The sequence below is a fragment of the Heloderma suspectum genome, chromosome 10, assembly GCF_057233095.1.
Source record: "Heloderma suspectum isolate Gila_16-S chromosome 10, 16-S_ref, whole genome shotgun sequence".
NCBI classification, from domain to species: Eukaryota; Metazoa; Chordata; class Lepidosauria; order Squamata; family Helodermatidae; genus Heloderma; species Heloderma suspectum.
The window spans coordinates 1,613,510-1,827,790 of record NC_139467.1 but is presented as its reverse complement, the minus strand read 5'-3'; the positions used below and the strand labels follow the sequence as shown (position 1 = coordinate 1,827,790).

The following is a 214,281-nucleotide window of genomic DNA, read 5'->3' as shown; positions in this document are numbered from 1 at the left end:
GCTGCCCACAGCTAAAGCATGAAAATGAGGCGGTCATCACATCTGTGAGGAACAAGAGATTTGTTCCTAAATCCAGCGGGCCTCTTGCTGCTGTCAGCTCTGTTGGTACATATTCACACACGCACCCTTCCTTGCCCTGTGCAGCTTGGCCCACTTGTCTGAGGTACCTGGACCTACTCTGCTGTGTAGGTGCATCTGCTTTGAGCTGGTAGAGCAAAGCCGTTGAAAGCAGCAGCTGTACATGAAGTTGTTGCAGGCGCTGCAGGAGCCCTTGTATTGGGCTAGCCAGAAGCTCTCTGCTTCTGCTCCTTCCTCCCCTCTGTATGAGGGGGGCAATAAACTGCCCTACCACACAGGCCTGTTGCAAGGGGCACGTCCACTGATCACTGAACATTTACATAAAGGATTATATAAACATGATGTATTATTTTAACTGGACTAAGTGTGTGTGGGCCCTACTATCTGCCCATCTCCCCATTTGTCCCTACCCATCACAGTGGTTTTAAAAATTATGTTTATAGAGAGTAGCAACTGAAATGAGGAACAAGAAATACAGGCAGCAATACAACCGCCCACAATCCATGTCACAAAGGGGCATGCTGGGGGGCTTAAGAAAGTACCAGCAGCAAAACCCACTTCTGGCATGTCCCAATGCCATTTTGCTCAAGAATGAGTCCCACTGTGTTTACTTCTATGACTGTGGAACTGCAGCCTTCCTCTTGGTCCACTTGATCCACAGCCGGGCTGACAACTGCCCTGGATTCCAGCCTCTTGAGACCACACACGGTCCAGGGCTTCTCCCTGTGAAGAAGAGGAGGGTGGGCGTCATAAGGCCATGAATAACCTATACAAAACATTTGCTTGGCTTCTGCTGGAGTTAATGGCAGGCATGTGTCAATCAATACAGCTAGGGTTCAATTATTAATGCATTCATCCACTTTGCTAAAAGGGGTGGTCCAAAGGGAGCAACTGTTTTTCGGTGGGCCCTTCTTTGGCAGGCCTCATGCTTGGGGTTTGTCCACTCCTGTTTCAACCATGATAAAAGCTGCACTGGTAGAACCCCAGTTTGGCAGAAATAAGTCCAATCATAGTGATTTGTTGCAAGGTGAGTTGCTGTTTGTTTTCCTTCTCTATCTGGTTGTGGGAAAGGAATCTCACTTGAGATAAGTTAACTATTCTCTCATCACACAGCTAACTCCTGGTGATATCGTGCATAAGGAATTGATCTTTACAGTTCATTTATCTGAGCTGCTGCGTTGGTTTTCTGTTCCTTTTCTTTTTTTAACCTGGCATCCATGTAGGCAGTTCTACATTGTAAACATTTCAAAGATACTGACAAAAAAGACATAATTACAGAAAATTCCAATCTTGCCAATGCATAATATTGATTGCAGTATGAAGTAACCTGATACTGCTTCAAGAGAAAATCAGTCAGTCTGATCTGTCAGGCCACTGAACCATATCCATCAGCTTGTCCATGTTCGCAGTTTCCAATTCAAGAGTCTCTCAAGAACCATAGCTTCCTTGTAGGAAGAGACCCAATGTAATTTTAGCTGCAAAAATAAGGTTCCCTATCAGTGAATTAGACATCTTTCCAAGAAATTTTAAGTGATGTGCATACATCGGAATTAGCTCAAGGTTTTGCTGCCCTGTGAGTTTTCCAGAACCAGAGGCACAGAGTAAAATTGTATTTCAAAACATATATTCATCTTGTGCATTTGGGTGATCTAATGCTTGCACAACCGTTTCTCACCACACACAAACCTCTCCTGCTGCCTTGGGTGAATCAGCAACCCACTAATACCAGAACTTTGCTTGTACTGCTGCAGGGAGTGCTAACAGGAACTGGGCTTCCATTTAATGAGGCAGCCAGAGTGAGTCCTGCAATCCCAGTATCTGGGAGAGTATCCTCAAGCAGTTCCCGTGAACCAGATGCAGTTGCTGGGAAGAGGAATGTTAGGGATACCTTCCACCCTGAATTGCAGCTACACCCACTTCCCAGCCTCACAAAGGCCACTTGGGCTAGCTAAGGTTATCCAGGTGCAAGCCCCAGCCTTCCTGCTGGATTGTCCGGTCCCAATTTGAAGGCAGGTGCATCTAGCCCAGAAGGAGTGCCAGGTCCAGTCCAGCTAGGTTAGCCCAGCGGTCTCTGATTCCATGAATGGAAATGCCCTGTTGGGAACGCAGGGGCATTCTGCAAAGTGGGGAGGTGTGCTCTGGTTTGGGGGGTTCAGCTGTGCAGGTAAAAGTGGTCATTGCTGCTCTGGGGAAAACTGGCTCAGAAGCAAGGGGTCCTAATGCCTTCCCTCTCCTCGCTCCCTAAGCCATTGCAAGGAACAAGATGAGGCCTCCCCTGTTCTGCCCTGTCGCTTCCCACTCCCTCAGCACCGGGGGGGGGGGGGTTGAGGGGCTCTGGGGCACTGGCTTGGTGTGGGACTGGCCGTCAAGCCCTGCCTGCCCCCACTCCAGCCAGTCACTGAACCACGTAGCACAGCTGGCAAGAGCCGACACCACAGATCGATAGGGTAAGAGCACAGAATGCAAGACGATCCAGAAGGCCGCCAGCCCTTGGAGCTCCCCGTTCCCTTCTGAGTGCCAGGCTTAGGCGGAGGGGGTGGGGGCTGGGGCCTGCTCGGGTGGTGCAGCTCAGCTCAGAAACTGAACAGGGCCTCCGCTTGCTTGGGCCTGGGCATGTCTGGGCCTGGCCTGGCGTCAACCTGCTACCTGACAGGAGTGCAGCGACCCTCTTCTGGGGGCAGGAGATGGGGTGGGGAAATCCCCACTGTAGCCTCCTCCCGAGGGTCTGAACGCCACAGGCCGAGCATCTGACCATTTCATTTCTCCCCCCTCCGCCCAGCCTTCTACAACCCACACAGGGCTAGTGTGCTTGGGACCAAGGTGACGCACATTTTGGGACCACAGCTCTAGGCTGTGCCTGCTGAAGATGTCTTCATCTGCATTTGGGGATGTGTTATGCTGCATCCAGGACCAAAGAACCTGGGGGCAGGAGGGGATATAGAAGGAAAGGTAGGAAATATGTGGAGACTGGTGTGGAAAATAACTAAGGCAAGGCCATGTTGTCTTGGCTTCTTCGTGCCTACGTGGCAGATTCCTCAAAAAGCCCAAAACTGTTGTCTCTGTTTCTTCTGTATTGAAGAAGAAACTGCTAGGACAGTAGAGATAAGTTATCTTGTTGGCACAACTTACACCACACCTATGAATCATCGTGCTTGCAAAATAATTGGGTCATAAATCCTGGGAAAGTTGCAGGGCTCTTAGAGAAGAAGCTGGGGTAGTGGTTCTGTAAAAGTTCAGTTGATAATGACCAGACATGCGCGCTAGGCTTGGCTGATGTCACTTATTTAGCCACACTATGATTATAAATGTAACTGGTGACTGTTGAGCTGCACTGCCTCTACGTTTGATAGAGCTGCCTTCGTTGTACATGAATACACTTGAGCTGAATCTTACCCGCGTGTCCAGAGCTTAATTGGAGGGCAGCTGGGCATGGACCTCCAAGTCCAGTTTGGACTTTTACCACACTGGGAAAAGATAGGAAAAAAGCCCAAGAGAATAAGAGTGGAGGAGGGTAAAGGGGCTGTACAGCAAGAAGGCACTGAACCACACCTGTCCCACCTCCCCATGCACACCCTGGCTGCTGTGTCTGGCCCTTTCCTGGCTTCTGAGAACAACGTGGGCATTTCTCAAGGGTTGGGAATTAGCATTTCCAAACAAAGAACGCTGCCTCACATGGCCGAGCCCTCCGCTCACCACGGATGGGTGACCCTTGTTTGTGTGGACGATGTATTCCAGAATGGTCTGACAGCAGAGATGTTATTTATGTGTCTGTCTGGGAGACTGGCTCCAGAGAATGCCCCCCATACCCATACCCCACCCTGTCAGCCACGCTTTCCTCTCCTCTGGGGGAGATGGGACTTGTGGCCCTCTTGATGCTGCTGAACTCCAGCTCCCCTCAGCACCACTACCATGTACAGGGATTATGGGAGTTATGGTCCAACGACATCTGTGGGGCTACCGGTTCCACATCCCTGCGCTAGCCAATGGCAACAGGGGCCTCAAGGTGATGCAAGCAGACCATAAGAGGTGCAAAAAAGCATTTTGAAGAGCATATTGCTAATAACATCAAGGCCAACAATAAATAATTCTTTAAATATATCAGAAGCAGCAAACCAGCTAGGGAGGTAGTTGGACCATTGAATGACAATGGAGTTAAAGGAGTACTGAAGGAGGACGAGGAGATTGCAGAGAAGCTGAATGAATTCTTTTCATCTGTCTTCACTGCAGATGATATTGGACAGATACCTGTGCCTGAACTGATGTTTTCAGGAAGGGAGTCTGAGGAACTGAGGCAAATAGTGGCGACAAAAGATGAAGCTCTCAACCTTATTGATACATTGAAAGCAAATAAATCACCGGGCCCAGATGGTATCCATCCTAGAGTTCTCAAAGAACTCAAATATGAAATTGGTGATTTTCTAACCAAAATATGCAACATGTTGCTAAGATCAGCCTCTATACCAGCGGACTGGAAGATGGCCAACATAACACCAATTTTTAAAAAGGGATCCAGGAAGTTACAGGCCGGTTAGCTTAACGTCTGTTCTGGGTAAATCGGTTGAAGGCATTATTAAAGATAAAATTAGTAAGCATCTAGAAGGACAAGCCCTGCTGAAAAAGGCTTCTGCAAAGGTAAGTCCTGTCTCACTAACCTTTTAGAGTTCTTTGAGAGTGTCAATAAACATGTAGACCGGGTGATCCGGTAGACATTGTTTACTTGGACTTTCAAAGGGCTTTTGACAAAGTCCCTCATCAAAGACTCCTGAGCAAACTTAGCAGTCATGGAATAAGAGAGGTCCTCTTATGGATCAGTTACTGGTTAAAGAACAAAGCAGAGAGTAGGACTAAATGGTAAATTCTCCCAATGGAGGGAAGTAAATAGTGGGGTCTCTCAGTGATCTGTATTAGGACCAATACAGTCCTAATGTCTGTTTCCTGCCTCCCAGCTGAGCAGAGCAGAGCAGAGCAGAGCAAGCTGCTCCAGTGACTACAGAAGCAGGCAAGCTCCCAGAGAGCAAGCGAACAGAGCGAGTGGACAGGGGGAGCAAACAGGAGTTGGCCAGGGGAGTTCGGCAGGGGAGGTCAAGGGGGAGGCCCCTAAGATATGTTTTAATTTTTTATTTTAACTAACTTTTTTCCATTTTTTTGTCTTGTAACACACACTTCCACACCAGTGGGACTCTGCTTTTAACCTCTACTGAGTAGAGGAGCAGGCACAGGCTAGTCTAGAACAATCACAAGGCTAGACACAAAAAGGGAAAAGAGGCAATGGAAGGACAGGACTCTCCACTGGTGGTGACCTGCAAGGTGTGTGCAATGTTTGTTTTCTTGCCTGAGAACAACATGGCCTACACCTGCAACAAGTGCAAGTTGATCACGCTGCTGGAGGAAAAAGTAAGTGGACTGGAGCGGCGACTGTCGACCCTCCAGGGAATAAGAGAACACGAAGAGTTCTTGGACAGAATGGGGGAACTACAGCAGCAAAGGGCAGACCAGAAGCTTGAAGAGCAACAGCAAGATGAGGCAGTGGGAAATGCTGAGGTGAAGAAAAATGGAGTAGAGGATACTCCTTGGAAAAGGGTGACAGTTAGGAGAAGAAGAACTAGCCGCCACTCTGCACCAGTGGAAGCAGTGGAGCTGTGGAACCGATTCCAGGTACTTGCAGATGAGACTGGCAGAGGAAGATTCACAGGGGAACCTGCATGAGAGTGAGCAAGAGGCTAAAGGTCAGTCTAACAGAGGCGATGAAACCCAGGCCTACAAGAAGAAGAAGAGAAGAGTGGTAGTAGTGGGAGACTCCTTGCTGCGTGGGATCGAGGCCCAAGTATGTTGCGAAGACCCATGGACTCGCCAGGTATGTTGTCTCCCGGGAGGACAGATTAGAGACGTGACTGAAAGGTTGCCTGCACTCATAAAGCCCACTGACAGGTATCCCTTTCTTCTCATCCATGTGGGAACAAATGATATCGCCAAACGGAGCTACGAAGAGATCACGTCAGACTTGGAAGCTTTGGGAAGGAAACTCAAGAACTTTGGGGCCCAGATAGTTTTCTCATCCATCCTTCCAGTAGTTAGAAGAGGGATAGAAAGGGAATGAAAAATACTCCGGGTGAATGACTGGCTACGAAGGTGGTGCCGAAGAGAGAGATTTGGATTCTGGGACCACGGGCTATACTTCCTGGAAGATGGGCTGTTGGCAAGGGACAGGTTGCACCTCACAAAGGAGGGGAAGAATGTGTTTGGCCACAGCATGAAGAACTTCTTCAGGAGGGCTTTAAACTGAATCCTACGGGGAAGGGAGATGTAATGTTGGGGGTAACAATGGACATAGGCGCATGCACTGCAATGGAGAGAACAGCTCTGATAACGCCCAATAATAGTCTTCAGACACATGTAGGAAGAAAGCCAGACTATGAAGCACATGGTCTTCGATGCCTGTATACTAATGCCCAGAGTATGGGAAACAAACAGAACGAACTTGAACTCTTAATACAGGAGGGAAATTATGACTTGATAGGTATAACTGAGACTTGGTGGGATGACTCTCATGACTGGAATACAGCAATTGAAGGATATAACTTGTTCAAAAAGTACAGGAGGAACAGAAAGGGAGGTGGGGTTGCACTGTATGTGAAAAATACATATCTCTGCACAGAAATACAGGAGGAGGAGCTTGGTAGCCCCATCGAGAGCATCTGGATCAAAATAAATGGAGCAAAGAATAAAAGGAACCTGGTGGTCGGAGTCTACTACCGGCCACCCACTCAAGGAGAAGACAAGGATGAAACTTTTGAAAAGCAAATAGCCAATGTTTTAAGGAAGCATGATGTAGTAGTAATGGGGGACTTCAATTTCCCCGATATTTGTTGGGAGACACATTCTGCAAAACATGGCCCCTCCAGGAAATTCCTGACTTGTGTGGCGGATCACTTCCTCCTACAGAAAGTAGAGGAAGGAACTAGAGGATCGGCTATCCTTGACTTGATCCTAACCAACAGAGATGACTTAGTGGAGAAAGTAGCAGTTACAGGAACTCTGGGGGAAAGCGACCATGTTGTACTTGAGTTCTTGGTTCTAAGGGAAGCAAAAGCCGAGTGTAGTCAAACGCATACCCTGGATTTTAGGAAAGCTGATTTTCGTAAACTCAGAACAATGATCAGTAAGGTCCCATGGCAAGCGATGCTAGCGAGAAAAGGAGTCCAAGATGGGTGGGAGCTTTTAAAAAAGGAAATTCTCAAGGCACAAAGAAGAAAAGGTGGAAGACAACAGAAGAAGCCAATGTGGCTTCACAAAATGCTTAGGGATGACCTGAAAACAAAAAAGGACACATATAGGAAGTGGAAAGAAGGCCAAGTAACAAAGGAAGAGTACAGGCAGATAGCAGAGAATTGCAGGGATGGCGTCAGGAAGGCTAAAGCTGAGAATGAGCTGAGGTTAGCAAGGGATGAGAAAAACAACAAAAAGGCTTTCTTCAGCTACGTGCATAGTAAAAGGCAGAGGAAAGAAATGGTGGTTCAGCTATTAAATAAGGATGGCAAAACGATAACCGATGACAAAGAAAAGGCAGAGGTGCTCAATTCCTACTTTGGCTCAGTCTTCTCCCAAAAGAGGGTCTATGACCCCAGTGGCAAAGGCAAAGTGCAGGCTGAAGGGGCAGGATTGCAGCTTGAGATCGACAGGCATGGTCAAGGAACACCTCATTACTTTGAATGAGTTCAAATCTCCAGGGCCAGATGAACTGCATCCTAGAGTCATAAAGGAACTGGCAGAAGAACTCTCAGAACCACTGTCTATTCTCTTTGAGAAATCATGGAGGACGGGGGAAGTGCCAGATGACTGGAGGGCTAACGTTGTCCCTATCTTCAAAAAGGGTAAAAAGGAGGAACCTGGGAACTACAGAGCAGTCAGTCTGACATCAATCCCTGGGAAAATGCTGGAGCAGATCATAAAGCAATCCATCTGGAAGCACCTTGACAACAATGCCGTGATTACTCGAAGCCAAGATGGATTTGTCAAAAACAAGTCCTGCCAGACAAATCTGATCTCATTTTTTGATCAAGTAACCTCCCTTGTGGACCGTGGGAATGCTGTAGACATCATATACCTCGACTTCAGCAAAGCTTTCGACAAAGTGCCCCATGATATCCTGATCAGCAAACTAGCTCAAAGTGGGCTAGATGAAACAACGATCCGGTGGATCCACAGTTGGCTACAGAATCGGACTCAAAGAGTGCTTATCAATGGGACCTTCTCAAGCTGGGGAGAGGTAACGAGCGGGGTACCGCAGGGCTCAGTCCTGGGCCCAGTGCTCTTCCACATTTTTATTTATGACTTGGAGGAGGAGGTGCAGGGAATGCTGATCAAATCTGCAGATGACACCAAATTGGGCGGGATAGCTAATACTTTGGAAGACAGAAACCAAATTCAAAGTGATCTGGATAGACTGGAGAGCTGGGCAGAAAACAACAGAATGACATTTCATAGGGATAAATGCCAAGTTCTGCACCTAGGAAAAAGAAACCAAATGCAGTTACAAGATGGGGGATACGTGGCTCAACAACACTACAAGCGAGAAGGATTTTGGAATTGCTGTACATCGCAAGCTGAATATGAGCCAACAATGTGATGTGGCTGCAAAAAAGGCAAATGCTCTTTTGGGCTGCATTCATAGAAGCATCGCTTCCAAATCCCGGGAAGTACTAGTTCCCCTCTACTTAGCACTGGTTAGGCCTCATCTGGAGTACTGTGTCCAGTTCTGGGCACCACACTTTAAGAAGGATGCAGACAAACTGGAGAGGGTTCAGAGGAGGGCAACAAAGATGATCAGGGACTGGAAACAAAGCCCTATGAAGAGGGACTGAAAGAACTGGGCCTGTTTAGCCTTGAGAAGAGAAGACTGAGGGGAGATATGACAGCGCTCTTCAAGTACTTGAAAGGTTGTCACAGAGAAGAAGGCCAGGATCTCTTCTTGATCATCCCGGAGTGCAGGACACGGAATAATGGGCTCAAGTTACAGGAAGCCAGATTCCGGCTGAACATCAGGAAAAACATCCTGACTGTAAGAGAAATACGACAATGGAACCAGTTACCTGGGGAGGTGGTGGGCTCTCCCACACTGGAGGCCTTCCAGACGAGGCTGGACAGCCATTTGTCAGGGATGCTCTGACTTGGATTCCTGCATTGAGCAGGGGGTTGGACTCGATGGCCTTGTAGGCCCCTTCCAACCCTACTACTATTCTATTCTATTCAATGCTTTTCGACCTGTTCATAAATGATCTGGAATTAGGAGTGATCAGTGAAGTGGCCAAGTGTGCAGATGACACCTGATTATTTAGGGTAGTTAAAACAAAAAGGGATTGTGAGGAGCTCCGGAAGGATCTCTCCAAACTGGGAGAATGGGCATATAAATGGCAAATGCGGTTCAACGTAAGCAAATGTAAAGTGATGCACGTTGGGGCAAAAAATCCCAGCTTCAAAGCCTGATGGGATCTGAGCTAGCAGTGACCATCCAAGAAAGAGATCTTGGGGTTGTGGTGGACCACTCAATGAAGACGTCTACCCAGTATGCAGCCACTGTGAGAAAGGCATAATTAGAAAAGGGATTGAGAATAAAACTGCCAATATCATACTGCCCCTATACAAATCTATGGTGTGACCACACTTGGAATACTGTCTACTGTTCTGGTCACCACACCTAAAAAAAGATGCTGTAGAGCCAGAAAAAGTGCAGAAAGGGGCAGCTAAAATGATCAAGGGGCTGGAGCATCTCCCGTATGAGGGAAGGTTACAACAGCTGGGATTGTTTAGTTTGGAAAAAAGGAGATGTACAAAATTACGCACAGTGTGGAGAATGTGGATAGGGAGACTTTTTTCTCCCTCTCTCAAAATACTAGAACCCAGTGGGATCATCCCATGAAGCTGATTGGTGGGAGATCCAGGACAGGGAATTCGCTACCACAGGGTGTAGTGATGGCCACCCATTTGGATGGCTTTAAAAAGGGGTTGGACAAGTTCCTGGAGGAAATGGCTACTAGTCCTGATGGCTCTGTGCCACCTCCAGTACCAGAGGCTGTGAGCCTATGTACACCAGGTGCTGGGGAACATGGGCAGGAGGGTGCTGTTGTGCTCATGCCCTGGTTGTGGGTTCCCAGTCAACAGCTGGTTGGCCACTTTGGTCAGAACATTGGACTAGATGGACCCTTGGTCTGATCCTGCAGGGCTGTTCTTATGTTCTTAAGGCACACCTGGTCCAGGCACACTGAACCTGAGCGCAGTGAATGAAGCAAGTGCTTCTGCTTCGATGGCCTTGTAGGCCCCTTCCATCCCTACTACTCTGTGAGTCTATGCTAGCTTTACATTGTTGTAATCCAAGCACTTTACTCCAAACTGTCTCCCAAAGCTTTTTAGAGGCTTGAACATGCTTTGAAAGGCAGTACGCATTAAGACACCCTAAGCCCTTCAACATGCCACAAACTGCCCTGGCCTCTCCCCTTCCCTCCCACTCATCTGCTGGGATCTGCTTGACGTCTCCCTTGTCTGCCTTGTCCTGTTTTGCAGCTCTGCCCTCCAAGCTCCTTCAGGGCAATGGAGGAGGGCTGAGCGGATCCATCGGAAGCACGTTGCGCACTTGCAATGCCCTGTCTAAATACGATGCTGTTTTTATTAGGTGCCGGGGTGGGTCTCTCCACACAGGCTGGCTTTCTCTCCCTACCATTCTGCTCTCCTCTGAAAACTCTGGTTTTCACAATGCACTGCTGCCTTGACCCTCCCCCCCGAGCCCCTGCACCCATCGGAACTGGGGTTTTGGCCCTCCTGCCCTACCTGTGGCTTGGGGTCGGAGGGAGGGATTGGGCCCCTGCTTGAATCCTGCAGCTCCGGGGGTTTTCCTCAGCTGTGCCTGGTCCCTCCAGGCTTTTCCTTTGAGTGCTCTCCAGCATTAATCCTCTATGGATCCTCCATTCACAAACTAATCCCATCTGGGCAAGCATTGCTCCTGGGATTTAGAATTTAAACATCCAGCTGTTCTGTGGGCTGTGAACTGCTTTGCGGGACTGCCAACTATTTATATTGCAGCTTTCTTGTCCACAGTGCTTTCCAGAGTGGTGTAACAAACCGGGCTGGCCCCTGCCCTGAGGAACTTACAATCTACATTTTGCCAAAACAAGGACATGGGCAAACAGCAACGAACCAGCTTGCCAGCTCTTCTCCATTGCAGCTCTTGGCGAAACAGGAAGCCTGGCTTTCCTTGGTGCATCAGCTCTGTTCTGCCCTCCAACTCTTTTGCACCAGGCATTCCATGGGCTCACCACGGCCACGGAGCCTCCGGAGGAGCCCTCCAGCTCCAGCCGTTCCCCTTTCCTGTTCCTTGCTGTTGCCCCTGAGCTTTCTGTGGCTGCTCCAGTCCTGACATCCCCCCACGCATTTCTTTCTGACATTACGCACAATGCTAAACTAGAAAGCTGGCAGTTACTGCTGGTAGCAGTTGAGTGGGGCAGGCAAAATGGGGCCAAATCCACCACCATTTTTCTGTTCTAGTTTCATCAAGCCAAACACTTTTGGCCTGGAGCTGGACAGGAGAAAACCTTTTCCTTGGGGGTCCTCCTTGAGCTAGAGCTACCTGTTCTACTAGTACAATTTAGGGAACTTGAATCTTGCCGTCATCCACCCTTTCTTTGCAATTTTAGCTTCCCAGGTGCAGCCCCCGCAATCCTCCAGCAGCTGGTTTTAATCGAAGTATTATTTTCTGGAAAAAGGAACCGTGACTCCCAAAAAGAGAGCACATTTTTCCACTGCTAGGATGTGCAAAAATGTAGGAGCCGATAATCACTTTCCTCCTTCTCCTCTTTCCCACCCAGAAGAACTGCCTTGAGGCCATGGGAAGTCCTTCATCTATTTTGCTAGTGCAATGTGTAAACATTATGTACACAAGGGTTATAGCAGGGGGATGCACCCCTCCCAATCGTGACTGGAATCCCAGAATGCTGGAGGTATTATTCTAAGGAAGGAGAGCCAGGCCTTGTTCAATGCTCTCCTAAAAGGCAAACGGATGGAGGGCCTTAGCTCAAGGTCGCATCCATCACAGGGACACCTGAAGCCATTTTGCGCCACAGGTCGCTGGACCGCCTGATCTGAGCATTGTATCCCAGCACTAAGAGATCCCCTTCTCTTTCTCTTGTGCTCCCTCTCTCTCATGTTCCCATCCTACCCTTCCTCCCAGGCAGCATATGCGGTTCTCCACAGCACTTTATCCTCACAACAAACTTGCATGCTTGGCACAGCATCACCTGGGAGCTTCCCGCCAGAGTGGGGATTTGAACCCAGGTCTGCCCAGTCCCAGCTGCACTAACCACTACGCCACACCGTTTCTCACTTGTGGAAATGTGGGTGGCGGACGCCTGGGCCAGGCAGGGGCTGCCCTGCTTTGGCCGATGTTCAGGCGCAGGCGCGACATCCAAGGCGCCGCCATTCGGAGCCTCGCGGGCAGGGCCTGGGCAGGCGGAGGGGTCTCCCTCTGGCCGGGCGCCGCGCGGCTCCCTGCGCCCTCCGGCCAGGCCAGGCCGTGCGCCGGGTGCTGCCCGCCCCGCTCGGGCCTTTCCCGGGGCGGGCGGAGCCGCAGCAGCGGCCTCCCGCCTCCCTCGGGGCGCCCAGCAGGGCGGGAAGGCGGGAAGGCAGCGGGCCAGGGGGCTCCTGGACCAGCCGGGCGGGCGGGCGGCGGCCCCGGACCCGCGGCCGGCCCAGGCGTCCGGGGCGCCAGAAGCGCGGGGCCGCCACCCGCTCCGCGAGCCTTTCGCGCCCAGCCCGCGAAGCGTCCGCGCGGGGCGGCGCGGGGCGCCTCGGATGGGAGGGCGGCAGCGAGCGAGCGCGCGCGCGCAGGGCCCGGCCCGGCCCGGCCCGGCCCGGCGCGGCCGACCCCTCGGAGAGGCGCCGCGGCGCCCTCCTGCGCGGGCGAGCGCGCGGCCAATGGGCGGCGAGGCCGGGCGGAGGCGGGCCGCGGTGAGTCGCCCCGACGGCGGGGCGGGCCTCATTTGCGTATTAACGAGCCGGGGGCGTGGCCAGGCCAGCTGGAATGTTTCCCCGGGAGGAGAAGGCGCGTGCGTGCGGCGGCGGCGGGTCGGGGAGCCCCCGGGCGGCGGCGGCGGCGGCGGCGGCGGCGGAAGGGCAAAGGGGGACCGGGCGCGGATCGGCGCCCTCGCGCCCCGTGGATGCCGAGCCGGGAGGAGGCGCCGCCTGTGCTGGAGCCCCGCCGCGCCCGGGTAAGGACCGGGCGGCGGCCGGGGGTGCGGGTGGGGGGTCCGTCCATCTGCCCCTGGGCGCCGGCCAAGCGCCCCTCGCGGGCCGCATCTCCCCCTCCTCGCGGGCTCCCCAAGGCGGCGCCTCTCCTCGGGGCCTCGCCGCTGCAGACGCCGCCGCCGCCGCCTCTCGCCGCCCTCCATCCCCTCGCGGAGATCCGTCTTCGCCCCCGCCCGCCCCGCGTGTGGCGGCCGCCAGGGCCCCCGCCGCCGCCCCTCCCCCGCGCAGGCCGCCCCGGAGCCCCCCCGCGCTGCTTTTGCTGCCGTGATCGAAGATCAACCCTTTCCGGGTTGCCAGGGGAGGGTCGCGGGTGCGGAGGAGGAGAGGGGGGAGGCACTGCATCCCCCTCCCCGCCCGCCGCCGGCTTCGCTCCCACGGGAGGCGACGGCGCCCGGGAAGGGCCGGGGCTGTGCCTCGCCGGCTGGGCTGGATTTCCAGCCAGCCGGTGGGGGGGCGCACCACGCACCATCACCCCCAGCACGAAGAGGGGGGGCTCTAGAATCTCCCTCCCTTTCCAGGATCTGCTTCACCCAGCACTCGGGGGGGGGGGGGGGGATAATGGTTGCCGCGATGCGTTTCCAAGATCGGCTGAAGGGGATGCGTGGGGTTAGGAGGATGCTGGGTCGGTAATTTTTGGGTGGGGTCTTCAGGAAACTTTTCATCCCCTTCCATGTTGCAGGGAGTGGGACAGTAACTTCTCCAGGAAGCCATGAGAAGGGTTGGGGGGCATTCAGGGGGTTCCTCCCAGAGTTGCTCACCCTGCCCATCCCCCTGATTGAGCCGTTTCGAGATCTGTGTGCTCGCAGGGGCTCTTGGGGGCGGGGGGGGGAGCATCAGAAGCTCAGCCAGGTTGCTGATTAATTAAGGGGGGCTGGAGAGTCAGGCGCGGGGCGGGTTGGCTTCTCCTTGGCAAAAAAAGAGAAAAAGCGGTGAATCTTGCAAGCCAGTTGGGGGTGCACAAATGAATTTGCCCTCCCCAAATGATGGGTGTCATCAGGAAAACCTTAAATAGGATCCTTTAAAGAAAACCCTTCACTTTGAGTGAGCATCCCAGGTAGGCTTAGAGCCACCATCACCCCCAGAGACTCCCACATATTTAGCAGAATAGGTTCCAGGGGTTCCCCAAGACCCACTTAGGGGAGTATTGATGACAAAAACTGAAGGCTGATGGGTTTTGGTTTCACCCCAGCTAGCCTGGCTGGGGGTGTGTGTGTCCCCTTCCTTCCAAGTCTGACTTCCCTGTATTTGCAAGCATGGAATTGATGTTCCATGCTTGATGGGGGTTGGACTCGGTGGCCTTGTAGGCCCCTTCCAACCCTACTATTCTATGATTCTATGATGTGTATGTGTGGGGGGGTCGCCATGCCCTCCACCCTCCTGGTCATGGATGTTGCAGGGATTTTGCAGTCTGAGAACAGGTGGCCACAAAGAGCCCAGGTCTTGCAGTGGGCAAGGCGCTGCTGGTGATATTGCAGCGTTTCTTGGAGAGAGAATCGTCACCCCGCACACATCCTGCCTGGGCGGATGGAGGCCCTTGTCTTCCTTTTGCCAGGACCCTGGAGCCACGGGCCCAGCCTTGTTGGCCACGTGTCTGGCGCTGCCTCAGCTATTTTAAGCCTGCTTGTGATGTATGGATTCCTTCACCACCGCCACCCACTTTCTCCAGGTGGGGGTTGGCAGGATGTTCTATGGACTGTCAACTCCCTTTTAAAAACGGACTTTGAGACCAGAGGGACCCCGGGAGGGCAGGACCACATCTCGGTCTCCGGACCTGCAGGCTCAGGACCTGCTCTTTAATATCAGGCCTTGGAACAGAGGAAAGAAGGGTGGGTGCTTATGGGCATGTGTAAAGTACATTTCCCATATCCATTCGCCCCTGTGCATATGGGATTACAGTGGTGGTGGGGGCTGGCAAATGGAAGCATCTTACTTTCAGATGGGTTTGTTTGAGCCCCAGCAACACCTGTTTTAGAAATCAACAGTGCAAGTGGGGAAAATTGCTGTGGTGCTTGGTCCTGTCCCTCCCTGAATAAACAGCTGCCCCCACCCTGGTGGCAAACACATTTAGAAGGCCAGAACCACTTTGCGGTTCATATCAGGTGCAGGGATCCAAGTGATGGTTTTGTGTGCGGGGTGCAAATTTCTTTGCTGGGGCAAATTTCTTTTTCCCATCTGGTCTCTGTTCATTTCTGCCTCCTCTGGCATGCTGGAAAGTATTTGCTTGGGGAAAGAAGTGGATTCAGACAACTGGGACTGCCACAGGTTCTGGGGCAGGGCCCTGTGAGATGAGGAGTGCTCATCAAGAGTGCTTTTGAGCACATTCAGAGTTCTTCCATTTCTCCACTGCATAGCTAGTGGTTATTGTGGGATTTGTGGCTGCAGCACTTCCACACACACACCCGAATTAACTCCTGAACTTGCCTCTCTTTTGCCCCAACGAGAAAGGGCTTTTTGCTGTGGGAGGAATCCAGTGGTGCAAAAGGGGCCCAGCATGACCAGGACTCCGGGTCTTTCTGCCTGTGCAGTGTTTGCAGCTGGCCCAAAGGCAGTGTGGGGGTCATGGAGTCTGTTGCAGGCTAGATGTTGTTGCCCCCAGGGATCCCACCCCCATCGGCTCTTGAAGCCTGGGGGTGCTGGCTGAGTCCCGGGCTTGTGATGGTCTGGGTGGTGTGGGCGCAGGCACGGATGGAGATGGCGTCTGCTTGGAAGCAATGTATTCAGGTGGTGGGAGCCTCAGCTAAGGTGCCCTCGGCCTCCTTGGAGATCGTGCCCACAGGAAGACCTTTCCCCTAATGCCGGGGTGGGGGGTGGCATTCATAGGAAGCTGCCTCGGTGTCCATCGAGCCCAGTACTGTCTACATGGACTGGCAGCCATGGCTCTCCAGTTTTTGCAGGCAGGATTCTTTCCCGCCCTACCTGGATGCCCTGGAGCATCCCCCAGAGCTGTCCTGCCTCCCTGTTCCGAAGAACCGTTGCTTGCCATTGGTCTTCTCATCTGCCCCTTTGGGGCGGAAAAGAGGCACACACGCTGCAGACGGGGTAGCACCAAGGGCTGGCTGAGAGCGCGACGGCCCTGGGGCGAGGCGGCCTCTGCGGCGGCTGTGGGTGTGGGTGCGGCTTCTGCAGTCCATCCGACTGGCCGCAGCGAGGGGTGGCCTCGCCCTGTGCAGGTCTTTCCCAGCCTGGCTTCAGGAGCTCCCTGGTGGTGCTCAGGGCTGGAGCTGGGACCCCCTGTGCGCAGGAGCCGGTGCTCTGCCCAGGAGCGCGGGCAGTCATTGCCCTGCCAGCAGAAGGGGAGATGCCCTGCTGGCTTGAGTCTCTGTGATGGGGGCACTCGATGGGCTTATAGGCTCCTTCCAACGCTGCTACGATCCAAGCCAGGGAGAGGGAGGCGAGCTTTCCCTAGCTGGACTGGGCTTTGCTATTGTTCTCCTCAGGCATCTGGACCAAGGAGGGCAGCTGAGTTCATGGCTTCCCGGACGCTGGTGGAGCCAACAGGAAGTTGGGGAATAAGCCGCAATGACTATTGCCCATTAACAAGGCCCAATTAGCTCCAGAGAGGCACAGCTGCTGCAGCTGTGGCATCTTTCTGCCCAGGGAGCCGAAGGACTCCTGGGGTCTCCCTGTTATGAAAGGAGAGAGGCAGGGGGTTGGGACTCCTGGGTCCTCTCCTAAGCTCTGTAAAGGGAGTGGACAAATGCCCACCAGGCTGTGCAATCGGGGTGGAAGAAACTGGCTGCTGATACTTGCTGGAGCCCGTTCCGCTTGCATTTCGGAAGAGACACGACTGGGATGGTCCAAGGCATCGGGTTTCAGCTAGGCCAGTGGAGCAGGCGGGCGGATTAGCCACTGGCATCTTTGGGGCGGAGTGCTTTGCCAATGTTGCTTTTTGTCCTGGCCTCAACCCTGCTCCCATCGTGCACGTGGGGGTTTGTGTTGCTGGCAGTTCCAGGGGGGGCTTTATTGGCAGCCCCCCTGTCCAGAGCAGTTAGGGTGTTTGGGTGTGCATGCGAGCAGTGGCCTTGCAGTGCTTCCTGGGTCAGTTGGCAGCCTATTGTGCAGAGGGCTGGGCAGGCGGCCCATTTCCTGGGTGGAAGAGGGGGTGCCGCATGCGCGAGGAGTCTGGGCTTCCCCCGTCCTTGCCTGGAGCCTGCTTTGGAAGAGGCACTCTCTGCTGGGAAGGGGGCATCCTCCTCCGGAATCCTTCCCCCAGGAGTTCTTGCGCCCCAGCTGGATCGGATTGGAGCCAGGAGCCCTGCCCTTGGCTCGGGCTCTGTCAGCTCTGTGGGGCTTGGAGGACGGCGAGGAAGAAACAGGCAACTCTCCAGGACTCTGTGGGTGGCGGCCGCCCTCCTGTTTTCCCTCGGCTCCTTGGCAATTTATTTTGATATCTGAGGGTGGGAGGAGAGGCTGTTTGGGGGCAGGCCGGGAACCATTCAGCATTGCTGAATGTTCCCCGCCCAGAGAACTTGGGCTATTGGGCAGCTTGTTTGTTGATTACTACATTTATGTCCTCCCTTTTCTGGCTTGCGAGGTGCCCAAGGCAGCTTACATGGTCCTCCCCTCCATTTTTACCCTCACAACAGCCCTGTGAGACGGGTTAGGCTGAGAGTCAGTGCCTGCCCCAAAGTCGCCCAGGGAGCTTCATCTCCGAGTGGGAACTAGAACCCAGGCCTCCCAAGTCCCAGTCCAGCACTCCCACCATGACACCACTCCGGCTCTCAGGTGTAATTTACAAGCGTAATATCAATGAAAGGGTGGTGGTGACATAACAGGGGAGGTGAGAGGCTGGCAGGCAGGTGGCGGCTGATGCTGGCTCCGGAGCAGAGCAAGGTGGTGAGGCTGGCGGTCCCTGGATAGCCAGGGCAGCCGAGGCAGGTGGTGAACTTTCTCTGTGCGGGGGGGTGGGGGGCAGACATGGTGCGGGGGAGGCTGGCTGGACCTTGAAGCGAGGCCAGGCGCAGGGGCAGGCAGAGGCCTTTCCAGCTCCTCCGCCAGTGCTTCTACGCGGGGCTGCTGCGGAGAGCAGCTGTGCTCTCGCCCTGAGCAGGGCTGGGTGGCCAGGCGGATGCCAACCTCTCTGCTTCTCCACCAGCCCCCCCAGCCTGGTCCGCTGTGCTGGTCTGGGCGTGCGAGGAGGAGCCCCTGTTTCTGGGAGAGCCTGCCACAGAGGCAGCGGCAGTGGCTGGGACTCTCTCGTGCGCACTCCTTCCTTTCTCCCCGAGGACTGCGTGATGTGGAGAGACGGTGGCGGCAGATAAGAGCTGTTGAGCGAATGGGAAGCTCAGAAGAAGCCAGGCGTGGGGTGCAGGTACCAAGTGTGGGAGGGGAGAGGGCGGTCCTGTTGGACTGGCTTGCGAGCATTGTGGTGGAGTGCTCCCTGTGTCTGGAGCAGTGCGCGCATCACAGAAGGCTCAGCCCCCGTACCTTTTGTGAGGGCCCTTTGGCTGCTGTTTTAGAAGGTTTCGGGGTGGGGGGGTTAAATGGCTACAACTGGAGGTGCAGTTGGTGGCCCCTCCCTCCCTGCCAGTTTGAGTGGGGACAGCTGGCGGGGACAGCTGCTCAAGAGTAAGCGAAGCTATTAAATCTGGAGTCAGGACCACGTCTACAAACCAAACCAGAGTTCAGCACACGGAGGGATTGCTTCTTGATTTCCAGGGGGTTGGATGGTGAGTTGCAACTTTTGGCTGCTACTGCTGTCATCATTCCGTTCTCTAGCCTGTTCCAAAAATGGTTCATTATTGGAATGGGGGTGTTGGCGAGGCCATGAGTCACACGGAACATCTTCAGTGAGATGTGTTGTGTGACGTTCTTCATGACTCCAAGGCTTAGGTTCAGACATACCTGGAGACCCTCTTTTTTAATCCCCTCCCACCCAGTCTTTGCACATCGTGGCAGGAGATTTGGGGTCTTAGTGACTGGCACAACATAGGGGGCCCGTTCAGCTAGTGGGCAGTGGCTGGAGCTCTTTGGACACCCCTTCCTTGGGATGGAGTCCTGTGTGGCGCGCCACTTTGGGTTTAGCTGCTGTCCCCCAAAGGCGTCGTTGTAGTCCAGCCAGCCAGGCTGTGCCAGGTGCTTGGCTGGAGATGCTGCAGCAACAGGCTGGTGTGCGTGGGAGACTAAAACAGCAGATTTGGCCTCCTCAGGGAGTGTCGCCAGATGGGCCCTTTGAAGAGCCCCCTCCCCCAGACACACTGGTCCTCCGCTGGTGCCCCTCCATCCAACAGGCTTCTGCCTCCCTCATCCCAGACACACCCCTGGGAGACTTTGCAGCCCTGGTCCATCCCGGGGCTCACTCAGCCCTGCAGCCTGCTCCAGGGTCCAAGGGCATGAGCCACTGCCTCCAGCAAGAGTGCCACGCTATGCAGGCCTCGAGACGCCCGGTCAGGCGTGTGACTGTTGGCAGGCCCTGGGAGGACGAGGGGCTTCCAGCTCAGAAGGGGCCCCTTTGCGGCAGGCCTGAGCCCCGTCCCCTGCTGCGGATCGCTCCAGGCTACTCTGACCCTGATGGTAATGCCTGCGCCACGCCCCTCCCTCCTGGGTCAGATGGGGTTTCCATTCTCTTGCCCGGTACAAGCTTGTCCTGGCCTTGTGGTCCCTGGGAGAGACTCCAGTTCTACCCTCTCCCTTTTTCGGGTGGTTCCTCTCCCCTCCCCCTATCAGCCCTCTTATCTTGTCTGGGAATGGCTTCCATCTGCTAAAGTGGACTCTGCAAAGCCCCCAGCTGCCTGTGTGTGCCAGGCCACAGGAGATGGCGGGGGGGGGGGGAGCTCGCTCCGGCAGCAGCTGAAGCAACAGTCCCTTCTTGGCCAAATGTTTGCTCAGCCGCGGTACAGCTGGTGTGCTTGAGAAGGGGGTGGGGGGAGGGGGCTGGACACACACAGCTGTTGGAGGCGCCCCCCAGGCCATTGGGGCAGCTGTCTTGCCTGATGTGGGGGGCCTCCACGGTGCCCCTTTGTCCCCACCAGCTCCAGTGCGGCTGTTGCACAGGGAAAGCTTGACTTTGCTCGAAGGCCACCTTTAAGCCAGGCCTCCATCTCCTTAGAAATCTGCTCCAGGGTCTCCATTCTTTTTCTCCTCCTCCCTCACCCCCATATACCTAAGAGGGGTCAGAGTCATTTGGGGCGAATTCAGGGTGGGGCTAAACTTGTCTGGCATCTGGACCCCTTTTGTGTGTCTCCACAGCATGCTGGAGGTTGCAAGTGGGGAGACTGGCTTTGTGGCCATGTGCAAGGCCCATGCACCACACAAAAGGGACCCCTGCGCAGTCGTCTGCACCGGCCATTTTCTATGGGGCAGATTTAACGGCCCTGGCCATCTGTGCGATGAGAGGAGGCTGTGTGGGCCTGTGTGAGAGAGAGGGAGGGAGAAGGTCTCTGGCTGCTTTACCAGCCGCCCTTCAGCCCGTGAAGAGTTCTCTAAACTTTTGTTATGACTGAACAGTAGTGTGGGTATTTATCTTCATTATTATTCTCTTCAGCAGACAGCCTTTGCTCAGTGGAGCTGCTCTCTGGCCCAGCTGAGCAACAGCTGCTTCGGTCCTGGCGCCTTGTGCTGCTGGAGCTCCAGCGTTGTGTTCAGGGCCGTCTGGGGGGATGGGGGGAGGTGTGGACCAGAGGGGAGGGTCACCTTTGGTGTACAAGATGGGCGGGGTGGGAGGAGACCAGCTGGGCCAGCAGCCCAGAATTTGGGGTGCCAGCGAAGCAGCGTGCAATCCAGGAGGGGTGCCAAGGTGGGGTGCTGTGATGTTGAAAGGTGGGCTGTGTTCCTCCGCCACTGGCCCCTAGATTCAAGGAGGCCCAACGCAGAGCCTGTGGACCTCTGCAGTTCTCCGTGTCCCTCCCAGCCTCATGCTTCGGAAGGGGTGCCTGAGTTGCTGGTGGTGTGATGCAGTGGTGGCTGGTGTCCACTGCTGCTGGTTGGGGTGGAGTGCAGATCACCAGAGGTAAAGCAGTCTTTTGAATCCCCAGCAGCCCATACTGCAGAAAGGGGAAACTGAGGCCCATTAATTTTAAAGTCAGGAGTGCAAAGGGGGGCAGGAATCCAAATAACCACTCAAAAACACTTCATTGGACCCACATACTCCTTTTACAGCAACAACTCCAACCGCACAGAATCAAGTGATTTTAAGATCATGAGTGCAAAACAGTCGTTGGGGGCGGGGGGGAGGGCAGAGCCCCGAGGCTGGATCAGACCAAGGGTCCATGTAGTCCAGCATTCTTTTCACACAGTTGCCAGCCAGCTGTGGACCAGGAACCCACAAGCAGGGCATGAGTGCAACAGCACCCTCCTGCCCATGTTCCCCAGCAACTGGTGTACATAGGCTTGCTGCCCATGGTACTGGAGGTAGCACATAGCCATCAGGACTAGTAGCCATTGGTAGCCTTCTCTGGGAATTTGTCCAACGCCCTTTTAAAGCCATCCAAGTTGGTGGCCATCACTACATCCTGAGGTATCGAATTCCATAGTTTAACTATGTGCTGTGTGGCAGCAAGCTCTCCTCCTGCATGTCTGCGTGAAAGTAACTGAGAATCCACATAGTACAAAAATCCAGCTTCTGCATGTATATCCAGGACTAAGAAGGATGGGATTACTTAGGAATAAGCACAGACAGCAAGTTCTGAGAGCACTCAAAATCCACCTCTTTACATGTAGTAGTAGGAGTCATTATCATCAGGTACACAGGCACACAGAATACTCATTTGGAGTCACATTTTTCTGTTCCAGCAACAACCTACTTACCACATTACACTGAGAAGGCGAATAAGACAAGTGTTGTTAAGCTTATGAGTGCAAAATGGTTGGGGTGGAAGAATGCACTTGCTCAAAGCAGAAATTCACTCATCCCCTCCCCACTTTCACACACACATAGCAAACATGCACAGAGATCATTGCTAAGCCTCCCCGCCCCCCCAATCCTGATATTGCTCCAGACAACCAGCATCACGGGCAGTTTTTTTTTTAATGAAAAACAAAAATATTGCTAGCCAAAGCAGCTACAAATTTTAAAGAACAGAAATCTTGCCCAAGCAGTCACAATATAATTTACATTTTACTCAGAAGTAAGCAGGGTAAGCTACTGCAGTCTGTTCAGAAGTAAGTAGGACAAGCCTCAGAAGTAAGCAGGACTGAGTCATGCAGCAGCTTTCATTCCTGGCCCTCCCTCGAGCAAGGACATGCTCTTACTGCTTTTCCCTGCTGGGGAGAGGGGGCAGGGGACCCGCCCAAGAAGCTGGTGCCAGATGGGGAACCCCCTGGGTGAATATGTGCTCATCTCTGGCCTCTTAAAAAAAGGCAACGAAGGGGAGAATCAGAAAGGAGAGTAAGACATTTACAACAACAAAATAAGCAACTTATCTGCTGCCTGTTCTCTCTCTCTCTCTCTCTCTCTCTCTCTCTCTCTCTCTCTCTCTCTCTCACACACACACACACACACACACACACACACACGGAGTTTTTGTAACAACACTCAAACATCTATTAATTTCATTCACATACACATTCACTATCTCATGGACTGGTGGTCAAAAAGGCAAAACACAATGTACTTTACATATTTAGCATGCATGCCGCCACTGCTGTGCTCAGTATTCACAAATGTGTTCCATGCTCTTGAGGAATCGGGGAGAGGAAGTGGCTACTGAGTTCCTGCTCTATTAGAAATACCCAGAAAGAATTAGTATTTTTTTAAACCTGATTGGCTGAAGGGAAAATGTGTAAAGTGACTGTGATTGACTGGGGCACCTACTTTCCTGCCCTTTTCTGGCCCTCTGTTCAGCTGCATCAAGATGCCTTGGAGGGAGGAATTTAAGAGCACATATGCAATGTATACTTTTGGCACTGGCACACGCCCTGCCTGCTGGGTGTCCGTTGCTGTTTCTCGATGCGGGCACCTCCACTAGCACTGCCCTGCTGCAGAGGAGAACAGAGCTTCTTCAGCAAGCTCTCCTCTGTGCATGTGCCATCTGGGGAGTGATTGTAGAGCTCAGAGAAGTCTGTTCAGGTACTCTGGCTGGTGTGACGCACATGGGAAGGCGTGGAGGTTTATTTTGCTCCTAAGTGGGACTTTGATGCAGGCAGGGGACACGGGTGGGGCTCTGCTCTCCCATCCTCTGAGACGGGCCCTGCAGGTGAGGCTGAATTGTACGTTCCTTATGTAGCATCGCCCCTGTGCTTGACAGGTCCTGCCCTGCTGAGCTTGCACTCTAAAGTCTGCAGCGGGGCAGACAACAGAGGAATTGGGGGTGGGGTGGGCAGGAGGAGAAGGCGTGGGAGAATTTGCGGGGATCGCAGGCGCGTGTATTCAGGCTTAGGCTCAGTGGTCTGTGGGGAGTCGGGCCTTTGCACCACAGAGAAGGTGGGTTTTGAGGAGCCCCTGAAGGGTGGGCAGCACGGGAGGAAGGGCAGGGGCCTCTGGGGGAGCAGGAGACCTTGGGCGGCTGAGGGTGCTGGAGCTGGAGGAGTGACTGTCGCCAGTGGGGATGTGTGGGGATAGAAGGGTGGCAGGAAGGGGGGGGGCCGTGGAAGGCTTTGCAGGTCAGGACGAGGCGTTTGTGCAGTGGGGGGGCTCCTCATCAGCTTAGCCGACTGGCTCATCGGATCCAGTATTCCTCCTCCACCTGGTAGTGGCTCCGCGGCCACTGGAGCACGGCTGCCGAGGCCCAGTGATGGGCTGGCGCCTCGTGCCTCTGCCCTGCTCCCGCGCAGTGGCTCCTGCCAGTCCCGCTGAGCATGGCTCGAGCCCTAACGGCCCCCCTGCACCACGCCTATGCGCTGTGCCGCACAGCACCGCCACCACCATGGGGAGCCAGCCGGGGCCCAGGAGCAGTTTGCAAAGGGTCCAGGTTGGGGGTGGGGGGCACAAGATTCCTGCAGCTCCGTTGTGTCTGAGCAGTGGCATTCCCGAGCCAGCTCGACATCTGTAACCCACATTGGCCATTTGTCCTCCTGGCCGTGCGCTGGGCTGGGGACAGCCGCTGGTACCTCGGAGTGCAAGGCCTTCTGTGCAAGGCTGGCCCCTTTCTTTCCCTGGCAGAGCCCCTGTGCACTTAGCAGCATGGCTGCAAGCCATCACCCAACGGCTTGCTGCCCTTCGAACTCCAGCAACATGCTGGGACAGAAGGGCGCAGTCCCTGCCAAGAAGAGGGTGGCGGCCGCGCCTGCATTTCTCCCGCCCTCTGAGATCCAGGAAGCCGCGGGCCGCCTGCACTGTCCGGCGTGTGGCTTCCGGGGGCCTCAGGCTGGTCTGGCCCAGCACAGCTCTTCTTGTGTGGTGTGCTTGACTTGCAACCGCAGGAGGAGGACTTGGGCCTAAAGCAGCCCGCTGTTCAGTGCCAGGACGTAGCCCTTGCAAGAGTGCTTCTGGGTGTGTTTAGAGTGCATTTCTGTCATCAGCCTGTCTCTAAGCATCAGGGGAAGAAGGCTTTCAGGCTGCAGCACTTAGTTCCCAAGCAGACGGTCTGAGCCCGGGTTCCTTCTGGGCCGAAGGGAGTGGGGGATTTTTCTTGTCTTAGAATGAGACACCCCAGTTAAATCAGAGAGGGTGAGATCAATGGAGGGGGGCATGCAAAACCGGCGGAAGTACCCATTCTCCCTCCCTGCTTCCTTGGCTTTGGCATCGCTTTGATCTTGGGGGGCCAAAGCTTCCTGGAAATTTGTGTCCCAATCCATGTTTGCGAAAAAAGGAAAGTTAGAGGGGGAAAGGGTGGGGGGGGGCAAGTCCCCACCTTTCTGCTGCTGTGCCTCATTCTGGCTTGCTCTCCTGTTTCTGCTTGCTATTTGGGCATGGAGGAGATTCACTGCTGGCGGAGAGGCGTGTGTGTGTGGGGGGCAGAATGCTCCCAGCCACCCGCTCCCCAACTGTGAGAGGAGTGCTCCCGGGACAGCTGGGTCCCCTGTGGCTTTTGTGGGCTGCCCGCAGGGGTGGAGGAGGCCTTGACTCATGCCAGCCCTCCAGGCTCTGCTTGTGCCCAGGAGGTGGTGGGATTGGAGCCCAGAGCCCAGCCCCATCACCCTTGCGTTTCAGCAGCCCGGCGCTCCTCCTGCCCGTGCTTTGGGCCAGCGGAGCTCAGCCCCGTCCCTTCCTGCCCTCAGGCGCACAGGGGTCCACAATGAACAAGCTGCGGCAGAGCCTGAGGCGCAAGAAGCCGGCGTACGTCCCTGAGGCCAGCCGGCCCCACCAGTGGCAAGCGGATGAAGAGGCCGTGCGCAAGGGGCGCTGCAGCTTCTCTGTGCGGGTGAGTGGGGCCGGGCGGGCTGGGCTGGGCTGGGCTTGGCACCCCTTTCCCCGCCCCATCAGGTCCAGGCTCCTGCTCCGCTGGGAGGGCCAGGTGCGAGGGAGGGCTAGCCCTGCTCTCAGCTGGGCAAAAGGGGGGTTCCGGTGGGGGAGCTTGTCGGGCTGGGGCACCTGCTGGAATCCCTCTTCTGCACAATGGAGAAAGGGCTGGGGCCGGCCCTCTTGGCTCCTGTTTTTCTATCTGCAAAATGGAATCTGCAGGGGGGCCCCTTGCAGGGGCAACCCAGGCTATCCTGAGTAGTGGATAGGGACCCGAGTTCAGCCACCAGGGCCCCTTAGAGCATAACCGTGGAACCCAGGGGGCGGAATGTAGAGGAGAGTGCCTCCGCACCTGTGCAGAAGGCCCGTTTTATCTCCAGTTCGTAACCACGGGATCTGTCCACATAGAAAGACACGCCTTGGATTAAGACCAAGGCTTTGTCTTCTCAGGCAGCTGTGAGCAGTCACTGAGAGGTGTGATTCCCTTCTGTGGACCCACAGGGAAGGGTGGAACAGGGAGGAAGGATCTCATCCTAAATGACTTTCTCCCCTGTAGTACCTGGGCCATGCTGAAGTCGAGGAGTCCCGGGGCATGCATGTTTGTGAAGAAGCCGTGAAGAAGCTGAAAGCCGTGAGTGGGGGGCTCCAAGGGCAGGGGGCAAATTCGACCAGCGCCTTGTTGTCCTTGGGAGAATGCACAAGGAGGCTGGTGCACAGGGGTTGGCCACCTCTTGGGTGTCCGTGATGCCCTTGCACACCTACTCTGCTGGGTCCTCTCCTCAGGGAGCTGCATGCAAGGAGCAACGCCGTGTGTTCCCTTGGGGGGACTGGGGGCTGCTGGCCAGAAGCTGGGGCAGGGCTGGGTCACTGCAAGGTGGGCTCTGTTCCTGCTGGAAGGCCTTGCCCTTGATCGGTGGGCTGTCTGAGAACGCCCCATAATGCGTTAGATGGCAAAAGAGAACGGTTTAAAAAATAATTCTTGTGAGCTGAAGGCCACTGCAAAATTTCTAACAAATAGTGTTTACGTTCCGTGTCCTGTTCACCAGGTAGAGGCAGGAAGGGTCTCCCAGAGAGGTGCATTACTGGGATCACGCCAAGGGTCACCTTTCCACTGTTACAGAGCTGCCAATAGTAGCGAAGTATTTTTGAAACTGGTTGATCAAATTGGTTTCAACCAATTTAATCAATTGATTACATTTACATAAATGTATAGGGACTAAAATAATCAATTTGAAGGGAAAACCCCATATTTTGCATCTCTGCTGCAGCCGCCACTCTCTCAGAGAAGAGGCCCTCAGTCTCCTGCAGGGGAATGGGGCTGAGCCACGGAGAGTTGCTGCGGCCGCCGCCAGTCAGGCAGTATTGTGCTAGATGGGCCCAGGGCCTGGCTCAGTCTGCAGCAGCTTCCGATGTTCCTAAGCGGTGCATGTCTTGTCTGCCATGACTGTGGTGGGATGAGTGGCAAGAAGGGCCGAATGCCAAGGTCTCTCCCCATTTCCTGCCCAGCAAGTCCTTTTTGTAGGGCCAGCGTGGGGTCTTGCTTTTCACCCCCAATGTTGCTGTCCCTGTTTTGGCCCCCACAGAGCGGCCGCAAATCCGTGAAGTCCATGCTCTGGGTCTCAGCCGACGGACTGCGTGTTGTGGACGACAAGACCAAGGTATGGCATTCCAGGGGGTGGGGAGCTCAGGGCAAGAGCAGCAGGCGGTGGGGGCAGTTCCATCCCCACCATCTCCAGTGAAAGGCTCTTGGTGGAGACCTCCCTGCCCGAGAAAGGACAAATGGTCTGGCCGGACTAGAGGCAGCTTCCTATGAGTGGGAGGAGGGCTGAAAAGCAAGATGTGGAGCTGGACCGGGGGGGGGGGGGGGGATTTTCAATGCTGTGACTCTCCTTCTTCTCTCTCCCACCCTCCAGAGTCAAACAGGCCTTTCCTCGCTTCCAGGGGGGTCCTGGTCAGTGCAGCTGGGAGCCCCAGGGAGCACCCTGCCCCTTGGTTTTAGGGGGAGGCTTTTCTTGTGCCATCACACTGGCTCATGCATAGAATTTTGCAGGCGGCCCAGATGACAGGAGTCTTCCGCTTCTAGCCTCCCCGTGTTTTCCTGCTGCTTCTTCAGCCTTTTTTCTTACCAGAAAAATCTGTTAAGGTGAAAAAGACAGGGGAGCTGCACAAGGCCTCTGGCTCATAAGCGCCATGACCCTCCCTCCACCTGGCAGCCCTCTTCATCTCTCAGGGTGCCTGGGGCCCCAACATGCCAATAGTGACAAGGAATAGTAAGAGTGTGGTAATGCAGAGCAGCCCAGAGCATGTGCAGAGTGCCTTTCCTCTCAGCATGGAGCATGCTGGAAGGCATGGTTCCCAGGCAGGCCAGAGCCTCTCCTTCCTGAAATGGGAAGAAGCCGCTGCCACCGCCTCCTGGGCGTCTTTCTTTCCAGGATCTCATCGTGGACCAGACGATCGAGAAGGTCTCATTCTGCGCCCCAGATCGCAACTTCGACAAGGCCTTTTCCTACATCTGCCGAGACGGCACCACCCGGCGTTGGATCTGCCACTGCTTCCTGGCACTGAAGGATTCGGTGGGTGGCGTCCTTGTGGCGCTGTGCAGGGCCCCCCCCATCCATAATCCCCAGAGCAGACACACATGCTGTACCAACCGTCCTTGGCGTGTGCGTGCGTGTGTGTGTGCATACAAACCACACGTGCTGTTGTGGCTTTTGCCCCATACAGGGTGAAGCCTCAGAATCGCGTACACAGCCCGAATGATCTCTTGGCACCCTTTAACCACCTGCTTGTGCACACAGCTACAATACAGTCCTCAGGGCGCAATCCTATCCGGATAGTCGCCAGCCCCAACTATGCTGTGCAGGGCAGCTGGAGCAGGGAGGGGACCCTCTTCTCTGTGCCCCCCCTCCTGCATTCTGGCTAGATGGGCGATTTTGGCTGTCTAGCTGCGGTTTCGGGGAGGGGGAGGGGAGGGGAGGAGGCCACGCAGCGCATAGCAACATGTATAACACGGTCTCTGTCCCGCCCCTGGGACCGCCCCCTTTCCCTATCTCCGTGCCCCATTTCTGAGCACGTAGAGAACCGTGCCGGCTACAAGGGGGCGTGGAGCATGGTTTCTGGGAACCACATTCAGAGCTCTGGTGCCTAGTGGCCATAGGATTGTTCCCTAAACCAGTTTGACTGTCGTGGCTTCTGCCTTGAGATAGAAGTGGCTGTAGTTTGATTAACTGGTCTATTTTAAAGCCTGTAACGCAAGCCCACGCTTTAGATCAGGGGCAGGAGCACTGGCGGCCTCCACTTGTTTTGGCCTACAGCTCCCATCATCCCCCACTACTGGCGATGCTGGCTAGGGCTGATGGGACCTGTGGGCCAAAACCTCTGGAGGGCCCCAAGCTGCCCACCCCTGCTTCAGATTGTTCTCCTAAACTAAAACACAACATAGGGGTGTGTGAAACTTCCTGAGCACCATTTCATGGTGAGGGCACTGTGCGTGTATTGATTGGGGCATCATGTTGCCCAGGCCACCATCCTAAGGACATGAGCCAAGCTGCTCCAGGCCAAGCAGGGCCCAGCATCCGGTGTCCCACAGCAGCCCGGCAGATGCCTCCGAGGGAAGCATGCCTCCCCCTTTCAGGGGACCCCTCGTGGCAAAGACTTCCCCTTTCGGGAAGGCCTTGAAACCAGATTGGTTAATAGTGCTTTTAGCTGTGATAATATTTTGAATTCTGGTGTGTCTCATATGGGCCCTGTTTTTATTGGTGCTCTCATTATTCACCACTATGTTTTGCTTTGCTACTCAGGGTTTTTAAATTGCATTTTTAATTTTTGATATTGTTACTGTTAATTTTTGTTTTGAATCGCTAGTCGCCTTGTGCTTTCAAGGAGAGTTTTTTTTGGTTTTTTTAAATAAACAAGTAAAGCAGCCCATCCAGACCAGGTCCCCCATCCTCTGTGCCTAGAGTCTCCAACATGGTGCCCACAGATGCCTCTCATGGTGCCCGCCAGGCTCCCTGCTGCTCCTGATTTCTTAAGAGTTTTCAAAATAATAATAATAATAATAATAATAATAATAATAATAATAATAGTTGTTGCTGTTGTTGTTGTTGTTGTTGTTTTACTGGGAGGCTGGCATGCTGCAAATCAAAGTGCTGTCTTGCAGCACCATCTTTATTTGGGTTCAAAAGAGGTGTTTTGTGTTTTGGAGCTCACATCCCCCCTCTGCCTTATACTGAGGTTCTTGGGCAAGTTACTTTCCGTTGAACCTCACCAGTTTTCCTTCTGGCAAACGGTATTCTGTGACCGGCCATGCCCAGCCTGATAGCCATTTTATGAATGGGCAAGTCCCACCCCCCATGGCAGCCATTTTGCTAGAGCACCCACAACACTCTCCTAAAATACCAAATGTGCCCACTGACCAAAAAAGATTGAGGACCCCTGTGCCGTGCTGTTCCCCGTCTGACTTGCCCCCGCTGCTCTGACTGCTTCTCCATGTCTTCTGCTTGCCCCCTTCTCCCCCCACCCCCCACATCCCAGGGTGAGCGCTTGAGCCATGCTGTGGGCTGCGCCTTTGCTGCCTGCCTGGAGCGCAAGCAGAAGCGGGAAAAGGAGTGCGGCGTGACAGCCTCCTTTGATGCCAGCCGCACCAGCTTTGCTCGCGAGGGCTCCTTCCGCCTGCCAGGCCCCCCTGCCTCCACCACACGGCCCTCGGGAGCACGGCCCCCACAGGACAGGAAGAAAGGTAGGAGCCTCCTGCCGCCCCAGCCTCTTGGCTGGGGATGCTGCCTCTGGGAGTGGCAGCCCTGAACCAAGCGCCCCTTTTCTCCAGATGGCTTGGCTAACCTTATGCCTTCGTTTAATGCTTAATGGGAGCAAGCCAGGATTAAGTGGTGGTTTCAGTTCCTGGCTTTTTCTCAAACTGTAGTGGCAGCAAAGAATCCCCAGTTCCATGGGTTTGGAATCACAAGGAACTGTGGTTAGTTTAAAAACAGACAGGGATGCTTCTTGCCACCACTCCTCCTATGTGCTGGGGTAGGGCTGAGTGCCCGAGGCGAAGGCTTGCTGTGGCTTGCTGTGCTTGTAGCAGGCTGACGGGCAATTAGATCAAATGTAAAAATCACTAAGTGATGAACCATGATTTCCTGTTACATCTGAACCAAGGCTATGTCTCCATAGCAGTGGTGGAACGAGTTTGAATCCAGACCTCAAAGTAGTGAGTGTCCCGGTGGTGATGGCATGGGGCCGGGGGTAGCGACAAGGGAGGAAGTTGAGGGGCTGATGGGCGGTTCCAGAATTCCTACCATGAGGGTCCAGGGAGCAGCCCTCCGGGACTCCAAGGCTCTCTCTTTCCCAGCAGCGGCAGCAGTGCCCTCGGCTCCTCCCCCGGTCCTGGTCCCGGCCCAGCCCGGCAGCACCTCTCCGCCCCAAGGGGCCCTGTCGCCGGAGGAGAAGGCTGAGCCGGGGGGCGCCCGTGCCATCCCCCGCCGCCACGCCCCCTTGGAACAGCTGGTGCGGCAGGGCTCCTTCCGAGGGTTCCCCACCCTGAGCCAGAAGAACTCCCCCTTCAAGAGGCAGCTCTCCTTGCGCCTGAATGAGCTGCCCTCCACGCTGCAGCGCACAGGCCACGGGGGCGGCGCAGGTGAGGATGCGGCCAGGGCACCTTGGGAGGGCTGGGGCAAGAGGGGTGGCCTGTGGAGGAGACCCTGCTGCATGCCCGCCCGCCCGGAGGAGGCAGCACGACGGCCGCTTCGCGGAGGCAGCGCTGCAGGGCGTCCATGGCGGCCAGGCCAGGCAGAGCGTGGGCTGCGAAAACGCTGGGCGGGGGGCCCTTCTGCGGAGGAGCACGGCGCCACCAGTGGCCTCGCCAGACCCAGGGAGCTCCGGGGACCTTCCCTTTCCCGCCCCTGGGGACAAAGCCTGCAGGGGTGGGCAGGACAGCCGGCAGGGCGCCAGCCTCGCAGCCACTTGGGAGCGGCGGGCGGGCCTCTGCCGAGGAGGACGCACCAGCGCCAGGACCAGCACAGCAGCTCCCTGGGGGGGCATATAGAGGCCTGCGGGGGGCTTGGGCCTGCGGAAGCTCCTCTGGCAGTGGGAGGTGAACCCAGCAGCACCCTGACCCTCAGCCTTCCCTTGCTGCAGTCATAGAACTCGACTCGACTCCCAACGGGGACTCCGACGGCATCACAGCCCTCTGCAGCCAGATCGATGCGTCGCTCGCCCAGCCGGCTGGGGAGCCCCCCGACGGCACGGCTCTCGGCGGCGCCCTTGGGCACATGGCGGCCGCGATGCCCACAGAAGGGGGCAGCACAGGTACGCCCGGCCCTTCCTGGACCCTGCGCTCCCGGAGGCCCTGTCCCGTTCGTGGGGTCAACGCGTGTTCCTCTTGCTCCCCCAGGCTCCTCCACGCGGACGGACCCCTCTGCAGGAGCCCCCGTGCCCCCCCCCCTCCAGCCGGGGCATAAGCGGACGCCGTCGGAGGCCGAGCGCTGGCTGGAGGAGGTCGCCCAGGCTGCCAAGGCCCAGCAGCAGGTGGCGATTGCCGTGGCGATGCCCACCCCCCTGCCTGCCTTTCCTCTGAGCTATGACGCAGCCCCCCCGCCCGTGGCCATGTTTGCCCCCCCCCACATGCAGCCTGCTTTCGTGTCGCTGGGGGCGGCCTACCCCCCCGCAGGGCCCTACGCCACCCTGCCCAGTGCGCCAGTGGCGGGCATCACTCCCTCCCAGATGGTGGCCAACGCCTTCTGCTCCGCCACGCAGGCACCTGCCAGCTCCCTGGGCACCAGGGCCTTCCCTCAGGGCCTGATGGGCCCAAGCCGGCCCAAAGCCAATGGGGCCACCTGGCCCCCCGAGCAGAGCCAGCCAGCCCCCCCCGACCCCCGTCAGGAGCCCCCCGACCCCTTCGAAGCCCAGTGGGCCGCCCTCGAGTCCAAGGCTCCTTCGGCCACGCCAAGCCCCTTCTCTGGTGACCAGCAGAAAACCTTTGAAATAGAACTGTGACCCCACTTTCAGTGGCTGGACAGCTTAGACACCCCCTCCCCCCACGTGAGAGTCTGCTCTGTGGCTCATCAGCACCAACATGCCCCACGCCCCCCCTTTGGACAGCTCCCTGGATCCCCCAAAGAATGGCCTGACAACACTCTCCCCAGAACTAACGGGGCTACAACACTCTCCCCAGAACTAACGGGGCTCCTGGCTTTGAACCGGCATAGCCACGTGTGCGAAGCAGCTGTTGTGGGGCTGGGCAGTGCCCTGCCTGTGGGTCCCAGTGTGGGCAGTCTGGGCTGTGTAGAAGCTGCAGGGTGGGGAGAGAGAGGAGAGGGGCCACCTGGGAACTGTCCCGGTGAGGAGTTCTACCGGCTGCAGGTGGGGGGCTGCTCTTCGGAAGGCTGCAGAAGCGGCTCTGGTGGAACCTCCCTCCCTTGGCTGTCCTGGGCCCAGGCAGAATGCAGAGGTGAACCTCTCTCCCCCCTCCCCCCCATTAGTATGCTGGGATGGGGGGATAGGGCAGAACAAGCAAATGGAGGCTCTCTTGCCACAGCTTCCACGAGCATTGCATGGGGCAGCTGTGGGGGCTGATGGTTCCAGCTGGCCTGGGACCACCTCGTTCTGACTTCCACGCCCCAGCCGTGTTTCCCTTCCTCTGTTTCAGGAGCCAACGCCTCTCCTCTCATGTTTTGCCTTCCCACGTCTCCTTCTGCAGAGCCCCCCCCCCCCCCAATAAGCAGGGCAGTGATTCTCTGGAGTACTCAGTCCTACAGCAGGGAGCTCCCCAGGTCTAGCAACATGAGTTTTCTCTCTTGGGACTCCCAAAACAAGAACTGGGCCTAGGAAAGTGTCCTCTCGAGGAAGCAGCATCCCCTTCGCAGGGTGAGGGCTGGTCCTGATTTCACCCTTCTGGAGTGGGGCAAGATGCCATGTGGCTGGAGGAAGGTAGAATTGGCCACTCTAGGCGGCCCTGCCCCTCCTCCACCTATGAGCCTGTCTGTGAAGCAACATGTAGTTTGGGCCTTAATTTGATTATGGGGCCGGTAACCCTCCAGAATGGGCAAATAAAAAAATGCTAAACCCATGCATTTTTCTCTGAAGCATCTGCACAATACATTCCTGTTGTAAAAACCAGTTTAAACTTTTATTTGCACACAGACCACCAACTATGAACCTAACAGCCCCACTATAGGTGCTGTAGGGGGTGTCCAGGTGGGATTCAAGCCTCCTTATTTTTGCTCCTTGGTTCTTCCAGTGGCTCCACAGGGGGACCTTAGTCCTTGCTCCCCTCCTGCCTAATGGGTTTGGGGAGAGTGCTGGGGGGCAGGAGGATATACCTGCTGCAATGGTGATTGCTGAAGCACTTGAAGCAAATACTTTGAATCTATTGTCGTTGGGGGGGATGTTCTGGTTGTTGCTGGATCTTGGTGCTCAAATTATGGGGAACTAAGGGGCAGCTGGGGCATTATGGGGGGCGGGCAGCCTCCCATCTCGCAAGGGCCCTCTTGTAGCAGCTGTTAACGAGTCTACAGGGTAGGCCGTGACTTGGCTAAACTCAGAGGGGAACAGGGAGTTGTGGATTTCTGCAAGGTCCCCCAATCTCCCTCCCCCAGGAGAGGGGAAATGAATTTGGAAAGTGAATGCATTTACATGTGTGTGTTTTTTAAAGCATGCCTCAAAGTCATATTTCAGAAATGAAGTTGAAAACTTTAAAATGAGATTGCACCAAATTTCAGACTTGTGAGCTCCGGGGAATGGCTGAGCTTCAGGGACAGTGTGGGGGCGGGGGAGGAAGGAGTAACTGTGCACTGCAGCCTTGGCTTGGTGGCTCTGCAGTTGCCTGCTGGGGCGCAGTGGAGCCGGGCACCCTCTGCTCAACAGAGCTGTTAGACTGCAGGCTCAGTTCACAGAAGGCAGCCAGACGGTCACGCCATGGCCAAGAGGGAAAATGTGTTTTGAGTGGGTGGGTAGAAGCCCCGAGTGCATTTCTTCAAATGGGCTGGACATCTCCCAACTGAGCTGCCACTGCTTTTCTCCCTCCGCTGCCCCCTCCTAGGCCAAGTGAGCATCTGGGTAATGCAGAGAAAGAAGGAAAGGTGGGGGGAGGCACAGTTCTCCTCCCCCACCTAAACTTCCTGGACATAAAAAAGAAAAAGGGACAGTGGGGAGGTATTTTCTATCTTATTTCCAAATGTTTTGTATTAAAGAATCCCACATATTTGTATTATATAATAAATAACAAATAAAGCCAGTAATATAATAACCCAATTTGGGGTGATGTGTGCATCTACTTGCAGCTGTGTGCACCTAGTAGCAAACTTTCCTCACTGCCTTAATCCTGCTGCTTAAACTTGTTTCCAAAATGAGGAACTTCTGTGTATGGCTGTAGTTTTCACTTTAAACAAGCTACAGAATTTGGGTTTTTCCCCCAAGAGGGCAAGATTGGTCCCCTGCCCGCACTGTGTGCTGTTTCCATTTTCCCCTGCTCTATGGCGTAGGTAAGGAATCATAAACATTCCTCAAATGGTTCTTGGTTTGGCTTGTTTTTAAAGCCACGATGGAAGTGCCAGAAGCCTCATCCAATTTGTAATTCAAGGCACAATTGCAGGAGGCCCTTCTCTGGCGTAAGTTTCCTTGAACCCAACAGAATCCGCCGCACCAGATCAAGGGGGCTTACGACGCAGGCGAAGTTCCCGGCGTGACTGTGCCTCTCCTAACCATTGGCTCAAAAAGAAAAAATCCCCACCCTCCGCCCGCCCGAGGCTCCAGTTCCAGCTACACCCTTCTGCTGCTGCTGCGTACTTCTCAAGGCCGCCCCGCCCGTTCAGCAGATGTGCGGGGCCGGGCGCCCAACTGGCACAGTGCCGGGCGCCCGTGTGCTGAAGCTTTGGGGTGGCTGGTTGGCCCGAAGGCCCCCCACAGGGCAGCGCCGCAGGGCATTTCTCTAGCTGGCTTCGCGTGCTTTGCCACCAAGGATGCTGCGGGGCAGGCCGGGGAGGGGGCGAGCCCAGCCCTCACTTTGAGCCCCGGCGCCGGAGCTTTCCTGGGGCGCGTGAGGCTCCCCCTGGAAGGCAGCGCGGCCGGCAGGCTGACGCTCCAGCAGGCTTCAGCGGAGGCCAAAGCGAGAAGCCCCCGATGCCGAGCGGGGCACCCAGGCGCCCTCTGCCGTGCCAGCGATCAGCGCGGTGCTTCCCGCGAGGGGCGGCCGCTGGCGCGCTGGAGGCGCGGGGAGCGGAGGCAAGGCTGCGGGGCCAGGCCGGTCCGGAAGCCGGGCTCAGGGGCCACGTGGGGCCGTGTGAGGCGGCCTGCCCGGAAGTCCGCCGCGCGTGCGGTCTCCCCCGGCCGCGGCTCTGGCGCGAGGGGCGAGGCTTGCAGCGGGGCCGGGCCCGGCGCCTCTCCCGGGCAGGGCGGCCGCGCTCTCGCCGCCGGGGGAAAATGCCCGCGCGGCGCCCTCCGGCAGCGAGCGGGAGGGCGCGCGCCGGCGCAACTGCCCCCGCGCCGCGCGGCCTCTCTGCTCGGCGCGCCCTCCGCGGCTGGGGCGTGCCTGGGCTCGAGGCCCGGCGCCGCGGGAGGCGGGCCCTCCTCCGCGCCCGGCTGGCGTGGCCGGACGGCGCGGGCCCGGCGCGGCAGAAGGCCGCGGGCCGCGCGCGCGAGAGCACCGGGGCGAGAGCTCCCCGGAGCCCGCCGGGCTTCCGGCAGTGGCCGGGCACATGCCTCGGGAAAGCCCGCAGGCCGGAAGGGTCCCTGGGGAAAGGCCTCCTCGGCAGCAGCGGACGGCCCTGCGCGGCGGCCGTGGCGAGTGGCCAGCGGCTCCTCTGTGCCCACAGCCCTTCTCTCTGGACTGGAGAAGACGGCCCGGAGAGGCCCGGGGCTGGGCAGGGGCGTCGCAGGCCAGCCCTCCTGGGCGGCTCGGGCTGGCGGAGGCCTCGTGGTCCCCGCGGGGCGCCTTCCGCGGGCCTGCAAAGGAGGCCTGGCCCGCGGCAGGGCCGCCTTCTGGCCTGCTACGCGCGCGGGGGGGCCGAGAGATCCCGAAGGCGGCGGGGGGAGGCGGACTACATCTCCCGGCAGCCAGAGGGTGGAGGGGGCGCCGGAGGACGGAGGGGGCCCACAAACGGCGAGGGGCGCGGGGGAGCAGCGGCGGGACGGGGCTTGGCGGGCCGTGCTGCTTTGCTCCGGGCGAGGCGAGGCGAGGCGAGGCGAGGCGCCGCGAGCCCTGCCCCCCGCCGGCTCGCCGCGCGGCCCTAAAGGCGCGCGCGTCGGCTTGGTTTGGCCCGGCGAGCAGCAGCCGCCCCCGCGGGATTCTCCTGCTGACGGAGCGCCTTTCGTCCCGACTGCTCGCGGGGGCGCAGGAGATGCAGGGCCGCCTCCTCGCTCCGGGAAGAGCCTCGACGGCACTTCCGAGGCCTTGCGAGGAGGAGACGGAGCCCTGTCCGAAGCCACCCGGCCAACTCGGGTCGGGACGCCCGGCTGGACCGGAGGGGACTGCCTCCCTGCTCGGAAGGGCGCTTGGGATCGCAGCCAGGACTGGCCGGGTTCACTCGGGCTGGTTGCTGGTGGAGAACCATACACCACCGCGATAGCCGTGTCTACTCAGAAGTAGCTTACTTCCAGAGCAGGGGGCTGGATTGCAACCCGAGCGAGCGCGGCTGTAGCCACCGGAGCCCTCCCGGGCGCGCGAACCGGGCCAGTGAGGCCTCTCCGTCCTGGAAATCACGCCCCAGCCGAGGCGCTCGCCTCCGTGGCCCGGCAGCCAGGCCGGAATCGGAGCCTCTTCCGCCAGAGTAGACCCACTGAAATAAATGGGATTAGAGTCAGCCATGGCCTCACCCGGGGCGGGGGGCGTTTTCCATCAGTTGTGAAGCACACCGCGAACGTTCCGCTGCGCGCACTCCCCTGCCGCCATGCCGCGCTTTTTGCATTTCTGCCATGTTACAAAGTTTGCCAACCCCGATTTCTTTTTTTTAAAGTACCTGAGCATGTGCAGTTTTGCATTTTAAGCGCCCTTAAATCAGGACCATCACGACTAGAAGAATAAAATGGAGTTTGCTTCTGCTGCCCTGATGCTGAGCACATTGACTTGGTGCCTTATTTTTCGGTAGAAAATATTTTTAAAGTAAAAAAATCTGGGGACAAGCAGTGTCAACCCCCCCTCCCCCGTAGGCCCCCTGCCATGCCTAAACCAACCCAGGTGCCTCCATCAGCTGCTCCGCCCTGGGTAGGCATTTCGGGGGGCCCTGGGCTTTGACCCCGAGGTCTGGCCCCAGCTGCACCCTCCCATGGCTGAAATCACATTGACTTCAATGGTCCTACTGCGCTAAGCGTGGTTAAGACTGCATCCAACACTGGGGCGGAGCAGCAAAGGAAGAGTGCGTGAGTCGCCGCCACCCCCCCCCCCCCGCGTCCCAAAATGTGAGGAAGTCCCGGTCGGAAACGCGCCGGTCGGGCCTAATGATCAGGCACATGTAACGAACAGTGCAATCCCATGCGCATCTGCTTCTAGGTAAGTAGCGCACAGGATGACAGTCTTAAGGCGCATTCCTATGCCTGTGCAGGCAGAAGTAAGTCCTACAATGCGCTGGCCGGGGCATGCTGGGAGTTGTAGGACTTAGTTCTGGCTACACGTTCATAGCATTGCACCCTTGATCAATCAGCCGCCTTCCACATCTGAAAGGCGAATGTACTGCTAGCCTACCTTATAGGGCTGTTGTAAGGATGGACAAATTGCGCGATATCGAGGCGCAGAATTATTCCTACAATCGGCGCCCGCGTTGCAAGTTAACAGGCCGGCTTATCCAGCGGGTCTGGGGGCTACGGCACTCGGCCTTCTCCCCACCCGCTCGTGGAGACGCGTCGCTGAGCGCTCTGCCCTGGCCTCTAGCCCGACCTCTGGGCAGAGAGCAGGGGGCGCGGGTGACCACCCACCCAGGGCTGGCTCCCGACCGAGGCCGGCCCGCTCCCTTAGAAGCGCCGCCGGCTGCTCGCGGGCTGTGGGACGGGCCAAGTGCCCCAGCCTCGGCCCAGGGCTGGCTTCGGTCAGCAGCGCCTTCGCTCAGCCTCCCCCGGGCTCTCGGGGGGGGGGGGCGAGGCCGCGTTGCCCGGCTTCGCCCCAGGCCAGGTTGAGTCTCTGAGGGTGTGCAGAGGGCCTCGCGAGCAAAGCCAGGCCCCGCCTCGCAGGGCTTGGGGACTCCTGGCAGCGGGTGTCGTTTGACCCCAGCAATCTCCCTCTTTGGAAGGGGAGCCGGCCATGACGGGCACGCTTCCATGAGGGAGGGGAGAGGAGAGCTTGCTGCTGGGCAGCCCCGGAGCCGTGTGGGGCTATGGCGAGGGGCCCGGAGTCCGAGGGAGGGCTCCGTCGGCCCCAGAACAAGGGAAGGAAGGATGCCAATAGTGACTCTGAGCATGTGCAGAGTGCTGCTGTGCCCTAAACCTGCCCTGTGGGATTCCGAGTCGTCTGGGTGGGTTTGAGCCCAGGTCGTCTAGCCCCCCGAGGAGGCTTCGAGGTGTTTAAAATCAGGGAGAGGCCCACCTGTCCGGGGCGCTGTAGGAGTGGCTTTCCGGCGACGACGGCGGATTGGACTAGATGACCTTGGAGGAGCCCTCCAGCCCTGTGATTCTGTGAAGATAGATCCCTTCAAAAGAAGCCCCTTGCCCCGTCACCTGAGGCGGGGGGCTGCTGCCCGACTGTGGTTGTGGGGCCTTGGCGCGGCCACCGAAACGGGTTGGAAGGAAATAGCTTCGGGGGTCCCTGAGCGCTTTGGGGATGGAGCAGCCCCAATGGCACCAAATTAAGGAAGGTACCCCTCGCCACAATAAGGGAATACCTGTGGGGCCTCATGGGACTGGAGGCTCTCCCAGGCTCAACCCTGGAACGGAAGAGGTGCAGGGGTTCGGGGACCCGTCCCGTTTGGAAGCCATGCCCTTTCCCTTAACCCCACTGGGTTTTGTGTCGAACGGGGGCGGGGGGGAGGCACTCTGCATTTGTCCGGGAACCCCCTCGCCATTACCACGGCTTCCTTCCCATTATGCGCGATTGGCACTCAAAAGAGATTTTGGGGCCAAGCCTGGCGATCTAATTAAGCCCCCGAAGAAGGCTGGCAGCCAAGAATCTTGAGTTACCCCCTCCCAGAAGAGTTTAAGCTGCTAATCCGAAATCTTTGCGCCCTCCCGCCGCCGCGCCCCCCAAATAATTCTGGACAAGGCCCTTCTGACCCCCCCTTTCTGGAGAAGGGGGACTGTTTCTCCAGCCCCCCCACCCCCGAATGCAATTGCACAAAAGTGGGTGTTGCACTTTGCAAAGACGGGTTTTTAGAGCCATGCAATTTAGATTGGGATTAAGTGCCCCCTCCCATTTTCTCAATATCCCGTACCCAGCCTCCCTCCCTTGGAAGTAGGTGGGCCTCACAGCTGTCAAACGCAAAGCCCTCTGGGAGTTGTAGTCCCCTTGTGGCAGCTGCCTGGCATCCACCCCAGCTTTTAAGGAGCTTGCAAAGGAAGGAGGGGGAAATAATAATGCAAAAAAAAAAAAAAAAAAAAGTGGGGGGAAAGGCTTCTGTAAAGCCCAGAAACTACATTCCCCATGGTGCACCGGGGCTCAAAGGAGCTGGACTGTGATTGGCCCCCCCACCCTGCAGGCTGCTGGAGAATGAATAAAATTGTACAGTATATTCTGATGTGAGAGGTAAAAAAAAAAAAAAAAAGGGAAAGAAAGAAAAGAAAGAAAAGAAAGAAAAGGGGGGAAAATTCTCTGCTTCTCCAACCAGCCCAGGCAGGCTGGCTGAGGGATTTTCATACCGTATCAAAATGGCCACAGCTGTGCACAAGCCTATCAAATGGTGAGTGAGTGCCCCACATCTGGGGGGTGGCATGATCCCCGCCCCCACAGGCATGGGGGCAATGATGGAAACGGAGGGGAGAGGCTGGGGGATTTATGGGTTCTCTTCTCCCTCCCCTCCCCCCAGCATGGATGGTTTTGCATGGCCAGAGACGGGTTCAGTCAGTCTGGCATCTGGTTCTGGGGAGGGGGAGAAGGGGTGGGTTGCAAGGGGGCTGAGGATGGGAGAGGCTGGCTCTGGTTTTATTACAGCAAGCACAGGTTGGGGGGTGCTGCTGCTAGGGGCCCATGGCTGGTAGACATTGGGGGCACTAATGTGTCTGGTGTGTGTACAAAGTGCCTGGCGCTGATAGATGGATGTGTGCCTTCGGGGGAGACCACAGCCGTCCACAGCCCCACGTGTATGCGTGTGCATGTGCTTTCATGTTAAGCGTGCAGGGCACTGACTCGTCCTGTGTCTAGGTGTGCTCTGTGTGTGTTTGCATGCATAGGCATGTGCGCAGGGTGTTGCACAATGCACAGGTGTGTACATGCATGAGCGCAAAGGAAGCAGTTGTGTGGCTTCTTACCTCCCCCAGCCACCAAGCATACATTTTCTGCCTGGGTTTTGTACAACGAACCCGGATGACCCAGGGAAACAGAGGCCACTTTTCAGGGCCATGAGATGGAATCACCGGGGTGGGACTCATTGTTCTTTCCTTGTTTCACTCTTGTAGGGACACCTGAGCATTGGGGGCTCCAAGTCAGGGAAACCTACACTGCTGGGTTGTTGTTGTTTTCAACTTTTAACCTTTTAAAATTCTGGTTTCTAAAAAATGAGTGGTGTGGGGGCTCCAGGACACGTCCTCCTGGTTGGAAGGCCTAGCCACTCATCTCATGTGTTTGTGGGCTGATGGGATTGCTCAGAAGCAAGAGGAAGACCCTTTGCATATGGGCAGAGGCACTCTTTCTTTACTATTTCCACACTGTGCCTGACACCTGGCTTCAAAAGCAGGCAGAACCCTGGCACAAATTAAGCCTTGGGCACTAGCCGATATGCTTGGCCAGGCAGAGACCAAGGGCTGGCCGGGTGGGAGGGGTGTCTTTCTGGCTTAGTTTTGTGGTTGACCCCCTGCCCCCCAGGGTCATCCTTTATTCTGCCCGTCTTGGCCTTGTGGCAGGCTGTTCTGCGGGCTGGAATGGTCTCTCACCCTGTCTGTCCTGCCTTGCGGCCTCCCTCCACCTCCAACGCCAGGCAAGAGGTTCTTGTTGTCAGACACTGGAAAGAGCTGTTCCTCCTGACTGCAAACTGGTTTCTCCCTTGAACCAAAAGAGCTTTGGCTCCCTTTGCCTATAGCCTCCAGCCATCTCTATGCTGGTAATTCTTGTTTTGGAGAGAGTCTGCCTTGGTATTCAACATCTCACTGCAGAGGCGTAGAGGCCAGAGCCTTGTGGTTCTTCGGTGATGCGCTACCAGCTTCTTGCTGGTTTGTGGTTGTGGTTCTTCCCAGCAGCTGCTTTGAGCATAGTTCCAGGACTGAAGAATCTCTAGGGTTCACTGTCTTGGCAAATTGGCTGTAGGTCATTGAGCTGCAAAGGGGACCTGAATGATCTGGAGCATCTAACTCCCTACATCCAACTCATGGGCCTCACTCTATTTTTGGGAACTGAGAGAGAACCTATCCCTCCCACTCACCCCTACCGACCCAGTTGAAGAACTTTTCAAGTGCAGCCAGCAATCCTAAAATATTTAGTGGGAAGTAAGTTCCACCGAAGTTGATATGACTTACTTCAAAGTAAATGCCTTTGGGTCTGGCATTTGGGTTTCTGTGCCTTCACGAGCAATGTCACAGGCCTTTAAGAAGAGCCAGAGAAAAATCTACAAGAGCTGAGCAGTTGGATCCACCCAGAGCTTCTTGCAAGAGCTCACATCCAGTCTGAGTTAAGCAGCACAAGCTTTGCAAGAGCTCAGCTGCAGGTCACTTCAGCGTACACATTACAAGGACAGCAAATATTCAAATCCCAGCTCAAACAAGTAAATGTAGGGGAAAAAGAATGTCTGTGTCTGGGGCATTCAACAAGGCTTAGAAATCTGGCTTTCTTCTCACAGCTTGAGCGAGGAGTTCTACCGCGAAGCCATTGAGCACTGCCGCGGCTATAACGCCAGGCTGTGTGCGGAGCGCAGCATGCGCCTGCCCTTCCTGGACTCGCAGACGGGGGTCGCCCAGAGCAACTGCTACATCTGGATGGAGAAGACGCACCGGGGCCCAGGTGGGGCTGCTGCTGCTGCTCTATGAGGCAGGCCCCTGTGCTAGGTGCTGTACGTAGAGCTGACCCTTCTCCAGAGGCCTTGCCATCTGAGTGCGTGCCCAGAGGAGGGTGTGGAGGAGGGGGATGGAAGAAGGGCTTGTGTGGCAGGCGGGAGGGAGAAGAGGAGGCAAAAGGCCGTCGGGGCAGGGAGGCTGAGGGCAGTGGCTTCTAGGCGCTTCAGGCAAATGGGCTGGGGCAGGGGCAGCCTCTGACCAAAGCTGTGGCCACCAGCTCTTCAGGGCCCAGTAGGTTTGCGATGTGTTGAGATTAAAATGAAACTAAACATCCAGCTTTGCCTCAGTGGCGGCATGTGGACAAACAGGGAGCCCACCGGGATTTAAGGGATGAACTACTGGCAAGGAGCAGTGGCCATTGCACTGGGGGTGAGGGTGGGGGGGCCCGTCCAATCCCAGGCCCCTCCTGCCCCCAAGTGTGAGGAAGGGCACTTGCAGCTGGCCTGCCCCTCTTTCAGGGCTGGCTCCGGGTCAGATCTACACCTACCCAGCTCGCTGTTGGCGTAAGAAGCGGCGGCTGAACATCCTGGAGGATCCACGGCTGCAGCCTTGTGAGTTCAAGATTGGTAAGAAGGGGTGGGGGGTCATGTGCCAGGGCAAGTGGGGCAGAGGAAGAAGGAGCAGGCTGGAACCCCGCCAGGAGGGTAGGAGACAGCTCTGCAACCCCAAAGATCCAGGGCATGTCCACGCTACCATTTCAGCCAGATTCAAACTTGTCTTCACTGTTATGGCTCCTACACGTGAGGCTGTGGGACTTGTACTTCTAAGGCTGGGGCAAGGGAGCCTTGACAGAAGGAAGTTTCTGCAGCATCCTCCCAAGGCTACAATTCACTACAATGGTTCTTCTGGAGAAGCCAGGACAGTTAAGATAAGCAACATAAGCTGTGCAGGAGTTCAGCTGTCAATTAGGTTCCAAATTCCAAGCAGAGCAAACCAGAATGTTACTTCAGCGTAGCTAAAATATGTAAATGTAGGACTTTAAGAAAGAAAAATATCTTGGTTTTTTTTGCTTTTTAACTAAAATTTAGAAATGTGGGCTTCTCCTTTTGCCAAATATACAATTGGATCCATAGCTCTGTGGTGGAGCATGCATAAGGTCCCAGGCAACTTCTCTGGCATCTCCAGGTAGGGCTGGGGAAGAATCCTGCCTGAAATCTGCAGAGCCCTGGCTACCAGTCAGTGTTCTTTCCTGGTGGGCCAGATCCCCTGCTGCCGGGGTGCAGAGCCTATCTCAGACCAGGCCCAAATGTCACAGTGAATACAACAGGGACAGGGCCAAAAACACCCACCCTGTCAGCCAATTTTGGCTTCAAGCTCTGCCTGCCAGTCGGTCAGCCTCAGGAGAAGCATTTCCACTGCTGAGAAGTGGGGAGAAACTGCATAGAAGCCAGGAAACCACCAAAAGATGGGGGGGGCAGGGAAGGAGGCGGGGCTATCTGGGGACCCCTCAAGGGCCAGCGTGCTGATGCCCAGCCTGCCCCCGCCCCCTGGGCTCCCCTGCGATGGGCTGCAATAGCACTGCCACTGTCACCATGCAGAACAGATGGGGACAAAGCAGGCCCTGGAACGCACGTGGGGGTGCAAGGTAGGCTGGCTGTGTTCCGCGGCAGCTCCTCGCCTGCCCTGCAGCCTTGGCCACGACTCCTGCGGGGCCACTGGGCCGCCATCCCTGCTGAACCAGCCTGGAAGCAGGTGTCTCCTCCGTGCATTATTAGGGTTAACTATAGATAGCACCAAACATGGCTGGACCCGTGTCCAAATGTTTCAGAGACAACAACCAACCACTGCCAGGCGGGGTGGATCACAGCCCTGAGGGGCCCGGGAAGGGAGCGATGGGGGGCCGGCTCCCTGGCCGAGGAGACAGAGGCCGGCCGGCCTCCCTCAACCTGGTGTATTGGACTCCCAACTCCCATGCTCCTCCCACCAGCTATGCCGTCCCAACACATCTGGGGGGCACAGTGGTGTGTCCCAGAGCCCTCCCCTGACCCCACAAAGGGCTAAGGAGGAAAATCCAAAGGAAGACGGATGTTCCAGGTGCAAGCGGAGTGGGAGGTGTCTGTCTTGTTGCAGGGGGTGCGGTGAGAGATTCCGGCAGTGAATAGAATGCCCAGGGCTTGGGGGGGGGGGCGGTGATTAGATACAGACTGGGAGGAGGATGAGGGCTTTCCTTTGCCTGATGTGGCCTCTCTCCTCTTCCCCCCTCCCTGGCAGATTGTGAGCCCCCCCTAAAGAAGGAGGGGGGGCTGCCCGAGGGGCCGGTGCTTGAGGCCTTGCTGTGTGCTGAAGCCGGAGACAAGAAGCCAGAGCTGAAGGAGGAAGAGCTGATCTTGGACTGTCCGGTGAGAGAAGCAGGAGCCCCCCACAACTCACCCTAAAGCATTTTCACACAAAGCCCCCCAAACCCTGACAACTCTCCCATACAATCCCCTTTCCCTTTCCGCTGCAAAGCTGTGAGCCAGACAGGGAACCGAGAAGGCCACCCTTGCGGGGTCGCGCCAGGGGAGGACCTGGGTGGGGGCTGGCGGCTGATTCGGCTTGCTGCTGCGTCCTCTAAAGCTGCCCCAGAGGCTCTGGTTCAACCCGCAGGCACACACGTGCTCCCCAAAGGAGCCTTAGGGGAGCTGTTCTTTGACTCAGTTCTTCCTCTGTGAAGTGGGGATAATGGTCCTGGCTTGGGGCCTACCTTCTAGGGTGGTGGTTGTGATTACTGAGAGGATGGGTCTCTTCCTTGGCTGGTCCTGGGCGGTGCCTGCCCCTCTTACCTCTGTTGGTCTGTGTGTGTGTTTCAGAAGGCGCCTATTGGGGAATTTCTGCATGACATGGACACGGATGATCTGGAAGAGGATGCGCCACGCCGGAAGAACAGAGCCAAAAGCAAGGTGTGCCCAGCAAGTCGGGGGCAGCAGGGGTGGTGGGCTCCATCCTGGGGGGGGGAGGCGAAGGTGATGAAGGTCTCAAGGTCAGCGTCATTGGCTGAATTGCTGCTTTTCCAAACTATGTTCAAACCAACTCACTAGAACAGTAAACTTAACAAAAACATAGTAACAAATGTATCAAACTCATTTTGTAATGTAATATTTAAATCCACATGAGCAAGCTAACAAAAACATGACCATTATAATTTCCGTGAACATATGAAAAATATTCCTTTCATAAATCCCCTCCCCCATTTAGTTAGCAAACATTTTGCAAACATTTTCATGACTGCTGCAAGCCCCTGCATGGAGCTCCGCCTCCCCCATCAAAAGCAAGGATTTCCTGTGATGGCCCAATGTCTCTCCAAACTGCCCTGTCCCGCCCGCCCCGTCCCGGGCCAGAAGCAGCCTCCGGTCGACCTCCAGGTCTCCAGCGGCAGGGATAAAGCAGCAGCAGCAGCAGCAGATGGCCCAGCAGTGCTTGGGGCACCGCAGGATCTGGCAGCTGTGGGAAACCGAGTGCTGGAGTAGATGCACCCACCTTGATCCCACCCAGCAAGGCAGCTTCCATGTGCGCAGAGTCAACTGGGAGGAGCGGCCTCCTTGCTCCCCCCGAGCATCTGGAGTGGGGGGATAGCTGGAGGAGGGTTCCCCTGCCCCCTTGGTTGATCCCCAGTCAGGATCTCCCACCCCCCATGAGCACGTGTGGGCGGGGAAGAGAAGGGCAGTGATGGGGCATCGTCATGTCCTGTCCAGACCAAACTCTGCTCCGCCAAAATGTAGCCACCGCCGAGCTGCGGTTTGATCAGGTGGTAGAAGGATTAGCCGGCACAATGCACCGTTACCAGGGTACGCCCGATTGTACAACAATCTTCGAGGAGGCTCCTTCCGTGTACCCCAATGATGGGGAAATAAGGGCTGATTCAGATGGGCCAAGGCAGACCTAAAAGTTATGCAGATCACCTCATCTTTGCATAAATTTGCCTGCTGCTCCCCCTCTCCTGGAGAGTGCGTGTTAGATGGCATCAAATGGCAGAGGCCAAGAAGGGGGCGGTTTCTTGATTTGTGAAGGAAAAGGAGGCATTTTTCCATTTTAAGGAGAGGATCGGCACCCAACCTACCACCAGCTTTAAATCTGCAGGCCTTAATTGGAGGCAGGGCTTGGTCCCCGGAAATCTTTCCAGTGACAGGTCTATTCCTGGATCATGTGAAGTAATAAAGGCAAGCTCCTCTGTCCACATGCAGAGTGCTGTCACTGAGGAGGCTCCCCCATGTCTTCCTGGATTAAGGAAAAGGGCAACTCTGGCCAGAGGCTGTGACTTGCAGGCACACGTGTGCTTGGGGAGCTGCTCTGCAGTTCTCTGGCAACTGAGGCAGGCACCTGAGCTCCTCCGCACACAGCCCAGGAGGAGGGGTCTGCACAGCAATTCCCTGTTATATCCGAAAGGCAGGTGCAGACTGCCAGCCACCCCTCTCCTGAGCCTCCTGGCCTGGCAGTCCGCCCCCACCAGCCACACTCTCTTCTGCCTGCCCCTATTCCCCTGCCAGTCCAAGGCTGAAAGCAAAGGCACTTGAAATAGGTCAGCTCCTTTAGGGTTGGCATCAATTCAAACCACATTCCTGAATCTGCATTATAAACTGAAAACACAGAGAGAAGACTTTAGATTTCCACATGTTTAGTCTGAATTTGCCTTTTGTGTCTCTTCTTATTCAGCTCGGTTTGAGTTTTAGCTTAACTGTCTTGCATTTCAGCTCTTGCAAATCTTAGGTGGTTTATCTTTGTTAATATGAAGAGGAGCTCTTGCAAGCTCAGGTCTAATTTTGTAGCTCAGCTCTTGCTGAGTTTACCTGATTGATTTGGATAATTGCTGGTGATATTATTAGGAAATCTTCACTCAAAAAACAACTGCCCTTTGCAGGAGAAGTAAATCAAGCAGAAGCCAGTAATTTGGACAGAAAATGTACACAGGCAAAGAGGGCTGAGGAAGACAGGGTGGCCGGCCCAAGTCACCAGAGGTGGGGCTGGTGGAGAACGGCCTATAAGGTGTTCCGGCCTGGTGGTGGTGTCTAGTGTGGGGCTGGACGCAGACACCCGGTGTGGGCATAGGGGAGTGACAGCCCCCCCCCCACTACCCCAACACCTGTTGCTACTGGCCGAGGGCTCCCAAAAGCATCTGCATCCTTGGCTGGAGCCCGCGGTGGGTCCTCTCCGTCATCCGACTGTGACGGCTCTGGCCCAAAGCTGCAGCCAAAAAAGCAAATTCCACTCTAGGCATGACTAATGCAATGCAGGGGAAGGTGACCCAAACACCAGAATATATGTACGCATGCGCATGCATGCTTCTGGCAAGTTCGCGTCCCCTGCTCCAAAATAGAATTGTTTTGTTGTTGTTGAGAGCTGAGAAATGAGGTCTGTGTCATGGGCTGTGCGTGGAGCCGTGGGCGCGTGGCGGGGAGGCGGAGAGGCAAAGGCCCGCTCCCAGCGCTGAGCCCACAGCGCCCTCGAGGTCCGTGAGGCCTACAGAGTGGCTCTAACTGAAACGCGGGGCGCAGCGCGCCCAGGCCGGAGCATCTCACTGCCTTTCTCCCTCCGCCCAGGCCTGTGGCATTGGAGGACTGCGGAAGAGGCAGGACGCGGCCTTGCTGGAGGATCGGGACAAGCCCTACGTCTGCGACAGTGAGTGCGCCCGGGCGGCCTCTGCTGGGCCGGGCTGGCCGGCGGCGGCGTCTTTGGCCCCGCGGCCGGGCATCCCCCCGGGCGGGAGCCCACCGGGGAGGAGAGGGCGCCCCGGGGCGCGGGAGAGCCTCTGCTGCGGGGCTCCTCTGCAGCGGGCCGGCGGCTGCGGAGCTGCGCCGTCGCGGCCTCTCTAATCGGGCTGCTGTGTCCGACGCCGCGCGCGATCCCTCCTGCCCGCGCTCGCCGCCGCGAGGGCCAGCGGCTGCCCCGGAGGCCCTGGCAGGGGCGCTCCCGCGGCGGAGGCCTCTGGCCCCGGCTCCCGAGAAATGGGGGGGAGGACGCGGCGGCTGTCCCGCTGGGAGCCGGCGGCCCGGGGTGGCCTCGAGGCGGGGCGGCAGGGGAGCCTTCCATGGGCGGCACAGGCCTGTGGGACCCCCCCCCCCGCGTAGCCGTTTGGGCGAGCGGCCCCTCTCCCGGGGCCCGAGGGCTCCCCTGCGGGAGCGGCCCGCGCCCCTCCGCCCGGCGGCTCCGCCCCGTGGCCGCGCGGGAGCCCGGCCTGGCGGAGCCCCCGCGGCCGACCACCGCGCCCCGCGGGAGGACCGCCGGCCGCTCGGCGCGCATCTGGGCCTCTCCCTCTCCTTCCAGTTTGCGGGAAGCGCTACAAGAACCGCCCGGGGCTGAGCTACCACTACACGCACACGCACCTGGCGGAGGAGGAGGGCGAGGAGGGGCCCGAGCGCCACACCCTGCCCTTCCATCGCAAGAACAACCACAAACGTGAGTGCCCCGCGCGCCCGCTTCCTGCGGGGGGCCCGGCGGCGGCGCACAGGCCGGCGGAGACGGGGCCCCTGGCGGGTCTGGCTGCGCGCCGCTGGCCCCGGGCGGCCGCGGCTCTCCTCGGCGAGCTCGGCCGCGGGGCCGCACGTGCGGGGCCGCCGCGGGCGCGTGCTTCACGGAGCCTGTCGAAACGGGTGGGGCCCGGCTCAAGCCGTCGGCTTCGCGGGCCTCTCGCGGCACGGCGAGCCGGGGCGGACCCCCGCAGTCCCGCCTCGGGCGCTCGTCGCGGGTGTTGCTCGCCGCTGCACGCGCGGGAGACGGCTTTGCCGCTCTGGGACGCGCGCGGTGATGCCGCCCAGCCTCACGGGGGTCGTGAGGAGGGCAGAGGGAGCGCGCGCGAGCCACTCCGGACGCGGAAGCACCGTGCGAGCGCCGAGGCTGTGGGACGAGCCAGACGCCGGCTGAGCACGAGGAGAGACCTCGGCTGCCAGAGCGAGACGACAATGGGGCCGCTTCCGTGGGGAGGCGGTGGGCGCCCCGGCCCGAGGGCGGCACGCGAGGCGAGGCGAGGCGAGGCGGGCGGCCGCCGCCGCAGGGACGCTCCGGCCCGGAGGCGGGCGCTGGGCGGGGGCCGCGCCCACGCCCCCAGGCCCCGCCCAGCCGCGCCCCTGCCGCTGTGGGCAGGGGCGCGCTCGGGGGCCCGGCTCCGCCGCGGGGAGGGCCCGCCCGGGGAGAGGACGGGGCGCGCCGGGGGCCCGAGGGCGCCCGCTGCCGGGCAGCGCGGAGCCGGACGGCGCTCCGAGCGGTTCTCCGGCGCCCCGCGCTGGCGCGAGCGTCGCGCTCCCGCAGGGCCCGCCGGCGCCTCGCGGCTGTTCTGTGGCCGGGGGACGCGCCCCGCTCCGCTGGGCTCCTGCGTGGCAGAAGCTGGCGGCCCTTTCCAGGGCCCGGGGCCGGGACGCGCGGCCGTGGCTTCCGCCCGCGGCCGGCCGGAGGCTCGCTCCTCCCCTCGCGGGGGCTCGTTTTGACGCCCCCCCTGCTGGCGAGGTGGCCGCGGCGACTGGGCGGGCGGGCGGGGCGGTCTTTCCTGCCCGGGCGGGGCCTGCAAGGAAGAGGCGACTGGGAGCCGCGGCGGCGGGCGGCGCCTTTCTCCCACGCGCTCCCTGCGGGACCCGCTTGACTTGCGGGGAGGCAAGCCGGGCCGGGCCGGCCGCCCGGCTGGTGCCTGTGCTCCGGGCGGCGGCTGGGCTGCGCTGGGCTGCCCGCCGCCGCAGCAGCGGCCCCGCGGTGTGTCTGTGCGCGTGTGCACACGGGCGTCGCGCTCTCCAAGAATTCGCGTGTGTGTGGTGTGCAGGCGCGGAAAGCCTCTTCGTCCGGAAAGGCGACACGCGTGCGCGCATGCGGAGATACTCCGAGCACGTTTCTGGCTGTCCAAGGCCTTGCGTGTGTGGGGGAGAGAAAATCTCTGTCCCGTGAGCCTTGGCCCACATCTGTACTTGTGTGGAGGTGAAGGCCGAGATCTGAGCAGTGGCCCCGATGCATGTGGATGTAGATTGGGGGGGGGGGGTTTCGGGAGGGGGGGATTTTATGCCTGGGCAACAATCCGCAAATCTGCTGAATAAAATTGCTGTGTGTGCTGGAGAGCATTGTCAGCATTGTGGGGGTGGGGGGAGGGTGTCTGCACATAGCTGAATGGATGTGATCCCCTTTTTTTGAGGAGGGCAACCTGGGGGAAAAAGTAGCAAGAAAAAGACTCAGTATGAGGGGGTGGCCTGGATTATCCTGCCCCACATCACCACGGATAAGCTTCCAAGGCCTGCAGGAATGGGGGGGGGAGTCCCCTGCTGCCCCCCTCCCCAACTAACACATCCCATCCCTTTTCTAGTCAGTTACCATGGAGACCAGTGCATGCTGATGCAGTAGGATCTGCACAAAGGAGAGAGATGGGGGGAAGGGCCTGCACAGAGCCAGTTCCTGGAGGGAGAGGGGCAGGACGCCCGGGTCCCTCCCCAATGGAAGGTGGTGGAAGGGCATTTGCCCCCTCCTGACCCAGAGAGGGGGCCTGTTCCTCTCTCACTTTCCACAGAGGAGCTGCCTTCCCCCGGTCTGGTGGCCTCTGCCCTAGGAAGAATGTTGCCTGTCTCTGTATGCCAGTGACTCCACCCCCCTGCCCCCCAATTATGGTGTTAAATGACCACCTCTTTGCCTTCCATTCCCATAAATCCTTACATTCTTTCACTGAGTTAGTTGTCTCTATGTATTCCTTTCTTTGCTTGTTTATTGGTTTATTCAAGTACACAGATATTTATAACACAACCCCTTTCATAGAAACATTACTGGCTTCCCATACAAGTGATCTAGATATATTCCATTTTCCCCCTATGCTTATTTCCGTTTATTTATTCATTCATTTATTTTTGCATTTCTGGCTTTCTTCAGAGTTTTACAAAGAGCTGAATTGGGTCCCAGAGAACCAGCGCAGGCACACAGGTAAATCCCACGGCAGCCCTGCGAGGTTTGAGGTACAGGAAGAGGCGGCTGTTCCAGCATGCACCTGGGCAGGCAGCTCATCCATCCCCTTCTAGCGATGAGGCTGCCCAGGTCCAGCCTGTCATGGCCCCCTCTTCCTTGCTTCGGTTCCCCCCTTCCTGTCCTGCAAGGGACTTCTCCAGGGTTGTGCTGCGGTGTTAGGGTGGGTGGAGCGGAAGATGGCCCTGGGCGCCCTTAGAGAGGTCTCAGTACAGACACAAACCTGTCCACCTTCTGCTTCCAGGAAGGTTAATTCTCTGAGGAAGACAATGCAAGTGAAGCTCTGTTGTTCTGCACAATGTGATTCTGCTTGTTGTGCCATTCTCATGTTTTTCAAACCATTTGGAACGCTTTGACAAAAGATGGAGGGGTATGGAAGGGAACGAAGGGAAGACTGGAGCGGCCTTTGAGAACAGTCTCTCCTCAGCCTTGAGGGCTAGAAACACAGAGCCCTTTCACCAACGGTAGCTTCCATGTAGGAAGTTGCACAGGCTGTGCACATGCCTGCACAGTCATGTGTGATGAAAGCATGTGTACATGTGAGACAAAACTCCTGGTGGCAGTGTGCTGCTGCAGCAGGACCATGATGGGGGCTGCTTGCTGTGTCCTGACGAGGGAGCAAGAGTGATGTGTGGCATTTGTTATGTGCAAAGCGTTGCGGCTGCTGCGAACCCCTGCATGTGAACAAGGCGTTGGCAGAACTCCTCATGCAGTGGGAGAAACACGTCCATGGGACTCTGGGAGCAAGAGAATGTGCAGGCAGATGGAAGAAGGCTGGGTGTGGGATCCCCCCTGCGGGGAGGTGTGTGCTGGGTGCACAGGGGTCTGCGCAGCCCACCCTTGATTTTGGCCTCTCCTTGCTGTTTTACAGCTAAGAAAGCTCCGGACGGCACAGTCATACCAAACGGTTATTGTGATTTCTGTCTAGGCGGCTCCAAGAAGACCGGCTGCCCTGAGGATCTCATTTCCTGTGCAGACTGTGGACGCTCAGGTGAGTGGGGGCAGGGGTGTGCACAAAGGAGGGCCTGAGCCCCATGGAGCAAGCGCTGAGAACCACTCCCCGCTGAATGGCAGAAGTAGGGGCAGCCAGGCATTGTGGGTGGGGCACCAGGGTAATTCCAGGCATGGCCACTGTGGAGGTGCACCTGGCACACTGGGAAAGTGGCACAGTGCTGTGGCAGCCTGGCGTGCAGCAGGGAAGAGGTGTGCAGGGTGTTGCTGCCACTGTGGGGGCCGTGGCTCAGTGGCAGAGCCCCTGTGTCGCATGCAGGTCCCAGGTTCAATCCCTGGCCTTTCCAGGTGAGGCTGGGAAAAGCCCTGCCTGGGCCCCGGGGGAGCCGCTGCTGCCAGCCCATGTCGACAGTACTGGGCTAGATGGACCAAGGGTTGGACTCCCTTTGTGAGGCGGCTTCCTATGTTCCTACGTCTTTTGGAGCAAATCCCAGTGCTTGCTGTAATCAGGTACCCTCCATTGGGCTCAAAAGTAGCTACTGTAGTTAGCAGAGAGCTAAGACGTGGGGCTGGGGAGGACTTAAACTCTGAGCCAAGACCTGCCCAAGTGGCACATTTTTCTGAGCGGCACGGCTCACCCGTGGATCAGGTGCATAGCAGCCAGGAGCAGAGCGCCCCCTGAGGACGCGCCAGCATGCCTTTGCAGTGCTTCTAGATCCAGCTTTGTGCCAGGTGCCTTGGTCAGTGCACCAGCTGCGCACGACCTGGTTACTGTTCTCTTGTGCTCTGGTGATAACTGCACTGGGCTACTGCAAGGGGTTGTGCCTAGTTCTGCCCTTGAAAAGCGTCTGGAACCTTTGAGGGGTGCAGCAGGTGCTGGCAAGCAGATTAACTGGGTTTTGCTGCAGTGAGCCTCTCTCTCGCAGGCAGACCTCATAGAACCATAGAATAGTAGGGTTGGAAGGGGCCTAGAAGATCGAGTCCAACCCCCTGCTCAGTGCACCTCCACCCTGGCTCTCAGTTGATGCCAGGAGCAAAAGGCCTAAAGGGCCTGGGCAGCAGCCTCCCCCCAGCTGAGTGTGCTGGCCTAGCTGAAGCCCTTGTCCGCCACCCTCATCTGCACAGAACAGCCAGGAGGCTACTGGGGGCCTTTTCTGTGGGGGTGTCCCCTGGCTCTGGAATTCTCTCCCCAGGAAGAGATGTCTGGCACCAACATCACCATCCTTTAGAAGCCAGGCTAAGTTTTGTTCACCTGAGCTTCTGATCTGAACCAGCTGTGCTGTGGTTTGGAGCTGCAGCTATTCTTTTAATCGTTTCAGCTAGAGTCGCTCGCCACCTTGGCGGCTGTTTGCCCTGGAAAACAAGCCTTCCAAATAAACAAATGATTGAAGTAAGCCCCGCTGCCCATGAGGCAAATGGGATCTGGAAGGCGGGCTCCCAGAAGAGGCAGGGTGGAGGGAGGCCCAGCCCTCTTGGAGAGGGGCTCATGGCTAGTCTGCTCCTTGTTTCTTTCCAGGGCACCCCTCGTGCCTGCAGTTCACCGTGAACATGACGGCTGCCGTGCGGACGTACCGGTGGCAATGCATCGAGTGCAAGAGCTGCAGCCTCTGCGGCACCTCGGAGAATGACGTATGTGCACTGGCCTGGATCTGGTCCCTGGTGTGTCATAGTGTGCATGGGTGGGGAGGCAGGAACAACCCCTCCCCCTTGGACAACCTCCCCCTTCTGTACATGCTCTGCAAGAGCCATGCTCAACTCCCCTCCTCTGGCTCTCCACTCTCTTGCCCCCCAAGTATCCAGGAATGCAGCAACCTGGCCATGCCCCCTTTCTCCCCACATTTTGGCCATTTGGCAAGGCTTACCTTGTGTGGCAGCTGTCCTTGCCCGGGCTCAGCCCTGGAACATGTGAGGAAGCAAAAGGAGCCTGTGCCTTTTCCTCACATCTAGTAACAAAACTCATCTCCCTACATGGGAGGGGGGAAAGGCATGCCTTGTTCTGGCGGGCGTGGGCCGCAGGACCTTCCCTTTGTCCAATGGCCTCAGCTCTGGGGTAGAGCCCCTACTTTGCACATAGGTGGTCCCTAGCAGCATCTCCAGGTAGGGCTGGGAAAGCTGCCCCCCTCTCAAAGCCAGATTAGCTGGCACCAGTCAGTGCAGACAATGCTGAGCTTGACGGTGCAGGACTTGGACTTGGGATTGAGGCAGCATCCTCTGCATCGCTGGAGCAGGGATGTGTGGCGTGGTGGAGGCGCTGCTCGGCCCCCGTGCCGTTGCCTGGCCCCCGCCCACCCTCCGAATGACCACTCCGCCTTCTCTCCCTCCCTCAGGACCAGCTACTGTTCTGTGATGACTGTGACCGGGGCTACCATATGTACTGCCTGAGCCCGCCCATGGCGGAGCCCCCTGAAGGTGAGGAGGGCCCTGGCGTGGGGGGGGGGCTGTGCCTCCCTTCCGGGAGGAAGGCCAGGCTCTGATGCGGCTCCCCGCTTTCCCCCCAGGAAGCTGGAGCTGCCACCTGTGCCTGCGGCAGTTGAAGGAGAAGGCGTCGGCCTACATCACCCTGACCTAGGCGGGGCCTGCGGCCCTCCCACCCTCCAGCCCTTCGGCGTGGCTGGCCCCGGACCTCAGCTGTGGCGGGGGGGCGGTCGCACGGGCTGTGTACTTCCGCCCCGGCCTTGGAATGCACCTGTCTCGCCTGCCCCAGCAGGTCGGCTGGAACCCCTTCCCCACGCCCACTGAGGGGGGGCAAGGCCTTCTGCCCTAAACATTTGGTGGGACCCCTTCCCCCAGGTGTAGCAGTGGGGCCCAACCCTGCCTTTGCCCACTGCTGCCTGCCTGCCATCCGAGGAGGCCAATCTCAACTCAAAGCCATAAAGCCGGGGGGCGGGGGAGCTGCCTCTCTGCTGGGTGGGGAGGGAGGTTCTTTCCCTCCCCCCTAGACTGATGCATGTGAAGCTCATTGTGTTCTCCTCCGCCCTGCTTTCCTTAGAGCAGCTGACCACCCAGCTCCTACGAGGACATCCCATAGGCATCCTTGTTCCTATAATGTGCTTTTGCACAGTTCTGAAGCCTGCTTTCCTCCAGCCTGGGGCAGAGAAGAATGTACAAGGAAAGTTGGGGGGGGGGGGGGCTAAGCCTCAAAGGACTTTTAACTGGGTTGGGACGGGAGTGCCAGGTGTCTGGCAGGATTGGGGTTCCGGTGGGAGGATAATAAGGATGGACCGCTGGAGGAGACCCATCTCAGACCCAGCATGCCTGGTCCTAGCGGGGGGTGTGCGCGTGGGGATTGTGGGGGGGAGCATTTGGCACTGCAGAGGGGGATGAGGTTGGGGACCTCTTGGCTGTTATACAAAGCAGGATTTGTTTCAGTGTTACTGGATTTTAAAATGTGGGAGGGAAGAAGGAAAACTTGAAAAAGAAAAAAATAGAAGTGGGAAAGGGTGGAGAATGATCTCCCCACCCCAGAAAAATTGTGTCGGGGATTGGGAGAAGGCATCCCTGGGGACTGCTGAAGGTAGCAGGGGAGCTCCCCGTCAGCCCCGCCTTGTGTACGTGGTGTTGTTCTGTTGCCTGCATCTTTAACGTGCTTGGATTGTTCTGTGCATTAAATGTGGTCTGAATACAGCCACTGCTCCTGTGGTGGTGCTTCTTTAACTGCTGCCCCCTCTCCCGTTTGTGGTGTGCATGGTGGTGTGGGGAGAGAAAACCGTAATGCCAGGTGCGTCTAGACTGATGGGGGAAGAAATTAAACAGTAGCCCCCTCCCACACCTGCACACAATCTTTGCACCTGTGGAAGCAACTATTTCTAGTGCTGAGTGGTTGCCATGACAACAGAATGGAAAAGAAAAGAGGGGTGTTGGGTACCATGCTGAAGCAGCCACAGCCAATTTCCTCTGCCTTTGCACACACGCCACACACAGAACGCCTGCAGCCGAGCGAGAAAGCGGGGCGGGCCTGGTCCCCCGCCCCCCGAGCCCACGGGCATCTCTCGCCCCACGCAAGCAAGCAACAGCAACACAGGTTCTTCTATGAAACGTTTATTTCATTTCCCCACCCCCACCCCATCCAGAGGCATGCGAAAAATTATTCTTGAGGATTCCAGAGAATTACACTGGATGATTTATTTTACAAAAGCTGGTCTTTCCTGTCAGCAATTTTAAGACAAAAAAATTAAATAAGACAGATTTGATCTGCAAAGATTCTCATAAAATTAAAAACAATTCACACAACACAACTGACAAAAATGGAGACCCGTCTGCCCGTGCCCCCCCCCCGCCCAAGCGGGATCCAGCAACAACTGGATGGTGCGCCTACATCACAGAAAGGGCACTAAAAGAGACCTTTTTTTTAAAAAGCGGGGGGAGGGGGGAGGAGACATTCCGTACAAATTTTATTGAGATTCTGGTACAAAATTAAGAAATGGTTTTGGGAAGGGCGCTGCCTGTTCCACACATCGTGGTGGCAGCAAAGGTTTGTGCAGAGGGCCGGGCGGCCGGCAGGCGACAGCTCCATCCCAGTTGCCCTTGCTGCCACATTGCCTTGCAGCCCACCTGCAAGAAGACGGAGGAGTTTCCCTCAGCAAGGAAAAGGCCACCGTTCTGTGAGTGACTGCTGCTGGACTGAGGGCAGCTCCTCAAGGGAGGCTGGAGCATCTTGGGAAGAAGGCGCTTCCGGCCACCCGGGGGGGGGGGATGGGGGGGGCAGCTCCAGGCCCTGTATGCAGAGGTAAGCGGGGGGGGGGGGGTCACAGTGCAGCTGCCTGCAAGTCTCTGGGATGCTTCATGTTGGCAATAGAGAGATTTCTCAGCCTTCATTACGCCCCCAAGTCATTTCTGTGCAGCAGTTCAAGGGGCACATTGGGGCAGGGGAGGGAGATGGCCTTAGCCAGGACCTGCATCTGGGGCCATGTCCTGGGTGCATGTTGCATAGTTCAGACACCAAGAGAAGCCACAAGTTCTGTGCTTTGCCACCACAATGTCCCAGACGGGAGGAAGAAGTGGTGGCCGCCAACAGCCCACAGCACCACCTCCTTGCAGAGGAGCCCTGCAGCAGCCTGGGCCAGCCGAGATGGGGACACGGCTGGAGGCGACTGGGATGTGCAGCTGGGGAGCTCACCGCCAGCATGCCGAGAGTGCGGGGCAGGTGGAGCAGCCACAGACCTGGCTGTGGGGCCGCAGGGCTCCTTTGCCCCCCAGCAGCTGCTCCGGCCCCAGAACCAATGAGAGCTCAAGCCTTCCTCCCCTGCTCCAACTCATGCGCCCCAGTCCAAATCTGCTGCAGCTGGGAATAAAATCCAGTGTGCTTGGACTTGGAGGCATGCACAGAAATCTCATAGAAAAAAAATTACAAACAGTACCATTTATACAAATATAGTGTTTTATAAAGAACATATACATTTAAACTTTTGTTTTAACTTCCTGAGCCACTCCCAACCTTGCATTCTCTAGAAAATAATTTAGTCACGAGAAAGTGCTCCTTCAGACGCTTGCTGCTCCTTGTGCAGAAGGCCAAGGCGCCCCCCCCCCCCGCAGCCACGCATGTGGGCAGAGGCTGCAGCCAGAGCCATCCCATGCCGGGTCAGATGCCGGCAGCTGGCAGCTCCCCGTGCTGCTGGAGCCGTGCTTCACGGGCTGCGCTGGCAAGGCGGGCGTGGCTCTGGGCACGCCTGGCCTCCGGCAGGAACGGACAGAGGCTGCCCCCCCAGGCTGGCACAGCTGCGGGGGCCTGGTCCGCAGAAGGGAGCCTGGGCAAGGGTGGGCAGCGCTCAGGGCCGTGCTCCGGGGGGGCAGGGGGCTTCTTCGGGGGGGCAGGTGGTGCACTGGGCGATGGGAGGGTCCGAGCCTGGCCACTACGCCGGCCGTGTCTGCAGAGCCGCCCTCGCGGGGCTCACAGCTCCTTTTTCTCGGCAGCACTGGAGAAGATCTCGGCAAACTTGCGCAGCTGCTCGTTGGCTGTCTGCGACTCCTCCTGCAGCCGCTGGTTATTCTGCCGCAGGCTGGCCAGTTCTGCCTGCAGCACCACCTTGTCCTGCTTCTCCTGTAGAGAGCAAACAGGGACGGGCAGAGCTGGAGCAGACCGCGGAAGCACACCTCCCCTCCGCTTCCCAGAGCAGAAGCGGGCAGGAGCCTGGCCTCATCCCCAGGAGGGGGACGCGCCCCGGAGGCCCGGCCTCCCCCGCCGGGGAGCACCACGAGGCGGCCCTGGGCAGCCTCCAGCAAAGAAGGCGTGCCTGCAGGGGCCACTGCTCCTGGCTCGCCACTGCTCTGCTGGGAGAAGGCGCACCCGCCAGCCTTCTCTCCTCCCGCCCCCCAGCATGTGGCTCAGCCCACTCCGCCTGGCCAGGGGCTTCCAGTGCCAGCCACAGCCTCTTACTTTCTGCAGGTCACTGTGGAGCTGTCTGAGCAGGGCCTCCAGCTGGCAGACTTTGCCGGTCAAGTCCACGTGCGGCTCCTCGCTGCAGAGAGAGGGCAGAGAGGAGAGTGGGTGCTGCTGTCCCCAGGGAAGCACGGCTGCCCCCCCAGAAGGGAGCAAGATGGGGAGCGGCGAGGGCACCCCCAGCACCGGGCTGGCAAGCCCGGTGCCCAGGGCGGTGGTGTATGGCTTGTTCGGCAGAGGGCCACTGGCCACGAGGGGGTTCCAGGGAGCTCTGAAACCTTTTGCGGGGGTGGGAAACCAGCAGCAGCTTCTTGGCTGCTGGAAACGAGGGTAGAGTTGCTCCATGTGCAAGAGTGAAGGGAGATGTGGTGAGGGGGAGTGGAGGAGGAGCTGAGAGGGCATCTGAGGCACAGAAAGAAGAACGAAGCTCTAGAGCCGGGGTGGGCAACGTCAGCCAGTCGGGGGCTACTTTCGTCCCTCTGGGCCCCCGCACAGGCTGCGCTCCTGCTGCCACCACTAAGCGACCGGCAAAGACATCAGACATTTGCCACTGATTTTCAGGGCAAGCTGCTACAGAAGGTGAAAATGCCCCCAGTTCACTTGAAAAGCTGCTACATTTGGAGGGCTTTAGCCCCCTGCAGCGTTTTGCTGCTGGAATTTGGCGGCAAGGCACCACTGCTGTTGTTTACCGCCACCAATTTTGGGGTCTCAGCAACAGCAGGCCTGTGAATCACATGTTGCTCTAGCAAGAAGGCACGGAGCAGGAGGGTCTGCATGTTTCGTCTCCCCACATCCCCGAGACTCCAGTTTCTGTCACTTCCAAGCAACCGTCACTACAGGAAACCAGCCAGTGCTCTGACTCCAAACCATCCAAAAGGCCAGTCTGCAACAGGAGGGGCGCCTTCTTGCCAGACGTCCAGCAGTGCATGCAGGAGTGCCCCCCCAGCCCCTTTGCACACCCAGTTCCTGCGCTTCAGTTGACGTGTCCTTCCGTCCCTGCCACAGACGTCCCCTTCTCCCCTAGCAAGAGTGCCTGATCCAATCTTGCTCACCTCGTCTGCACCCTCCTGTCCTTTGTGCCACAACATCCTCCCTGCAGCCTCCTGCATGCAGACAAGTCTGCTCCATCACACATCATGCGCCGCCTCACGGCGCAGCAGCGCATGCCGCCACTGCCTTCCTGCTCCCAGACCCCACTTCCCCAGTGTAGCTTATTTAACAAACGCACACGCTGCCTTTCCTGTACCCTAAACTGCAACAATAAAAAGCCACATAAAATGACAGCTCCCCGCCCCAAACAGCCTCAGCTCAGGGTGGGGGGAATCCCCAGACACCCCCTCACCTCATGGTGGGCGTCGTGCGCGGTGTTGGCTGCCGCTCCAGGCTCAGGTGCCCGAGGACAGGGCTGTGGGCGGATGGCACGTCGGGGCTCAGCACGGCATCGTTGAGGGAGAAGAGGGAGACGGCTCTCTGCACTGGAGAGAAGGCAAGGCCAGAGGCCTGGGTGTGCCAGGCAGTCTCAGCCCAGCCCAGAGAGCCCCCGAGCCAGAGGCAACCAGTCCGGCACAAAGTCCCAGCCCCAGCCTCTCTCTCTCTGCCATCCCAACCAGCACAGCTGCCAGAACTGCTGGGGCCGTGAGTCACTGTTGCCTCCCTCCTCCCAGGTGGCCCGAGCCAGCTGAGTGGTGATTCATGGTCCCGGCGTGGTGGGGGGCAGGGCTGCCTTTGCTCCTGGGAGTGCAGCCATCAAGGCTGGGAAAGGGCTGGAAGGGGTATTCTGCCTGAGATGTGGGGGCTCCGCAAGGAGAAATCAGCGTACGACCTGAGCCAGATGCTCAGGGGCGGGAAGCGGCAGGGGGAATCCGAAAGGAGGATGGGGATCCGTTACTGGAACCACCAATGGCACCACAAGAGGAAGCTGCCAATCAGGGAAGCCACCATGCCTTTGCCTCCTCCTCTCCCCAAAGCTCAGGCCAGGTGAGAGCGCTCAAAGGGGGTCGACGAAAGGCAGAGGTGCCGCGTGCATGGCAACCATCCAGCCGGAGTCGCCACAGGAGCCTTTCAAGCGAAGGCGGAGACAGGGCGCGCTGGGCCACAGAGCAGTGCGACGGCTCCGAATGCAGCTGGGCGCACACTCCAAGTCCTGCAAGGCTCCGAGATAACTGGCAGGCTGGGCCTGCCCTGGCCCCCCGGCTCTGGCAGCCACGGAGGCTTCCCGCAGCGTCCATGGGTGGCTTGGGCTTTGCGCTTGGCCAGCTTGGGGGCATTTAAGGCCCTGGAGAAGGAAGAGCCTCTGCTGCCTTCCACATCATTGCTCGGGGCAGACTGATCTCAGACCACTAGTCCTGATGGCTCTGTGCCACCTCCAGTACCAGAGCCAGTATGCTCATGTACTCCAGTGGCTGGGGAGCATGGGCGGGAGGGTGCTGTTGCGCTTGTGTCCTGCTTGCGGGTTTCCCGTGGGCAGCTGGTTGTCCACACCGTGTGAATAGAATGCTGGACTGGATGGGCCCTGGTCTGACCCAGCACGCGCTTCTGGCGTTCTTAAGCTGCCACACAGAATGCCCAGGCAAGCTCACAGGAACGGTTCCTCCTCTGCCAGCACCTTCCCTTTCCTCAAGAACAGCTTCTCTTCCAAATTTCCTGACCCACCTCAGCCTCCCCCCATTGCTCCTGCTCAGCTCTTCCTACCCCATCCCAATTATCAATTGTCTGCCCTGCCTTTCCTTGAATCAAAAACTCAGGTGGCTTAGAAATACCAGATGCACACACACCACTTAAAATGAACAATGGAAAAATTTGCAAGAGCCAAAACCATTAACGTTGCAAAGAAGGCAAACACTGCCTGGAAGGCCTCTCTGAAGAACAGAGCTGCAACCTGCCTCCAGAAACCTCAAGCGGCGAATGTTGGTGGGCTTCGGGGGGCGGGGGGCACTGCTGGAGGACTCCTCAGCACCTGAGGGTCTTCTTCAGAGAGTGGCGAAAACCCAGAGCACAGGGTGGGGGATATGCCCTGAGATATGCTTGGGCCCCAAGCTCCTGGTCAGCCCCTCCTCCCGCTCAGCCCCTGCCTTGCACAATGTGAGGCCTCTGGGGCCACCAGGCCACGACCAAGGATGGCGGGGAAGAGCTGCCACCACAGCTCTGGGCCTTCAGGTCTCTGGGAATTACATCCAGCTGGAGAAGGACAAAACCCTCCCCTGCCCTGTGCCTAAGCAGCACCATCCTGCCGTTCATTTGGCTGGAGTTTATGGCCATGAAGGCTGCAACCTTTCAGGCCTTGGAATGAAAGGGCAACCCCTGCCTGCCTTTTGTGGGGCGGGGCGGGGCAGGGCAGGGGAACCAATCCAAATGGCAACCCCTGGCTGTGAAAACGCAAAGGAGACAGAGGCTGCTTTACAGCCTTGGCGTTCCAGGGGGAGGATGGAAGGCAGGAGGGGAGAGCCCTGAAAAGAGGGCACAAGGAGAGAAAGGACAGATGCGCTCCATGGCCAGCTCAGCGGGTGGGTGACTGCCTTGCCACACACAAAGGGTCTGCTGGGGCGGGGGGGCCATACTGCTCAGAGGCTCCCAACCCTGACCACAGGAAGCTGCCTCTGCCGGTGGCCTCCCACAATGCTCTGCTGCCTCCTACCTTCTGGGACTTCCAGGAGCCAGGCGGCCAAGCAGAGCCAAGGCCCAGGGGGCTGCGCGTACCGGGGTCCTGTCCCGCTCCTCCTCCTCCTCCAGCGGAGCGACAGGGCCTCCTGTACCCAGGGAGCTCTGGCGCCAGAAGGCGGGGCTGGTGTGACGCAGCCGGCAGGCCTGAGCAAAGGCCTGAGATACCTGCCAGGGGGTGGCTCATCCACATCAAGGGAGATCTCTGCCAGGAGACTGCCTTGCCCGGACACGCACTCACCCACCTCTCCCCCTCCCTGGCCTGTCCCAGAGCATCAAGGAGCGGTGTGCTGCACTAGGAGCTCCAGCTTCTGACAAGGCTGCCTGGGGGAGGCAGCTCCCAGCTGAGGACAGGCAAGACGGGTCGGGGCTGGGAAACCAGGTCACGGCTGCTGCCGCTGCCGCCACCTCAGGGAGGAAGCAGCATTCAGCCCATTTGCTTGCTGGGCTGGGAGAAAACCCCACAATGGTCCCTGCTTGAGAGGAAATGTCTCAGACACGCAAGTCCCGTTCCTGCCCGAGAGGGAGATGGGAGGAGAACTGGCCACTCGGGATGTCGTCTGTAGCCACTGCAACTCGGCACATGAGATCTGACAGGCTGAATGAGCAGGGCTGGGCGGCACCAGGGTGCTCTCCCTGGGGCCAGGCGGAAGGGCAGGGGGGCGGTCTGGTGTGGGGAGAATGGAAGAAAGGGGGGTCCTTAGCACAAGGCTCTGTACCCCACCACACCCTACCACAAAAGGGGAGGCAGCTTTTTTCAAAAAGACATCTACAATTCTAGTGCAAGGGGGAAAGGCGGAACTGCTGGCCAGAATGAAGGGGGCCAATCAGACACACAGGTTCAGATCCTGCTTTGCCGTCAGTCTGGTTCTACGAGCACAGAGAGGCGCCCAGCTCACCCCTGCCCAAGCTTCACAGCCATCAAGGAGACTTGACTCATTGGAAGGAAGGTGCAAGACCCTCCCAGTCGCCAGCCCCGCCCTCCCTGCTTGCACCACTGGACCACTTTGCAGGAGGTGCCAGTCGCCAGCCTTGGAAGCAGGCCGGGGAGGGCATGGGCGGCAGCACCAGGCCCAGAGCTCCGGGTGCCTGCCTCTCCTCCCTCAAGACGTCTGGAGCTTGGTTCCCAACATGTCCCTCCCATCTTTCAAGACGGGGACCCAGCTCTGAGCGCTGCTGTGTCGGAAGAAAAACACAGAGGAGCCAATGTTAAGCTGGAAGGAAGGGCACAAAACCGCCACAACACTTAAGAAAAGGCCCCCCAAAATGAACTGGTGTTCTTTCCCAAGAGCAGGAGGTGCTGGGGCACAGAGAATGTCCTGCTGACAAGACAGGCAAACACCCCTCTGTCCCCCCTGCCACCACAGCCTTGATGGAAACAGCCTGTGGGAGCGGAGGAGGGCGGAAGCCCTCCCAGAGGTAACATGCTCCATAGCGTCATGTTGCAACTCCCTTGCAGAGCCAGCTGAACAGCTTCTCCGACTATGGAGGCAGGGAACACCCCACAGCGGGGGGGAGGGTGGGGCGGAGCACCAGCCAGGCCTTGTGGGAAGGAGTGTGCTGGACGCCGCCTTCCCTACCTTCGTAGGCCTTTGCTGCGCTGACCAAGCTGGACCACTCCAGGCCGGTGGCTGTGTCGGGCAGTGGCATCAGGCCCGGGTCGATGCGCTGCAGGGCCTTGTCCCGCACGTCGCGCAAGGAGAGCTCAGAGGCAGAGATGGTGGCTGCAGAGAAAGCACATGGCCCGCAAGCCCTGTGAGGAAGCGGGGGCCGGAGGATGGCCTTTCCTCAAACACCCTTCGCCTTGAATGCCATCACGGCCTGGGCCTTTCAGAGGCCAGCCACAAGCTCCCAGGGGCGTCTGGATGGAACTGGGCTTTAGCTCCCCACTCTCGGTAGTCACCAGCTTGATCCTAAGGCTGTGGCTGGTAGCCAACTGATTTGGCCTCTTGCCATGTGACCCGGCTCTCGGGAGCAAGGCTCCCTTCTGCCAGCCATGGGAGCAGGCCAGGGCCTTCCTGGCAGGTGGTGCAGCAAGGGCCTGGCCATCCCAGCAGCAGAGAGGCTGGCCAGTCCTGCCTGCGACCCCAGCCCGGGTGCTGACGGAGGCCTCCCAGGGCAGGAGGAAGGAAGCTGCATCTACTCCACCCCCACCCCGCAGCTCTCCTTCCCAGCGCCTGGAGGCCCCAGAGCACCAACCCCCTCCAGAGGCCAGCAACCTGCCTGCCCCTCTGACTGTTCCCAACTCGGAAAACGGTGCACCCGCTCCCCCCAGCAGAAGCCGACACTCACCCTTCTTCTCTGAGAGACTCCCGTTGCCAGGGGGCTGGTGCTGCTTCCGCACAGGGAGGGTGCTGGAGGGGTAGGTGCTGGTGAAGAGGTCATCACTGGGCAGGCGCTGCTCAAAGCAATGGGTGGTGGCGTAGGTGGGGTCCCGCCGGCCGCTGCACAGGCTCTCGTCTGAGAGCGTCCGCTGGAGCGTCTTCTGTGGGGACTGCGGACAGAAAGATGGAAGAGTATCAGACCAGCCCACGGGCTTCCTTCCCTTAGATGCTCCTGGGAAGCTCGCAAGCCAGGGATGATGGAGAAACCACCTGGCGATACACAAAGGCCTGCTGCTGCCAAGCAGGGAGGTTCCCCTTCCAGCTATGCTGGTCCTTGGGCTGCCTTCAACATTTGGCTGCTTTAACATGACTCTCTGCAGGGTCAGAAAGTGGCTGGATGGGTGCGTTTTCTTCCTTCAAGCCTAAGGGCCCAGATGCTTTGGAGGCCTGACGCTGCACTTGACATGGGATTCTGCGCAAGGCAGGACTGCACTGAACAAACCACACCACAGAGCTCTAGTTAGGAAAGCAAGGGGGAAGCCACTGCTGAGGCCTTGCCCAGAATCAGGTTAGCACCTGGACAAGAGAAAGGGAAGTGATAGTTGGCCCAGCAAGCAGGGAAGGGCCTTGAGACGATGGGGCTCTACTGCAGGGGCCCTGAAAATCCCAGGCCCTAGCGCTATAGGCGTAGGAAAGCTCATGACCCACCCCAAAACTTACATCAACACTCCCCCCGCCCCCCGCCAACACTCACCAATTCCCTCTCCTGCTCTGCTGTGCTGCTGTCCATGATAATCAGCTTCTTCAGGTCATCCTCAATGGTGGATTTGTAGGCTTTGCGTGGGGAGCGGAGGTCACGCAGGGATGCCCGCAGCCGGGGCTGCCCAAAGACGTTCTTGGTGCTCACGTCAACTTGCCTGGCCAGGAAGCGAGGAAGAGCTCATCATCCTCAGGCTTCACCTTCCTGGCTTCAATGCCCTTCCCAAGCGCCTGCGGGACAGCCAGGGTGAGAGGGTGGGCTCTCCCCAGCTGCCGCCTCAGAGGAAGCCAGCTCATGCCTCAGGCGCCACAGGCCCACATGGCCACTCTTCCCCCACTCTACCAAGCGGGGAATGGAGACGCAGCCAGTTGCTCAAGGAGTGGGACTGGACCCAGGCTGGCACCGCCACACTGGGTAGAGAAAGAACAGCCAGCCCTTGGACTTGGCCAGACCACACTCACCCGACAGCGGCATTCAACAATATAACAGCGGCATCTGTTTTGTCTGGCTTTTGGCTTGAGCCGAGTTTCTCTCTCCCTTTTTTATGGATTGCATTTTTAGGGAACTCCCATCTTTAAGACGAGGCTGGACAGCCCTCTGTCAGGGATGCTCTGACTTGGATTCCTGCATGGAGCAGGGGGCTGGACTCGATGGCCTTGTAGGCCCCTTTCAACCCTACTATTCTATGATTCTATGATCTTTTTAAAATTTGGTTTGGATTTTATACTATATACGTGTTGACCTTGATCTTATTGCAAGCTGCTATGGGGGCCCTGTTCAGGGCCAAAAAGCAGGGAATATGGACCTTGATAAAGAAAGGCATGCCAGATGTAGAGAATTACTGCGTCCCTAAAAGATGCACATGGCCTGTATCAAATATGGCTGCTTCAGAGGGACCTTCTACACCTTGGGCCTATCAAAGAGCCCCTCTAGGATTTCTGGGTCCTGCCTTGCCAGGCATGCAGGAGTAGCCAGGCCAAGCGTTCATCTGCCAGAAGTGAGTGCCCTGGAGGGGAAGCCACACTCCTGCCCTGGAAGGTCTCCCCCAACCCACCCGACCAGCCAGCACACACACCTCACCCCAATCTCAGGCAGAAGGGCTGGCTGTGATTAGGCAGTTGGGGAGGCCTGGTGAGAAGCACTCTCAGCATCAGCTCCACGCCACACTCTCTGAGTCTCGACAGATGTGAGCCTCAAAATCAAGCTCAGCCAGAACTGTTTCAAAATCCTCTCGCCCCAGGGAGGGAAGGCGGCAATGCACGCACACATGCACCCAGCGGGAGGCGGCTGTCTGGCTACAAGAGCCCAGGGCAATGGCAGAAACCAGAGCCGAGGGGATGGCAGGGGTTCAGAGCACCCTCCTCACTGCGGCCAGCCACACACCCACTCACTTCTTGGGGTCCATGAGGGTGGCAGGCCTGGCGGGGACGTCCTCACTCCTTTTCCACCCGGCCGGCAGGCGTTTGCTCCTGCTGCTCTGCTTGGAGAGGAAGGACTTGGGCACAGAAGCCGAGAGCTGGAAGGAGCCGGACTGAGGCATATGCGAGGCCCGGGTGGTGTCTGCCATGGGTGCTTTGTAGACGTAGGCAGGATATGTCGCCCCGGAGCTGCTGTGGCTAAAAAAGGAGGGAAGAGAGAATCGAGCGGAATACACGTTAGCCTCCTTGGACAACAGGGGCAGTCCAGACTGCAGTCTCGAAAGGCGCCTAAGAAATATATCCAATACACGAACGCCACAACATTCAGGGCCAGAGGGGAGGGAGCTGCCAACAGACCCTTTCCCCTTTATGGCTGGACTGCGCTCCCTGGCACGGCAGAGCCCTCTCCCCTGGCCAAAAGGGGTCTTGCTCAACTGACCACTGCCTAGGAGATGGGGGGCTTGAAGGAAATGGCTGCCAGGAGGCAGGCGGGATGGCTGCTCTGGGTGCCTGCTTGTCCCTCTGTTGATTAAGTGGACTGCAACCTTCCCGTGTGTGAGGGAAAAGGGGGAATATGCAGTCAGCTTTCAAATGTTTAAAGGCATCCTGGAGAGAGAGGGAGAAGGGGGAGGGAGCTTCCACCAAGGACAGTCTGGTAGGAACGAAGATGAGACGACAATGGGGTGTGAAAACTTTGTCACAGCTGCAGGGGAGGCTGCAAAGTGCCCACCCTAGGAGACAAGCCGGGCATCTTGGAGGGGTGCTTCAGGGACAGCCTCTGGAGCAGAAAAGGGCTCCACCAAGTCCCGTTCAGCCCCGCTGATCTGCTTGTTGCCCTTTCCTGCAAGGAGCCCAAGGCGGCATACAACTGCCAGGGCCTACTGGGGACTGGGCCCACCCTGGTCTGACAGCAGCTTTCTGACCGCAGTCACGGGGCCCAGTGAAGGTGCCGAGCAGACCTAGAGGCGACAGCCATGCTTCTGGCCCCTCGAGCCCTCTGTCTGCATTCCAGAGGTATTTCCAGAACAGCCCCTGGCAGGGCTCAGACAGCTCCACCCACCTGGGCTGCTTGACGTGGTTGCTATTGCTGCCGCCGACCCCTCTGGCAGACATGCTGCCCCCCGCCCCGAAGGCTGTGGGGCGGTAACTCCTGCTCTGCACACTGGAGCCAGCAGCGGGTGAGGCTTCTCTCCTTGGGCCACTGCCCTCGTGCCGGGTGGTGCCAAAAGGGGGCGAGGGCTTGGGCATAATGTCCCTCCACATGGACTTGGAGCTGGCAGCATCGATGCCACTGTCGCTGGAGCCCCCCTTGGCCAGGGGATCTGGGTCAGCTTCGGCAGGGTCCGGTGTGTCGAACCAGCGCTCATCGCTGTGGCTGCTGGACGCGTTGCTTGACAGAGTGTTGCTGCTGGAATACTGCCCCTCGCCCTGGGGGGGGGGGAGGAGAAGAGGGAGTCAGCCAGCAGGGCGGAGGGCTACAGGCTGGGCCTCAGCAAGCCCCGTGGCCATTGGCAAGCTCAAACTCACCTTGGAGTGCCGGTTGGGGGAATCCTTGCCTGCCAGCTCATGCCTGCTTGGCCGCTTGATCCCGGGTGCCGCAGAGATTCTGGACTGCACCGGCACATGCCAAAGAGGCTCTGCAAAGATGGAGGCAGGTGGGAGGTCACTTTGGAGCGGACTCCTCTGCGAGAGGTCCCTTTTGTCAACACAGGCCCAGACTGCCTGCTGCTCAGAGGTCGGTGCCCAAAAGCAGCTCTGCCAACCTCAGACAAGAGCGCAACAAAGATGCTCACGGGTGACCCTGGACTGTCAGCAGGGGATCTCCCAAGCCAACTAACATTATGCGAAGCTATGTAAGAAGATGCTCAAGCAGCACAGAAGTGGAAAAATCCAGCCATACCTTCCTTGATCTACTAGGTGCTGAGCCCCAGGACCTCCCTTGAAGGAGCTGCAGGAAGCCCCAACGGTCTGAGAGGAAAGTGGGATCCAAAACCTGGACAGGCTGCTGCTCATCCCCTGACCATGGAACCAACACAGTCACTCCTCTCAGCAGCAAACAGGAAAACAGAAATGTGTTTCTTACCGTGAACTGCTGTTCTCAGAGCCTCACAGAGGGTACTCCTTAAGCTCAGGATGGCGCCTCCCTCTGGAGCATGTAGGCAGAGCCAAACGTTGCTTCTTCATGGGCAGCAGCTGCCCATCCCTCCCAGACCAAACTGGCAGAGCAAACAATCCTTCACCTCCGCAGTGCAAATGGACAAAAAACCCTCTATGCCCGGAATGGGCATGAAAACAAGCATCAATAGCAAACGAGCTGGAAACCCACCAGGTCTAACTTCTCACAGGAAACAACCGGGACAGGAAGGAATGAACCCAGGAATCCCTGTCTACTTTCCCCAGATGTGTGGTGGCAGGAGAAGCCATAACAGCCCTCTCCTGTTGAAATAAATTACACTGGTCTCTAGAATGGGTGGTCTTTAGGAATACCCTCCGTGAGGCTCCGAGAACAGAAATCCATGGTAAGAAAAACATTGTTTTCTCCAGAGCCTCATGAAGGGTATTCCTTAAGCTCAGGACTTCGCAAAGCAGTGCACCATTCCCAAGGTGGGACAATAAAGATCAGTGCCCTACACCACCAAAACCTTCTGCAGGACCTTATGCCCAAAGGCTACATCTGCAGAGGAAGCAGCATCAATTTTATCATGCTTGGTAAATGTGTGTATAGGTGCCCATGTGGACGCTTTGCAGATGTCAATGATGAGGAAGTCCCCCTTGAACGCTGCGGAAGCCGCCACCCCCCTTAAGGAGTGGGCCATGATCCCTCCAGTGTGAGGCCTTGGAGACCTTCTGTCCCAAACCCCTAGGCTGGAAGGAGACAAAGAGAGACTCTGATCTCCTAATGGCAGCTGTTCTGTCCAAGTAAAAACATAATTTTTATTTACATTTATAAAGCCTTACTTCCAGTCTATTCCAGTTCTTTCTCTGTGAGTGAATGGGCTTGGGACAGAAAGATGGGACAGAAATCTCTTGAGTCCTATGAAACAAAGAATTAACCTTTGGGAAGAAACAAGGGTCAGTTCTCAGCACCACTTGATTCACATGGAAAAGGCGTAACTGTGGATCAGCAGACAAGGCCCCCAATTCAGAAACCCTGCAGCCCGAAGTAACTGCAGCTAAAAACACCACCTTGAGAGTGAGAGAAGTGTCAAAGAACAAGTCACCATGGGTTCAAGGGCTTCCCCATGAGTGCTGTCAGTACCCAGTTGAGTTTCCATGGGGGAAAACAGTGCACTATGGGTGGGTTAATCAGATGTCACCCTTCATGTCACCCGAGGGTTGAGCTGCCACTCTGACTTCTGTATGGATGTGCGACTGAGCCTATCTGCTGTCAGATTGGTTACCCCAGCTAGAAGTTCTGCTCATATGGACTTTAGATGTGTTTCTGCCCAGGACAGCATCTTCCCTCACCAAATGATTCAGCCACAAGGACTGAGTCCTGCCTTGTTTGTTCACATGCGCCTTGGCTGCGGTATGGTCCGTCCTGACTGATACATGAGCCCCTATGAACTCCCAATGCACTAGGTAGGCAGCTTTTAGTTCTACTAACTGATGCTCTTTGACTGTCCCCTTGCACCCAGGTCCCCTGTGCAGCCTTGTGATCCAGATGGGGCCCCCATACAAAGAGGTTGGGGTCCATCATGATGGTCTTCCTCACTGGATGGCCATGGGCTGGTTTGAGTCTCATTGGTTCCAGCCACCAGTGAAGTTCCCTCTTGAGTTCATTTGGAATCTTCACACTGATGTGTATTTCAGTGGCTTTTTGATACTGAAGAGTCTGAAGGGGCTGCGTGTGCAGACGAGTCCAGGGAACTAGTTCATGGCATGACAGTAATATGCCCAGAAGCTGTGCCAGTAGCATAACATCTGCCATCCTTGACTCCAGCACTAGGAAGACAAGCCGCCAGACCTTGTAACATCTTTCCTCCGTGAGGGTGATGTTGAGAGCGGCTGTATTCAGGATCACCCCCAGGTGGATCAACTGTTGGGAAGGAGTGAAGTGGCTCTTCTTCAGGTAGACCATGACGTCGTGTTCCTGTAGACGTTTTAGGGTTGTCTGGATGTCCTACAAACTCTCATTTTCTGAGGTCGACCTGGTAAGAATGTTGTCCAAGTATGGATGCAGACCCAGACCCTGTGAATGCAGATGTGCCACTAGAGTCATGAGCATCTTTGGAAATACTCTGGGCACTACAGTCAGGCCAAACGAGAGAGCCTGATACTGGCAGTGCTTGCTGACATAGCAAAACTGCAGGAATTTCCAGTGGACATGCCTGATCGGAACGGGAAGAAACGCTTCCAGTAGGTTGATGGAAGCTAGGGACTCTGCTTCTGAGATCGCCTCCACAATGGAGATGAGGGTTTCCACCTTGAAATGTTTCTTCGCCATTTGCTTGTTTAGCCATTTTAGATCCAAAATGGCCCTGGTGTCCCCATTTTTTCTTGGGCACCAAGAAAAAAATGGAGTAAACCCCCACAATGGCTGTCCTTATCTAGAATAGGTTCTATGGCCCTGATCAATAGGAGATGATCTACAGCCCTTGGGAAATTCTGATGTTTTGAAGGGTCCCAAGATCGGGGGACTACTACAAACATGTCCCTGGGTGGGAAAGTCAACTCCAGGGCATAGCCCTTGGCAAGTGTCTCTGTCACCCAGAGGTCTGCGGTGGTACAGTTCCATGTCTGAATGAAGTGAAGCAGGCATCCCTGATCAGTCAGGGCTCCTTGGAATCGTGCAGACAGGTGTTTCTTTGGGTCTTTGCCGGATGAGTTGGCTGAAGATCCAAAGATATTCCTCTTAGTGGACTTTCCACTGGAGCAGCTCCATCTGGGTTCGGACGCCCCCCCCCCCCACGACTGAGCAGGCTCTGGGGGAGAACTTGTCCAAAAAGGAAAAGGACTGTTTGTTCCATCTTTACTTTAAAGTTCCTTCTTTACTGTAGGAAGAGCTTTGTTTTTGTCCTTGGTTTCAACCAACACCCTCTCAAAGGGTCTGCCACACAGGCTGGCCCCTTCAAAAATGGAATTAGCCAGATGGGACTGAGGCCCTGGATCCACATCCCAGGTATGCAACTAGATGTTTCTACTGGTGAGGGTGCTGGTAGCCATTGCCCTAGCATTAAGTTGTAGTGTATCGAGGGCTGAGTCCACCAATAGCGACACTGTATGGAAAATTTTCCTAAAGCTATTTTTTGGGGGGTTTGGAGCAGAATCACCATCTGCTAGGTCTTCTGCCCACCTGAAGATGGCTCTTGTAAAGAATGAGTTGGTGGTGGAAGCTCTGAAGGCCGCAGCTGATGCTTCAAAGTTCTTGAGTAAAGCTGCATCTGCTTGATGGCCTTGTAGGCCCCTTCCAACCCTACTATACTATTCTATGATTCACTCTTATTGCACTGATCCCTAGGGCCAGTCTTCCCATCTGCTAGGATAACTGCCGAGGAAGAGAGGGCAGCCATGGGGGCATCAACTACTGGAACTTTTAGGAGTTTCATTGTCATGCTTGGCAGGCTTTGCCTTGGCTGGATTAGTCCACTGATTTCCAAACTTTATGGAAAGAGCTGGGAAAGGGAAGAGTCTGGGTGGCCCGTTCCTGGGGAAAAGCAGCCTTGCCCCCATCTTGGGCCTGATCACTGGGTGTCTCGTCAGGTTTGGGGGCCTCTCCCGTTAACTGAAGCGCATGAAAAGCCTTCACTAGTAAAATGGGGGAGGGGTCAGGATGAAAGAGTCTGCCTTAGCAAGCCTGGGGCACCGCCTCCTCTGCGCATTCCCTCATTTCCTTTTCACTGGCTTCAGAGGGAGAATCAATCCCCATGGAGGATTTCTTTGGCTCTGGACCTGGGGACCTGACTGCATGCTGCCTCTTTTTTCCTTTACCCTTGTTTCCCCCCGCAAATGGAAGAACTGGGTGAAGGACTTGCGGAGTGCCTACAAGGGAAAGCCGCAGAAGGAGAACTGCTTCTGCTTCAACAGCCCTTGTTGAGCTTGTGCTTAGGCCAGGCCCCAGATTTGCCTTCCTTTTTGCGCTTCTTGCCCTTTTTCTTTTTGTGGGTACAGCGGAAGAGGAATGGGAATGCCTCCATGAATTATGTTGTTGTCGTCCCCCACACTGATTTGGCAAGGCCTGGCTAATTTGCTGTGTTATAAGGCCCTGGACTCAGGAGATGAACTGTGGTAGGGCACCTTTTTCAAAAACGTCAGGGGTACGGGGCAGGAACAGGTCACCTCCCTGCTTGGCACCAAGTTGCCGGAGTCTTTGATAGGCCCCCATCACACCCGCTCTGCCTTTGGAGATCTTTGTGCTGCTAAGGGACTGTTCTCCCGTTCCTGCCATTTTAGGTAGTGGTGGGGAGAGATCTGCACTCCCTCCACCTGCCTTGTATGGAGAAAGAGGACAGAGGAGCTTTGAGGCATGGCGGCTAGTGGCTGCTGGAAAAGGTGCTGCCTGCAGGCCTCAGCGAGGCCTCCACCGCTTCTCGCTAGGAGGCGCAGCCTGATCTCCTGGCCGCTGCCTGGCCCTCCCGGTCTCTGCTGGTGAGCCGGAGGGAGAGTCGGAAGGTGCACCGCACGGGCCAAGGGAAGTCCCCATCCTACCATGGAAGAAGCCCCTCCACCAATCCGTGGCGAGCATCCACATCATGGTCCCTACTAAGACGTGTCAGGTGGGGGAAGGAAGAAACATTAAAAGAAAAAAAAGCTCTGGAGAAAAGCACTTAGAGCTGGGCTTTCAAGAGCTCCATCTTGGCTCAGTGGTTTTGCTCAGCAGCCAGTGTGGTCTGGAAGGGCAGGGCAGCTCCTCCCGCTGGAGAAGCACCTTTGGGCTTGGCCTACATGCTCCAGAGGGAGGCGCCACGGCGAGGTGAAGGAATGCCCTTCATGAGGCTCTGGAGAACTGGGAATCCATCCTCCAGAAGGGCAGCTGTGAGCATCACCGCCCTCCAGGGGATGGGAGAGAGACTGTCAGCATTCCCGCACTTTGCCACTTCAGCCACAACAAGGACACGGACCAGCAAAAGGACTCTTTGCCCACCCCCGTCATCTCAGGCCAAAGGGACAGTCACAAACAACTGCAACAATGCTGCAAGATTGCTTGGTCAGGGCAGCATCAGCCCTGCTCTGCCTGACTCTGCTGTGGGCCCCCGGCTTGATTCCCCATTCTTTCCCATCCTCCGGGCATTTTGCTAGGACCGAGTCTGTTCCCCATGTGGTTTTCACGGGGAATTCTGAGGGGCACACGCAGGCCAACCCTGGGGCAGGAACCTTGAAGGGGCACGCAGAAGGCCCACCCACCAAGACCCACCTGTTTAAAGGTTGCTGACTCTGCACTGCCTAAGGCACACTGGGCAATGCTGGATGCCAGCGCAGAGGGAGGCGCGCCCTCTGCCTTGATCCGGGGGGGGGGGGGGGGCTGGCTTGCCAGCGGGGCGAAAGAAGCCTGCTACACTCTTTGGAGGATGGCCCCAGGCACTGCCAAGAGACCTGCCCGCCCTTCTCCTCGAGCCAGGTCTCCCTGCCTCATGCCCACACTCAGAAGCCAGGCTGAGCCAGCTGCCCTCAAAGGCTGAACTGCTTTGCCTGGGGAGGAACCAAGCCTCTGTGCTGAGGCAAGGTGGGGGAGTGTCTCTCGCCCTCCCCCCCGCTCCAATTCTTAGATGAACTAGCCCAAGCCTGAAACGATCCAGGGAGACTCTCCTGAGGCTGGGCCCTGGCCACTTTAGAGAACCGTCACTGGCAAGTACAAAAGACAGCACGGGTGGCCTGACCCAGTTCATGCACACGGCAACCTAACAACCAGCCAACACCCTGCCTGCCCCCCGCCCCCGGTTCTGCTTCTCACTTACCAGGCTTGGGCCTCTCCATGGCGCTCTCCTGACTGGCCAGCCCTCCGGAGGAGGAGGAGGAGTCCCCGTTGGAGGTCATCTCGTGGGTGCAGAGCGGGTCGAACGGCACCAAGGGCCGCTGGGGGGCTGCATATCTGTGAACTGAGCTGAGAAGAACAGGAGTGCGGCAGCTCAAGATGGCAAATTGAAACAGTGGGAAACACACCAGCCAGCCTCCGTTCATTAGCAGGTTTTAAAAATACCAAAATTGAGGGGGGAGGTGAGCACAAAGAGGAGACGGAACAAACCCAGCTCCTCCTGAAGCCTGGCTTCCGTGGCCCAGGCAACGGATGCACATCCTGGGGAGGGGCGGGGAGAGAGATGCGAAAGGGACCAAGGCAGGCTCAGCTCAGCAGCTTCTTGCGTGCTTTCACCAGCAAGGGCAGCTCCTGCCGCCGCCACTGCTCCCTCCTGCCCACAGAGCAAGGCTCAGCAGCCACACCGGATGCGCAAAGCCCACAGGCAGCTCCGGAGTCCCCAGGGCCTCATGGCTTTCCAAGGGGCGGTTGGTCCGCTTCCAGGCCAAGGCAGGCACAGAGCCCGCCTCAGCCAGTCAGGTTGCCATGGGAAAGCCCTGCCGCAGAGGCACCAAAGGAGCTCCCTGCTCCACGTCAGGTGGGACACGAAAGGCTCCCCTCCCCTTGCTAGGGCGCCCTCTCCAGGGACCCTGCAGGGAACATCCCAGAGTGTTCCTTGCACCGTCACAGGCACTTCAGAAGCAACATGACAAGGAGAAGCTCAGGGGCAATGGAAGCACCGCCGGCGACTTGGGGGTCTAAGCAGTATCAGGCACGGAAGGCACAACGCCCCCTGACAGCCAGAGCCATCCAGGTCTGATGGGGTGGCAGGCTTGGGCTCTCCCCTGCAGGACGGGACCTGGATCCTCTTCAGGGAGCTTTTTGGGGGCCATGCAGACAGCAAGAGCAGCACCTAGCACAAGCAGAAGCCCTGAAGCTTCCCCGCTTGCTGTGTTGGGCTCCGTCCACCAGGTCTGCAGCCTGGTCTATCTGCCTCAAACGTCCCCTGCCCCATGGGTGGGGTGAGAGAACCAGGCCAGGAGGACGGAGAGAAGCACACTCCAGCCACCACTGGCCACTTCCATCTCTGCTCTGCAGTGCTGACCAGTCACCCCCCCCTCCAATGTCCGCTGGCAAAGGCCACGTGGTGCATCCTCTGCGCAGCACCTGATGCTGAACATCTGGCACAGTCACTGCAAGCAGGTCCCTGGCATCCTCCATTCTACGCCACTTGCGCAGCACCACCACAAAGGCCCGAAGAAGCCAGAGGGCAGAGCCCCAACGCCTCCCCGCCCAAGACACTGCGGCGCGCCACCTCTCCCTCCCCATGTCCGCCCAGATGGCAGCAGTGAGAAAAATCCAGGTTCTGCGCCAACAGAAGGTGGCTTCAGAAGCCGAGATAAGGCCAAGGGAACAGATGGGGGTTTTCAAGGCATCTCCTACTCCTGCCGGCCACTGGGGGGACAATGTTCCCAGCCTACAGGTCCTCACTTAGCTTGTGAGATTCCACTCAGTGCATTGGCAAAACTGAGCCCTGAAGCAATTTCATTTCATTCAAATTGAAAGCTGGAGTTTCCAGAAGTGGAACTGGAGAAGATGCCAAACTCTGTGCAGTGGAAACCAAAGTAAACCCATTCCAGATCCCTCACAAAGACCCCACATTCCCTGAAACATGCGGATCTGCCCCCCCCCCCCCCGAGCTTGTCTGGTTTCCCACCTGTGAACTGGACCGCCCAAGGGTGGCAGGAGGCAAAGAGGGCGTGCGGCCCCTGCATACGGGCCCTCCTCCAGCCTACCTTTCCAGAGATGGCTTGTACCGGGGGACATAGGCTGCTCCTGAAGAGCCAGGCACAGAGAAACTGCCAGAGGGCTGACGGTATGACTGGATCCTCTCCGCTCCGGTTTGGGAGGACGACACAGTGTGTGGGGTCTCTGGGAAGCTCACTGGCCTAGCTCGTAGGAGAGAGGGGGAGATGGGGGGGGACAATGCACAGGAAAGAAGGAGGAACCTGGGTGCTCTCTTCTGCTGCTGCCACTGCCTACAGTGCCTTCAGAGCCAGAGCCCCAGCCCTCCTGAACCCGAAGCCCGCTGTGCAAATCTCCTGCCTGCAGCATCAGTAGCGGAGAGATAATGGAGCAATCAGCCCGGGAGCGGGGAGCGGTGTCAGCGGAGGCACTGCGCAGGCTGCCTCCAAGGGACCCAGGCAGGCAGAGGCGCCCAGATCCTTCCACGAGGCAGCTGAGCATCCTGGTTCTGATGCCGCGGGAGGCTCTTCCTGGAGCTGCCAGGAGCGCAGGAGCCAAAAGAGTCCCAAGGGTGGCCCCAGGAGAGGGGGCAGGGGAGCAGAAGGCAACGAGGCAGCGCGTCCGGGACTCCCCCCCGGCCCCCGGCACTGCGACGATGCCTCCTCACCTCTTGCTATGCAGCGGCTGCGACTCACGGTAAGGAGCTGGGGCGCTCAGCTTCGGGGTCCGGGTGAGGGACTGGGACTGGCCTGGCTGTTCTGCCCACTTGCAGGACTGAGGGGAGCTGTGGGTGGCAGACCCACTCCACTGCCAGGCGGAGTTGCTGCGGGACGGAGGCCGGTAGCCCACTGGCACGTTCTCCGGCTCCACCCTGGGCTCCACGGCGCTCATCTTGAAGGACTCAGCCCAGCCCCTGGGAGGGGAGGGGAGGGGAGGGGAGGGGAGGGGAGAAGAGAGGCAGCACGTGAAGGCGCGTCTACGGGACAGAGCCACCACCTGCCCACTGCTCCCAGCAGCCTGGCAGGGGCTGCTACGGCAGCTGGCTTTGAGAACAAGGGGAGATGCATACGCAGCAGTGCTCAGGGAGGGCTTCCTAAACAGGGCCCACCGTTGTTCTTCACCCCTGCCCCCCTGCCCGTCTCTCCAGCCTTCCAGGCCTTGCCCCAACTTCTAACCAGCTCTTCCCAAAGTTCTGCAAGCAAAAAAGCACAGGGCATCAACCAGCCCAGGTAGCCCCTGGCCCAGCACAGAGTGCCTCTCTCTCTGCATGCACTCTTGTGCAGTCCCAGGAACCCCCTTGAGGGACACGTGCCTGTGGGCTGCCCTCCCTGAGGCACGTGGCAAAAGCTGCTTCTCCCGGCTCTCTCAGGAGACTGAAGCTCACAGCTGTGCCAGCCCAAGCGCCTTGCCCTGCCTGGGTGCACAGTGCCGTTGCCGCCAGCCCTGCGCAAGCCCAGGTCTTCTGGGCGAGCAGGGCCCTTGCCCTCCAGGAGGGGGCCAGGCCTGAGGGGCAGCTGCCAAGCAGAGGCGGGCTCCCCCCATCCCTAGCCACAAGGCCTCCAAGGAGCGTGGCCAGTCCTCCAGGGACTGGCTGCCAGCGCTCCCTGGGGGCTAGAGCATCCGCACCCACATGCAGCTGTGGCACCGCTCTGATGCTCACGTAGCTGTGGTCTCACCACACACGTCAGTTCTGCAGCTACTGGGGGCTAGCTCGGTACAAGCCTTCCCAGGAAGCAGGCAATGCCTGGCGCTGGAGAGCCAGCCTTAAGCGCCCAACATGACCTCCCTGCTCGCCCACACCACCCCACTTCCACTGGTCGAGGCTCGCAGTACCTGCCTCTGCTGGGGACCCCTGCTGCCCATCGCCTGGGCTCCTCACACAGAAATGGCAACTCGCAGCTCAAGCATTTGCTCAGGCACTGTGCTGGAATGCACCCGGGGCATGATCCGTCCGCTAACCATCTGGTGCGGAGGGAGGACCTGCAGGCAAGCCAACCAGTGCCTCAACTTGCTCTCCAGAGCACACCTGGCAAATCCAACAGGAAGCTGAGGAAGCCAAGGGCACAGCTGGGCTTAGGAAGCGGCGCCACTTAACCCTCCAGGGACCGGAGCAGAGGCATTCTCCTCCCCCCAGTGTTTCAACAGCACCTGTCTTCTCTAGAGGAGAGGAGTAGCCATGGCACAGAGATGGGGAAGAAAGGGACCAAGTAGGATAGAAGATGTCCCACAAAGGGGGAGAACTCAGAAGTTTGCAAAAAGCAAACAAGGAACATGGGTTATTTGCTATCACCATTGAGACAACAGCATCACATCAGCAGACTGCACCTTGTATGTTCACAGTGCCCTAGGCACCTTAAAAATTCTTGCTATGCCCCTGGCATTAAAGATGGGGGCCGAGACGAAGACCTGCCCACAGCTAGCTTTGGCAGCAGTGGGATTCAAACCCAGGCCCCCCAATGCCTGCATCCAAAATTCTTGCCTCCCAGCTGTGCTAGTTCTCACCTGATGCTTTCATTTGCTCAGGATTAAACCTAGAAGGCACACTAGTTTTAAAAAGAAAAACAACTCCATCCCTCAACACACACTGACACACAACACACACAGAGTACACCGCTGGTTTTTAGAACTCACTGTCACCAGAAAGAGTGGGTTCAGTAAAAAGACAGGAGTGGGGACGTCCAATCTTCTGGCAAAGAATATCCTCAAGTATTAGATCTGGGGCTGGGCTGGCCACCCTGACACTGCCCACTGGCACTTGAGCATCTGCTGGCCTAGCTCCACAGACTTGTCTCTTCTGCATCACTGACAGGGAAGCCAGAAGTGGCGTGGAGTCCTGCCCTGACACCAGAGAATGCTCTTCCTTCTTACTCTCCCCCCACACCCCCGGGCTGTTCAGACACAGACCAGCTGCAAGCTGGCATTGCCAGTGCAGGGTGTGGCCAGGGTGTTTCTCCGGGGGCTGTCATTCCTGAGCAATGCGGTACACACTGAGAAGGGGGCCAGGTGTCAGGGCGCGCCTGTCCTTACTGCCATCTAGGCATCGACATCCCCTGCTCAGATTCAGAAGGGCCACCCCCCTGCCACCTGCTTGACATGGGGACCTCCCATCATCATCACGGTGGGCCAAAGCAGCGGCCTCCTGCTTGCCTCCACCCTGAAAGCCAGCTGCCGCCACCCCTCGGCAGCCTGCTGCCAATCAGGAGAGCAGTGCTATGGCGAGGCAGAGTCAGTGCTGGCACACTTGGAGGCCCCAGCAGGCAGAGCAACAATCAGACACGAGGCCCCAGCCTCCCAATGCAAGCTGTGTCGGAAGCCCTCCTGGAAGAACAGAATCGCTGGAAACCATTACCGCTCCACAGGGAAGCACTCCCTGCTTCTCCTTCCCCAGGGACGGCTGCCAGACAGTGCAGGAAGTCCAGCCAGGCGAGGGGCTCTGCAGCCAGCCTGGAAACCTCCTTGCACTCGCCCCATATTGTCCCACGCAGGTGGGGGGCCACACACAGCCCCTTCTGCCCACACTCACCGCCACTCTGGGGAATAAGGGAGCCCCCCGCCCCCACAGGCTTCCAACCGGCTTTCTAACACCGAGGACTTCTGGGCCGATGCGCAGGGCTGGCTGCACTTGTTCCACACAAGCGTGGAACTGCTGCCCGATGCTACTCAGGCGCTGAATTCTACGCCAGTGCAACAGCAGCAGCTGTCCCTGCCTGCAACTGGCAGAAGAAAAATCAGGCCAGGTCCACTTGACTTGCACACCTGAATCCTCCCGGGGTGGGACTGCTGCTTGGCACCGTGAAGCCAGGTGGTTTACACGGGCGGACTGCAGCACGCGAGGTCTCACTGCTAGCAGCCGGCTTGCCCGTCAACGTGGGGAACGTGGACGAAGCGAAGCAGGCTCACCTGCGCGGAACGCCATCCTCATGAGGCGGAACGATGACCACCTTCACTGTCACAGACGTGCGCAGCCAGTCGATCATCTGGTCGTGGCTGAGCGTGACCACAGCCACCTTGCAGATCTCCACCAGCCGGCTGCCCTGCCGGAGCCCTGCCTGCCAGGCAAAGCCGTAGTCTTCCACCTCTGCCACCGTCCCATCGAACTTCACATGGAAGCCCAGCTGGCCCAGTCCGTTCCTCCGGAGAGTCATCTCAACCGTCTCACAGCCAGAGGTCATGACCTAGGAAGAGAATGGGTGACACTGAGGGAGAAGGGACCACTTCTAACCCATTTCCAGTACACCCAAGCAAGCATGGGGACAGAGATCCCACAGCACTCGTGTCACCAGCACTCGGGCTGCTCACCTTCAGCCGCTGCACGACCTCCTTGATGTCGTCTGGGTTGTTCTCCAGGGCCCGGACAAAGATGTGGTCCCCCCGCCCATAGAAAATCTTGATGCTGGAGGTGTCTGGAGTCCAGCCAATCACATCCGCACAAAAGCAGTTAAACACCACTTCCTTGGCCCCCAGATCCAAGAGGACAACAAATTCGTTAGAGATGCCCAGGATACACTCAATTTCCACCCCCTGGGAGTAATCCTGTGCCAGGACGCGCCATGCTACGGCCCCGGTGCTGTACTGCTCAGCCCCGACCCGAGCTTTCATTTTCTCCTTCTTCTTGGAAGTCAGTGAGATCAGGTTGAACTTCCCCGAGGAGTCAATGGGAGTGCTGGTGACACAGTTCTCTGCCAGGTCCTTCAGGTACTCCTGCCGCGTGCGCGTGGCCATGGTGTGGAACTTGTCTGACTTGTGGGCTGCATTCTCAGCATTGATCACCTTGGCTAGCAGGAAATCTCGGAAGACATCGGATTTGCGGAAAGCAGCTCTACTTGGGATTGCCGGCCCAAAGGGTGGGACATCTTTGGAGCGGGTCACCGCCACACTTGTGACATGGAAAAGAAGAGACAGGATTGTGGTTTGGACTATGCAGGCAACAGAGACAACCTCCACACTCACCCTCTTTCCAATTAAGCAAGGGTACAGAAGCATTCTGGGGAAATCCCACACAATGATGCAAGTCTCTTTCCCAGGACATGCCTCACAGTCCTAAGCTGATCACTAAGAGCTTTTTATTCAGGGCTGGGTTGTAGCTGATACGGTCACTTGAACTTTACTGGCTCATCAACATAATTCTAAGCTGTAATCCTTGGGACGGGGGAGGGGAGGGGTCAAAAGGAGGGAAGCCCCTAAAGCCCGGCCTCTGGGACACAGTAAAATGCCTGAAGAGGAGGCAGGGTCTGGCTGGTGTAGAGGCCAAAGGAGACATAGGAAGCTGCCTCGGTTGCGCTCAGGTGACGGGTCCACCTAGCCCAGCGCCGTCTCCTCTGACTGGCAGCCACTTTCTGGGCAGGCCTGCACCTCTCCTGCCTCCTGATCCTCGAGCGGAGACGCTGAAGTGGGGACCTTCTGCAGGCAGAACCGGGCTGTGATCACTGAGCTGTATTCCTGTCCCATGACATCCCAGGTGGGGAGGGGATATACCTGTAGCAGACGTTCTCTGTGCAGGGACTCTGGGCCCGGACAATGATGAACACATGCTGGAAGTGGGAGCGGATGTTCTGGGGGGTGAAGGGCAGCGCCCCTGGCTCCTGGAAGATGATGGTGACGATATCGTTCCCAATGTGCCTCTTCCTGAGCAGCTAGCAGTGGAAGGGAGACAGGTCAGTGCCCAGAGCAGGGGAGAATCTTGATTCCAAAACAGACAGATCCGGGAGAACAGCAGGGCCAGAAACCTCTTACTGGGACGGGACATGAAACAGGGCCTGGAGAGGCAGGGCCAGGCAGGATGTGGGGGCGGGGGCCTTTAGGTCCGAAGCTCACTGACTGGCCAATTATTTTTTTTATTTTCTAAAGCGCCAGTAGCATGCCTGGCTCTAAACTCTTTGAGACAGCTGTGTTTCTCACTAGCTGATTCAGAGCAAGTGGTGCTGAACATGAAATGAAGGAGGGGTGAGGCTGAGAAAGCTCCACTGGAACCTCAGGCCCTGTCTGGGAAGCCATGGCTCAGTCCCAGATCATGTTGTGTGCATCTGAAAAGAGAGAGTGGGGACCTACCCGGCCGGCCGAAACAGAGCCTGCTGCTGTGCAGAGCCTGTTACCTGTTGCCTGTTGTTGGGGGTGTACGGGAGCATCGTCGACACGTGGAACATGATCTCGTAGCCCTGGCATGCCGTGTAGAGGGAGTGGGTGCCGGTGGAGTCAGCTGCAAGGCAAGGGAGCAGGACACAGCTCAGCTCTGCCAGGTGGGAGGGGGAGGCATGGGTGGCTCCCACCAGCCCCCTTGGCCACCTCCCGCCACAGGCTCCTAGCAACGGGGAGACTGGAGGCTGCAGGGCCCAGTCAGCATTCTGGCCTCCCCTCCCTCCCTCCCTCCAGCCACACAAAGACAGCAGCAAGGACCTACTTTTGGTGTCGAGCTGGGCAGCATACTTGCCGAAGCCCCGCAGGGACACCTTCTCCCCCAGCAGCTCCAGGAACTCCTCAAAGGCAGGCCCTGCCTCCTCGTTGTTGTACATCTCCTCCTCTGAGCTCTGGTTCGCCTTGCAATACAGGATGCCCACCTTGAGCTTCGAGCAGAGCTGTGGGGCAGGAGAAGGGAGAGCCCCACGTGAGGAAAGCTGAGCACAGGCATGTTGGCCAGCAGAGCCAACCAGGGGCTGAATGGAGGCCTCTCAGGGGAAGGCACGGGACCTCCGGACATCCAGCGGACAAGAGGAATTGCCCAGCGGGGTCTGGCCAAGGCCAGTCCAGCAGCCACTTCCTCACAGGGGCCAGCCAGATGCCTCCAGAAAGGACCCGATCTGGGTGGATAACCCCAGTGGCACACCTGCGGCCACTGGGGTCATTCAGAGGTAGAGTGCTTCTGATCTTGGGGGTTCCATCAGGATTACTGAGAGACCTCGCCCCACCCTTCCTCCACTAACTCATCTAAGCTCTTTTAAAGCCATCTAAGTTTGTGACCATTATTTTGCTGACTTTTGTATACTGTTTTAAGCAGTGTTGTTTTAAGCTGTGTTTTATCTTTAAAAATTGTTTTTAGTTCAAACTTGTTTTTAGTCATATGCTGTTTGTATATATTATCCATATGTTTTTATATAAATGTTTTTTAAACTTTGTATATTGTATTATAATGTTTTAACTTTTATAAACCACCCAGAGACCTCTGGCTATGGGGCGGTATAGAAATATAATAAATAAACAAACAAACAATCATTCTGTGAATTACATGCTGTGTCTTTTCTTTCATCTCTCCCAACCTATTTGATTGGATGACCCCACGTCCAACTTTTAGGAGGGAAGGAACTCCTCTACATTTTCTCCACACCATTCCTAAAAAAAAAGATGACCACCAACCCTGGTCATCTTTTTTTCCTAAACCAACAGACCCCAAAGGTTTTAGCTTCTCTCCATACTGAAGTTGCTCCATCCCTTGAACACTGGCAGCCTGATCTGAGCAACTGACTGAGAGCCATCAGAGGGAAGGCCAGAACGAGGACAAGGAACACGTTCCGTAGGCTTACGTCTCACAGGGAAGCAATCTGGGGGGAAAGGGAAGTGTGCGCAGGCGAATGTGGGGACCCCCATTTTCTCACTCTCCCTAACCCAGGCAGTGTGGGAAAAGGAAAGGGAGCGCAGTGGGTCAGTGCCAGCTGTTCCAACCATTGATAAGGGAACAACGATGGAAGATGGGCCAGGGCCCTGGAGCCCACCCCCGCCCGCCCAACCACTCCACACCCAGCTTACTCACCCCTTGCTCATCCAGCTTCCGTAGCTGCTCAGTCACTCTGGGCACGTTCAGGGCCAGGCGAAGGCAGTGAATGTTCAGCTCAGGGACCACATATTCCAGCGCATCCTTGGGAGGGAGCCCCCGGACGGTGCCATGTTTAGTGGTTGTGGGCGTGGCATCCTCCAAGATGGACCCACGGAGAGTTGTCAGCTTCAGGACACAAGGAGAAAGAAAGAGGGATAGGACTTTCCTCTGGATAGGAGGAGAAGCATTCACAGCTCCTGTTTGATGCTCCCTGTCTGGACCCGCCACGTGGCCTGAAGTAACTACCACGGAGCACTTTGTGGCCGCTTCCTACTTCCACCCCAGCACAGCAGTCTCAGCTCTGCCTTTGGAAAAGCCCAAAGATGAGCCTGGTCCGACATAAGCACGAGAGACAGAACTGTGCCCGCACGAGAGGATCGCAAGAGGGAGAGCACAAGGTGCCTGTGTGCGCACATGAGGGAGTTGCGTGGGTATGAGAGTGGTGTGTGTACACGCGTGGCCCCAGCCACCTCAGCAGACACCCAATGTAGCCCTCAGGGCTGGAAAGGTTCCACCCTTGCTCCTACTGCCAGTGAGAGCAGGCCAGACTGGGCTAGACGGACCCACGCTCTGACCCAACAGGGGGCAACTCCAGTGTTCGAGACCATATGTGAAGCACTTGGCGTATACAAGGCTTCATCAAAGGGATTTAAAAAGTTTTCATCTGCAGTAATTGGTGCTAGGAAAAAATTCTTGAAGGAGATTGTGGTATGTTGCCAGAGAGATTCTGAATTTTAAGTTTGAGTGATTTTATATCATTTTACACAGCTTTGTGATTTTACTATTTAGCTAGAGATCCAGAATGTTTAGGTTTATTCTGTATGATTTGGGTGCATTAATTGCATGTAAATATATCCTTTGATAAACGCTGGTTTTGTGAGGGGGGGGTTTCTAATTTTCAAATAAGGACCCCAAATAGGTCACTTCTTGCAGGAAAAGCTTTGCACTGACTCTGTCCCTACAGTCAGAGATATAGAGCCACCCCTGGGAAAGAGCAAGCAACCCCCCAATGTCCCGGGGCTGGCCTGGCCTCCTCCGTGACGTCAGGGGCGCTCTCTTCCCTGGCCAAGAAGCCACAGCCGGCCGGCCGCGTCTCTCCAGCCGGAGGAGCGGGCACAGCATGCACGCCACAAACGCACTCCCTGCGCCGCACTGCCCTCTGCTGGGTTTGGGAAGCGCTGACTGCTTCCTAGCCGCCCAACTCAGCCCTGGGAGCAGGTCCTCCTCTTCACAGCACAGCCGCTCCCAGGGAAAAGGGGCTCCCCTTCATTGTTTTCCTGTGTTGGCAGGGAAGGTTTTGCCCACAACACTTGGCATGGACAAGGCTCAGAGTGGGAGTTCTGGATTAGAACCCCCAGGAACAACTTAGAACCCCGCTGCTTGTGAGCAAGAGACGCAGTGCCAGGTCCACATGCTAGGCAGATGTGCAGAACTGCGCTTCTGACTGCAAGGGCCAAGAACACATCTCAGAGGGATATTCTTGGGTCGGGGGGGTGAGGGGGGGAGCACAGGGGCTGCTTGTCACTCAGCAGTAACTGGCTGGGGACTGAACCCGGACCTTCTACATGCAAAGCTTCTGTGCCACCAAACTTGGTTTTTGAAAGGTAACAGCCCACACTGGTCACATTCAAAATCTTGCATCTTTAGCCCCTTCAGAGCTGGGTGTGTCCCTCAACATACCTCACTGGTGCGGAAGATAATCCTGTACTGGTACTGAGGCCCATGCTCCCGGTGATCTTCCAGCTTCTCACGCCTGATGCTTACAGCCACAGGGCCCAACTTTTCATCCACCCCAAAGTAGTTGGAATGCTCTGGAAAGGGGATGGGAGAAAGGAAAAGAGGGGCCACCTTGGCTATCCACACAGGACAACGCCAGGCACTTCACGCGCCGAGGAACAATGTGTCCCCTTCCAAAGCCAAGGCCCTCTACCTCTCAAGAAGGGCCCCTTCTTGAGAGGAAGGAGACTTCACGCAGGCCTGGGGTGTATCCTGTGCAAAGCTCTGAGGCTTCCCACGCACCCCGACAACCTCCTGAGACACCCCCCCGGCCCATGCTGAGGAGCGGCTACCTTTGCCACAGAAATGGTCCTGGTAGTAGCAGGCCCCTGAGTCCACGTGCTCAATGCTGTAGTGCTGCAACCTGCTGGCACCGTGCTGCAGCTCCCGAGGCATCTCCAGCACGGAGACACTGGCGTTGGCACAGTGCAGGCCTGGGGCGGCCTCAGTGCAGCTGCCCTCGCCACGGCCAGCCGCCCAGGGGGGGCCAGCGGAGGCCCGAGAGAAGGCGACGCTGCGCTCCTGCTCGCCCCCAATCTCGTTGCGGAAGTGGGGGCAGCTGAGCAACAGGCCGTTGCTGTGGCTGTCCCCAGGATCGTGCTCCAGGTCCTCTTTGCAGTTCAGGTCCTCTGTGCTGATGAAGGAGGGGGCGGGTTCCCGAGAGGCCGCGGAGGCCGCGGAGGCCCCCGTGGTGGTGTTCCTCCGCTGCGCCAGGGACACCCGCCGGGCCACTGCCTCGTTGAGGTCGAAGAGCATGCTCTGGACGTCGTAGTGGGCAAAGCTCTTCTGGCACAGCCAGCTCCGGGCCCCTTCCTCGGCCTCTGCTGGGGCCCTGCCCGCGTCATGGTCGCCCCTGCCGCTCCGCAGCTTCCTGAAGATGGACTCCCCAGCCCCCATCTCCGCTTTGGGACCCTTCTTGCGGGGCTTCTCCTTGTGCTGAAGGGGGAAGTCATCCCCCAGGAGGGGCACCTCATGCTCGTCCTGGGCAGCGGCCTGGGCGCCCCTGGAGGCTCTGAACGAGTCTGGCCTGCGCTGCTCGGCCATCAGCTTCCCGCTGCGGAACTCGTTCAGCATGTCACAGAAGCTCTGCTCAGAGATGCCCTGCACATCAACGGAGGAAGTGCTGCCATACTCGCGGAAAAGGGGCAGACCGCCAGACAGCTTGGCCCCCCGGGGCTCGAAAGCCTCTTCCAAGTCACACTCGCTGAGGGTGATCTCACTGCTGCTCCTGTTCCGTAGCAGCAGGAATCCCTTGCCTGGGGAGCGCAGCCATCCATCCTGGAACTCGGTGTCTTTAGACCTCCGCCGGGCCAGGCGCTGGAAGCCTTTGCAGCCACCCGGAAGCTGCCCATTCTGGAAGCCCTGCGGCACAGAGACTGGGGTCTCCAGGTCTCCGGAAGTGCTGGGGGCAGCGGGATCCTTCAGCCCTTCTCTCTTGGGGGGCCAGTCGGCAATCCTGGCCCGCACACCCATTTTCGGCACGGCCGGGGTCGTGGTGGTTGGCCGTGAGGAAGCAGTGCCATCAGCATGTGCGGCACAGCCATTCTGGACCCAGAAGCCCGGAGAGTAATAATCACCACCTTTCAAGCCCAGCCCCCCCACGTCACCGCTCTCATTAACCGGTCGATACGATGACATAGTCTAATGGCAGTGCTGACTCTGACTCCCTGTGGGAAGGCGCTGCTCATCTCCATCGGGACACGCAGGCCTCAGCCAGTGCTGGGAGTGGTGGAGCCGTGGGATGCCTGCCCGCCAGAGCCCATCTGCTGGCGCCCTGCCAAGGGGTGCCATGTGGCCATTGCAGTGGTCAGTAATCCTCAAGCACCAGCGTTTGGAGAAGGCTGCTGGGCTTCAGAGCTTGTCCTGCCCACCAGGCTACTCAGGCAGTAATAATTGTGGCAGCATATTCTGGGCCATCCTGAAGCAGGGAAGGAAAGAGAGAGTGCATTAGCCAGGCAGTCTGTACACATCTGCTGCAGCTACAGAGTCACTTTGTGGCAAACTTAAGCTCAAGTCTGGCAAGGAACTGAAGACAACTGAAGACAACCACGTGGCTCTTCTAGGCTCCGTAACACCCAGGCTCTGCTCAGGCAGATGCTGGGCTTGGGAAGCAGCTAGGTACAGAAGCTGGACAGCCATCTGTCAGGGATGCTCTGACTTGGATTCCTGCACTGAGGGGGGGTTGGACTCGATGGTCTTGTGGGCCCCTTCCAACCCGACTATTCTATGATTCTATGAAGCCACAAATCCAGAAGGACGTTCACAGTTTTTCTACACACCACTGTTCGTCAGAGGAACTCTTCGTCACTGGATAACAGCTGTGAAACACAGCTAACTGCTGGGGAGTGAGGCTAGGACAGTGCCAAGTCAGAAGCAATTTTAAAACTGGCTTTGAAGGAAGCCCTGCATCAGAACTTCCACTACATCCACCCTCCTTCAGATTCACAGGCATCAGGGCCTGGAGGCTGTGGGAAAGCCCTGATCAGCAGTCCCAAGCCCTGATAAGTGGGGCCCCCATTCCAGCCACTCTCCCTGGACTACAAGCACACAAAACATAGACTGGGGCAGCAGGTGCGAAGGAGGATGGCTCTCCCACCGCGCTCCCACAGCAGCCAAGGGCTGAGGCGCAGGGCCGTCCGTCCTGATGCTGCAGAGGTGGCTGCAGAGGGATTCGAGAGGGAGGGCCACAAATGCTCTGCTGGGCTGGGGCGCTGGGAGAGTCTCACGGAGGAGTGCACAACTTTGGGGCCCTAATCCAGGGCCACCCTCCATCCCCCAGAATGTCAGAGCAGCCCTGCTAGATCAGAACAAAGACCTCCCAAGCCTGGCATCCAACTCCCCTCCATGGCCAAGCAGATGCCTCTGGGAAGCTGCCAAGCAAGGCCGGAAGGCGCCGACCGCCTCCCGCTGCTGTCGCCAGCCTTGCCTATCCCCTGTCCTGCCCTCATCCCCATGTCATGTCAATCACGTGGCTTGTCTAGGTGGGAAATGACAGCATGTCAATCCCTCACTCCTGTCCTGCCTGCAACCCCCTCTAGGGAGGCACTTGATCACTGAACAGCCCCGATGGACCGCTTCTTTTCAGCTGCCTGGGGGCCACATTCAAGCCAAGAGCCTCACCAAGAATGCAAATGGGAGCAAAGCCACTAATCCAGAGCGGCCTTCAAACCGCTCCCTGCTACAGCCACAGCATGAAGCCGGCCCTGGGGAGGCAGTGGCACTCGCCCTCCATCCTGGGCGTTCATGGGCTCTCCTGTTCAGCAGTGGAGAGCAGAAAGACTCCCCACCATCTCCAGCTTGCCTTCAGATACCTCAAGACACCTGCAGGTGCAGTGGCCGAGGCAGAATTAAAACAGCACAGTGGGCTGCTGTTGGGCCAAGGCAGCTGCACAGAACACACCCAAGTCTGCGGCGGATTATCCTCCAGGCAGTGCCCCTCATGCAGCTGGCACAAGAGACACAAGCACCTGACTGCATGCGGAGTCCCTAGTATGAGTGCCTGCGGCATCAGAGAGCTTCGGCTATTGGGCGGTATAGAAATGAAATAAATAAATAAATAAAATAAATAAATCATACATTTCTGGCACTTCAGTGGAGCTTAGAAGAGGTACATTTATATTAAGTTTTATTGTTATATAATATTATATATATATATATGCGCGCGCATATAAAATAATTATAAATATATTAATAATAATTATTATTATTATTACTAATAATACTAGGTTTTTGGGAATTAATTCTAGACCTCTTTTTTGATATAAGGTTGATGATATGATATAGAAATGTAAGGTTGTATACTAAATTGTAAGATTGTTAAGGTTACAGATATAGTCTTTAAAACAGAATGACACTGGAGACGGGGGTGTTGGAGCTTAAATTCAATTCGTTAGGGGGGAGGGAGAGGGGGAGCGAGGGGGAAGGAATTTTCTTCTTTTTTCTTCGCTTCCTTTCCTCCTCCCTTTCCCCTTTATTTTTTTCTCTTTCTTTTTTCTTCTCTTTTTGTTATTGTGGTGTCCTCATTAGAATATTGTATTGCTGGGAAATTGAAGCATTGATGAGGTTGTTGGTAATTTTGGTATTATTTCATTCATATAAAATAAACAAAAATATATTAAAAAAGAAGAGGTACATCTACATTCACTGAGGCCTTTCACAGGAAGAAAGAACGTGGAGAACTCTAGAGCAAGCCCACAGAACTGCCCTGCCATCCCCAAAGGTCTGCTTTTGGGACAGGGACATTTGAAGCAGCAAACAAGCCCCCTGTGCACACCTTTGCACCTCTCAGCAAAATGTGTCATGTGTTGCTACCCTATAGCTGGCCTGAGAAGGAAGCTGCTGCCTTAGCTCTGCAGCCAGACATGGGCTTTGAACGTCTTCCTGCTGCCACCCTCTTTGAGAAAGGAGCAGCAGCTAGAGACAGCAGGTGAGACGATGCCCATCTTACAAGCCGCGAGACCAACCTCTCCTGTGGATGCAGATGTCACCAAGACACTGTTCTAGGCTATGCACAGTTGTAGAGGCAGCACAACTGAGCCACCACTCAACCTAAGCAATCTAGACCCCATCATGCCACAGGCAAATGGTGGGGCGGCCACAGAAACACCGTATGGTGCATGGAGCTACAGTTGGCTCCCGCAAGCCAGTCAAGGCCAGGGGAAGGAAAGGCAGCATGCCGGCCCACGCAAGCAGGGGAGGAGCCCTAGCTCGGGGGTGGAGGACTTGCTTTGCATGCAGGAGCCCCCCACAAGGCTCATTAGAAGCCAAGCTGCCCGTGTGGTCCATCCAGCTCAGCACTGTCTACACTGGCTCAGTTTGCACGATGCACCGCAGTCCACCGTGGGTTGTTTAACCCACAATGAGCCGCGGCGCGTGTGGGCAGCATTTTGAATACCCGGCCCCTGTGTCATGAAGACCGGGCCACCAAGAGTCAAACAGCCCTCGTGTAACTCTCGGTTGTAGGGTTAACCCTCACATAACCCTACAACAAACTGAGAGTTATGCGAGGGCTGTTTGACTCAAGCAGGGACTGCATATTCAAAATGTCATCCCTGGTGCCCGGCACACACTGCAGCTCCTTGTGGGTTAAACAACCCCCACTGAGCCCACTGCCTTGTGCAAACCAGGGCAATGACTGACAGCGGCTCTCCAGCGTTTCAGACAGAGAAGGGTCTTTCCCAGCCCTGCCCTACCGCACCCGCTTTAGAGACTGGAGACCGTGGGTGTGTGTTGCCCACTAATTCCCCACCTCGGAAAGGCAGCAGGTAGCGGAAGAGGCTCCATTCCAGAGGATGGCAGCATTTAATAACCCACTGGCTTATTCTAAAAGAGACACATATCTGCGCTTTCACATTCAACGCTCACCTGCCCTCTGTGGAACAATGAAGGGAGGTGCTGCAGGAGAGAAAAGAGCACAAAGCCATCCTCTGGAGCCTGCCAAGTCACAAGGCAGTGAACGGGAGCCCCAAGATGCCCGGATGCGCCACGCAAGTCCCTTTACCTCCAATTCCACTGCAGCCCTGACACAAAGGAATGATGAGCCTGTCCCGGAGAGGTTAGAGACCAAGGCGGCAAGAAGATCCTGTGCAGGGGCCCCTCCACCCAAGTTCCCTCCTGTCTTAGAGTGCCTCTCCCTGGACCAGTCTGGTCTGGAGAAGGCCCATGCTCACACGGGGTGGGGAGGAGACACGGCTTCTCCCTCGCCTCGCTCCCAGACAACGCAGGAGCCACACATGCCAGCCCTGCAGGAAGCGAGGCCTGCCTGTTCAGCAGGGCTGGCAGCGAGGCGGGTCCGCTTTCCCACAAGGCGCCTTTGTTCAGTGCTCCTGCGTGCCGGACCTTGGGAACAGGGTGCCTTTGAGAAGTAGGGGAGCTCAAGTCCCATTCCCCCTCACCCGTTGCACTCCAGCTCCAAAGGAGGCCCAGTGGCCAGGGCCCTGTGCGGCACAGACCGCCTCAAAGACCTGACGCAGCAGCACCTGCAGAGCAGAACCTTTGGTGCTGTTTGGCACCACTAAAGCAGCTGCATTTGCCCTCTCCTCGCACCCATTTCACGTATGTGGATGGAAAGTAAACTTGCCCAAAACCACACATTCTATCCGTGGCAAAGGTGATTATTTAGAATCAGAGTAGGAAGGGACCTTGGAGGTCATCCAGTCCAGTGCCTGTTCAGTCGGGGGCTGCAATGACAACATACTCAGCAGATGGCCGTCCAGCCTCTGCTTGAACATTTCGAGCAAAGGGGAGCCCACCACCGACCAAGGCCGTCTGCTCCACTTCCGAACAGCCCTCACTCTTAGGAGGTTTCTCCCAATGCTTCCTGCAATTTCCGCCCCTCCGTCCGGTCCTGCCCACAGGCCTGCTCCGTCTTGCGTGTGACAGCCCCCTTCAGATATCCGAAGACCACCACCAGGACCCCCTGAAGCATCTCTCCTGCAGGCTAAACATGCCCACCTGCCTCTCCAACACACGCTTGCCTCTCTGCTGCAGGGTCTCGAGGCATGGAGTTGCAGCCCCTCTGCCTCTCTTGGCCAAGCACGGGCAAGAAGGCTGGAGCACCTCAAACTTCAGCGGGAGGAGGACTCACTCACCGAGAGGGACGGGCCCTGGGGAAGATCGAGGCAACCCAGGGAGAGGCGAGGCGGGTTCCCCAGCCAAGGGACAAGGGGCAGGCAGTGGGGCAGGCCGGTGAGCAGGAGCCCCATCGCCAGCCAGGCCACCAGCAGTGCTCCCAGGCGAAGCTTTTATCGCCCAGCCTTGTTCATGGCACTTTACGGGGGTCTGGACAACATCCGCTCGTAACTCTTCTGTGGCTTCCCGTGGCTTCTTCAGCCCTTTTTTCTTACTGCAGAAAATCCATTAAGGAGAAAAAGACGGAATAGCTGCCTGAGCCCTTCTGGTTGGTAGTGCTAGGGGCACCCAGGAAAAATCTCCAGTTAACAAGCCAGCTTCCTTCTGCACAGCTGGAGAGCTCCAAAGAGGTGGGAATGAGCAGGCAGCAGGAGACTTTTTTCTCCTTCCCTCAAACTACTAGAACCCAGCGGGGCCATCCTATGAAGCTGACTGGTGGAAGATTCAGGACAGATCAAAGGAAGGGCTTCTTCACACAGCACAGAGTCAAGGTATGGAATTTGCTACCACAGGATGTAGCGATGGCCATCCATTTGGATGGCGTTAAAAGGGGGTTGGACAAGTTCCTGGAGGAAAAGGCCACCAATGGCTACTAGTCCTGATGGCTATGTGCTACCTCCAGCACCAGAGGCAGTGAGCCTATGCACACCAGTTGCTGGGGAACATGGGCAAGAGGGTGCTGTTGTGCTCATGCCCTGCTTGTGGGTTCCCATCCAACAACTGGTTGGCCACTGTGTGAACAGAATGCTGGACTAGATGGACCCTTGGCCTAAGCCAGCATGGCTCTTCTTATGTTCTTATGAATGTGGCAGGCCATGAAAGGCTGCAGACAGGAGCACAGAGGGGCAGGAATTGCTCTGAGGTAGGAACCGAAGCTTCCAGTTCTGCAGAGGCCAGCTCTCACTCTACGGTGACACCATCTGCATGTTTCTAGAAAAACTGACACATTTCCAAGCTACATATTTGTCAGGGGTGCAGCCCTGAGTTCACAACCCTGGCCTGCCTGAAGTCGAAATCCCACAAGCCACTTAGGAACAGAATGCAGTTTATGCGTGAAGGCAGGAGCCCTCTCCAGTTCAATTCAAGGGAGCCCTTTCAGAAGGAGAGGAAGAAGGGAAGCCTGCAGACCACACCACTGACTGAGGAAGAATTCCCCAGACTTTCCCCACCACAGTGCCCACAGCTATGGAACGAACAGCACAGAGAAGGGCACCTCGGGCCTGGCTTGCCGCAGACAGAGGTGTGCACGGAAGAGTAGAGAGGCGCTCAGCAGCTGCCAGCTCCAAGGTCTGTGGAAAGGCGCTGGGACACCACGGAAAAGCCTTCTCTGGCTCCACTGCCCGGAATCCTGCCTGGCCAGCTGAGCATCCAGCTCATTTCCTAGACAGCATTGCTCCCCATCTGTCTTCCAGAAACACAGCTGCACCAGTGCAAATGCACGCAAGGAGAGCAAATGCACGCAAGGAGGCTTTCCATGCTGCCACACAAGCTAGAGCACCTCTGCAGTTGCCCAAACACAGATTTCATTGGGGGGGTGGGGGGGATTTGCATCACTGTGTAACAGAAATATGTTCTCTTTTTATTACTTTTCACATTCTGTAATTAGGTTTATCCTAGAAACACGAAGCACCCACAGAGCTGGCTCCAAGAGAAGGAACAGAAAACCCTAACACTGCACAGCCCAGCAGCTGCAGCTGCCCCAAACACAACAGCCCCAGCCAGGACTGCGACAAGATAAGGAAACAGGAGCCTTTGTGAAACCGGCAAGCCAGAGGTGCAGCCAGTCGCTCTCAGGTTTCCACAGTTCTAATCACATTTGAGGTCAAGAGCAGCAACCACACTTGGCAGCCAGCTGGATCCCAGCATGTCCCAGACTGCCCTTCTGGGGCTCCTCAAGCAAGAGGAGGCAATCCAAAGTTCTGCTTAGCAGCAGCTCGTGCCACTCTTTGAAAAATAATGAGCAACAAATGTCACACTGGGCCCAGTGGCTTCTCTGAAAGCTTTTAAATTTCCGTTTCCTTTTTAATGTAAAAGGAGTTTGGGGGATTTGCTCTGGTATGACCAGAGGAGACAATCAAGTAAACAAAGATAGGGCCAAAAGAAAAAGGTAATCCAAGCCAAACAAGTTTTGGAAATATGACCATTAAAGAAGCAAGGGATAAACAGCTTTTGTCAACGGTCTCCCTCCTGGCCAGAATGGTAGCCTCAGCTCAGCTTCTAAACATTAGACCTTCAGCACAAGGCTGGTCCTGAATATCTGAGGTTGGTTCTCTGAAATCCAGCCATGGAGTTCAGCCATGGAGTTCAAATAATCCTTTGGCATTATTTGTGTTACACTGACCCGGTTCGCACATCAAAGCAGCAGATCATGGGTTAAACAGAGTCTGCCGCCTGCGAGTCCCAGCAGTCCGAGAGCACAAGGAACATGGGCTGCCTGAAAGCCATTTTAGATTTCTGTGAACAACCTCCAATCAGCTCAATCAGAGGTTCTGAGCATGACATGTGAACCCAAACCAATGGGCTGTTTAGGGACTAAACAACCCCGTGGTTAACCTATGGTTTGTTGTTGGGTTAACCTCTGGGTTGTGTAGTCCCTAAACTATCCATTGCTCCAGGTTTGGGTTACAGAAAATGGAAACAGCTCATGCACAGAGCACATCCCCGCAAGTCGTGAGTAAATTAACTGTGACATGTGAACAGCCCTACTGCAAATGAATGCAATATACACCTTTTGGGGCAAACCCTTGGGGGTTACTCAAATCCATAAAAACAGAAGCTCAGCTAGAATACATACTGGAGGTAAGAAAAGGTAGTACAAAGTCAAAGAGGTCATCAGCGTGACTAGCAAGCAGTGTTAAGGAAGCCATTCGAAAAAAAGAAGGCTTCTGTAAGAAAGTAGAAGTCTTGCCCAAACAAGGAGAACAAAAAGGAACACAAACTTGCACAAAAGAAATGCAAGCCGATAATAAGGGCTCCCAAAAAGGATTTTGAGGAGCTTATCACTAATAACACTAACCCAAACAATTAAAATGCTTTAAATACATCAGAAGCAGGAAACCACCTAGAGAGGCAGTTGGACCATTAGCTAAGAAGGGAGTTAAAGGAGTCCTAAAGGAGGATAAGGAGATTGCAGATAAACTGAACGAGTTCTTTATATCTGTCTTCACTGCAGAAGATGTAGGGCAGATACCTGCGTCGGAATGGATAGCTTCAGGAAAGGAGTCTGAGGAACTGAGGCAAATAGTGACAAGAAATGAAGTTCTAGACCTTACCGACAGATTGAAAAACAAACAAATTACCAGGGCCCAATGGTATCCATCCAAGAGCTCTTAAAGAACTCAAATGTGAAATTGCTGATCTTCTGATAAAAGTACGCAACACGTCCCTAAGACTGGCCTCCACACTGATCTCTGTCTGGAAAGTGACCAATGTAAAACCATTTTTTAAAAAGGGGACAAAGAAATTATGCACTGGTGAGCTTAACTGAAGATGTCATGATGGCCACCGACTTGGACGGCCTTACAAGGGAATTAGACAAATTAATGGAGGATAAGGCTATCAATAGCTACTCGTGCTGATGGCGATATATTACATCTGGTATTGGTGGCTATATGTTATCTCCAGTACTGAAGGCAGCATGCTTATCTATACCATTGCTGGGGAACATGAGTGCAAGGGTGCTATTGTATTCATGTCCTGCTTATGAGTTTCCAGTTGGGGCCACTGTGTGAACAGAATGCTGGACTTGTATAAGCCTTTGGTCTAATCCAACATGATACTTCTATTGTTCTTATATTCTTAAATGCCCAGCCCTAATGGACACATTTCCCACGTGCCAACAGGGGTTCTGCTGGCTAGGCACTGCTGGCAAAGTTGGGAGGGGGCAGTGTGCTTGAGAATGGCGTGTGCCGTGAGTCAGCACAAAATGCTGGACCCCCTCCACCTGACCTACTTTGAAGGGTAGCTCTGAGCAGAGGTTTTGTTCCCAAGTTACTAATGAGGGCACCACTACCACCATCACTGTGCTGTTTCCATTTGCTACAGGTAATCATGGTGCCACCAGAAACAGAAAAGTTTCCAGAACACAGGCAACTGATGTGATGCCAAAAGCTCCCAACACAGCCCCATCAGGAAGCCTGCACAGCAATGGTCACTGTGTGACCACAGCAATGGTCACACAGCAATGACAACCCTCATGCAGCAGCATTCTGAGCAGCTGATCCATTTGCTGCTGCCCTAAGGAAATCACGGTGTCTGATTTCATTTGGGAATTACAGACTGTTGTTCACTCGTTAAGTCGTGTCCAACTCTTCGTGACCCCATGGACCATAGCACGCCCAAAATGCACCGCAATGGAGGGAACAGCTCTAATAGCGCCCAATAATAGTCTTCAGAAACATGTAGGAAGAAAGCCAGACTATGAAGCACATGGTCTTTGATGTCTATATATCACTAATGCCTAGAGTATGGGAAACAAACAGAATGAACTTGAACTTTTAATACAAGAGGGAAATTATGGCTTGATAGGTATAACTGAGACTTGGTGGGATGACTCTCATGACTAGAATACAGCAACTGAAGGATATAACTTGTTCAAAAAGAACAGGAGGAACAGAAAGGGAGGTGGGGTTGCACTGTATGTGAAAAAGACATATCTCTGCACAGAAATACAGGAGGAGGAGCTTGGTAGCCCCATCGAGAGCATCTGGATCAAAATAAATGGAGCAAAGAATAAAAGGAACCTGGTGGTAGAAGTCTACTACCGGCCACCCAATCAAGGAGAAGATGAGGATGAAACTTTTGAAAAGCAAATAGCCAATGTTTTAAGGAAGCATGATGTAGTAGTAATGGGGGACTTCAATTTCCCCGATATTTGTTGGGAGACACATTCTGCAAAACATGGCCCCTCCGGGAAATTCCTGACTTGTGTGGCAGATTACTTCCTCCTACAGAAAGTAGAGGAAGGAACTAGAGGATCGGCTATCCTTGACTTGATCCTAACCAACAGAGATGACTTAGTGGAGAAAGTAGCAGTTACAGGAACTCTGGGGGAAAGCGACCATGTTGTACTTGAGTTCTTGGTTCTAAGGGAAGCAAAAGCCGAGTGTAGTCAGACGCGTACCCTGGATTTTAGGAGAGCTGATTTTTATAAACTCTGAACAATGATCAGTAAGGTCCCATGGCAAGCGACGCTAACGAGAAAAGGAGTCCAAGATGGGTGGGAGCCTTTAAAAAAGGAAATTCTCAAGGCACAATCACAAACAATTCCAACAAGAAGAAAAGGTGGAAGACAACAGAAGAAGCCAATGTGGCTTCACAAAAAGCTTAGGGATGACCTGAAAACAAAAAAGGACACATATAGGAAGTGGAAGGAATGCCAAGTAACAAAGGAAGAGTACAGGCAGATAGCACAGAATTGCAGGGATGGCGTCAGGAAGGCTAAAGCTGAGAACGAGCTGAGGTTAGCGGGGGATGCTAAAAACAACAAAAAGGCTTTCTTCAGCTCCGTGCATAGTAAAAGACAGAGGAAAGAAATGGTTGTTCAGCAATTAAATAAGGATGGCAAAATGATAACAGATGACAAAGAAAAGGCAGAGGTGCTCAATTCCTACTTTGGCTCAGTCTTCTCCCAAACGAGGGTCTATGACCCCCCTGGCAAAGGCGAAGTGCAGGCTGAAGGGGCAGGATTGCAGCTTGAGATCGATAGGCACACGGTCAAGGAACACCTAATGACTTTGAATGAGTACAAATCTCCAGGGCCAGATGAACTGCATCCTAGAGTCATAAAGGAACTGGCAGAAGAACTCTCAGAACCGCTGTCTGTTCTCTTTGAGAAATCATGGAGGACGGGGGAAGTGCCAGATGACTGGAGGAGGGCTAATGTTGTCCCTATCTTCAAAAAGGGTAAAAAGGAGGAGCCTGGGAACTACAGACCAGTCAGTCTGACATCAATCCCAGGGAAAATTCTGGAGCAGATGATAAAGCAATCCATCTGGAAGCACCTTGAAAACTTTGAATGAGTTCAAATCTCCAGTGCCAGATGAAACAACCATCCAGTGCATCCACAGTTGGCTACAGAATCGGACTCAAAGGGTGCTTATCAATGGGATCTTCTCAAACTGGGGAGAGGTAACGAGTGGGGTACTGCAGGGCTCAGTCCTGGGCCCAGTGCTCTTCCACATTTTTATGAATGACTTGGAGGAGGAGGTGCAGGGAATGCTGATCAAATTTGCAGATGACACAAAATTAGGCGGGATAGCTAAGACTTTGGAAGACAGAAACAAAACTCAAAGTGATCTGGATAGACTGGAGCACTGGGCAGAAAACAACAGAACGTCATTTCATAGAGGTAAATGCCAAGTTCTGCACCTAGGAAAAAGAAACCAAATGCAGAGTTACAAGATGGGGGATACATGGCTCAACAACACTACAAGCGAGAAGGATCTTGGAATTGTTGTCAATCACAAGCTGAATATGAGCCAACAACGTGATGTGGCTGCAAAAAAGGCCTATGCTCTTTTGGGCTGCATTCATAGAAGCATAGTTCCAAATCCCGGGAAGTAGTAGTTCCCCTCTACTCAGCACTGGTTAGGCCTCATCTGGAGTAGCCCAGCACTTTTCATCAGTCCGACACCGAGGCTGGAGATTCTTCAGCTCGCCTTTGCCAGCGTGAAACAAGCAGCCACAGCTGCTTTGTGAGACAGGCCCAGACTAGATTCAGAGGGCAGCTCTACTCAAACACGGGCAGGCCACCTCCTCCTTTCCCCAGCCCCACCATCTCTCAAATAGGTCATGGGATGGTTCCTTGTCCTCTCAGGTCCCTGTGGCTTGCGATGGTCGCCAATAGCCCAGTCTCGGGCCAAACATTCCTCACGTTAGTACAGTGGGCCACACCCTACACGATTCCTCTTGGCCATGAGTGGTAGGCTGGCAGACCTATGTAAGAACATCGGAAGAGCCCTGCTGGGTGTCAGGGTAGACACTGAGCCCATAGAATCCCCAAGTAGTTCTGATTCGGAGGAAGAGCAGTCGCTCCTGGGAGAGGAGCGCGCCCCTTTTTCCCAGGGCCCGCAGCTGACAGAGATTCCTCCCACCAACATTCCTAGATTAGAACGCAGTCCAGGGAGTGACCCAGCACCGATAGCAGACTGGTTGGATGTGCGGCGCAGACGCAGAGAGCGGCGCCAAATGGAGAGCGCGGAAAGGAGGCGTAGCGCCCGGTTGGCACTCAAAGAACGGTTGCGCCCAGAGGATCCAAGGGAAAAGGGGAGGGATTCTCCCTAGTCCTTATATTCAGGGGTCTGCCAGTATTTGCCTTTCAAACGGGGACCAAATGTTCCAACTTAGGGCATAGGTACTGTGCTGCTCAGATCTAGTTGCTACCTGTAGAGTTGTAAGTTGTAAAAGAAGAATAAAGCTTTGAAAAGAATCCCTTTGTCTGCGTCTGGACTTGGCTACTGGATTAGACTGAGAGAGCCCTCCAAGGAGCCCTTGACACTGGGTCAGACCACGGGCTCATCTAGTCCAGCACTCTGTTCACATGGTGGCCAGCCATCGACCAGGAACCCACAAGCAGGTCACGAGTGCAACAGCACCCTCCCACCCATGTTCCCCAGCAACTGGTGTACACAGGCATACTGCCTGAGGTACTGGAGGTGGCACATAGCTCTCAAGCCTAGTAGCCATTGGTAGACTTCTCTCCAGGACCTTATGAATGAGGGGCAGAACAAAGGAGATGGGAAGAGGAGAGAAAGATCATGGGCTGCAGATTTTTTACTGGCCTTGGTAGCTAAGCAAAAGTTGGTGGTTACCAGTGGCCTTCCCTTACGTGGCCTCGCACTGCTGACACCAACCTCAGCACAATGCCAATGCCAAGCCAGGCACTGAGAGCATCTCAGAAATACACTGAAGCACCTAAGCACCCCCCATTCTCCACCAAGGCCCAGAGAGGGGGATCACGTCCACAGCTGCGCTTTATGTCCAAGGTTCTTGGGATGACTTGGAGGCAGAGTATTACAGACAGGCTCCCGCCCCTGCCCCTATGCAATCTTGAGATGGAGAGAGGGACTGACCCTGTAGTAGTGGCTGGGCATCCAAGACCTCTGAGCACATCCAGCACAAAGCAAACTGCGTCTGTCACCCCTCCAGCAACACACTCAAGGGGAAGGGTGGGGCTGTTCCTTGTCACGATGGGCTTCTACGGTGCTTGGACGGCCTCAGAAGTTCAGTGCAAGTCTGGGGGTTACCCCACTCATTTCCAGCTGCAAGGTCTGGCACAGGACACTCACCATGGGGAGTGGAACTGTGGGCCCCTGATGAAGATATTCAGTGGATTTGAGCAGCTCACCTATTGAGGGACAAGTGTGCATGGGGCTCTGCTCGTGTCTGGATTTAGTAGGTATGCCAGGAGGTTCCTTCAGCAATATCTGCCCTATCTTCCAATTTCTGTGTCCCTCCCAATGTAAGGTCAGTCTATTGTCAAATGTGAGCCCTACGTTTCTCTAGCCAAAATAAGTTGCTGACATCTGCATAATGACTGCATGCAGACAGACTCCTTTGGCGTCTTGCATGAAAGATTGCCAAGCAATTTCTGTCTTTTAGTGCTATTGCTCCCATTTTTCAGATGGCAAAATAGGGGAAGCAGAGCAGTTCACCCAAAGGAATCCAATAAATCCAGGACAAGAGGGATTTGAAAGGTCCCAAGGGTATGGCTTTCACTTCGACCCTTAGGAACAAGAAACAAAACTGTTTGAGATTTCCAAAGGGGTAGCTGTATTAGCCTGCTGTAGGACTAAAAAAAGCATCTCTTGTGACACTTTAAAGGACAACCGACTTATTGTGTCAGAAGCTTCTGTAGACTAGATAGAGCCCACCTTGCCAGGCACATCCCCAGTTGGCACAAACAGGCACAGACAGACTACTTCAGTGCACAGTTCCTCTGTATACAAGGCAATAGCAGTGGCCATTCACAACAGCCGGAACTGTTGTCACTGTTGATAACTAAGCTTGCTGGCATTGCTATGCTAATTTAACTCCAGTAGCGGGGCATAAGACAGAAGAAAACTAAAAAAATGGGTTCCTATTGAGTTCTAAACAAGTACTACAATCAAATCTGTCGATAAATCCTAGGATTAAAAAACAAAAACACAACACTTTAAGGTAACAGTTTAGGTGTTTTAAAATGTGCTCAAGTAGAGACGCTGTAAGTTCTGGCATCAGGACTTGGCATCCACGTAGCCAGACTCTGCCTGGGTCTTTCAGCCCAGTCTCCTTCCTCTGCAGGCTGGGGGCAGCAGAGGACACTGTGGGGGCACTGGGTACCTAGCAGCACAGTGACCTCCTACTTTCCCCATAAGCTTTCATTTGGCTTAGGAGGAACAGCACGAGTTAACAGTGATAGGGCGAATATAGCGGGGTGGGGGAGAAGGCTGGTAGATGGAGCGGGCAGAGAGGGACGAAAGGCAGGGGGCAGGCAGGCATCAGGCCACGGTCTGTATAATGAGGTGACCCACACGTCAGCCAGAGGAAGTAGGTCCTGGATTCATGACTGGACAGGCATAGCAGTAGCCTTTGCAACAGGCTGGCGCATTTTTAAATGATTCAATTGTATCTTCAGAATTTACAAGCACGGCAAGTCTGATATTCTGATCAGCTTGAGCCGTTAAGAGAGGCTGCTTGTGTGTAAGTGCCGCTCTTCAAGCGGACATGTGTGCAGTCACACAAATGGGCTTGGCGCCAGCACAGAACCCCATCTGGGGAACGTGCACAGCTAGGCTGGAGTTTCGACAGGAGCCCCACTCATCCTTTGATCACACACTCGAGGGGCAGGGCATGGCTTCTGCCTTCCCACTCCGTTCAAACTTCCAACCAACACAGTGGCTACAAAAACAGAAGCAAAGCAGAACAGTGCCTGTACCAGGTCAGGAGGGAAGGCTGTGTGACTTGCACAGATGACCACTCAAATAATTACACGTAAGCAACCAATCTTAATTTTATTATTATTGCATTTATATCCTGCCTTTTTTCCTCTTGCAAGGAACCCAAGGCGGCTTACATTATCCTCCTCTTCTCCATTGTATCCTCACAACAACCCTGTGAGGTAGGTTGGGCTGAGAGTCTGTGACTGGCCCAAAGTCACCCAGTGAGCTTCCATGGCCAAGTGGGGACTGGAACCCGGATCTCCCAGCTCCCAGTCCGTCACTCTCACCACTACACTACACTGGCTCTCTTAATTCTTTGTGGTCTCTCTGCAGTCCCACATACGAGCAGAATAGCAAGATTACTTACCGGAGATGGGGCAGGAGCTACGAAGCTAAAGAGCTGAGCACAGGCCTCCCAAAAGAGGCACTAGTCCTGGCCCAGACATCAAGCCAATAGTGGTGGACAAAAGTTGAGGGCTGGGACCAAGTAGCCGCTTCACAGGTCCACCCCCACTCCCTTGAGGAAGGCTGGAGAGCCCTGGTGGCACACGCCTATGCTGATTCTGGGACCGGGAACTTTGTCAGCTGGTAGAAGAGGTGGACAGATAAGAACATAAGAGCCATGCTGGACCAGATCAAAGGCCTATCTCAGCGGCAGGCAACCTCTGGCCCGTGAAGGGGCCCATCCGGCTCGCAAAGGCTTGGCCACCTTCTGCTCACTCCCTTCCCCAAGCCCTGCCTCACTGCCAGGGCCTGGAGAGGCGAATCCTCTCCAATCACTGATGGAAAGCACAAGGGGATTCGCTTACGGAGAGTGCCGCTCCCTCCCAACTGGGAGCAGGAGCAGTGCACAAAGTCCTTCGCCAGCCTTGCAAACTTCCCGACGGGGGCAGGTGCGGGGCAGCAAAGTTACCTCGACTGGGGCGCCGGGGGGAGGCTCGGCCAGCTTTGCTCTGTGCAGGCCCGGGGCCCAGCTAAACTGCCAGGAGAAGCTCCTCCCGGTGCTTCAGCCAGGGATCCAGTGGCGCCACGGATGTGCCACACCTCAACCTCATCAGGCCCATGAAGGTCATCAGGTCACCCCCCAAACCACTTCCCCACCCTTGGCCCATCTCATCCAGCATTCTGTTCACACAACCAGATAACTGTGGGTACTCCAAACAGGACATAGGGGCAAACAGCCCCCTCCCACCCATGTTCCCCAGCAACTGGCATGCAGAGACATGCTACCTTTGATATGGGAGGTAACATACAGTCATCATGGCTAGTAGCCACTGACAGCCTTATCCATGAATTTCTTTAATCCAGTTTTAAAGCCATCCAAGTTCGTGACTGTCACGACATCTTGCAAATTCCATAGCTGAACTATGTGCTGTGTGAAGAAGGACTTCCTTTTATCTGTCCTGAAACGCCCACCATTCTCCTTCAAGGGATGACCCCACTAGGTTCTACGATTATGGGAAAGGGGGAAAAATGTCTCCCTATCTACTTTCCACACCATGCATAATTTTGTATACCTTTGTCATGTCTCCACTTACATATCCTTTTTTCTAACCTAAGCAGTCTCAAATGTTGTAACTTCTCACAGAGGAGTTTCTTCTGCTTCTTAGTCATTTTGGTTGCCCTTTTCTGTACCTTTTCCAACACTACAATATCCTTTTTAGGTGCAGTGACCAGGACTGAATATTGTATTCCAAGTGTGGTTGCACCACAGAATTGTATAAGGGCAGTATGATATTAGTAGTTTTATTTTATTTTATTTTATTTTTCTAATTATTCCCAATGTGGAAATTGACTTTTTCACAGCAGCTGCATACTGGGTCAAAATTTTCATTGAGCTATCTACCACAATCCCAATATCTATTGGCCAGTCACTGCCAGTTTGGATCCCATCAGTGTATACGTGAAATTGGGATTTTTTGTCTCAATGTACTCTTGCTTCACACTTGCTTACATGTAACTGCATTGGTCATTTTAATGCTCATTTCCCCAGTTTGGAGAGATCCTTCTGGAGATCTTTGCTACTCCTTTTTGTTTTAACCACCCAAAATAATTCGGTGCCATCAGCAAATCTGGCCACCTCAATGGTCCCTCTGCTCATCTTATATCTCATACTATATAGATTATCTGTGCTAAATTTCATGCAGTTGGGACTAATCGTCTTGTTTTTATAATGGACAGAATGATCAAAATGATTAGTTGAACTCTGCCTTAACTATGCAGGTGCTCCTGGGTAAGTCTAGTTCAGCGAAGTTAACGCCAGTATGAAATTGCTGTATTTATGAACTTTTAGTTTGTCTTGTATACATTTAAAGCTTTGCATGCCAGTGTCACAGAGTGTACCTCTTGCATTTTATAGCCTTTTGGACTCTATTTACATTTTTCTCTATACCTATGTGTGTGTGTGCACATGCGTGCGCACGCTCACACACATGAGTATAATGAGTGAATGCAAAAGAGCAAATGAGCACAAGCGAACATGCAGGGGATGGGAAGAGAGATGTACAATCTGCCACCAACACTTCATGCATACAGTGAAATGAGCTCGAGTCCACAATAAATGCCCTAATAAATCTATCCATCTTTTAAGGTGCCTCAAAACTCTTGGTGGTTTTGATTTTGAAAATGTACATGCATAGCAGCCCTGGGCCCAACTTCATTTGCAGACTAGTTCCTGGGAGACCAGCCAGCTTCGACAGACTGTTTTAGCAGCAAAATTCAGTCACTGTCAGTTCTCATCTCTGGCATGTGTTGAGGAGCACATCAGAGCTTTCACAAGAGTGAATGACACAGCAGCAGAAAGGCAGTGTTAGCAGTGCAAATGCTTGCAACCTCCCCCACTCCACCTCCATGTATTACTGCTGCAAAAGGCAACCTTCACTTATTTCTGTGAACTTCAATGGTCAAGTAAAGGCACAGCCAAGATGTGTAAGAGCAAGGGGCTTAGGGCTTCAGGGGCCACAGCCCCATCCGTTTCAACCGTGAGGCAAGATGCTCGAGAACATGCACATGCACAGCACACAGCAGAGCAAACAAGTACCCTGAAAGCTGTAAAAGGAAGACCACAAGGAACAGACCTGTCTGAATTGCACTCCATGGAGAAAAGTACACAATGACAACGTGAAACCATAACTCATAGATCCAGAGGCGAAAGAGGAGGCCTTAAGCAAACAGAAAGGGTTGCAAAGTCTCTCATGGAATACTTCTTCAGCTGCTTTTGGAACAGCTCCCAACAAGGCACATGTGTGGATCGTGTACTAGAACTAATCCCCTGGTTGGTTTTTCAGGGAGAACAAAAGGGCATGTATAGGGATTTTCCAAGGGGCGGAGGGAAGCATTGATTTTAAGTGATTCTTCATAAAATGACATGTGCAAGGGAAAGAGAGAGCAGGTGCCACGCTCCTCCCGCACTGCACTGCACTCTCTCACAGAAGAAGGGCATGCCACAGTTAGATGGCCAAGAACCAATGCAGCAGAAGGAATGCATGGAACAACTCAGTTTTGCTATGCTACTTTCAAGAGCTTTCTCCAAAAGCAATTCAACAGACTGAATTAATCAGGAAGAGAAGTGAATGTCTCCACATGGAAGAGAAGGAACAACCAGTAGGTCAGTTCTCAAAAGGGCAAGGAGAAGGGAGGGTGGGGGGACGAGGCTCAGGACCCGCTCTACAAACTGCAAATGTAACTGAATCATTAAGGGACTGCTAGCAGGGGCAGCCTCTGGGGCCTCTTGAGCACTGGCCTCTCCACAAGTCAGGCGTTCACAGGCCCTGACTGCCACAATAGCCAACGGTCTCCTAAGCCAATAGCTTAGTTAGCCATTTTGTTTAAGGAGCCCAAAGGCAGCTGCCCCTTGCAAACAGCCATACTATGGCAGGAGCGGTAAGCTTTCGCTTCCCAGGCTTTGCTGATATAGCAGGGATGGGGAAGAGACAGTACTTATAAACTCTTCATCTTCTGTAGGGAATACTTCCTAATTTTCTTTGGGATCCAGTGAAACAGGCCTGGTTTGCTAATGGCCACGTGTCCCCAGAAAGAAAATGACCCAAACCCTGCAACCACAGCACCTTTGCCACATCATCCAGCACCAGCGGGATGAACTCAAGTAGAACTGGAAGCCTGCCTCCCCGCTCAAAAGTCATGCGATGTGGTCCGTGAGCGCACAGGCAACGCTTCCTGCTTGCTCCCCCCTCAAAATGGATGCTTGGCTAGGCCTTGGCTTGGGAACCTCTCTGGGTCTGTCTGCAGCGGGTTGTCATACTCAAGTGCAGAAAAGCATTTCACTGGAGTGGAGAAAAATTGCTACTGGACTGGACTGGGGGAAAATGGCTGCTGGACTCCCCTAGTTCAAAGGTCAAAAAGGGCTGCAGTCACCCCAGGTGCTGCCATGCAGCAACTCAGCCCCCCACACTTCCTGTAGCGCACACATTATTTTTCATTCTGAGTTTCCTGCTTGGGAATGGTGCAGCAATCCACACAGAGGCCGGCAGAAAACCGCATAGGTGAGCCAGAGTCCACCCGCTCCTCATGAAAGGCACAGCTCTGAACAACTTGTTGCTCCCAGAGCACCTCATTGGCCTACTAAGCCTCTCCAGCCAGCCAGCCGAACCCTTGCCCCTCCCCCCTCTATTCTTCCCACTGTCAGGATCCTGGGACCTGGCTGCTCCTGTTAGCCACTGGGCGCTAACACAGCACTTCAGCCACTGTATGTCAACCAGTATTTTGGCCACCTATGGGTATCGCAGCCCGCTCCCCAGGTGCTTAAAGAAAGGGTCCATGCTCACATTCTGGCTGAGGATGCATGGCCGCTCCAGCTGCCACTGGGAGCAGGTGGACTACAAGGAAGGCAAAGGCTCTGAGGGCTGCCCTGCCTACTGTTCATCTTGCTTGCCCTTCTGGGCCAGAACCACCCATGTGCCAAGCATGCCTGAAGCTCAATCTGTCTATTGGCTGGATCTGGAGGGATTCGTGATGCAACTGGCCGGACCCAAACCATCCATCCAAAATTCCAGGCACACTAAACTGGCTGACCAAAAATGGGCGTTGCTTCTAAGTCAGGCACAGAACTATAGACTTATTTTTAAAAAGTCAGGCTGACTATTCCATTGCCTGGAGTCAGGCTTTCTTGGTTCCTTTTGATAATATATTTCCCTTCACTACCCCAGGGTGGGAGTGACAGCTGCCCTTAGAAAACAATGGGAAACCTGCCATTTTAGCTGTAGTGATGATTGGGTGGCAGCATCTCTCGCCCTTGATCTGTCTCTGCGGCTACAGTTCAGGTCATGTCCTGTGAAAGGTGTGACCTTATTGACCTTAGTTTCTAAATATTTTCTAAAATTACCCTGCTGATGAACATGCGAAGGGAAAGGCTGTCGCTCCGAGGCAGAGCAGCTGCTTTGCATGCAGAAGGTCCTGGGTCCAGGCTGGTGGGTTTTCTGGAGAATTTTGAATGGGAAGCTTTTCCAGAAAATTTTGCATAGGGTAATTTGCATGGGAAACCTTTCCGTTTGTATCGGAAAATTTTCCAATGCAAATTAAGTTCATTTGCATGGGAACATTTTCAGTTTGCATCAAAATATGTTCTGATGCCCTAGATTAGGGTGGGCTACTTGTGCCCCTCCAGACATTTTGGCCTACAGCTCCCATCATCCATCACCACTGCCTACGCTGGCTAGGGACGATGGGAGCCATAGGCCAAACATCTGGAGGGCCACAAGTTGCCCATCCCTGTCATAGAGATCAAATTTTGCATGTTTATTTGACTTCTGTTTAGTAAACAACCAAGTGTTGTTGTTTTTTTTAAAAAAGCACACCAGATAAATCTTTTGTCCCAATAAAAAGGTAAAGGTGTCCCCAAACAGTCGTGTCCGACTCTAGGGTGCGGTGCTCATCCCCGTTTCTAAGCCGATACACTGCAAGTATTTGACCTGAAATATTTGAGTAAAAAAATTAAAGCACACTTAATGTGATCTTAATGTTCTATTATATAGAAATCTTTATTGCAATACTTGTAAAAATTTAAAGGCTATAGCATGTACTTCCCTTACATTGTTTAAATTTAGGGGGTTGGGGGAAGAAAGGTACTAAAAATTGTTGACACACTAATTAATTTTAGCAATGCAAAGGAACTGGGCTCAGTCCTGGGCCCAGTGCTCTTCCACATTTTTATGAATCACTTGGAGGAGGAGGTGCAGGGAATGCTGATCAAATATGCAGATGACACAAAATTGGGCGGGATAGCTAATGCTTTGGAAGACAGAAACAAAATTCAAAGTGATCTGGATAGACTGGAGTGCTGGGCAGAAAACAGAATGACATTTCATAGAGATAAATGCCAAGTTCTGCACCTAGGAAAAAGAAACCAAATGCAGAGTTACAAGATGGGGGATACATGGCTCAACAACACTACAAGCGAGAAGGATCTTGGAATTGCTGTCGATCACAAGCTGAATATGAGCCAACAACGTGATGTGGCTGCAAAAAAGGCCAATGCTCTTTGGGGCTGCATTCATAGAAGCATAGCTTCCAAATCCCGGGAAATGCTAGTTCCCCTCTACTCAGCACTGCTTAGGCCTCATCTGGAGTACTGTGTCCCGTTCTGGGCACCACACTTGAAGAAGGATGCAGACAAACTGGAGAGGATTCAGAGGAGGGCAACAAAGATGATCAGGGGACTGGAAACAAAGCCCTATGAAGAGAGACTCAAAGAACTGGGCATGTTTAGCCTTGAGAAGAGAAGACTGAGGGGAGATAGGATAGCACTCTTCAAGTACTTGAAAGGTTGTCACAGAGAGGAAGGCCAGGATCTCTTCTCGATCATCCCAGAGTGCAGGACACGGAATAATGGGCTCAAGTGACAGGAAGCCAGATTCCAGCTGAACATCAGGAAAAACTTCCTGACTGTTAGAGCAATACGACAATGGCACGCATGACCTAGGGAGGCGTTCAAGATGAGGCTGGACAGGCATCTGTCAGGGATGCTCTGACTTGGATTCCTGCACTGAGCAGGGGGTTGGCCTCAATGGCCTTGTAGGCCCCTTCCAACCCCACTATTGTATGATTCTATGAACATGCATGATATGCTGACAACCATTCATCTATTTCGAGGGAGTTCAACTCTATTTCACTAAGGTTGTTGGGGCACCTTCAGTCTCACTATCATTATTTATTAGTTCCATTTCACGCTGAGACATGCATGTTTTACAATGACATATATGTGTTCTCTCACATACATACTGAGGATAATCACCTGAGAATCATTAATTACACCTTTGAGACTGCCAAGCTTGCCTCACGTTGTATTTGCAATTGGCATCCATTCATTGTTACTAATGAACTTACGAAATAGAAATATTTCCACCCCACATCACTGGGGTCAGTCCCTAGGATCTCCAGGTAGGGCTCCGCCCCAGTCTGCAACCCTGCTGAGCCACTGCCAGCCAGTAGACAATACTGGGCTAGATGTCTGACCCGGTATAAGGTGGCTTCCTATGTCCCAAGTCAACTCCATTGTTACTGTCCCCATACCGCAGATTGGGGCAGAACTGTGTACAAGGGAGTACAGCCTAATGCTCTTATCCAATCTCTCAGTGATGCGGTGATGGTTTTAAAATAAGAGGAAATTCAGTGAGTGGAGCTGTGAAGTTAATCACAGCAGTGCTGGGGAGGGTGCGGCTAACCCCTTTCGATTAAATCGCACTCACTCCTGTTTTCCCATCCCCCTCCTTTCTCCCTGTGGCTGGAAGCAACTGTGATCTCAAAAACATCCTGCAGGGAAATGGTTAATTGCCCACTCCCATAGGGCAGCTTTTAGAATCCGCTCCCCAGTCTCTTCCTTTTCCTGTAAACCCCCCAACAACCACTGAGTTTGAATCTTAGTGGCTGAAATGCTGCAGTAGAGGTTACCCCCCCGCCCCGGTCCCCCAATATACACACAGTCATGTTGTCTATGGCTGGCTGGGATTTCTAGCTCCACATCCCCAACACCAGACAAACAGCAGGCTGCAGCAAACATCAGTCTAATTCAATTGCCTCACCAGAGCCCCTCCCAGCCCAAACCCAGGGTCCAACCCAAAGCAGAAAGGCCGTGCTCTACCGCCTTGCATGAAGACATGTCGGATATCTGGCCCTCATAAAGCACCAAATGAACATTCCAAGCCAATTCGGAAGCTGGACTCTGTGTGGGTCTGTTCGGCTGGGGGGCGGGGGGACTTAGCTTTTAGTGAATCCTTGTGAAAGACAGAGAAATTCTGTCTGCTTTGTAAAATCCAGACATGCTTGACAGGTGCCATCTCTGTGGGCCTGGTGGGGGCACCTCCAGGCACACCAAGGGCGCTTCAGTCAGAACTCAGAACAGGACTTGCAAATCCAGGCTTGTCTTAGCCCCTAAATAAGAGCAGCAGCTATGAAAAATAGACAGGCCATCCAATACCACCACCCCAACCAAGAAAGGCCTTTGTAACCATGGAAACATGGCCAGCCGGTGGCAGCTTTCAGAGTGGCCTAGTGAGGCGGTTCGAAGTCCCGGCCTTGGAGGGAAACGTCAAGGTTTGATTAATCTTGCAATCTGCCTCCACCAAGCAGTGATTTATTGCCAGGCTCTGGCAGTAGCCTGCAGGGCCCAAAATAGGGCTCTGCAGATGCAAGAGGAGCTCTGGGTGGTAAGTTGCCAGGAACGCAGTCACACCCCATGCCACGCTAACGCCACTTCTGAAGCGATCAAACCCTCAAGAGCTGCCTGCCTGCCCAGGTTGTTCAACTCCAATAATCCACATTATAAATACTGCACTGTGGCAAGTCCTGACAATGCAACAACTCAACAGCCACAGCCGGGTTTTAACCTCAACCTGAGGCCACAAGTCTTACGTGCAAGGCAAGGAATTGAAAGCCAAGCAGTGGGAGCAGAGGGAGCCTTCCTTGGCTAACTGACGACAACATATCCGTCTACCAACATAAAAGCTGGGCCAAATCAGACCCAAGGGGTCCTCTCTAGTCCAGCATTCTGCTCCCACAGTGGCCAACCAAATGTCCCAATGGGAAACCCACAAGCAAGACAGGAGTGCAGCAGCACCAAGTAACTGGAATGGCGAAGCACACTGCCTCTGATTCTAGGTAATCTATATAGCCATCAGGACTAGCAGACATCAATAGCCTCCTCCTCCAGGAATTTGTCTAATCCCCCTTTAAAGTAATCCAAGCTGGTGGTCATCACTACATCTTGTGGAAGTGAATTCCATAGTTTTAACTATGTGCTGCATGAAAAAGGATTCTCCTGAATCTCTTACCATTCGGCTTCACTGGACAACCCCACTGGGTTCTAGTGTTATGAGAGATGGGGGCTGTTTGCATACCATGACAGCCCACCATGGGTTATTTAACCCACGGTAAGGATGTGGCATGTGCTGGTCTTAGGATTATGCAAGGGTTGTTTAACCCTCACATAACCATGCTCCCTGGGTTTGCACGATATAACAACGCCCAAGCACGGGTTGTTGTAAATAATCCACAATGAGCTGCAGTGTCCACGGGCTCCACTCCGAACATACAATCCCTGCTTGGGGATTGTTGTGTCATGCGACCCTGGCAAGCGTGGGTTATGTGGGGGTTAAATAACCCATGATGAGCTGTGGCATGTCATTCAAACCCAAGAAAAACATCTCCCTAGCCACTTTCTCTATTATTTTGTACACCTCTATCATGTCTTGCTTTACTCACCTTTTCTCTAAGCGAAATAGTCCCAGATATTGCACCCTTCCCTCACAGGGGAGTTGCTCCATCCACATGATCATTTTGGCTGCCCCTTCCTGTACCTTCTCCAGTTCTACGATATTCTTTTTGAGGTGTGGTGACCAGAATTGTGCACAGGATTCCAAGCATGGTTTGAAAGTGCTTTAGACTGCAGAAAGCAAATATAATCATTTTTATATGATTATATAATCAACCACCCTGTAAAGGCAGGCCAATATTAAGAGCTCCACATTGCTCATGGGGGTGGGGGCAAAGGCCAAGAGATCATACTTTTGATTAGCCAAAATAGACGCCGTGCACAACTAGAGGGGGACTCTTTGACCCAGACCCTTTTGCTATGCCTCAAACCATAATTTGTCTCATGGCCACTAGCCCTGCTGCCTGAGTCTCGCTTTCTAAAAGCCAGGACACACAAGAAGAACCTTTCTGCACTGCAGAGGGAAAACAGCAGCATGGTGCCAAGATGGCTGCACAAAGGCTCTCATTGTCTCCACCATCACCTTAAAGCCCAGAGGACTGGCAACAAGGCTTCATCCCAGTTTCGTCATGTGGAGACAAAGGGCATAGCCAAATGGCACCAAAGGCACAAATTTTGCATGTTCCAGGCTCAAGCCAGGCTCTCTGCCCTCTGTCTCAGTCCTCTGATCCATCTCTGAATGGGTTTGGGATGCTGGCCTTCCTGCCGTGCCCTGCCATGCTCAGGAGCAGCACCTTCCATGGCTGTATGAGGACAGAAGAGGATCCTCTGAGGACCCACCAGTCTGTTCTTCACAGGGGAAGGCTGCCCTGGGGAGGCCAGATGGTGGGTAGAATCTGGCATGCAGGCAGGAGCCACAGGTGCTCCATAGGATGCTGGGCAGGGGGAGAGGCGTGGGGCTCCAGAGCCTGGCATGTGCAGTATTCACTCACGGCAGCTGAGCCCCAGGGCTGCCTTGGCCAAGCCAGACCCCTTACTGCTAGATACTAGACTTAGAGCCGACACCCCCTGCAGTTTAGGCAGAGAGCAAACAGTGCAGCCCACATGCACACAGCCCAAGTCCCCTCTTCTTCTGACAGTCAATCTCCAAGCCAGACTCTTCCAGCAAAATGCAATTTGTGGCAAAGCTATAAGCTGAAGAATCTCTCCTCGGTGGTCCTGAGGCACATCTGTGTGAATTGTCTACGACAGGCAAAATAATATTCCAGCCCACCTGCAGGCCCCTCACAGAAGCCCACCAGCTACCCTCCCATGACGAGGATGGTGTGAGCACACAGAGGCCCTGCGCAGCTGCTTAAGGTAACAGACCAACAGCTATCTCATGAAAGCTTCGGGGTTGTTAAAAGGGTCAAGCCCCCTTCTGTGGGCCTGGAGTGTCAGGCTGCAGCACCCCATCATCTGCAGCCCCACAAGACTGCCCCTTACTGGCCATGTTTTACTCTTGGAGGCGAGAAGTGATACTTTTTGCAGCAGAGAGAGGGTCAACTTTGAATCACCTGGAATGCACCCCCAAATGCACAAATGGGGAACACTGCTAGCCTCAAGAGAAACACGACCCGGCCCTGTGTACTCTGGACCTTCCGCTGTGTGTGGGCACCATTGGATCCAAGCTGCAAGTGAATTCTATGGTCCTTAGAAATGGGGTGGGGGGAGAACAGCACTATCGCCACCACCAAGTGGCTTCTCAGCTCTTCACCTGGGAAACAGGAGAAGGAAGAGCGCCTTGCCTGTGTGCTGTTCTCCTGGCCTTGTCCTAGCCATGGCAGATGGGACCTTCCTTGGGAAGCAGCCTGCTAGAATTAGGCGCCTCGTGGCTTAAGCACGGAGAGATGACGACACAGAGGAGATGCATCTGGTTGTTTTTTAAAGCAGAGCGCTGAAAAATACACCCTGGCCAAGGGTGCTTCCCTGAAGGTTTTCAAGGAACAGAGGGATTATCACTTTTCTATCCCAGCTTTCCACCTAAAATGGTGCTCAAGGGCAGCCTTGGGAGGCAGACATGGGCTCAGGATTCCTTGGGTCCCTTAAGTTGGGGGGAGTCAGTGCCAAAACACTGTATGTGTAGAAACAGAAGCCAGCAATAACCCCAAAGCCTGTATTCTGAAGCTTTTATAAATTCTGAGTCTCTCCAGGGTTTTCCAAGGGCTGACTTAGGTGTGCCTGTGTTGGAGTGTGCACAGTAGGTCCTCACTTTGGAGCAGCCACATTCATGAAACTCTCACACAGAACAGTGGTGAAAACAGGCTGCTGCACAGGGCGCACACTGAACACGGCTGTGTTCAAATGGGGAAGATCTGAGCCCAATTCATCGGCTGTTTCAGCCTTCAGAAGGAGAGCTAGTGGTCCCCTAGGTAACAGCTCCTGAGTTGTTGAGCTTGGCTACCACAGACAGAACAGCTTGTTTGCTCTGTGGCTCAGAGAGCAAGTGACAACAGCAGGCTGGGGAAGGACACAACCCTACCCCAAGGCATCACCCACCACAGAATACTTGTTACCCTGCGAAGGGCAGGATCATGCCACCACTGATCAGCGACTGTTTACAACAGCCAGGGTGTTTGCCTTCCTTGCATTTAGCAGTAAAGTCTTTCAGTTATGTTCTTCTTACACTGCTCCTGCACCGAGGATCAGACGGCTATTTCTCTTTACTTTGCCCCATGCAGCTATGCCTATTCCCCTGCACTGTGTGAGGGCATGTGGAGGATTGCTGTCTACTTCTCTCTCCAGGAGGGCAGATGCAGCTATGCTCTCCTCCAAAAACAGTGCTTGCTGTCTTTCAATCAGCCCATGGGAAACAGCAGGAAACAAACTTATACTGGATCTTCAGGCAGCAATTTAATACCACACTACAGCTGGTGAAGCATGAAGTATACTGTGGCAAGGTCTCATCCAGCAGAGAACTGTCAGCATGAATGCACTCTAGGTTCAAAAGCAAGTCCCACGTGCTGGCAAGGAGAACATTCACCCAGCTGGAAATGACGTGAGTGCACATCTGTCTCTTGCAGACAAAAATTGAACCCCAAAGAGAATGTATTGCCAAAGAGAATGGAAGCAGAAATGTACAGATTTGCGATATGCAACTGTGACTGACAATGGTACAAAAGGCTGCCAAAGAATTCTGCATGGTAATTGGGGAAAAAGAAAAGCAATGGGGTGGGATCAGGAGGTAAGAGATGAACCAGTTCCACAAATCCAAGAGCTGTGTTGCAATTTGCACTGGAAAGAGACCAAAATGCCATTCATCTCCCCAAGCCTTAGAGTCACAAAGCTGAGACCCCGGCTTAACAATGAGCCTGATCTAAGGCATGGGGACTTGAGGGCACCTGACCCTGACTTCAGTTTTGCTGGACAAAAAGGATGTTTAAACCAGAATAATCACACCATGCAAGTATCATTCAACCAGTCAATCAAAAAGAATGCAGCAGATGGCCTGGCCAATAATTTAGCATAAATTAAGACAGGACAGTGACATAGGTGAGGGCCCCTGTATATGCTGAACAGAAGGGCAGTTTGTCTACATGTCAGCAGAGGTGATGGCAGTCCTCTGTCTCGCTCAGCAGAAGAGCAAGAGGAGGAAGGCTGGACCGCACCTGCTGGAGAAACAACCCGGCAGACAACCTTGGACAGCACCCCCCTCGTAGTTCGCTTTTGCAGAGGCCTGTTTGTCTCCAAGAAAGGATCATTGGGTTGTTGGACTCTCTGAGACACAGGCTAGCAACAGCCCCCAGGCTGAAGGATGCAAGCTGTTTTAGAGAAACATCCCCTGTGCAAGCCTAATTGAAATGAACAGAAGCTCCTCAAAAGCATGGGTAAGTACAGCCAGACAGAAGGTAGAATCATTTTACTTAAAGCTCAGACTGGCAAACAGCTAAGGCAGACTCATCAACATTTGAATAATCCGGTTTTAGAATGCTTCCAACATCACAACATTCTCATAGCAAAATGAACTCTTTGAGGCCAAGTTCTTCCCAGGGCTTGGAGGAGGAAACAGCAATTTGATTCATTCACTTGTACCTTAAAATCTATGTGAAATTTATTCCATGCACGTTCCCCCTAGATATTCAGCACTTCAGAAATATTCCAACATGATAAAAATACCACTTTTTCTAGACTCCTATGCCGGAAAACCAACCTATTAGGCCCAGAGGAAGAGGTTTCCATAAAATCCAGACGCATTGAACTACCACACAGAAATTAATGGGAGCACTGCAACATGGGGGCCTCCATAGACGCTGCTGGCAATATGCTCACCAAACTAAACCTGTGCCAGGTTGAGCTCAGAACAAGGATAGGAGACCCTCCAAGATGCTGCAAGGTACAGGAAACCCTGCTGTTCCCTGTGGTGGGCCATGGATGACTCACCTCTCCAAGCCAAGGTTCACCACAACATGCCCAGGATCTTCCACGCTCAGACACATGTCAAATGTGGATCGTGAAGGAGGCAACAGCACACACAACCACCAGATTTTGCTTAATGCATTTTAAATTATGGAGAAAATGAATTGGGAAAAGGTTTTCTCCCTCTCTTACAATGGCAGAATCTATTTATCATCCAATGAAGCTGAATGGTGGGAGAGTCAGGACAGACAAAAGGAAGGCCTTCTTCACACCGCAGAGCTAAACTATGGAAATTGCTACCACAAGATGTCATGGTGGCCACTAACCTAAATCACAGAATCACAGAACAGTAGGGTTGGAAGGGGCCTACAAGGCCATCGAGTCCAACCCCCTGCTCAGTGCAGGAATCCAAGTCAAAGCATCCATGACAGATGGCTGTCCAGCCTTGTCTTGAACGCCTTGAAAAGGAGAGCCCACCACCTCCCTAGGTCATTGGTTCCATTGTCGTAACAGTCAGGACGTTTTTCCTGGAGTTCAGCCGGAATCTGGCTTCCTGTCACTTGAGCCCATTATTCTGTGTCCTGCACTCTGGGATGATCAAGAAGAGATCCTGGCCTTCCTCTCTGGGACAGCCTTTCAAGTACTTGAAGAGCGCTATCATATCTCCCCTCAGTCTTCTCTTCTCAAGGCTAAACATGCCCAGTTCTTTCAGTCTCACTTCATAGGGCTTTATTTCCAGTCTCCTGATCATCTTTGTTGCCCTCCTCTGAACCCTCTCATGAACCTGGGTGGCTTTAAAAGGGGGTTAGACAAATTAATGGAGGATAAGGCTACCAGTGCCCACTAGTCATGATGTCTATATATGACCTCCAGTATCCAAGGCAGTACCTCTCTCTACACCAGTTGCTGAACTAACACGAGCAGGAGAATGCTACTGCACTCAGGTGCTGCTTGTGGGCTCCCATTGGGGCACCTGGTTGGCCATTGTGGGAACAGAAAGCTGGGCTAGAGAGGCCTTTGGTCTGATCCAGTATAGCTCTTTTATATTCTAGACGCAAACCTGCACCTTCATTTTGGTCTCTCAGAGAGCTCACTTTTACAGCACATTTATGCATGTGTGCACATACACATGCAGAGGCCATGCCTTCTTAGAACCCTATACTCCAAACACCCAACCTGTGGATTTATCTTTTAACAAGAAACTCTTTCAAAGAGCAGAAGAGTGGCATAACCTAAGTCATGACAACATGCTTTCAATATACTCAGCCTTCACAAAGGGGAGAAATTCCTAGGAAAGTGACTACTCCCAAGCGTACTCTACCACCATTTTTATATTAAGAACAGAACAACATTACATATGCATGCACTCACTCACTCCCTGTCAAGGGAAACACAAGAACAAGCCCCACATCCCTGAAGAGGGTCTGCAGACCAGATTTCCCCCTCAATACAAGGATGAGCCTGACGTCTGTACTCTTGACCAAGCCAGTAAGCCGAAGACTATTTCCTCTGAGTTACATTCTTCTCTCTGGGCTCCTTCTGAACACATCTTCCCTTCACAGCTCTTACAATGGGAAGGAAGCTCACAGTATGTCATCCCAATTACTCATGTCTTACTGCTGTGACATTTCCTCCAGGAAATGAGAAATGGTTGGAATGCAGTAGAAGTGGAATCATGGAGACTGTGCAGATGGTCAGGGTGATGTTCAGCTGGAATCTGGCTTCCTGTAAGGTCAGGGTGAGGTTTGCGCCTATGCTGGGCCGCTACGTCGGCTTCTGGGAACAAAGTGCCTTCCGGAGTTCCTTGGAGGTCAGGCGTTGCTCCTTCTTGGCCTTCTCCACCAGGACGCTGAGCACCAGCACTGGCTAAGAGAACAGCAGCCACAGCTTTTACTGGAAATAACTCAACGGCCAAGTGAGCAATGCAATGACTCAAGGGCAGATCAGGAGGAATGGGACGAAATGTCAGGAGAGTCCATTTGCAATGGCATGCTGAGCCAACAATTACGTCATATTGGCTAAACCTCAGAGGAAGCGATCTGTGGCTGCCATGCCAGAGGACCTGGTCTGCTCTGTGACCTCTGGTAAAGCTGTCCTTAAGCCATAGCTGCAAAAATGTTTCCCATTCTGAGGTGTCAGAATGAAATGCGTGTGTTAGTGGAAGGAAAAGTGTGATAGTTCCTAAGCCGCTCCTCCAAGTGCTCCTTGCATGTTATGACAAATGGCCACCCAACAATCCCACAAGCAAAGGCTCTGTGCGTTCTTCCCAGTAGGCAAGCTCCAGCTTCCTCCCAGCAGGTCAACTCCCAAAGCCAGAGTTGTACCAATATTGTGCCTGAAGGACAATGGGGCAGCCACACTTTGTTCTTTCCATGCAAAGCCTTCTTACAAAGCCCAGATCTCCCACACCAAGCCTAACTTGCTAAAACACAGACGGTGAAGTGAGGGGCAGTCTTCTTAGCAACCAAATGCAATCCAAGGCTGAAAAAAATTCCAAGAAGCCAGAACACAACACCCTGGGGCTGGGCAGCAGTGGGAGGAGAGAGAGAGCAACATAATCAGAAGACTGCACAGGGAAGGATAGAAAACATTTGCTTTTTTGCCAGTGGGGGAAGAGAGCTTCCCTCATAGGGGGAATTAATGGATTAACTGCCTAGCCAAGGAATGGGTTGCAATAAGTGGAAGATTAAAGAAGAGAAGAGAAGAGAAGAGAAGAGAAGAGAAGAGAAGAGAAGAGAAGAGACAGCACCGAGGGGCCAGGGAGCACAGCCGAGGCACAACAGATGCAAAAGCCAGCAAAACCAGGAAGATGGTGGCACACAAAACCAGCCCCTGAACCCATTCACCCAGGGAAGGGGAGCAAAGACTTCCAAAGCAAGTACATGGGTTGACCCAACAGAAATTGACAATGCTAGGCATTTCTTTTGATGCCCGGTGCCTCAATTCCAAATTGACTTTCCCTACACCAAGATCTGCAACACAGAAGACTCAGATGTTCCCTTAAGGAACCATGACCATTGCCATCTGACAGCAGGAAAGTCTTACGCATGGATGTTATAGCACAGCTAGCACACGAGCCTTCTATCTGCTTAACTGCTCATCATTTTCTTGACCTACCTGACAGCTGCACACAGCTTATAAGCCACAGACTTTCCGCCCCTGTATCTCCACTTCAACCTTCCATTCCTTTCCTTTGACACACCTCTCTTGCTCCCAGGTCCTGAACTTCCTGCCTACCCACCCTCAAACAGACTTGCTGTGCCTTCTGCTCTGCTTCCTTGGCACTACTTTCCCTCTGTTTGATCCACAGTTTCTGTCTGTCTGGGCTCATAGTCTGCCTTTGGCCCTTTGGTTAGTATATCCAAGAGGCAGAGCCTGGTGCCAAGCCCTTTAGGGCAGCGGTCCCCAACCTTTTTTACACCAGGGACTGGTCTCGTGGAAAACAATTTTTCCACAGATCGGGGGGGGGGGGGAGGTTCGTGGGCAGACTTCCAGCCACTGGGACACAAATGGCGTCCCGTCCCTGTTCTTTGCAGTAATATGCTACGTAAAGATTTACATAGTCTATTACTTGAAGAACAGGGATGCAAATGGCATCCACGTAGCAGATGCGATTTGCGTCCCAGTGGCCGGAAGTCCGCCAGCGGCTGAAGCCAGCCGGCAGCTCTGCAGACTTGCCACGGAGCAGAGCCGGCCAGGGCTGGCGAGGATTCTGGAGGGGGATGGATGGATCGCATCCCCCCGCCTGCGGGCCCCCACAGACCCAAGGTAAGGGGGTTCCACACACCCCTACTGTGGCCCGGTTCCTAACAGGCCACGGACTGGTACTGGTCCGTGGCCAGGGGGTTGGGGACCCCTGCTTTAGGGCTTTAAAGGTCATGACCAGCCTTTGGAATTAATCCTGGAAATAGACCAGCAGCCAGGAAAGTTAATATAGAACTGGAATTACATCCTCCCCCCAAACAGCTCCTGTCAAAACTTTAGCCGCTGCGTGTTGTACCAGCTGAAATTCCAGAGCATTTTCCCCCACAGACAGCCCTACACAGAGCATAGTGCAACGACATCGAAGCGTGGATTACTAAAGTAGGTGTGAGATGGCCACGTTTGGCCTCTGCAAAACCCGCCAAGTTGGGCAGGGCACTCCTGGCCACAGTGGCCACATGCGAATCCAGGTGCAGCACTGACCTGGGAGCCCCCAAGCCGCGAACCTGATCAGGGCTGAACCCCTCCTGCGAGTGCCCTTCTGTCTGGTCTGGGTTATGTTTCAATAGGCCCCCTATCTCTCCGGGAGACCAAGGTTGCTGAGTGCATGTACTGGAGGTTGGGCCCGAAGGGCAGTCTGGGGATTCTGCTCGTGTACCGTCCACCCCGCTGCACGACTGACTCCCTGGCCGAGGTGCTTGAGGTGGTCTATGATGTGCGTGTACAGTCCCCTAACTTACTGGTGTTGGGGGACTTCAACGTACATTCGGAGGCCATCCTCACAGGAGCACCTCAGGACTTCATGGAGACCATGGCCTCCTGGGAGCTGCACCATATTCTAACTGGGCCCACCCATGTAGCCAGTCATGCACTAGACCTTGTGTTTGTTTCTGGAGAAGCGGGGAGTGATCTGGAAGTCGGGGGTATATCCACCACCCCCTTGTCATGGTCAGATCACTATCTGGTGATGTTGGACTTCTCGGTTCCACAATCCCTCCGCAGGGGTGGAGGACCCATTAAAATGGTCCGCCCCAGGCGTCTTATGGATCCAAATGGATTCCTGAACGCGCTTGGGGATTCTCTGGGGCATGCCAACGGCCACTCGGTCGAGACCCTGGTGGGTGGCTGGAATGCTGCAATCACCAGGGCATTAGATCGGGTGGCTCCGAATCGCCCTCTCCCCCTGAACAGGGCTCGGACTGCACCATGGTTCAATCCGCACTTACGAGCTCTGAAACAGGAGGTGAGACGGCTAGAGTGCCGGTGGCGGAAGTCTCGCTCCAAAGACGATCAGACACGGGCTAGAGCTGTATCTTCAGCCTATCACGTGGCGGTGAAGGCAGCAAAAAAGGAATATTATGCTGCCTCCATCGCGTCTGCAGAGTGCTGCCCCAGGAGGCTGTTCCAAGTGGTCCGGAGCCTGGTTGGTCCTGTGGCTCCAGAACCACTGGAGCATTCTAAGGCCTCCTGTGAGGCTTTGGCAAGGCACTTTGCAGATAAAATTGATCAGATTAGGTGTGTTACTCTGCACACTGTGGATACAGTTAGTGAGCAAAAGGCGGCCTGTGGCAAACCGGTTTTGTGGGATCGGTTCCAGCTTCTTCCTCCTGATGAAGTGGACAAGGAGCTTTCATCTGTAAGGCCGACCACCTGCTTACTTGATCCTTGCCCATCTTGGCTCATTATGAGCTGCAGAGAGAGACTGGGTGAAGGGATCAGGGCGGTGGTGAACGCCTCCCTTGAGGAGGGAGTGATGCCATCAGCCCTCAAGGAGGCAGTGATAAGACCGCTCTTAAAGAAGCCCTCCTTGGATCCTCAAGTTCTAAACAACTTTCGCCCAGTCTCAAATCTGCCATTTTTGGGCAAGGTGATTGAGCGGGTGGTGGCGGTGCAGTTGAAGGCACACTTGGAAGAAACTGATTATCTAGACCCATTTCAGTAGGGCTTCAGACCTGGGCATGGGACAGAAACGGCCTTGGTCGCCTTGGTGGATGATATGAGGAGGGCTCTGGATAGGGGTGAATGCTCCTTCCTTGTTCTCCTCGACCTCTCAGCGGCTTTTGATACCGTTGACCACGGTATCCTCCTGGACCGCCTGGAGGGGTTGGGCATTGGAGACACCGTATTGCGGTGGTTCCAGTCCTTCCTCTCCGGCAGGTACCAGAGGGTAGCACTGGGAGAGGAGGTTTCGGACCCGTGGCCACTTACTTGTGGGATGCCACAGGGTTCCATCCTCTCCCCGATGCTATTTAACATCTATGTGAAGCCACTGGGGACTATCATCAGGAGGTTTGGGGTGCAGTGTCATCAATATGCGGATGACACGCAGCTCTACCTCTCATTCAAATCTTCACCAAGGTTGGCCGTAGAATCCCTGTCCAAATGTCTGGAGACGGTGAGTGGCTGGATGGGGAGGAATAAGCTGAAGCTCAACCCTGACAAGACCGAGGTACTTTTGGTGGGAGACAAGAGGAGGCTGGGGGATGTTGACCTGGTGTTGAATGGGGTAGGCTACCCTTGAAAGACCAGGTCCGCAGCCTGGGGGTCATTTTGGACTCCCAGCTGTCCATGGAGGCTCAGGTGTCAGCTGTGAGCCGGACAGCGCTGTATCAACTCCATCTGATACGGCGGCTGCGCCCCTTCCTTCCCGACCATCTGCTCCCATCGGTAGTACATGCCCTGGTCTCCTCTCGTTTAGACTACTGTAATGCGCTCTACGTGGGGTTACCCTTGAAGACAGTTCGGAAGGTGCAGCTGGTACAGAACGCGGCGGCTCGCCTGATTAAAGGCAGCCGCCGGCGAGATCACATCACTCCAGTGCTGAAGGAGTTGCACTGGTTACCAGTTGTTTTCTGGGCCAAATTCAAGGTGTTGGTTTTGACCTTTAAAACCCTATATGGTTCCGGCCCAGCCTATCTTAAGGAGCGCCTCCAGCAACACCAGACAGGCCGCTTAACAAGATCAGCCTCAGATGGCCTTCTCTCTGTCCCATCAGCCAGGACAGCTAGACTGGTGGGGACGAGGGAGAGGGCCCCCACTCTGTGGAACTCCCTCCCTAGGGAACTCTGTCATGCCCCCTCTTTAATGAGCTTCCGTCATGCATTAAAAACGTGGTTGTTCAGGCAGGCATTTGGGGTGGGTTAGGGTATTTAAAAAAAAAAATTTATGGTAAATTTTATTGTTTTAAATTGTTTTATGGGGGTTGTACATCGCCCAGAGTGGCTGGGTGACCAGTCAGATGGGCGATTAATAAATTTAATAAATAAATAAATAAAAATAAATAGGCTATCCTGTATCTAACCCATTGGTGGCATCAAGCACCATTCAGACCTCACAGCCTCACTGGCGAGGATAAGCGCGTGTTCACCCACATGGCAGCTGAGGAGGCCTCTGCTGCCTGGAGATCACACTGCTTGGGTCCCCAAGGTGCCCAGGAAGGCGCTTCATCTCTGGTGTTCTCGCCCGGCTCACCCTGTGTGCGAGAGGCAGCTGCTGTGCCCAGGGAAGGTCCAGCTCTGCACTTCCCACGGCAGAAGCCAGAAGCTGAGCTACAGTTGGGAAGAGACAGACAAAAGCTGGCTGCTAACCAGTGATGTGCTGGGCCTCTGAATACTGGGAACTGGGCTGCCAGTCAAATCCATGAGGGCAGCTGAAGCAACAGCAAAAGGAGCAGCCCACAGTGAAGCAGCAGCAGCAGCGACCAGAGGAGCCAAAAGAGAAGCCAGAGGTTCCATGAAAGCAGGCCTGGCACCCAGCAAGTTCCAAAGCACAGGGGCTGGGAAGCAGCCTGACTTGTACCCTGGTTCACCTACCACATTGGCTCAAAATGCTGAGGTGGAGTCCTACTGGCTTTTTTCTTGCACTCCTTCTCACTCACTCCCCTTTCCAGTCCCTGGAACCCACAACCCACTGGTTGACGGGGAGCCACCACAGGCTGCATTAAGAACAGTCCAAGAGTCCCCATTATCCTCACATTCCTACACTGGCTCCCTCTCTCAGTGAGTTTAATCTTTTCTGCCTAACTTTTAAAGGACTCCCAGCCTAGCAGCCCCGTCCTTATTCCAAAGCCCCAAAGCACTCACTGACCTGGAGGGTGGTTCCTTCAGGTGACCGTTTCACCTCCAGGAGGCTGCCAGCCTTTTCCAGGGAAGAGCGCCAGTTTCCAAGCAGCAGAGCAGTGCCACCCAGGCCCAGAGGTAGCACTGGAGCTGCCAAGTAAAGCGACAGCCTGCTTTGGTGTCTTAGCCTTGGTCAGAGGAGAGGCAGCAGCAAGGCAGGTGCTGGAGGCGATGCTTTCTCCCACCTCAGCACAATGACTCAAGGGAAGAGGAGGCTCCGAGGAACGGCTCAAACAGAGGAGATGTGGCCCAGAAGAGCTCTGCCAGGACACAGTCACCAGGGGGTGTGCCATATCCTCAGCCCCAGCAGTGGGGAGTGCAGGGGGACTGCCGGCCCGCGTGCTCTTGTGACTGCCTTGCAGTGTGGCCTTTGGTTTGGGAAGCTGATCAGGCAAGAGCTGCTGCACTTCGCGCCAACAGACCCCAAAGCTACACTCAAAAGCTGCAAAGCTGCCAAGAGGATTTATAGGCCTCAGGGTAAACTGGTTAGCAACATCTTTGGCAGGTGCGCCAGCTCTGACCCAGCCTCTTCGCAGGAAACTAAAGTGGGACCGAACCACCAAAGCCAGCCTCCACTCCTGTCCCCATCCCCCGCACTACTGTGACATAGATGCTTTGTCAACCCAGACCGGGCCACGCTAGTTCTTGCCTTATTGCAGCAAACAGCACATCCCAAAATCGCACACTGATGTGCAAAGTTGTACTTTCAGCAACGCTATGTTATAAACAAAGAGTAAAATCAATGCAAGCTACTAAAGACAAAGTCCAGACTGTTGCTCTTTGCCCTTTCCTCATGCTTCAGTGATGCTTCTCCTGCTTCTGTAAGAGCAGCACTCCTGGCAGATTAGACCAAAGTGCATCCAGCTAGTCCAGCTTCCCGTTTCCCACCAGTAAAACAGTTCTATCCTTATCCACTCACAGAGCTCACAAAACAAAGTATGTTTAAGGAAAATTGTGTACAAAAATATACAACAAATATGTATCAAATTTTAATATAAAAACTAATATTTCACACCAAGCTTATAACAGATTAGCGGTCCAACAGTATTTCACACAGGATTGTTACAATACTGATTCCCAAATCAAAAAGGCCATACAAACAGACAATGCCCATGTCCCAAATGTGTTTCGACATACTGGTCCCTCATCCATCGGAAAAATATATAAACAAGTATTAATTACAGCCCTTTTTAAAACAATATTTTCATGACGTTAAATCTGCAGGCTTCCCAGAGACAGTCAACTGGCTCCAGTGGGAAACAGGATACTGAACTAGATGGGCCCACCTTGGTCTGACTCTGCAGGGCTCTTCTGGAAGGAGAGCGCTACTTAAGTGTGAGGAAAGGCAGGTAATTATGTTGTTGGTATTCTTTATTTCATTTATAAAGATAAAAAGTACAATAAAAATGATTTTTAAAAAAAGTCTGAGGAAAGGTGCAGAAACTCTGAGAAGGGTGGTGTCGCAAAGAGGAACAGTCTGAAAACAGACTTAAGTTAAACGGCAGCTTCCAAACCAGAAGGCAGCTGTGAGTTCCTGAGTCCTGATCTCACCACTGCGGGTTACCTAGGGAGATACACATGTGCTCCCGGCTTCCTTTGCATGCAACTTTCCCTCCGCTGCAGTGCCACTCCAAGGGCCAGACTGGTGTGCATCTCTGGCCTTTCACTCTAAGTGTTCAAAGCCAGAAGTGACTGCTCTGCCCAGCACGCCTAAATCAAGCCTGGTCCTTTGGCCTCCACACTCTGGCTCAGAGACATGGGTAGTTCTTCTGCCTCTGACTTTGGTTTCAAGAGCTCCCTGCAGAGTCCCCACTCCCCACCCGCCAGGCCTCTCAGAATGGGCAAGAGAACCTCTCAAGCCTCTCACTCCGAAGTCAAGATCAGTCTAGCTTCTTCAGCCACCCTCAAATCTGACAACATGGCTCCCCATGTTGAGGGGGCACACAGGAGAATTTAAGTTGGCTCAGGACTGCCAGCTCAAGCATTCTTCTCAAGGCAGCCATTTCAGAAATAAAACACACCCCTCAGCGAGCTCTCAACCAGGCCCTGTTGAAGAATTTGCTTCTGCAATGTCCGCTGCCTGCCTGGTGGGTGAAAGCTTACTAAGTTTTTCAAGCCCAGCCAGGGCAAACAGGTTACCAGAGGGGGGAAAACCTCTGTTACCGCTTCAAACATACTCCCCTCTTGCTGCCGTTGGCTTCCTGGTTTCTCAAAGATCCCTCTCCTAGTCAGTTTTGGTTTGCCCTGTGTTAACAGGGAGATCTGGACTGAAAGGAGGACGACGTTTATTTAATTGTGCCTGAGAAAACAGGCATTGTTCAGGGGTATGTCTCAATGCATTTCACCTTTGGCAGACCAGATGAAGGACTTGATATGTGCAGCATGCAGTCCCTCTTTCTATGTGGCTTAGATGCCATGCAGTGGCTTGTCCCCCTTGAAGGTCGGCATGCCAGCAGCACCTGAGAAAGGGAGGATACTGACAGTATTAGGCGTGGTCCCCTGCCCAAATGCACACACATGCACACAGTGTGGAAAAGGCCGATAGCCTGAAAGGCTGGGCCTTGCTGCATTTAGGGCAACACTACTAAGTGCCCCTTATTCCAGGGGGCCCAAGCGCAAGATCCTGTCAAGGATCTGGGAAGCAAGATGGTGCCAATCTGCCCAGATGCTTTTTCAAGGGGGGCAGGGTGGAGTGGGAAGCCTACCCTACTGGAAGCCACTTTCCCCTCTCTGGTGCTTGTCAGCTCCTTCAGGGGTCTGTGGAAGGTGGCATTTTCTGCGAAGTATAACTTTCACCATTTCATAAGTACCCCTTCCCCTCATCTCTCCTTTCCTACATGACACCATGTACGTCTCGTGCACATCCATTGATTGAGTTTCTCTCTTTTCTCTTGCTGCATCACGTAAATTGTCCTCTCATATTTGATTATGATCTTTTGTCAATGCAATATTCTTTTACTGTGTTTTATTGTTTGTACCACACTTTGGGATTGTTTAATAATGAAAAGCAGGTAAGACATTTCTTAAATAAACAAATAATCTTGCTACCTTGCCCCAAACCACTACAGACCTATAAGAGCATAAGAGCAGCCGTGCTGGATCAGACCAAAGGCTGCTAGTCACAGAAGTAAGGACAAGTGGCCAAAATCGTGTCCATAATACACATGCAGACACCACCACCACCACTGCTCCAATCTCAAAGGGATGTAGGAGCCTCTGCTCTTCCACTGGTAGCTTGAAGCTAGAAGTAGTTCATAATTATGAGCTAGAACTAGTTCATAAGGGAGGCAATTTAACAAATTTATGACTGGGGAAGACACAATGAGGGGAGCAGCTAATGAAGAGCAGTGGGAAAACACACACACTGCTGCCAGAAACATCCCCATTGCAAATTGGAGCAGGCATCAAAGATTTATGGGGCATTAATTTTGTATAACTTGGGAATGAGCTGCTATTCACTTACATGCTATGCACGAACAGGAAAGCTTCAAGATTTCAGAAGGCACAAGCCAAAAAGCTAAGCTGATGCATAACATTGGAGAGAGGTGGGGGAGAGCACAGATCTGTAGGGAATTTGCTGGACATCTAGAGCCTATAGCCACCTAACAGCCAAAGTTGCAAAAGGCAGCTGAGAAAGGAAGGCTTCATTCCGAAAGACAATTCTGCTGCAGACTGAAGGCCTTCACTCATTCCATCATCGCTTGCGTCCTGGTGAGCAGCATGTTTGCTTTTAAAGAGGCATACACAACAAAGGGATGTAGGGGCTGCTAGGAGGAAAATACACAACGTTTCATGGAGGATACCGCTACAAGTCTCAATGTCTAAATATTACCCCCAGGATCAGAGGCAGCCTGCCTCTCCATATCAGCTGCTGGGGAACGTGGGCGGGAGGGTGCTCTTGTACTCATGTCCTGCTTGCAGGCTTCCCACAGGCAGCTGGTTGGCCACTGTGTGAAAGAATGCTGGACTACAGGTAATGGGCAGGTACACTGGGCCAAGAGCCCACCAGCCCTGCCCCATCCTGACACTGCCATTCCAAGCTGATAAGGGAGGGGGCCGGGCTAAGACCCCAAACCAGCCTTCCCCAACCTGGCGCTCGATGACAGCTCTCAGCATGCTGGCTGGGCAATGCTGGAGTTGCTGTCCAACATATCTGGAGGACACTGGGTTGGGGAAGCCTGGCTGAAACAAAGCCCAGCATCCAACAACAGGCAAGCCACCAACACACCAAGGGAGACAGGCACGGAGTGGGAGGGCAGAGCATCTCTGCTCCAAAAGGCTGGCCCTGAAGGCCCTGACTATGTCCCAAGTCAGTGAGGAACTTTAAAGCTTTTAACAAGACAGTAATTCAGCACAAGCCCAATGCAATTATTAACCCCACTTGGTAGAAAGCGACCCTGCTTGGAGGCACCGCAGAAACCACCACTTGTGGGGCTCTGGGTGGCCTGAACACAAACTCCTTTTGCATAAAAGCCGTTCATTAAACCTGAGTTCTTTATCTGCTTGTTCACTCAAGAAACTGTCAGCTACGCTTCTCCCTCCTTTGAGCGTGCAACTGCAAGTCAACCTTGTTCTTCTCTACCCCCCACCCCTCTTACTACTTCTGCATTCTGTCTGGTAAACATGGTGGGGGCCTTTCCAGACCCAATTGGTCCAGGGTGCTGTTTGCTCAAGACAGAGCCCAGTTTTCCTCCACAAGCAAGATCTAAGAGGCAATTCACACATTACATTTTTTAGCCATGCAAATGTAGGGCCAATTCACACATTACAGAAAAAGGATAGGCAAGAAGATCAAATCAAGAGAAAGACAAACTCATGGGCAACATGCATACGCAAGAGAGCAGAACCAAGACATCCAAAGACAAAAGAGGAGCTCTCCAGATAATCAAGACTTGCCACGTAAAGCCTAACCAAGTGCTTCTGATCTGTTGTGGAAACCTACATACTCATGGAACCAAAGGCTCAGAGGAGGGTGAGACAAGAAATATCCCCCTACCAGGCTTCCATTAACATCAGATCCAAACTTTGGGACGGTCAAAGCAAAAAGAAACATCATAATGAGAAAAAAGACACAAGACAGTGTTAGTATCTGCTAGTTCAACTTCAACTGCATGGATTTCAAGCAAATGTGTACTCAAGTCAGTGTTGTACAAAGAAAAGGGTGGGGGAGGAGACAGGCCCTGCTTGAGGTCTCAGTCATGTCACATGGTAACCTAATCTTGCCAGAACAAGCTAAACCTATCAAGAGTAAACTGAGATTACTCCAGACCAGAACAGAAATCCATTTAAAAATTGGTTCAAGTCCACAGGCAGTCTTCCAACCGTCATACCCTCCCCTCCCTATAAGGGAGACATTCTGCAAATATAGGGGCCCCTTGTGTCTGCCACGGCATCCCCAGGAAATGCGTTCTGTAAGCTCATTTTCATATCTGGCATGAAAACAAATCGCACTCCCATGACACAGAAAAGTTCATTATTGAAATATTTTGAGACCGTGCTATGTAACATTTAAAGGGAGAACACCCAGACCAAGAAGTTAAAATTAGACTTAGTGACTTTGGAGTTATATTGTGTATGGCTGTTTCTGAGACAGCTGTCCCTCCACCCTCCTTCCATTTGGGGGATTTTCTCTGCCCAGCACAGCCACCATTTCTGGGGAAACTGCTGGGGTTTCTTATTTTTAGCAAATACTTATATTTCAGGGCCTAAGGAACTCTGCCGCTATAACTCAGCGATCCACAACTTGGCCAGTGTCAAAGCCTGGAGCACAAAGTATGACAGACCTTAGTCACAACACAAAAGGGAAGAGCCACGGGAAGAGCAAGTGATAAACTGGAAAAGATAACATCTTTTCCCCACCATCTTGCAAAGCTAGACATCCTTGCCCTGGACTAATAGGTAAACCTGCTTCATCTTGGCAAACAGAAGCTACTGCAGCCTCAAGGGCTACATACATCCTCCAACAAGAGAGGATGCAGTGGAAGGGTATTTTTATACAAACTTATAGGAGGATCTGAGAGGCCATCCACATAATATACTTGAAAGGTATACCCTAAAACAATAGTTTACATGTCATATCTGCACGTGACCAGTTGAGCCCACATTTCCAGCCAGGGGCACACAGCAAGGAGCATGGATTGACTGTAGCACCCCTCTGCGTGTGGCAGTAAGTAAACTGTGTGCCACCACACCATCTGCAGAACAGTCTTTAGAAACAGCCTAAGGGGAAAAGGTAACAATAAAATCCTCAAACAGTTCACAACATTCGCAGAGCTCTGTTTAGAGAGGGCTCTTCCTGCTGCTGCTGCTCTCTGTGCAGTCAGATTGGAACCATTTGATCCAATTTAATATTTGTATGCCACCTGTCCACCAACAAAGCTGAGCTCAAAGCAGCTCACAACAACAAAGCAATTGAAGATAACATCTAAATGACATTTCTGTCTATATAATACAATCAAGTTTTAAAAAATCACAGTAACATATCAGTAAAGCAAAAAACAAACAACTCAAACCATTAATGCAGCTTAGCACAAACTCATAGTCATTCAAAATAGTTTCTTAGAAATGGCTGCTGAGAACCAGTCCAATGCCAGCTGACATAATCCCATCTCTGCCTCCTCATCCCATGTATGGAACTTTGAGAGGATGGGAGCAGCCAGCACTCCTCACTTGCCAGAGCTTTCTAGAACATCTTACCTGTAGTATGCTGTATGTGGGATTGCACAGAACCCACCCAGAAGACGTTTGTGCCTGGGGAAAGCAGTGGCCCGCTGGCTTGCTTGTCGTTGGATACAAGACTGGAGCCCCAAGCACAACAAGCCACACTGCTTTCCCTTGGTGGACGCCACCATGCTGCCAAAGCATTCAGATCTCTGTCCTGCCTGGCAGAATGTCAAGATCTCACTTTGCCAGCAAGTATCTTTGAACACAACCTCTTCCTCTTAAAGGCAGAGAGAGTGAGGCTCTCTTGCCACAAGGTGGGGCAAGGAGAGAGCCATCAGCATTGCCCAAGCCCAAATCAACCCAAGAGGAAAGTGTGGAAAACGAAGTTTCATGAAGACCAGAGTGGCTCCAACATGAACCTGGTCACCTTCAATGCAGGTGAACACTTGCCCTGACAGTGGGGCTGAGGTGAGGATTGATAAAGCATGGACCAAGGATGGGATTTTAACCTCAATCTGTCTACAGACCCTACTCCCTTCTCAGCTCCAACCTCTCGGTCAGACAATCAGCCTCAACTGCCAAAAGAAGAACCGATGGCAGAGACAATGGCTGCAAGCATTCTGCAGATGTAAAGGGCTGCAGGAATGGTGAGCAGCGGCAGCAGCCACACTCCAAAAGACATGGAGATTGCAGGAGACCCATTCTGCTTCACCAGTGACTCTGCACAGGCTGTGAAAATCACTCAAACATTTTTGATCCTTTGTCCTCTCACGGAATGATGCATAGCACATAGCCCCATAGAATCCTAGAATAGTAGGATTGGAAGGGGCCTGCAAGGCCATCGAGTCCAACCCCCTGCTCAATGCAGGAATCCAAGTCAGAGCATCCCTGACAGGTGGCTGTCCAGCCTCAACTTGAATGCCTCCAGTGTGGGACAGCCCACCGCCTCCCTAGGGAATCGGTTCCATTGTCGTATTGCTCTAACCGGCAGGAAGTTTTTCCTGATGTTCAGCCGGAATCTGGCTTCCTGTAACTTGAGCCCATTATTCCATGTCCTGTGCTGTGATAATTGAGAAGAGACCCTGTGACAACTTTTCAAGTACTTGAAGAGTGCAAGGTGTCTAGAGCTGCTGAATGGCCCCAAAGAGGCTCCTGGTAGCTGATCACAATGCTCCTACCCAACAGGCAAAACGGCAGACCAAGACTGTACTTGAGGAAGAGGAAAGCAGAAGGCACACATGTGAAAATATAACCCTGATTTGAAGGGGGGACAAAGAAAACTAATAAGCCATGCAGAGCTGCCATGCAAATGGAAACATTCCCCCCCCCCTTCAACTGTAAGCATTTGCTAGCAGCATAGCTGTTACTCCGACTATGATGCACAAGTGAGCATGGAAAGCTGGGCATCAGCCCACTCCTCCAGCAGGAGCCAAAGGTCTTGCCAGCACTTTGCCCTGCCAAATGAGCAAACAGTCACATGGCATGCTTGACAAATAAGACCCACATGCCTGCTCTTCCGCCTTCCCGATAAGGACCCATTCAAAGCATGGCAACAAATGAACCACCAGATAATTGAAGAACACCCACTTGATTCCCCACCTGCTGGCTGTTCCATATTCGAACACACCCCTCAGTAATGGAAAGCTCAGTATCCGGACTAGGGCAGCACATGGAAAAATCATACGTAAAACACGGCCAGAGAGTAGGGATGTACAAGAAATTCGTTTCAGTTTGGCTTTGATCAGGATTTACCCAGTTCACACTTTCCGGACTGAATACAGGCTCAGATGTAATCTGCGGTCAAAGTCTGTACATTTCTGAGCTTGCAAAGTGATTCATGGACCCAAAAAAATGCATTAGACAGCATGCGTACATTTGAAAAATGCGCACAAATAGACTTTAATCAATGGGAAAATAAATGCATATATTTCAAGATGTGCACAACTAATGCATACATTTGGAAAAATACACATGAAAATATGCGCAGATTTTCTTGTGAAAAGAAAAAAACAAAGCTCACAATCTTATACAGACTCAAGTTGGAAGGAGCTTTGAGATGGAATTCGGAGAACGTCAGCAAGCTCGAGTTTTGCTGGTTCACATGTTCACACCAGAGAGAAGGGTTTCCAGCAGTCATCCAGGCACTTCCCACTGCAGGAGCCAAACCAGAGGGACCATCACCTTCTGTGCATAACTTTGTTTCAGCTTCAGAGACTCCTTCTGACAAAAGCTCCAAGCTCATAGAATCATAGCGCTGGACGGACCCCAAAGGTCATCTAGTCCAACCTTCTGCCAATGCAGGAAATCCATTACTACAGCACTCCAATGGGTGGCCATCCACCCTCTGCTTAAAAACCTCTAACGAGGGAGAGTTCACCACCTTTCAAGAGTCCATTGTCAAAGAGCTCATACCATCAGGAAGTTCTTCCACTCCTTCTTCCTTCTGTCTGCTGTCTTCCTCTATGCCAATTCCCTTTGTCCTGATATCCTCAATATTCACTTGCCCCTTTAGCTCCTGCTGCTGTGTAGTTTCCCAACCCTCAACCCTCTGCTAGGCTTCTGTGATGTCACAGCAGCCCAGCCAATGGTTGAGTAGATGGGCTCACAAGCAGGGGGAATGCATTTACCTTGTGTTTTTTATTGTAATGTGATACTAAATTTTATGATTATTTATACTGTATTTTATGCTTTAAATAAGCCACCTTATGAGGGCTTTGTTCTAAAAGTCAGCCTAAAAATATTTAAATAAAAATAAATTTTGAGTTTCTATAACATGCTTTTTGTGAAATCTATTTAGCATGTTCCATGCTGTATTCAGTGTCTCATCTGTCTCTTGACTGCAATATGCAGTGTTCTAAAAATGGGATCTACACTAAACTAACTAACCTACAAATCTTTGAAAAACCCACATCAGCTCAGAGAAGGTATAGGGAAAGGTAGCTATTAAACAAAAGTGAGGTAATGTTGAGTATTGAAATGGGAGCCTTGTTGCCTGCTTGAGGGTTTCCTCCGAGTATGCAGCAAACATTTTAACACATCTCCACTCAGCGCAGCCCTCTAGTCCCATCTAAAAAGGTAAAGGTAAAGGTGTCCCCAACCAGTCGTATCCAACTCTAGGGTGTGGTGCTCATCTCCATTTCTAAGCTGAAGAGCCAGCGCTGTCCAAAGACGCTTCCGTGGTCATGGGGCTGGCATGACTGAACACCAAGGTGCACGGAACGCTGTTACCTTTCCCACCGAAGTGGTACCTATTTATCTACTTGCAATTTCTTGCTTTCGAACTACTAGGTTGGCAGAACTAGTCCCATCTACCCCAGTAAAATAAGTTGTCAAGATGGCTATGCCAGATGTTTCTGCCCTGCTATTAGGGAAGTATTCATAACAGTATGTTAAAAAAAAAGTACTTCACCCCTGCCCTGGCAAGAATGATGAATGGGTTCACTATTCCACCTACCAAGTGCACAGTGAGATCAAGGTTTTTTTCACGTTTCAGGCCTTAGCTTTCTTTCCTCCTTCCTCCCCACCCCCTTTCTCTTATTGCCTTTCTCTAACAATCGTCTTACAGCAGAGGCGGAGAGCTGGAAGGCACTTTAACTTAAGCTGCTGCTGATGCCACCAATGAAGAACACGGATCTTGCCTCACCTTACCTCACAGGATGACAGCCTACCTACAGGCAGTGTCACCTGCATGCCCAGCTGAAGGAAGAGTGCAAGAAATCACATCCAAGCCCATTTTTTCCCCAAACGTAAAGGATGCTGACTTTTTTTTTAATGTAACACCATGAGCAACTTGCCAGGTTTTCTCCATATCACAGGAGAACAAAATTAACAATCTATGCCATGCGCAATTACTCCCCACAGCAGGAACCTCAGGAGAAGGCAGCAAGCGTAACACTCCAATGCCCTGCACAGAACCCAGGGTACAATTCCTAGGATGATTCTGGGGGCGGGCGGCTGGAGGCCCAGAATTACTACCAAAGGCCCCTGGGATGCTTGGAGAATCAAAGTGGGAAGGAGCCCAACGGCTCATCTAGCTCAGCCCCACAAAAAAACTTTACATTCATCATGGGCGTGGCTTGAACATAAGGCCCCTGAAGCTGGGTCAGACCCAAGGGGGCCTCTCTAGCCCAGCATTTCATTCCCACACTGGCCAACCAGATGTCCCAATGTGAAACCCACAAGCAGGAGGTTAGACTGAGCAATAGCACCCTCCTATTTGTGTTCCCCAGCAACTGGTGCTGAGCAGCAATCCTGCCTCTCATACCAGCCATCACATCATGTTTTAAGTGCGCCCTTATGAATGGGGCCACCTTCCACACATTCTCTCAGAACAGGAGAGGCCATGTCTCCTCCAGCCCACATGTTCTCACCTCCAGCAGCCTTTCACACAAAAAAGGAAGAAAGGCTTACACATAAGCAAGAGAGATTCTGACTTGGGGTGGAGTGATGGAAAGGAAGATCTGGCAACTGGAGACCAAATTTGGCCTCCAGCTGGCATAATCCAGGGGGTGGCATCTCACACATTTTCGGGAGATAACTCATTAAAAAATATGAGGTCCTCAGAGCTGGCTAAAGAAACCTAGTGACCTGCCATCTTCTGGATCTTGGCGAGAACGCAAGTCCATCATAGACTGATTTGCTTCCCCCATCGTGCACCATTCCAACCTGAAAGACACCTTCAAAAGCTGGCAAACTCACATCCGTTCAATAACCATTTCAGCTCCAGAATGAAGAGACAGCTGCGGCATAACAAAAGACTTTGTGTATCTTGCTCAACGTGAGGAAGCGCCGCTTTGAGACAGAAGAAATGGCTGTGCTCGTGAATGCAGCCACTTTGCTTGCAGCCAAGAGGTCTCGACGCAGCACCCCGCTGCGAACTTCAGGCAGATAACACACTTGGCCTTAGCCACTGCCTCGTAAGCAAATAAATGTTTATCCCAGTACCCTAAAATCCTGGACGCTAGACAGGGTGGGAAACCTGCAGCCCAGAAGACGCCTAGGGAATCGCCAAGCGGGCACCTCTAAACTTTCATCCAATAGCAAGCCCCACAGACCAGCTCTCATGCTGGCAGAGAAAAGCACATGTTCTTTGGACAGGCAGCCATTTGGAGCCCTGGCCTTCTCAGAGTCCACTGCATGGATCTCTGGGTCCTACTGTTGAGAAAATGGCAGTCATGGCTAAGGATGCTGGAGAAATTTGAGATGGACTAAAATGAGCTCGGATTACTAAGAATCTGACTGGCAGAATACGCTGCAGAGCGACCACCTCAGGCTGCGTGGAGTCCACAGACTTCCGGAAGGTTTTGTTTTTTTACTCTCCCGATATTTATGCATATTTATTTGTAGGAAAATACACAAGTTTCTGCTGAGGAAAAGTAGAATGGGATGGGGGACAACACACTAAATGTTACATACCAAGATAAATTATGTGAATTGTTACGAAACCGCTTACATAATTATTTGCCTATTTTTCCACATGATAAAAAAAATCTGCATCCACCTGTGAGTGGACGACAGAACAAAAGGCACCTGACAATCCATGAAACACAGATGGAGCAGATTCCACACAGTTCACCCATTCCTAGTCATGGCTCAACTCTGGCAGGATTCAGAGCCACACCATTGTAATACAGGTCGGCCATGCACCAGCGAGCTGCTTGACAGGGCAATTTGCCCATCACGGATGCTGCAGAGGAACTGGACATTCAGGTCTTTGAGGGCTTGGGACCTAACTATCTCTTGCAGGCAGACTCATTTGGAAAAACTCGGGATGGTAACATTCCTCAACATGACCTTTGTAAATGAACAAGAAACTTAAACACAATTTCTCCAAGCTGTGCAGTAGCACTCAGGAGGACATCTACTTTTATGAACAGGAGTGTGATATTTAGCACTGAAGTAGCAATCGAGGTACTTCACAGGTATCATCTCACTAATTCTCCCAACAGCCCTGTAAGGTGGGCCACTAATTTGCCTTAAGAGGTGGGGGCTGCAGCTGAGAAATAGAAGCATCTTTAGGGAGGCAGAAGCTTGACTAAGGTGTTCATGGCTTCAGGAAGGATTGAACTGGGGACATCCTGTCACACAGTCTTAGTCATCTGTCTACACCACCCAAGCTTGCCTTCTGCTCTTCCAGGAACACACATAAGGCTTTTAGTGGTAGGTTTCTACACAGAGAGAGGCCTAAGCCATGCACTTTTGATACCCTGCTGGCAGGAATTACCTACAGAGCATGGTTTGCCTCCTACAGCAAGCCCCAAGGAGATTAAAGGGGCTGCCAGCAGAACCAGGAAGATGCCCCAGTTTCCAGACTTTCTTAACCCTTCAACTGTTAGCTGTGCTGCTACTCACGGCTACTTCAAACACTACCAGTTTCCTACACAAGTAGAACTATGGTCTGGAGGCTTTGAAAAATTATTGCTATCAAGGACTGCACACCTAAAGGGATGGTTCTCAAGACAATATATTGCAAAGTAAGACTTATTTTGATTTCTGCCTTTCAAGAAGCCATTAGTACACTGCCCATGGCCTGGGCCACTTTTCCACCTCTCTTTACACTTCCTCTGGAAGCACTGCTCTGTTCAGCGGCTCTCTTATACAATTTTAGCAATTAAAGAGCTTTCCTGGCATAACCACATACAATCTTATCCTTGTGCAGCATTCTTTTTTAGCAACAGGAAAAATGTTTCCCGTTGCCAGAAGCAAACATAAAAACAATTTTGCTTACAGGAGAAGAAGCAGGTGAGAAACCCAAGCAAAGAGCCAAGGAGGCAGCAGCCTCAATTAACATGGTTATTAAGTAAGTAGTTTACAAAGCTGGCCTTCATTAGGGATAGTGAACGACAAATAATCCTCACTGATGAGCAACGATTCTGCCATTCACTTTCCTATTATGCTGGGCGAAAGTGCAGAACAGATGGCAAACGCCTGAACCACAATGCGGAGCCAGAGGAGCAGCCCACAGAGCACCCGCTCAGGAGGGGCAGCAACACTCAGAGGAGATTCGCTGATATCGTTTGCTCTCAATCTCAATCTGGAACTGGAAACCAGAACACAAAATATTTATGTGATGGAAAACAGATAACTGAGTATCACCTGCTCTTCTCACCAAGACGCAGGCTTTCCCCCACCCCACTCCAAGCATGGAGGACAGGGAGACAGGGAACACATGAAAAGTTGCTTGTTTTACAAAAGGGAAGATTTATTCTTGCTGACATCTGGAAGAATGACAGGCAAAATCTGCCTTTTCAATTTCCTTTGATAATCTGTGGAAAGAAGCTCTGGCATTAGATGAGTTCTGGAGGTCCAGGAAGCTGGAAGCTTAAGTCAAAAGACCAAATTTCCACCAAGACTGGTTTCCAGGGCATCATTTCAGGGTTGGGAAGAGAGTTCCATTGGCTAAAAATCACAGGGCTCCCAGGAGAGGTTTGCCATTTCGCATTCCGGGCTGGTCATGGGAGAAGGAATCAGCAGCAGCTCTTACTATTACATAACCTTGTTCCTCCACTCTGCCACTTAATTAAGATCTGCTCGTCTTCAGCACCAGAGTTATTGCCTATTAGGCTGTTAGGAACCCAACTTCACAGGCTGCCTGCTAATAGGGACATCTGTGGGTGCAGATCTCTTAGTAGCATACCAACTGAGGACGAGAGTGCTGCAGCTCAGCTCCTCCTGCATCCAATAATTATATATATTAAAGAAATCCACTGAAAGAAACTGAGTTTGCAAAGGCCGAACCCAACCTCTTCTTACGGGAAGGAAGTTCTCAATGGCACTACAGAGAAACAGCATTGCCCCAGGCGCTGCAGAGCTTGTGAAGGATGCTGCTGCTGCTCCCCCGGTCTTCCAATGAAAAATATTTAAATATTCAAATATACCAGAAGCAGGAATTCAGCAAGGGAGGTGGCTGGATGACAAGGGAGTTAAAGGAGCGCTAAGGAAAATAAGGAGATTCTCTGCAGTGAAGACAGATAAATAAATTCTTTGTGTCTGTCTTCGCTGCAGAAATTTAGGGCAGATGCCTGTGCCTGAACTGATGTTTCCAGGAACCAAGTCTGAGGAACTGAGGCAAACAGTAGCGACAAAAGACAAACCAAAAAACAAGAAACTACTAGGTCCAGATGGTATCCATCCAGGAGTTCTTAAAGCACTTAAATGTGAAATTGCTGATCTTTAGACAAAAATATCTAACATGTCCCTAAGATAAGCCCCTGAACCAGAGTACTGGAGAGTGGTCAGTGTAATGCCAATTTTTAAAAAGGGACCCAGGAAATTACAGGCTGGTTGGCTTAATGTCCATTTTGAATAAATTGATGGAAAGCATTATTTAAAATAAAAATTGCCAAGCACATAAGACTAAAGGCTAAAGAATCAACACGGCTTCTCCAAAACTAAGCCCTATCTCACTAACCTTTTAAGGTTCTTTGCAAGTTTTGTTGCTCCTGTTCTCATAATACTATAACCCAGGGTCATCCAGTGAAGCTGAATAGTGGGAAATGCTGGACAGATAAAAGAAAATACTTTTTCACAGAGTGCACAGTTTAATTGTGGAAACCATTACCAAAAGATGTAGTGATGGCCACCAATCAGGACAGCTTCAAAAGTGGATTAGATAAATTCATGGAGGTTAATGACTACTAGTCATGATGGCTATATATTCCCTCCAGTATCAAAGGCAATGCATCTCTTAATCCCAACAGTTACTGGGAAACATGAATGAGGGGGTGCCATTGCACTCATGTCCTGCTGTGGGCTTCCCAGGTATTCCAGGTACTTGCGGATGAGACTGGAGTTCAGCCTGCAGAGGAAGAATCACAGGGGAACCTGCATGAGAGTGAGCAAGAGGCTGAAGGTCAGTCAAACAGAGGCGATGAAACCCAGGCCTACAAGAAGAGAAGAGTGGTAGTATGTGGGAGATGCCTTGCTGCGTGGGATCGAGACCCAAGTATGTCGCGAAGACCCGTGAACTCGCCAGGTATGTTGTTTCTCAGGAGGACGGATTAGAGATGTCACTGAAAGGTTGCCTGCACTCATAAAGTCCACTGACAGGGATCCCTTTCTTCTCATCCATGTGGGAACAAATGATACCACCAAGCGGAGCTACGAAGAGATCACGTCAGACTTTGAGGCTTTGGGAAGGAAACTCCAGAACTTTGGGGCCCAGATAGTTTTCTCATCCATCCTTCCAGTAGTTAGAAGAGGGATAGAAAGGGAACGAAAAATACTCCGGGTGAATGACTGGCTATGAAGGTGGTGCTGACGAGAGAGATTTGGATTCTGGGACTATGGGCTATACTTCCTGGAAGATGGGCTGTTGGCTAGGGACGGGTTGCACCTCACAAAGGATGGGAAGAATGTGTTTGGCCACAGCATGAAGAACTTCATCAGGAGGGCTTTAAACTGAATCTACGGGGAAGGGAGATGGACGTAGGCTCATGCACCGCAATGGAGAGAACAGCTCTAATAGCGCCCAATAATAGTCTTCAGAAACATGTAGGAAGAAAGCCAGACTATGAAACACATGGTCTTGGATGTCTATATACTAATGCCCAGACTATGGGAAACAAACAGAACGAACTTGAACTCTTAATACAGGAGGGAAATTATGACCTGATAGGTATAACTGAGACTTGGTGGGATGACTCTCATGACTGGAATACAGCAATTGAAGGATATAACTTGTTCAAAAAAAACAGGAGGAACAGAAAGGGAGGTGGGGTTGCACTGTATGTGAAAAAGACATATCTCTGCACAGAAATACAGGTGGAGGAGCTTGGTAGCCCCATCGAGAGCATCTGGATCAAAATAAATGGAGCAAAGAATAAAAGGAACCTGGTGGTCGGAGTCTACTACCGGCCACCCAATCAAGGAGAAGACAAGGATGAAACTTTTGAAACGCAAATAGCCAATGTTTTAAGGAAGCATGATGTAGTAGTAATGGGGGACTTCAATTCCCCGATATTTGTTGGGAGACACATTCTGCAAAACATGGCCCCTCCGGGAAATTCCTGACTTCTGTGGCAGATAACTTCCTCCTCCTACAGAAAGTAGAGGAAGGAACTAGAGGATCGGCTATCCTTGACTTGATCCTAACCAACAGAGATGACTTAGTGGATAAAGTAGCAGTTACAGGAACTCTGGGGGAAAGCGACCATGTTGTACTTGAGTTCTTGGTTCTAAGGGAAGCAAAAGCCGAGTGTAGTCAAACGTGTACCCTGGATTTTAGGAAAGCTGATTTTCATAAACTCAGAACAATGATCAGTAAGGTCCCATGGCAAGCGACGCTAATGAGAAAAGGAGTCCCAGATGGGTGGGAGCTTTTAAAAAAGGAAATTCTCAAGGCACAATTACAAACAATTCCAACAAGAAGAAAAGGTGGAAGACAACAGAAGAAGCCAATGTGGCTTCACAAAAAGCGTAGGGATGACCTGAAAACAAAAAAGGACACATATACGAAGTGGAAAGAAGGCCAAGTAACAAAGGAGGAGTACAGGCAGATAGCACAGAATTGCAGGGATGGCGTCAGGAAGGCTAAAGCTGAGAATGAGCTGAGGTTAGCAAGGGATGAGAAAAACAACAAAAAGGCTTTCTTCAGCTCCGTGCATAGTAAAAGGCAGAGGAAAGAAATGGTGGTTCAGCTATTAAATAAGGATGGCAAAATGATAACAGATGACAAAGAAAAGGCAGAGGTGCTCAATTCCTACTTTGGCTCAGTCTTCTCCCAAAAGAGGGTCTATGACGCCCCTGGAAAAGGCGAAGTACAGGCTGAAGGGGCAGGATTGCAGCTTGAGATCGATAGGCATATGGTCAAGGAACACCTAATGACTTTGAATGAGTTCAAATCTCCAGGGCCAGATGAACTGCATCCTAGAGTAATAAAGGAAATGGCAGAAGAACTCTCAGAACCACTGTCTATTCTCTTTGAGAAATCATGGAGGACGGGGGAAGTGCCAGATGACTGGAGGAGGGCTAACGTTGTCCCTATCTTCAAAAAGAGTAAAAAGGAGGAACTTGGGAACTACAGACCAGTCAGTCTGACATCAATCCCTGGGAAAATGCTGGAGCAGATGATAAAGGAATCCAGCTGGAAGCACCTTGACAACAATGCCGTGATTACTCGAAGCCAACATGGATTTGTCAAGAACAAGTCCTGCCAGACAAATTTGATCTCACAAGTCACCTCCCTTGTAGACCGTGGGAATGCTGTAGACATCATATACCTCGACTTCAGCAAAGCTTTCGACAAAGTGCCCCATGATATCCTGTTGAGCAAACTAGCTCAAAGTGGGCTAGATGAAACAACAATCCGGTGGATCCACAGTTGGCTACAGAATCGGACTCAAAGAGTGCTTATCGATGGGACCTTCTCCAACTGGGGAGAGGTAACGAGTGGGGTACCGCAGGGCTCAGTCCTGGGCCCAGTGCTCTTCAACATTTTTATGAATGACTTGGAGGAGGAGGTGCAGGGAATGCTGATCAAATTTGCAGATGACACCAAATTGGGCAGGATAGCTAAGACTTTGGAAGACAGAAACAAAATTCAAAGTGATCTGGATAGACTGGAGCGCTGGGCAGAAAACAACAGAATGACATTTAATAGGGATAAATGCCAAGTTCTGCACCTAGGAAAAAGAAACCAAATGCACAGTTACAAGATGGGGGATACATGGCTCAACCACACTACAAGCGAGAAGGATCTTGGAATTGTTGTCGATCACAAGCTGAATATGAGCCAACAATGTGATGTGGCTGCAAAAAAGGCAAATGCTCTTTTGGGCTGCATTAATAGAAGCATCGCTTCCAAATCCCGGGAAGTAGTAGTTCCCCTCTATTCAGCACTGCTGAGTAGACTCATCTGGAGTACTGTGTCCAATTCTGGGCACCACACTTGAAGAAGGATGCAGACAAACTGGAGAGGGTTCAGAGGAGGGCAGCAAAAAAGATGATCAGGGGACTAGAAACAAAGCCCTATGAAGAGAGACTGAAAGAAATGGGCATGTTTAGCCTTGAGAAGAGAAGACTGAGGGGAGATATGATAGCACTCTTCAAGTACATGAAAGGTGGTCCCAGAGAGGAAGGCCAGGATCTCTTCTTGATCATCCCAGAGTGCAGGACACGGAATAATGGGCTCAAGTTACAGGAAGCCAGATTCCGGCTGAACATCAGGAAAAACCTCCTGACTGTAAGCGCAATACGACAATGGAACCAATGACCTGGGGAGGTGGTGGGCTCTCCCACACTGGAGGCCTTCAAGACGAGGCTGGACAGCCATTTGTCAGGGATGCTCTGACTTGGATTCCTGCATTGAGCAGGGGGTTGGACTCGATGGCCTTGTAGGCCCCTTACCCTGGTTTTCCACACCCCAACCCCAGTGCACGTTGCTTGCAGCAGAGACTGATGGCAAACGAATCCTTCCCACATTGCACTGAGAACTCCATGAGGGGTTCTTGTGCTGTTCGAGCTTTGTAGCTTCAGAAGCCTGGTGAACTCACAGGTCAGCACATCCTTGTGCAACTGGCACTGCACAGAGACTGCAAAAACAGTTGCTATGGACACAACGCAACCAACTGCAAAGGGCTGCTCTTTAAAGCCATGTCAATGCTTCTGCAAAAGCTACCAGTGGCCTGAATGCACCAAACCCTCTACTGTGTGAGCAGCTAAGTGGAAAGAGAGAGTTTTGCTAGCTAGGGAGGAGATGACACAAGACCTGCATCGTTTGTGGATGGCTCACAAGTCACTGGGCCAGCGCATCCCTGAAATGTGAGAAAACTGGACAATGAGGACAGAGGAACTACAAGGCATCTGTTGTGGGGAGAGAAGGCAACCGGCAAAGCAGGAAAACCCTTCTAAAACATTCAACAGGACACTGGATTTTCCAATCATGCTTCTTCTGTTCAAACCCCCACATTCACACAAAAAACTAACCACGCATCCTGCGAGCTCAATCACAGCATGCCTGCAAAGATTTCCACCAAGAACAGAAGGTGGAATTCACAAGAGCCAAGAGTCCAAGTTCAAAGCAGCTTGTGAAGCACTTGCAAGTGAAGGCAAGAGTGCCGCAGCGGGGCACCCTGAAGCTCGTATCGCGACAGCCCACAAGCCCTGACACATTCCCCCCCAGAGCAACCATAATGACTTTGACAACACAGAGCCCTGTGAGACCCTAAAATAGGGGTGAGGAGCCTTCTCTCTGCTGGGGAAGGCATTGTCTCAGGGGCACATGCTGGCAGGCAGGGAGAGAACCACAAGCCAGCAGGGCCACCCCCCTGTCTGTTTTTCGGCTACCACCTTTCTCTTTGCCCCTCAGTGAGGTGCTGGGGAAGAGGCAGATCGCTCTTGCCAGAGATCTGGGCTGATCACTTACAGAGGGCTTCTGAAGCACGGATGCACGTGGCCCTAGTGCTGCAGGTTCCCCCACCTGCCTTAAAGGCCAACAAATCTACTGTGGTTAGTCTTAACTAATCTGGGAGAGCAATCCTATGCCCCCTAGACAGCATCTGGATGGCCACAGGATTCTTCCATTTCCTGGCTACGAGGTCAGAGATAGGGCTCCAACCTGGGAACCAGGAAACCACACTCCCCACCCCCTCCCCTGCCCCCTTGTAGCCAGCATGGAGAGAACTATGTCAGTTAGCTCTCCGCACTCAAAAACAGTGCGCGGAGACAGGGAAAAGGGGGCGTTTCCGGGGGTGCGGCGGGGATGCAGTACATAGGGGCTGTGGTACATAGAGATATGAAGGCCTGGAAAAAAACAGGAAAAATCTGGAAAAAAAATGTTTTTTCCCCAGGACCATTTTGGTTTTTTTCTGAAAAATTGGAAAAATGAACAGCTTTGGACTATGCAATATTTTCTTTTAGAATTTAAGATAAAGTATTTATATAGTTACCCAGGATTTACTCCCCCCCAAAAAAAATTATTTCTAAAAACTATGTAATAAGAATACTTTTATAGAAGGACTAGAGATGTAAAATGTCTGGAAATAACAAGGCCATGAGGAATTTTTTTTTTAATCCTCTCTATAAGATTCCAGCAGTTAGTTCTTTCATTCCTTATTAAACTTATTGATCTAAAGTATATTTTACTGACAGACATTTATGCTCAATTTCCCAACATGCGAGTAGAGTTACCATTGTCCACTGTTGGCAGTTTGGGTTTTGTTCTATAGAGTCCTGTGTTTCTGATGCGGTAGCAATCATTTAATGTAGTTATAATCTATTCAGAGGGGCCGCGGTGGCTTAGTGGTTAAGACGCTGAACTGCAGACTGGAAGGTCGGCAGGTCAGCAGTTCAAAACCCGAGTGCTGCGTGACGGAGTGAGCTCCCGTCTTCAGTCCCAGCTCCTGCCAACCTAGCAGTTCGAAAGCAAGAAATTGCAAGTAGATAAACAGGTACCGCCTCGGCGGGAAAGGTAACAGCGTTCCGTGCACCTCGGTGTTCAGTCATGCCGGCCACATGACCACGGAAGCGTCTTCGGACAGCGCTGGCTCTTCGGCTTAGAAACGGGGATGAGCACCGCACCCTAGAGTCAGACACGACTGGTTGGGGACACCTTTACCTTTTAATCTATTCAGACAATAATTACAAATTTACTGAGTTAACTTTTAAAAGTTTTAAAATATGATAATTTTATGAGCAAACTAAGTCATACATAAAATAACCTTAGGAACATAAAGGCTGCTTTATGTTCCTAAAGCAGCCCTCCCCAATCTGGTGCCCTCCAGATGTTTTCGACTACAGAAATTCCTGACCACTGGAGAAGCTGCCTGAGGCTGATGGGAGCTGAAGTCCAAAGTATCTGGAGGACACCAGGTTGGGGAAGGCTGTCCTAAAGCAACAAAGAGACTTTAGATCTGTCAAGAGCGCTAAAAAAGGATTGCTTATTTTTCAATTTTTCCAACATTTCCCATTTTTCAAGGAAAAAACGTTTTTTCTCATGGCCTCAAAATTTCCAGACATTTTACATCTCTAGCGGTACGCCATTTCCTATGGCTGCCCCAGCCTCTCTCCCTCCCCCTCCAAGGCACTGCTGCTAGAAATGCAGGGCAGCCGGACTGTGGAGCCTCCACACTCCTCTTGCCCTGCACTGGATACTTGGCAGCCTCTGAACTCGGAGGCTTCTGTCTATCTGGATAAGATTCTGCCCTTAATTAGTTAAAATCTAATCTAGCATGCTTAGATCTTTGTTGTAAACTGCCTTGATCGCTTTTCAGCAGATAAGGCAGCATATAAATGCTAATACATAATAAACTTGTGGCTTTAAGGTGGCAAAACAGATGAGAATAACTAGTCCTGCTCTCTGCTGTCCCAAGAAGTGACAGCAAAACTTAACAGCAGACCTTACCAGGCCAAGCAAGACCTCCAGAGTTTCTTTATCCAGATTTCCTTTTTCAAGGGCGGGGGGGTTGATTCCTCTTCTGTCCGCTTAAAATTTAAGCCTTAAATGCACATACTAGTGGCACAAGATCTCTATTATCCCTGGGTGAGATGGGAAAAAAACACAAATGGAAAAGGTCACAAACAGTGGGAGAAATGTTTCAGTAAATCCTGAACTTCACCCAGTTAAAGATGCTGCCGCCAAGGCTACTGCCAGAGCTCTCTGCTAAAAGGCCTAGCAGCTTCATCTCTGCCTGAGTAACAGATGTGACAGCTAAGCAAAGCCAGCAAGGCAGGGGGCTGACTCACTGCCATGCTTGCTAGGCAGGAATAGAACCCCGAAGTCCTGGCTCCCTCCTGCTCCCTCTTATAACCTGCCACATGCTCTTCCCACCCCCAAACTGGGTGACGCCACAATGTGCAAGAGCTGGTAAACTCCACCTCTGGCAAACCTCTATCAGCGCTCGTGCGAGTTGGCAGCATGCAAAGCCAGTGCCTAAATAAGCACCTACTGTGCAGAGGGAAGATGGCCCACCTTACTGCCAGTGGCGAGTCCTTGCTCCGCCAGATTCACAGAGCAGTCTTGAGCGAGAAACCAACTCTTCTGGGTAGGACCACCCAGAACAGTTTGCTGGGTAAGCTGCCCAGATGGCATAGTAACAGAGCCTGAACAGGACAGATGAAGTTGCCAACTGAAGACACAGGCACATAAGAGGACAAACCTGACACGCTGCTGAGGAGGATGCCGGCTGCTCCACACCACAAACCAAGGGCATTGTGAGGGCAATCGAGGGACTGCATGGCCCGCACCTCCCATTCTTACAAAGCTGGTTAGTGCGAGATTCCCAGTCTCCTACCTAGACTGCAAAGTACAAATTGCTTCAGATGCCAACCACAAGGCCCAGCTTCTTCCTCTGCTTAACGAAAACAGAAGGCCTGCAGCACCTTGCCAGGAGCTGCATCCCATCAGCCTGTTTCCCGACTCCCAGTCACTAGGAGCATTACCTGTTCAGCAGCTAGGCACAGCTAGCGCAGCTGATGCATAGATTATGAGATGAGCTGGAAAACCTCTCACAACACAACGCCACAGAAAGGGAAAGAGTGGCCTCTGGCAACTTCCGTAAGGAATAACAGCAAAATTACTGGCACCACTATCAACACAATTCGCAGATGATGTGCCACTAGCAATCTAGCCAGAGCTTTGGCTATGGGGCAGTGTAGAAATGTAATAAATAATAATAATACTGAAGTGTCACTTTAAGAAATTCAAAGAGAAATAAGCAGCTATGGTGACGTTTCAGACTCTGAAGTTAACTATGAAAAATCAGAAATCCTGGGTATAAATATGGACGGCCAACAAATCACAAAATCGTCTTAACAAGATATTTCAACTTACATGAGTAACAAGGGCATGGAAATATTTAGGCACAGAAAACTATACATATCTGGTTAAAAGTAATTATTTCTTCACTATGAAGCAAACTGAACATGAAATATCCTCATGGGAACCTTTCCACCTTAGTTTGAGAGGACTGCTGATGTCAAAATAACATTTCTGTCATTAAGGGCACACTCCTATGGGGATATGCAGACGCCTCCGAACTCAGGAGGCGACCGTCTATCCAATGCAGGGCAGGAGAAGCACAGAGGGGATCGTTCCCTCCACGCTTCAGCTGCCCTGCATTTGCGGCTAGACAACCAATTCTGGCTGTCTAGCCGCAGGAGGCGGAGCGGGGGAGGCGGCTCCTGGACAACACATAGGATGCATCGTACCAGCATTTTTGCCTTCCCCGCCCCAGAACACCCCCCAGAATGCCCTGTTTTCGCCACTCCACACTCCTCTTCCGAGCGCGGGGCTGTTCTGAGCTTCCTGCAAGGTAGCACGGGAGGGAGGGAAGGTCAGATTCTCCGGGAACTGACCTCCGAGTGTGGGCTCCAAGGTTGGTTCCCAGAAACCAACATATCCTATGGCCATCTAGCTGCTGACTAGCAGCCATAGGATTGCTCCCTAAAGTAACGTAACTTCCTGTTCCAGATCATTTCCATTTGCATCCTGGACAATATCTTTAAAAAGCAGCAAAAACTAATTAATTATTTTATATAGAAGAACAAAAGACCCAGATGTAATTAAAAAAATGATTAACAAAAATAAAGGAAAGGGGGACTCGATGTTTCAGTTTTAAAATTCTATTACGAAGCATTTCAATTACATGAGTTAATAAAGTTATACCACCAGGGAGATTTTCACTGAAATATACAGAAGTGTGGGGTTTTCCTATTAATCATGCCAATTCCGTCGGCATTAAAACATCTACATGAGATCAAAATCCTTTCACCAGTACAACTTTTGCAGTATAAATATATTAGCGCGTGCAGCATCCACTTCAATGCCCTTTATGTTTCATCCAGCTTTTTAAAGATAATCACACTGATGTGGCCTATAAATTTTGGAAGGAAAATGGACTTGGAATATTATTTAAAATGAACAGTGTGTATCTATAGCTGGTATGGAGAAATGGACAGATTTCAGTCTTCATTCGTTCCAGTATATGCAAATACCTTACCCTGTATATAGTCCTCATGTGTTGTCAGAGGTAACATGCCCACTGATGAGTTTTGAATGTATTTCAAGTTCCACGTTAAAGGGCATGGTATCCAAGCTATACAAATTGTTGCTCGAACTATTTTGTGGGTCATCTGAAGCATTACAAGGAGGTCTGGGAGTGGATTTTGGGATAACAATAGACAATTCCCTTTGGGACAAGTGTTGTTTCTAGCTCAATGAAGACAATTAAGTGAAAGGGGAAGGGAATGGACTTCCAAGGTATTTTTTTGGTGGCACAACCCTCATCAAGACTCAGAAGATCTTCAAAGAAGCTTCAAATAAACGTTGGATGGGGTGTCACCGGACTGCTGACATGTTCTCTGGTAGGCATTTTGGGACAAAGTCTTCCAAGACATTAACAATATGCCATACAAAATACCACCAAGACTTGCTGTTCTGAGTATCTTTCCAAAGGATTTACCATCTACTCTGCATAAAGTCTTTATTTGACACTCTTTAGCAGCAGTAAGAGCAACAACATCAAGGCTTGCTTTCGGAGGCTTTGGTATCATTTATTAATGGACAAGCTTACCCACCATATGAAATTTGTTAAAGATCATGCAAAACCGGAAACGTTTTATGCAACATGGTACCCATTTTGGTGGTATACATCCAGACGGAAGCCCCTCCAAATGGTTGTAACAGTTTGCTAACCTACCAAGAGAAAATAATTTCAGCTGGAAGGTTCTGCAATTCTGTACTCTATGCATCCTAAGTGAACTAGATTGTGTTTAACTGTTTCAGGTTATGTTTAGCCCATGTCCATTAAACTGAAAAAAATAAGAATATAGTTAAAGAAGAGGGTGGGGTAGTGTCTTTCAACCAGGCAAGGGAAAGTGTGATCCCCCTGCACAAAACACAAATATTTTGGGAAGAGTTCATTTCTAACCCTCACTGCTGTCAGCAATTTTTGCTTAACAAGTGTACAGTTTGATTACAGGTGGCCAAGGGGCAGCTTCCACAGGTCAAAGGCAGGACTTCAGCATTATGTTCAGATTTCAGAGCTCAAGAAAACCCCTTGCAACGCTTAGCAGCTGCAGCAAACTCCCCTGTTGTCCTGCACTGCCTGCCCATTTCACTTTCAGGTGCCTCCAGCCAGAATGTTTGGGAGGCAAACACTGCAGGGAGTGGCTGTTTGTTTAAGGGCAACTGCCCATGGAGAGTCATTCGTGCACCTTTAAATCAAACAGAACTCTCCCATTTGGACTCCAGCTTTGTTTTCCTTAAAGGCAGTCTTGTGTTGATGAGGAAAGATTTTGACAACATACGAAGCTCCCCTACAAGCCATTCCCGCATTTGATGGAATCACCTGGAAAGGGATAATACACCTCACACTGAATGTAATAGTATGCCTTGGAAACAGCAATGCATCTTAATTCTTCACATGTGCCGATTTTGAACACAGGAGTGCCATCTGAGCCGAGCTAGACAACTACTTATAATTCTCTGGCACATGGGCAACTAAGATTTTTCCAGCCCTAACTCCAGGGAAATTCTGTTCTATTAAAGCATAAGCATGGGAAACAGCAGCAAGTTTCTGGGGACAGGTCTGTGTAGAACTGGATCGTGCTGGCAGTGAGTCCAAAGCACCCTTGGGTAGCAGATTTTGTACTGGTTCCTATTCATGCCAGCACTCTTGCTCCCTGCTTGCAGCACAGGAAAGTCTAGATTAGGAGGGATGCAGAGTGAACAACTCCTTCATGGATCACTGCCTTGTTGTGGCGAAGGGGCTTGCGTAACTCAGTGAAGCCATAAGCTATGCCATGCAGGGCCACCCAAGATGGACAGGTCATGGTGGAGAGTTCTGACAAAATGTGGTCCACTGGAGAAAGAAATGGCAACCCACTCCAGTATTCTAGCCAAGAAAACCCCATGGAACGTATCACAAGGCTAAAAGATATGACGCCAGAACATGAGCCCCTCAGGTCGGAAGGTGTCCAATATACTACTGGGGAAGAGCAGAGGGAATTTCCAAGTAGCGCCAGGAAGAGTGAAGCAGCCGGGCCAAAGCCGAAAGGACACTCAGCTGTGGATGTGTCTGGTGGTGAAAAGAAAATCCGATGCTGTAAAGACCAATATTGCTTAGGAACCTGGAATGTAAGATCAATGAATCAAGGTAAGCTGGAGGTGGTCAAACATGAGATGGCAAGATTGAACATCGACATCTTGGGAATCAGCGAACTCAAATGGACAAGCATGGGCGAATTTAATTCAGGTGACCATCATATCTACTACTGTGGGCAAGAATCCCTTAGAAGCAATGGAGTAGCACTCATAGTCAACAAAAGGGTGGGAAAAGCCGTGCTGGGGTACAATCTCAAAAACAACAGAATGATCTCAGTACGAATCCAAGGCAAACCATTCAGCATCACAGTAATTCAAGTCTATGCCCCAACCACTGATGCCAAAGAAGCTGAGGTTGATCAGTTCTATGAAGACCTACAACACCTTCTAGAACTAACACCAAAAAAAGATGGCCTCTTCATCATAGCGGATTGGAATGCTAAAGTAGGAAGTCAAGAAATCACCGGGATAACAGGCAAGCGTGGCCTTGGTGTACAAAATGAAGCAGGACAAAGGCTAATAGAGTTTTGCCAAGAGAACACACTGATCATAGCAAACACTCTTTTCCAACAGCACAAGAGGCGACTCTACACATGGACATCACCAGATGGTCAATATCAAAATCAGATTGATTATGTCCTTTGCAGCCAAAGATGGAGAAGCTCCATACAGTCAGTCAAAACAAGACCTGGAGCTGACTGTGGCTCAGATCATGAGCTGCTTCTTGCAAAATTTTGGCTTAAATGGAAGAACGTAGGGAAAACCACTAAACCATTCAGGTATGACCTAAATCATATCCCTTATGAATATACAGAGGAGGTGACGAATAGATTTCAGGGATTAGACCTGATAGACAGAGTGCCTGGGGAATTATGGATGGAGGTCCGTAACATTGTTCAGGAAGCAGCAACTAAATGCATCCCAATGAAAAAGAAATGCAAGAAAGCAAAGCGGCTGTCTGATGAGGCTTTACAAGTAGCTGAGGAAAGAAGGGAGGCGAAAAGCGAGGGAGAAAGGGGAAGATATATCCAACTGAATGCAGAGTTCCAGAGAACAGCAAGGAGAGACAAGAAGGCCTTCTTAAATGAACAATGCAAAGAAATCGAGGAAAACAATAGAATGGGAAAGACTAGAGATCTTTTCAAGAAAATCGGAGATCTCAAGGGAACGTTTTGCACAAAGACGGGCATGATAAAGGACAAAGAAGGCAGGGACCTAACAGAAGCAGATGAGATTAAGAAGAGGTGGAAAGAATACACAGAAGAACTATACAGGAAATATCTTAATGTCCTTGATAGCCATGAGAGTGTGGTCACTGAACTTGAGCCGGACATCCTAGACAGTGAAGTCAAGTGGGCCTTAGGAAGCATTACTAGCAACAAAGCTAGCGGAGATGACAGTATTCCAGCTGAGCTATTTAAAATCCTAAAAGATGAAGCTGTTAAAAGTGCTGCACTCAATATGCCAACACATCTGGAACACTCAGCAGTGGCCACAAGACTGGAAAAGGTCAGTTTACATTCCAGTTCCAAAGAAGGGCAACGCCAAAGAGTGTTCAAACTACCGCACAATTGCGCTCATTTCACATGCCAGCAAGGTGATGCTCAAAATCCTACAAGCTAGGCTTCAGCAGTATGCGAACTGAGAACTACCGGAAGTACAAGCGGGGTTTTGAAGAGGCAGAGGAACTAGAGATCAAGTCGCCAACATTCGCTGGATCATGAAGAAAGCAAGAGAATTCCAAACCTGTACGAGGGTCAAGAAGCAACAGTAAGAACCCGACATGGAACAACTGATTGGTTCAAAATTGGGAAAGGAGTACGACAAGGCTGTATATTGTTGTCCTGCTTATTTAATTTATATGCAGAGTACATCATGAGAAACGCCAGGTTGGATGAATCACAGGTCAGAATTAAGCTTACTGGGAGAATTATCAAGAACCTCAGATACGCAGACGATACCACCCTAATGGCAGAAACCGAAGAGGATCTAAAGAGCCTCTTGTTGAGGGTGAAAGTGGAGAGTGCAAAAGCTGGTTTGAAACTCAACATTCAAAAAACTAAGATCATGGCATCTGGCCCCATCACTTCCTGGCATATAGAAGGGGAAGAAATGGAAGCAGTGACAGATTTTACTTTCTTGGGCTCCAAGATCACCGCAGATGGTGACTGTAGCCATGAAATTAAAAGACGCTTGCTCCTTGGGAGGAAAGCTATGGCAAACCTAGACAGCATAGTAAGAAGCAGAGACATCACCTTGCCAACAAAGGTTCGTATAATCAAAGCTATGGTTTGCCCAGTAGTAATGTATGGCTGTGAGAGCTGGACTATAAGGAAGGCTGAGCGCCAAAGAATTGATGCTTTCGAACTGTGGTGCTGGAGAAGACTCTTACGAGTCCCCTGGACTGCAAGGAGGTCAAATCAGTCCGTCCGAAAGGAAATCAACTCTGACTGCTCATTGGAGGGACAGATACTGAAGCTGAAGCTCAAATATTTTGGCCACCTAATGCGAAGAGAAAACTCCCTGGAAAAGACCCTGATGCTGGGAAAGATTGAAGGCAAAAGGAGAAGAGGATGGCAGAGGATGAGATGGCTAGATAGCATCACCGATGCAATGAATATGGACTTGAGCATACTCTGAGAGAGAGTGCAGGACAGGAAGGCCTGGCGTGCTGTGGTCCATGGGGTCACGAAGAGTCGGACACGACTGAACAACAAGAGTGAACAATCTTGCTGGGGTCTAGGGCCTTTTAGCTTCTTTATCCCTAATGATTCTGTAAGTTACCCTCACAAGACCAGCAGCAGCAGCAGACAGCACCTCTTCCTAACTGCTACTTTAAGTTACAGCCCTGGATGACAGACAAGTCCCAAGCATCGCAGCTCTTTGCTGCACTAGCCCACGGTCCTTGTCAAATGCTTTATTTCTGGTGCGATGGTTTAAACCAGAGGCGGGCAACCTGGTGCCCTCCAGATGTTTTGGCCCACATCTCTCATAATCCCTGACCCTTGGCCATGCTGGTTGGGGCTTATGGGAGTTGCGGTACAAAACATCTGGAGGGCACCAGGTTGTCTAACCAGATTTAAACCCTCAAAGAGGTGCCTGAATGCTTAAAGCTGGAACCCAGAGGAATGAAGACACACTTTCCTGCATGCAGGAAAATACCCAAATGAGGGATATCTCTAAAGAATATGCAGTTTGTGAGCCCCCTGATATAAAATTCCATCTTTTGGGGCAGAGGTGGTGATCTGGAAATAAAACTTTCTAGCCCCTCATTCTGTGTTGTTGTCCCTCAGGCTGGCGGGTGTCTTCTGGCTTTAAAACCCACTAATAAGTAAGCGTTCAATCAAAGAAGGAAGGAGATGCATCTCATGTTAACTAGCTGGATTAACTAGCTAGACCACCATCTTTCTCCTCAGTCTATCCAGCTCTCAGGCACAAGGGGCCCACGCTTGGGCTCACCCATTTCCCTAATTACACAGGTGCTGGATGACAACATGGCTTAAGAGGCAGGAACATTAGCATAAGGGGCCATGGCATGGCATCACAGAGGTCCAGGACCTGCAAAAGAAGAAAAGCCTACATAATTCTTGGTATACCCATCTTATCCGCTGGAAAAGAGAGAAGCCTATTAATTCTATAATCGCCACTCTTCAAGAGAAAATGCACCACTGGAGCAAGCTGCTCTAGGGTACCTGGCTGACCCACCTGTACACACACAGACTCGCACAGCAAGTGCTGATACGTTAATACGCCAACAAGTGCCACAACTAGGCCTAATCCCCTGAAAAGCTATTCCTGTGAGACCAGGCCATAATTACAAATTTAATGTCTCTTTGGTCTCTCTACAGAGTTTCATTTAAAGCCCACCTAGTTTCCCACATCACTTTTGCTGACCTGCATCTTAAGACACTTTTCAGTAAGTTGCTCAAAGATTTGTGAAAACACGACTTGTCAAATCAGCCAGTACATGCCAACTCCCCAAATGCACCTGCTCAGTACGCAATACTGGAAAACTGCTCCCATCTCAAGAGTTAATGGCAGATACTGGCTGATTCGGCAAGCCTGCCTTTTCACACATCTTCAAGCTGCTTTCTGGCAAGCATCTCAAGGTGTGGGAGGTAAAGACGGTTGATTTGAGCTGGTGTTACTTACAGTCTCTGACTGTTTCCTGACAGGACCCAAGTCAAGAGAATTGGTCCTAAATAATTCAAAGGTTATACTGACAGGGATCTGAAGAGCCATGTTTATAAAAACCAACATCTGAAGCCACCCCTGCCTCACCCCCAAACATTTGTGGAACTTACATTTCACAGTGGCTGCATTCACGTTGGAACAATACACCAGAATTCCAGAGAATTCTGCCTTACCAAGAACAGGCTTTGGGCCAGCGCAAAGGCCTGCTTGCTCTTACTTTGGTCCTCCCTAGCCCGACTGCTAGACAGCCTAGAAGAATAGTTTGTTTAGCCCTGTGTTGTCCAAACCGGAGTTCCTAGCTTGTTGCTCCAAAACAGGCCAGCAATTGTAAACCAAGAACAAACCCCCGTTTTGCAATTCTAGCTTGTAAAGGGAGCAGCAAGCCAGGATTGCCTGTTCCAACAATACACTAAACAAACTGTTCCATGCCTGATTGTGCTAGTGGGGAGGAGCAAAGTGGGCGCAAGTGGGCTGCATGCACCATCGGCACATTCAGGATAAGCCAGAATTCTGGCTTGTTATTCCATGCCAACATCGCCAGTAGAAACCATCATTACTGATGAAACACACTGGCTTGGCTTCTGGCCTGAAGACCTCTGTCCCCTTGTGTAACTCAAAAGCCTGAATCCAGGCTTTTGAAAGTTAGGCAGTCCAATAAAAGAGCTCACTGTGCTACCAGTAGCGGCTCCCAGGCACCAGTTTACAGGCCTTTATCAGTTCCCTATTATTTGCCTCTGTTCTAAGGTAAACAATTCCAATCTTCTCAAGCACTCCGGGGATTTTCTGCAGCCCCTTCACTGCCAGCTCTAAGAGCCACTTTCCTCCCCAGCAAGCACCTGCTGTGTTCCAACATGTCCATAAAAACAAAAGGGGGTTATTAAGTCAGTGTCTGGCAGCCCCCTGTCCCTAATGCTGTAAATCCCCCTTGCTATCGCCTGCTTCCCCCCCCTCCCCTCATTCAGGGTGCAGCTGTTACTTCCAGAGTATAATGGAGCCAATACCTCCAGGCAAAGTGAGCAAGTTTAACATCTCCCCATTTAATGTCATTTTGTCTCTTCTGCTTCCATTCTGCTGATTCAGCTTCTCTGACAAGACTGGCCCCTTGATTCCTGTCACACTTGGGGATGGCTCCCACTAGGAAAGCGTAGAGATGTTTTAAAGGGGGGAAACAGGCAGGCGGATTGCCTAGGCAATCCAACTAACCCCAGTTCACGCTGCTAATGCCATATGGAGATCACAGTTGTGTTCTGGCAGGTCTGCACAAGAGAGGTTATGAAGAGGGCTCACTGCATTCCTCACTAAGTCCACTCTATAGCGCGATCGGCTCTATCCTTTTGATACAGCTCGGCCAAAGTCACTGTGGAATAAGAGTTCGTGCCAAGTCTGAGGCTGTAATTAGAACTGCTGTCACTCCTGCGAGCCTGCTTCCTGGAAGGAAGGTGTGCACCTTGGCCAGGCATATGCTAGGCAGAGATCTGGCAAGCTCAACCCGCAGCGTGCCTCCGGCACACACAGCGATTCTCGGAGTTGGTGCGCAGCCCTTGCTCAGGAGGAAAATAAAAGCCTGCTCAAAACGAGAGCAGGGAGCAGCCTGATCCCCCTCCTCCAAGAAGCCGGGGCGGGCGTCTCAAGGCAACCGCCTCCTACAGCCACGAAGACGCTGCTGGAGAGGGCACAAGGCCCTAAGAGGAAATGAGGCACCCGCCCCCCGCAACACCAGGCCCGGCCCGAACAGGCGACTGTCTGCAAAATCAGGCCGGACAGCCCTGCCGGGGCCCCCGCCGGGAGAAGCGGCGCGTCACTCCACCAACTCCAACACCCCCGCCCCGATTCACCCAGCCACGCGCGCGCCCCTCGAGGCTGCCTGCAGGACCCACCTCGGGGCCTCTGGGCCGGGATGGCGGGGCGGGCAGCGCGCCGGGCCGCGAGGGGGGCGCAGCGCCGGAGGGGCTGCTCCGCTCGTTCCTGCGGGGCGGGGCGGGGCGGGGCGGGGGCCGCTACAGGAAGCCGCCTCGGCGGCTCGCCGCTCCGCCCGCCGCCGTCCCCAACCGAGCGGGCGGCCGCGGGCGGGCCCGGCGAGGCCTTCCGGAGGGCCCGGCGCCCGCCTCCGCCGCGCTCGCCTCGCCCCTCGGCGGCGCTGGGCGTCCGGCGGGCCGCCGCGCCCCGCTGGCGCCCCGGCCGCCCCAGCGGAAGGGCAGAGCGCGCCCGCGCGGGGGCTGCCGGGGCTCGCAGTCCTCCCTGCCCGCCGGTCCCGACGCTTCACCCAGGCGCCCCCCGCGAGGGGACTACGGCCCCCAGAATCCTCGGCGCGCCGCGGCCCATGCGTGCGGCGAGGGGGAATCCGGAAGCGGCGGGGGCCGGGCCGGGCCGGCCGTGAGGCGGGCGGCGGGGCGCGGGAGGCCCGGCGGCCGCCCGGGGGAAGCGGGGAGGCGCGGGCAGCCAGCACTCACCTGGCGCGTGGCGGCCGGCGGGGCGCGAGGACACCGGGAGCGGCCGCGGGAGCGGGGCGGGCTCCGGCTGGCTGGCGCGCGCGCTCGCTCGCTCGCTCGCTGGCGCGCTCGAGGGCGGGCGGCGAGCGCGGGCCACGCCCCCTCCCTCGCCCCGCTCCTCGCGGGCCACGCCCCCTCCCTCGCCCCGCGAGGCTTGAAGGGCCGCGCGCCCCGCCCGTGCCGTGCCTGGCGCTGCGTGGGCGGGGCGGGCGCGGCACGGCCGCTCGCCGCCCTTCTCCTTCTCGGTGCTCTGCGGCTTGTCAAGGCGCTAAAAAACACTGCCCCGAGCATGTGCAGAGTGCTCGCAGCAGATGGCAGCTTCTAGGTTTGTTCTATTTATGAATTGCTCATATTAAATATCTAAGCAATAAACAATTTATTGTTAATTTTCATAATTTATTAAAAAAAATACTCCCTGCCCCAACACTTTTTTTGCCATAAGCTGCCTGTGGGTGTTTTCTCCTGGCCTAAAATCTCAAGATCAGCCAAAATGTTATGTGACAAACATCCTTAATTTCTTTTAAAACAATTTTTTGAATAAAGTTCATTTCTTTAAAAACAACAGCAAGAACAAGCAAGCTCTCCTCTAACCTACCTTGTTGCCAAGAGTACAATGATCAGTAAGGTCCCATGGCAAGCGATGCTAGCGAGAAAAGGAGTCCCCTTCCAACCCTACTATTCTATGATTCTAAGATGGGTGGGAGCTTTTAAAAAAGAAAATTCTCAAGGCACAATCACAAACAATTCCAACAGAAGAAGCCAATGTGGCTTCACAAAAAGCTTAGGGATGACCTGAAAACAAAAAAGGACACATATAAGAAATGGAAAGAAGGCCAAGCAACAAAGGAAGAGTACAGGCAGGTAGCACAGAATTGCAGGGATGGCGTCAGGAAGGCTAAAGCTGAGAACGAGCTGAGGTTAGCGGGGGATGCTAAAAACAACAAAAAGGCTTTCTTCAGCTCCGTGCATAGTAAAAGGCAGAGGAAAGAAATGGTGGTTCAGCTATTAAATAAGGATGGCAAAACGATAACAGATGACCAAGAAAAAGCAGAGGTGCTGAATTCCTACTTTGGCTCAGTCTTCTCCCAAAAGAGGGTCTATGACCCCCCTGGCAAAGGCAAAGTGCAGGCTGAAGGGGCAGGATTGCAGCTTGAGATCGACAGGCATATGGTCAAGGAACACCTAATTACTTTAAATGAGTTCAAATCTCCAGGGCCAGATGAACTGCATCCTAGAGTCATAAAGGAACTGGCAGAAGAACTCTCAGAACCGCTGTCTCTTCTCTTTGAGAAATCATGGAGGACGGGGGAAGTGCCAGATGACTGGAGGAGGGCTCATGTTGTCCCTATCTTCAAAAACGGTGAAAAGGAGGAACCTGGGAGCTACAGAGGAGTCAGTCCGACATCAATCCCTGGGAAAATGCTGGAGCAGATGATAAAGCAATCCATCTGGAAGCACCTTGAAAGCAATGCAGAGATTGCTCAAAGCCAACATGGATTTGTCAAGAACAAATCCTGCCAGATGAATCTGATCTCATTTTTTGATCAAGTCACCTCCCTTATGGACCATGGGAATGTTGTGGACATCATATACCTCGACTTCAGCAAAGCTTTCGACAAAGTGCCCCATGATCTCCTGATGAGCAAACTAGCTCAAAGTGGGCTAGATGAAACAACGATCCGGTGGATCCACAGTTGGCTACAGAATCGGACTCAAAGAGTGCTTATCAATGGGACCTTCTCAAGCTGGGGAGAGGTAACGAGTGGGGTACTGCAGGGCTCAGTCCCGGGCCCAGTGCTCTTCAATATTTTTATGAATGACTTGGAGGAGGAGGTGCAGGAAATGCTGATCAAATTTGCAGATGACACAAAATTGGGCAGGATAGCTAATACCCTGGAAGACAGAAACAAAATTCAAAGTGATCTTGATAGACTGGAGTGCTGGGCAGAAAACAACAGAATGACATTTCATAGGGATAAATGCCAAGTTCTGCACCTAGGAAAAAGAAACCAAATGCACAGTTACAAGGTGGGGGATACGTGGCTCAACAACACTACAAGCGAGAAGGATCTTGGAATTGTTGTCGATCACAAGCTGAATATGAGCCAACAATGTGATGTGGCTGCAAAAAAGGCAAATGCTCTTTTGGGCTGCATTAATAGAAGCATAGCTTCCAAATCCCAGGAAGTACTAGTTCCCCTCTACTCAGCACTGCTTAGGCCTCATCTGGAGTACTGTGTCCAGTTCTGGGCACCATATTTTAAGAAAGATGCAGACAAGCTGGAGACGGTTCAGAGGAGGTCAACAAAGATGATCAGGGACTGGAAACAAAGCCCTTTGAGTAGAGCCTGAAGGAATTGGGCATGTTTAGCCTTGAGAAGAGAAGACTGAGGGGAGATATGATAGCGCTCTTCAAGTTACTTGAAAGGTTGTCACAGAGAGGAAGGCAAGGATCTCTTCTCGATCATCCCAGAGTGCAGGACACGGAATCATGGGCTCAAGTGACAGGAAGCCAGATTCCAGCTGAACATCAGGAGAAACTTCACCAATGGAACCAATTCCCTAGGGAGGTGATGAGGCTGGACAGCCATCTGTCAGGGATGCTTTGACTTGGATTCTTGCATTGGGCAGGAGGTTGGACTCGATGGCCTTGTAGGCCCCTTCCAACCCTACTATTCTATGATTCTATGAACTGGCGTCTGTCTACAAAAGGGAGATAGGAAAATGCATATTCCCAAACCCACAAACACCTTCACCTTCTTTCTCCCTTCCAATCATCTCCTCAAATCCTAGTTACATCAGAACATAAGAAGAGCCCTGCTGGATCAGACCAAGGGTCCATCTAGCCCAGCATTCTGTTCACACAGTGGCCAACCAGTTGTCGACTAGGAACCCACAAGCAAGACACAAGTGCAACAGCACCCTCCCACCCATGTTCCCCAGCATCTGGGGTTCATAGGCTCACTGCCTCTGGTACTGGAGGTAGCACATAGCCATCAGGACTAGTAACCTTTTCCTCCAGGAACTTGTCCAGTCTCCTTTTAAAGCCATCCAAACTGGTGGCCATCACCACATCCTGTGGTAGAGAATTCCATAGTTTAATTATGGGCTGTGTGAAGAAGCCCTTCCTTTTATCTGTCCTGAATCTCCCATCAATCAGCTTCATTGGATGACCGTGGGTTCTCCTATTTTGAGAGAGGGAGAAAAATGTCCCCCTACCCACATTCTCCACACCATGCATAATTTTGTGCACCTCTATCATGTCTCCCCTGACCCTCCTTTTTTCCAAGCTAAACAATCCCAGCTGTTGTAACCTTCCCTCACAGGGGAGTTGCTCCAGCCCCTTGATAATTTTAGTTGCCCTTTTCATTCCCTTAGCATTTTGGCGTTTGCACTGCCAAGAGTGTGGGACCAGCAAACCTACAGCCAGCTTCAACAGCCCTCTTCCTGTACTTCCCTGCTGTAGAAACTGGAGGCCAGCTGGCCCAGTAAGTCTTCCCAGGCAGTTAATCATAGAATCATAGAATAGTAGGGTTGGAAGGGGCCTACAAGGCCATCGAGTCCAACCCCCTGCTCAATGCAGGAATCCAAGTCAGAGCATCCCTGACAGGTGGCTGTCCAGCCTCGTCTTGAATGCCTCCAGTGTGGGAGAGCCCACCGCCTCCCTAGGTCATGGGTGCCATTGTCGTATTGCTCTAACAGTCAGGATGTTTTTCCTGATGTTCAGCCGGAATCTGGCTTCCTGTCACTTGAGCCCATGATTCCATGTCCTGCACTCTGCGATGAACGAGAAGAGATCCTGGCCTTCCTCTCTGTGACAAGCTTTCAAGTACTTGAACAGCACTATCATATCTCCCCTCAGTCTTCCCTTCTCAAGGCTAAACATGCCCAGTTCTTTGAGTCTCTCTTCATAGGGCTTTGTTTCCAGTCCCCTGTCCAAGAACTCTTCGTGTTCTCTTATTCCCTGGAGGGTTGACAGTTGCCGCTCCAGTCCTCTTACTTTTTCCTCCAGCAGCATGATCAACTTGCACTTGTTGCAGGTGTAGGCCATGTTGTTCTCAGGCAAGAAAACAAACATTGCACAAACCGTGCAGGTCACCACCACTGGAGAGTCCTGTCCTTCCATTGTCTCTTTCCCCTTTTTGTGTCTAGCTTTGTGATTGTTCTAGACTAGCCTGTGCCTGCTCCTCTACTCCCTAGAGGTTAAAAGCAGAGTCCCACTGGTGTGGAAGTGTGTGTTACAAGACAAATAAATGAAAAAAAGATGTTTGTTAAAAAAGAAAAAATGTTAGGGGCCTCCCCCTTGACCTCCCCTGCCGAACTCCTGTTTGCTCCCTCCGTTCGCTCGCTCCGGTCGCTCACTCGCTTCTATAGTCCCTGGACCAGCTGGAGCAGCTTGCTCTGCTCTGCTCTGCTCAGCTGGGAGGCAGGAAACAGACTCAAGATGTTGTGATGATGCGCTATTAATCATGGTGCTTTGCATCTCTGGGGCTGTGTGCTAAAACCTTTCCATCTCCAGCTGGAGCATCCTTGAAGCCTCACCTCAGGCCTTCAGGATCCGTGAACAATGTGTTTGTGCACGCTGCACTTGTGGCTTTCACTCTACACCTTTTATCAATGTCTTCCCCAATGCAGACGGCTGGAGGAATTTCCTACCTTGACCATCCCCGCTGCTAGTCTGATTCTGGCTTCCAACCCCAGGGGGGAAATCGAGTTCTGCAGGTTCCACATGTAGCTCCCTTCTTTCTGTCTTCGGGTTGCAAAGTGGGGCTGATTTGTGGGCCACACAGCAGAAAGACAAGAACATTGACTGAACATGCATGGCCCGGAGGGGGTGGGCGTGAGGAGGGAGAGGGGTGAGGAGGGAGAGAAATGGATGACTGTTCTCTGAGGAATTCTACTTGACAAAAACCTCTAAAAAGGCTGAAAGCCAACAAAGTTTTACTAAGCACTGCGGGTGAAATAACCAATATAGCCTTACCTTCCTTGGTTTTCTGATGGGCTTGCCTGCCAGCTGATCTTTGGAATAGGGCCCTGTTTGCAACCTGAGAGAAGCCCCAGCATGTTGTTGTTGTTTTTAATCCTGCAACTTGTAATATTTTGTTTTGTATGCCCAAGCAAGCCAGCCCATGGGGACTTTACTTTGCATGTTTGTTCTCTGCTTGCCCCTCGTGAGACTGCCTTCTTTTCTGCCCTGTCTTCAATATACTTGTTCAACTGCTGCAAGGAACACCACGGAAGCAATTTGAGAAAGCATGACAACCCCCTTCCCTTGCCTAGGCAGCAAGGGGATAAATTGTAGAACTTCCACTCTGTTTAAAGCTAGGGTGAGGAACCTGCAGCCCTTGGCTTCAACTTATGTGGGATGGCGGGGGGGGGGGGGGCAGCAGGCTCTATAGCCCTGAGAACCCTGCCCACTTCTGGCTCTGCCTCTGCCTGCCATCAGCTGCAGCCTCCACTTGGATCTTCCTGTGGATCAACAGCCAGTTCCAGGAGCCTTGCTTAAAAGGATCTCGTTTCGGCTCCTCTCGCTTATCAGCGGATGCTTGCACAGCATGTTTAATGGCAGCCCTGGAAAAAATGGCAGGCAGGCACGCTTCATCTATAGAGGCAATTTCCTGTATGTACTGCAGGTCAACCATTAAGGAGGCTCAACAGCTCCCCTCTTGTAATCTCCCTTCTGTGCTCCACTCTACAAGCTCAGCAGATGACTGGGTCATCCAAAGGACTCTTCCCAGGGTCCTCTTGTGAACTGATTTCCACAGAGAGAACTCGTAAGTAGAGAACCCTTTGATACTGAGGTTGGCTACCATTTCCCAGTTCCTTATTTGTGCAGAACTTTAAAAAAAGAGCTCAACCAGTCAAGTGAATAAAGGTCTCATGTTTCAATGACCCTGCACCCCAAACGAAGCCTAGGCTGCCCCCATGCCATATACCCCTGTGACTGGGAAAGGGTCCCCTTCAAGATAAAGCACAATTTCCTCTGTTCAAAGCAGTCATTTTTATGCAACAGACATCAGTCCATGACGACCCCAGCTGGACATCCTACAGGAAGCTTTGGGCTGCCCCCAATCATACACCCCCACGTCCAGCAGAGGGTCTTCTACAAGACAGCATTGAGTTGTGCCCACCACAATTTTATTGTAACTGGTTTTAAAATGGTTTAAATTTAATTTGCTTCTGATATTGAATTGTACTGTTTGTGTATTTTAAGCCACCTTGGAAAGACCATGGTCTTAAAAGACAGCTAAACATAAAGAAAAGAAAATATGTAACACTTAGGGCAGAACCCAGGGCTAGGTTCCGTGTCTGGGGGGCATTTTCCTTCAGGTATTCTCTGTTCTGGCCCATGCTGCCCCCCGCCCCCCACTGCCACCAGGAAAAGCTGAACCTCAGTTTGGATGTCTGTGCCCTGCATATGCACACACCCAAGATACAGCCAAACAAAAGTATTTATTCAAATGAACAAATAGCAGCAGCAACAAAAACAGTAGTACAACCAAAACCTCTGAGTTACCCTCAAGGTCAAAACGCCCCGCTTCCTCCAAGGTCAAGGTGTGCCAATGAAAACCTCTCTCCTCAAACTTCCAGTTAATCCAAGGATGTAGCCTGTTACCTGGTGTCCCCCACTTGCTCTGCCAAGGTGCAAAACATCAAAGGCCTTGCGATCTACCTGTCCAGCAGGTGGTGGCAGCTGGGCGCCAGGAGTTGCTTTGGGTGTCTGCAGCTGCAGCTAGAAGCACAATAGCTCAGGATGCCCCCAATGCCCACCCAGGCAGACCGACAGCCAGCAGGAATGGCAAGGTCAGTTCCTAGCAGCTAAGCAGCCTCCCAGCACCTGGCACACTCCGCTGCACTGGACGGCAGCTCCTGTAATTCCTGGCCAACATAGCCAATAGCCATGGGAGTTGCAGGTCAGCGCATCAGGAGGACACCAGGTAGGGAAGACAGTGCTCAGGGGTCATGTCTGCCTGAGGAAGTTGGCAGGGTCCCAGTGCAGCCGACAGATCTCCCAGCAGGTTGCAGGCTTCGGAGAGTTTGGAGGAGAGGGAGCCAATTTCTCAGCAACATCAATGCCAGCACAGTTTCTCTGCTCCCCCTCTTCAAGCTGACCATGTCCCTTCCTCCTGGGCATTTCAAAAGATCAATGAATCAAGATGAGCCCCTCAGGTCGGAAGGTGTCCGATATACTACTGGGGAAGAGTAGAGGGAATTTCCAAGTAGCGCCAGAAAGAGTGAAGCGGCTGGGCCAAAGCCGAAAGGACACCCAGCTGTGGATGTGTCTGGTGGTGAAAGGAAAGTCCGATGCTGTAAAGAACAATATTGTTTAGGAACCTGGAATGTAAGATCAATGAATCAAGGTAAGCTGGAAGTGGTCAAACATGAGATGGCAAGACTGAACATCGACATCTTGGGAATCAGCGAACTCAAATGGACAAGCATGGGCGAATTTAATTCAGGTGACCATCATATCTACTACTGTGGGCAAGAATCCCGTAGAAGCAATGGAGTAGCACTCATAGTCAACAAAAGGGTGGGAAAAGCAGTACATTGACTACGCTAAAGCCTTTGATTGTGTGGATCACAACAAACTCTGGCAAATTCTTAAAGTGATGGGAGTACCAGACCACCTTACCTGTCTCCTGAGAAACCTGTACGAGGGTCAAGAAGCAACAGTAAGAACCAGACATGGAACAACCAAGTGGTTCAAAATTGGGAAAGGAGTACGACAAGGCTGCATATTGTCACCCTGCTTATTTAACTTATATGCAGAGTACATAATGAGAAATGCCGGGTTGGATGAATCAGAGGTTGGAATTAAGATTGCTGGGAGAATTATCAAGAACCTCTGATATGCAGACGATACCACCCTAATGGCAGAAAGCGAAGAGGATCTCAAGAGCCTCTTGTTGAGGGTGAAAGAGGAGAGTGCAAAAGCTGGTTTGAAACTCAACATTCAAAAAACGAAGATCATGGCATCTGGCCCCATCACTTCCTGGCATATAGAAGGGGAAGAAATGGAAGCAGTGACAGATTTTACTTTCTTGGGCTCGAAGATCACCGCAGACGGTGACTGTAGCCATGAAATTAAAAGACGCTTGCTCCTTGGGAGGAAAGCTATGGCCAACCTAGACAGCATAGTAAGAAGCAGAGACATCACCTTGCCGACAAAGGTCCGTCTAATCAAAGCTATGGTTTTCCCAGTAGCAACGTATGGCTGTGAGAGGTGGACTATAAGGAAGGCTGAGCGCCGAAGAATTGATGCTTTCGAACTGTGGTACTGGAGAAGACTCTTACGAATCCCCTGGACTGCAAGGAGGTCAAATCAGTCCATCCTAAAGGAAATCAACCCTGACTGCTCATTGGAAGGACACATACTGAAGCTGAAGCTCCAATATTTTGGCCACCTAATGCGAAAACTCCCTGGAAAAGACCCTGATGCTGGGAAAGACTGAAGGCAAAAGGAGAAGGGGACGGCAGAGGATGAGATGGCTAGATAGCATCACGGATGCAATGAATATGAACTTGAGCACGCTCCGGGAGAGAGCGCAGGACAGGAAGGCCTGGTGTGCTATGGTCCATGGGGTCACGAACAGTCGGACACGACTGAACGACTGAACAACAACAACAACAACAACAACACATTCACAAGCAACCTGCTGGTGGCAGAAGCAGAACTCAACTTGCTGCATTTAGAACAGCAACAGCCTCTCTCCCCCTCTCCAGAAGCCTTCATCTCCCACAGGAATATTTGCTTATTTATTTAACCCATTTCTAGCTGCCTTGCAAGGCAAGAGTCTCCCCAAGGCAGCTTACAGGGTACAAACAAGACAGCAAACATATCAGCAAAATTCTATTAAATGTAAACAATTTTAAATCAAACTAATTACTCTAAAATACAATTTGAAAATATTCACCGGCAGCGAATACCATACAATGTTACTCTTAAAAGCCAGGGAGAGCAGCCGAGTTTGTAGAACCCTCTTAAAAACCGCTGCAGATGGGGCCAGCCATGTATATCTTGGGAAGGAATTCCGTGGGGCCACAACAGAGAAGGCCCTCTCTCTAGGGTGGGGAGGGGGAACGTGTGGCCCACAGAGATTCCCCGTCTGGCCCGTGGGGGCTTTGGCTCCCTCCAGATGATGTCAGGGGTGTGACCCTGCCCCGATATTATCTGGCTGCAGAAGGGCCAGATGGGGGACTCATTCACCCCCCCACACACACACCCAATAGGCACGCCACCCCTGCTCTGGTGCCTGATCCTACCGCTCTCTGTGGCGGCCAACAACCGGGGCCTCAAGACGGTCTTAAAACAGACGGAGGATTCCGTGAGTAACAGACCTTTCCCCATCTCTCCCCTCTCCCACCCCAGCAGGACGAGCTACATGGGATTTGACTCGAGAGTAACCCAGTCTACAGCAACCCAGGACACAGCTGCCCATGCACACCATGAAACCCAGCTTTGCTCCCCAGCCTGAGGCCGGGTTCTGGAGATTCCTCCTCCAGGGACCCTATTCCACACCCTCCAATATTGGACAGAGGAAAATAGGGCTATGTGGAGGATGGTCCATTGGGAAGGTCTCCCCTGCGAGTTCTGGGCCTTTAGGCAGCTGACTAGTGCTGGGCATTTCCTTCTGGGATGTGTCCTTTATGGTGCACCAACGCAGGACTCCAAGTATGATGAAGAGCACACTAATTAATTCCATGGGCTCTGGTGGTATGCCAGGCCAATTAATGTATTTTAAATATTAACTTCAAAACACACATTTTCCTATGATGCAGACTTCACCATCTATCTTTATTTTATCTCTTTGCATTTGGATACTATAAAGGACGTACATTTACGTTTTAATCTCCAGCTCACTTCCAAAACATGACAAAATTGGGGATTTCTGCTTGCTTTTACGGGGGAGAAAACCCCAGAGATGGCGCTTATTTCCGAGCAGGCGCACGGCCCGGCCTCTGCTTGCCGGAGCGGGCAAGGCAGGTCGCCTGCCGCCCCCCGCGTTCGCTTGTTGCCACGCGGCTGCCGAGGTCGAGGGATGGGGGGCGCTGCGGGGCGCTTCCTGCTTCCCCGCCTCCGCGGGCGGAGGAAGAGGGTCCGTTCCTTCGGGGTTGCCCAGGCAGCACCGGGGCGCGGAGCCTGGCCTGGCCTGGGGCCCTTGGCAGGCGCTGGCCCAGGGAAGGGTGCAGGAGCAGCCCCGCCACGCCGGCTGAGGGCCGCGGCCCGCTCGGGATCCGCCGCAACAGGGCCGCGGAGGCTGGGTTCCGCGGCATCGGCCCCTTCCTGCCCTGACCAGCGCCTCGGCGGGCTGCGCGCTCGCGCCCAGCCCGGGACTCGGGGTCAGGATCCGCCGGGACTCGGCCCTGGCAAGAGCTGCCCCGGGGCGCGGCCGTCGGAAGCGCCTTGTGCCGAGCCAGGCCGTGGGTCCCCCGGCTCGGCACTGTCGGCACGGAGTGGCGGCAGCTCTCCAGGGCGCCGGGCGAAGGGCTTGCCCGGCCCTGCCCTGCCCTGCCCGGAGTTGCTGGGGGCTCCCGGCCCGGGGAGCCCGCAGCCCCTTGCCGGGACCCTCCCCAGCACTCGGCTCGCCCTGCCCCCTCCCCAGGGGCCAGGAGGGCCGGCCTGGGCTGGCGCGCGGGTCCGGCCCGAGGCCGCCACCCCGGCCTGCCCAGCCGCTCCAGGAGGCGGCCTCCTCGCCGGACAGCAGCCCGGCTCGGCCGGCGCTCCGCCCCGTTCCCGCGCGCCTCCCTCGCTGCGCCCGCCGCCGAGGCCCTGGCCGCCCCCGCCCGAGGCGGCACGGCGCCTGCGTCCTCGCCTCCGGGCCCGCCACGGCCTGGCGCCGCCCCCGCGCGCGGCGCTGCTGCCCCGACAGCGCCGCCGGCCACGACGTCGCTCGCCCAGCGCCGCCGCCGCCGCCCGGAGGTCTCCTGCGCCCTCGGGCAGCCGCGCCCGCTCGCTGCCCGGGCCGCGCAGCAGACTCCGCAAACGCCCTCGCGATGCCGCCCCGCCTCCTTCCTCCGGGCTCCCCAGCGCGCCGTTTCCGAGCGCCTCTGGCCCCCGCGAACGACCCGCGCCGCGCCGCGCCGGCTGTGGCTGGGCGCGGGCAGCGGCGCTGCGATGATCGCCTGCCCCTCCGCGGTTTGCCCCCGGCCCCGTCTCCTCCTTTCCGGGTGCCCCCCTCCCCGCCTTCCAGACGCCCGCCGCGCGGGCAGGAGCCTCTCCTCTTGCGCTCGGCGGCAGCCGGTGGCGCTGCCGCGTTGCTGCGGCTGTCGTGCAGGCAAAGCAGCGCCACGAGGGAAACGGCGGGCGGGCGGCGGCCACCGACTGGGTGCCAAAGCCGGAAGACTCGGCATCATCCCCGGAGGCTGCAGTTTGGCCACGTGAGAAGGGCCCTTTTGGATGAGATCAAAGGTCGGGCTAGTGCCTGTGACCCCCGCAGTGGCCAGCCAGGGGCCCACGGGAAGACCGCAAGCAGGACGCGAGCGCAACGGCACCTTCTGTGGGTGTCTCCCAGCGACCGCCTCGGATGCCCTGGCAGGCTGCCCCTGACGCTGTGGGAAGTATGGAGCCATCATGACCACCGAGACGCCCCTGAGCCCCTCTCTCACCAGTTTTTCTGCCTGTCCACATCGTGCATAGCGTATGCGCCTCGATTATGTCCCCCTTCACTCGCCTTTTTTAACAGCTGAGAGGCTCCTAAGCGTTGTGACCTTTCCTCATAGGGGAGTTGATCCAGCCCCCGCGATCATTTTTGGTTGCGCCTTTTCCAGCTCCACATACCCACGTTGAGATGTGGCGACCAGCACTTTATGCAGTACTCCACCGTATCCCCACCACAGATGTGTGAGAGGGCCACACAATTCAGTCCAGGATGGCTCCAGAGAGTGACGTTTGCACCACAAGCAAGCAGGGCCTGCAGGCCAGGGGTTTGCTTCTGGGGCAGGCCAGGATTATGCTGGATTTGACTGCTGCAGAGGCACAGAGAGCAGCAGCTTAATGAGGCGAATAGGGATTGATATTTAAGCTACAAACATGGGTTGCATAAAAAGGCATTAATAATGTAAACCACTTACATCATTAATGCCTGATGACCCTATAGATCCCCTTCATGGATCACTGCCTTGTTGTGGCGAAGGGGCTTGCGTAACTCAGTGAAGCCATAAGCTAGGGCCACCCAAGACGGACAGGTCATGGCGGAGAGTTCTGACAAAATGTGGTCCACTGGAGAAGGAAATGGCAACCCACTCCAGTATTCTTGCCAAGAAAACCCCATGGAACGTATCACGAGGCTAAAAGAGATGACGCCGGAAGATGAGCCCCTCAGGTCGGAAGGTGTCCGATATACTACTGGGGAAGAGTAGAGGGAATTTCCAAGTAGCGCCAGGAAGAGTGAAGCGGCTGGGCCAAAGCCGAAAGGACACTCAGCTGTGGATGTGTCTGGTGGTGAAAGGAAAGTCCGATGCTGTAAAGAACAATATTGTTTAGGAACCTGGAATGTAAGATCAATGAATCAAGGTAAGCTGGAGGTGGTCAAACATGAGATGGCAAGACTGAACATCGACATCTTGGGAATCAGCGAACTCAAATGGACAGGCATGGGCGAATTTAATTCAGGTGACCATCATATCTACTACTGTGGGCAAGAATCCCGTAGGAGAAATGGAGTAGCACTCATAGTCAACAAAAGGGTGGGAAAAGCAGTACTGGGGTACAATCTCAAAAACGATAGAATGATCTCAGTATGAATCCAAGGCAAACCATTCAACATCACAGTAATTCAAGTCTATGCCCCAACCACTGATGCCGAAGAAGCTGAGGTTGATCGGTTCTGTGAAGACCTACAACACCTTCTAGAACTAACACCAAAAAAAGATGTCCTCTTCATCAAAGGGGATTGGAAAGCTAAAGTAGGAAGTCCAGAAATCACCGGGATAACAGGCAAGCGTGTCCTTGGTGTACAAAATGAAGCAGGACAAAGGCTAATCGAGTTTTGCCAAGAGAACACGCTGATCATAGCAAACACTCTTTTCCAACAGCACAAGAGACGACTCTACACATGGACATCACCAGATGGTCAATATCGAAATCAGATTGATTATGTCCTCTGCAGCCAAAGATGGAGAAGCTCTATACAGTCAGTCAAAACAAGACCTGGAGCTGACTGTGGCTCAGATCATGAGCTTCTTATTGCAAAATTTCGGCTTAAATTGAAGAACGTAGGGAAAACCACTAAACCATTCAGGTATGACCTCAATCATATCCCTTATGAATATACAGTGGAGGTGAGGAATAGATTTCAGGGATTAGACCTGATAGACAGAGTGCCTGAGGAATTATGGATGGAGGTCCGTAACATTGTTCAGGAGGCAGCAACTAAATGCATCCCAAAGAAAAAGAAATGCAAGAAAGCAAAGTGGCTGTCTGATGAGGCTTTACAAGTAGCTGAGGAAAGAAGGGAAGTGAAAAGCGAGGGAGAAAGGGGAAGATATATCCAACTGAATGCAGAGTTCCAGAGCATAGCAAGGAGAGACAAGAAGGCCTTCTTAAATGAACAATGCAAAGAAATCGAAGAAAACAATAGAATGGGAAAGACTAGAGATCTCTTCAAGAACATCGGAGATCTCAAGGGAACATTTTGTGCAAAGACGGGCGTGATAAAGGACAAAGAAGGCAGGGACCTAGCAGAAGCAGATGAGATTAAGAAGAGGTGGAAAGAATACACAGAAGAACTGTACAGGAAAGATCTGAATGTCCCTGATAGCCATGATAGTGCGGTCACGGAACTTGAGCCGGACATCCTAGAGAGTGAAGTCAAGTGGGCCTTAGGAAGCATTAGTAACAACAAAGCTAGCGGAGATGACAGTATTCCAGCTGAGCTATTTAAAATCCTAAAAGATGATGCTGTTAAAGTGCTGCACTCAATATGCCAACAAATTTGGAACACTCAACAGTGGCCACAAGATTGGAAAAGGTCAGTTTACATTCCAATTCCAAAGAAGGGCAATGCTAAAGATTGTTCAAACTACCGTACAATTGCACTCCTTTCACATGCCAGCAAGGTGATGCTCAAAATCCTACAATCTAGGCTTCAGCAGCATGTGAACCGAGAACTACCAGAAGTACAAGCTGGGTTTCGAAGAGACAGAGGAACTAGAGATCAAATCGCCAACATTCGCTGGATCATGGAGAAAGCAAGAGAATTCCAGAAAAGCGTCTATTTCTGCTTCATTGACTACACTAAATCCTTTGATTGTGTGGATCACAAAAAACTCTGGCAAATTCTTAAAGAGATGGGAGTACCAGACCACCTTACCTGTCTTCTGAGAAACCTGTACGAGGGTCAAGAAGCAACAGTAAGAACCCGACATGGAACAACCGATTGGTTCAAAATTGGGAAAGGAGTACGAGAAGGCTGTATATTGTCACCCTGCTTATTTAACTTATATGCAGAGTACATCATGAGAAACGCCAGGTTGGATGAATCACAGGTCAGAATTAAGCTTACTGGGAGAATTATCAAGAACCTCAGATACGCAGACGATACCACCCTAATGGCAGAAAGCGAAGAGGATCTAAAGAGCCTCTTGTTGAGGGTGAAAGTGGAGAGTGCAAAAGCTGGTTTGAAACTCAACATTCAAAAAACTAAAATCATGGCAACTGGGCCCATCACTTCCTGGCATATAGAAGGGGAAGAAATGGAAGCTGTGACAGATTTTATTTTCTTGGGCTCCAAGATCGCCGCAGACGGTGACTGTAGCCATGACATTAAAAGACGCTTGCTCCTTGGGAGGAAAGCTATGGCAAACCTAGACAGCATAGTAAGAAGCAGAGACATCACCTTGCCGACAAAGGTTCGTATAATCAAAGCTATGGTTTTCCCAGTAGCAACGTATGGCTGTGAGAGGTGGACTATAAGGAAGGCTTATAAGGGGACGGCAGAGGATGAGATGGCTGGATAGCATCACCGATGCAATGAATATGAACTTGAGCACGCTCCGGGAGAGAGCACAGGACAGGAAGGCCTGGCGTGCTATGGTCCATGGGGTCACGAAGAGTCGGACACAACTGAACGACTGAACAACAACAACCCTATAGATGCCCTGCCCTATTTATGGGGAGGGATGCCCATTATGGGGAGGGATGCCCATTATGGTCATGTCGTGCAATTAATAATTAGATGCAGATGCACTGGTGGGGAGGAATAGCCCCTGCTTTGTTTGTGGCAAGGGACCAATTCCTACACCAACTTTTGAGGGAGTAAAAGCATCCTCAGGTAAAATTTTTTACAACTTTGCCTATTGTTGTGGAGTAGTCTAAAACAGCCAGGAAACACATGGCCTGGGCCCAAGGAAGTTTTATGAGGGAGCTGCAGGGCTCCTACTGAAATTGTTCTGATAACTTTGTCAATGCAATTCTTCCATGCTTAAACTGTTTGGTTTTTTAAACTTTTTTGGTGGCTGTTTCCCTGTAAGTTTATCCTATTATTTTCTACATGAAACACTGTGTATCAATAAACCAACTGATTCGTTTCAGTTAATATCTTGAGTCTGTGATCCTTGACACTGGTTATGCTTTACCCCCTGGCCCACTGGGTTTCAAAGCTGCTAATTCGAACTCAGATTACACTGCCTTGCATAAGTATTCACACACACACCCTTTGGCTTTCCACATTTTGTTGTGTTACAACCTGGAATTAAAATGGATATAATTAACTTAATTAGGATTTCTTGTCACTGAGCTGCGCAAAATAGCCCATAATGTTGATATGGGGGGAAATCTACATATTTTACAAAATGATTTAGAAATACAAAACTGAAAAGTCTGAATTGTGTAAGTATTCGATCTTATTTTGCTGTGACACCCCTGAATAACATCTGGTGCAACCAATTGCCTTCAGAAGTCACATATGTTGGAGAGCATATCTAAACAGCAACATGAAGACTAAGGCGCTATCAAAACAAGTCCAGGATAAAATTCTGGAGAAGCACCAAGCAGGGTTGGGTTATAAAAAAATAATCCAAACTATGAACATCTGCTGGAGCACCATTAAATCCATGATTACAAAATGGGAAGACTATGGCACAACCATGACTCTGCCTAGAGAAGGCCATCCACCAATACTCAGTGACCGGGTAAGGAGGGTGTTAGTTGGAGTAGCCACCAAGAGGCCAATGGTAACTCTGAAGGAGCTGGAGAGATCCGCAGCTGAGATGGGAGAAACCATCCGTGGGACAACTATCACCTGGATGCTCCACAAAGCTGGGCTTTATGGAAGAGTGGCAAGAAGAGAGCCATTGCTGGAAAAAAAAACCCATATCAAATCCCATTTGGATTTGCCAAAAGGCATGTGAGAGACACAGCAAACGTGGGGAAAGTTTCTCTGGTCTGATGAGACCGAAACTGAATTGTTTGGCCTTACTGCAAAACGCTCTGTGTGGCGCAAAGCCAACAGTGCTCATCGCCCTGAGAACACCATCCCCACAGTGAAGCATGGTGGTGGCAGCATCATGTTGCGGGGATGCCGTTCGTCGGCAGGGACTGGGAAACTGGTCAGGATTGAGGGCAATGTGGATGGAGCCAAATACAGGGAAATTCTAGAGGAAAACCTGTTTCAGTCTGCAAGGGACCTGGGACTGGGGCAGAGGTTCACCCTCCAGCGGGACAATGACCCTAAACACACAGCCAAAGTTACACTGGTTTAAAAAAAAGAACCTGAATGTCTTAGAACAGCCCAGTGAAAGCCCAGACCTCAATCCGATGGAGAATCTGTGGCAAGACTTGCAAACTGCTGTTCACCAACTGTCCCCATCCAACCTGACAGAGCTCGAGCAATTTTGCCAAGAAGAATGGGCAAAAATGGCAGGATCCAGATGTGCAAAACTGGTAGAGACTTACCCCAAAAGACTCAGCTGTAAGTGCTGCTACCAAGTATTGACTTGGGGGGGGGGTGTTGAATACTTACGCAACTAACAAGTACCAGTTTGTTTTTCATTAACTTTTGTGCCACAATAAAAACATTTTGCACCTTCAGAGTGTTAAGTATGTTATGTAAATCAAATGGTAAAAGGGCCAATTAAATCCATTTTAATTCCAGGTTGTAACACAGCCAATGTGGAAAAATCAAGAGAGGGTGAATACTTCTGCAAGGCACTGTATGCAGGTCACTGTTTTTCTTCCAATCAACAATAAGAAAATCCAGGACCTGATTCAAACCCTATCATATGCTGCCAAATGCCTGAGAGTACAGGAGGGTCTTAACCTGGCACTGGAAAGATCTTAACCTGGCGGTCCTTGTTGAGGAGATCTTTCCATAATTGGGGGGCCACCACCAAGAAGAGCCTCTCCTTTCTTGTCACCTTCTGAGCCTCCTTCAGAGGAGGCACCTGGAGGCGGGCCTTAGATTTTGAGTTAGTAAATGGCAGGTTCATAACAGACTAAGGTTGCTAAACTGGTTCTCCTGGCTGAAGCCAACCCCATCAGAATATGTTGCGGTACTGCAGGGTTACCACACACCAGAATTTAGACGACATGGAAACCATAAGATGGAAAAATGTGATAAAAGCAGTAGGAAGAAATCCAAAATATAAGGGCAGAAATAGAGTGAGGAGAATGGTTTGGAGAGTGCATCATGTGCCAGGCAAGTGAGCCAGGCATTACAATGACAGGGGTGAAGGGAGAAGCTCATGTAGATTGGATCCTGAGGTACATAAAATCACCCCTAATCCCAAGCCAGCAATGATTATAATTGTTAAAGGCCTGCCACTTAACTGCATAACCCAAGCAACCACCTAACACTTGCCTGGGAGCTTTATTGAACTCCTATTTTAAATGGCTGTTGTTTTTATTGTATTGTTTGTGATGTGGAATTTTTATTGCATTTCTACCAGTTGTATGCTTCTTTGTAAAGACATTTTGCTTAAGAACATAAGAAGAGCCATGCTGGATCAGACCAAGGGTCCATCTAGTCCAGCATTCTGTTCACACAGTGGCCAACCAGCTGTCAACTGGGAACCCACAAGCAGGACACAAGTGCAACAGCACCCCGCCCCCCAGCAACTGGTGTCCCTAGGCATACTGTCTATGTTACTGGAGGTAGCACATAGCCATAAGGACTAGTAGCCATTGAATGTGGAGTATAAGTACCCAAATCTTCTACAATAATAAACGAGAGTGTCTGACTTTCAGCATCATAGCACCAAGATCAGAAAATCTTGGGTCTGTCTTCATGGGTGATTTGCTGAGGATTGGGACCATTTGGAGGTCCTTTGTGGCACATGACATCATGGCCAGTCTGCAGCCACCCCAGAGTTTACCTGTGGGGAAGCCACATTTTTGCAGAGTCCATTGTTTTTCTTTAATTTGGCTTTCCTGCAGTTCAGCTGCTGTTTGCCCATCCCTCCACTTTAAATTCGGTATGATGGGGCATTCCTAGGGGTGTGTCTTTCATCTGGCCATGCCCTCAGTAAACTAGGCAACTAAAGTAACTAGCCTGCTTTTCCCACTCATTAAAGCACTAGAGTGCTCTTCTGTGCCTTCAGAATCATGCTGTATTTCCTTTTTGCCAATGGGAAAAACTAGCCTCTGTTCCCCATTGAGAGCCATCATTCTGATGTTTGTGTTACTTTGTTTCTCTGATGTTAGTGTTACTTCGCTTCTATGATGTTCGTGTTACTTCGCTTCTCTGATGTCACATTCGCTTCTCTGATGCTTGCAGTAAAAACAGGTTGGAAGCTATAACACTGTGACGGTTTGCTGGAATGGGGTGAAATTAGGTTAGAGGGGTGCTCTCATGGGGAGCCTTCAGATGGTGTACTGGATAATCTGGGATTTTGGCTCCTCTATGGAAAAGCGCCGAGCTTTATCATAGTACATAAGAACATAAGAAAAGCCATGCTGGATCAGACCAAGGGTCCATCTAGTCCAGCTTTCTGTTCACACAGTGGCCAACCAGCTGTCAACTGGGAACCCATAAGCAGGGCATGAGTGCAACAGCACTCTCTCACCCATGTTCCCCAGCAACTGGTGTACATAGGCTCATTGTCTCTGGTACTGTAGGTAGCACATACCCATCAGGACTAGTAGCCATTGATAGCCTTTTCCAGGAATTTGTCCATCCCCCTTTTGTTGTTGTTCAATCGTTTAGTCGTGTCCGACTCTTCGTGACCCCATGGACCATAGAACGCCAGGCCTTCCTGTCCTGCGCTCTCTCCCGGAGCGTGCTCAAGTTCATATTCATTGCATCCGTGATGCTATCTAGCCATCTCATCCTCTGCCGTCCCCTTCTCCTTTTGCCCTCAGTGTTTCCCAGCATCAGGGTCTTTTCCAGAGAGTTTTCTCTTCACATTAGGTGGCCAAAATATTTGAGCTTCAGCTTCATTATCTGTCCTTCCAATGAGCACTCAGGGTTGATTTCCTTTAGGATGGACTGATTTGACCTCCTTGCAGTCCAGGGGACTCGTAAGAGTCTTCTCCAGCACCACAGTTCGAAAGCATCAATTCTTCGGCGCTCAGCCTTCCTTATAGTCCAGCTCTCACAGCCATACATTACTACTGGGAATACCAAGATGCAGCGAATGTTGGCGATTTGATCTCTAGTTCCTCTGCCTCTTCTAAACCCAGCTTGTACTTCCGGTAGTTCTCGGTTCGCATACTGCTGAAGCCTAGCTTGTAGGATTTTGAGCATCACCTTGCTGGCATGTGAAATGAGCGCAATTGTGCGGTAGTTTGAACACTCTTTGGCGTTGCCCTTCTTTGGAATTGGAATGTAAACTGACCTTTTCCAGTCTTGTGGCCACTGTTGAGTGTTCCAGATTTGTTGGCATATTGAATGCAGCACTTTAACAGCATCATCTTTTAGGATTTTAAATAGCTCGGCTGGAATACTGTCCTCTCCGCTAGCTTTGTTGTTACTAATGCTTCCTAAGGCCCACTTGACTTCACTCTCTAGGATGTCCGGCTCAAGTTCAGTGACCGCACTATCATGGCTATCAGGGACATTCAGATCTTTCCTGTATAGTTCTTCTGTGTATTCTTGCCACCTCTTCTTAATCTCATCTGCTTCTGTTAGGTCCCTGCCTTCTTTGTCCTTTATCATGCCCGTCTTTGCACAAAACGTTCCCTTGAGATCTCCAATTTTCTTGAAGAGATCTCTAGTCTTTCCCATTCTGTTGTTTTCCTCGATTTCTTTGCATTGTTCATTTAAGAAGGCCTTCTTGTCTCTCCTTGCTATTCTCTGGAACTCTGCATTCAGTTGGGTATATCTTCCCCTTTCTCCCTTGCTTTTCGCTTCCCTTCTTTCGTGAGCTACTTGTAAAGCCTCATCAGACAGCCACTTGGCTTTCTTGCATTTCTTTTTCTTTGGGATGGATTTCGTTGCTGCCACCTGAACAATGTTACGGACCTCCGTCCATAGTTCCTCAGGCACTCTGTCTATCCAATTTGGTGGCCATCACTGCATCCTGGAGTAGCTAATTCCATAGTTTAATTATGCGCTATCTGAAGAAGTCTTTCCTTTTATCTGCCCTGAATCTCCCACCAATCAGCTTCATAGGGTGACCCCACGGGGTTCTAGTATTTTGAGAGGGAGAAAAATGTCTCCCTATCCACATTCTCCACACCATGCATAATTTTGTATATCTCTGTCATGTCTCCCCTGACCCTCCTTTTTTCCAAGCTAAACAATCCCAGTGTTGTAACCTTCCCTCACAGGGGATATGCTCCAGCCACTTGATAATTTTAGTCACCCTTTTCTGCACTATTTCCAGCTCTACAATACCATTTTTTAAGTGTGGTGACCAGGACTGTACACAGTATTCCAAGTGTGGCTGCACCATCGATTTGTATATGGACAGTATGATATTGGCAGTTTTATTCTCAGTTCCTTTTCTAATTATGCCTAACATGGAGTTTGCCTTTTTTACAGCAGCTGCACACTGGGTTGAAATCTTCATCGAGTTGTCCACCACAACCCCAAGATCTCTTTCTTGGTCAGTCACCATTAGCTCAGATCTCATCAGGCTATACTGGAAGTTGGGATTTTTTTGTTCCAACATGCATCACTTTACACTTGCCTACATTGAACTGCATTTGTCATTTAGATGCCCATTCTCCCAGTTTGGAGAGATCTTTTTGGAGCTCTTCACAATCTCTTTTTGTTTTAACTACCCTAAATAATCAGGTGTCATCTACAAACTTGGCTACTTCACTGCTCATTCCTAATTCCAGATCATTTATGAACCGGTTGAAAAGTATTGGTCCTAATACAGATCACTGTGGGACCCCACTAATTACTTCCCTCCATTGGGAGAATTTACCATTTATTCCTCCTCCCTGCTTTCTGTTCTTTAACCAGTTAGTGATCCATAAGAGGACCACTCCTCTTATTCCACGACTGCTAAGTTTGCTCAGAGGTCTTTGGTGAGGGGCTTTGTCAAAAGCCTTTTGGAAGTCCAAGTAAACCATGTCTACTGGATCACCCCTGCCTACCTGTTTACTGACACTGTCAAAGAACTCTAAAAGGTTAGTGAGACAAGACTCCAGGTTCTTCTGAGAGCTCCAACTGAATTGGGGGTGTGTGGCCTGAGTACTCCCAGCAGCTGAGTGGGCAGGAAGCTTCAGTCTGTTTCCCGCCTCCCAGCTGAGCTGAGCAGAGCTGAGCAAGCTGGTCCAGGGACTACAGAAGCGAGCAAGCTCCCAGAGAGAGAGCAAGCGGACAGGGGGAGCAAACAGGAGTTGGCCAGGGGAGGTCAAGGGGGAGGCCCCTAACTTATTTTTTTAATTTTTTAATTTTATTTTTTAACTAACTTTTTTTCATTTATTTGTCTTGTAACACACACTTTCACACCAGTGGGACTCTGCTTTTAACCTCTAGGGAGTAGAGGAGCAGGCACAGGCTAGTCTAGAACAATCACAAAGCTAGACACAAAAAGGGAAAAGAGGCAATGGAAGGACAGGACTCTCCAGTGGTGGTGACCTGCAAGGTGTGTGCAATGTTTGTGTTCTTGCCTGAGAACAACGTGGCCTACACCTGCAACAAGTGCAAGTTGATCACGCTGCTGGAAGAAAAAGTAAGCGGACTGGAGCGGCAACTGTCGACCCTCCGGGGAATAAGAGAACTCAAAGAGTTCTTGGACAGAATGGGGGAACTACAGCAGCAAAGGGAAGACCAGAAGCTTGAAGAGCAACAGCAAGATGAGGCAGTGGGAAATGCTGAGGTGAGGAAAAATGGAATAGAGGATACTCCTTGGAAAAGGGTGACAGGAGAAGAAGAACTAGCCGCCACTCTGCACCAGTGGAAGCAGTGGAGCTGTGGAACCGATTCCAGGTACTTGCGGATGAGACTGGAGGACAGTTTGCAGAGGAAGAATCACAGGGGAACCTACATGAGAGTGAGCAAGAGGCTGAAGGTCAGTCAAACAGAGGCGATGAAACCCAGGCTTACAACAAGAAGAAGAGAGGAGTGGTAGTAGTGGGAGACTCCTTCCTGCGTGGGATTGAGACCCAAGTATGTCGCGAAGAGCCGTGGACTCGCCAGGTATGTTGTCTCCCGGGAGGACAGATTAGAGACGTGACTGAAAGGTTGCCTGCACTCATAAAGCCCACTGACAGGTATCCTTTTCTTCTCATCCATGTGGGAACAAATGATACCACCAAGCAGAGCTACGAAGAAATCACGTCAGACTTTGAAGCTTTGGGAAGGAAACTCCAGAACTTTGGGGCCCAGATAGTTTTCTCATCCATCCTTCCAGTAGTTAGAAGAGGGATAGAAAGGGAACGAAAAATACTTTGGGTGAATGACTGGCTACGAAGGTGGTGCCGACGAGAGAGATTTGGATTCTGGGACCACAGGCTATACTTCCTGGAAGATGGGCTGATGGCAAGGGATGGGTTGCACCTCACAAAGGATGAGAAGAATGTGTTTGGCCACAGCGTGACGAACTTCATCAGGAGGGCTTTAAACTGAATCCTACGGGGAAGGCAGATGTAATGTTGGGGGTAACAATGGACATAGGCGCACGCACTGCAATGGAGAGAGCAGCTCTGATAGCACCCAATAATAGTCTTCAGACACATGTAGGAAGAAAGCCAGACTATGAAGCACATGGTCTTCGATGTCTATATACTAACGCCCAGACTATGGGAAACAAACAGAACCAACTTGAACTCTTAATACAGGAGGGAAATTATGACTTGATAGGTATAACTGAGACTTGGTGGGATGACTCTCATGACTGGAATACCGTAATTGAAGGATATAACTTGTTCAAAAAGAACAGGAGGAATAGAAGGGGGCGTGGGGTTGCACTGTATGTGAAAAAGACATATCTCTACACAGAAATACAGGAGGATGAGCTTGGTAGCCCCATCGAGAGCATCTGGATCAAAATAAATGGAGCAAAGAATAAAAGGAACCTGGTGGTTGGAGTCTACTACCGACCACCCAATCAAGGAGAAGACGAGGATGAAACTTTTGAAAAGCAAATAGCCAATGTTTCAAGGAAGCATGATGTAGTAATAATGGGGGACTTCAATTTCCCCGATATTTGTTGGGAGACAAATTCTGCAAAACATGGCCCCTCCAGGAACTTCCTGACTTGTGTGGCGGATAACTTCCTCCTACAGAAAGTAGAGGAAGGAACTAGAGGATCGGCTATCCTTGACTTGATCCTAACCAACAGAGATGACTTAGTGGATACAGTAGCAGTTACAGGAACTCTGGGGGAAAGCAACCACATTGTACTTGAGTTCTTGGTTCTAAGGGAAGCAAAAGCCGAGTGTAGTCAAACGCGTACCCTGGATTTTAGGAAAGTTGATTTTAATAAACTCAGAACAATGATCAATAAGGTCCCATGGCAAGTGACGCTAATGAGAAAAGGAGTCCCAGATGGGTGGGAGCTTTTAAAAAAGGAAATTCTCAAGGCACAATTACAAACAATTCCAACAAGAAGAAAAGGTGGAAGACAACAGAAGAAGCCAATGTGGCTTCACAAAAAGCTTAGAGATGACCTGAAAACAAAAAATGAGACATATAGGAAGTGGAAGGAAGGCCAAGTAATAAAGGAAGAGTACAGGCAGGTAGCACAGAACTGCAGGGATAGTGTCAGGAAGGCTAAGGCTGAGAACAAGCTGAGGTTAGCGAGGGATGCTAAAAACAACAAAAAGGCTTTCTTCAGCTACGTGCATAGTAAAAGGCAGAGGAAAGAAATGGTTGTTCAGCTATTAAATAAGGATGGCAAAACGATAACAGATGACCAAGAAAAGGCAGAGGTGCTGAATTCCTACTTTGGCTCAGTCTTCTCCCAAAAGAGGGTCTATGACCCCCCTGGCAAAGGCAAAGTGCAGGCTGAAGGGGCAGGATTGCAGCTTGAGATCGATAGGCATATGGTCAAGGAACACCTCATTACTTTGAGTTCAAATCTCCAGGGCCAGATGAACTGCATCGTAGAGTAATAAAGGAACTGGGAGAAGAACTCTCAGAACCACTGTCTACTCTCTTTGAGAAATCATGGAGGACGGGGGAAGTGCCAGATGACTGGAGGAGGGCTAATGTTGTCCCCATCTTCAAAAAGGGTAAAAAGGAGGAACCTGGGAACTACAGACCAGTCAGTCTGACATCAATCCCTGGGAAAATGCTGGAGCAGATGATAAAGCAATCCATCTGGAAGCACCTTGAAAACAATGCAGTGATTACTCAAAGCCAGCATGGATTTGTCAAAAACAAGACCTGCCAGATGAATCTGATGTCATTTTTTGATCAAGTAACCTCCCTTGTGGACTGTGGGAATGCTGTAGACATCATACACCTCGACTTCAGCAAAGCTTTCGACAAAGTGCCCCATGATCTCCTGATGAGCAAACTAGCTCAAAGTGGGCTAGATGAAACAACAATCCGGTGGATCCACAGTTGGCTACAGACATTTTTCTTAATGACTTGGAGGAGGAGGTGCAGGGAATGCTGATCAGATTTGCAGATGACACAAAATTGGGAGGGATGCCCAAGACTTTGGAAGACAGAAACAAAATTCAAAGTGATCTGGATAGACTGGAGCGCTGGGCAGAAAACAACAGAATGACATTTCATAGGGATAAATGCCAAGTTCTGCACCTAGGAAAAAGAAACCAAATGCACAGTTACAAGATGGGGGATACGTGGCTCAACAACACTACAAGCGAGAAGGATCTTGGAATTGTTATCGATCACAAGCTGAATATGAGCCAACAACGTGATGTGGCTGCAAAAAAGGCCAATGCTCTTTGGGGCTGCATTAATAGAAGTATAGCTTCCAAATCCCGGGAAGTACTAGTTCCCCTCTACTCAGCACTGCTTAGGCCTCATCTGGAGTAATGTGTCCAGTTCTGGGCACCACACTTTAAGAAGGATGCAGACAAACTGGAGAGGGTTCAGAGGAGGGCAACAAAGATGATCAGGGGCCTGGAAACAAAGCCCTATGAAGAGGGACTGAAAGAACTGGGCATGTTTAGCCTTGAGAAGAGAAGACTGAGGGGAGATATGACAGCGCTCTTCAAGTACTTGAAAGGTTGTCACAGAGAGGAAGGACAGGATCTCTTCTCGATCATCCCAGAGTGCAGGACACGGAATCATGGGCTCAAGTGACAGGAAGCCAGATTCCAGCTGAACATCAGGAAAAACGTCCTGAGTGTTAGAGCAATACGACAATGGAACCAATGACCTAGGGAGGTGGTGGGCTCTGCACTGGATGCGTTCAAGATGAGGCTGGACAGCCATCTGTCAGGGATGCTCTGACTTGGATTCCTGCATGGAGCAGGGGGTTGGACTCGATGGCCTTGTAGGCTCCTTCCAACCGTACTCTTCTATGATTCTATGATTCTACCTTTGCAGAAGCCATGTTGATTCTTTTTCAGCGGGGCTTGTCCTTCTATATGCTTACTAATTTTATCTTTAATATTGCCTTCAACCGATTTACCCAGAACAGACATTAAGCTAACTGGCCTGTAACTTCCTGGATCCCTTTCTGAAAATTGGTGTTATATTGGCCATTTTCCAGTCCGCTGGTATAGAGGCTGATCTTAGGGACATGTTGCATAGTTTGATTAGAGGATCAGCAATTTCATATTTGAGTTCTTTGAGAACTCTAGGATGGATACCATTTTGCTTTCAATAGGTCTGCTTGCATCACCTTCATGCAAGCTTGTGCTCCCTTTTGTTTTCCTCCCTCGGGCAAGACTTCCACTTTCTGAAGGAAGCTCTCTTTTCTCTAATAGCTCCCTTAATGCTGCTTGTTAACCATGCCGGCGATCTCTTGGACTCGGTGCTACCTTTCCTAACCTGTGGTATACATTTTAGCTGGGCTTCTATTATTGTGGTTTTGAGTAATCTCCAAGCATTCTGAAGGGATTTAATCCTCTTGACTCCCCCTTTCAACTTTCTCTTCACCAGCTCCCTCATTCTAGAGAAGTTTCCTCTTTTGAAGTCAGAAGTGACTGTGCTGGATTTCCTGGGCAATTTTCCACTTAATATATATTAAATCTGATAGCACTGTGATCACTGTTTCCAAGTGGTTCAGCAGCATTTACATTTAGCATGTTCCTATAACTAAATTCATTTTGGAGCCTGGTATTGTCACCCACGGTGCTTCTGTGGAAAAGCCTACCCCTTTTAGGTGTTCTGGTCCACTCGACACTATGCCCTCTTTGCCATACAGGGCAACACCTCCCCCAATACACCCTTCCCTGTCCTTCCTATAGAGTTTATATCCAGAGATGACTCTCTGCTCCACCAGGATTTTGTAATGCCCACGACATCTAGGTTTTCCATTAAAATCAAGCACTCCAATTCTCCTATTTCGGCTCAGAGGCTTCTTGCATTTGCATAAAAACACCTATGCATGGTATCCCTGCCCAGATGCCTCTGGCGTGTGCATCTTTTGCTATGGGACATTGGCCCCTTTGATTGGCTAGTATGCTCCACCATGTACTCCTGGCCTATTTCTTCCCCTTCTGCAGTTGGGCAATCTAAAACATTTTAATCTTCATCCCTTTGGGATGATTTAACCCAAACCAGAATCTTCCCAGTTCCTGTCAGCTTTCCCCCAGGGTTTAGTTTAAAAGCTGCTCTGCCACCCTTTTTATGTTTAGTCCAGCAGTCTGGTTCCATTTTAGTTCAAGTGGAGCCCATCCCTCTTGTACAGGCCTGGTTGATCCCAAAATGTTCCCCAGTGCCTAACAAATCTGAACCCCTCCTCCTTGCACCACTGTCTCATCCACGCATTGAGACTCCTCAGCTTTGCCAGTCTAGCTGGCCCTAGTAGTAATCTACCAAGTACTAGTAGTAATCTACCGAGGTATTGGGATCACAGGAGCAGAGAAGCCTGTCAGTGTGAGCAGGCAGAAGTGGCCAGAGAGAAGGAGAAAGGAGGGTTGGAAGCTATCACTCTGAAATTTGATGGAATGCAGTAAAATTGGGGTGGTGGGGTGCTCTCATCGGGAGCCTTCAGATGCTGCATGGATAATCTGGGATTATGGCGTCTTCATGGAAAAGTGCGTAGAATGGGGAAAGCGGCGGGGGCACTATAACTTCCTAACTCTTTGCTTGAATGGGGCTTATTTGCACTGGTGGGGTGCTCTCATTGGCACCAAGTATCTAGCCTGACTTTTGTCATTCATAAAAGCACTACAGTGTCAGGGTGGAAACTGAGCCCACAGAGCTGGTGGAAATGCCTCGGCAGCAACGGAGCATGCACATTGTTGCTGCCAAGGCGTTTCCACCAGCTGTACCCCCACAAACCCGGGGCCCCAGGGGAGGAGCACGAGGGGGGGGCCTCATGGGAGCGGGAATGATGTCAGGGTGGAAACTGAGCCCATAGAACCCCAGAGCGGTTCTGATTCTGAGGAGGAACAGCAATCCATGGGAGAGGAGCTAGCTCATCTCTCACAGGCACAGCAGCTGGCAGAGATTCCTCCTGCCAGCATTCCTGGGATAGATAGTGACCCTGGCAGTGAGAGAGCGCTGGAGGGGGGCTTGCTGGACGCTTGGCGCAGACTCAGGGAGCGGCGACAGGTGGAGGGCGCCGAAAGGAGGCACTCCGCTCATTTGGCGCTCAAACAACGGTTGCGTCCCGAGGACCCAAGGGAAAGAGGGGGGGATCTCTCCATAGCCCATAAGTTCAGAGTCTTCCCATGGTTCTCCTTCAAACAGGGACCAACTGCCTTACCTGGAGCTTAGGCTACTCTGCTATCTACCCCAGTGCAGTTCCTTGCTTAGTCACTAGTGATTAGTATCTGTAAGAGTCATAAAGGAATAAAGCCTTGGAAAGAATCCTCGTCTTCTGTGTCCTGAGTTGGCTATTGGAGGGGACTGCAAGAGGCAGCTAGGGCGCTCCTGACATACAGCAGTGTTTCTAGCCCTCAGAACTGTGAATTAGTTACTCTCCATTCGTAATAATGTAGTAGCAGGGGCGGGACAGGGGTAGGAAACAAGCCTCTCTCATTGGGTGAGCAGCCCCTTCTAGGTTGATGACGTTTAATTCTACTCCACCCACTTGACCCAGTCATATTTTGATTCCAAGTGCTGTGTGACCTGTGAAAAGGGTTTTTTAGGTAGGGTATACTCCGCTTTTCTGGCTTCGTGTGCCCCTGATGGACCAAAGTCAGTGTCCTGAAAATGTGGAGAATACCCTAATGCTCTTCTCCTTCCATTGTCATATAGATGGCCCTCAAGACACCTGAAACTTGGCCAGCATACTAGAATCATAGAATCATAGAATAGTAGGGTTGGAAGGGGCCTACAAGGCCATCGAGTCCAACCCCCTGCTCAATGCAGGAATCCAAGTCAGAGCATCCCTGACAAATGGCTGTCCAGCCTCGTCTTAAAGGCCTCCAGTGTGGGAGAGCCCACCACCTCCCCAGGTAATTGGTTCCATTGCCGTATTGCTCTGACACTCAGGAAGTTTTTCCTGATGTTCAGCCGGAATCTGGCTTCCTGTAACTTGAGCCCATTATTCCGTGTCCTGCACTCTGGGATGATCAAGAAGAGATCCTGGCCTTCTTCTCTGTGACAACCTTTCAAGTACTTGAAGAGTGCTATCATATCTCCCCTCAGTCTTCTCTTCTCAAGGCTAAACATGCCCAGTTCTTTCAGTCTCTCTTCATAGGGCTTTGTTTCCAGTCCCCTGATCATCTTTGTTGCCCTCCTTTGAACCCTCTCCAGCTTGTCTGCATCCTTCTTAAAGTGTGGTGCCCAGAACTGGACACAGTACTCCAGATGAGGCCTAACCAGTGCTGAGTAGAGGGGAACTAGTACTTCCCGGGATTTGGAAGCGATGCTTCTATTAATGCAGCCCAAAATAGCATTTGCCTTTTTTGCAGCCACATCACATTGTTGGCTCATATTCAGCTTGTGATCGACGACAATTCCAAGATCCTTCTCGCTCGTAGTGTGGTTGAGCCACGTATCCCCCATCTTGTAACTGTGCATTTGGTTTCTTTTTCCTAGGTGCAGAACTTGGCATTTGTCCCTATTAAATGCCATTCTGTTGTTTTCTGCCCAGCACTCCAGTCTATCCAGATCACTTTGAATTTTGTTTCTGTCTTCCAAAGTATTAGCTATCCCTCCCAATTTTGTGTCATCTGCAAATTTGATCAGCATTCCCTGCACCTCCTCCTCCAAGTCATTAATAAAAATGTGGAAGAGCACTGGGCCCAGGACTGAGCCCTGCGGTACCCCGCTCGTTACCTCTCCCCAGCTTGAGAAGGTCCCATTGATAAGCACTCTTTGAGTCCGATTCTGTAGCCAACTGTGGATCCACATGATCGTTGTTTCATCTAGCCCACTTCGAGCAAGTTTGCTCATCAGGATATCATGGGGCACTTTGTCGAAAGCTTTGCTGAAGTCGAGGTATATGATGTCTACAGCATTCCCACGGTCTACAAGGGAGGTGACTTGATCAAAAAATGAGATCAGATTTGTCTGGCAGGACTTGTTTTTGACAAATCCAGGACTTGTTTTTGACAAATACTAAGGAGATCCTAGGGCTGTGCTCCTTTGCCTTATTCTGTTTTTAAAACTCATTAATTAATTTAAATATGACCATGTATTTGAGGCCTGCACTACCAGCTTCGGTCTAGGTGGTAGACCTCCCCAACTGGCGCTCAGCTTTGCAGCGGGTAGAGTTTGTGGGGGAGGGGAGCGTTCCAGGGGACAGTTCTGTGGCTGCCCCTCCCCCTGCTGAGGGGAAGCTGCCCCTCGGGGGAAGGAAGTGGACAGACCCGTCCCTCAGGGGGCTATGGGGTGCACCATGGCAGGGGCCATCCTAGGGGTGCCAGTGGCCATTACTTCACTGAGATGGGGTGGGCATAATGTGTCAAACCCTGACTGCTACATAAATTTGCTTCAAGGCCTCACTGGGTCAAACTAAAGGCTGTTTCAGCCAGTGCAAAGCTGGGTCCGTTCTCTAGCAATACATACAATCACCACACAACACTTGTCTGGGGGCCTTTGGGGAGATAAAGGGCCCTCCTTGTGAAACAACGAGGCCCTCCTCATTTTCAGTTCCTCATTCACATCAGCGCGGCTTGTGCAAAAGTACCTCCCACGGGCCAAATCTACTTTTCTCCCGCTGCTGCCCTTCAAGATGTCCCAGAGCCACTGCATCTCCTTGCCCCATGATACGGCCACCTCTGGGACTCTTCTCCTGTTTGGTGAGCCCACTGAGGAGCTGACACACACGTGGCACCATGACCATGTGTGTGTCAGCTCCTCAGTGGCATCATCAGTCAGTCATTCCAGATTCTTTCCACTCACCTGATTTCCAAATTGTTTCTGCACCTGGAAGTCTGAGAATGGCTGCTTTGAATATTGTTAATTGTTCTCAGCTTGCCCTGGTGCTTAGATGGCATTCCCACCCCTACCCCAACTCGGCCGTTACAAATTCAACTGAAAAAATCCTTTTAAAAATGTCAGGCGAAACTGCATATTTGGATTATGTCCCCTTTTTTTGCACTCATGGAAGTGTGATCCTCTGCATGTTTACTCAGAAGTAAACATGCAGAGCCAGTGTAGTATAGTGGTGAGAGTGACGGACTGGGAGCCGGGAGATCCGGGTTCTAGTCCCCACTTGGCCATGGAAGCTCACTGGGTGACTTTGGGCCAGTCACAGACTCTCAGCCCAACCTACCTCACAGGGTTGTTGTTGTGAGGATACAACGGTGAGGAGGAGGATAATGTAAGCCGCCTTGAGTTCCTTGCGAGAGGGAGAAAGGCGGGGTATAAATGCAATAAATAAATAAATAAGTAAGTAATCCCCACTCTGTTCAATGGGGCCTACTCTCTAGTAATGTAGCAGCCATATCGGGGGTCAGACTAAGTAGCCTCATGCAGTCTCATGTTTCATGTTCTTGCTGAGCTCTTGCTCTCTGAAATATATGTTTGTAAGCTGACGAGACACAGGAATTTCTTATCTTGTCAGCAAAGGCTAAGGTCATAGAATTGTATATCATGTTCTCTGCTGTTCTCTACTGTTCTCTGCTTATCATGGCTACCCTATAACCCATTTCTTGTATTATAAACAATGGTGCTAGGAGAAGAAATGTTGAGGACTGCAACCCCACACGGGAGGGAGAGGAAGAGCCATTTCCTATGTGTCACAATATCTGTAAAAACAATGTGCTGATGTAAATCGGGGCTTTTGGCTCTTTGGAAGTGATTCCAGCCTTAAGCCCGCGCATTAAATAAAGAAAAACTCTTTTTCCTTCCCTCTGTGGTCTCTCTGACTCTGAGTTCTGCAACATAAATGGTGCCGTGACTCGGATTGTGGCAGGCGCTGAGACAGAGAGGTGGCAGTTGCCTGCTCTTAATCGCCGCACCGGGAGGGAGGGCTCGGCACACGCCTCCCTTTCTTGGCGACACCGACCTTTTTGTCGGGTGAACGGGAGAAAGCCTGCGCCGGGACCGCCCAAACGGCAGCGAGCGGCAAGAGAACCTTGGGAAGCGGAGGAAGGAACTTGAGCCCTGCCTGTATCGCAGCTGCAATTGAGTTGAAACCCACATTGGAAGCCTTCAGGAGAAAGGCAAGTATATAGTGTAAAAAGAGGGCCCTGCCTTCGGGAGAAAGGCCACGGGGCAGAAAAAAAGAGGGCCCCGCCTTATGAAGAAGGTCAGTGTTAGTATACGTATACAAAAGGTAACCCACCCGATTGGGGGTGGAGGGGGGACTTGATCACTCCCCCGAGCAGTCACTAATACTCAGCAAGGCGCTGAGGAAACTGCTTCGCTCTAGTGGGAAAGTGGGAAAGTGGGTGGCAGGGACATATGAATGAAATGGTGAAATTGATGATTGTGTGAGTGGCTACTGCGGTTTCTGTTGCATACCGTCGACTGTCCGGGTGCCCAGGCCAGTAGCAAAGTGCGTGGTGTGAAATTCCTTTCGTGCCGGTCAGTGAGACCCCTTACTCGCTGACCAATCCCCTTCCCTCTTTGTGTCCGTCGTCATCTTAGGAGGGAGGCTATGGGAGGTGGGGGAAGCAAGACTTGCACCCCCTTGAGATGTATGTAAAAAAAGAAGGAAAAAGATTTTTTTAAAAAGATTCAGAATAGAGAGAGGAAACAGCAAAAAGCTCAAGGTCGAGCTGAGAGAGAAAAAAGAACAAGATCTGAGGCTGTTAATTAGAGAAATGTTGCAGGACAGCCTGGCTTTTAACGAAGCGTGGGAGGGTGAGGCCGAAGAAGTAGCTGTTAGCCTAGCGCGCCGAGACGGGGGGCAGGAAAATTGCCCACAACGTTCTGAGTTGTGCAACATCATCACCTCGCCCAATTGAGATGAAATCCCTAAGAAATGGAAACTGAAAATGAAGACCCAGAAGATGAAGGCGCAAAATGGAGAATAAAAGTGAAGAATCAGCCCCCAGGGCACAGGCTAGACCCCTCTTCGAGTGGAAAGTGTGCCATAAGACTGTCCCAAGGCAGAATGAAGCGGAAAGACCATGATGAAGATCTCTGTCAAGGTAGCCGTGTTTAGCTTTGAACTGTCCTAGAATTTCATAGAGCCTGTAGACCATCAGATATATGATTTCTAAAGAGCGTAACCATTAAGCTTTTGCCGTGGGATTCCCTGCAATGAAGAAATCTCACTGATTTGAGTGTCCAGTGTTACACTGCCTAAGTGTGTGTGCTGAAGAGACCGAGAAACCAGACAGCGTGTTCCTGGCCAAGCCAAAATCACGCTACTACCATGCTCCTGGAAGCTGCAATAAACTGTGTAAGCTGGGAGACCCAACCTGATTGAGAAGAAAAGAAGATATTGGAGCAACTGTCTTAAAAAACAATGAGATCTGTGTAACTGGCTGGCTGACGCTGTCAGTGATGTTACAACTTTAAATTAAGACTGTTTTCCTGTTTTGAGACCCCAGCGAAGAAAGCTGACCCGAGTTATTTGTTACCCGTGCCAAAGCAAAGATTTGGCTGCCCTGTACCTCATCGTGTCCTGTTTTGAGCTTGGGATTTACAAATACAAACAAACTGAAAAGCTTGCCTTTGAAGTCTTGCAAATCACCCCACTGCCTCCCCGAAGAAGATTAATGGCTGCCTGAAAAATGCAAGTATAAGGCGATGCCCATCACCCCCCAGCGTCCTGAGTTTCGGCACTTTGCTTTCGTGTACCAAGTTGAAGGGGAAGAGAAGAAAAGAGGTGTGTGTGTGTGTGTGTGTGTGTGTGATATTGTAAATCCCTGGCTAGCTTGTCTAGTGATAGATAGCCCCGAGAGCTTCCCCCCCCCCCCAATTGCTGGATCTGCTCCATCATGCCTTACCATGCAAGAAGTGTTTTCCATTCATTGTGTTAAATTGCAAAAAAAGTTTGTTGTGTATATTTTATGATTTCTTAGATATCATAAAATATATGTGATATTTGCAGATTAGTGTTAGTTGCAACTCCAAATGATACTGAGTGTGGTTCCCAATGGATGACAAGAGAAAAGACAAAGACAAGTAGAGAAAGACAGAGACAAGTAGAAAAGACAGAGAAATAGAGAAAGTGGCAGACAGACAGAGAAGGGGGGGGGAAAGAAGAAAGAGAAGGCAAGAGGCAAAGAGAAAGAACATTTGTAGAGAAGAAGCGTGGCCATAGTTGACCCCAGGGTGAATTAGAAGCAGCTGATTGTGCCTGGAGCTTGTTACCTAGGGGTAAAGTAGCCACAATAATGTAATAGTTCTTTAAGATGAAACAAATGTAACTAGAAGGAGAAGAAGAACCTATCCCAAATGTATGTCATTGGGACTAGTGTAGGGCAGAAAGGTTTAAGTAAGTGAGTTTAACTTGGAAAAAAAAAAAAGACAAATGAAGAGACAAGGCTGGTGCATAGAGAGGAAAGTTTTATGTAGAAAGTTTGAAACATGATATGCAATACAGGCAGATCAGCAAGAATAAGAAAGCAAAAGAAAGAGAGAAAGATTTCTCTTCCCATACTAATGAGTGAAAGTGTTATCAAGCACTTTGCCTGGGAAGAGAAGTTTGTTTACAGGAAGCTGTGCCTGAGAACCAAACACTTCTAGCCTATGCTGAAAATGCTTGCTAGTGTTGTGCTGCCTCATGGGTAACATGTATGGTATAAAACCCATTTAGCCCAATGGCTCGTGGTTCAGAGAAGCTGTCTGATCCAACCATTAGGTACGCCTGTGTGCTGTAAGTTACCCAATAAAGTCTCCTTGTAAGTAACCCCCGCCCCCGCTGGAATCCCAAAACACAAGTGGGGCTAGAGCGCCTCACCCAGTATCAAACCCTGCTGTTAGAAGCCATGAAGGCAGGTATGAAGAAGTCAGTTAATATAACCAAGGTGTCTAAAGTGCTGCAAGGTGCCACCGAGGCCCCAGAGCGTACTTGGAGCGTCTTTTAAATGCCTATCGCCAGTATCCCCCCTCGACCCAGAGGCCCAAGAAGACGTGGACGAAAAAATAGAAGAAGACCCAGCAGAAGCAGAGGTTTCTTGAGAAAGAACCAGTGTGCCCATTCTGGACAAGATGGACATTGGTGGCATGAATGCCCAAATAAAATAAATCAAATACACAAAGGAGAAAACCAAAGGGGCCAGAACGGGCGAGGGAGGAGACAGCTTGGTTGGCAACCAAACTAGCAAAAGCAGGGGTCTATAAAAATGTATAAAGAAGCCCCCTTCATTAAAGTGGCTAAAGCCAAAAGTCTTAAATACGACAAACCGGGGCCCCTTAATCTCGGCCCTGAGAAGCCCCTAGTCACTGCCACTGTGAGAGGCCGTGACATTGACTTCATAATTGACACTGGAGCAGCATCAAGAGCAAGCAAACGTTAGCCTTAAACAAGAAGTCCAAACACTGAACAAAGTTCTTCAAGCCCAGTGTCGCTTTGTCTTAGAAAATAAGCCCCCAATTCCCATCACAGAAGTTCATCCTTTCCAACCAAGAGATGAAGTATGGGTTAAAGAGTGGAAAAATGACCCTTTGACTCCCAGATGGAGAGGTCCGAAAACTGTTATACTTTCCACCCCCACAGATGTGAAAGTAGCTGGAGTTAAACCCTGGATACATTGGACACGAGTCAAGAGAGCGAGGGGGGGGAGTGGACTGTGAACAGAAATCCTGAAAATCCTTTAAAAATTATTCTGAAAAAGCAGTAAGAAGACTCAGGCTAGACCTTACTGTGGGCACACCGGGAGACTGTCCACCCTGCGTACGGTCAGACCTGCAACTGGGGAAAATTGAAGAAGGGGACTAGACCCTACTGCAGCTAGCCAGATGAATAACTGCCCAGCGTACGGTCAGATCCCAAAGAAGATCAAATATGCATGTTGTAGTGTTAGTGGAGTTGTATCATAGTTCCTTAATAAGGTGTGAAAAAGGGGGGTCTGCCCCTGGAGGGGGAAGTCTGTCCCAGCAATTCGCTGATAATTACTGGCTTCACTTAGCTAACATCACTGGAGTAAAGCATTTTTGTTTACCAAGGGATATACCTGCAAACAGGCTTATTAGCTCTTGCCTAATACCTGTCTGTAAGCATCCTGAAAGAATTCAAAATGAGACTATGTTAAGCAATTTTAATATAAACTTGACTTATTTCCAAAATTCTAACTGGGGCATAGTTACGAAAATCTTACCCCCTACAGAGTTCACTCTACGTACTCCCATCGTAGCTAGAACAAATGCCACCTCACGAGCATTGTCATTATTAAATAAAGAGTTGCGTGATCTAAGAGGTGCTGTTCTAAAAAATCGAGCTGGTATAGATTACCTCTTCCTTCTTCATCATCTGGGTTGTGAGACACACCAAAAGCTTTGCTGTTTTAATTTAACTGATAATAGTAATGATGTAGATGAGCAGATCAACAAGCTGCACCATATAGTGGCTGACATCAAAATAGGACAACATGATTGGCTCGATTGGTTGACCTCTTGGCTTCCAGATCTCAGCTGGCTCAAAGCATCATTTGTTCTGATCTTACCAGTGGCATTAGTAAGGGTACTGTTATACTTCTGCACTCCCTGGTTTATGCGTTGCTTAAACAATCTGTTTACTGCCTCAGCCACAAAAAACAGCTGCCCGCTACACTCTAATAGCCCAACAGGAAGTTAAGTGATATGTATGTTATAAAAAGTTTTGTATTGTGCTTTGCAGACTATTATGAGCATTCGCTTATCAGAAATGCTATAATTGTAATAAAATTATGCATTTAAGGGGGGAATGTAGCAGCCATATCGGGGGTCAGACTAAGTAGCCTCATGCAGTCTCATGCTTCATGTTCTTGCTGAGCTCTTGCTCTCTGAAATATATGTTTGTAAGCTGACGAGACACAGGAATTTCTTATCTTGTCAGCAAAGGCTAAGGTCATAGAATTGTATATCTTGTTCTCTGCTGTTCTCTACTGTTCTCTGCTTATCATGGCTACACTATAACCCATTTCTTGTATTATAAACAATGGTGCTAGGAGAAGAAATGTTGAGGACCGCAACCCCACACAGGAGGGAGAGGAAGAGCCGTTTCCTATGTGTCACAATATCTATAAAAACAATGTGCTGATGTAAATCGGGGCTTTTGGCTCTTTGGAAGTGATTCCAGCCTTAAGCCCGCGTGTTAAATAAAGAAAAACTCTTTTTCCTTCACTCCGTGGTCTCTCTGAGTTCTGCAACAGTAACAGTGCTTAGAATTGCAGATTTACTTATTTTTTAACTAAAGCTTATTTTTTTACTAAATACTCAGTACAGAGAAAAAGCCAAAAAAAAATAAAGACAAATAAACAAGAAAACTCTAAAATAAGAAAAAAATATTACAACAAGAAAGGACTGCCAGGAACAGTGTCGTATTTAACATTTCAGAATACCCCTAAAGCATTTCCATTCTTCCTCAGACTTCTTAATTGTACATTTCCGTCTTTGGGCACAAATGATCCAAGTCATTTATTTACAATCCCAGAGTTTAATATTTGTTGTTGTTCAGCCGTTAAGTCATGTCCGACTCTTCATGATCCCAAGAGCCATAGCATGCCAGGCCTTCCTGTCCTCCGCTCTCTCCCGGAGTGTGCTCAAGTTCATATTCATTGCATCGGTGATGCTATCTAGCCATCTCATCCTCTGCCGTCCCCTTCTCCTGTTGCCTTCAGTCTTTCCCAGCATCAGGGTCTTTTCCAGTGAGTTTTCTCTTCGCGTTAGGTGGCCAAAATATTTGAGCTTCAGCTTCACTATCTGTCCTTCCAATGAGCAGTCAGGGTTGATTCATAGACTTGAATTACTGTGATGCTGAATGGTTTGCCTTGGATTCATACTGAGATCATTCTATCATTTTTGAGATTTTACCCCAGTACTGCTTTTCCCACCCTTTTGTTGACTATGAGTGCTACTCCATTTCTTCTAAGGGATTCTTGCCCACAGTAGTAGATATGATGGTCACCTGAATTAAATTCGCCCATGCTTGTCCATTTGAGTTCGCTGATTCCCAAGATGTCGATGTTCAATCTTGCCATCTCATGTTTGACCACCTCCAGCTTACCTTGATTCATTGATCTGACATTCCAGTTTCCTAAACAATATTGTTCTTTACAGCATCGGACTTTCCTTTCACCACCAGACACATCCACAGCTGAGTGTCCTTTCGGCTTTGGCCCAGCCGCTTCACTCTTTCTGGCGCTACTTGGAAATTCCCTCTGCTCTTCCCCAATAGTATATTGGACACCTTCCGACCTGAGGGGCTCATGTTCCGGCGTCATATCTTCTAGCCTTGTGATACGTTCCATGGGGTTTTCTTGGCAAGAATACTGGAGTGGGTTACCATTTCCTTCTCCAGTGGACCACATTTTGTCAGAACTCTCCGCCATGACCTGTCCGTCTTGGGTGGCCCTGCACGGCATAGCTTATGGCTTCACTGAGTTACGCAAGCCCCGTCGCCACAACAAGGCAGTGATCCATGAAGGGGGAGTTTAATATATGATTCCATTAAATGAGGGGCTCCCTTTAATTTCCCAATATTCTGCATGAGGCGATCACACAGCCTCACACAGCCATATATCAAAGAAGAATTTCCTTCTTTTTAGGTATCATCCCTTTCAGCTCAGTCGGTAGATTTGTACTCTTGATCATTACTACTTAGAACGCAGGACAATCTTATCTCAACAGATTCCTGCCTTTTGCCTATAGATTAGAATGCTGTGATGTCATACTGCTGTCTTTCCCTTGGGATTCCAAGGATCCAAACAGGTAATCCCATCTTCCTTCGTGCCCGATCAGCACCCTCACCCAACTAGCTCCTGTCAAGAATGGGGGCCTGACTGGGCTACGCGCTATCACAGCCTCTTTGTGGCACTCTGCCCCACCTGCCCTGACTCCTTGACCTACTTGCTCAGGGGTTACAAAACACTGTTCCGTGAATGGGGGTGGGGGGGTGGGGGAGGGATCCAGCCAGTGGAGGCTGGTGGCTCTGATGTCAGTGGGGTGGTGGGTTTCAGTCAGAACCAATCAGAACTCTAAAGGAGCTATCCAAAGTGAGAAGCACCTCAGAGAGTGCCTTTAGAGTTCTGATTGGTTCTGACTGAAACCTGGGGTGGAGTCATTGCCCCACTGCCATCGGGGCCACCAGCCTCCCCTGCATCAGGCGTGCTCTTCCCCTTTGGGGAGGGCCCCCTCCGACCCAGAGCAGGGGCCCCTCAGAGCTGAAGGGCTCCCGTCCCCTGGAGAGCCACCAAAATGCGGCTCGGGCAGCATTTTCAGGATACCCTGTAAGGGGCCGTTGCTCAGTCATGGAGCACATGCTTGGCATGCAGGAAGACCTGGGCAAAATCCCAGGCCTAGAAAAAAAAGAAAGATCTCAGGGAGCAGCAGGGCTGGCAAAGATCTCTTTCTGGCTGAGGGACAGGAGAGCTGCTGCCAGCTGGAGAAGGCAGAGCGGGGCTGGATGGACCACTGCTCTGACCTGGCAGAGGCGTCTATCCGAGGCTTTCTTCCGGGGAAATTTGTGGCCAGGATTAAGCTGCTACGGGAGTCTGTTAATTTGACTGAGCCCTTCATATTTAATGTATTCACAATGCATTCTAATAATTTGTATTGCTGTGCCAGCCAGCAACCCGACTCCTGGAGCGAGTAGGGATTGGCATAGCAACACAGCAGGGCCTGGTCCTGCCCCATCCTGGACTGATAAGGGCTGGAGCGCAAAGGGCTGCTTCCCCACACTGGCAGCCAGGGCATCAGTCCCTCCTTGTCCTGATCCAGGCTACACAGGCGGCCATCATGTGCTGATTTTCCTCCTGCCCCCAGGCCTGCTTTCTGCAGCAGCGGAGCCTAGACTTCTCCCCCAGCATCGCCATGCTGAGAGGCCCAGGCCGCATCGTACCTCAGTGGAGGGAGCTCAAGTTCCAACTTCTAGAGAAGCTGGAGCAACAAAAGGTAATGGGAGCTGAGCGTTATCAGATGAGAACTGGGATTTTCTCTCTGGAATAGGGCAAGGGTGTGGCGGGGGGGATGAGAGAGAGAGAGCGAGAGAGAGAGATTGGGGGGGAGTGGGCTGCGTGCTTCCAGACAGAGGGCTTCTAGCAATATCTGTCAAGAGGCACCGTGCAAGTATTCCATCTTTTCCCCTTTAATGGATCTTTTCTGATAAGAAAATAGATGGAAGAAGTGGTGTGGAAACATGGGAGGGGAACAAATTGAAGATGGGCCCCCTGTGACATTGCCGTGAAAGAAGCAGGGCACATGCACAATAAAGGCCTTGTTGGAAGCAGAGGGAGCAAGAGAGACAGCTTCCCAGATGGGGCCACAAAGTAACACAGCCGCTTCCTTGCCGCTGGCCTTCAGCCACCTTTAAGTGAGGAGGAGCCTTGCCTGTCCCGTCCCAACCCCCGGCAGCCCCTGACTGAATGCCGAGTGGCCTGCCCTGCCTGCCAACTCGCCCTCTTCTCCCTCCCACGACAGGGCTTGCCAGAGGTGAACGAAGGAGCCCGCATCCTGCTGAGCGACCGGCCCAGCATCATATTCCGGGAGAGCTGCTTCCCCAACTGCATGCCGCTCATCTGCTTCTATACAACTGACCTGGGAAACTACTTCGCATCGTTCACCTGGAGGAGATCCAAGGGGAGCAAGGTGAGAGGCAGCCAGCTGGCCCATGGGATGTCAGGGTGGAAACTGAGCCAATAGAACCCCAGAGCAGTTCTGATTCTGAGGAGGAACAGCAATCCCTGGGAGAAGAGCGTGCTCATCTCTCACAGGCACAGCCCCTGGCAGAGATTCCTCCTGCCAGCATTCCTGGGATAGATAGTGACCCTGGCAGTGAGAGAGTGCTGGAGGGGGGCTTGCTGGACGCTCGGCGCAGACGCAGGTAGTGGCGACAGTTGGAGGGCGTGGAAAGGAGGCGCAGCGCTCGTTTGGCGCACAAGCAACGGTCGCATCCCAAGGACCCAAGGGAAAGAGGGAGGAACACTCCCTAGCCCATAAGTTCAGGGTCTTCCCATAATTCTCCTTCAAACGGGGACCAACTGCCTAACCTGAAGCATAGGCTACTCTGCTGTTCCTTGCTTAGTCGCTGATGATTAGCATCTGAGTCATTAGGTTGTAAAAGGATTAAAGCCCTGAAAATAATCCTTTTGTCTGTGTCTTGAGTTAGCTATTGGAGTAGACTGAAAGAGGCTGCCAGGGCGCTCCTGACATGGGAGATGCCACTGAGAGCCGCAGCTCCCTGCTGCCTCCAGCCCTTGAACATGGGCCTTGCTCAATCCACCTCCTCCTAAGAGCATGAGGAGAAGAGTGGGGCTGCTGGACCAGACGAAAGGCCTGTCTCACCCAGCATCTCTTTTCCTACCATACCCAACATGGAGGCAGCACATAGCCATCATGACTTCCGCGGCACCTGCCCTCCCCCACCCTGCAGAAGAAAATCTGCTGTCTTAGGAAGTGGCCTTTCCTCGCCCCCAGATGCCCATGCTAGGTCCCACTCCGCTTCCACAGCTGGGGCAAAGGCCCAGGACCCTGGGCGGGTTCCGCCTCCCTTGCTCCAAGCAGCAGCTCCCACTCCCCTCCAAAGAACCCAGGAGTCCTGAGTCCCAGACCTCCCTCTACAAAAGATATTGTCTGACAGTGCAGTTCTCGAAGGGGGGCTGTTTCCCCTGTTCTCAGCGCAGGCCCCCAGGGGCAACAGCAGCACCAATGGCCGGAGCACCAGAGAGAGAGGCTTGAACACTGGGCATCCACCCCCTGCCCCCTCGAGCATCTATCTCGCCTCTCTCACCACCAGAGCTTTGTGCTGAGCTGCATAATCTGTGGTAAGCTGCTTTGGGGTCCTTGGGATTAAAAGACAGGGGTCTCAATTTTTAAATAAATGAATCAAACCAAAACCAAGGGAACACCCTAAACTCCGGGAGCATGGGGTAGAAGCCATTCCTTCTGACTCCCAGCTTGGCAAAACTTTGGGTCCCCATCTTTGAGTGGCCCCAGGAGTTCATTTTTCCTTGCAGGTGCGTGTCTGGATATACAGTGCAGAGGATGAGACCTCAGTGACCGAGAAAGTGTACGCCATAGAAGAAGACCCGATGGTCCTCACTGTCGTCCATGTCCCCTGCCAGCAACTGTTTGTGGCCTACTGTGATGACATCCATTTTCGTTTTTTTGGTGACCACACTCAGGACTTCAAACTGCTCTCGGACATGAGCTCACCCTATTCGATCACCAGCATGTGCTACAACCCCACAACAGGTGAACTGGTGACAGGTGCCATTGGCATGGTGGTCTTCTGGTCCTTTGCTGCAGGGGGGCACATGGGGGTCACACAAGAGGTGTGCATTGCAAGTGGCGAGTTTGTGCACTCTCTCACTGTGGAGCACGAGCGGGGAGCACTGGTGGCCTTGTGCGAGAACATCATCCGGGTGTATGACGATCAAACCAAGGTCCTGACCCGCACTTTCCAGGTGAGCCAAGGTGTGTCCCTCACTTGCTGCTCTGCCAATTGGTCCCAGAGCTTTCTCTACACTGGGGACCTGGCTGGGGATGTCAAGGTGTGGAACTTTGATACTGGGAGCCAGATCACCCAGTTCAAGGCCCACCTGAGTGCCATCAGCAGCATAATCAGCCGGACCTCGGTGCACACCCTCATGACCGCCTCACTGGACGGGTTGCTGAAGGAGTGGAACCTGACGACCTGTGAGCAACTCCGGCGGGTGGACATTGGAGAGGAACTCTTCCAGATGCAGTTCATCAATGAACAGACCTTCTTCCTTCGTACTCAGTACACCTTCTCCATCCGTACTGTCAACAACTTCTACCAGCTCTTCAACAGGACCAAATCTATGCTCAAAAAGCTGGTGCGGGTGCAGTGTGGGCCAGACAAGGCCCGCATCTTGGCAACCACTGAAGACGGAGTCATCCGATTCCTATCTCCTGTTACAGGAGAAATGCTGTTTGTCACCTGGCCCTTCCAGCTATTAGAAAAGGCATTGGACTATGTTTATGACCCAGACCGGGAGGAGCTGTTGGTGACAATGGGCACAACCGACATCTATGTGCTGGACACCTCCAAGAACCCCTGCCCAGCCAAGTACATCTTGCGTGCCGCAGACAGCATAGATGATAAGGTACTGTGCCTGGCCTACAGCCGCCTGGACCTGGATGGCCGCACTTCCAGCTTCATCTTCAGTGGCTTCAAGAGCGGGAAGGTGCGCACTGTCACCCAGCACCTGTATCGGATGGGTGGCCGCAAGCTGCATGATGGCCATGTGGTGGCACTCAGCAGCATTTCAGCCTCGGGGAACCTGTCATACCATTCGCGGGAGTCTTCCTACCTGTGCTCCTATGGCCTTGATGAATATATCATCCTCTCCAATGTGATCTTAAAGAAGAACAGCCTTCTGGAGGTGGTACCTTTGGTTGTCATCCCCAGCACCAATTGCCGGATCAACAATCTCCTGCTTATCCCTGGCTACATCTGTGTCTTGACAGAGCAGAACCGGGTCCGGCTGTGGCGCCAGGGAGCCCTGGTCCCTGGGAAGAAGAACCCCTTCTGGAAGGAGACGGATGCCATGCATTCCACCAGCATCACCTCCTTTGACTACTGCCACACTCTCAGCATGCTGGTGACTGGCGGCTCTGATGGCTCTGTGCGCATCTGGGACATCCTGGGGCAGATGCTGGTAGAGTTTGACACTAGCCTCAAATTCAGCCGAGTCTGCTTTGCCAACCAGCGTGGAGACCTGGTCGTGGGCTGCAACATGAACATCTACTTTGTATCGTGTGTGGCGTACCTGCCCAGCAAGCACCTCAGCATGCTGGCAACCCGGCATGTCAGAGATGACGTGGTTGAGCACCCGCTGCCCTTTCTGTCCCACTTCCTCCTTTCCTTCGACATAGTTTTCGTGCCCAAGTAAGTTGCACCATGAGGAGCAGAGGGCAGGGTGAATGCTGGGGGGGAGCCACGACTGGGGAAGAGTGAGCCTTGTCTCACATTCCACGTCAAGTGATTCGCTCCACCTCTTGCTTACCAACTGCCATTAGCCTGTGCAGATGCCATCAGGTGGAAGTAAGCGGGGACCAAGGCAGTCCGCAGGGCGCCAGCCCTCAGTGCCTCTGCGCTCAGTGCTGTGTGGACAGTCTCCAGGTTCATAGACAGCCATGGAGCCTCTTGTGCTTTGGCCCGCCTGCCCTTCAGCAGCCAGGCCCCACAGCTCCTGCCTGCACGGTAACTGAGGAGGCCACCGCTTGTTGGGGGCAAACTGGCTGCCCAAATCCAACTTTGGGGGCTCGCAGGACTTGGAAACAGGGCCTGTTGCGGGAAGGGGAGGGGGCAGCAGAGATAACAAAAGGCCTGTGATGATCTGTTGGACATCAGTAACTGATTCAGGATCCGTGCAGGGCTTGGAAACTCACTGGTGTCCTGAGACGGGTTCCACACAACCCCCTGGCATGTCTCTGAATGCTGCTCTGCAGCAGGGTTTGTCCTTCTCTAAGGAAGTGGAGGAGGAGGGAGACTGGTGGCTGGGCTGTACCTGAGGGGACAGCACAGGTTTTCATGGGCCTGAATGCGACATAGGGTGCAAGTAGAAAAAGTAGCAGGCTGGACTGTGGCTGGCCTAGAGGCAGGAGCACCAGGTTGAGGAGACTAGATGGGAGGCAGCAGGAAAGCTGACCCTCTGACAGCAACACCGACAGCTGCTCTGGAGTTCAGCACATTCTTTCCATCAAGAATCCCCGCCTCCACTTTTCTTCATCAGCACTGAATTCTCCATCTCCCGCTCCTTGTCGCTGTACTGTGGGAAGGGGGGCAATTGTTCCATTGCAACACCCACACATACCCGCAAACTTGTTTCTGCCCCAAGTCCCCCATAAGCTTAATGTAGCTCTGGGATTAGAGAGGGGCTGCAAAGAAATTTGCAGGAAGACAGAAGTTTGCCTGGCTGTTTGAGGCTGATTGGGAAAGTGACGTGACTGCATTAAAGAAACCAGGGAATTGAGGGGCCACAATACGTGTTCCTGGGGAACTGGAGCGTGTGTTTGTGCATGTGCAGGTGTGTAACACTTGATATTTGGGATTTGGGGTATGACTAGAAAAGGAAGGCCATTTCTACACACAGGCACACACACACACACACACACACACACACACACACTGGCCCCAATCCTTTTTCTTCTAAGGTACCGCCAGGTGGGCAAGCTGTCAAAGAAGTATGAACGGCTGGAGCCCATCTCCAACAGCAAGGAGGTGGTGATAGAGAAGAATGTAGCCAAAGTGGTGGAGTTCATTGGGAAGGACGTGAGCAGTCTTCCTGGCCCAGATTTCTATGGGGATGCACCAGCCATAAAAGACATGCACCCGGAGTTTGCTGTGGAGTACCAGCTCATCCATCAGCCCAGGCCCAAGCCATCTTTTGAGAAGAAGCCCGCTGCACCTCCACTACCGCCACCACCACCTTACCGCGGCCTCCCACCGTTGGTCCCCGTGCTACGCAGGATACCTTTCCAAGCTGGGCGCTCATGGCCCATTGCACCTGATGGCTATATCCCCAATTCGGTTGTCCGAGCCCAGCTGTTTCCAAAAGGGACCCCTGCGGCCCTCCAGTGCTCATTGCTGCAGAGCAGGGATCCCTTGCCAACGCGGAAGATGGTCAAGATCCAGTTGCCAGAGTGGGATACATCTGAGGTTGCTGAGAAAGCCCGGAAGAAAAAGGTGCAGAGGATGAGGCGTGGGACATCCTCTGTTGAAGGGCAACGCCGCCGGGACCTGCTATCTGAGCTGGTGACCAAGCCCTGGATGCGGCACAAGCCCAGTGACACAACCCTGCCCTGCGTCATGAAGGCCATCCTGAACCTCATGGATGACGTGCCCTATTCAACCTACTTGCTGTGCACTTCTGCCCTTGTCCAGCTTGCGGAGTCTTACCCACTGCCAACCCCTGTCCAGGAAGAGGCCTTTGACCGTCTCATCGTGGACACTAACCATAAGGAGGTCAGCATAGGTGCCATTGGGTGGGGTCAAGGGGCACAGAAGAACGCATTAATTCTTACATCAGTCATTCACTAGCTGGGAGGGCGCTGGGCTCCCTGGAATTCCTGCCCCTTCCCTTGCCATGTCCTCATCATGCAAAATGGCAGCCATCAGGGGTGGGGGAGGAGCTGCAGTGGGATCTTGAATGGGGACATGGCTGGGGTCAGAAGAAAGCGTGGGACTGAGGGAGGAGGAGAGATTTAACGATGGGGTGAAGCTGAGTGGAGAAGATGAGAAACTGGGTCTGTTGGTTTGCCAACTGAATTCACATCATCCAAAAGAGGACATGGGGGGTTCCCCTCGGAATTCTCCTCAGTAAATGCTGGTTTCAATAATATGTATAGGCAGTCCAACGGGACCTAGTAGGTGACATACCCCTGCAAGGGACACTGGGGAGGCTTAACTCCAAAGCATTTGTGTGGAGGCATGTGTCTTCCGCTCTTGCGCAATACGTCTGTCTCTGCTCCAGTTACAGGTATTACCGAGCCTCAGCCAGGATCAGGCTCCAGGCAGGGTGCTAGGGGGGCTGGGCCTGATCCAGCAGACCCGTGGTGGAAGCCGGCGGCTGAGGAGGCCGAGCCTGATGGAGCGGGCGGCTCAGGGGTGGCACCTGGAGCTGGCTGGTTTCCCCACCTTTTCTACCTCAGCACCGTTGGCAGCAGTGTGGTGGTGGCCCCTGCTTCCATTTTCCCCTCAGCCTCTCACAGAAGCCAGAGCCAGCAGCTCCTGCTCCCCCTTGTGAGACACAGGTCTGGAGCGTGGCCAGAGCCCAGGGCCTAGCTTCTGAGGTGCAAACAAAATGGAGGAGGGGGGCCACTCAGCTCCCTGTCTCCCCCCTCTCCTGAGCAGGCAGGCCCCCCTTGTGAGAGCCACGGTTTGTCATCGCTACTGCCAGTTACCTGGTCACGGTTTTACTGGTCAGACTAGGACGCCCCTGGTTGATTGGCAACCAGGGTTCCTTCAGTATTTAACATTTCTGTCCTGCTCTTCCCCAGGAGCTCAGGGTTCAAGCTGTCATCCCATACCCCCTGCCCCCTCAGGACAGCCCTGTGAGGCTGGCCAAGTTGAGAGAGCGACCAGCCCAGTGTCGCCCAGTGAGCTTGTGCCTGGGCAAGGAGTTCGACTCAAGTCCCTCTGTGTCAGGCTTCAGCGAGGTGGACAGCGGAGCTGCTGTGCTGCCATTTCCAAGGCAAATCTTCCGGGCTGAGGATGGTCTCCCATCCCCTCAGCGCCCCCTGTTGCTGGCCTAGCACTTTTCTTCTGCACAGGGCCTGGTGTTCTTCCCTTTATTTGTCCTTGAGGCTGCTCTGTGAGGGAGACTGCCAGTATTCACTCCTGACAGAGTGGGGAACTGAGGCTGGCGTGCCTTATGGCAGAGGCTGGGCTTGAACCCAGGTCCCGGTCTGACTCTCTAGCCATCAGGCCCACATGTCCAAGAATTTGGGTCCTGATTCTTGTTCCATAGGTGAGGATGAGGCTGGCAGCTTGGGAGGCCTTGGGGAAGATGGACCTGCTGACTGAGCAGGAGGTGGTCCCGCTGGCCCGAGCCCTCCTGGACGACAACAAGAAAGTGCGTGACCTGGCCCGGTCTCTGCTCGACTCTGTTGCCGGCATCACTGATAAGTTTGTCCTGAAGAAGGAAATGCAGCGCTTGGCAGAAGGCAGCCTAGAAGACCTGTGAGTGCCTCCCTTGTGCTGGGAGTGGGGCAGAGGAAGCATTCCCCGCCGCAGGAGCCTTTCAGGGGACCAGCCTCACTGCCTCTGGCTAGGATGAGCCTCCTCGAAAGGCCCCTCTCCCAGCAACGTCTTGTGTCTGGTAGGCCAAGTTGCCAAACTGGGACACGGGGCTTTCCCAGCCCCACTCACTGTGGGATCCAAGCCCAGCAAGGGGCGTAAAGGTGGGCCACTGTCTTCACACACACACACACACACACCAAGCTTGCACAGGGTGGAAGAGTCACACTCGATGTGTCTCGTGCACTCTGGGCTGCTATGTTCCGGTCAGCACTGTCTGCCTGTGTCCAGCTGGCCAAGAGCTGCAGGCCCAGTGGCAGCTGAACACAGACGCAGCCCTCATCAGCAGAGGGACGGAGGGTGGACAGGGATGTTCTGAAAAGGAATACATGCTTTTCCTCTGGAGCGGGGCGGGGGGATCTGCCCAGAGCTGCAGGCCAGCATCCAGCCCACACATGCCCCTCCGCAGCCCCCTCCATCCCGCCACCCGCTCAGCGGCGTCTGTTCGTTCCTCAGGTCTGAGCAGAGCCACGATCGCGAGGCTGCCTTCCCGCGCAGGGTGCGAGCCGCTGGTATCATAGCCGAGTCACAGGAAGAGGCCATCTACGCCCTGACGGAGGGGGCAGAGAGGCTGATGAACCGGGTGGAGAACCAGCTGACCGCCAACCTGTTCCTTATGTCCGAGTGCGCCCTGACAGAGGCCCGGCACCCCAGCCGCCCGCCCCTTTCCCGGCGCAGGGGCATAGCTGAGGGAACGCCCGAAGAGTTTGCCAAGCCAGATGACCACTTGGCGGCACAGGCCCGGTGGCTGGGGCTCTTCGCCAGGCCTGACAAGAAGCCTCCTCAGACCTCAAGTGAGCATCAGCCCGCACCTGCCACAGGGGGCACCCCAAAAGGGGCCACGCTGCCCAGGGCACGCAGCCAGAGCGAGGCGCTGGGTCCGCTTCCTCACGGTCTGCAGCAGGGATGTTCCCCTCCACACAAGTGGACCCTTGCTCCTGAGCAGACCATTCCAGCCCTGGGAGAAAGGGTCTTCTGGCAGCCAGGCAGACACTCCAGCGACGACGGAGCCACCCGCCTAATCCCCTGCTGCCGGGGCTCTGGAGAGCCACAGACCAGGGAGAGCAGGAGCCAAGGCAGGGCTCGGGGTGGGGCCAAGAGGGTTCTTCGGAACCTCAGGCAGCCCTGCAATAGGACGCCTCAGCTTGCTCTGGGGAGGGGGCAATCCTCCTCCTCCTCCTCCTCCTCCCAGGAGGTCTGCCCTGGGCTTGGGCTGGCCAGCACCCTGATCCACTGCCAGGCAGGTCTCCACCCCCTCAAGCTTTGGTCAGCTTGGGGCCTCAGGCCAACCTGACTACTTGGATTAGCAGCCTGTGGTCAGTTTCCTTGCTACAGAGACGGGGGGTGGGGGGGAGCCTGTCTCCCTTTTCCCTTGCTCAGGGGTAAGCCTGAAAGGGAACCATGAGGAGAGGGAGAAAAAAAGCAAAGGAGAAGTCCTTTCTGAAACTGATCTTCCACCAGAAAAATGAGGGCTGAGTCACATGGCTCAAATCTAGATCCCTCAAAAATCCACCCAGCTGTTTTGCTGTCATCCCTTGTGCTTGTGTGGATGAGCCTGCCAGGAACAGCAATCTCCCAGGGATGGAGTGACCACCATCCTAACAACTCTCAGAGAGCAGGTTATTAGGTCCACGGTCCTAGTTTCTTAACTGCACAGAAATTTGAAACAGAGTGAAATCCTTACCCTTCATAAGGACCTAACGTTTATATGCCCTTGCACCCCAAAATAAGCTTTGGGCTACCCCATGTCATGGGGGTTCCCACCCTTTTTGGACCTGTGGGCACATTTGGGAATTTGAGAAACTGCTGCGGGCACCACCACAAAATGCCTAATCAGTGGATCATCACCTGTCACATCTATGGATCTTAGGCTGCGTCTTATACAACAACAAATTTCATTTCATGTCTGTTGGACACCACAACATCTCTTTAATAAGGTTTTTGTCTAATTTGGCTAATTGCTGGTGGTGCAATACAGCTAATGCTTCTTTTAAACATATGTTTTGGCATTCTCCAATAGTTGGTTCTTTTGGGGAGGAGGTTATTGCACAGGTAAATTTTGTACTGGAACAGCCTTTAATATTCACTGATATACTCCCTCCTTTAAATTCTCTTCTTCTTCTTGGAAATTAACAAATGCTCAGTGTAAATGGATTCTCTGCCTCCTTTTCTACATCTTTTGCATATTATTGGCATGGGGTTGCCATGCCTGACAATGTCCTACGCCCAAATAAAACATAGAGCCAAATTTGATTCAATGCCATCTGGCAGAGGACATTCTCCTGGAGGTATGGGCATTTCATTTGGGGTGTCCCAAAATTCATTGTGGGGTTCAGATCCTTTTTTGTAATTGTCATCAGGAATCATCAAACATAAATTTGCGTTCAACAAAAACTACAGTTTTGATTGAAGAGAACTGTTTATCTTGAAGGGGGCCATCTTCCAATTATGTATATTATATGGGGTAGTTCAAAGGTTATTTTGGGATGTAGGAGCATTTTTAAACATTTCATAAAATTCAGTTTCATCCATTCTTATTATCCTAATAGAAGAGCAGGTGGAATGTAATTGCCTCTCCTGCTCTGCCAGCATTGCACAGTACAAGACCAAACACCCTCCAGTGCTTTACCGCAGAAATATTCTATTACTGCACAGAAATATTTTACTCCTTATTGGTGACTAATGAAAAAGCCTCAAGAATGAGTAAAAATATACTTCAAACTTTTCCAGCACTCCAATAGGATCAAAAGAAAACATGTGGGTGTGGCATATACGTTTTGAACTTCTTAAAATGTCACAAACCTGGAATATAGGATCCAAAGTAGTTCCTTAGTGCAGACCTTCAAAACAGAAGAAGCTACTGCCAAACAGTCACTGATGCATTTACTTTTATCAGTTACCCACTTTTGAAAGCAAGTTACCCCTCTGTCCAAAACGTAAGGTACCATGTGGAGGTTATTTCTCCCCAAATACTGCAATATTTGGAAATGTAGTGTTTTAGTTTTATTTGCCAAGAACAGAAGCTAACGGACTACTGGAAGCAAAGTCTTCTTTAGACCTCTCTCCTGGAACACAGGGCGCTTTTCCAGAGTAGCAGCCAGTCTCTAGCTCCACTTACTGTGTTTAGACAAGCGGGGAAGACCATTCGGTTCCGGAGGGCTTTTTTGGAACACCGCTCTCATGGAGGGTTTTGTTTTCTGCTACTGCTGCACTGCAAATCCTGCTGTTTGGGACAGGGGCAGCAGTACTATCTAGCTGGGGTTTTTAAAAATTGGTTTCAGGGTTTTTGTGTTCATTTTGTTTTTCATTTTAATTAATTTATTTAAAACATTTCTGTCCTAGCTTTGTGTTAACCACACACAAGGCAGGTGTAGCTTCACACTCTGCGTGTGTATTATATTGTTCTTAATGTTGCCATCCGCTTTGAATACCTCGGTAGAAAGGTGGGGAATGAATGAGGGATGCCTGGCCTGCGTTGCAGGCAAAGCCTGTGCTCTGCCTCCAGCCCGCCCCCTCACGCTAATCTCGCCTCTTCTCTTGCCCCCAGCCACTTCCTTGGAAGGGGCCAGGCAGCTCGCCGGAGCTGACAAGCTCCCTCGGATCCAGCAAGCCCGTGGCAGGGACATCCCTGTGGCGCTGCCGAGCAGCACGGCTTTGCCCGGGAGCAGCACCAGCATCAGTGCCAGCAGCGCCAGCGGCGCCAGCGGCGCCAGCGGCGCCAGCTCCAGCAGCAGCAGCACCACCAGTAGCGGCTCCACGTGGCGGGAGGTGCGGCGCGCCAAGAAAGAGCTCAAGGCAAAGGAGAAGCAGCGTCGCGGGCCCAAAGTCCTCCCCACCACATCCCAGGAGATCCAGAAGCCAGCCAAGGTGCGCAAGCAGGCCCACCCCATCCTCCTGCAGCGCCGCGACACCCGCACGCAACTCTACGTGGAGATGCTGAAGCACCAGAAGGTCCGGAAGGAGGAGCCAGCTGCCCCGCTCCCGGCGGAAGCCAAGCGGGAGAGCAGCCTGGTGCAGGCCAAGCCCAGCCAGCCCGTGACGCCCAAGCCGCCGCCCCTGGCCAGCAGAGGCAGCGCCATCGACCCTAGGCAGGAGTACAGTACTGACAAGTCCAAGTGGCGCAACGACCTCTACAAGCTGCTGATCCTTCGCATTGCGCCCTCAGTCGAGGGCCGCACTGCAGCTGAGGACTTCCTGGCCTCGGCCCGCTTTGCCCTGGCCGGACAGGCCATGTCCTGGGAGGCCTTCACAACCGTCAGCCAGTCCTTCCTCACTTCTCAGGAGAAAATCACCACTGATCCAGAGGGGTGGAAGAGGTATATGGAGGATTTATTCAAGACCTCTTTTAAGGAGCCACGGCTACAGCCTTCTGCAGAAAGTATGGAGACCGTGGTGGCTGTGAAGAAGGGGAGAGGCATGCTCAGCAGTTCAGAGAGTGAGGTTGAGAGCAGTGACGTGAGTCAGGAGGATGTTTTTAGGGAGAAAAGAGAGGTGTCTGATGAGGAAATGTCAGTGGAGAAGAAGGGGCTCAAGACTAAAGAAGAAGTAGGCAAGAGGAAAAGAGTGGCTCCCAAAAAAGAAAAAGTGGGAAAGATGGTTGAAAGGGAAGAAAAGATGGCTGAAAAAGAAGGAAAATGGGAAGAGCAGGAGGTGCCCAAAGGAAAGGAACATGAATTCTTGGCCAAGGGGAAAGAACAAGAGGCAGCCAGGTGGAAAGAATGGGAGGCAGCCAGGGAAAAAGAACAGGAGGAGGCCAGGGAAAAAGAACGAGAGGCGGCCAGGGGAAAAGAACGAGAGGCGGCCAGGCGAAGGGAGGGGGAAGTGGCTGACAAGAAAGAAAAAGTGGCCAGGAGGAAAGCAGGGAAGTTGGCTGATAAGACTGGAGAGGCACTTGAGGCGAAAGAGGAGCTGGCCAGGGGGAGACGGGTGAAGGACAGGGCACTGATCACCGAGTCAGAGAGGATGCTGGCCAAGGTGACAGAGAGCACCTTGGCTGAAGTGAGGGCCGAGGCCAAAGAGAGAATGATGGCTGAACTAAAGGAGAGAGCTCTGGCTGAAGCACAAAAGATGGCCCTGGAAGAAGTGAAGGAGACAGCAGTGGCCGTAGCCAGAGAGAGGGCCCTGGGAGAAGCGAGGGAGCGGGTCTTGCTCTTAGCACGGAAGAAGGCTCTGGCGGAAGCGTGGGAAAAGGTGCTGGCCGAAGCACGGGAGAAGGCCCTGGAGGAAGTGATGGGGAGGGCGCTGGCTGAGGCACAAGAGATCGCCCTGGCCGAGGGGCAAGAGGGGGAGGCCCGCAAGGAAAGGATAAGGGAGCTGGCGGAGGCCAGAGCCATGGAACTGGCGGAGGCCAGAGCTACGGAACTGGCCAAGGCCATGTCCATACGTGTGGATGAGGCAAGAGTTCTGCAGCTGGCTGAGGCAGAAGCACTGGAGGTGGATGAGGCGAGGGTTTTGGAACTAGCAGAGGCAATAGCAAATGAGATGGCTGAGGCGAGAGCGGTGGAGCTGGCTGAGGAGAGAATGATGGAGCTGTCTGAGGCAAGGTTGATGGAGCTGCTTGAGGCAAAAGCACAGGAGCTGGCTGAGGCAAAACTGAGAGAACTGGCTGAGGCAAAACAGGGAGAGCTGGCTATCGAGGAAGGAGAGAGGGCTGACAGAAGAAAGGGACTCCTCTCTGAGGAAGAAGAGGCGGACATGTGGGAGGACCTAGGAGAGGAGGGCATTTGGCTCCCCTCCGAGGAGGAAAGAGAAGCATTAATTGCCCTGTGGGAGAAGCAACCTACTCCTGGGGCAGAGCTTGAGCTTTCGGAACGCGCCCAGTTGCTCTTGGAAGTCCTGACTGAGCCAGAGAAGCTGGAGCCCAGTGATTCCAGAATGTTCCAGCGCCTCTTCCAAGTGGTGTCGCTTCTCCAGATTACTTCAGCAACTGACGCTGAGGCCCTGGCTGAGGGTTTGCTGAAGAAAGCTGAGGAAATCCTACAGGAAGGTGAGGGGGTTCAGGAGCTCTTGCCTGAAGGGGATGCGTCTGTTCTGGCAGAGCTCAAGGATGTGCTGCAAGCCCACCAGCCATTGGCCACTGATCCCAGGGAGTTTGCAGCCAGAATGAGGGGCCTTCTGAAGACTGCCCTGACTGTCTTGCGGGCCTGGAACTTGAAGGAGAAACTGGAGAGAGATGTCTTGAAGCAGGGCTGGCGAGAACAGGCCGAGAGGGAGTGGGTGGAGGATGAAGGCAAAATAATGGGGAAAAAGGCCTGGCTGAGCAAGAAGCTCAAGGAGAACATTAGAAAGTGGCAGGTCGAAGCAGAAAGGGCCCAGCAGGAAAGACTAATGCTGCAGCACAAGCAGAGGCGCCTCCGGTTCAGAACACGGCCCATCGTGCTAGACGAGGCTGAGAAGCAGAGAGGCAGAGAGCGGCTGAAAGAGAAACAGAAGGCGGAGGCAGAGGCGGCAGAGGAGGAGGAGGGGAAGCAGAAGAGGGCAGATTCGCGTGCCCAGCGAAAGGCAACCAAGCTGACGTGGTCCTTGGGCCAGCAGCGCGTGAGGGCCTGGAAGGCCATTTTGCACATGGAGGAGGACCTGGGCCTGACCCCTGAGGAACAGTCCCAGATGCCTAGGCTCAAGCGCTATCGGCTTCCGAAAGGCTTTCTGTACAAGACCACCAAGCCGACCACACTCATGCGTCGGAAAAAGCTCAGAAGGGGCGGCCGACAGCATGTTTTCCGTCTCGATGATGATAAAGGCGTTGACTGGGAGAGGTTTACGAAGCTCTACCAGTCACTCTTGTCTCTGAAGGAGGTGGAAGGGGGTGTTGATTCAGCAGCTTGGCACCAACAGTCCTCCAAGTTGCTAGACCTCTATGGCGTGAGCAACCCGCTCATCCGGGCCATGACACAGCAGCTGTTGATGGGTGGCCTCCACCAGCACAGATATGTCACAGGCAACAACCTGAAGATGAGAAAGGCCCAGCCTGATTTGGGCCAGCGGATCCTTTACGAGCTGGTCCATCACTCAGTCCAGATTCGCCCCAAGCCCCCCACCTTGCATGGTGTCATCCCACTCAGCTACCAGAACAACGTGCACCCCTTCAGGAGGCGGGGAATGACCCACTTTGGCTCCTTGTCCTTCAAGTGGAAGACCTTCTTCTCCAAGGGAAAGATGTCTAAGCTGCGCCTGTATGTGCACTCGTCCCCCATTTGAAACAGCTTTTTATTTCTATAAGCCAGAGATAAATATATGCCGGGGTTTGTGTGAGTGTGTGTATATATATATGTCCATATGCATGTGTGTGCATGTGTGTTTACACACACACACACACACACACACACATATGCATATATATTATTATTTTATACTGAATCTTTTTTGGGTTGCATCAACATTTTGGCTTCTATGAGTCACATGGACAGATATTTGTGAGATGTTTCCAGGGCAATGAATGCTCCTTGGTAAACCCTGTGGAATAAAGGTGATGTTGATGCCACCTGCAACTGCTGTTGAGTTTTGACTATCTTGGGGCATTTTTGCTTGTTTGTTAGTTTAAATGTTTATAACCCGCCATTCTGGACCAAGTCCATCCAAGGTGGTGAACAAAATACAAGTGTAAAAATAAAAATACAATAATATAACATAATATATTATAACATTATAGTAAAACTTCAAAATACAAAAAAACAACAGTACCTTTAAATATAATTTAGCCATGTTTAGCGCCACAGCAAGAAAACATCAAGCAAACAGCAGCATGACCAATGAAACACATCAGTTATAAGCCTTACGAAAGAGCTGGGTCCTCCAAGCCCTTTTGAATTCTGCAGCTGAGGGCCAACCACACACCCCTTGGAAAGATGTTCCATACGTAGTGGCTACTACCGAGAAGAACCCACTGCCAGCTAATCCAGGTGATCTTGAAGGCAGGACAGCGAGCAGGGCCTTTGCTGCTGATGTTAAAAAGGGCACATAGGGCAAGCATGGGTGGGGGAACTGGTGCCCCCTCCCCAGCTCACAGAGCCCTTCCACATGGCCTGCAGACTGCTCCCCCCATGCTCCACCAGCCCTGCCCCATCAGCCTCTCTCTTCAAGGCAAGTTCCATGGCCAGCATAAGCAGTGGCTGGGTTGGGCATTTGCTGAGGCCCAGAGAGTGTTCAGGCCCCTGGCAAAGATGCCACTGAAGGGGAATAAAACAAATTCATGGGCAGGAGGAAGCTGGGGTCTGTCAGCAGCCTTTGGTGATGAGCAATCTGCCCGCTCAGAGGCTGGGTGGCCCTGAACAGCAGTTGTGGGGAGCAACCCCTGGGGACAGCTGGC

At 52.7% G+C, this 214,281-nt stretch overlaps 5 protein-coding genes across 10 annotated transcripts; 3 read left to right on the top strand and 2 right to left on the bottom strand.

Annotated features, from left to right (window-relative positions):
- The first annotated feature begins 13,229 nt into the window (after positions 1 to 13,229).
- NUMBL (NUMB like endocytic adaptor protein) lies at positions 13,230 to 34,892 on the top strand. Its single transcript, XM_084814295.1, has 9 exons — positions 13,230 to 13,331; positions 25,465 to 25,607; positions 26,202 to 26,276; positions 27,229 to 27,303; positions 28,078 to 28,218; positions 30,179 to 30,383; positions 30,996 to 31,280; positions 31,781 to 31,951; positions 32,037 to 34,892. The coding sequence occupies exons 2-9, from the start codon at positions 25,482 to 25,484 to the stop codon at positions 32,636 to 32,638; spliced, it is 1,680 nt and encodes a 559-aa protein (XP_084670421.1). The 5' UTR covers positions 13,230 to 13,331; positions 25,465 to 25,481; the 3' UTR covers positions 32,639 to 34,892.
- A 3,139-nt stretch (positions 34,893 to 38,031) lies between these two features.
- DPF1 (double PHD fingers 1) lies at positions 38,032 to 56,233 on the top strand. 2 transcript variants are annotated; one of them, XM_084814499.1, is made up of 12 exons: positions 38,032 to 38,126; positions 42,547 to 42,707; positions 43,219 to 43,311; positions 44,972 to 45,099; positions 45,550 to 45,639; positions 48,274 to 48,352; positions 48,998 to 49,129; positions 51,566 to 51,616; positions 52,584 to 52,646; positions 54,123 to 54,235; positions 54,934 to 55,015; positions 55,105 to 56,233. In XM_084814499.1, exons 2-12 carry the CDS (start codon positions 42,623 to 42,625, stop codon positions 55,173 to 55,175), a joined length of 987 nt encoding a protein of 328 aa, XP_084670625.1. In that variant the 5' UTR covers positions 38,032 to 38,126; positions 42,547 to 42,622; the 3' UTR covers positions 55,176 to 56,233. The 2 variants fall into 2 exon arrangements, with proteins under 2 accessions (XP_084670625.1, XP_084670624.1); XM_084814498.1 differs by having other exon boundaries at positions 38,044 to 38,126; positions 43,219 to 43,326; positions 52,527 to 52,646; positions 55,105 to 56,232.
- Positions 56,234 to 56,633: 400 nt separating this feature from the next.
- SIPA1L3 (signal induced proliferation associated 1 like 3) lies at positions 56,634 to 158,364 on the bottom strand. 5 transcript variants are annotated; one of them, XM_084814494.1, is made up of 21 exons: positions 158,196 to 158,364; positions 86,712 to 88,336; positions 86,323 to 86,453; positions 84,580 to 84,768; positions 83,236 to 83,410; positions 82,931 to 83,034; positions 82,314 to 82,471; positions 81,138 to 81,714; positions 80,739 to 81,013; positions 77,506 to 77,751; positions 76,889 to 77,041; positions 75,037 to 75,182; positions 68,669 to 68,778; positions 68,202 to 68,569; positions 67,115 to 67,339; positions 65,718 to 65,880; positions 64,932 to 65,133; positions 64,220 to 64,363; positions 60,325 to 60,457; positions 58,980 to 59,061; positions 56,634 to 58,643 (listed from the first exon to the last, which is right to left on the bottom strand). In XM_084814494.1, the coding sequence occupies exons 2-21, from the start codon at positions 88,054 to 88,056 to the stop codon at positions 58,494 to 58,496; spliced, it is 5,076 nt and encodes a 1,691-aa protein (XP_084670620.1). In that variant the 5' UTR covers positions 88,057 to 88,336; positions 158,196 to 158,364; the 3' UTR covers positions 56,634 to 58,493. The 5 variants fall into 5 exon arrangements, with proteins under 5 accessions (XP_084670620.1, XP_084670619.1, XP_084670621.1 ...); XM_084814493.1 differs by lacking the exons at positions 56,634 to 58,643; positions 158,196 to 158,364 and having other exon boundaries at positions 58,668 to 59,061; positions 86,712 to 88,144; XM_084814495.1 differs by lacking the exons at positions 56,634 to 58,643; positions 76,889 to 77,041; positions 158,196 to 158,364 and having other exon boundaries at positions 58,668 to 59,061; positions 86,712 to 88,144.
- LOC146337408 (uncharacterized) lies at positions 125,368 to 162,899 on the bottom strand. Its single transcript, XM_084814439.1, has 5 exons — positions 162,891 to 162,899; positions 158,292 to 158,502; positions 157,623 to 158,190; positions 127,193 to 127,306; positions 125,368 to 125,562 (listed from the first exon to the last, which is right to left on the bottom strand). Exons 1-5 carry the CDS (start codon positions 162,897 to 162,899, stop codon positions 125,466 to 125,468), a joined length of 999 nt encoding a protein of 332 aa, XP_084670565.1. The 3' UTR covers positions 125,368 to 125,465.
- Positions 162,900 to 174,323: 11,424 nt separating this feature from the next.
- WDR87 (WD repeat domain 87) lies at positions 174,324 to 213,455 on the top strand. Its single transcript, XM_084814438.1, has 9 exons — positions 174,324 to 174,410; positions 197,978 to 198,106; positions 198,632 to 198,799; positions 200,167 to 202,064; positions 203,333 to 204,143; positions 205,648 to 205,859; positions 206,433 to 206,770; positions 209,539 to 210,525; positions 210,607 to 213,455. Exons 1-9 carry the CDS (start codon positions 174,324 to 174,326, stop codon positions 213,171 to 213,173), a joined length of 7,197 nt encoding a protein of 2,398 aa, XP_084670564.1. The 3' UTR covers positions 213,174 to 213,455.
- The last annotated feature ends 826 nt before the right edge of the window (positions 213,456 to 214,281 follow it).

What these genes read in the sequence shown, in the direction of transcription:
- NUMBL (XM_084814295.1), top strand. Translation starts at nt 25,482, where the DNA reads ATGAACAAGCTGCGGCAGAGCCTGAGGCGCAAGAAGCCGGCGTACGTC. An exon ending in TCCTGGCACTGAAGGATTCG is followed by an intron (nt 28,219 to 30,178) that starts GTGGGTGGCGTC and finishes CCCACATCCCAG; the next exon opens with GGTGAGCGCTTGAGCCATGC. An exon ending in CACAGAAGGGGGCAGCACAG is followed by an intron (nt 31,952 to 32,036) that starts GTACGCCCGGCC and finishes TTGCTCCCCCAG; the next exon opens with GCTCCTCCACGCGGACGGAC.
- DPF1 (XM_084814498.1), top strand. Translation starts at nt 42,623, where the DNA reads ATGCGCCTGCCCTTCCTGGACTCGCAGACGGGGGTCGCCCAGAGCAAC. An exon ending in AGAACAGAGCCAAAAGCAAG is followed by an intron (nt 45,640 to 48,273) that starts GTGTGCCCAGCA and finishes CCCTCCGCCCAG; the next exon opens with GCCTGTGGCATTGGAGGACT. An exon ending in CAAGCCCTACGTCTGCGACA is followed by an intron (nt 48,353 to 48,997) that starts GTGAGTGCGCCC and finishes CTCTCCTTCCAG; the next exon opens with TTTGCGGGAAGCGCTACAAG.
- SIPA1L3 (XM_084814493.1), bottom strand. Translation starts at nt 88,056, where the DNA reads ATGTCATCGTATCGACCGGTTAATGAGAGCGGTGACGTGGGGGGGCTG. An exon ending in GGAAGCTGGATGAGCAAGGG is followed by an intron (nt 83,411 to 84,579) that starts GTGAGTAAGCTG and finishes CCTGCCCCACAG; the next exon opens with CTCTGCTCGAAGCTCAAGGT. An exon ending in TGCCCAGCTCGACACCAAAA is followed by an intron (nt 83,035 to 83,235) that starts GTAGGTCCTTGC and finishes CTTGCCTTGCAG; the next exon opens with CTGACTCCACCGGCACCCAC.
- LOC146337408 (XM_084814439.1), bottom strand. An exon ending in CCCGGCCCAGAGGCCCCGAG is followed by an intron (nt 127,307 to 157,622) that starts GTGGGTCCTGCA and finishes TCCCTTTCTCAG; the next exon opens with GTGCTGCTGGCATGCCGACC. An exon ending in CTTCATCTGGTCTGCCAAAG is followed by an intron (nt 125,563 to 127,192) that starts GTGAAATGCATT and finishes TTTATAACATAG; the next exon opens with CGTTGCTGAAAGTACAACTT.
- WDR87 (XM_084814438.1), top strand. Translation starts at nt 174,324, where the DNA reads ATGACTCTGCCTAGAGAAGGCCATCCACCAATACTCAGTGACCGGGTA. An exon ending in TGGACACTAACCATAAGGAG is followed by an intron (nt 204,144 to 205,647) that starts GTCAGCATAGGT and finishes CTTGTTCCATAG; the next exon opens with GTGAGGATGAGGCTGGCAGC. An exon ending in GAAGGCAGCCTAGAAGACCT is followed by an intron (nt 205,860 to 206,432) that starts GTGAGTGCCTCC and finishes TTCGTTCCTCAG; the next exon opens with GTCTGAGCAGAGCCACGATC.